The following is a 215,949-nucleotide window of genomic DNA, read 5'->3' as shown; positions in this document are numbered from 1 at the left end:
ATATAAACTTAAGATTATTATATAAATACCTTATATAATTTAAAATAATTAATAAAAAGTAATTAATAATTAACATTATATCCTTATAAAAAGCATATAAAAAGAACGAAATTTTAAAAGTATAATAAATTAATAAGAAAAACAACCCAGCTAATGCCTATATAAAGAAAACTTTAAATAAAGCGCTAAAAACTTTAATCTTAAACAATACACTAAAAATCAAAATTAAAATATACATAAAATGCTTAAAAAAGCAAATATATAAAAAATATAAAAGGAATGAAAAAACAAAATTAAGAAAAGGGCTAAGAAAAAAACTAATAAATTTATATAAATTAAAGAAGATATAAATAAAGCTTAAATAAAGCTAAGATATATAATAATAAACTTAAAATAAAATTTAAATATAAATAAAATGTATAATAATAAACTTAAAATAAAATTTAAATATAGCTAAGATATATAATAATAAACTTAAAATAAAGCCTAAATATAGCTAAAATATACAAAGAATAAAGCCAGGATTAAGCCAAAACATTTAATAAATAAACTAAAATATATAATAAGCAACTATAAAATAGCATAGAAAATCATTATATGGAAATTATTAAGATATTTAAAAAGAAAAAAAATAAGTAAAAGGGGAGTTAATTCTTAAATAATATATAAAAAACGTAATATATAACTTAACTTTTAAAAAGATTAATATATAAAGTTTAATTATATAAAATTTTAAAAAGATATTATATAAAATTAAGATTATAATATAATTACTTTAAAATCTTATAAGCAAAGGTATATAAATTAATTATTAAGCTGCCTTTCTTCTTTTCCTTAATCTCTTATTTAATATTAACAGCAAATGCTAAATTATGCAAAGGGCTTATATTATTATTATTTAAATTATTATTATTATTATATCCTTTATAATCTTTATAATTATTATAAGCATTATATTAATAAGGTTAATAATTCTTATAATAAAAATATTAATAACTTTATTATTATTAAATATAAATTATATAAATATTTTTTTAAAATTTAAGGATTTAATAATAGCCTTAAAATTAATAAGTTTTAAGCATATCTTATAAGTATTATATATATAAGCCGCTATTATTATTAAATAATTAAATTAAAATAGCGTAAAAGTAGCTTAAATATTAAAAGATTTAAGTAATATAATTAGCTAAGGAAAAATTAATATTAATTAATATTGTTGGCAAGTGTAAGGAAATACATAAGAAATGATACTGCGCTAAATTCCGGCTGGCTATAAAAAGCTAGCTTTTATGCTTATTTTAAACATTTTTAAAGAAATTAATTCTTTTCTTTTTTTATATATTTAATGCTTTAATTAAGCTTTTCTTATTTTTAAGAATTTTTAAAATATTTATTTTTTCTCTTTTTTTAGCTCCCTTTTATTCTTATTTTCCTTCTTTATTATATTAAAACTTTTTCTTAAGTTATCCTTAAGAGGGTTTAGTAAAACTTATTCCTTATTTATTTAAGTAGCTTATTTTTATTAATAATTTAGCTTAAATATAATTTTAGTTTTATATATTTTTAATTAATAATAAGAAAAATATAAAGTTAGCTATAAATTAATTATTTATTAATTTTATTTTTTTTTATTTTTATATTAAATATTATTAAATTATTTTATATTTTAGCTTAAAGCTTTAATTAAAGCTTATATTTATCTTTAACTTATTATAAAAAAAAGTTAAGTATAATTAAATTTATAATAATATTATAAGTATTTTAAGATTATTTTTTAATTTTAAGATACCTTTTATGCTTTTAATATTTAAATAAAATATTACCTCAATTTTATATTAATATATTATTAAGTTTTAAATTTATTTTAAGCTTTTTATTAAAAATTATGCTTAAATATAATAATAATATAAATTTAAAATTAAAATAATAAATTTAAACTTTATAAATATTACTTAATATTAATTAAAGGTATTTTAAATTCTTAATTAATATTTATTATTATTATTATAACTTTAAGTTTAAAGTAAAAGGGGTTATAATATAAAATTAAGGTATTTATTTTGCTTATTTATAAATTTAATAAATAATATTATATTATATATTTTTATATTAATTAAATTATATAAAAAATTTAAATTTAAAGTATAATTTTATTTAAGTTTTAATTAAACTTAAATTTAATTTATTAAGGGTTTAATATAATATTAATAAATAAGGCATTAAATATAAATTTAAAAGGCTTTTTTTATTATAGCTTTATAATTTTTATTTTTTAATAAAGTATTTTTTTATTAAATTTATTTTATTTATTATATTTATTAATATCTTTATTTTTTAAATTTTAATTTAAATATTTTATAATAATATTAAAAATAAATTTTTTAAAACTAATTATTTTAATTAAAGATATTATTATTTTTAAGTTTTTTTATTTTATTATTATTTTAATAAAAATTATTATAATATATATATTATATTTTTAAGCTTAAAGTTCTTTTAAATTTATTTTTATTTTAAAAATTCCTTTAAATTTTAAAAATTATTTTTTTTTTTTATTTAAAGCTAAAAAAGGAATTTTAAAAAACTTATTAAAAAAAAAGAGAAATTTAATTTTACTTATTATTAATTAAAATATTAACCTTGCTTTAATTAAACCTTATAATTTATTATTAATAATAAATTAAAAACTTAAATTAATATTTTAAAAGTTTTATTTTTTATTAATATAATAATTTTATTATAAATAACTTTATTTATAATTTATAATTTAAATACTTTAAGGTTTAATAAAATTAATATTATTAAGGTTTTAAATAACTTTAAAATTATTATTTATTAATTTTCTTATTTAAATAATTAAATTTTAAAATTATTTAAATAATGTTATATTATTTTAAATTTAATAAAAATAATTAAAAACATTATTATTAAATAATTTATTTAAAAAGATTAAAAAAAAAAGCTTTTTATTTTTTATAAGTTTAATAATTAAACTTATTATATAAATTTAATTATAATTATTAAAAATATTATTTATAATAACTTTTATAATAACTTAAAAATATAAAAAAGAAAGATTATAAAATATAATTAAGAATTTAATAATATAAATAATATCTTTTTTATTATAACTTAGCTTTTTTATAAAGCGCTTTTATTATATTTAAAAAAATAATTAATAAAAAAAAGGATTATTTATAAATTAATAAAGAATATTTTTTAATTAAATTTTAAATATGCTTTATTAAAAGTTATTAATTAAAAACTTAAGTATTTTAAATAAAATAAATATTTATTTATATAAAATAATTTTAATTAAAATTTATTTAATTTAAAAAAGCTAAATTTTCTTTAAGAAAGTTAAAATAATTTTAATTTTTTAAATTATTTTTAAAATAAAAACTTATAAGCTTAATAATTTTTATTTAAATTTAATTATATTAATATTATTAAAAAATATAATTAAGTTTTATAAAATATAAATAAATTTATTAAAAAGTTTATAAAGTTAAAACTTAACTTAATTAAGTTTAAAAATAAATTTAAATTATTTTAATAAAATATTAAAGCTTTTTTTTATAATAAATAATAAAGTAATTTTAAAATAATTAAATTAAAAGTTATAAATTTAATTTAATAGTTTTTAATAAAATTTAATTAAAGTAATTTTAATAATAATAAAATATAAGCTATAATTTTAATGCTTTTCTTTAAAAAGAATAAATTACTTAAAGTTTGCTATAATTATACTTTTTAAATTATAATATATATTAATATAATAAATTTAAATAGCTTTTTTTAAATAATTTATTAATAGCTTTTAAGTTAAAGAAATTATTAATATTTCTTAATTTATTTAAAAATGCTTAAATTAATCTTTTAAAATATTTAAACCTTATTTATATTTAATTATATTATAATTAAAATAATTATAATTTAAAAAAATATATTTATAATTAATTAAAGTTTTTATTTAAGAAAAAAAGATTTAATTTATTTTATATAATTAAATATTATAAGTTTATTAAGATAAATTCTTTATTTAAAGAAAAAGCTTTATTAAAAGCCTTAAAATTAATTTAAAAGCTTAATAATTAAAAGAAAGTTAGCTTAATTTTAATATTTATAAATTTTATAAATTATATAATTTATATTAAAGAAAAGCTTATAATTATAAATAATAATAAGCTTTTTTAAATAAATATTATTATAATTAAAAAAAAGTATATAATTAAAAATATTAAAAATTAAAATAAAGTTATAAAAATTATAAAGGCTAATTAAGCTTAACTTAAAAACTTTAAAAAAATAAAAAATAATTAATTTTAAATTATTAATAATAAATTATAATTAAAAAATAAAAAAAAGATAAAAAAAAGAAAAAACTTATTTATTAATTAAAATTAAATTTAAAAGGAAAATATTAAATTTCTTATAATAAAAGTAAGTTTAATAAATATAATAAACTTAAAATTAAAAAAGTATATATAATAATTCTTATTATTTAAAAAAAAAGTAATTTAAGTAATTTTAATTATAATTATTAAAATAAATATTATAAATATTTTAATATTTAATAATATTAATTTAATTTTAATTAAGTATTTATTAATAATATAATTTAAGGTATATATTTTATTAAAAATACCTTTTAAGTTAATATATTTTAAGAATTATATTAAAAATTTATTTCTTAAAGTTAATATAATTATATTTTTTAAAGATAATATTAAAGCTAATACTTTAATTAATTTATTATAAATTATTTAATATTAAGTTAACTTTATTATTATATTTATTATAAATATAGTTAATTAAGAATATTTTAATTTAACTTATTTAATAATTTATATAAAAATAAATAATTACTTTTTATAACTTATTTTTTTAAATATTAAAATTAAAATAAATTTCTTATTCTTATTATATTATAAATATAATAAACTTTTATATATTTTGCTTAATAATATAAACTTAATAATATATAATAAAAATTTTTTATCTTTAATTAATATTATAAAAGAATAAGTTTGCATTAATTTAAATAAAATTAAAGCTATATTTTTTATTATTAATAATAAGGCCTTTAATACTTTATATTATATTTTTTTATAAATATTCTTTTTTTTAAATATAAATTTAATATTTAAATAATTAAAAGAATATTTTTTTATTTATTTTATTTTTAATAATATTAAGATAATATATAATTTAAAATAAAAAAATTAAAAACTTTTTAAAATAGCTTTACTTAAAAAAACTTAGGTTTTTTAAAAATATTTATTAATTTTTAAAAGCATTTCTTTATTTTCTTTAAATCTTAATTAAAGCTTAATATTAATTAATATATTAATTATATAATATATTTTAATATAATTATAAAAAAAAATAAAAAAGTTTTAAGTAGCCTTTTAAATAAAAATATAAAAAAAGTTTAATTTTTATATTTATAAAGAAATTTTAAGCTAAAGTTTAAAAGATTTATTAAGTTAAAAAAGAAGTTTAATAATTATTAATTTATATTTATAATGCTTATTTATAAAAAAAAGCTATATATATTAAAAAATAAGTTAATAAAATTGTTTTTATTTTAATTATTATTAAATTAATTAATAAAATTATTTAATTTTTAATTAAGATTTTTTATAAATAAATAAATATTAAAATTTATTTTATAAATAATTATTATTTTAATAATATTATTCTTAAAAATATAATTAATTAAAAACTTACTTATAAAAAAAGAATAAAATTAGCTATAAATAAAAATTATAAAAGTAAATATAATATTTAAATTTAATTTAAATTTTTTTTAATTAATAAGGAATTAAAATTAATGCTTAATTAATTAAATGCTTTTTTATAAAAAAATTATAATTTTTTTTTAAAGTAAAAAAAAGAAATATTTATTTATTTACTTTTTAATTAAGAAAAATCTTTAGCATAAAATTAATTTTATATTATTTAAATTAATATTAATATAATATTATTATAATTTATTTAAATAATTCCTTATAAAATATATTAAATAAAAATAATTTAATTTTTAAAAGCTTTAAGAAATATAATTATTAAAATGCTTAGAAATTAATAAGTTAATAAGGTTATTAAAAAATCTTATATTACTTATAAAAATTAATAATTTTTTATAAAAAAGAAAAACTTTAATTATTAATTTATTAATAATATCTTAAAAGCTAATAAAATTATAATTAAAAATGCCTTTATTTTATTATTAATAAATAAATTTATTAAAAAGTTTATAATATATAAAATATTATTTTTTTTAACTTTTTCTTAAAATATAATTAAATTAAGTTAAATAAGAAAAGTTAAAATATTATAATTTTTTTTATTTAAATTAAATTATTTTAATAATATAATTTATTTATAAAAATTATAAATTATATTATTTAATTTATATAATATATAATTTAAATCTTTTATAACTTAATTCTTATAATATATAAATTCTTTTTTAATAATATTATAATTAAAAGCTTAAAAATAAATTATAAAAATAAAAAAATACTTATTTTATTAAGGATTTAAAAATATATAGCTAAATATATTAAAAATCTTAATAATATTCTTTATAATTTTAAGTTAATTAAAAGGATAATTAATATTTATTAAATTAAAATAATATAAATAATAAATTAATATTATTAATTATATTTATAAAATATTTAATTACTTTTTATTAAATAAAAAGGTTATTAAAATTAATAAATAAAATATTTATAAAAATATAATTAAGCTTAAATCTTTTTTAAGCTTATTAAACTTTTATAAAGTATAAATGCCTTTTTATAAAATTATTATTAAGTTATTATTTAATTTTTTAAAAAAAGGTATATTTTATTAATAAACCTTAAATTATTAAAAAGCTATAAATGCTTTTAAAGCTATAATTACTTTAAAATTATATTTAATTAATATTAATTATTTTAATAATAAGATTATTTTTATAATAAATATAAATTTTAAAAAATAAAGTATATACCTTATATAAATTAAAAATAAAATATAATACTTAATTTAATATAAGAATAATATTTAAATAAAGGCTAAAAAGTTATATAATATAATAAAATAAAAATATAAAGCTATTTTATATATAATTAAGCGCTTATGCTTTTATATTTATAATATTTATTTTATCTTAAAAATAAATTTAAATATTTTAATTTAATAATTAAAGGGGTTTGCTTTAAATATATTTAATACTTATATTATAAAGTAATTAATAATAATTAAAATATATAATTTTACTATTTATTATATTAAAGGCTTTAAAAATATTATTATAAATATATTTTTTAAAAAGCTATTAAGATTATTAAATAAAGTAAACTATAAATTTAAAAAAAATATTAAAAATTAATATAATGCTTTTCTTAATTAATTATTTTAATTTTAATTATTTAATTAAGAATTATTATTATTTAATAATTATTTTTAATTAAATAAATTACTTAAGATTACTTAATACCTTTGCTATAAAACTTATCTTAAAAACTTAATATTATAATAATAATTATTCTTTTATAAAAAGGTTTATTATTTTTTTATTTATAAAGAAATTCTTTAAAAATAACTTAAAAAGGATTTCTTATAATAATAAATTATAAATAACTTTAATTAAAAGTAAGAAATTATTAAGAATTATTATGCTTCTTTTAAGCATTATAAAAGAAACGTTATTTATTTTTAAATTCAAGCTAGATATTATTAAAAAGAAATATATATTAATATTAAAAAGGCTATTATAAGCTATCCTTATTATAATAAGTAAGATATTTAAATTTATAATAATAAAATTATTTTAATTATATTAAATTAATTATTTATTAAAATTTATATTAATATTTAATATTTACCTTTTAATTAAAAGTATAATAAGCTAATTAAAAAATAATATAACTTAATAAGATAAATTAAAGCTATGCTTTTTAAGGTAATTAACTTAAAAAGCATTAAAAAGTTCTTTATTTAATAATTCTTTTTTAAATAAAGGCTTTTAATAAAGGTAATAGTAAATAAGGAATAAGAAAATATAAATTAATTTATTTAATATTTCTTAATAATTAAAATTAAGAAGATTATAATTTTAATATATAATTCTTATATTAATAATATTATTAAATATAAATACTTTATTATTATAATTATTATTAAAAAGATATTAAATAAAAGGATTAAAGGTTAGGTATAAATATTACCTTATGCTTTTTTTATTAATTAAACTTTACTTAAAAGATTTTATAAAAAAATTCCTTTTATTTTCTTTATAACTTTAAATTAATTATTTTAATTAAGATTATTATTCTTATATAATATATTTAAGCTTAAACTTTAAATATATTTATTTAAAATATTTTTAATTTTTAACTTTAATTACTCTTTAATTTTTTATAAAATATAAAGGTAGTAATTAAATTAATCTTTAATTATAAGAAGAAAGCTATATAATAAAATATATATTATAATTTCCCTTAATTTATTCCCTTAAAAAAAATAACTTAATTTTATTTATTAATAAGCAAAAAAAAATTAATTATTCCTTATTTAAGAAATTAATTTATTATTAATTTAATCTTTTTATTATTTATAAAATTTATTATAATAATATTTATAAACTTTAAATATTTAATAATATTTACTTTTTAAGTATATTTTTATTAAAATAATTAAAAAGATTTATTAATTATTTTAAAATATAAGAACTTAAACCTTATTTACTTTAAAAAACTAACCTTATAGGTATTATAAATAATAATAACTTTTTTTAAATATTTTAATAAATTTTAATTTATTTAACTTTATTTTAAATAACTTTAACTTTAATTATTATTAAAATTAATTAAATATATCTTTATTTATTACTTAAATATATTAATTATTTATAAACTTAAACTTATTAAATTTTATAAACTTTAATATTTAAAATACTAAATTTATAATATGCTTATATATAAAGCAAAGGAACTTAAGAAATAAGCTTTTATAGTTTATTAATATTCCTTTGCTTTAATTAAATAACTCTTAATATTCTTAATATAATTAACTTAATAATACTTTTAAATCTTAGCTTAAGTATTTATTTAAAGGGGAAGGGGTTATCTTTTTATATATATATATATATATATTTATTATAATATAAAATTTCTTTTTATATATATTTATTTATTTAATTAAGGTTAACCTTAAGTTTAAATAAGAAATATTATATTTTTAAAAAATATATTATAAAATTTATTATATACTTATTTATTATTTTCTTATTAAAATTAAAAACTTTCTTTTTTTTTTAATAACTTAATTTACTTTTTTCTTTTTTTTTTATTTTAATTATTATTTATACCTTATTAAAAGCTTATTTTTATAATTAATATAATAAGAATTTTATATTATAAGGTTATAATTATTAACTTTAAATAATATTAATTTCTTTATTTTAAATAATATTAAAGTTAATTATTTTTTTAAGTTATGCTGTTTTATTAATAATAATTATAAAGCTAAGTATATCTTTAAACTTTATTTATTTAGCTATTATTACCTTTTATACTTTTTTTATATTATTATATTTATTAAAGATATAATTAAATTTCTTAATATAATAAATATAATTAATATAAGCATTATTATAAAAATTATATAAAAAGCAATAATTAAAGAAGGAAATTATAATAAAAATATTTTTATTTATAATTAAGAAGAAGTTATAATTTATATACTTTAAATAATATTTATAAGGAAAAGTATTTTAATAGTTATAAAAAGCTATAAGTAAAGCTACTTAATAATAATAATTAAAATAATTATATATTATTATTATATACTTTTTATAAAGAGCTTTATTATTTTTCTTAATAATAATAATATTTATATAGCTTTTAATTAAATTCTTAATATTATTTAAAAATTACTCTTTTTATAGCTTATTAAGAAACTTATTAAATAATTCCTTAATTATTTTTTTAAAGGTAAGATTAATAAGTTGCTAAGTAAGGTATTAATTTTATTTAATATTAATAATTTTATATATATAAATGCTTTTTATAAAAGCATTATAAAAGATAGTTTTAATAAATTAATTTTTATTAAGGATACTTTTTAGCTTAAAGAAGGTATAAATACCTTTAATTAAGATTTATTTAGCTTATAAATTATAATAAATAGCTTAAAAAAGGGAAGGAAAATCCTTTTATATTAAATTTCTTAATCTTAATTAAGAAAGAATTAATAATAAAGATATTATTATAAAAAGATATTTAAAGATAAAAGGATTATAATATTTTATTTTAATTTTAGCTTAATTTAAAAGCTAATTAAAATTAAAAGAATATTAAGAAAAAAAGGAAAAAGAAGGAACTTAAAGAAGGAAAGGAAATTTATATATATAAAGTTGCTATAATAAAAGAAAGTAAGCAATATTAATAATAAGCTATTTTATTATTAAAAGAAGTAATTTATTACTTTGCTTTTAATTAAGGTTAATTTATTACTTAAAAGAAGTTACTTATCTTTAATTTCCTACTTATAAAGAAGTAATTTATCTTTTTATTATAAAGGAATTTTAATTAAGAAATTTATTTTAATTTATGCTTAATAAACTTATAAATTAAAAGGAAAATACCTTATAATTAGCTATTATTTAAAAGAAATGGAAAATTATACACCCCTTTTATTTTAATTATTAGTAAAATAATAAATTAATAGCTTTTAATAATAACTTATAAGCCTCTTTATTACTTCTTTTTTTTTTATTAATATAATTATTTAATTTAAGGGTAATAAGTTATTAGCTTTTATTACTTTAACTTATATATATTATTATATTTATTTATTTATAGCTAAGCCCTTTTTTTTTTTTTTTTTTTTTTTTTTTTTTTTTATATTATTATTAATTAAAAATTAAAAGTTAACTATTATTTAGCTATTTTAATAATAATGCATTTTTAATATATTAATTTTTTCTTTTATTTAATTCTTATTTAAGGATAAGCAATAATTATTTATAAAAGCTACCTTAAGTTATAGCTAAATATTAATTATATTTCTTTCTTATTTTTAACTTTCTTTACCTTAATTACTTATATAATAATTCCTAAAGGTATAAAGCTTTTTTTATTATTATATTTCCCCTTTTTATTATTTAACTTTTATTACTTACTTTTTATTTTATTACTTATCTTCTTTATTTCCTTTTCTTATAATTAAAAGTTAAAATATTTTTTAATTAAAAAAGTAAAAAAAAAAAGCGGTTTTAATTATCTTTATATTATAAGATATCTTAAAACCTTAATGCCTTAATTTTAATAATTAAGCTTATTAATTTAAAAAAAAATAATTTAATATTAATAATTATAAAACTTTCTTACTTTAATAATTTTAAAAACCTACTTAATAAAGCATTATAATTTTTAAATATTATAAATATTTAAAATTAATAAAACTTTACTTAAAAAGTAAATATTAACTTTTTTAAAAATCCTTTTAAAATAAAACTTATTATAAATAAGGTTTGCTTAAATAATATTTAGTAATTTTAAACTTTTAATTAATTATTATTCTTTAATATAAAATAAATAGCGTTTAATAATAAGCTTATAAAGATAATATAAAAATATTTTTTAAATATTAATTTTTACTTTAAGCTAAAAAAATTAATTAAGTTAATAAATTTAATAAAATAATATTAAACCTTCCTTATTTTTAATTTCTTTAATATAAAAGGAATACTTTATAAATATAAAGAATTAAAAACTTAATATATTATAATTCTTATAATTTAGCAGCTTTTTAATTTTTAAAATATTATATTTTTATTTAAACAATCTTTATATTATAATTATACCTTATTTATAAAATATTAATAATATAAATTAATAAAAAATTATAAATTTATTATTATGCTTATTTATATACTTAATTATTAAATAATAGTAATTTTTAATAAAATAAAGAATTATTATTTATTATAAAATAATCTTGCATTAAGAAATAAAAATAATAAAGTAAATAAAAATACTAAAATACTTATTTATAAATATTTAATAGCTGCTTTAAAAAATAAAATATAAAATTTTAATAAAAGATTTATATTAAGATTAAAATAAATTAATAAAGTATTTTATAAATAATATGCTATTAAGTTTATTAAAAACTACTTTAGGAAAAATTAAGGAAAGAATAATTAAATAATATAAAACTAAGTTAAGGCTTTTTTAATTAAAATTATATACTTTATAATGCTTAAAGCTATTGCTAGCATTATTACTTAAATATTTGCTATTTAATTAAAGCTTAACAAGATTAATAAAGTTATTTAAATGCTTATATTAATTTCCTTTATTAAGATTAATAATATAAAAATAATTAAAATAAAAAATAAGCTTTTATTATAAAAGGAAATTATTTAATAATAGTTATTTAAATTATAATATATTAAGATTACTATTAATTATAAAAAAGGCATAAAGAAAATAATACCTTTAATGCAAATTAATTTAATAATTTAATTTTAAATATTTAATATATAGCAAAGTATAAACTTTTATATAGCTTAAAATTAATTAAGTAAAACTTTAATTAAATAAGCCTTTAGCTTAAGTATTATGCTATAAAATATTTTAAAGTTAATAAGGAATGCTTATTTTAATATATATAAGAATCTTTCCTATTTATTTATTTTAATAATAAATATAAATAAAACTTAAAGCGCATTAATTAATTTAAAATAATTAAAGTAATAATAAAGTTTGCTTAAAAATAATTTAAAAGGCTTATAAATAAGCTAGCTAAGTAATTAAATATAAAATATAGGACTTAAAAATAAAAGCTTTGCAAAAAGCAAAAATAAAAGTTAGCAAAGCTAACGCATTATATTTAATATAATAATTAAAAAAAAGAATAAATTTACTTTTTATTTTATAAAAGTATTTAAATCTTTAATAGCTATATTAATGCTAGCTATTAAAATAAACTTTAATAATTAAAAGAATATAATTAATAAATATATTATTAAGTAAATCTTAGGAATATTTAAAATGTTTATAAAAAAGTAAAAGCTATAATAAAATAAATAAGCAAGAAATTAAAGATAGTAATAATAATTAAAATTATATTAAGATAAATTTTAAAACTTAAAGGCTTAATTAAAGATAGCGAGATTTTATTTTAATGGTTTTTATAATATTTATTATAAAGTGCTTAAAGAGAAATATATTAATAAGTATAGGGAAATATATAAGAAATAATATTATGTTAAATTTTAGCTAGCTATAAAAAGCTAGCTTTTATACTTATTTTAAATATTTTTAAAGAAATTAATTCTTTTCTTTTCTTATATATTTAATGCTTTAATTAAGCTTCTCTTATTTTTAAGAATTTTTAAAATATTTATTTTTTCCCTTTCTTTAGCTCCCTTTTATTCCTATCTTTCCTTTTTATTACATTAAAGCTCTTTCTTAAGTTGCCCTTAAAAGGGTTTAGCAGAACCTATCCCCTATTTATTTAGGTGGCTTGTTTTCAATATATAAATATTACTTAATAATAAGGTTAAAAAATAAAACTTATAAAAAAAAGATTATATAAATATTAATATAAAAAGAAGTAAGAAAAGTATAATTTAAAAAGTAATTAATAAAAAGAGTTATAATTTAGCTATTTAAGGTTAAGTTAGTAATTAATTAAAAAGAGCTAAAAATTAAACTTAAAGAGTTTTAATTAATAATAATAAAAGTTATTAATTTAAGCAATAAAGAAGTATAAATTATAAAAGCAGGAAATTTAAAAGTAGGCATAATAAGGAAGCTATAAGAGCTAATTAAAGAAGAAAGGAAGCTATAAGGGCTAATTAAAGGAAAAGGAAAGCTATAAGGGCTAAATAAAGAAATATAATAATTAAAGAAATTAAATAAAAAAGTATTATAATTAAATATTATATAATTAATTAATTAATTAATTAATTATATATATTATAAAAAAGGAATTATATAATATAAGGAAAAGTATTAAGTAAGAAGAAAGAGGAAGTATTATATAATAAAGAGGGAAGAAAGAAGAAAAGGGAGTAAAATAAAGAAAGAAATGGTTTAAATATTAGCATTAAAAGGCGCTATATATAACTTCCTTCTTAAATAGCTAGTTAATTATAAAAACTAATAACTTACTAAGGATAGCTTTCTTTTATTCTTTCCTTATATTTATATAATTAAATTTATAATTAAAAAGAGTAATAAAAAAATTAAATAAAAAAGTATAATAAAATTTTAAAGTTTATAATATTAATTATTATTTAAAAGGTATTAGCTAAGTAGCTAGCTTTACTTATATTATATAAATAAAAAGTAGCAATATAACTTATAAAGATAAGGGAAATACTTTTTTTAATAAGTAAAAGGAAATATATAAGCAATATAACTTATTTAATATTATTAAGGCATTATATAATTTAAAAATAAAAAACCCTTAATATTAAAATAATACTAAAGCTAATTGCATAAAGATATGTTAATAAATAGGGATAATTAATCCTATTTTAAAATATTATATAATACTTCCCTATATAACACCCATTTACTCCCTTATTTTATAACTTAAATAAAATAACAAAGATAAAACTTAATTAAATAAATACCATACATACATATAAACACAGCCATATGGCAAAGGCCATTTAACAGCTTTCCTATTATTATTAATATAAAGGTTAAGGAAACCTGCTTTTTTTTAATATATTACTTTAAGGCTAGAAAATATACTTATATTAAAAGGCTATAATATATATAAGGTATATAGCGGTAAATAAAAATAATATATTTTATTTAAAAAGCATTTTTATATAAAATTAAGTATATAATAACTCTTATGCTTATTTATTATTAATAAATATTACTTTTTAAGATTATTTAGCTTTATTTAAGGGATAAAGATTTTTTATAGCTATTAAAGTGTTATATTATTATTTATTTAATTATTTAGCATTATTATAAATTCTTAATTCTTATGTTTTTTAAAGATCTTAAACTATTATTATTAAATTAACTTTCTTTTAAAGATAATAAAAAAAGGGTATGATTTACTTATAGTAAAAATATACTTAAGGAAAGAGGTTTATATGCATAATTTATAGCTTTTTTAAATAATAACCTTTCTTCCTTTAAGTTTTAAAATAATGCCATTCTTTTTCTTTTTCTTAGCTATACCCTTTTTATTAATATTATAGCGATTAATTAATTTAATAGCTATAATTATTAGTAATTAAAGGAGGTTAAATTACTCCTTAATTATACTTATTTTTACTTTATTTACTTAGGTTAAGGTTATTTAACGGCTTTATATACTTTAAATTTCTAAATCTTTTATAAGGAATTATCTTAATTAATAATAATTAAATAATAATTAATATTATTAAGAAGCGGCTATTTATATTATAAAAAACCTTATTTTAAAATAGGTTATTAGCAATCTTAACGTTACTTAATTAATTGCTTAATTAAATAAGTATATTTCTTAAGTTCTTAATAATTTTATTTAAAATTTTAAGGTATTTAAATAGCTTTAAGCGCCGTAATAATAATTATAAAGTATAATCCTTAAGATGCCTTAATATAAGGTAGCCTTTTAAGGGTTAATGCTAGCTAAGATTACCTTAAGTATTGCATTTATATTTTCTTTTATATATTGCTTTATAAAGGATAAATAATAATATATTAAAAGTTTAAAGAAAAGAAAAAAATCTATTATAAAGAAAACGTAAAATACATAATGGGGTGGACTTAACGCGTATGCGGGTATGGAGTGGGCTGAATCCCCGGGCGGGCCAAATGTGGGCCACTTAACTTAATCATCACTGGTCAGATGGCAATTGAAAGTAGACCTAGATAGAAAGTTAAGCAGACTGTGTGATTGACATTTGCAATTCAAACAAAGCAATTACTTATCAATCATCAATCATTAGCGGTTAGAAGTCGGAAGGTAACATAGACACTTGCCTTTCATTAATGTTGCATATTATACACCAGACCCAGTACACCAGACCTAGTACCCAGTCCCAAACACCCAAGCTCAAACACCCAGACATAAACACCCGGACCTAATATCCAGACCCAGTACCCAAACCCAATACCCAGACCTAATACCCACGTGGGTGTGTGGTGGGTGTGCAAATTGGCTGTGGGTGAGTAAGTTATGTACCGGTGTACCCTCCGTTTTTCCAGGTGCAAATGCATGATTTCATAACTTAAGTTAAATCCCATCTCGCAGCTATGGGTTACACAACATCTCCAGTTCTCAATTATTCAAGTCCACTTCACCAACGCTCTATGTTGCCAGTATAATTATGGGGTCTCATAATTTACCCCTATTCTTTACATACACAGCGCTTAATCAAGATAACCAACCGAGTATCAGTCTTTAGAGAATCATTGCAATCTAAATTAAATACTGACTTCTATGTTTAATTTCTTTTATTTGGCTGATTAAATACGATCATTGCTGCCAAATGATCATGTAGGACGTTTTGAGTGTTAGCTTGAACAGCAGAAGATTCACAAGCGAAGAATACCTGAAAGTGTGAGACTGATTACGTAAAGTGAACACGATGGCTGAAGGCAATGGCTTTCTTCGCTCGCCGAATTTTGGTGAGGAGGTAGATTGAGGTTCCAAGGTTGGCTTTGATCATGTTGCTGTTCGTGAATGGCATTGTGGACAGGGAAAGGATACTGTGAACTATCTAGTCAAGCAAATAGAAGACAATGTCCACATTAGGATCTGATTTCAGATTCTCAGTAGACAGTCTATTCTACGAGCGTAATCAGACTGCAGTTATGGAAGAGTAAAGACATTCGCCAGATGAACAGGCTCAATGTGCATGAGTTCTAAAGTGGTGGATTTAATCTCTCGTTCTATTAAACTTCAAATCATGACATCGCTATGTTGAGACGAGTCATCCTTGACCTTTACACATGGAATCTGTCTGATGATTGTCCTTGCCAAGGTAGTTTGGGGTGTGGCTTGGGAACAACTTGCGATCACTTGGACAGGACTGCTCAGCCGTCAGGGGGTAGACATTTTGACATTTGGCAATGTTATTTTCGAATGTATGTCAACAGGGAAGCCAGTAATCAATGAAAGCCTTCCGGGATGATTGGGCCTTAAACTTGAGACTTCCCCTTCTGAAACCCTCAACCTGCTTTGCAAGTGTTGGGGCAGGTTTGATTGGTGTGTGGGCTAGATCTGCGGCAGGTAGAGTTACTAAAAAGCCTTTTCATGTTGACTACGAGGCATGTGCCTAAGGTCCGCAGGGAAGAAACAATAGTGCCGTGAGTTGATTGATGGTGCGAAAAGCTGGCTTCATTTGAAAGGTTGATTGTTGATGACATTGGCCTTATTGGATGTCAACAATCAGATCGGAAGATTCTATGGGCCATCTCTTGTGGCAGAAACAAAGCTGAGGCATGTTGCGAGCCTTGATAACAAATATTTACATATCATGCTTGAGGAAGAGCTTTCAGACCCTCCTAATCAACTTTGGTGAATTCTCGGGATGATGACCCATAGTCTGCTCTGAGGCGTTGTTGGCAACAAGGTTAAGCTTTCTCGGCTAGAAAGATGATTAGCATTTTTGATCATGCACATTAAAGTAGCGTTTCTGCACAAGGATCACGAATATTCTTACTTTGAGGCGGGGTGCAACCGTATTTAACCCGGGCGACGCTGAACCTTTGGTATGCAGCCTTCTGTTCCTCTCTGCAGCACCCCATCCAGTCGCGCAGGGTGGGAGGGAGCGGATTCAATGAAGTAACAGAGTGACACGATTGAGAATAATACCTCTATCAAGCCATGTAGCCTCTCTTCTCCGATTGGGGTTCCCTGGCAGTATTGAGGATCTACGGGCTCTACGGTTGTCGTCCCATGGCAACACAATCGCAACCACCAAGCTTGAACATGTTGGAGATACCAATCTGATTTCCGTGCCATTCAATCCTCTCCTCTCCATTTTTGTGCTGACTTTTTCATCTCAGTTGTAGGAAAGAGTGAGTCTGGTGGTGCTGGCTGAATTGTCCAGCACACTCCTCTACTACGTCCCCACTGAGTGATGATATCAATCAGCTGGCAGAGGACCAGTGTATTCGATAAATATTTCAGACGGTCTCATTGTCCCTCTTTATGGCCTTGAACTGGAAAGAGATATAATCATCTTGCTACTGGCACTGCCTGAATTGTTGGCTGAATGTCCCTGATTCACGAATTTGGTGTGGATATGCACCTTGATGAATACAAATGGCCGGATTTCAACAGTCGCGATTGCCATCCAACAGACACGGATCTCCCAAGCTTTGTTCTAGTGCTAACTAGCAACCCTAACCCCTCTCAGCCCACGGCCCGAATCCACTGGGGAAAAGGCTCCGTGGAAGTAGTTTGCGAGCATCGAGCGGGCCGGTGGATCTGTCGCCCCTGCCGTGTTCACCGTGGTTAACTCGGACCGGGAACAGGGGTTTGCGGGACGGAGTCGACGAGGGAAAGAGCGGCCCCCAACGCCTGGAATCTTGTGATTGATGCCGTGATGACATTTGGACCCAAAGCTGACCTCGTGAGCCCTCGACCCGAGGCGGTGAGCCAGTCAGGCTGACCCGATTACCTCAGGGGCGTTGCAAGAACGCCGTCTCACATAATATGGGTGGAGGGCCGTCGCCACATAAAACGCGGATGGTAGGTCCAAGTCCAGCTGGAGTTTTGCAGCGTGGGAAAGGAAGAGTTCAAGTTTGGCTGAGGGTTCAAGAGAATTGACCGCCTCGACCGTCAAACAGGAATCACCAACATCCGCGCGCTTACCCAGTCGGGTCTCCCTTGCAGCCAACATGAAGGTCGAACAACCCGGGGCCCATGCTTATACGCTGCCACGCAACATCGTCACGCTGCAGAGTGCGGCACAGCAGCAGCAGCAGCAGCCACCACCACCAGCACCACCGCAACAGACAAGAACCCCACGGGCACGCACGCAGACAGCGCAGTTGGCAGACCCCAATGGGGCGCACACCGCCAACACCATCCAGCTGGACACCACTCTGGCCGAGCTCTACCAGGCCAATGGGATCCAGGGCCCCTTCATCGTCACCATGTACTGCGTCTTTGGACACATGGACCTGCACCCGGCCTGGCCTCGTGAGCTGGTTTACCCGGAGGACGAGGAGCCCGTGCCGTATGCCGCGGAAAACAAGCAGGAGATTGCGAGATTGCGCAGCATCATCCTGGGCATGAAGCCCCTCCGCAGGGCCTTTGGGGTGGGTAACATGGATGTGCTCCTGTTTGGGCCCAACGTCACGGCCGGCGGCATGGAGAGGGCGCTCTCGCAACTAGCGCCGCACCAGCGGCACCGACCCGTGATTGTGGACCTGGACGGGCAGGAGGAGGACGTCGGCACGCAGCTGAGGAGGGCCACCCAGGGCAAGAAGCTCCTGTTCTGGCGGCCGCAGGGCTGGATGGACGACCACGACTGCCTCCTCGACCCGAGGCAGATGTTCGACATCAACAGCAAGGGCTTCCTCCTCACGTCCGGCATCCACACCCCGCCGTCCGAGGTCGTCGACCTGCAGGCCGTGGAGCTGGCGGACAGGTCGTGCGTGTTCTGGACCAGGCCGCTCCCGTTCGTGGTCAAGCTGTACCGGGCGGGATGCAGCTTCGGCACCTACATCGTCAAGGCGGAGCGCCAGCGCGACGAGATGGTGGGGGCCATGGCCAGGTACAAGGCGCGCGGGACGACCGAGGTGCTGCTGAGCACGTACATCGACCTGGTGCAGGACCTGAGCGTGCACTTCTTTGTTGGTGCGCCGGGGACGGCGCATGACAGGGATAATCCTCAGATCCTCGGGGTCACGGTCCAGACGCTAACTGAGGCCGGGAAGTGGGTTGGGGGCCACATCGACTATGGCATGCAGGAGGAGCTGCAGAGGCTGGTGTGGGATACCGTGCGGGACACCACGAGGAGGATGCCCGAGACATTCATGGGCTGGGCCGGGGTGGACATCGTCGTGGACAGGGAGGGCGGGCAGTGGGTTGTCGACCTCAACGCCCGCTTCACTGGCTCGATGCCCATATGCCTCATGTCTGGCCACTTCTGGAAGCAAAGGGGCCTGCCATTGGCCCAGTTCTCAGCTGTGGAGTATGGCGGAGACGTGGATTGCATCTACGCCAGGCTTGGAAGGCTGGTGCAGACGGGCCAGGTCGTGGTGACGGCGACAGCGAGCATCGAGGAGGGTGGCAACATGGCAGACGTGGTGTGGGGTGGGAGAAATATGAAGGAGTTGGCGGACGTTCAGACACGGATTAGACAGGCGCTTGCAAAGGCATCCTAGATATCACTCTGCCCGAGGACACAGCCTCATAATTAATTAGGCTCGGCATGGTCCGATCAACATGGGGGCCAAGCATTGTGGCGTAACACTCCATTTGCCAGCACACTGTGTCACTAGCTAATTCTCCTCTTGTAACACCAGGATGGTAAGCTGTACTGCGCCGCGACCAAGTTGCTCGCCCACCAGCTCTACCAATGGTTGCCCCCCACACCTCTAGCATTGGTGACACAAACCCAGCGAATCGAAGATTAAAATCAAGTTGTGTTGCATGCAGGTGTCCAGCATCAGTCCAGTCCCGCGGCCGCCCTCATCCTGGCTCGCTTGGCCACAGAACGCTTGACTATCACGTCTTCATCGAAGATCCTGGTGATGCTCTCGTGCGTGGACGTAGCCTCTGCCCACCTGTGAAAGTTGGGCGCCTCTGCCTCGATCCTCGCGTTCAAGCTCGTAGGATACACACCATGCTTGCTCAGTGTGACCGCCCGAACCACGAACGGCCCCGTGATGACCTCCGCCAGGGTGAGCTTGTCACTCCCACCCCAGAAAGGTGCAGCATCCGCTAGCAGCGGCTCGACCTCCCTCTTGATGCCGTCGATAGCGTCGTCAATCACTCTCTCCTCGTCGGCGGACGTGGGCGACCCAAACAGCCTGAACAGGATCGTGTGGAATTTGGTCCAGTAGGTATCGATGAAGAAGCTCATTTTTGCCCGTTTCAACGCTCCGTCAGTGGACGTGAGAGGAGGACATAGGTGCGACGGGAAGATGTCACACAGGAACTGGCACACGATCTGAGACTCGACAATGACCTCGCCGTTGAAGACGAGCACCGGGACGAGGCCGCGGGGATTCAGCTTGAGGAAATCGGCTGGGCGAGGGCCGTCCACGTTGATGATTCGCTCCTCGAAGGGGATCCCAAGCTCGGCGAGGCACACGTCCGCCCGGTTTGCCCCTGAGACGGTTGTGATTAGCCTGGAAGGATGAGGAGGGTAGCTTCAGATGAAAGGCCGGATCCACTCACATGTGCATGTGTGGTTGGTGTAGAGGATGATCGTGTTCTCTGCCGAACCCATGTTTGTGTTTTAGACTGCCGGACAACGCAGCGAAGTGTGTGTGTGTTGTGTGTGGTGTGTGTGAGGGATCTCCCAAGGCACTGGCAACAAAACAGCACGGTGTTTCCGACTGATTCGGATTTGACACAGTGCCCAGTGAAGATGTCGCCACACTCATGTGCAAAACAATATGGAAAGGATGAAGCGAATGTAGGAAGGAACCAGATAATACTGCCTTTAGTCATGCCTGATTGTGAGCCACGTGTTACTCAGCGCTCCGCACCGTCTGCCCCGTCGTTGGCGAAGTCCGGCTACTGCACGTCATCCCCACACGCGGGCTCAGAAGTGGCAGGAGTCTGCGAAGCTGAGTGACCAATGAACTTGTTGGTCGAATTCTCCGGCCAAGGTTGCCTCGCATGCGCCCCGGATGCTTGCCCCAGCTACCAACGGGTCGGGCTGTATGCAACACCAACTGGGATTCTAGACCAACACGGAATATGTTGCAGCGCCTTAACACATCTTCACGATAGCCTTGCCATGCTTCACCGGGTCTCCGCATTTGCACCTAGATATGGAGGATGCGGCGGGCGGTGTGTTCGCTTCCTTATCAGACAGGCATTCAGGTTTCTCCTTCATTCCTACCTGGATGCTCTGCTCCGATTTCCTGAACCCAGGCCACCAACATGCCTCACCTGCCCAAATTGACATGATCTGCTCGTATGCACGGCCAATGACCTCAACCCTGTGGGTTGAATCAAATCCCGGAGTGCCACCAACACAAACGGTTCTATGTGAATGTGGGTCTCTAGAGCCCGCGCCGCGTCGGCACAGAGTGATGTAACGGACGTATAGTTGCGCCAAGTGGCTCCTTCCACGGGAATGAATGGGCGATGGGAAGCATGCGCCTCTATTTATCATGTAGCACCATGCCCCGACTTGGCGGGGACGCGGCCAGGGCAACGTTGATTATCTTTCCATCACTGTCTTGCTGTAATCATGGGAAATGCGAAGTTGGCCGAGCCAACAGTATGGGCGTTGGGCGATGGCTCGAAGACTCCATCGTTGCAACATGTGTCATCTCTCGACAGCCAAGAAGTCGCAGGAGAGGTCCTCGATGTTTCCGCACCGTTGAAAGTGTCTAAGGCCAGAGGAGTCGCCATGATAGTGACCCTGTCCGGCATCAGCTTTCTAAACACGATGGGCTCCGGCATCCTGATCGCAGCCTTGCCTCGCATCGCGCACGATGTCGGGTTGGACAAGAACTTGATCTTGGTGAGTTCTCTCCCTTCTCTTACACTGCAGCAAGTAGACTGCCCCCGAAACCATCCTGCATGCGACATGGTAATTGACGAGATTGAACAACCTCCCAGTGGCCAGCAGCTGTCTATGCCCTCGCAGCAGGTTGCCTCCTCCATGTCTTTGGCAGCATCGCCGACATCCTCGGGCCCAAGCCCACCTGGGTCGCCGGCAGCTTCCTGTTCATCATTTTCACGGTGGCCCTCGGCTTCGCGACCACGGGCATCCAGGTCATCATGTTCCGGACGTGTCTAGGCGTCGCCATGTCCATGTGCTTGCCAACCACCGTCTCCCTAATTACAAACACGTTTCCCAAGGGTAAGTGGAGGAACACCAGCTTCGCGATGAATGGCATGGCTCAGCCCTTGGGGTACGCCCTAGGCCTGGTGCTCGGCGGCGTCTTCACCGACACGATAGGGTGGCGTTGGGCATACTGGATCATGGCCATCGTCAACTTCTGCGTGTCCGCCGTCTCGATCTGGTCCCTCCCCAACATCCGACACATGTCGTCAAAGCCCTGGACGCGGCGGCTCATCGAGGACGTGGACTGGATCGGAGTGGCAGGGTTAAGCACCTCGCTAGGCCTTATAATGTACATCCTCGCAGGTAAGCTGACCACCACCACCATCACCGCCTCGAAGGCCCCGTGCAACAAGGGACGGGCCGTGCTGACATGCGGTGCTACAGTGGTGACGTCCGACTACCGCAAGATCGGTCAGCCCGCGACCATCGCCCTGCTGGTCGTGTCGCTGCTGCTCCTCGCGGCCTTCCCTCTCTGGATGAATCATCAGGTGCAGCACAAGCGGCCCGCCCTGATCCCCAACCGCCTCTGGCGGCAGCCCGCCTTCACGGCAGCGTGCCTGGGCGTCTTCTTCTGCTGGGCCTCCCTGAACGGGATCGAGTACTTCACCACGCTGTACTTCCAGCAGGTGCAGGGCCTGTCGGCGCTCGACTCGTCGATCCGCTACTTCTCCCAGATCGTCATGGGCACGTCCATCAACGTCGCGCTCATCTACCTCATCCCCCGCGTGCGCGTGGTCACCCTCTGCGTCGTCACGGCGGCCGCCACGATAGTCTCCCCAGCGCTCATGGCCACGGCCGCCGTGGACGAGAACTACTGGCTGCGGCCGTTCTGGGCCCTGCTCCTCTGCCCCGTCAACCCGTGGGTCCTGTTCAGCGTGTGCAACCTCGTCATATCCGACGCCTTCCCGCCCGAGATCCAGTCCCTCGCGGGCGGCGTGTTCAACGAGGTCGCGCAGTTTGGGAACTCGGTGGGGCTGGCGGTGACGGCTGCCATCGCGGCGTCCGTGACTGAGCACTCGGCCAGCATGTCGGAGAGGGAGGCGCTGATGGACGGCTTTCGAGCTGCTTTCTGGACGGTCTTTGCGAGCACGGGCATGGTGATGATTGTCACCTTTGTTGGCTTCCGAAAGATTGGCATAATTGGGAAGTGATGGTATCCAACAAGATACATCGTAGTACTGTGTTGGTTCCTAGGGACGACGTCGACTCTCGATCACGGCAGGTCGAGAAACGGGTGAAGTCCCAAATTACCTTGGTGTTGGGCCTGTTGTATCGTCATAACTTGAAATGTTTTGTGTTGCTTTTCACTATGCTACTGCACTCATACTATGAACATGAAAACTGAAACGAAAACTAGTGCCGACGACAGAAGCCAATTGTTCGCCGTCGACTTGGAGCCGCTGGTGACATATTGCCCACTGGTAACAAGCTTCCAGCTTCCTCCTTGAACACCAGCCGCCTGGCCATTCGTCAAAGTCACGACGTTTCCACTAGCGTCCTGCAGGCTGCCGCTCACACCAGATCCAAGATCGACGGTTCCTGTCGTCCCGGCAGGTGTGGTAAAGTTCAGTGCCGTGACGGCCCCTGAGCTCGAGTCTCCCTCGACACTGACGGAGAAAGCACCGAGCGGCGCAGTATAACCGGCCTCCACCGTGCTCAGGCCCCCCAGCCTCGGGGAAATGGTCCACGTGGCTCCGCCGGCAGACTCAATGCGCAGTCCAGCCGTGTAGAACGTCAACAGGCTCGTCGGGCCAGCGGACCAGCCGTGCGCGTGGCTCACCCTGGCGTCGTTCGTGTACGGGGCGTAGTGCAGGCTGCCGTCGGCACTGTAGCCCTCGATGAAAGTGCTGTTCGTCATCCGCGGGTCGTCCAGCATGAAGCCCCACTCCGTGCGCATCAGCTCGTGGGAGGCGCTGGCATTGCCGGCCATGTAGTGGGCCATGAGCTCGAAGTATCCGATGAAGGGTGAGACTGTCTCCGGGGAGCCTCCCGCCTCCGGCGCTGGTGCGCCGTACGGTCCCCAGCGGGACTTGAGGGCGTCAGAAATCGCGAGGGACTGGGAAGTGGAAAGTGTCAGGTTGGAGACAATGGCCCAAGCATTACCGTCCTGTGGGTGGAGGGTGGTAGTCTCGTTGTCACGGTAAAGAGAGGTGGAGTTGTCCCAAAGCAACTCGTTAGCCGCAGATTTAATACCAGAGGCATAGGTGGTCCAGTTTGATGCAGATCCCGTGTCATTCAGGATGTTGGCGAGACCGATTCCCTTGTTCAGCGTGTAGTAGAGGATGGCGTTGGCCTCGATGTTATGGCCACCCATGCCGATCCGCAGCCAGTCCGAGTCCGTCGCCACGTCCAGCATACCCGTCTCGTCGACGTGGCTCAGCGTGAAGCGCAGGCCCAAGGTGAAGTTGCCCCAAACACTCTGCAGGTACGACAAGTCGTTGGTGTACTCGTAATACAGTGCGATGTCCAATAAGTTGTGTAGGTGGTAGGTGAAGCTGTAAAGCTTCGTGACCTGAATGAACGGGGAACCAGCGTACGGCAAGGCGCCCGTTGAATTTTGCAGGCTAAGGAGAGAGTCCAACGCGTTGCGGATGGAATCCATGTCACCGGTGCTGACAAAGATACTCGGCGCTGCCACGACGAGGTCACCGGGCCATACGAGACGGTCACGCTTGGCGCCGTCGACAAGAGCAGTCTTACCGCCGGTGATGGTGTAGTTGCTCCACCATCCGACCGTCTCTGGTAGCTCAATGACTTGGGTACTGTTGATGACCCTCAGCCAAACAAGTGTGTCGCCATGGGTGGGATCAATGCTGCAGATCTGGCACGTGTAGGCGCCTTGGTTCATCCGGTCTGTCAGCTCTATTTCTCGTACTTGTGCATCTCGAGTGGTGAATAGCCACTTACCAGCATACCAAATTCTGTTCAGCAGCTCGTCATTGCTGTGGAAGTACCCAGTGTACGAAGTAAGATCCTCCTGAGTGGGAGCCGCCCTGTAGTCCACGACGACACTCTTTACCTCGACCGTGCCAGTCGAGTTGCTCACCACGCTCAGGTATCTGAAAGCACCTCTCTCAAACTCGTCGCCAACTGTATATGTGCCAGGACCAGCTCCCACAGACAGGTAGAGAGGAGTGTCCAGGCCAGCATCCGCAGTGCCGTCGCTCGCTTTCCCGTTGATCCAGAGACTTGATTCCGTAAAGGTCAGGGCCAGCACGGCGTCCGGGGACGAAGATGCGCCGACGGTTATGCTGACGAGCCCTGCGATGTTCTTGCCATAATCGAAGGTGATGGTGGAGTTCCCTCGCAGGATTGCAGTTGCATTCTCGGGTGAGTCGACGAGAGACTGAGCATCAGAGACGGTTCCGTTGACGCGGTAGACGGAGGCTGGATAGACGGTCCTCGAGGTTGGGGCTAGGATGTATTCCCCATAAGGCGCGGCCGCAGAAGCGAGCTGGCCAAATAGGAACAACGGCAATGCCAGGCTATGCAACATGGTCGCGGCTCTTGTGCTGCGCTGCGGGACTACACAGCTGAGAGGCTGGAACGACTTGAAGACAAGGACGTGCAGATCGCTGCATTTGACTACCGAGCTGAGGAGACAAGTCGCGATACACGCAGGGGAGCTTTTATTATATACAGGTGGCCTACTTGCTCATCAATCGTGAAGGCCGGGCGAATGCCCTCCCGATGGTATTGATGCCAAGGTGGTCGCGATGAATTTGACCGAGGCCGTGCGGAGCTGGTAGGGCGATCCATGGCGGGATCTCAGACGCGGTGATGACTGGCATAGCACCGCGCGTTCACCTGCCTAGCATCCCATGTGCGGTCACCCGTACTCGGAGAGGTCGCTCGACTCAGGTGCCCAGACAGACCAGGAGCCCTGCTGGCTGAGTCGGACCGAGCAGGACGGATCTCCCCCGAAGTTGGCCTAGCCCGCTCATGGCGGTCTCTAGCGGCGTGGTGTTGCAAGGAACCGGTGAGCATCCCCACAAGAAGTGCCATGAAAGTCAGCCGTCTGTGCAGCGAATCCAAGTCATGGTGTGGGGTTGGCTTGTTCTTCTGTTGTGGGGAACCTGGGGAAACATGAACGCAGTCGCACGGAAAATGCAGGGGACGCCGTTGCCTCCCGTGCCTCCCAGCCTGTGCTCGGGTTCCAAAGAGCCGGGACCGTGGAGCAAGTAAAGGCACGGAAGATGTCGACTCGGTCATTAAATAGACCGCTAGACCAGAAGACTGTTGCTGAGCCCAGGCCCCGGGTTTCCATGACGTCCTCGTACATAACTGAGGAAGGCGACCGCCCAGCAAAGCAGTTCCGTCCTCAAGTGCCTGCGCCTGGGCTCGTGCCTGTGCTAGTGCCAGTGCGCAACTGGCCCAGAGAATAAATCTCCATCTCAGGCGACTTCCCAGCTGCAAAAGAGGATTGCCCCAGCTGGAACAGACATCACAGGCTGTGTGGATTGGCCAGCACGACGGTGATGCTCGTGGGTTTCTTTCAATCCCTAACGAAACGGATGCAATGTTGCCGCAGGCTCGTCGCTCCAGGCTCCAGGCAACGCCATTGCGGGAATCCCGAGCGCTGGTCGGTCGGTTCACCCGGCAGTTCCGAGACACAGAAGCGTTGCTGCAGCCAAGCCCGCATGTGGCGATGGTCAGTTCACGGCATAGGTCTCGACTGCGTTATGAGATGGTGAGAGACTGCAGGACCCGAGAAGCAGTGCAGTGCAGTATACCTGGCCGTGCTGTCAGGGATCTTGGATCAGTCTCTACAAATGCACGGCAAATCCTCGTACGTCGGGGCTTCACATCTGCACATCATGATTGCTCGTGCAATGAGTCGTCGAGGGCTATCAGCAACAGCAACGGCGACGGCGACCTCGTCCTGAAACCCAGCTCCTGGATCTTTGGTGCGTCCGATGCCCATGATCAAATAAAGAACGTTGTATGTTGATGACTGCTCCAATTATGAGGATGGCTCGACTGACTCGGAGTCGTCAAATAGTCGAGCGGGCCATGATGCCTGCAGGGAGCCACAACAGCAAATGCCTCGGTGTCGTCATGGAGTCGTCGACCCCTCAACCCCCACAGCGAAAATCACTTGATCCCCGTGGGCGTGTGGGACACCGGGGGGCGTGTGTGGTTCGATCTGGGCCTTCTGGTGCTTAGCTGCTTAGCTAACGAGCTCCCCGCAAGTGAAAGCGGGTTCCCAGTTAGTCCCACCTTTGTCCCCTCGGTCTCACCCACCACCAAATGCACCCAACCCATCACCGCCTGCGCAAACCGGGAATCTCGGGCCAAGAGCGCTGATTGAAGGCGATGGATTACCCGGGCGAGCTGGATGTCAACTCACTACGTCCAAGCCCGCGTCATATTTGGGTGTACCCAGGACCGGCACACTAACAAGCAGGGAGACGGAAGATGCGTGCAGCAGTTGGCACTGGCATCAACAAACACGCTGAACTTGGCAGCAGAGTACGGAACGCGTATTCATTCCAGACATCGAAGGCGCCGTCGCAGTCACAGTCGTTCGGATTCCCATGATAGGCAACCCTCGGATTAGAGGCGAGAGGCGAGAGGCGAGAGTCGAGATGCGAGATGCGAGATGCGAATGGTGCCCGCCTCGGATTGGGCGTGGCGTGCCAAGCTGGGCCTGGCCTGGCTGGTTAGCTCGTTCCTTTCCTGTCCTCCCCTTCCCGCAAAGCCTCACTGCTTGGCGAATGCTTGATCGGCACCAAGCCATTGGCGAGGCCAACCCGTCCACCCACCCACCCCAGTCGTGAGCCTCATCGACCTCAAAGGACCGTGGAGTGTGGAGGAGCCGTTTAAAAGCAGAGCAAGAAGGAGGAATCGACGACGACGATGGCGGCCAGAAGAATTGCAGCAACGACGAGGTTGCACCTGCATGCAGGTGGAAAGCGATGTGTTGAGATGCGTCGCTTCCCTGTTTTTCAACCACGAGGAAGAAAAGATCGCCAGAAGCCGCCGGGAGTGACCGAACCTTCCCTCCTACAGCACTACTGGGCTAGACACCTACCAAGTAGTACTCGGTCTGGTCTCTAGTCCTTCTGTGGGTGGTCATCGGCAGAAACAGACTTTTTTCCCACTGACGTCATTCATACGGTCCTGCCCTCTGCTGCCGTACTGCACCGATATCTGTGTGCCTTCCTGTTCAGCAGAATGGGTAGGAGGCGACCGCCACCCGCCTGCTCTCAAGCCAAGCGTTGCTGCTCTCTGTTAAGCAATCGGCCCGGGAGCGGCAGAGGCCCACCATGACGCAACAACCCATCCCAGAGTTGCACTGTATTCTTGCAGGGAAAGTTGAGATTGTACGGATGCGACTGCCTCGAGGAACCGATTCCTGAGTGGGAACTTCACCCAGGGGATGGAGAAGGAAGGGAAAAAAACAGAACCAAACAAGCACAAGATCGCCGTACGAGGCAGGTCGAGACGGCCAGATGCATCGCGATCAGTCTCTCGGATTGTATATATCGGCCATGTTCCGCAACCCAGCCGTGGCACGACCTGCACATCTGGTACGACTGATCTTGCTCTGGTTGGCAGGCTGGTCGGTGGGTTGGATGGGACTGCAGGAACATTTCGTCCCCACGGGCTTCAACCATCCAGATTCCTCCACACAGCTCCAGACTCCAGACTCCAGACTCTCAGACCTCCAGGTCGTTCCTGCAACTTCACCCATATCCCCACTGTCCATGCATTCCCCCCCCCCCCCACGGGCAGAGCACACATGCATACGCATGCACAAACCAGACCAGACCACACCACACCACACCAAGAATAACATGACTCTCGACCACCCATCCGTCTGAATGACTGACTGCCCGCCTCGCTGTGACTGTACCTCGCTGTAGTCCTCGCTCAGCCTCGGCCGCAGTCGCGCGTGCCATCCTGTCGATCCCTTCTCCATTCCACGTTGCAGCAATGTGACCAGTCCGAGCTTGCTCCTTCCTTAACACCAGCGTCTCGTAACGCCAGGTGCAGGCACAAGTGCAGGTGCGGCTGCAGCTGTCCAGGGATGTTTCTTCCGGCCTGGCCGTTCCTCTCACCTTGATTACTGCAATTATCTAACAATTCTTCCCTCGCCTTCCCCAGTCCCCACGCGTGTTGCATCCATCATCCAAACCCTGTGACGTCTTTCTCACCACCACGGCCCACGCTACTTCGCTTATGTACCGGGACCGCCTCTACGCTGCATGTACACTACTGTACCTTGGTCGTGCCCCGTCCCCCTGCCGGCATGCCATGTACTCATGTAAACACCCTCTTGCCCCGTCACTGTCCGCCTAGTCCCAACTTCCCCCTCTCTACAAATCTATATCTTTCGCCCCCTCCCATCTCTCATGGGATTCCATCGACCTGGCGGTGCTCATTTCGTACTTCAGCCCTCCAACAAAGGTACAGCACCGAGGCTTGTCAATCAACCCGCCTGGACAACACACCAGCCTGGCCCGGTCTGGTCTGGTCCATGAGTGAGCATCGTCTTCAGTAGTCACTAATATATCCCGACGCCGTCCCACCTCCTCCCTCGGCTCGCCTGTCGCACATACGCCATGTCGGCCACCACGACGCAGCCTCCCCCAAAGGGGCGTAACGTCAATGCTCAACAAGAAGCATCAACCTCGGGGTCCGGCTCAGAAACGGCCGTTATAGACGAGAAAGGCGACCATCACTCCTCGGCCAACCACAATGACAGCCGCCCTGGCGCTGTCGGCGCCAAGCGAGAGCTTACCGCCCAGGAGTGCGAGAGCGAGTTGGCATTTGCGTATCCAGAGCTGAAGAAGTGGTGGATCCTGACCGTCATCTTCCTGGTCCAGACGTCCATGAATTTCAACACCTCCCTCTACTCCAATGGCTTGGCTGGAATCTCCGAGGAGTTCCAGGTCAGTGAGCAGGTCGCCCGTCTCGGTGCCGCCCTCTTCCTCATCCTCTACGCCTTTGGCTGCGAGCTCTGGGCCCCTTGGTCCGAGGAGTTTGGTCGCAAACCCATAATGCAGGCCTCCCTCTTCCTTGTCAACATCTGGACCCTGCCTGTCGCCCTCGCCCCCAACTTTGCCAGTGTCATCGTCGGCCGCTGTCTCGGTGGTCTCTCTTCTGCTGGTGGCAGCGTCACCCTCGGCATGATCGCCGACATGTTTGACTCGGATCACCAGCAATACGCCGTCGCCTACATCGTCTTCTCCTCGGTCGGTGGCTCCATCCTCGGACCCATTGTTGGCGGCTTCGTCCAGCAGTTCATGCCCTGGCGGTGGTGCATCTGGATCCAGCTCATCTTCGGTGGCTTTGTCCAGATCCTGCACCTGATCACTGTCCCCGAGACGCGCACCACAATCATGATCGACCACATCGCCAAGAAGCGCAGGAAGAATGGCGAAGACGTCTGGGGCCCCAACGAGATCGAGCCCTTCCGTGAGCGCTTCACCTGGGGCGAGCTCATGCACACCTGGACCCGTCCATTCTCCATGTTCCTTACCGAGCCCATCGTCCTGGTCTTGTCGCTCCTGTCGGGTTTCGCGGATGCTCTCATCTTCATGCAGATCCAGTCCTTCAGTCTTGTCTACACACAGTGGAATTTCAACGATTACGACATTGGCCTGGCCTTCATCCCCATCGGAATCGGCTATGTCATTGCCTGGCTCTCATTTATCCCCGCCATCAGGCGAAACACGCACGCGCGGAGAGCAAGGCCTGACGATGAGCACGCGCAGTACGAGTCCCGCCTTTGGTGGCTTCTCTTTCTCGCGCCGTGCCTTCCTCTTGGCCTCTTCATCTTCGCATTCACTTGCAACGGGCCCCCAATCCACTGGGTCGGCTCCATGTTTGCGAGTGCCATTATCGGCATTGCCAACTATGCCATCTACATGGCCACCATCGACTACATGATATGCGCGTATGGTCCTTACTCTGCCTCCGCCACCGGTGGCAACGGCTGGGCTCGCGATTTCCTGGCTGGTGTGCTCACCTGCGCAGCCACCCCTTTCTACGAAAACATCCCAGGACAGAACGGAAAGCCCCTGTTCAACGCATCCATCATTCTCTTCTGCATCTCGTTTCTGCTCGTCATCGCCGTCTATGTCATTTACTGGAAGGGCCCTGTACTGCGCAAGAGATCACCATTTGCCGAGAGCCTTGCCAAGGGCGTCGATACCGAAAGACAGCGCCGCCCATCCACGGCCACGGGTCCCCCGCCGCCGGCTATCAACGAGAAGGAGAAGCAGCCAGGGCAAGGTGCTATGACCCCAGGAGGTACCCATCGTGCTCAGCGGCCACACTTCGGCCCTGGCTCCCGCACCAGCTCCTACAGTGCCGCCAAGGACGCCGCTTCACGGAATCATTCACGCCACGCGTCCAGAGCGGCCTCAAGAGCGCACAGCTTTGAGGAAGACAGAGATGGCGAGACCAACCCCTATGCCTCACCACCTTCCGGAAGGCGGACCCCCGGGAGTCGCACGCCTGGGACTCGAACGCCTCGCACATCTGGCGCAACTGCGGAACATGTCCACCCCCAGCAACTTCACAGCAGACTGGCACCCCTGGCCAAGATTGAGTCCGAGCAACCGTAGTGTAGTGCGGGTTCTCATCCTCGTGCCGGACGCCCTCGCTTTGGGCCTGGCTCCAGGAAGTCTTCGTACGCTGCTGCGAAGGAACAGGCCAGCCGAAATGCTTCACGTGAGGCCTCGCAGGACGTGTCCAGGGTGGCTAGTTTTGAAGAAGACAGAGAAGATCCACAGTGTCTATCCTCACCCAAGTCGGTTTTGAAAATGGCCACTGCTAAGCTTGAGTCGTGGAACCACCAAGGTCGCATTCGGCGACCGTCGACTTTGGCTGAGTGCAGTGAGTCTGGAGAGAAGTCAGTGTGACGTGTTACGGAGCAAACCGGGGCTATGCGAGGGTGATCACTATCAGTATCTGCTCTCTCAGCATTCGAGGTGTCGTGATACGGCTTAGACGCGTTAGCAGGCCATGGTGTCACGCATCAGACGGATAGAAAGGATCTGCGATCACGACGGGGGCTGTGGAGGTCTGCATACAGGAGCAAGCGAGCATTCAGCTTTCATATGCATAGGCTCTAGATATAGATGCATGATTGCATGGTCGACTACATACTATAGATACCCAATCCCAAGAGGACCATCCACATACGCTGATCAAAGTGACTGGTTGAGTCTACAATAATTTAGACCCTCCCGCCGCCGCATTGCGTCTCAAGGAAGTTCGACATGCGTTACTGGGTGTCTCTGCAAATACCCTACAACATTTAGATTAGCCGTAACACCCACAGTGGAACAGCTGTCTGGTCAGTGCATGCACGACATCCAACTTTACAGCCACTCGACGGGCCCATCCTTACCGATCAGAGCACGGGGGATACCAGGAAAATGAGTGGACAACAAGACCTTCGGAATTCCGTACCCTCGTCAACGTTCATTTCAGGGGTTCGCCATCTGGCATATCACGAGATAAGCGAAAGTCTAATCTACCGGCGGATAAGAAACCTGCCACGACTAGCATGCTAGGGCTCAGGTGCTGGAAGGTGTGTATCTAGCTTCTTGAAATTCACACCGCTGTCACACTCGTCTATGTATGACCCCCAAACGTGTCATTGGCCCCAGTCCACCCGCTCGTCCTGTCCTGCGCACTGCCCTCGGTCTCCCGGCGCGACGTCCGCGGGGCAAAGGCATCCACCCCTTGGACCTCGTCGCCTGGGACCCGCCGGGGCAGCTCCGAGTCCGTCTCGGTGACCGTCTGCCTCCTCATGGCCTCTTCTGGCTGCTGCTCTTCCTCCTCCTTGTCGGGCAGGTGGGACTCGCGCAGCCGCGAGCCGTCAAAGTACGACGCCGAGGGGGGCACCTCGCCGGCGGGCGTGGGCCCCGCGGACGTGACGGCGGTGAAGTCGAGCATCGAGGGCCCGCGGTTGAAGACGGGCTTGGCCTGCTTGCGGAGGGTGTCGCGGGCGGAGTGGTCCGGGCCGGGGACGCCGGGGGGGTGCGTCGTCGTAGTTCTCTGCGTGTTGGACCGTGGCGGCGGACGGGTCTTCTCCTAGGCCCTGGGGTTTTGTGCTTGACTTCGTGTCCTTGTACCCCTTGTGCGCGTTGTTGGCCCCGAGGCCGTCCGCGCCGGATCTGCTGCTGTCTGTTGTTGTTGACATGTTGGTGCTTGTGTAGTCCTGAGAGTAGGCTCGGTGGTGGGATGATTGCTTATGGCGTATGGATTATGGAATCGGCGTGCTTGCGTGGGTGGGTATATGCACTTTTAGATTCGGTGGATCAATTGTGGTCAAAAGGATGCTTGGCTTGAACTGAAAACAGCTAAGAAAATCTGAGATTATTTCCGAGCCGGACTCGACGGAATCGTTATATATGCCCAGCGGCATGGTGATGGAAACGGCCGCCCCCAACGTAATGATCTTCGTGTCGCCACAGGGGCTGTGGACCCAGATGTCACTGGTCGGACAGTGACGTACGGCAGCCCACCCGCACGACCTGTCAAAACGTCAGTTAGCCAAGATCGCCCGGGTGAGACAACAATGATGACCGATCCTGCGCGCATGGGAAATGATATACCGCCATGGCGCATGTTTGCTGTGTGATTTGGCAATTTTGGTAAGCGGCTGTCCGCGGCAAAACACGTATCACAGTACAACACCAGTGACTGATGCCTCCATATCCGTGTTATGCCCGGGCGAAAGTGGCCTTTGACAACGGCCTCGGACACTGCGCGTCCTCGCAACAACTTTAGAAGCCAAGTCCGCAACTGGACCTGAGGTCCAAAAAAAAAAAAATTCATCGAGAATCAATTGTCTGATGCTGTAGGGAGTTATTTGTCCGTTGGCACTCCATAGACTCCAAGATGGTAGCAGATGTTGGCCTCGGCCGTGTGCCCTTATTAAATGCGAACTCTTGTGCCATCGCGAGTCCGCCCTAACCATCGATTTTGGTGTCCGAGCCGTTCCAAGCTGGAAAAGCCGCCAACTCGCCGTAGTTCTTTTCCTGGTAGTACTTCATCGCATCCCAAAACGTACCGTCAGGCAAGTGAATCTGCCTCATCGCCGTCCCGTCGTGGTATGCCATCCTGTCCGGCTCCTGGCAATCCATGCTGTGGTCCCCTCCTCCCGAAACCCCATCCTGATCCGCGACCGACTCCCAGTATGATGAACACCGGTCACTAGCATCGTCGGTGGGAATGCTGATACAGTTGCTCAAGCCGGTATAGTCTCGAGTGGAAGTGTAGTTGCCGTTCTTGTCACAAAACCCTTCAGCCATCACGTAGTGGTCGGTGGTGCCGCTGATGTGTTCGAGGATAGAAGTTCCGCAGAAGCTCTTCTGCGGCGACTGGCAACATCTGTGCTGGGGTAGGTCGGAGCAAACTAGAAAGTCGTCATTGCTGGTATCGCACACGCCATCCCCAGCAAAGAAAAGAATGTTGACGCCTTTGACAGAGGCTGTGAGGAGTGCGATGAGGGCGATCAAGAGTTTCATGGTCAGGGTCGTACTTCGCAAGTTCCTTGAAATGACTTGTTCTTTCACAGGAAGGAATGGCCCAGACCAAAGTTACTTGTGTGTTACTTTGCAGTGGACTTGGCAAAGAACTTGCCTGAAATTGCCTGTACAACTTCCACAACAGATATTTATCATTGTTTGAAGGGGGTGTGACTAACTTGTTGATTCAGCAAGCACATTCCAGGTCAAAGAAGTGGAAGGAGCTTATCAAAAGTACTGGTGACTGGCTCCTGCAATGGATTCACGGCATCTGCAATAACACAGAACTTATTTGAGGTGTTACAAGATCGTCTTCCACCCCCCCCCCTCTTCACCACCCTGATCTCGCTCATTACTGTACCACAACCCCACCTCAGAACAAACACCATTCAAGGCACCACCCACCATATCACTATCGCAATGCAGTTGACCTTACCGATCACCGCAATCATCCAGACATTCATGATGGTGATTCACAGCTTCCACAGCATCCGTACTGTCTCAGCCATGGATGCAAACGGGTGCTATGAGAAGGGAGCACTGTGGGATGACCTCGGTACTTGGGACGACATCGAAAAGGCTCTTGACAGCGACCCTATCTACAACACAGGGTACCTCAACACGGACAGTGACCCAGTGAGTAGCAAGTAATAGCTACGGTACATGTCGATGTGCGTTTCTAACAATCCACAGGTAAAATCAAATATCCACATCGGTGAACACTGCTTCATCTTCCACATTACTGTGGCCTCGGGACATACGAATGGAGGCCACTTGTTTGTCACGGAAATGCTCAGGCATATCTACGACAACTGTGGTCATGGGGGTGTGCAGAAAGTCGGGCAAATCGAGAACAACGTCAAGATTGGCACGTTTTGGGTGAAGGGTGATCCGCAGGGCAGCTCGGATTGTTGAGCCAGGAAGTAAATCTTTTCATACTCACATGAACACATACCAAGCTCATGCAATGATAGCATCAAATCCATAATAGAGGGGCACAAGAGCAATCTTCATTCAAATGAAAAAAAAGCGTACCTTTGTGCATTTTCCGTGGTGTCTTTGTTACCAGCAAGAATGCTGTGTTCTAAGACAAAGCCAGGGGCACAGGCTGAATCACAATGCTTTTGTTGTGTGTTAAAGCTACCCCGATATGCCTCTCAGCTCTCTTGGCTATAACTATCACTATTTTATCTCGTTCCTATGCCATTTTGATACTGTATTCACACATACGCAAAATCCAAGCAACTTAGAGCGCCTTGCGAAATCCATAAGCTTACATCTGGGACTTAAATCCACTCACGGTTGCATCATGGCTGCATCCTCATCAACCGAAGCGCAGAGGGTCACGTTCGGCATCGAACTTGAGTTCCTAGTTCCATATCTCTGGTCCGATGAAGCAGATCCCGAGGCGGATACGGATGAGAGACAGGTGATTCGCCTCTCACAAGAAGATGTGGGTCCGGGAGAAGTGTTCCTGACAGCACATGATCGAATTAAAAACATCCTCCGGGACTTTCTTCGGTCTCACGACATTCCTGTCAACAACAACAATAGTGCTCAGGAAGCTGGCCCACCCTGTGAGTATTATATTGGCAACGACTCATCTGTTCGAGAATTCGGTTTTCAACAGTATCACTTTACTGGGGTTGAACTTCGTAGTCCGGCACTGTTCGCTGAACCTAGTTCTTTCGACGATATCAAGCGCGTGGTGAGTCTGCTTACCAATAACTTCCGTCTCAGGATCAATGAGACCACCGGGTTCCATGTCCACGTCGGAATGGGCTCCCATCGGCTACCGCCGCGTGCTGTGCGTCGTCTCAGCCAATTTATCTGGTGTGCTGACGGGGTCTTGTCACAGCTACATCCACCGGAGCGCATGCTTAGCCAGCATTGTCCGACCATCAGGCACGGTAGCCACCTAGCGCAAGGTGAGTTGGACAATTGGCGTCTGGCGGAGAAGGAATTACAAGAGATTCGGCAATACCTTGGTTTGTCTTCGCTTTCAAATCCGGCTCAGGATAGCGAGGATCCTGCAGGGGTAAGTCGCCGAGTCACCATCTTTCAGGAAAACGGTGATTCTTTCCCTGCCCTGAATTCTCGCACAGATCTCACGCGACTCCAACGTCTTCCTCCCGTTCGTACCAGCCCTTACCAAGATGAGGGAGCCCGAGCACGCTATCACAGTACCAGGAAAGTAGAACTGCAGCGCTTAACACGCAGCCAGTTCCTTGAGCGGAGGCCTTCCCAGCCACGGCAGGTGGGGATGCCCGCCACAGAACCTACGGAGCGATGCACGTCAATTATCGCCGGACTTCATACGCTTTGCCAGCCGGAAATGTACGGAGATCCAACCCGGGCTGTTAACCTGCTTCAAGGCTATAATTCCCAGCGGTTCAATTACAACCTCATACCCTATGACTTTCAGGCTGGCGATTTACCGATGCGGATGACAGTCGAGTTTCGGGAAGCAACCGGGTCGCTCCACCCTTCATGGGTTGCAGCTTGGGGTAAGACGTGCTCCAGAATCGTAGAGTTCTGCCTCGACGCCGAAGAAACCGCATTCGCAGACTTGATCCAGCGCCTTCTGGAGGCCGAACTAGCATTCGAAGCCAACCGGGAAGAGTCTCATCGTTATGATGTAATCGACTTGCTCAATGACCTTGGCTTGCGCAACGAGGCCAGACTTGTCGAGCAGAAGATTCTGCTGGGGGACAGGAACGTCTTTTGGTTCCCGTGTACTCTGGAAGAGAACTCCCCAGACGACCCCTCCGGTGCATCAATCATGGTGCCGTCAGGCAATAAGGACTGATAAGTACATTATTCTTTTTGGTTTCCTTTTGATCTTGCTTCTTTCGGCTTCCTGGTTCACTAGGTGCGGTGTCTGATTTTGCCCAAAGGCAGAAGCTGCTTCGTTGGAAGTCGCAATAAACTCACTAATAGGAATGTTATCAAATTTCCACACATTAGAATGTTGAATACCCAGATTCTGTTGCGTAAATAAGAACATTTTGAATGTGGGCAAATGATACCAATGCAAAAACTCGACGGGTCGGTGGCCCAGGAAACCAGTGCAACCTCTGTAGGTAAATACTCCACGCTGTTGAATGGAGCCCCCTCATTTTGGTCGCTAGCATGTTTGCAAATCAGGCCCTCTGAATTACCCAGATCAGTTTTTTTCCGAGCTAGCTGAACAATGCTAAGGTCCTTCATAGACGGCTGAGTCCCTCTGTGCTGGAGATATTGGGAGCCCATTACACCATTACAGACAATTAGACTGCTGCTTGATTTGTACATTAAGAACAAACTCGGGTAGCCGAGCAGGCCCCTGAACCCAACGATGTATGACACTGAGATTTTGCATTCAGCTTCGAGGGCGGATTGTCCAGCTGAGATGGCCCAGAAATGGATCGGATAGTCACTCCAGCTGGAAAGGAATTGGGTATCAAAAAGGTCTACATATTGTGACCACGTACGGAGCTCAGCTTTTATCGACGTTAGCCGCCTTCTCCAGTATATCCTCCCTCCTAATCCCACTCTTTTCACACATGCCCGTAAAAATGCCACCTTGATCAAACAATTCCACCGGTGTCCCCAGCTCTGCCACATACCCTTGATCCATAACACATATACGGTCATAGCCAATAATGGTCTTGAGACGGTGGGCAATACATAGCAACGTCTTGCCTCTGAAAGCCTCCATGGTCCGCTGAACCTTCTGGTCGGTGGCGAAGTCGACCGAACTCGTGGCTTCGTCGCAGATTATGATCTTAGCGTCCCTCACCAACGCCCGGGCAAGAGCCATCAGCTGACGCTGTCCGAGGGAGAAGTTCAGCCCTTCTTCCTCCACAGCTGTATCGAGATCGATTCCGCCCTCGCCACTCTCGCTGGCAAGATCTGCCTTCCGGAGCGCCGACCAAAGCTCCGCATCTGTGTGTTCGTTGAAGGGGTCGAGGTTGGACCTGATAGTACCTTTGAAGAGTGTGGGGTCTTGGGGAATGATTGCTAGACGGGAGCGAAGATCATGCAGGCCAAGCTTGCTGATGTTCAGGCCATCGATAGTGATGGAACCGCCTGAGAGCTCAACCAGGCGGAATAGCGCCTGCATGATGCTCGACTTCCCGGCTCCTGTCCGGCCAACAACGCCCAGCCTCTCACCACCTTTGACATCAATCGAAATGTCTTTGAGTACCAGGGGCAGTCCGGCCCGGTAGCGCAGCTGGACGTGGTCGAGGACGATATTGCCACGCTGGGGCCACTCTGCTGGTACCTGGCCAACATGGAGAGGGGCCTCCTCTTCAAGCCCTGTTCCGTAGTGGTGGATTCGCTCCGTATTGTTCATGTCGTTTTCGACCTCTGCCATCTGCCTGACAGCAAATTGGAACATGCCCATGATGCTGATCATATATGATAAGACGAGCCCTCCAGTGCTAGGGTTCACCGTGAACCGGGATGTGACCACGAGCATGCCAAGGACAAAGATCATAATAAGGCCGATTGCATCGAGTCTGAGACTTAGCCACCGCTGGTTGGAGAAGGTGAGGAAGTATGCGCCATCGAACTCGTCAATGGTTTGCCGTATTGTTTTCAAGAAGTGGTCCTGGACGCCGTACGCTCGAATCGTGGAGGTTCCGTAGACAGCCTCGCTGAACTTTGCGAAGACGTGTGATCTCAGTATAGCCTCGTGTCGTTTGATCTCCCTGGCAGATGCCCGATAGTAGTATGCCGCAAATACAAATGCAACCATCAGGGGCACCATGGCCGCCACGAAGTAATAGTAGTATGCGAGGATCAAGCCTATGGTGGCTATGATCTGGCCGAGCATGAGCAGATACATCCTCATGGATTCATTGAGGTTGTTGTCCATCACGTCGATGTCTTTGGAAAATCGGTTGGTGATTCGGCCAAGGGGTGTTGTGTCGAAGAAGGACATTGGTGCGCGGAGGACCCGGAACATGGCACGCTTCAACATCACCTTACTTGCCCGTGTTCCAAAGATCGAGATGGAGACAGCAAACAGGAACATGAACATGGCTTGGCCAGCACCCAGACCCGCGTAAATACCAATCTGTTACTCTGTCAGACTCAAACACCCACCATGAGGATTGCGGGGGGGGGGGGGGGGAGTTCTTACCCATTCACCCGTCGTCAGCGGGAACTGGTCTGCCGTCCACCAGGAAAGCCACAGGCTTGTGGCGATGTTGCTGCCTTGAGACAGGATCAGAAGGACTATGACGAGCGGGGCAATCAGGATGGAGCCGCCTGCTCTCAGCCAAGCACCGTAGACACTCCAGGACACAGCCTTGACAGCGCGTTCCTCGGCCTGCATAAGCGCGATGTTGGACTTCGCAGTCTCGACTTTGACGAGCTTCTCGTTCTCGTCTGGAACATGGAGGCTTTCCTCGTCGGAGTCGTCGTTCTTCGCAGTCTCCTCGTTCGAGGACGTGAGAGTCATCAGCTCGATAAACTCCATGTTCTGCGAGACCAGGTCTTGGTAGCTTCCTTGCGCCTTGATGGCACCGCCGTCCAGCCAGATGATCCTATCACACCGGTGCAAGACATGTAGCTGGTGAGTGGCTAGTATCCGGCATTTATTTGCGAGCAGCCCGCAAATGGCCGAGTCCATGATATGCCGACCAACATGTGCATCAACCGCAGATAACGGATCATCCATTAGAACGATATCGGCATTGAAATATATGGCGCGGGCGATGTTAATGCGTTGTTTCTGACCGCCTGATACCGTGATGCCACGCTCGCCAATCTCAGTTTTGTCTCCGTTGGGGAGCATGGCAAAGTCGGTGCGGAGGGCGCACGCCTCGGTGACTGCATCGTACCATTCGCGGTCGAATTCTTTGCCGAATGTGATGTTATCCCTCACTGTTGCATTTTGGATCCAGGCGTATTGCGGGCAGAAGGCTCTTGACGCCCCGAAGGTAACAGAGCCAGAGATCTTCCGCATGTCACCGGCGAGGGCAGCCAGGAGTGAGGTCTTCCCGGAACCAACACTGCCTATGACTCCGATCAACTCGGAGCGGCCAGCTGTGAGTGTGAGACTGGGCAGATTGAACGGCTCAGAGAGTGTGATGGAGTCCGGAGTTCGGGCCCCTTCGTCTGTTCCTTGGGTTTGTGTCTTCTCCCAAGTGAATGTGGCGTCTTCGACGACAACGGCATTTTCGTTGCCCGGGTCTTGGTCTGCGTCTTCTGATGCTTCTTCGGCCAGCAAGAATTCTTGTATACGTTTGATTGATGCAAAGCCATCAATGGTATTGCCAACGACCATGGGGAACACTGCGGAGATTCCAGTCAGCTATGAATGCGCCTTACCAGCGAGAAAGGGATAGGGGGAAAGGTCTCACTGTTGAGTGGCATCCGGAGACCATTGAACAAAGCAAGGGAGGAGAAAATGGGTGCCGGGCTCAAGCTGTGACTAGTCAAGGCATATGTGATGAATGAAAGCATGGATGCAAAAACGGGGATGGCCATGGCCAACGCCTGGATGGCATCACGGATGGCGAGCAGGATCTGAATCGACCGGATCTCACGTTTCCGTATGGCCTGGACGCGCTCCAAGAAGCTGGTCTCCCACCCAAAGAATTTGACGAACCGAATGGATTGCAAGATCTCGGAAGTCAGGCTGACCCGCTGATCAGTGATCTTGTTGATGGCGAAGCGCCTCTTGAAGAGTGCCCGAATGGCCGCCGTCAAGGCGGGTGTGCAAAGAAACAGCAAGCCCAATCCCGGCAGGGCGCTGTAATTCAGATTAATAAGAAGAAGAACCATAGTAATGGTAATGGACAGGGGAGATCCCCAGAGCATGTGGATCATGCCAGACGCCTGGTCGATACGATATGTATCGGTTGACATCAGGTTGACAATTCTGCCGTTGCTCCATCCGTCCGTATCATTGCCGATTGTCGACAATGGTTTCTCCTTTTTGTCCTTGGCACCTTTCCCTTTCGGGAGGCTCTTCTGGTACCACTTCTTTTCATCGTCACTTCCTGGCTTCACGCTGCTCGGCGGTGGCAGGATGTAGCCTCCGGCCTTTGCCCGACCGGAGATCCTGAGTGATTTCGCAAATATCAGTGACATCAGCACCGCGCGAGCCTCACCGCCCACCGTCATGCCCCAGTAAATGAAGTGGTTGATGGAGAAGGTCATCATGACCTGCAGGGCAGTGATGATAACGACAAGACCAACGCCATAGCCGATGTTTGGCCCACGGCCACCGGTTTCCTTGGCATTGAAAGCTTCTGTGGCGAACGAGATAAGGAATCTCAGGAGAAAAGGCGATATGGTCTGTGCAATTGTGCTCATCAACTGGCAGAATGCACCGAGCAGGAACTCCTTCTTGAAAGTCCTCACGAGGGCAACCAGTAGCGGCCTTTTGCTCCCAGCGGCGACGCGCTTCTGGAATTCGACATTGAACCTTTGTTCGAGAACGTTCAAGCTTCGTTCTGGATTCACGAGCCAAATGTCGTTTGGTTCCAGTGGTCGCTGGTACCCGACCTGTAGTAAAGCTTAATTAGACATTCTACCAGAAGCGAATAATCAACAGTGATTGAGAAGAGTTGACTGCAAAAAGAGACGGCGGCTGCTTACACGCATAAGAGGAGTGACCCAGTGGAACACGAGCTTGCTCAAGAAGTTGGCCGTGTGTTCACCAGATGGTTGCCGTTCATCTGGTACGGGCGGGATCGTGCTGCTCTTCAGCGGGTTCAGACGACGGGACCAAGGAATGCGGCCGCTGGGGCCATCATCCGGCCGTGGTGCTTGGCTGCTTGGCCGGTCCTCCAGGGAAGGCGAGGCAGTGCCGACGTTGGCGTTGACTTTCTCGGCCATCTTGTTCCCCTCCATGTCGTCCGGACGAGTTGAGGAATGAGCTGAGTCGGGAACCGCCGACATCTAATCATAGCACCACCAGAGGGCTGAGCGAGGCATGGATCTTACACTTCCAGTCATTCCGGAGGTGTAATTAAGCTTAAGATCGTCGATTTGCTCAATTAATAGCAGCCCTTGGCGGCGAGGATCCAGAATTTCTCGGGGTTTTCGAAGACCCCAGCTTCACCGTGCTACAGGGGAGCTGACGTGGACTTGGCTGCTCGAGGGCAGCGATCAGGCAGGCCCCACCGTCCCCTCTGCCGTGATAAGTTCCGGCTGTTACGGCAGGTGTTTCCGGCGGGCGTCTCGTGCAGGGGCGTGTCATGGCTTCGTGGAGCCGAAGCTTCTCGGATGTGGGCGGCGGGCGGTAGGCGGTGTGGGCCGTCCAGCGCTGCTTCAGGTAGCCAAGAGGAGAACAGCTCGTGCATCTTGCATATGGCAGAGGCAAGGAAAGCCCAAGCTGTGTCTCTGAAACCACTGCTTGTGTGGTTGGGGACCGACTTCCGGGCGACTGAGCGGCATGTCCAATTGACCTATTGAAACAGCGCTTGCGTGTCTGCCAAGAGGGTCTGGCCGCTGCTACATAGGCGCGTTTGTTTGCGGATCGTCCGATGGCAAACGATTATATCAGCAGCTCCATAGGATCTGCAGCTCGAGTAATTCCATGCCTGGTGCAACGACGTGCGCGAAAGTATATCTTGCGTTTCAATGGCAGTTCCTCGACGGGACTTGGACAGCCGATCCTGTGGGAAAAAAACCGGATTCTGCGTGGTCTTATTCACGCAGGTCTGGTCACCGCAAGTCGTTGCATTCTGTTGTTGCCAAAGAATAGGGGTCCTCACTTTCGCGTTCGTTCTCGTGAAGAGCATTTGTTTGGAATTCTCAAACGACACGGAAAAGCCCAACAATCCGCCGGCATCAATCGAGTCGTCCCACCGCGTCAGTCTCTTTGGTCCAGCCATTCTTGGACGGATCTGTGGGGGGGGGGGGGGGGGGTTCTTGCTGCCGTGGTTATTGAAGAACGATTCAAGTATCAACACCCTCAACAGTGGCCTTGTATCGAGGGCTGTTTCAACGCCTCCCGGTGACGAATATCACGGCGGAGGCGCATGAACCTGGTGTATTCATCCTTCTTCTGACTCCAGGGGTCTGCCGATCTTGTATCCATTGATCTGCATCACTGGCAGCGGTGCTGCTTAGAAATCCCCAGGTGAGCAGAGGCTTGTTTTGAAAATGTAGCGGCTCGCTTTGGTAATTGTGGGACACCACTGTCCCTGCAAGAACCAGCAATCGTGTGGTCCATATTTGATCTGTGACCAGTGACAGATATACGGTCGCATATTCGTATGTGGCAGCGTGTTTATTGGGAGGGTGCCGGGGGGATGAGACTATTATCGTAGCAGCACATGCTTGGCATCCTGATACATGCATCGAGGCCGCTCGAGTAGATTGGAATCATGTCTTACAGTTCTCACGGGAGTAGGACAAAAGGTGTCAAGGTCAACGACGAAGACTAGCATGCAACTTTTGCTTCCCATTTCCTATAGTTGTTGACATTTCGTTCGAACCTCTATCACTAGCCGCCGGCGGCACTTCCCATCTCTTCCTGGTCTCCAGATTGATTCTGAGAGCTTTTTCTTGTCTGTTTCTTTTTGTTTGTTGTCTTTCCCTGCATCTGTTCTCCGTTTCTTCTATTGAAAACCACCAGAAACAAAAATTCAAAATTCAAAATCAAAAATCAAAAAGGAAAGAAAAGAAAAGAAAAAAGAAAAACATCGCGTGCAGTGCGTCGCGACCATGGAGAACCGGAACTCGCTTGTGGCTATGGCCAAGCGAAATTCGGCATACCTCGTGCCTATGAACATTATAGATCCTCGAGCCTCGTGGACTGGTCACCATGGCCAGCCGGGGCAGCCGCCCGCCCCTACGTACCCATCGAGCAACGTACGACGTATCGAAGAAGATGAACTGTCGCTCACTAGAGCCGAAACGAACGATTCGCTCAAGGACGACCTGAAGGTTGAAGAGAAAGAGGATGTCGTACTGGGAAGTACGGAAATCTTCGACAAAGACGGCAACATTAGGCTGGTCCCTACGCCGACGCCCGATCCGAAAGACCCTCTGAACCTCAAAGAATGGCGAAAATGGCTCGCGGTCGCTTCCATGTGCTTCTTTGGCTCTATCTCGCTGGCGGCAGAGATCGCCATCGCCGGCTTGACCCCGGTCTTCCTCCTCGAGTACTCCGGCGTTGATCCCGCTTCGACTCTGAAACATGCCGACCTCAAAGGCAACCCGGACCCTCTGGCCGTTATCCCTCCTGGTGTACAGCCTGTCTCACTCGCCCAGGTGTCTCTTCTGGCCACGATTCCTCTTCTCAGTAACGGCTTCGCAACATACTTGCTGGTCCCATTGTCCACAGCCATCGGCAGGCGGCCAGTCCTCATCTTGACGTCTACACTATCTTGGGCTTCGGGCTTTTGGGCGGGTGCTAGCACGTCACTGACCAGCCATATTGCTGCACGGGTTTTCCACGGCCTCGGATCAGGGGCTGTGGAGGCCTTGCTTCCCCTGATTGTGCAGGATATAATGTTTATCCACCAACGCAACAAAGCCGTTGCCGCTATCATTGCAGCTCAGGTAAAAATAACATCCATTGTCTGACAACACAAGCAATCTGACTGATGGTTGCTAACGGGCACAGGGTCCAATGATCATCACTTTCGGAATTTTGGCGCCCTGGATCTCAGTTAACTACACTTGGCGCTGGGTGTATTACATCACATCTGCTATTGGCATATTTGCGTGGTTCACCTTGATCGCCTTCGTACCCGAATCCAGGAGGCAGCGGACCAAGGCAGAGCTTGGTGGGTCCCACACTTCAAGTTCCGTAGCCGGAGACAGCCTGTTGACATCCCATCGCAGCTGGTCAGCAGCTCTGGCCGGTCGAGCCGGGCGAGAGCCGTACAAAGCTGGACTATGTTGCCTATGGTCGCCGCACGAAGTGGGATGACATTGGCTTCTTCCAGTATGGGTATGAATGGAAAGAGGGTGCCAGCCAAATTCTCGCCACAGCCAAGACTACATTCTTCCCGGCTGTAATATTTTGCACCTTGTTACAGACCGCATTTGGCATCGTGATGGGCGCCAGTGGACAGGCTGTCTCGTTCGCTCTTCTTGCTGCTGGGTTCGTCATAGCACCAACCTCCCCTGCTCGATACCAAGGTACGACTACTGTTGCTGACTCTAGTCCAATGACAGAATACCGTTCGAGCTGACCGGTCTGAGCAACCTCACTCAGATCGTGTCCACCATTGCCGTCTTCGTCATCGGTGGTGCTCTTTCTGACAAGGTGACATTGTGGATATCAAAGCGCCGTGGATCTCGCGAGCCCGAGTACCAGCTCATCAACCTCATCACCCCGATCGTCTTTGCCATAATTGGTGCTATAGTGTTTGGCTACGCAGACCAGTTCCACCTCCACTACATGGTCCTGCTTCTTGGACAATTCTTTCTCATGACTTCCCCACTCATGGCCGCGCCAATCATAAACAACTATGTCATAGAGTCATATCCGCAGTGGGCAGGGTACGTGTCTTTGGGGTCCCTCCGGTGTGCATTATGATGCTGACGCGTGCCTGGTTTCAGCGCTGTCTTGACGAACGTCTCTGTGCTCCGCATATTTACCTCTTTTTACTTCAACACACAAGTGACAACTTGGATATCTCAACTTGGTAAGTATCATATTTGTTTTCAAAATAAAATTTTATGCGGATCGCTTACAAAAACCACACAGGCCCCCTCAAGTTTATGTCGTACATCGCCGTGGCTTTACTGGTTGTGTCATCCGGTATCCCGCTCCTTTTCGTCTACGGGAAGAAGCTTCGGAGCCTCACAAGTGGCAAGGTCAAGAAGGCAAGAAAGGGTGGTTCGAAATGGCAAGATTAAAGAAGACGAACATTCGCGGGGCTCAAGTCGGAGGCTCAAGCCAATCAGAGCGCATCATCCCCTGCCAACCCGCCCACCCTGCCGTCACATGCAATTCGCACACCCAATGTGCACGCCCAATTCACATGCCTAATTTATGTTGCATACCTATTTAGTTATGAGCATATGAAGTCATCCTAAGTGTGTGAGATGGGTGTGCAAATTGGATGTGACGGCAGGGTGGGCGTAATTGGGGCACCAGGGGTTGCGTGTATTAATTGGATTACAGAAACCTACTTCCCGTTGACATCTGGTCGTGATAAGCCCTACTATTCATTACTATCGGCTTAGGTGTGCATCCCCATGCAGGCGGGCGAGCGGCAATGTATTACCCAGCGGAAGGGATTAGGCGACCACCTTATGCCATCCCCCCTTTGGGCGAAATACCAGAATGAGCTTGACGGGCCCGACTTGCTTTCACGATTGCCAGCGCTCGGATCTGTACGAAAAGTCCTGGGCTAGGACAAGAAGAACGCTGCTCGAAATGCCCGGAGGCTACCCTCCAGTTTGTTTGAAGAACACCGTCGGGGGCTTCATCGGGTTTATCATTATGACAGACTATGAATGAAACCCGAGGCAAGGGCTTTTGCTCTACTCTCATTCGAGGGAACATTAGGTTTGTTGAAGTAAATATACATGAAAGTCTTCTGTGGACGAGAACTCCTGAGGGTAGCACGCGGTGCACAGCTAGCACTTGGAGTCGTCACCGGCCTCATCCTCCCTACAGCTTGCCAAAGCCAGCATTTGCCTTGACCTTTTCGCGAAGCTTCTCGTCGGCGGGCTCGGCAACGGCATAGTTGCTGTGCTCCTTCCAGGCGGGGACATCGAGGGTGGCGGGCTTGGAGGCGTTGAAGGCGCCGCTCTGGAGCAGCGTGTTGGGGACGCAGGAGCGACCGATGGCCTTTGTGCAGAGGCTATCGTCAACGTTGCCCTGGGGCGTGTAGACCAGACCGACCCCGTGGGTGTCGTCGAGCACGATGCTCGTGTTGTAGACAAAGTTGCCCTCGGCGAGAACGACACCCCCAGTCAGGACCTCAAAGGCGTGGGCCTCAGACGAGACGGCCTCCCAGACGTTGTTGACGACGTGGGTCAGCGAGACACTGGTCTCCTTCTTGTCTCCGACTTGTGGAGCGCGGCCGGAGAAGTGGTCCATGTAGTTGTTGATGAATGTGATGGAGTCGTCCTGTCCCGAGAACTTGGAGCCCCTGTGGTTTTGTCGCATCATGCATTAGCAAATTGCGAAAACGCCGTAGAGGCTTACATGCAGAGCCTGAGTTGACAAGAACGCCGCGATGGAATGGGACTTACCAGTAATGCGAAGTGCTACTTTCTGTTCCGCACTTGGAGCTATACTCGGTGAAGCCGTCGAAGTGGACGCTGCTGATGGTAATGTTCTGGTTGCTGCCCTCGTGGACGACTACCATCTGGCGACCGATGCGGCTGATCGTGAGGTGGTCGAGCCAGATGTTGTTAGACCCCCAGACATCAAGCCCGTCACCTCCCCAAACGTACTGCTCGTTGATTTTCTCGAACTTGACGTTCTGGATGATGATGTTCTCCACACCCGTCATACGGATGCTGCGACCCACAACGATGCCCTTGTCGCCCTCGCCAATGATTGTCTTGTGAGAACGGATCCAGAGAGGGCTAATACCAGCCTTGTTGAACTCCAGGCCCTGCACCTTGGGAGCGTCGGGCTTCTCGCGGTTGCACCAGTCACCACCGAGGCCCAGGGCAACCTGGCACTTATCCTCCAACTCGCCCCAAGGCTTGCAGCCGTCAATGACACCAGTCCCCATCGCGGTGGTGTAGTCGAAAGTCTTGTCGAGGACGATGACCCGGGGCTCCGGGTCCTGCAGCAGGTCGCTGAGCTCGTTGACGTCCTTGGGCCGGACCGGCTCGGCATCGCCGCCGCCGGTGACGTCCGAGGCGAAACCCACGGGCTTGCCACTAACGAGGGGGCTCAGCTTGGCCGGCTTGGGTCCGGCGGGCTTCGGCTCTGCCGGGGCGTCCGGGTCGGTCACGGGCCAGCACTGGCTGTAATAGTCGTTGTGGAATGTGCAGGTGACATCGATTCCCTGGCTACAGGCGGTCGGCCCGTAGTGACCAATACCTCCGCATCTCTCGTAGGCGTTGAGCACACCTTTGGGGGTGACGGTGAAGTTCTTGTTTGTGAAAGCTGTCTCCGCGTTCCAATCAGCCCAGGGGTCACTGGAATTCGCGGCTCGGATCGACGTGTAGCCGGCGGACGCAACCCCGGCAACTCCCAGAACGCTGATGGCGTGCATTTTGTAAAGAGTGAATACGACGAACCTACGTCGTCTGAGAAATGAATGTAACGTGTGCTTCCGAAAGATGGACAAACCAAGGACAAGCTCCCCTGCACAGGTACCCAGGTGATCATAAATACATCAAAGAATAGCGCGACTAAGTTGGAGCTTGGAAAGACCCCATACATGGAGCAGCCACCAAACTCCGTAGATAGATTACATCTTGGCAGGCTTTCCACAGTGGAGTGCAACTATCCCGCCATGACTCAGCCTTGCGGTATTGAGTGCCTATTCCCAGACTGCGGAGACAATTTATCTGACGTTGTAATTGCTAATTAAAGCTTATTCCAGCCTCTGGAAAGACCTGGGGATATGTTTCGTTCTCGGCGACCTACTACATGAACCGGTTGAAGTTGGCTTGAGCTTACTCGTGTATTCCGTTGTTTCCTGGTTGGTTGAAAACGAGACTATCGTATCACTTTACATCAAACCCGGCGTATCCGAGCGAAGTCATGATGCGGACGGGTGATCTGCAAAACGGACTCGACTCATCACCGTAGCCCCTCCACATGATCGCTCCTAAGTTTAAACCATCTGATGAACGCAACACGACTGCGAACAACTCCTCTACACCGTTGTATACGTGTCATGTTAACTTTGCCCTGGGCCTCTGCCCTCATCCTCGAGTCTTGGCAAAATAAACAGACTAATTTCACCTCAAGGCCCGCCATCAGGCCACATTGTCCGAGTCCTGTGTAATGACGGTGTGGCACGCTTAAAAGGGGCCGCCATGGGTCGCGTCGGGCGTTGAAAATAGCTGCATTGCAGCAGCTTCCTGGATCCGGCAGTCGGTGAGTTCACTTACTGGAAAGTCACCTTTTCGGACCCGACCTACGCAGTCTCTCGCTCGAGAAGTTCTTACCAAGCCTGTTCGCCGAGGCTACGGGGTCTCCAGTTTTATTACATGGGTGTGAGATTTATCCTGGGTGTTTCAAGTTACTCCAGGTGCGCCTCAATATAACACATCATGTCGGTCTTTTTCCCCAAAATTAAAATCAATCAGCCCCAATTGACAATGACATATCTGCCCCCTTCACAGAACAACCCTTCAGACATGTTGCAACTGAGGTTCTACACCGCCAAGTCATCTGCGATCCTGCATATGTATGATGAATGCCACGGATGAACTGTATAGGACGTGATTTACAGCATTGATTTGGTATGAATTAGACCGTTAAGCCACCTGTGTAGAAATTACCAATGCAACGAGAACAGAGAGAGCAATCTATAGATGCATCAACCGAGCCCGAACCCCTGGCCCGCGCCTGTCGACAATGTCTACTTGCTGCAGCTTTCGAAATTGAAGTCGGGAGTCTTTCCTTATCCTAGAACCGCATGAAGACACCTGGCCACTGCCTTGACCGCTCCCATCCATGGCTTCCATCAATGGCAAAAAAATGTGCAACGAGCCCCTTTCCGACAGATTCGTCTAGCTTGTGGAAGGGCCAGGGCAGACAGCAGCAAGGGCCTGCTGTCTGCAGTTCTGACCACCATGTTGCCAGCACTGGGACTGGATGCCGTTGACACTGAAGAAAGTGCTCTCGTAGCACTGCTCAACATATGAAGAGCCAATGCACCGGTACAGGCACTGCGGGCAGCTGTCCGCGTAGCTACCGGCTTCTGACTCGCAGATGGCCAAGTAGTCTGGGGTCGCTGTGGGTGCTGCGGCGGTGGTGGATGTAGCCAAGGTTGTGCTGGCACTCTGTTGTCGAAGAGCAGTCTTGGTTAGTGGGGTGCCAATGCAGAAGTGGCAGCTGGGGTTTGTCAGCTGGACAGGGACGGTCTGCGTACCTGGGCCATACCAAGGGCTGGCAGAGCCAAACTCAGAAGTGAGGTGAAACGCATCGTGGCAATTGTTGGGCTGAGGAGAACCGGCGGTATCAACGACTGTCAACGGCGAGGGCTGTGATGGTTTGCACCAAGCCATCCACTCCATTGTGCGGATGTCGGCAATTTATATACACATCTTCGCCCGCTTCCCCCTTCTCGTGCCTGGTCTGAATAGGACCTCATGGACTGGGAGCCTATTTTGCCCCTGGAGATCTGCCTACGTCCAGGCAGTGTGGTCGAATCGGCATTCGCGAGGTTGGAGCCAAGCTTTTGCGAAGGATTTCTAGCGTGCGGTAGGAATCAGCGCAATTTCCGGGCTCTCATGCTCGCCGTTGTTAGGCAGGTTGCAGTAGGCTGCAGCAGGCAGAAATGCCATACTGACTAATCCGCTAATAGATCATTCAAGTTATCCAGAGCAAGTCTAGAACGTCGAAGGCTTTCTTATTTCAAAATCGTTTGCACCTCTTGTGCCGACACATTCAGCAGAGCAACAAATATTCAAATGGGATCACGGTCCAACCATGTAAGAATCTTCTCCGAAAAGAAAACTTCAAATGAAGGATATAGATGTTCATTTGGCGCAGAATTTCACCAAATTCACGGGGGTCTAGCTCAGTGGTAGAGCGTCCGCTTTGCATTCACTTAAACATGTGATGGTGCGCGTGCGGAAGGTCAGGTGTTCAATCCATCTGTCCTCCATTTTTCGTTTTTGCAACAGCAGGATTTGGTGACCTAGATGGGGCCTCCCATTTTGACCCACTTCCTACTGTGCAACCGAGGTTAGCGTGCGGCCTAGAATCCGCTCCCTCTTGTATGCGTGTAGATCAGATGAAATACTATCTAGCTCGCCTGTTCGCATATGAGCTTCCCGCGTTCTGGCCCCGGCTTTTGCTCACCACCTTGCACGAAAATGGGCTACCGACCGAGAGCCGGGCCGATAAGGGGTAACGCCGGGCACGAATTGCCAGTGAGTTCACTTACTATGTGCTTAGTCTCTAACCCTAGATTCACCATGAATGCTTTCAAGGTCACCCGAGTACCCTGACCACATATGCAAATAGCAGTTAATAATTCACAAATCGTCGTCACCGTTCTCCAGCACTTGAATTATTCCCCGACACAGCAGGGCATTAGGGCATGTCTCTTTGCCGCTTGACTCCCTTCGAGACGCTAAGAGGCTTGTACACTTGGGTGGAAGCAAAACGCTTTCTTGTTCAGACATGGCATTACAGGACGCAAAAGCTTTACGGTTTCCTAGGATCGTTCTTTAGTACCAGGTTGTGGGTCTGTGCAAGGAATTGGAACAAGTGGTAAGTGCATCAATGATGGCAGCAATCCCAGTAACTCGGCCATTCCCAATCGAAACTGGGTAACGAATACTTGGCCACAGCCTTCGGGGAGAGCACAACTTCACAGCGCTACAATTTTGACGGCCTCCTCTGCGCTGCCTTCGTGTCCTGCCTGAACGCCAGGTCCCCAAGAATCTCCTCGGACCCCCCTCCGACCACCATCATTCGCAGATCACGCGTGATCTGCTCGATCCGACCTCCTCCGCCGGGGCCGTTTCTCTGGTACGCAACGCCGCCCATGACCTGCTGGGCCTCCCTCGCAGCCAGCTCCAGCATCCTGCCCCCGGCCACCTTTGCCAGGGCGATGCGCCCCGCGACGTCGTCGCTTTGCCACCCGTGTATCTGTATGTGGTACGCGATCTGTTCCAGCCATGCCCAATGCGACTCGACCTCCCTGGCGAGCGTGATGACCTTGTGGCGGATGATCTGGTGGTAGACAAGGGGCTTGCCGAAGGTCTCGCGGGTGTGTGCGTACTGCAGCGCCGTGCTCAGGCAAGTCCGAGTCTTGCGGTTGCAGACGATGGCCATGAGGAACCGCTCCTTGTTGAAATTGGTCATGATGTACTTGAACCCCGCATTCTCCTGCCCGAGCAGGTTCTCGACCGGGACGCGGACGTTGCGCATGCGCACCCAGCTCGCCCCGCCGGCGTTCTGGCCACTGTTTTGTATCTTTTCGATCTCTACGCCCTCCGAGTGGAGGGGCACGACGAGCAGCGAGATGCCTTTGATGCCTGGCCCTCCGGTCCGAACGGCCGTTGTCATGTGTGTTGCCCACTGCGCGCCCGTGATCCACTTCTTCGTGCCCGTGACGACGTAATGACTCCCGTCTTTGGTCTTAACTGCCCTCGTCAAGATATTGCCGACATCGCTGCCGCCGCTCGGCTCCGTGATCCCCAGGCAGAAACTCGTTTCCCGCGTGAACAGCCCGGGCAACCACCGCCGCCTCTGCTCCTCGGTCCCGTGGTTGAGAATGGGCGGTGTGCCGATGGCGTATGCCCCCGCCAGCGCGATGCCGACGCCCCCTTCTATACGGGCTCCCTCATCGGTGAGAACCATGAAGTGGAAGACGTCGAATTCGTCAGCTGGTATGCCGGCTGCCGACTCGAATCCACGCGGCCGGTACTGGGCGGGTATGTTGGCGAAGGGCAGTCCGGAATTGACAAAATCTGCCTTTGCCGCATCTGGACAGTCGCCGTCTTGCTCCCACTTCAGGTTATGAGGGAGGATGTTCTGGTCGATGTAATTCCTGGCGTAGGCTTGGAGCTTCCTGTGAGATTCGTTGTAGTAAGGCGACTCCAGGGATGTCAGCCAGGCGGGTTCTGCCCAGGGCAGTTGGGGGGCACAGTCGTCCTCGTTCGACATGATGGCGTTGGCTAGGCTTTTTCTTGGTTCCAATTCGACATCGCCCGTTGCATTGAATCTGCACAAGTTCGATTTTGCTCACAATTAGGAAGTCGAGGTGTGTTTTTGGGAGGTTGCGTGTGTTCTGGGTTTCATCTCTCACTGTATCACACTCGCCGTTTTGGAGATGCCGAGGTCAAAGACGGCTGCATCGGACGTTCTGTATTGTTGCCCCGCATCCTCGTGCACAGCACCACCAATGGACCACTTGCTACCTGGACTACTCCTCCAACAGTCACCGCGTAAGCCTGCTCACAGACAATGGGGTAGCAATGGGAGTGACAGATGTGCACCTCCTGCCTCTGTGTAAGCACTACTTTTATTAAGTCTCACGAAGGATCTTCAGTCATCGTTCATGAATCGTTGAAGCCATTGTGTACGGCCGATGAAGCTTCGAATCCTCTTGCCGAAAATCCTGGATTTCAATGTCAGCATTGGCAAATTCGAGACAGACCGCCTGGAGTTCTGGACTCGGTTGAATGTGTTCCGTGCTTCCAGACTTACCATAGCGGGATAGTCAACGAGCAAACAAAGAGGAACAAGCCCCCCAGGATACAAAATACGTTCAAGGCTCCCTGCTCCGCCAACCAGTCGTTGACAAAATATGTCAGTCCAAATGTTAGCAAATTTCTTGAGTTGATTGCCACAAAAGCCTCTTCGTTATGTCTTCGGTAGGAATCGATGATGTATCCAAATACACAAGTGGCTGCAAAAACGAGGCTCATATTGGCGAGTCCAAAGCAGAGCACCGGGCCGGTCCAGTGCGTCTGGTAGTGGATGGTGGCCCCAAAGCCAAAGAAGCCCACAGTCCCCAAGATTACTGCAACGAGGATGAGCGGCAGGCGGAATTCCGGCTCGTAGAGCCCTTTGTTCCTTTTCGTAAGGTAGATGCAAATCCAATCGTTGACCGGTCCTGATATGACCTCGCCCAGAATGGTCATGATGAATGGGGACAGACTGATGAGGCCTGTTTGGCTGACTGTGAAGTTGTACGGCGGCGAGACAAATATTACCCCGTTTACTACCGAGAAGACAACGATCCAGGTGATGGTCGTCCCTGTTACTAGTTGTCAGCAGTGGTTTGCTTAACACAGGTAAATACGGACATCAGACGTACCGTAGATTAAGAATGCCCAGAGTACAGCGGGATAAAACCACATCACCACTGGTCTAAGGAAAATCTTCCATGCCGGAGCATCGCTGTATCTTCCGGTAAAGACGCGCAGAGACTGGATGTAGGTATGCTTTCTCTCGTCGTCGTGGCTCCCAACCCCAAGGACGGCCGCCTCCTGCTCATGGTGAGCTGCATGCTCGTGGCCCAACTTCAAGTGCGGCCCTTTCTCGTCCGTCTCGACGACTGGTACGACTGAATCCCGCCGATAAGCAGTCTCCGGGACAAAGAAGACGACACCAATCATCAAGATTCCGAAGAAGATGGCGCACACGCCAAACGTCCACCGATATCCATCCAGCTCAATGATGTACCCGGCAATCAAGGCACCGCCGCTGATTCCTGTGAGGAGGAACAGGTTCCAGACTGCGATTCGTGTCGCACGCTCATGGACAAAGTACAGATCACCTATGGTGCACTGGACCAGGATCTCGTAAGGGGCCATCCCGATGCCTGCCACGATTCGACTGGCCAGGAACGAGCTGTAATCCGAAACCGCCGCGCCCCAGACGCTTGTCGCAAACATGATGCATATGGCGATTATGTACACCGGCCGACGCCCGATGATCTTCGCGAGCGGGTTGGTGATGAAGAGGCTCAAGCCGATGGTGAGAATCAGCCAAGCCGTGGCCTGCGAGAGGATCTCAACCGTGATTCCAAGGTCGGAGGAGACCTGGACAAAACCGGGGGAGAGCATGGGTCCGTAGGCGCCGACTACGGCGGCCGAGAGTCCGACAATGAGGAGGATCATTTCTTTCTTCCATTGTGGCCAGTTGAGCGGGTCGTTGGGGCTGTTAGAGGGCTGAGGCACGAGGATGACATCCTTGAACCGCCCTCTTCCATGCTTAAGAAGCTCTCTGGGGATGTTTGAATACTCGGGAGGCAGGTCGTCCTGGTCGCTCATAAAAGCTGCCGACCATTAGGCTCCCATAACCGCCATAGTACGCGTCTCATATTGCAATGCTTTGGACTCACCTGTCCCGGGGACGACCTCCATCTTCTTGCACTCCAGTATCCCGAACGGCATCGTGCAAAGTCTACGTGAGCGCGCAATCGAGTGAGCGGCTAGAGCTGGCAGAAGGCAGAGAAAGTGACACGGGAAAGCAGCGATGCGGTTGCTGACTGTAAGGTCGGCAGGTTCAGCCCAAATCTACATATGTAGTTACACGAATTTGCCCCTAAATGCGTCACGTTGCATTCACCGGGCTGGGTGGCTACCCCATGTTTTGATCTCATACAACTAATGGATGGATTCGCTCGAAGCGTCCAGTATTTTGGGTAGAGGAGCCCGTGTGTCAGATCAGGTTCACCAATTAGCACAGAGGTTGAGCCAAGGGTACCGGTTTTCTGGTGGCTCCGTACCAAGCACTTGAGGTAGGTCGGACGGGGAGCCGTCCGCCCTTGTCGTTGACACACCTTAGTATTCTGCGGGGTAAAAGGCGTCTCCCTCGGTAGATGATCTAGATGCCCCGGCCGGAACAGCTGCGACATCATCCCCGTCATCCGCATCTCTCTGGATAAATGGTCAAGGTGGTGAAACTTTGATCCCAATCTGCATGGGATGAGGCAAATGGACATGTTGTGCAGCCATCTCTTGCGGAACTATCTTTGTCGTTATAGTTTATAAAAGTTTCATTGACATTGAATTAACCACCACGAAAATACATACCACACGAGCAGATTCCAGGCCCTAGAAAGAAAAAAACTCAAGATGGTGTCCTACCCCAGACTGCCCAGCTCCGGCATCAAGGTGATCGTCGTCGGAGCCGGTTTCGCAGGACTGACTGCGGCCATCGAATGCGACCGCAAAGGCCATTCCGTCACCGTCTTTGAAAGGGTCTCCGACCTCAAACCCCTCGGGGACATCATCAGCTTCGGCCAAAACGCCTCGCGGATATTTGCAAAGTGGCCAGGGGTCATGGAGAAGACGGAGCCGATCATACACAAGAGCGACGGCATAAACTACCACAACTGGGAAGGCAAGTTCGTCACGTCGCAGTCGTTTGCGCCGGAGAAGAAATGGGGGCCGCAGGATAAACGGGCACCGGGGGGAGCTGCACAAGATCTTGTACCATCATGCGCTGGACCGGGGCATAGATGTGAGGCTTGGCCAGAGCATCACGGATTACTTCGAGGACGGTGAAAAGGCCGGGATTGAGGCCAACGGCGTCAAGCACACGGCTGATGTTGTCTTGGCCGCGGAGGGTGTGAAGTCGAGAGGGCGGATGATAGTGCTGGGATTCGACGACAAGCCCCAGCCCTCTGGGTACGCCGTCTACCGAGCATGGTTCTCCACGGAAAAGCTGAAGCAGAACGACTTGACCAAGCACCTCGTGCAGTCAGATAGCCACAACGCATACATTGGCCAGGACATTCACTTCATCGCAGCGGCGATCAAGGACGGCGAGGAGATGAGCTGGGTGTGCACGCACAAGGACGAGGCAGGAATCGAAGAGAGCTGGCAGTTTCCCGGAAAAGTCGAAGACGTCCTGAAGGTCCTGGGCGGTTGGGCACCCGTGGTCCAGGAGCTTGTCAAGGCAACGCCGCACGACCGTCTGTTCGACTATAAACTCGTCTACCGAGACCCACTTCCAACATTCGTCTCTCCTCAGCGTCGGATTGCCCTGATTGGTGACGCTGCACACCCCTTCTTGCCGACTTCTATCCAGGGAGCAAGTCAAGCCATGGAAGACGGTGTAACCTTGGCAGCTTGCCTCGACATGGCCGGCAAGGAGAAGGTGACGGAGGCAATGCGGGTGTATGAGAGGATAAGGTACGAGCGTGTTCACAAGATACAGGCGACTGGTGTCACTACGCGAGATAAATGGCACAAGGCGGACTGGGACCTGATCTGGCAGGATCCGACTCTGCTGCATCTGAAGCGCGAAGAGTGGATACTCAATTTCGATGTCGAGAAAAACGCCTACTCGGAGTATGAGAATGTGCGGAAGTCTCTGGATAACACAATTGAAGGTAAATATGGGAGTTAAGGCTTAGAGATGCTTGCACACTGTGGCCAGCATTGCCTAGAAAAAACAAGGTTTGCAGACGTTCCTGTGTTATTTCAGTTGCTGACTACCTAAAGAGGGTCTAACGAAGCTTATAGTACTCTAGAAAAATGTTATAATTCCCGCCAAGTAGTATGATTCAATGAAAGTGACATCAACATTTCCTTCGCAATGTTCCCCAGACGGTGAAAGATTGGTGGACCAGCATGAAGAGGTCGCTACTCGGGCATGTGGCATTCCTGATTGCCTTTCAATCCAATGTTGAGCTTTTAGCTCAGATTCTCGCGTATGTGTGCCGCAAGCTCCGCAGAGAATGGCTCACGCTGTAAAAAACCAGAAGTCAGTAAATCTTGCATCCAAATCGCAGTATTCAGTGGCAGATACTTACCATCATTGAGAAGTGGTGCGCATTCTCGACCCGTCTGATCCTGATCTCACTGCTCGGCAACAGTGTGTCCCACCCGTTGGCCCCGAAATCAGTTCGCCGCTCGGTGAGGAACTTCATGCCCTCCGTGTCGTCGGGGTGAGGCTCGAGCTTCTTCACACCGGGTCGGTCCGTGATGGTGTCCGGGGCCCAGATGATGGACACCTTCTTGGGGCACTTTTCGCGGCCCAGCGGCTTCGCGTGGTACTCATGCAGCACGTCGATGGACGCGTTGAAGTGGGAGATGAGCTTGTCATGCTCCGCGTCCGAGAACGTGTGCGTGTGTTGCCTCGAGCTGGCGGGCTTGCCATGCTGGCCGCCTCCGAACAGGTGCAAGGACCTGCAGAAGTCGTAGAAGTGCTTCGGGAGTGGGTCCAGGCCGGTAGTTGGTGTTGGCGAGTCGATCAGTGTCAGGCTGGCGACTTGCTCGCCTTGTGCTCCTAGTATTTGCGCCGTTCGATACGCTAGGACTCCACCGGCGGACCAACCGCCGAGATGGTATGGCCCAGAGGGCTGCCGGCGACGGAGTTCCGCCAGGTAGACGGAGATCAGGTGGTCTAGGGGACAAACTCGCAATGACTCTGGGTCCTTGAGGAAGGGCGAGTTGAGGGCCACGACGCAAGTATCGGTAGCGATGCGAGGTATGCCGGCGTACGAGGTGGCAGATCCTGAACCATCTGGGAAGAGAAATATGGTCTTGGTGCAGGTGCGTTGTGAGCCCTGGATAATAAGCGACGTGCACTTGGCGTTTGCAACGGCGTCTGGTAGAGGAGTGAGGTCTTCAGCCTTGACTTCGACCAACTCATCGTCTTCCTCCGGGTCGCTAGCAGGGCTGGAAGGGGTGATGCTGCTGTCACTTGGAGACGCAGTCTGGTCAGATGAGCCCTGGTCTGATGGTGTTGACTGACCGCCCAGCAGGAATGCTTTCAAATCGGCGACGGTGGGACACTCCATCAGCAAGGATTCATGGTCGACGTCGATTTCGAGCTCTTCACGGAACCTGCTGACGATGACAAGAGACAGGAGCGAGTCAATACCGCTGTCCGTAAAGTGAGTGTCATCAGTGAGATCCGCCTCAGCCACTCCGCTCTCCTCAGACACGATTTGAAGAGCACGTCCGACAATATTGGGCTGCGGCGAGACAGTAGTGGACTGTTGCGGGACGGCAGGGGCTTGCTGCGCAGGATCATTGTAAGCCTCCTTCACCTGGCTGCCCAAGTCCTGCGTCGAACTTGGAAGCGTTTCCTGCGCATCTCCCTTGAAGAGCTTCTTGAGGTCACCGATTGAGGGGTATTCCATCACCATTGAGGTGGAGTCAATGTCGACGTCCAATTCCTCGCGGAATCTCGCGGTGATGGTCAGCGACAGCAGGGAATCGACACCCAAGTCACCGAACAAGCTCGAGTCGGTCAGGTCAGACACGGCAATGCCGCTCTCCTCCGAGATGATTTCCAACGCAGCGGAGACCTTACTAGGCTGGGCCTGAGTTGCGGTCGCAGCAGGTGCCGGTGCGGCTGATGGAGCAGCTCTAGCTGCCGGAGCAGACGACGTGAGCTGGGGCTTCTGTGCCTTCTTGCCGCTTTCGAGAGACAGGATGACCTGGAGTACCCGTCGTGGGACACCCTGGATCTATAGAAAGAGTTAGAAATTACCGCATGGAGGGATCCTGAAACGGGTATCGAGTCTACTTACCGCAAGTTGCTGAAAGCTTGCGACGATCTTGTCACCATCAAAGACAGCGACATCTCCATGCCAGAGCCTGTCCTTGCCCTCATGCATGCGTGTATAGGTCGTGTATGCCTTTTCGAACTGGATCTCTTCATACATCTGGAACGAGCCCCACCCATGGTTCATAAAAACTTCAACGTCGAGGTCACAGCCGTCATTGCAGTTCATGACGAACCCACAGCTCTGGGTCAGCGCGTCGATGATGGCCGGGTGGGTGTGGAACCTGTCGTCCCTGTTCCGCTTGACGCTCCCAAAGCTGACCTTGCTTGAAGCTTCCAGTGTGTTGCTGTTCAGGACGACCTCATCGATTGCGCGGTAGTCGTGGTGGAACTGGGCAAGAGGGCGGATCATCCGGTAGACCATGGCTCGGTTGAACCTTGCAGTCGTCTCCGATGCGATCCCCTTTCGGAGGGCCTGCATCTTCTCCTTGATCGCAGCAGCCTCCTTCTGCAGCTTCTTCTGGTGAGATCTGTCCCGGAAGCGGATCACGCAGCGGGAATGCTCCTGCGGCTGTCCCTTGCTGTCGAATGAGACAAACTTGCAAGTAGCTTCTTTCGAAGTCCAATTTACTTCGGCTCGCGCCTGCAGTGGTTGGGGCCCCTTGGGCTTGGCTATCAACGCCTTCGATATTGTCACGTCACCAACGTCAATCACCAGCTGATCGTCACACAACTGCGGCTGATACTTCTCCGCGAGGTACTTTCCGAGGGAGAGGGCCATGTCGGCATAGACTGACGGGGTACACAGGGGAATGTTGTCGACCATGTGTCCCTGGATGAGAGGGTTCATATCGGGCCGAGTAACGTCAGCCTCGACCACAATGTTGACACTGTTGCCATCGGCCCCTGCAGTCTCGTCCACAATTTTGTGAATGGTGGTCGTGTCCAGGCGGGAGGCTCCAGACAAGATGAGTGGAGGGTCGCCCTTCCTCAGTGACCAGTCGTTGACGTATTGGATCCAGTAATCCTTGAGATCCCAGCTGTACGCGGGCAAGGGGACAACTCTGTGTGCCGAAGTGAAGTCGCGGTGGTACTCTGCCCATCGAATGTCTGCGCCCACAGAGTACATCCGCTTGAGTGAGTCGGTAAGGACTTGCCAGGGGGACTTGGACTGCTTGGCAGAGCTGGTGCGCTGGGATGTGGGCAGTGTCACCATGTGAGATCCCAGCGTTGCCTTGACCATGGCTGAGACAGCAGGGTGGGGGCCAACTTCCAGAACGACAGTCTCGCTGGTGATGACGCGTTCATCATAGGCGGTCTGAAGGCCCTTGAGCATGTTGACAGGCTCACGGCAGTGTTTGGCCAGGTACTCTGGGCTGAACCCCGTGTCTTCATCGGGTGATGAGGTGACTGTACCGCTCAATGGGCGGATAACAGGAATGCTTGGCGCAGAGAACGTTGCACCACTGGCGAGTTCACAGAACTTGTCCAGGATGGGCTCAACCTGGGAGGAGTGGAAGGCATAAGGAACCTTGAGTATCGTCGTCCTGATTCCAGACTTGGCAAGGACCTTTTCTGCCTTTTCGACTTCGGCGACAGTGCCAGCCAGGACCGTCTCGGTGGGGGAGTTGACACAGGCGAACTCGTAGTTGATGTCTTTGCCGCGGAGAGAAGCCTCGATTTCGTTTGCAGAGGCTCTGACCACGAGCATTGAGTGTGTTCCTTGTGAGCACTTCTCCTGCATCAATTCCGCTCGCTTGCCCACAAGGTAGATTGTGTCCGCATCAGATAGCACACCAGCTGCATTCAACGCGGCGAACTCGCCAAGGCTGTGGCCGACAACGGCAGATGGGAAGATATTCCAAGAGGCAAGCAGCTTGGTGAGGGCAATCTGCATGCAAATGCTTGCAAGCTGGACGGCCACGGGCGAGGACTCGAGGATGTTCTCCGACTCGTCCGCCTCGAACACGGGAACCACAGATGGGAAACCAAGAGACTGGCCGAGATGGTCCAGCCGACGGATTTCGGATCTGTAGCGAGAGAAGCTCTGGAAATACAGTCTTCCCATGCCTGCGAACTGGGCGCCTTGACCCGTGAAAGCAAAGACGGTCTTGTGAGCCTTGGGCCGGTTGGCGCCTGTCTTGTCGCGGATTGCCGCTTCGACCTGAACGCGCAGGTCGTCGATGGAGGAAGTCGCCAGCATCACACGGTGCGGGTGATGAATACGGCGTGCTGTGGTCGTATAAGATAACTCGCTGATCGACGCCTCGGGATTTTGCTGGATGAAGTGCAAGAAAGACTGCAGGTTTCCCTGAAGGGATGATGCATTCTTGGCGGAGATGGCGACGAGGTGAGTCGTTCTCGGGTCGTTGCCTCCAGAAGTCGAATCATAACCATAAGGTGCATCCTCTACCAGCAAGGCGGTATTTCCTCCAGCAGCGCTGAAGTTGTTGACAAAGACTCTTCTGGGCTGGGAAGCATTTCGCTGCCATGACACTGGACCGTCGCGGGCGATCCTGACATTGCGCTGGTCCAGATCCGTGGGAAACTTGTGGTTGATCTTGGACTTTATGCCACAATGGGGAGGGATTGTGTTCTCTCGCATCATCAGCATGATCTTGATCAGACTCGAGACGCCGGATGCTGCTTCTCCGTGCCCAATATTGGACTTGGCGCTTCCTAGGTAGAGCGACTGGTCCTCGTTCCTCACACCGACCGAAGGAGCGAAAGTTTCCAGAACGCTCTGCATCTCGGAGGCATCTCCAGCCTGTGTTCCGGTGCCGTGCATCTCAATGTAGCTGACACTTGTCGGATCGACAGCATCTTGCGAGCTGTTCAGGATCTTGTTGAACATCGCCCTTTGGGCACCAGAGTGCGGGCGGGTGATAGACTCCGCCTCAGCTGAGTGGTTTGTGTAAGCCCCGAGGATCATGCCAAGAATGGGGTCTTTGTCTGCCACGGCGTCTTCAAGACGCTTGAGAATAACAGTCCCGACGCCCTCACCACGGCAGTATCCGTCTGCTGCATCGTCGAATGTCTTGCAGTTGCCAGTTCGGGAGAGGAAGTAGCCGCGATCCAATCCAGCTGTAAAATCTGGATTTGTCAGGACATTCGTACCGCCTGAGATGGCGGTATCGACGTCCCCGGCCCAGAGAGAGTTGCAGGCGATGTGGATCGCAGCAAGACTAGATGAGCAGGCAGTATCCACGGCGTAGCTGGGACCACTAAATTTGTAGAAGTAGTTGATCCGGCCGGGAATGAACGCCCTGTTGCCGCCAGGGATGAAGCTTGAACGCGGAAGGTTAGTGATGATGCGCGTAATAACATCGGGGTATAACATACTAGGTGTCGATCTTCTGTGCACTATTTGTCTCCATCCAATCGTTGCTCGTCACACCATAAAACACACCGACCCGGTCCCTTCGCGTGGATGGAGTTGCGTCAGGGACAATCCCCGCCTGCTCAATGGCTTCGTATGCTGTCATCAAGGCAATGCGTTGCGCAGGATCGATCTGTGGTGCCTCACGCGGGCTAACATTGAAGAAGCGCGCGTCAAAAGCAGCCGGCTCATCTAGCCAGCAACCAAAAGGCGTGGCAGAGGTGTTCTTGCCTCGGCCCGTTGGGTCATAATGGGTCGATTTGCTCCAGTGAAGGGGCGGCACTTCCTTGTGCACATCAAGCCCTTCTTTGAGGAGGTCCCAAAATGCCTCCGTGCTGTTTGCTCCAGGAAAACGTCCAGACATGCCGACTATGGCAATCTTGGATCGTTTTCCTGGAGCAGAGGTTGCACTTGGCGGGCTAGGCGAATAGGGCGGCTCTTGCTTAAATGACGGCTTTGATCCCGATGGTGGCGCCGGGAGTGAAGATCCCAAGGGGGTCTGCTTGAGCCCCGAGTTGATGAGCTGGTCCGCAGTTGTAGCAAATGGGATGACCCTGAGTTGAACGTCCTTGAAATTCTCGAAAGCGGCTTGGATGCCACCCAATGTTTCAGCCCAGTTGATCTCCTCCATGAGGATCCCTTCTAATGCGGCCTTCAAGAGTGAGTGGAAATCGCCTGCCTCGAGTGCCTGCCCACTGCTTGGTGACAGGACCGGAATCTTCGGAGAACCGGCGAACTCTGATTCGGGAAACTGCTCAAGTATCTCCCGTACATCCTCCTGGGAGAACAAGTGCTTCGCATGGTAAGGAGCGAATATGGGAATGTCCTTGTATTTGACATTTTTGAACTCCTCAGAAGCAGTGAGCTTTGCGAGCGAGGAAGGTGGGCCAGTGACTGTGATGCCATGCAGTGCATGAGCGCTGATGAAGGGTCTGGCTGTCAAGGGAAGTGTCTAGATCGATTCAATCAGAGCCGCACGTGTTGTAGAGAGACTAGCAGGGATCCTTACGCTTCGCTCGCCAAATTCCTTGACTGCTTGAGTAGCGGCCTGGCCAGCCGCAACCAGAGACCAAGATCTCGAAACGCCCGACTTGGATTCAGTGTGCTCAAGTCTTGTGGCACGCTTGCCTGCGGCCGCAGCGGATAGGCCGAGCCTGAAGGCAACCACTACAGAGGTTACTGCTAGGGGAAGCAGAGCAACCACACTTTGGGCGCAGCTAACCGCTGCAGCCGCGAGAGCACCGGTGCAAAGGCCCAGGAGGCGGCTGTCACGTGGGCTCGGGTATTCATGCTTGGATTCGCTGGATCATATCATTGTGAGCATGTATTCCGAAATTGGAAAGCACAGGTGATGTACTTACGCGACGAAGGCGGCGATGTGATACATGCAGGTTAGAGACATGTCGAGAGGGACACATTGTCTCGCCTCCTCCGATGACTTTGCCCTCCATAGCACCAGATCTTCGACGGAAGTGAAGCGCGGGAGGGAATCCCGCTCCTGAAGCGGGAGCTGGTAGATCTCCTTTCGAAGGGCATTATAGGCCCTCTGGAAGAAATCACCCAGGAGTACGTTGTCCCGCTTCGACTCTAGAAGGAGCGTCTTCAGGTGAGGCCCGATGTCGTAGGTCTGGTCGCCAAAGAGATAAAGGTGGACTTGTGTTGGATTCATAGTGGCTGAGGTCCAGATGTTTGGTTACAGAATGGGTATTGTCTCGACAGTTTGGTTATGAATAATAGTGTCACCTCTGGTAACGCTTCCGCATGCAGAAGCCTGATATCAATCTTGAAACACATGTATGGCAAGACGACATCTATATACGAGCCACGAAAGAGCCTCACTGCTGACGCTGCCAGATACTGTACCAATAGACCTCAACTATTCCAGGATTCCGGTTTACTTCTGACTGTGTCCTCGGATCCAAGGGCGGACGCTCTGTGGGGCGAAAAAATATGAAAATAGCTTAGAATATGAAAGTTCGGCGAGGAGCGCCCGACCTTCCTGCCGAGGCTGACAGTATGCAGTGTTCCCCGAGATAATGCGCCTCAGAGCCGAAAGGCTATAGTCCATAATTGGGAAAAAAGAGGCGTGCTCGGTGCGATAGGCCTCAGCCCGGCGGCAGGCCTAAAATGAGGTGCTCACTCCATCTTGCCACCATCGGAGACAGGCATGCAAGAAACACCGAGTTCAAAACCCAGTCATACGACTGAGATCTTGAGCTTTGAGCAATTATTCTAGGAAAGTCTAATGGTACCTACCTAGTAGGTCATGCTCACGGCTGAGACTAGAGGCGGATGCTGCCAAGAGAGATTTTCAACACCATCTCTGCTGTGGTAAAAGGATACGATAATATGACGAAATCCAAGAGAATGAGAGCGCGATGAGAATTGTGACCTGTGTTCACAAGTAGCTTTGAGTGATTTCCCAGCCCTCGAAGTACCCGACCTAGCCCAGGTATTCTCAAGCTGTGAAGTTGCTCAGAGAACGCCACCCATTTCCACGTCCGGTTGATCAAAATATTGAACGGCCGCCGTTGGGGTGTCCGCTGTGAGCTCTGTTCGGACGATCATTCAGCCTCGGCCACCATCGTCTCCGTCGAAGTAGCCATCATTGAGCCACTTGCTGTGGAGTGATGAACACACAATTCAATTCTTTGCTCTGTGATTAGTCAAGTGAAGATGCCCACAATTTTGGACACTCGCATTTTGGTTACTTCTAATGAAAAGTCTAGGCCCTCTCCCGTGCTTCCCAAGTAATGCAGGAACTGCATGTGCTGTGTCGCATGTGAGGGATCCGACGTGGGATGCTCACGATCACGATGGTGGCTCGGGACTGACCCCCATGCCATCAAGGTTGTGACTAACTGCATTGTCTAGTCTGAGAAGATGCAATCAGCGTGCTCTCAGCATGGTCCTTGAAGCCCGGCGCCTGAGGGCAAAGTCCGCCCGCCGTTCAGCCTCAAGTAAAAGCGCTCATGCTGACGTCTTTGATTCTTCTCATCGTATGATATCAAAGTGCCTGCCGTGTCCTTTTGGATCGCATCGCTGCAAATAACTTGTTTACGATTGAGGATCATGCAGCCAAGAATTCTCTGGACCAGCTGGACATCCCCACGATCAATTTCCGGCTACTGAACAGTCATTAGGAGTCCCCGAAAGTGAAGGTTTGTCTTTTCTCGCGGCCTATAGTCTATCGCCATAGTGCGACGGGGACTGCTCTGTGCCACCGGGTATGGCCGAGTATATAGCCGAGTGTCACAGACGGAAGCCGAGTGTCACAAACGGGTGTCGAGTATTACAGACGAAGGTAGGTACTTTGGCCGAAAACAAGATTAAAGATGCACATCAGTTGATTTATCGTCCACAGCCACATGTAAATGATCCAAGGCTGATTAGGTGGGTGGTACGAATGCCTGAAGCGGTAGGGTGGCCGATGCACAACGTCCGCGTCACCCCGCCGCTGCTGCTTGATGACCCCCAGCCTCGCGCACAAGATTCTGCCATCAGCAAGCCCAAATGCTTGAAAGATCGTCCGTAGCACAAGAACCTTAAACGCCCTCCAGATTCTGGAACATCGAAGTGCCAAGGCCTCGGGCACTCGTACACACGATAAAACCGAGTCGCAACTTCGGAACTTCGGCGCTTGAGGATAATGTAAGCCTACGTGCAAACCCTGGATTTACCAAAAAAGAATCTCGGGGATGTAGGTCGGCTATGCCGGTATTACAGTCAGCACCGTATTGGTACTACAAACAGCTACTGGCCTTGGTTTCAGTACAACCCGACTCAATGACGGACAAGCTGTGTGAACATGTATACGCCTCTGGCCGTATCTGGGTAGGTAGGGACCCGCTCTGACCACACATGTGCACTACATGCGTTATTGCAAGGTTTAGCCATGTCTCAAACTACGGGTGCCACACCGTCTACACCCTTATTGTGGCTTGCACAATTCACCGTCACATGCCCGTATCGGCTATCACAGAGACCTTCAAAGTCGTGACACCAAACGCGAGCCTCGTCGTCGGGACGTCTGTTCACACATGCATGTCTCATTATCCTCGTTGACGGACCATTCACAGCAGTTGACAAATACCGCATCCTCGATGTCATCGTATCCAGCACCTAGTCCAAAGTTCTGCGAGCCGACTCAACTCTTGAGACAAATGTAGACAACTGTGATTTCTATATTTGATGAAAGAAGGTCTAATCGAGCAAGTACTACAATCGCGGACAGCCAAATAGAAATGATGGCCAGAACAAGGTATTCGGACATGTCTTCAGTGATCCACCCCAGAAGCAGTGACATGATTTTTGCCAAGCATGTAGCCTTCCCTCAGCCCTCTCTCCCACTGCTCCTGCACCATGCGCAACGCCTTTTCGCTGCGTGGCACAAACCTCGCCGCAAACGGCTTTGGCGCCGCAAAAGCAGTCGGCTGGAAGGCCGAGTCAAAGTCCATGTTCATGGTCGTCGCCTCCGTCCCGTCTTCCATCAATGGCGGGCGCACCTCGAACGCCCACAGGAGGTTCATCAGCCCGATGTCCAGCGTGTTCTCGCCGAGTTTTGCACCGGGACAGATGCGTCTTCCGGCGCCGAATGCTACATGGCGCAGTGTCAGTTGTCGGACGGGTCTAAACGAGGAAGTTGGTGCAACGAAGAAGAGGTGGCTTACCAAAATGGTCACGCTTGTAGGGGTCCCCAGCCGCGTATTCCGCGCTGTACTTGGGATAATTCAAGAAACGCTCCGGCCGGAAGGTAAACGGTTCGTCGTAGCGCTGCGGGTCCTGACCCAGAAAAGAGGTATTGGCGAGAAGAACGGTCCCCTTGGGAATCACGTAATTCTTGTACTTCACATCCGCGTCGGTAAAGTGCTTGGTGCCCCAGATGGGAACGGGCCGCAGCCGAAGCATTTCTTTAACGCAAGCGCGGATGTAGGGCAGGTTCTGCACGTCCTCGAAGGCCGGAGTCCGGTCCGGCCCGACAACGCGCATCAGCTCGTCGAAGGCACGCCTCTGCGAGTCCGGCGAAGCAGCCAGGTGGAGGATCAGGTTGTTCATGGTGACGAAAGATGTCTCGGACCCTGCCTCGGCCAGGCCGCTGATGTTCCACGCAGCGTCTACTTCAGCTAGGCCCTGGCCCTTCCAGAAGGACTCGTTCTCCAGCAGCTCGCGGCCGACACACTTGGGCGCGTGGCCGGCCTCAAGCTCCTTTTTCAAACGGTTCCACAGTCGCAGTCTGGCGTCGAGGATTGGTTTGGTGTAGGTCGCGGCGCGCCTTCGGCCGGGCTGCAAGAACGCTGGCAGGTTCGCCAGGAACGGCAGCTCGTCCACCAGGAATGAACCCGGCTTGGACACCTGGCCCAGGATCTGTGATGTCTTGTTGGCCTGTTTGACGTCCTCGTGCTGCCAGCTATCCACACGACGGCCATAAGTTGCAGTCATGTGAATGCTGAAGGAAAAGCGACGGACATGCCAGTAGAAGTCGCGCTGGTTTTTGTTGTCGAAGGCGATATCGTAAAGAAGCTGCTTTGCTTCGAATTCCTGAACCGGGATGAACGAGGCAGTCATTGGCGTAGACAGCACCTGGTGCGAAACGTGGCGATAGGCCCGCCATTGCGGACCGTATCGCATGGTGAATTGGCGCAAACCCCCAGTGACAACATCATGGGCCAAAGGGGCGGGAACCTTTGAAGAGGTATGGATTGACTGTATCGTGTGAGCTTGAGGTTGTCTTCGATTGATAGCTGATGGGAGCATCTCCTCACCTGTTTGTCCATGATCTCCTTCATAGCCTCTGGGCTGTTGATGACAACCCAGTTGTACCAGCCCACCCGGAGCTTGAACACCTCGCCATACTCGAGGCCCCACCTGTGCATGAAGGCACTCTGTTTTGGCAGTCCAAGCCCAATACCAACCAGAGGCCACCCCTTGGGTCCCGGCATTTTATCCAGCCGGCGATCACGACGGACCCATATTCCAATCGCAATGGCTGCGAACACAAGGATCGCCAGGACAGGGGCCCTGTGGACCAGAAACGGGGAGATCAACTGACTAGCCATGGCGATACTGTTGTTTTCTGGAAGAAGCGGGACACGTATTTCCCAGAAATCATTGAGATATCATTCATGATCCAGCCAGATGCACCCAGTTCTTTTGTTTAGTGGTATATAAGGCGTACTACGCTCGCGTGAAACGCCGGCACAAGCTCTGACCATCAGCGGCAAGGATCGCCTCGGATATCCGTGTGTGGGCATGCGGGTGTCATCTTGTCTCTGTTCCATTGCCCGGCTACTAAATCTGCAGTCAGCCTTTCCGGGAATAAGATTTCTGACGCGCTTGCGCCGCGCCTTTTGGCTTTTATAGTTCTGTGTCACGTCCGTTGTCTTGGCACATGCGTGTGCAACCGCCGCAATATCCAATCTAGTCCGTGGCGTTGTCCAACACCAGCCTCCAACGCATTTGCCTAGATTGTACACGGTGCCACAGGAGAGGAAACTTGGCTGGACAGCGGTGTGGTGTGCTTCTCTTCGGGCACCGATTAGCATGTCGTACGCCAACGGTTCGGGCAGCTCGAGCCAAGCCTTGCCTCTGTTCCCTGGGAGCCTTTTCCTCCCACCTCTTCACGGCTCCCCCAATCAACAATTCTCCTTGAGTCTTGAAAACATCTCACTTCCTTCCCGATAAACCACACTCTTCTCACGTCATATCAGCAAAACTAATACTCAAAATGTCGCAAAAAGAATCTGAGATCGACATCCAAGAAGCTCACTCATCGAGCGGCTCCCCTTCTAAGCATGAGGGTGTTGATGACAGTCATGGCGGCCGACTTACGCGGCTGCAGCCTTCTCACGAGATGTTGTATCCATCCGCCTTCAGGGTGGGCATGACGATCTTTGCCCTCTTGATCGCCGTTTTGTGTGTGGCCCTCGACAGCACCATCCTCTCGACCGCGATACCAAGGATCACAGATGAGTTCCACGACCTTCGTGACATCGGTTGGTACGGTTCTGGTCAGCTACATCATCCTCGCTACCAAACAATCTGCAGAAATCTAGTGCTAATTGCATGTCAGCTTATCTTCTCACAAAGTGTGCGTTCCAATTATTCTTCGGGAAGGTCTACAAGACCTGTCGTCTGAAGCACACTTTTCTTGCCGCGCTGTTACTCTTTGAGGTTGGCTCGGTTGTCTGCGCCACTGCACCAACATCGGAGGCATTGATCATCGGGGTGAGTGGCTTCGCTTGATCTCTTCCACCCCATCTCAGTGATTGTCATCGTTATATTTGGGAATTGGTGCTAAAAGCTTCCATGTGGTTCAAGCGAGCTGTTGCCGGGATCGGCAGTGCCGGCGTGACGGGCGGCTCCTTCATCATCATCGCGCATATTGCGCCAATGGACAAGCGGCCCACGTACCAGAGCCTGACTGGGGGCATGTTTGGTGTGGCCTCAATAGTTGCTCCCTTGGTAAGACTACCTCCGATCCCAAGGAATGCGCGGATGTCTCGGCAATGCACGCTCACATGCGATTCCATAGGTCGGAGGGGCCTTGACGGACCGTGTCAGTTGGCGATGGTGTTTTTGGATCAACCTGCCACTCGGGTAAGACAATACCACATCGTCATAAACAATGTGACAGCAGCACCTAACATGGTATCATCACAGAGCCGTGACTGCATTGGTCATCGTTTTCGTCCTACGGCTTCCGCCAAAGGACCGCCCAACCAAGAATGAGGGCCTCCTGAGAGTGCTATGGGGCCTGGACCCCCTTGGATTCATGACATTTGTACCGAGTATCATCTGTCTGCTCCTAGCTCTCGAGGTAGGTTTTGCCAAAGGCAAATTCAAACACTTGCTTCGTGTCTGACAGTGCTCAGTGGGGCGGCACGACCTACGCCTGGCAAAGCGGTCAAATCATATCTCTTTTTGTTGTGTTTGGGGTTACACTCCTCGTCTTTGTTGGTATTCAGGTCTGGCTCGATGAAACGGCAACCAGTGAGTTGTATCACTCTCCTTCCAAATTTCTGTCTGCTCATGAGCCCGCAAGTGTGTACTAAGAGCCGTCTATATGCAGTATCACCTCGCATCGCAGGCCAACGTACCATCTGGTCTGCTTGTATCTATACTCTCCTTCTCACAGGGTCATTCTTCATCGTTGTATACTTCCTCCCGATCTACTTCCAAGCCGTCAAGGGCGCTTCAGCCCTCCAGTCGGGAATTGACACCATCCCTCTGGTCGTCAGTCAGGTATTGGCTATAATCATGGTAGGCGTCCTCACCAGCAAGATTGGATACTATATGCCATTCATCTATGTTTCGGTGGTTGTCTCAGCTGTTGGTTCGGGCCTGTTGATTACGCTCTCTTCCGACACAAGTACTGCCCGGTGGATAGGCTACCAAATATTGTACGGGTTTGGCAGCGGGTGTGGGTTTCAAGTTCCCCAGGTTGCCGCTCAGACTGTGTTACCCTTCAAGGATATACCAACTGGTATTGCCATCACTTTGTTTTTTCAAAGTCTCGGTGGCTCAATCTTTGTCAGCGTAGGGAACAACGTTCTCAATGATAAGCTGGCACGTAACATCGTTTCGCTCGAGCTTCCAGGCGTGGATGCAGAGCAGGTTATTCAAGCAGGTGCAACTGCGTGGCACAAAGTCGTGCCGGTGCAGTATCTTGGCGTTGTGACGGACGCGTACAACCAAGCCCTCAGACAGACATTCCTGATCGGGTTGATCACGGCGTGCTTGGGTTGCATTGGGGCTGCTTTCATGGAGTGGGAGAGCGTCAAGTCTCGGCCGAAAGTCCCTGCAGGAAATGGCGATCAGAATAAGAAAGGAGCTGCCTGAACGCGACATGGGCATGGTATTAGCTGAGATGGAGGGGTTGTATGACTACAAATGACAACATCGTCTTGCATCCGTCAGTGATTTAAAGACAAGCGCAACGTGTGAATGTAACGGTTACATCCCGTGCATCTCTGTTTCCTTCACGCAACACAGATCTCGGGTGCTCAAGGAGTACTGCATCTCATGTGCTGCAGGAGCCTCTGCCCTGAATGGCTCTTTCCTCTACTCCGAACTTGACTCATATGTGAGCTATTATTGGCAATGAATTGCAAATGGTTCTTTGAGTGACTCGATGGCTATGACAGGGGTTCTAGAGTCCACATTACGGGAATCCGTTACCGATGCCGGGAAATATCGAATCGTGATGGATTTGAGTACACATGCTGTGCTGATCACAAAGGCAGGGAAATCATCTATCAATAGTCTACGAGTCTCCAAAGCGACCCGACAGTACGACTAGAATTTCTCAATTACCGAAACACCTTTCCTGAGTCACACCCCAAGATATGATCATTAACAGTATCACTCGCCAGGACGGCCAGGTGTGCGGCTGTTTGTTCTAGCTGAATCCTGATTAAACGTGCCTAGGTGGGTATCATCATGTCAGAATTGATCCAATACACGGCCAAATTCAAGTGCTTGAAATCTTTCAGCGACATAGAGGACGCGGTTGTCAAATGAGACCAAAAATACCACATCCACCTGAGAGCCGATATATGGACGGGAAATGTTGGAGCAAAGAACCTGCAGAGCGATGATCCGCGACCCCAACCGGCCACTTTGCTGAACGTGCACCCACATTCAAGGACAGTATCTGATCATCATGATGGAGTAATTGCGGTGCAAACTGATCGTCCCGGAATTATTGCCGCACTTCAATGAGTAATGTTTCCCACGCGGTGTCAGGTCAACCACGGAAATTTGAATTCGCCCGCTCATTTACCAACATTGCTTTAGCAAGAACCCACCACTTCAGTGTTCTGTTCAGATCGACAGAAATCATCGGAAAGTGAGCCTGGCAGTCTAAACTTATTCCACCAAGCCTTGCGCCATATTCTCTCCGTTTCTCCCATCTGGGCCTGCAGGTAGTTAAAAGTCCTGGAGGCACGGAGTGGGCCGAATGTGTTGAGCCAAGCCTCGCGCACGGGAGGCGATGCAGAATTCGGACCGCTAGCACTTGTTACCAGTCACATTGACAGCTGCCAGGGTTCCATTTCCCTTCCACTGGGGGTTTCAGGTCGTCCGCTCCGCTCCGCAAATCTTGGGCGTTGATTTTCCATCCATCACCGTAGGGCAGACGACATCAGCGGAACAAACCGAGGTCCTGCGTTCATCCAATCGAAATGATCTACTCTAATTCCGAGCATTTGGGCAATCGTCCCACTTGCGGTGAGTCTTTCGGGCCGGCCGCCCTCAATGCAACCTCCGCTGTCAATGTGCCCCTGAGGCTTCCAATTTGTGGAGCCTCGAGTCAACCCCAAGCTTGACTACCTCCTTGGCAGATTGGACACCCCCCACGAGATAATGGGAGCATGTTGCTATAAAGAAAGATGTCTGTCTACGCCGTGAGCCGAGGAAAATGTGCGAGACCATATCAGCCACTGCTGTATCGATGCACTCTCTTGGCTCGGAACTGTCATTCTTTTTGTCGTGCACTTGATCAGCATGTTCACTTCTGGTATCGCCCTCGCGGGCCTCGCGGCAATGATGCCCGGAGCTCTCGCCGCTCCCGCCGCCCCCACTGCACCCGGCTGCGACGGACCCGACTCCCGGGCTTATCCACCAACTGGCGCAGTCGTGGTTGACGCCAGCGGCGCCCACGCTGGCAGTTACAAGACCATCAGCGAAGGTGTCGCCACATTGAACAATCAGACGACGGCGGAACAAACTGTCTTTGTCCTGCCAGGCACCTATCACGAACAGGTTCTCGTCTCACCTCTGCAGGGCCCGCTCGTTTTGCAGGGCTACACCTGCGATTCAAGCTCCTACGCGCAAAACGAGGTGACCATCACCAATGGGCTCGCGCAAAAGGATGTTCCTCCCGAGGTCACCGGAGAGGCTCGTAACGATCTCACAAGTACTCTCCGATTGAAGTCGGACAACATCAGGGTCTACAACCTGAACATCGCCAACACTGCTGGAAATGTGGGCCAGGCGCTGGCTGTGAACGTCAACGCGACGAACAACGGCTTCTACGGAGTCAACTTCACGGGTAAGAAATTGCATCTCAGTCTGCAGCTGCACTTGAACCAGCACTGACGCAACCCGTGACGAGCAGGCTACCAGGACACAATCCTCAGCGACAAGGGCCGCCAGCTGTACACCAACTGCTACATCAACGGCGCCATCGACTTCATCTTCGGGCGCTACGCCCAGTCGTGGTTCGAGGGCTGCGACATCGAGCCAATCGGCCCCGGGTACATCACAGCCAGCGGGCGCGAGTCCGACGACAGCTCAGCCTTCTACGTCTTCAACAGGGCCACCGTCACGGGAACAGCTGGCGAGGGCTCGACATATCTGGGTCGCCCCTGGGGCCCATATGCCCGCGTCGTCTTCCAGAACAGCGACCTGAGCGATGTTGTCAACCCACACGGTTGGGCAGACTGGAACGGGGACAATGTCACCGACCACGTCTACTTCAAGGAGTTCCAAAACACTGGCGCCGGTGCGGACCTCTCCCAGCGGGTGGCTTACAGTGGTGTTTTGGAGGAGGCTGTCAAGATCACCGACGTTCTTGGAGAAGGCTTTGAGGAGGAGACCTGGGTTGATGCCAGTTACCTGTAAATATCAAGGCATATGCAACGATCTGTCAGATACCCCACGAGCAACAAGTATGCAAATACACACAATATCCTTTGTGACATGATGTTGTGAGCTCTTCTCATTACCTTCTGTTATTATGCGTCAGCGACTGGAGAGTTCGTCTGAAGACCATTACCTTGGTTCTCACGATTGATCAGCCGCGGGTCAACTCACATTATATGTAGCACGCCACATTCAAGTGCTGATAACAAGGGGTCCAATAGTCTCCCAGGAAAGTCAGATGCATTCTTTTAGTAGGAAATCAAATGAAAATACAAAATTCGAAATACGACTAGCAAGGGGAAACTGAATTGTTGTCTGTTGTTGCATGTATTTTTCTGATCAACTTACGAATCTTTATTTTTTTTCATGACATTCTTTCTTGCGCAGATCTACCACTGTTGCTCACAACTCCACGTTAACTCTAACAATAGTTTTTGAAGCGGCTACCGCGCTGGGAAGATGGGAATTAGGGTTTGTTCGACGCTTGAAAGGCGGTACGGCACCCCCATGTACTACCCAGGTACTTATGGAGCCTTGGTGGTACCTGTCTACAGGTCGATGATTCCCATGTCTCCATCAGCACCCAGAATTGGACGACTGCACAGCAAATGATACAATCGTAAGTGGTCTCGTTTTTAATCTGTACACATATGCTTCTTAAGCAATGTGCATCCAGTCCCTTCATACAGTGATAAAATACAATCGTAAAAAAAGGAGAATGGTCATGGGTTGGACCTCATCTGTTTTATCGCGAAAAACGGCGCAAGCATCTTAGGCCGTAGGAAAACCTGAGTCCAGCCATTCTATCCCTGTGAAAGATGCCAGTGATGCGAGGTCTTCTGACTCGCCCTTGCGCGGAGAAAAGCTCTATTTATATCGCACCGCCAGCACAATGACTTGTATTTTTGGCTTGGCGGGAAACTGTCGTGGTCCTGAATAATTAATAGACCACCAGGGGTTCGTCCGATCACCCAATAGCACCACGTGCATGATGCCTTATCTGCAAAGTCATGGTATACATGTAGATCGACCTGAGGGTCTTTGGAAGGGCCGTAGGGCTACGATCATGGGTTGCGTGACATTCTAAGCTGTGCAGCAGGGGTCACACAGTTCCTTTGCCCACTTTTGGATAGACAGACATGATTCGTAGTTGGAAAATGGAGGGCTTAAAGCATCAACAATCCTCCTCACCAAGTCCCACTCTGCAAGTCAATGAATCCTTCTTTAGATCTCTCTCCATGCCATGCGTTACGGCCGCGATGGCTTCCGGTCTTTCTTCAGCCATAATGTTCGTGACGCTGACTTTGGTCGGCGTAGCTTTATCCCAGCAATTCCCGAGCGGATGGGAGCCAGACACGGCGGCATGGGGCGACTTCCCCAGTGTTCCATACGCGGTGTGGGATTCGGTGCAGCCAACTGCTAACCAAGACAGATCAACTTTATCCTCGGTAAGTTTTCGTGTGTCGGAGCTGTAAACATGATTTATCGAACATTGATAGCCAACACCCGGTTGCAGGAAGTTCTGCAGAACGACATTAGCGAGGCTGCACTCCTCCACCACGCAGAGAACCTTGAAGCCATCGCCTACAGCACGCCCGATCGCAACCGCGTCTTTGGCAGCACGGGCTACAATTTCTCGGCGTTGTACATCCACAAACACCTCGCGCCTCTCAGCGACTATTATGACATCACGTGGCAGCCATTCACGGCGCTGTTCACCAGCTACAGCACCAGTCTGTCAGTGACGGGGACGGACCGCAACGCGGGCCAGATGACTTTCTCGCCGAACGGGCACGTCGAGGCCCCCGTCGTCTCCGTTTCAAACAACGGCTGTGATGCAGCCGACTTCCCGGAGAACGTGAGCGGAAACATCGCCCTGATTTCCCGCGGCGATTGCGAGTACGGGCTCAAGTCTGCCCTCGCCGGTGCCGCCAAAGCCGCAGGTGTAATCATCTACAACAATGAAGGCGGTGATGAGGAGCTGCGGGGCTCCTTGATTCATCGCAGCCGCCCTGAGGGCCCTTACCCGCCGACTGTGGCAATCTCCCAGAATGCTGGTCGCACGATCCTCACGTCATTGGCTAGTGGCGAGAGGATTGGCACACTGACTGTTGAGGGAGTGGCAGAGGATCGGGTAACGATGAACTTGATCGCACAGACCAAGGCTGGCGACCAGAATAATGTCCTTGTTCTTGGAGCTCACGCAGACTCGGTAGAGGACGGGCCTGGTATCCAGGACAATGGCTCAGGTGTCAGCTGCCTGCTCGAGGTCGCGCTCCAGCTGGCGAAATACAATGTCACTAACGCGGTGCGGTTCGCCTGGTGGTCGGCTGAAGAGTTTGGACTGGTCGGGTCTCAATACTACGTGAACCAGTCCTCGGCCGCTGATCTTGATCGGATTCGCCTCTACCTCAACTTCGACATGATTGCGTCACCAAACTATAAGCTCGGTGTATACGACGGGGACGGATCAGACTCCCCGGAGGGTGTGGCAGGGCCGGCCGGGTCAGGCGAGGCCGAGCTACTCTTTGCGAACTACATGGGCGACGTGGGAAAGACATCGACGCCAGTCTATTTCAACAACCGGTCCGACTATCAGGCATTTATCTACGCGGGTATTCCATCCACGGGTCCGTTCACGGGAGCAGAGAAAGCCAAGACGGCGGAGGAGGCGTCCGCATTTGGCGGGACGGCCGGCCAAGCCTATGACCCGAATTATCACCAGGTCGGCGATACTGTGGACAATCTCAACATGGAGGCCTTCCTCGTCAACACGAAGGCAGCAGCCCATGCAGTAGCAACTTATGCGACGTCATTTGACTCGTTGGGAACCAGCAAATTGAAAAGACGATCAGCCTTGATCCCACAAGCTCATAGCCATTCAACGGGGTGCCAGCAGCACAGTCACGGGGAGCATGGCCTCTGATAGAAACGGCGTGGTACATCAGAGAGGCTTTCTTATTGTATATAGTTCTAGCTTGCACGGCATGGTTGGCGACACCAAGCCAGGCCAGGCCATTTTACATCTCAGCAGAGATCCTCAGAAGTTCACCTGGTAGCACTAGCCAAGGGTTTGATAGCTAGATGTTCTCTAGTGTTGATGAGATCGAATCAAAATCGACTAGTGGAAATTGACTGAGTATATAATACTGTGCTTCAAGACGGTTGGCTCTTCGTCCCCGTTTGCATGCCGATCGGGTTGTTCTCGACCTCGGAAGTGTCCAACTCTCTTTGATCGTCTACAGCCACCATCCTTCCCTTTGGCCCTTGTATAGGCTTTGCACCCGACCTTTTCTGCCGCCAATGCAACCCTTTGCATTGCAGAGCAAGAAGCATAATCACCGACAAAAGCAGAACGCCAGCTAAGAGCAAAAAGGTCCATCCAGGTCCTATGGCTCGGAGCAGAGGGTCAAGCGCTGCAAGATAGCCCGCAGCCATCTCGCAGCGTACAAGGTTGCACGCAGCTTGTGCCGTGGATGGGCATTCTTGGTTGGCGTCGACGAGCAGTGTGCTCAGCGCCGTGAACATGGTCTGGATGGTAAGACCAATGAAGAATTGCGTAACAAGTGGACCGGCCATGACCACGCCCGTCTGTAGTTGCCAACCGTATGCGGTAATCAGGCAGGCACTTAGGGAAATGAGCGGTACAATTGTCCGGAGTCTCGCTTTCTCAACTGGGAATGTCGAAAGGTTGTCAGCTTTGTTTCGGGTGACAGGAACGCCCAACTCAGTGGCTGTCTTCCGGAAGTTTCTGTCGAGTAGTTTGCCAGTGGCAAAAGCAGACAGAGCGCATGCAACACCAAAGGGTATGTAGATGAGCCCACTAGTGAGTCCTGATATTTCATAAATATCGAGGAATAATGAAGACAGCGATGCCTGCAGACACGAATACGTCGCGTAGCCCACACCGTACGCCGACATCATGAAGACGTTGCCGGGGGATCGAAGAAGCTTGATGGATGTAAATGGGTTCATCGACGCCCTTGCCCGCGTCTTCTCTTGATCCGGTGCCTGACCATCCACAGACTTGACAGCCACATTCGGGACAAGAAGAGGCAACAGGGGTCGATTGATCCCACGTGCTCGTACACTCCCGTTCCCAACGATGGCTCTATTGGTTTCTGGAAGGAAAAGTGCTATAGGTATGAGACAGCACGGTGTAGCAGCTGAGAGAAACCAGAAGATGGAGCGCCATGACCACCGCAGCAGCAACAAGCCACTCAGAAGAGGACCGATACTGGGCGGTGTGTTCAGACTGGCAAAGGATCAGTCCATCAAATCTCTTTCCTTGTGTGCTATCCAGAATTTGCCGGGCCAAGGAGAGTAGTCGGACGAGGGTTACATACAAAAAGGAGATGACGCCTGCATAGCCCCCTCTCTCAGCAGGGGTGAACAGGTCGCTCAAGACGCCGTATGTGACGGAGAATGTGCCTGAGATACCTGCACTTTGGACCATGCGCAAGAAGAACAGGAGCCCAAAATTGGATTGCAGGGCCAGGCCAGTATTCGACAGCAGGTAGACTGTCAAAGCGGTGAGAAATACAGGCCGCCTCCCGAAACGGTCCGCTTCATTCCCCGTAATCGATGGGAAAATCCCCGACACAATGAGGTACGATGTGACCGTGAGGTTGATCCTCTCGATACTCTCGTCAAGATCGTTGGCTATCGCTGGTATGGCTGGGAAGTAGATGAAGCTACTGACTGAGGAGAACCAGCCTGCGAACGCCGCCAGACCAATGATGCAATTCTTCTGGCCGTGCGAAAATTCGGAATGCTCGGGCGACTCATGAATGTGAGATTGGACCTGGATGGCTTCTTCTGGGGAGCTTGTCTCTTTGTTAGCCATGCCCGGGGGACTCGGTATGAAAGCTTGCGAGCCAGCGACCTCAGGAGGACGCAAGGTTGAGAAAAGCAAAGCTTCAGGTGCCACGAACGACTTGGGCGTCAGCACGGAGGATCGCCCAGTGTGAACCACACACCAACCAACAGCGGGGAAGCGGGTCTTGCATCCTACGACAGGGTAACATGTTAGGCTGGTCTTCGTGGATACCAGATCGCTAGTTTACGTGAATTGATAGGCGCTCAGCATCCTTGCCTATCCTGCACGTTGGGGGCACAGAAAAGAGCCGAAGTTGGCACTTTGAATGATTGAAAATTCCGTCACTGGATTCTCTCACTTGCCAAAACTACTACTGAAGTGCTTGCTTACTAGCAATCAGTTCTCTTGTGAGACCGTCCCGCAATTAATCCAGCATGACACTTGCGACGAGTTCTCAACTGCCCCGGTCGTAGCGGGCATAGCAAAAGCCATCAAGATTATATACATCAATTTTATCGAGATAAATATCTTGGAACTACTTTAATTAGCTCTATACTTAAATCAAGCTAGATTTAACCCCTGAATCTATATATGCCGTCCATAAGCCCATTTATATAATAATAAACGCTAAAATATTTAACGTTAAAAAATATAATATTAATAATAATAAGTTTTAAATATAATTATAGTTTATAAATAACGTAGTTTATTATTAAGTGGCGGATATTATTAAGTAATGAATTTTTCCAACTTTACTTAACTTTTATTAATTATGATATTATATTAAGGTAAATAAATTAATAAAAAGTTGGTATTAATTAATATTAATTATATTTAATTCCTTATTTTTAATTAATTTTATTAATTTAAAAATATTAACATAAATATAATGTTAATTTAAATTAATTAACTTTTAGTAGGAAATATACATTTAGTATTAATTAATGCTAATTATATTATTAAAAATGCAATTTCCTATAAATTAATAAAATAGCTATATTTATATTAATTAATGCTAATTAAGTTAGATTTACTATAATATAATTAAAATTTAATTAATTAAATCCTTCTTTATCTTTTTTATAAATTCTTGCATTATGCTTAATTTTATTATAATTATTATAGCGTTTTTTAATTAATTTATTATAAATTAACTCTTTTATCTTATTACTTATTTTATTAGCTAATCGCTTTATTTTTTATTTTTTTTAAATAAAAGCTTAAGATTCCTTAATTATAAGGACTTCTTTAAGCTATACTTAAGTTCTTTTAACCCTTTAGCATTTAATAAGTATTATATTAATATTTTAAAATATATAAATTTGCTTACTTATTATAATAAGTAAGTATATTATTACTTATATATTCTTAATTAATTAATTAATAGCTTTTATAATTAATATAAGGAAGCTTTCTTAATAAATAAAGATTTTATTTTTAATAAAACTTAATTATTAAATAGTTTATTAAGTATTTAATAATATTTAAAACTTTTATTTTTAAGGAGAAATAAAAAGGAATTATATTAAAGTTTGTAAGTAAATATTAAGCTTAAAAATTATAAAATTAAAATCTTAAGGAAAAATTTTAGCTTTTTTAAATATAAATTTAATATTTTTTACTATAAAAGTTTTATTATAAGCTACCTTAAATATAAGAAAGAATTTAAACTTAATAATATAATTAATTAAGGTTTAAATAAAAAGGTTAATCTTATTATTATATATATATTTTAAAAATAAATATAATGCAATATTTAATAGTTAAAATAAGTAAGATAAATATAGCAATATATTAATAATAATAATTTTATTATTTTTATATTATTAATTAAACTTAATTAATATATAGCTTTTATAATTATTTATAATTAATATTTAATAATTAGCATTTCTTTTTAACTTAATATATTTATTAAAATATTAAATTTATTTTAAATTAATCTTATTATTTATTTATTTATTAAAAATAAGCTTAATAACTTAATTATTTAAAAAACTTAACTTTATTACCTAGTTAATAAAATAATAAGCGCTTTAAATAATTATAAATAATGAAATTTATAACTTATTTATATTAATATATTTAATAATAATTACTTATTTTTAATTATTAAGTTAAATTAATTTAGCCTTTTTATATTTATTAATATATATAATAATTATTAATAAGATAATTATATTTATTATAAAGTTAATTTTATTAAAGTTATAAAAACTATTATTAATAATTTAATATTTAGCTATTATATTATAAAAAAGCTTAAATTAATTCTTAATAATCTTTAAATCTTTATAAAGAGCTTTTTAATAGTTATAAGGATAATTAAATTTAGTTTTTAAGCTAAATTATAAATTTATAAAGCATTAAGCTTAATGCTTACTTATAAGCTTGCTATTTTAAAATATTAGCAAAAGATTAGCTATATCTTTTATATTAAAAGATTATAAAGGAAATCCTTAGGTATATTAATTAATAATATATTAAATAAGCGTTTACTTTTTAATTAAGTTAAGTTTATATTATTTAATATATAATTCTTTAAGATTATATTATTAATTTATTTTATAGCATAAAGTTATTTTAAAAATATTAAAGATTTTAGCAGCTTAAGTTATAAGTAAGGGTTTAATGCGATTTTTTTTAAAGTATTAAATAGCTTAAATAGCTAAGAATATTTTATTTTTTTAAATAAAGAATATATATCTTTATTATTAATTTTTTATATATTAAATATTTAAGTAAGTGAATTAATGCAGGATTAATGCGAAAATTAAGGATATAATTAGCATTAAAAATAGCTTATTTTATTAAAATCTTAATAATTTCTAATTATATTATATTACTTTTAGCCCCTTTAAATTAATAAAATTAATTAAAAATAAGGAATTAAATATAATTAGCATTAATTAATACTAACCTTTTATTAATTTATTTACCTTAATATAGTATTATAATTAATAAAAATTAAGTAAAGTTGAAAAACTCCGCTACTTGGTAATATTCGCCACTTAATGGTAAACTATGTTAAGAAAAGAATAATAACTTTATAATGGCTATATAATTTATTAAATTTCTTATTTTATTATTAATAATTAAATATTTCTTTAAAGAATTAAAATTTAATTAAAAAATAAGGGTAAAAAAAGACATTATAATATATTTTTTAAAAAAGAATAAGGATATAATTAAAGCTATATGCAATTTAATGCATAAGCTTAAGGTTAAAGGATAGTTAAAAAGCTAAGTAAATAATAGATAAACTAATAAATAATTAATTTAAAAAACACAGTATGGCTGAAGCTATCTTATCTTAAATCTCCATACTATTATTATTGCTAATGATATTCTTAATAGTTAGATATTAGGATTAAATTGATTTAACATGTTGATGTAGGGTGGTTGAGTTATTTGGTGGCGATAGAGGCCATGTAGACTTTGCTCTGCATGTATCCGTTTTCATCAACATATGGCACAGGTAGCACTTGAGAGTTTGATATGACGTGGTCAATGTTGTTCCCGACTCTCTGTAATTCCAGAGGAACGTGTCTTCGGCAATACCAGTGGCGTGTGGCAGAAAAGACAGGGCCTAGCAAATGTGTGATGGTATATATTTGAAGTGGGCTTGTGTGGCTAGAATTTGACTGCAGAAAGGCGAGAAGGCGCCCTTTTCAAAGGCGAATTTAGGAACCCCCCCCCCCCCGCAAAGTGATTTGACGCTGTCAATTTGATCTTGGCGGCTAGACAATTATCAAATCAGCTCAACATCAATGATATGAACGACCACAGGCGAGGTCTTAAAACCAAACTCTCAGTCTTGTATACGGTACCGGTGTAATCTTGTTCCAGTGCAGGACACCAAATCAAGGATATATACCCGAAGCGATCCCAGGAATATGAGCTCCAGCTCCGTATCAATTGCCCGGATCAGACAAGCAAGTGTAATAAAACGTGCAGGTAGTCTTTTGCATCTCAAACAACCCGCCTACCATCACAAGTGGCTACTGGGCCTTTATACAGCTTCCGACCCCGTACGAAGTATGCCACGACGGCCAGCAACGTGGCACCACCAAACATTGCCACGGCCCAGTTCATTGTCTCCGGAGTGGGAGAGTAGTAAATCGGCCAGAAGCACCAGAAAAACGCAAATGAGGCGTAGCTCACCCCGATCCCATTGACCAGCACACCCCAGCGGCCCAGGCTCCAGCGCACCGGCGGCAACGTCTCGGGCCAACGCAGCCGGCGGTACAGGACACAGGCCGTAGACAGGCCGTACGTGCCCATGAGGGCGACGACGCCTATGGACAGGATGGCGTTGAAGGCGACGCTGCTGCCGATGTAGACGAGGCACATGACGATGGTGAAGCCCAGGGTCAGGGTGCACGCGTTGCGCGGGACGTTGAGCGCCGGGTCGACGCGGCGCAGCCAGTCGGACGCCGGGAGGCCCTGGTCGCGCGCGAAGGCGAAGCACTGCCGCGACGTCGACGCGAACGTCGACACGGCGATCATGAACATGAGGACCACCATCAGGGACGTGATGGCCTGGGCCCCCGCGGGCGGCAGGCTGCCGCTTTCCAGGATCGCAAGGAAGGGGAAGGCGTATTCTGTCGTCGCGACGGTGACGTCGGGGATTGTGAACAGCGACATCAGCATGATAGCGAAGGCGATGGGCATGTTCAGGGCAAAGGACCAGAACATGGCGCGCGGGGCGATGATGCTGGCGTCTTTTACCTCCTCCGAGATATCTAGTACCTCTAGCTGTTAGTCGCCTGCTACGGATCCCAAAGTGATACATTCTGGAACATTCTAAAGCACAAAGATCGGGAAAGTGTAGCAGGAGAAGAATGGTACTGACGAGCTACGGCATCAGATGCTGCAATGCTGTTAGCGCACTGGAATGTGAATGTGACTTTGTTTTATCTCTTGGGTAAATGGGTGGTCAACGTACCGCAGACATTGTACATTGCGGCAACCTGCCCGACCATGACAGCCAGACCAAGGGTCGGGTAATTGCCGCCATTGTCCGTCACTTCCAGGAAGACCTGTCTGGCGGGAGTCTTCTGACTGGTTACACCCATTGTGACCATCACGATGATGAAGCAAGCAATGTGGAGGAAAACGAAGACGTTCTCAATGACAGGCAGCCTCCTTGCGCACCAGATGTTGAGAGAGGCGACCATAGCCGCTATGAGCATCGCGAGGAGGCTCGTCTGCCACAGCTCGGGGGAAAAGGCTGGGTCTCCGATCGACACAGCCGCCATCACCAGCTGGGCGGTGAAGATGCTGTCAGAAGCCGCGAACGCCTGCCAGCACAGTGCACTGAGCCACCCTGATGCATAGCTTGAAATCTTTTGCATGGACTGGGGCGAGAATTCAGAGACCCAGTGATACCTGCAGTCGAATCAGCAAACGTTGAACCTTTCCCACATTCCTTACTTCCTTTCCCAGTCAGAGACAGGAGGACTGACTGTCCCCCGGCGGTCGGGGCCATGGACGACATTTCCGCCAGAGACAGGACAACGAAGAACTGGCCCAGCATCACCCAGCAGTAGCCCCAGAACGTGCCCGCCCTGCCACCGTCGACAAGGCTCTGGAAGTTGTTGACGAATACGAACTCCCACGTGCCCATCGTGCATGATGTGAAGGCAATGCTGCTGAACCAGTTGAAGTTGCGCTTGAACTCCTGCTCCTTGCCCATGCGCTGCATGTCCCTCTGGTCGGTGGAGAACTCGCTAGCCGAATCGATCACAGCCGGGCTGCGGACGGAATTGGACTTTTCAGAGACCTCCATGGCGACTGGTGTAAGATACGAACAGAACCACTATTGTTCTTCACGCCCAAACGGCATGTGTGAGTGAGGTGAAATAAGACCATTCGTAGAACGCTGTTGTATAAGGAGTGATGGAAGGAGGACAGCTTGCGGCAGCTACTCAAGAGTGGAGGCGCATATTCTATGAATCAGCGTTGTAACATTATAATCGGCTTACCCTTACATCTCTTTCCGTTCGGAGAAATCGATGGTTGGCTGTATTTTTAGTTCTGCTGCAACCTGCTTATTTAAGTATGCTGTCTCACCATGATCGACCTTGGCTTATCGCGACTTGTTCTTGCACACATGTGTAAGCCTAGCGTCTGCATTGACCGGCATCAGTCCATGGTGTGTTGACAGTAGTGCTTACCTCCCCGCAGCAGGCCAGGGTGACATTGCAGCTGGATTTAGTGTCACCGACTGAGAAAGGGAAAACAAGACGGTCGATACTGGATGGTTCATTTGTTCAAGCAAAGAGAATCACAGTCAGTTCAGCTATTAAATCAGGAACACTGTACTATTCGAATATTGTCGGCAATGATGTTAAAAAGAAGAAGGCACCTACCAATTGATTAACGTCCGGGCTGCCCAAGCTCCTGAGCAGCCAGATCAGCCCACCAAGCTCTTTCTTTCTAGATACTATTCTTAATAAATGCGGTAAATATTTACGGATGGTGAGTGTACATAGTTAGTGGGTAGTATACTATAGTCACATTTGTCTCATTAGCTACAGTGCATTTAACTCCAGGGTCAATGCAATGCAGACGGGACTACGATGGGTACAGGCCTTTCCCTTACGCAGCCACAGATTTTGCTTTCTGCATTACCTAGGTACAGCAGGATCACGCAATGTCCTCAAGACGGGATAATGACGGCTCCCCAGGGCCCAGAATCATAAACCGAGACTGGAAGGTTTGTTTCTAGAAATCGTCGAAGAGGACCCGATCTAGGTCGGAGATTTGATTTACTGTGGTTACTGTGGTCAAACTGGGATATTTTCCGAGCAATGCTCATAGATTTTCTTGCCATTGCAGATCCTCTTTTACAATATCAATGGCTTAGGATCGGCCAGTGGAAAGGAATTTAATTTACTAGCGAAACTTCATCAGTAGAAAACCTACCAGTAAAGAAATGTGCCAATAGAACCATTGCCGGAAAACCGGTGCAGAAAACTCTTCAAGGCCTCCTGTGACCCGCTGCTACTACTCACCACTGGTCTGCTGCCGGTCAGTTGAGCGTGTGACGGAAGTCCTCATGCATCAAAGTCTCAGGGATGGGACTGTGAGTCGGACGGATTTAATTCCCGGACAATTTCTACTCCTTTGAGCCTCACGAATATCGGCTACCCAGCTTCAATATTCATGCGGCAAAAAGAGTGCATGCTTCCTTTTGAACCAGAACGGCATCAATTTCTTAAGAAAAGAATACAACACTTATTGCGGGTTTTGCAAAATAGTCGAATCACAGGGCGACTTGTGAATGCTAGAAAATTGTTCGGGAATTTGACCATTCTAACTAATTTAATTGTATGAAGCCTACTCGTGGGGACTCTCATCGCACCTAACGATTGACCTTCGACCCAGCCTCCTTCACCTCATCACATCCTTCTTGTCATTCTTGAGAGTGGCGTGAAGCTTCAATATGGATATCGTGTTCAGGGCATATTATCGCATAGTAAGATAGTAATATCGATAGGGTCCTATCGGCGATTTCCTGTGCTGTTATCAATGAAAACCAGTCCTGACAGGGAGACACCCGCCGATCAACCCACAATCTTTGTGGAAAGTCATGCCTTCTAATTCGGCCCTAGGTATGTCTTGGTTGTCAGTGTATTTTCCCACAATGTTGTATTGGTTCTCCCAAGGAGCGATACGTGCCTCGAACTCCCAAGAAAGCTTGACAAAGAGAGTATGAAACTACTGATTTGACTGTGTGATGCATCAGCAATAGAACATGTAGATTTGACCTGTAAAATAGCGACAAAATGAGAACACGCCTTCAAGAACCCGTAGAAGGTCGTTATGTACTTACAGTGATGCATGTGTGTGTGAAAAGGGCACGTCGGCAAAGAGCCCGCACTACACACTCAACTCAGCATGAGGTTATCAGGTCACCGATAGTTTCTGTGGGTTTGCTTCTACAAATGCCTGCACCTTGTTATTACCAAATATGGAGAACAAGAAACAACTCAAATACGATTCCCGACCAGGCTGAGACACCTCAAGGGCACCAACTTAGACGAGGCCCTCCAATACCCCCAACGACTCCAATCTCAACCCCAACCTTGTCAGGAACACACCAATGAGCAGCGGCCCGACTTGACAGGATGCCCCCGGAGGCTAGGAAGGCTGCACGTTATGGTATGGGCGAACAAAGGACCTCGCACTGACCCATCTGAAGAAAAAAAGCTAGCGTGTTGTAACCTGATCTGTCGAAGCCCAACCAAGAATGACCTCAACTCTCAACGTTCCCATCCACATCGGAAAACCGGCATCCGAAGTACCCTAGTTGGTCGTGCCTAATTGGTCGTACATCTGAAAACACAGCATCTCCTTGCGCTCCTCTGGCGATTTCTCTCCACTTCCAAGGTCATGACAACGCTCGCGGGCCGCGATGAATTGCACCACATTTTCGAAAGATCGCCACACAGCCCTCTTCTCCAAAGCGTTACCAGAACTCAGAGCACGCGCACTGCACCCACTCTAGAATCGTTTGCATCCAGTCCGCGACAGATACCGCCGGGTGCGCTGCAGGAAGAATTACAACGTGTTGTTCAGGTTTCGTAGTAGGGAAAACGTGTTGGCGCGCCAAGTTCACCGTCAGACGTGACTATCAACCTCCTTCTGGCAACAAAGGAGCCCAAGCCACGATGGCGTGATTGTCCCCCCTGTCTATCCAAGGCTGCGGGTTGGCTGGCTTGTGTAGCGAGCTCGTCGTCCCCGGATGATTTCGGTCGCTCAGGAATTCCTCTAGAATCTGAACATGTGAAAATGGACGGCCTCGCACATTGGAAGGTATAAGGATTTCATTTAGGTGCATCGTAGATATTATCATTGCTTTTCTCAATTTTATACGATGAGAGAGTAACGTGTTCGGGGCTAACACGCGGGTAAATCGGCCGATAAGCCTAAGGCGCCCCATCGCCGCCGCTGACGGGAGATAACGTGGTGGATCCGGTCTAAGACCTGGGCAAACAGGTGGGCCCGGCCCCCTGACTGGAAATTTTGAAAAATAGTCTTTTTCCGACGGCACCTGTTCCAGACCTGAGACTTGCTCACTCTAAAATTCTGGTTGACACATCAGACCCCGTCGTTGGGCGTGTAACAGCTCCACCGCAAGCCTCATGGCGACGACAGAGCAGCCTCCGAAGGGTTCGAACCTCGGCACGCCGGGTATGCTGAGTGAGAGAGACTCATCCGACACCTCCATGATGCCTCAACAAGAACCGAAGGCGGCTCCGAAAGCCGGCTTCATGACCAGATTGCGCGAGGAAATCGACCCGGCGCACTCGGACCTGCCCGTGCTCGCGACCTGCTTCGTATCCGGAATATGTGACAGCGTCGCGTTCAACGCAAGCAGCGTCTTCGTGAGCATGCAAACAGGCAAGTCCCCATCTCCCCCCTGGACCTACTGGCAAGTGTGTGTCACCGACACGCCCCGACTGACATGTCATCCAGGCAACACCATCTTCCTGGCCCTTGGCACAGCGAACCTCCCATTCGGCGCCGAAACCCTCTGGCTCAGGGCGCTCGTCTCCATCGTCTGCTTCTGGGCGGGCTGCTTCTTCTTCAGCCAGTCGCGCCGCGTCGGACCCAAGGGCAAGGCGACCTTGGCGGGCTCGTTCTTCATCCAGTCCGCCTTCATTCTCATCGCGGCCGCAGTGTCCCAGGGCGGCGTGGTTCCTGCGTTTGGTATGAAGTCTCTCGGCACTGCAGCAGCGCGCGGCAGGCTTGCGAGTTACGAGACCGAGAGCATGACCCTGCTCCCGGTTGCGTTGTTGGCATTCCAGTTTGGAGGGCAGATCGTGACGAGCCGAGTCTTGGGTTTCAACGAGGTGCCGACTAATGTGTTGACGTCGCTGTATTGCGATTTGTTCTCCGACCCGTTGATCATAGCGCCCATTGGCAAGAATGTGAAACGCAACAGGCGGGTTGTGGCCGTCCTCCTGATGGTTGCTGGTGGAATTATCGGGGCTTGGCTGCAGAAGTCGAAGGCTGGTATGCCAGCTGCATTGTGGATCGGAGGTGCCATCAAGATGGTCATTGCCGTATGTTGGTTGGCCTGGAGAAGCAAGACCGTGGTGCACGATGAGAAAGTGTAAACGAGGTAATGAGATCACTCGACGCAGGTACTTCATCCGGGCCCCATGAAATCTTACGAAGCGAGCTGCTCAAATCAGATGATAGACATATACCCATACCATAGATTAATTAGATCGAATTAATAATGTCAAAGAGCTATGTATCAAATGCAACTTTATCTATTATTTCTTTGACGCTCCACTTGTCTCGAGCTGTGTTGTTGTCGTCTTTCCCTTTACTTGGGTGCAGCCCGATCCGGAACTCAGAATGCCTCTGTGCTCTGAATCTTCATGTCGGTCTCCAGCCCGGAGATTACAGCGTCATAGAACTGTCGTGCTAATTCTGCGTTGTCCAAACTGGCAGCAGACAGAAAGTTCTCCAAGCACCACTGAACTGCTCCTGCGTAGTTCATGCCGCCATTTTGTAGGACTATCCCGGCCATTTGGGACGCAACGGTTTTCTTTTCCAGTAAATCATCCACGGTCATCCCATCGTCGATGCGGAGTTATGCAAAATAGTTGCCAGTGATGTATCAACAACAGTCCGAGTGATAATAGCATGGAGTCGACCGGTCTACATGCATTGGCTGGAATTGTCTGATGCTGCGACGTGAGGTTCGGAGGCGATGGTCCTAGGGAAGCTGCATGTGCTTGTCGTGATGCCTGCGATACTTGTTTTGCTACAAATGGTCGATCCAAATAATAGGTGCCACGTTTCGGAATATTCTCTCCGGCAAGGAATGCAATGTCATCAATTGTGACAACCTTTGATAGCCACGGCGTGCTGTACAAGTGGAGGACCCCAAACGAAAGTGTTAAGGCTAATTTGAGCCTTTCCGGATACCCAAAGTTGTCGATTCTCGCTCCTGCACTGTCCAGGATTTCCCGGAGCTTCATGGCCCGGTTGCATGGCCTCGGGTCGTGGTGATGATACAGGTCGAACTTGTTTGACGTACCATGTATGTAGCCATAATAATCTGGCGAAATACGTCGGTCTTTGCTCAATGTATGACACAAATTGGTGACATGATGACGTGCCAAGACAGTATTCGCGACGGAGGTTGTCAGGTGACTGAGTGGTGCTTTTCCTGACGCAGAAGCAGGTTGGGCTTCTTTCGATCGGGCGGATAGCGTGGAAGCCCATCTAATAAGTCTTCCTCCTGGCGGACTGGGCTGTGCTTGTGTAGGTGTCAACGCTTGTAAACCACCTTCTTTCGCTGACAGTTTCACTTGCAGTCTGCACCATCTCTGTAAGTCATCTCTGTAACCTCCGTGAAAGGAACCGAGAACTACGTCAAAGTGAAGCTCTCTCGCTGCTTCTTCCTCCTCAATTCCGGGTAGAATCACAGGTTTCCTTTGCGTGATTATCAGTCCAATATCGTGTGACCAAGTACAGCTACATGTTACTGTACCGGCCAGACTGGGGGCAGGTAAGCGGTTTAAAATCCTTAAGCGGTTTAAAGGGGCTTAAATATTCAAGGAAAGGAGCACTTAAAGGGGTGAAAGGACCTTTAAAAGCTTAAAAATAAAATTCACTTAAGATGGAATTAAATTTTAAGCTGGATTTATATACTTTTACCTCTACTTTTGCCTCTGCCTTTGCCTTTACCTTTACCTTTACTTCTTCTTTTACTTTTTTAAAGCTCCTTTCTTCCCTTCTTTTCCCTTTTGCTCTTTTAACTAAGGTAATAATTTATTATTATATTATTATAAAAGGAATAACTTCCTTTTTTAATTAATAGGTAAATATAAACCGCGTTAAACTTATTTATATATAGCTAAATTGTTAACTAAGCTTTAAACCGCTTAAAGATTTTAAACGGTTTAACTTCCCCTCTCAATTGCCCGCAGTTTAAACCCCCTAAACGGTGACTGCGCCGCTTAACAACCGTTTAGAAGAACCCCACATACCCGGTACAGCATGCCCCCCCTGAAGGGCAGAAAACATCCCCGCTGATAGTCTGCGAATGAGACTTGCTGCTTTGGCCTGCGACCTTGACCGTCTTGTCGGCTCCAATTCATCATTTTGCTGTCTGAGTGAACGCAGTACGGTGTTCCCGTCTTGTAGTCTCAAAAGTATGTCGGTGTGGGCAGCTTTTTGCAAGGTAAAGGAGGTTTTGCGTTTCATTTCTGCCATTATGGAAGTGAATCGACTCAAGTCAATATAATTGCTCCGGACATTCCTACCTCCGAAGCTTCAGCAACATCTCATGCGCACTCAAACGCCATGGACGAGTTGGCAATCCGCGTTCCACCTCTACCTAAGGAAACATGCTGATGGGCCATTCCTGTGCCCATTCTGCTTCACTATCATTTCTGTGGACACACGGTATGAATGGAAGTATGCGTTCCCTCCTCTACCCATCATTGTCCAGCCAATTATTTGGCTCATGCTGATCCAATGCTTTACCTCAGAAAGCACATTTTCAGTGACTTGAAACCGTACGTATGTATCTCGAATGGTTGCCTACTATCAGGGCAAGACTTCCAGAAACGGAAAGATTGGATCCGCCACATGACCGCGCACCACTGGAGAGAGTGGAGTTGCTCTTTTGGGTGTTCACTTTCTTTTAGTGACTGCCAATCTCTCGAGACTCATCTCAAGAAAGTGCACGCAGGAGAGCTCAGCTCACAGGTCGTTGATCACGTGTCAGCTCTGAGTAGTCGTATTGATGTCAAGAAAGCCAATGGGAAGTGTCCAATGTGCCAAGAATTTGAGGTCAACACCATCCGTCAGTATAGATCACACATCGGCCACCATCTCGAACAAATTGCACTATTTGCACTGCCAAACACGGACGACTCCGATGGGAATGGGAACGAGAACGAAGAATCTCAGGAAAACGAGGATGACGACAGGATCGAAGACGAGCCGAAAGGTGGCAGCAAGTCGGCAGAGGTGGATGTCACCAAGATCGACAATACCGACATGGATCTCATTGATACTTCTAGTGAGTCTGAGTCTGGTACAGAAGTCGAAGCCAATTCAGAAGAGACTTCGACAGCGCTTTCGACGAGTCGAATCGATAGTCGGGACGAGCTGAGTTGGTCATACCGCGAAACAGAAATCAAGCCAGGGGGGCATCAGGCATCTTCTGAGTTGCTTTCGGGTCAAAATGGTCAGCAAAATGAGGACAAGGATAGCGTAGGGAGTATCTATGGAGAACCTGAGGCTCAATCATCCCGGAAAGATGGCCAGGAGTCAACCGAACGCGTTGACCTGTCTGAATCGCTCGACCGGTTATCAAAGAATGCTACGTATCTTGGTGGTGGAGGAGGAAAGAGTCCGTCCAGAAGATCGAGGTATGTACAAGAGAAAAAGTGGAACTGCGCCTGGTGTCAGTTTGGCCCACTGGATTGGACATATGATACACACTGTGCGGACTGTGGTCGCCCAAGGGACCAGTACTGCCTAGTATCATATCAAACCAGGAAAGTCAGGGTAGACTGAAATAACTTCGGAAGTGGAGAGTTCTTCCTCGTCGGCCAGAAGTGGAGCGGTAGGTCATTCGGAATCTAGGAGGATGAGAAGAGTCCTATCGAGACAGCGACCTCACAGATCCTTCCAGAGTCAATCTAATTCGCCACGATAGGGGTCTCTATTTCAATATAGCCTTTCCGTTCGTGACGTAGGGTGCCTTTGGTTGACGGGAAACATCACGTGAACCTTATCAGTTGCTGGCAGCATATCACGAATCTCAAAGCATCATGTTGGTTAGAGGGACATTTCTGTGAGTCAATTGATACACGAGATTCTGTGTGCCATTCCAAGAACAGGGTTCTGCACCGCTCTGGCTGTTGGCAGCCATGTGGAGGATTTCTCTCAACAAACACGATAGAGTTTGATTTTCGACGGAACGTTGGGTTGGTCCAGCCGGGCCGAATGCAGCATGCGCTCTCCAACGGTTGCAGATTGGTGGCCTTCGTGCCTTGACTTGCAATAATACTCGCACTAATATCCGCCCACAGCGTCACATTCCAACCGCCGCTAGTTCAGGCGTCAGGTAGCATGTGCCTGGACTAGATAACAATGAACCGCCCACACGTTGTGGTCGAGAATGATGGATTTGACCTGGAGCATTCAATCCACTGAGTGAAGATGAAGCACCTGGTGTACTCTTTCGCCAGTTTGCTGGCTTCATCAGTAGCGTGCGTTTCTAGTGATTCCAATGTCTCAAACAACGTCACCGCCTCAGATTCGACATTGTGGACTTGGTGGCACAACAACGGCGAGATCAACTACCAGAGTCCGGTTCACCAACAAAATGTCCGACAATCCCATGTTTACTCGACTTGGGTCAAACCCAACACGGACTCCGCTGCGGAATAGTACGAAGCCTCCTGTCAAGACGGAAGAACTTGAGCTGACAACACCAGCTACAATTCCTTCGTCTACGAGACCATACCACGCAATGGACAAGGGAACATAATCACGCCGGGTGACCCAGACTCGGGCACCGACGCGGACGATGCCATCACGATCGAAGCTGACATCTGGATCACCATGGCCTGGACCCAGTTTCTTTACAGTGCAGACGCATGGGTCAAGATCGCTCGACAGAACAATCAGTCGAGCAAAGCCAGCAATGTTGTCGTTCGCCCTTCTGACCTTGATTTCAAGATCAAGGATGATGCTGACGGTAACGTGTATGTCTTGGTGCCATATCGAAGCGAAGGCTACCGATTTTCAGTGGAGTTCCAGGACAATCTGTACAGCTATCGTGACAGCTGCGACTCAACAACCTGTGACTTCGTCCAGAACTGGCACCCGGACGGACCAAACTACGTCCCGAAGCTTACTGAAGACATGCCCATCATGTCTGTCGAGCCGCACGACGCTCTTCTCATCTTCGCAAGTCCAATGCAATCGGCAGACCTCGTTCCAGACCAATCTTCGCCAGACACTTACCTTGTCCCGCCCGGCCGGGTACCAGACCTGAGCAACATCGACAACAAGAACGTCTTCTTCGCTCCTGGCACATACTGGATGACTGCAACAGACCACACTGTCCTGTCGGAGTCTGTGGAGTGGGTTTATCTCGCACCCGGTGCATTTGTCAAGGGTGCCATCGAGTTCACCACAAATGCCACCACAATCAAAGCAACGGGACACGGTGTCCTCTCCGGGGAGCAGTACGTCTACCAAGCCAACACGGCGGACGATTATCAAAACGTAAAGTCCAACGCAGACAGCCTGCGGATGTGGAGTGGATACAGTACCCCAGACAAGCAGCAGACGTTTGTCCTCGCCGGCGTCACGACCAACGCACCGCCCTTCAACAGCGTCGACTTCACAGGCGACCTGAAGACAATCTCCATCGACCAGTCGGACTACAAGCAGGTGGGCGCCTTCTTCGGCCAGACGGACGGCACGACGCTGCACACGGGGTCGAGCGTGCGGGACACGTTCTACCACTCGGGCGACGACACGATCAAGACATACGGGTCGAACATCACCGTGCGCGACGTGGTGGTGTGGAAGGGCAAGACGGCACCCGTGATCCAATTCGGGTGGCGCAGCCGGGACCTGCGCAACATCACCGTCGACGGCGTGGACGTCATCCACATGAAGTACTCGAGCAACGCGAGCCACCCCAGCATCATCGGCGCGAACCAGGTCTACGGGTACTCCGAGGACGACTCCAGCACTGCGGACCTGGACAACACCGTGCGGGATGTCTTCTTCGGGAACATCAGGGCCGAGGGGATCGGGGGCAACCTGATGCGCATCGTGCCGCTTGCGCACTACGAGAACATCACCATCGAGAACGTCAGCTTGGAGGCGTTCAGTGAGAGGAGCAACAGTATCTACAGGAGCGAGTTCCCGCTGTGGGGGGACGAGGATGGAGATGTGGTCTCCATCACAGGCTTTACAGTGAGGAACTTCACTGTTGGCGGGGAGGCCATTCTTCCGAACCTGGGGAACATCGGGCCGTTTGAGTTGGGAGGGCTCAACATTGCCGAGCGTTTGTTGACGGGGAATGGTGTGAAGATCGAGTGAAGGACGAGCGGTGGATGATTTTGCATCGGTACGCGCATTGCTGGAATTAGAAAGACGATTACCTAGAACTAGAAGTAGATGGTTGCTTGCACAGTTAGAAAGAAGTCCGTATAGATCTACAGGTAGAAATAGATGTTTACATTGATCAGCTCAAACAGAACTCTCCTTGTTTTTGACTGTAACGGCAGATGCATACTCATGAGCCTATTTATTTCACCGGCACTTCAGATTCGTTGCAACCATGCTCAAGTTTACGATGGCAGTCCTGACTCCCTCCCTCCACTACCCCAAGTTTTGATCACATGATGTTTGCCTCCCGGTCAAATACTGAAAAAGGGGAGTCGGACTAAACGCCTGGTGGCGAATGGTACTATCTCCGTTAATTGAGCATTGTTCTGCCATCGATTGACACCTAGTGGACATGTCTTGTTCGTTTATACTTCCGAGCTGATACAGTCATTGGCGGAGAGGTGAACGTGACGAAACGGTGATCCTTGAATGATGATCAAGTTCGTCATGGCTGAGTGCTTGGCATTATCAGCCATGCACAGCGTTGCACTACATCAACAAAGCAAGAAAAGAGAATTTTGGCATGGGTTTCCACCAACACCCGGATTCGAATTTGCAGAACAGAAGTGTTTCTATGATCAAGAAAAGACAAAAGAGATAGAATGTTCATCATTAGTGTTATACACAGAGGTGGAAAGGCATCAAACTAAACACGAAATATATACATCAAGAGGCAACATGGACTCCAAGCCTCTCCTGCATATTCCCATCGATCCTTCAAACCGAAGGACACTCCTCCGACATGCCCCAGAGCCGGCTGAAACTGAAAAGCCCCCCAGGCTACCCGTGAAGGAGACACGAGCCCACCCCAGCGGGACCAGGGGCAGCGAGGACGGCAGCATCTACTTCATCGGCACGGCCACGACGGTGATAGAATGGGCAGGCGTGCGCATCCTGACGGACCCAAACTTCCTGCACGCGGGTGACCACGTGCACCTGGGCCCGGGCGTGACGGCGCAGCGGCGGACCAACCCGGCGGTGGACCTGGAGCAGCTGCCCGGGCTGGACTGCATCCTGCTGTCGCACTTCCACGAGGACCACTTCGACAAGAAGGTCGAGCGGGCGCTGGGCCGGGACGTGCCGATCCTCACGACGCCGCACGCCCAGAAGTGCCTCACGGACGCCGGGATCGAGGGCGGGCCCTTCCAGGCCGTGACGGCTCTCGACCACTTCGAGAGCGCGATGCTGGAGGTCACCGGGCCGGACGCGCAGAGGAGGCCCGTGTTCAAGGTCACGGGCACGCCGGGGAAGCACGTCGCTCCTGGGCCGCTGGCCGTCGCGAATGACCTCTTGGGCGCCGTGCCGCCGACCAACGGCTGGCTGCTGGAGCTGGGCCACTCCAAGGACGGGGAGCCTCAGCCGAGGGATGTGAATACGGACTTCCGTGTATACATATCGGGAGACACGCTGTATATCGACGACCTCGTCAAGGATACTCTCCAGTGGCTCCAGGGCCAGCAGATCGACCTGATGCTGGTGCACCTCGGCGGCACCACAATCCCCGGCTCCAAGGCACCACTGGTCATGGTGACGATGGATGCGATGCAGGGCGTCAAGATGATGAAGGCAATGGACCCGACAGTGACGGTTCCGATCCATTACGATGACTACGATGTGTTCTTGTCGCCGTTGGAGGATTTCAAAAAGGAGGTCCAAGAGGCTGGGCTGCAGGACAAGGTGGTGTATTTGGATCGCGGTGATCAGTACCGGTTTTCAATGAGGAATTACAATTGATCTGTTTGATTGCAGCGATGCCTTTGATTCCATGTGCTGCTTCCTTGTGCGACTACGATGGCCTCTGTTTTACGGCCGGTTGAATTTGTTGATGTACTTTACTTTTTGAGGCCCTGGGTTTTCAGGACCGCAAAAGTCGTACATGTTTCTAGAACCACTGTTTCCTACAGTATACAGTGCCAGCCGATCTAAAATCAAGGCAACAGACTTATTGCCCAGGTGATTGAGCGAGTTCGAATACGCAAGTTGCAGAAGAGCTAGCCCCTATACGGGCATCAGCAAATGGACACAGCGTAGCTAGGCGTCACCTGGCGGCAGTAGGACCAGTGTGTGAGCAAGTACTTATAGCATGACTTTTTGGGGAAATTCTTTGGTCTGATCAGTCCAGTTGTGCAAAAGATCAAGGAATCTCATTATTGTTCCCTTTGCTGTTTTGGCTGCTATTGTTTCTATCCTGTCTGGATCCACAGCACACTTCTGGTTGCTGCCTACTGCACAGTCTGCACGGTCAGTCAAGTCTCAACTTGGTAATGGAGTGTAAATATTTACCTGTTACTTATCACACGACTCTTCCTATCCAGTGACCAAGTTCGAGGTAATCTTTATTTTCACCACTCTTGAAAACGCCAAAATGATACACCTTCCAGACGAGATCTGGGTCCAGATCTTCTCTCACTTCGAGGCCTTCCTCCCCAAAGACAAATGGTGGATGTACGATGAGCAAGGAGACAACTCCTCTCGGAAGACGCTAATTTCCATCTCCCTCGTTTCGACGCACTTCCATTGCTTGGCACAGCTTCTCATTTACCTATCCGTCCTCCTCGGCGAAGGAGAATACAAGAGGGACTGGAATAAAGAACAACTCACCCGCACGCTGGCGATTTCCCCGGAGCTCGGGTTCAACACTCGCACAGTCAGTTTTGATGACTGCAGGGCACCGATGACCACTGGTTTCGTTTCCATGTTACAAACGCTTTTACCATCTCTCGACTTGGGCACTGCCATGCGAAGGCACATGGAAATTGAGCTTGAGAAGTCAAGAGACGACCCCAACGTTCACATGGACGTCGGAATTGCTGTAGCCATGCTCGCCCTGATGCCTCGCGTTCGCCTGGTCGACTTCACCTATTGCAATTCCAAAAGCCTTAATCTGGATGATGAGCGGGCGGGCAGATGTGCACTACCAACTCGTTCAGAACACTGATTATGAGGGCTCACATGAAGAGGAAGATGGGGTGATAGAGGGGTTTCGCAGTGATAAGGCTGGGGTCAAAGGCTCTCAAGACCTTTCAAGATCATCGTTTGCCAACTATGGTCTGCCCAATCTCGAAGAACTACGTCTGCGAACTGCCGATTACAGGTACGGAAGCACACCTATCCACTGCGTCGAGGCCGCCCTGTTGCACGCGAATCTGAAAACTCTGCGCCTGCTCGGAAGCAACTGGCTCCATAGGAGCCTCAAATTGCTCAAGTGGCCCAAAGAGCCCTGCGGCTTCCAGTTCCTCGAGCTGAGGGAGAGCCTGGTGGAGGCATCAAGCCTCAGGCACATCCTGACGCGCCTCACGAGCCTTCGAACTCTGATCATCCACATAGGCGACGGACGCAGGCATGACGAGGACGACCAATGGGCTTTGATGCTGGACGAGTTCGGCTCGATCTTGAGGAAGCTGGGCCAGGATCTGGTGGAGCTGAGCCTGCATACCAACAACTCCAGTGACTACCTCGACGGGACTGGCGAGTACGAGGGCTACCTTGGCTCTCTCATAGAGTTGCGATCCCTCAGCCACCTCAGCGTCGTCATCCAACACCTTGTGGACGATTTCACCCAGCGTGAGTATCGGGAGGAAGTCCCGGCGCTGGCTGGCATCTTGCCGCCTTCGCTCGAGACGCTGCATCTGCACTACGATGGCATGGACTGGGATACTCGGGAGGAGTATACACACCGCTGTAGTTTCGTCAACGGCGCTGTGAGGAAGTTGCTTGAGCACGGGCAGATGCACAACCTTCGACGGGTCAGTATTGAGAGGTACTTCAACTACTCCCTGGAGGGTGAGTTCGACGGGCAGGTAGCCGGGTGGGATATGACGGTTGAGAATGTGCATCTAGATGTGCGAATGTCGTATAGCACTTCGCGGTTTCGGCAAACCATGGTCACTTTCACAAGGAGAGGATGAACGGAGGATTGACTTAGGAAGTCATACGTGTGGAGATGTATCCTTTGAAAATCCAGCGGATTCTAGTGATTACACTTCACGTATGTTCTGCACACCAAGGTAGAGCCAAGGACAAAGCGATGTCACGGAGGCGGTGATGAGAAAATTCCATGACCAACCTACACCGGTAAAGAAACTCTAGCAACATAATTGCAAACCTTGGGGACGGAAGAAATCGACGTAGAGAGAAAGTAATTGACGGGTTAGTAGATGCATGTAATTTGCATATACCCATACCTCATTTACAATCAGAGGCGTCAACTCGCTGGTCGCTAAACAGATATACTGATGCGAGGACAGACAATATTCCATCTATCGGGCACCATTTGTAATTACGCTCTCCTCCTTTTGCCCCTCCTTATCCGGGCTGTTTCTGACGTGGCCTTCTCATCCGCTTCCACCTTGACTGTCTCAGCCACCACCACATTCTTTCGCTTCCTCGACGGCGTAGTGATGGGCGTCACAAACGCGACATCGTCCTTGGTCTCTACCTTAACTGCCACCTCAGCGGCCCCATCCTCCCCTGGGGCCTTCTCAACCAGCCTGTCCGAAAACGTCCTCAGGTCGGCCGTGAATAACACCGAGTGCGCCCAGCCGGCCTGGCTTCCCCACAGCTCCCTGAAGTGGTCGCCGACGGCGTCGTACAGGGCCTTCGTGAGGGTCTTGTTCTTGCTCTTGCCGCCGAACTTGTAGTCGCGCATCGCGATCTGCCAGACGTGCGTGTCCACGGGGACGGCCTCGCCCCAGCCCAGGCCCATGAGGCAGACGCAGTCGGCGACCTTGGGGCCGACGCCGGTGAGCTCGAGAAGCTGCTCGTGGGCGCGTTTGTACGTCGGTGCCTCGTCCGCCGTGTCCTTCCCCTGTGCTGCTGCGCCCCAGGCGACGGTGGCTGGGTTCCGCAGGCTTAGTAGCCAGCCTTCTGGCCTGTCCTGTGAGATGTTCTGGGCTGTCTGGGCTATGTACCGTGCCCTATAGCCGAAGCCCAGCTCGCGGAGGTGGGCCTCGACACCGGGTGCTGTGAGCGCGGCTGGGGTGGGGAAATCGTGGAAGACCTCGTCGCCTATGGCCCCGATGTAAGGTCCGTAGTGGAGGCATAGCTTGTGGACCATCTGTGATATCCTTGAGATGTTGTTGTTGCTGCTGCATATAAAGCCGACGAGGGCCTCCCAGGCATCCTGGTTCAACATGCGGACGCCTGTAAATTTGGGTGCCCGTTTCCGGAAGTTTGGGTCAGCGTCTGCCCACTGCTTGTACAGCTCGGCGAGGTCATGGTGCAGGTTGAAGTAGTTCTTCAGCAGGGCTTCCGTGTCATCTGCCGGTGGCTCTTCTGGCGTGTTGGTCCCTGTGGACGAAGGAGGTGTCAAAGGCACAGCAGCAGACTTTGGCCATATTGCGCGGTAGTGCAGATGGTCTGCGTCCTGCTTCAAAGACACGATTCTGCCGTGGTGAGTGCAGTGCCTGAAAGTTAATGTCAGTCGATGCAGCACGAAGCGAGACACACAGAGTCAGAGGAAGTGCCAACTGACCACTCATCGTTGAGCTTGCGCCATCTGAAGGACTGTCCACATCGCAATGTGGTGTCGATGCAGAGCTCGGTCAGACTCAACGGCAGCTTGCGCCACTCGGCTGTTTTGAGGGCACCCATGGTCGGACTGTGTCTGAGAAAGCAGAATAAGGTTCAGCTTGAAGATGGGCTTGAAGATGGTCAAGTTGAAGGCCAATTGTGCCCTTGGGGAAAAGGGGCTTGTGAGCTTTTTGGATCTTTGCCACTAACTGCCCGTAGTCGCACACACGCTCACTGTCTTACTCTGGGGTATTGGGCCGAGTCCAAGGTCGAGTCACAGGGGGCTGCCAGCCAGAGCTGCAGGTAGTCTTCTCACTTTGGGCAGCTACCTAGGTATGTAGAAAGTACGAAGGTACACACGTACAGGGGTCCTCACGGGCGTTAGGCCTAGCTTGGCCTAGCTTGGCCTAGCACCACCCTCCCAGAGCCAGCCTCGCCCTGGATTTTCGAGTGAGAGGAGGGCCCAAGCTTGGGCCGCGGGTGTTGCTTGCGTTGCTGTGCTCCTGGCATCAGCTTTTTATCTGGGTCCCCTGCATTGGCCTCGCCTTGCGACATTCAACACCACAACCCTCTGCTGCCATCAGCCAGCCGACCATTGACCGCGGAAACAAACACCATCACGGCAACTCCATTTCCTGTCGCATCTTGAGGGTGAGCTTCTCTGCCAGGTCAATCATGAGCGGCGACACGTACTCATCGCGCGGTAGGTTCCGCACCCAATCTCCCCTCCCAGCCCAGCTTGATCGCGGGGCCACACTGTTGCTAACTATGGACCGCAAAGACGGAGGCCGCCATGGCTCATCCAGGGACTACGGCGTAAGTGCTGTCAACTTTCCTCTGTTCTTGAGTTCCTGTCGCCGTCACCCGCATCTTCGCCTTTCAGCACCAACAGCCCGATGGGCGACGACTGATCGAGCTCGTACCGCGGTCGGATATTACTATCCTACATTGAGCGCCTCGAAATCCCCCGCCAGCTCGCGCACTCGTTCTCTTGCCTCTCCTCAAATTACTGACAATTTGCTCCATCCAGTCCTCCCGCCGCGACCGTGACGACCGACGAGACCGTGGCCATGACCGCGACCGCCGCCGCCGCTCTCGATCTCCCTACGACAACTCCCGCCGGCGCGATGCGGGCGGCGAAGTAGATAGCTACTCGTCCAGCAGGAACCACCGCGACCGAGAACGCGAGGATAGATATGGGGGGCGAGACCGCCGTGGAGATCGGGACTGGGACCGCGAGAGACCACCAAGGCGTGAAGGCGGCGGCCGTAGGGACGACGACAGACCCCCTCGTCGCGATCGTGACCTCTTCGACGACCGGCGCCGGGGTGGAGGCGGTGGACGTGGCTTTGGCGGTGGGCGGGACAGGGAGAGGGAGAGGGACCGCGATCAGGACGAATTTAGGGACCAGCGACGCCGTAGTGATTCGCCGCCACCTAAGAAGAGGGAGCCCACCCCCGACCTGACCGACATCACGCCCGTCCTGGAGCGTAAGCGACGCCTGGTGCAGTGGGACATAAAGCCGCCCGGCTACGAGAACGTGACAGCAGAACAGGCCAAGCTCTCTGGGATGTTCCCGCTACCCGGCGCACCCAGACAGCAGCAGATGGACCCTACCAAGCTCCAGGCATTCATGAACCAGCCCGGGAACTCGGTCAGCAGCGCCACCCTCAAGCCTACCAACTCGCGGCAGGCCAAGCGCCTTGTCGTCTCGAACCTCCCTCCCTCGGCGACCGAGGAGGCCATCTCCAGCTACTTCAACCTGCAGCTCAACGGGTTGAACGTAATCGAATCCACCGACCCCTGCGCTCTCGTCCAACTATCCGCCGACCGTTCTTTTGCCCTAGTCGAGTTTAAGACTCCCGACGACGCCACAGTTGCCCTGGCTTTGGACGGGCAGTCGATGGAGGCAGATGATGCCAGCGGAGCGGCCAATGGTGTGGCCTCGGGCTTGCAGATCCGGCGGCCCAAGGACTACATCGTTCCAGCCGTCGTCGATGACCCCAACTACGAGCCTGGCCGCGTTTCCAACATCGTGATCGACACGCCGAACAAGATCAGCGTGACCAACATCCCGCCGTACCTGACAACTGAGCAGGTCCTAGAGCTGCTCAGTAGCTTTGGTGAGCTCAAGGCGTTTGTCCTGGTCCAGGACCGTAGCACTGAGGAGTCACGGGTAAGTTTCTGTCTTCCAGCACGATATTTCATTAACACGACAATGTGGCTGATCAACCTCTCGACAGGGCATTTCTTTCTGCGAGTACCTCGACCCGGCCGCCACCGAAGTCGCGATCAAGGCTCTCGACAACATGGAGCTTGGCGAGAACCACCTCAAGGTCAGGAAGGCTAGTATAGGAATCACTCAGGTTGCGGGCGTGGAGATGGGCGTCAACGCAATGTCCATGCTGGCCGGCACCACGTCCACCGACTCGGAGGTCACACGTATCCTGCAGCTGCTGAATATGGTGACTCCTGAAGAGCTGATGGATAACGATGACTACGAGGGTACGTCACACGTCGTCGTAAAAGCCCACGAGTGTGGCAGACCTGCTAACAACTCTACAGAGATTTGTGACGATGTTCGCGAGGAATGCTCCAAGTACGGGCAGATTGTGGAAATCAAGGTTCCCCGACCAGTTGGCGGCAGCCGACAGTCTGCCGGCGTGGGCAAGATTTATGTCAAGTATGACACCCCAGAATCGGCTACCAAGGCTCTCAAGGCCCTGGCTGGCAGGAAGTTCGCCGACCGGACCGTGGTCACGACGTACTTCCCTGAGGAGAACTTTGAGGTGGGCGCTTGGTAAGAGGACAAAACGTGGGCACGTCGGAGCGGCACGGGAACGAGTTGGTTGAGTAGCAAGGAATCAATCAGTGAGAGGGGACCGCGCAGTAGCTCAGGAAGTTGCAATAAATATTCCAAAACCAAGTGACGGTTGGCAGGAAGGAGGCGACGGGGACAAGTCTAATTGATCGTCCGAGACCTCGATCAGAGACCTCGATCAGGAGAACATTGTAAAACGGGTCATGTACAGTAGAGATAGTTCGGCACTGAGCGGATGAAAAATGAATTCGACGGGCAGTGTCATGGGAGTCCGGGGAGTTAGGGAGCCACGGCAACATAATTGCATTCCACACGTAAAAATCCAGACCCAAACAGGTATGAGATCAATAAAATCTACATTCAAGCTATTGCTAGGTAAGTCCAGCCCGGAGAGCGCCTTGTTCTGGTGAGCCGAACACGGTCGCCTCGGGCTGTCACAGCACAGACAGCTCGGCCTACCAAAAGCCAGCCAGTCCACCTCACATATAGGACCCAAGGGCCAGGAATCTGTAGAATTTGAATCAGCGACTCGTGTTCGACAACCAATTGGAGCAGAAAAGATGCGTCGAGACAGTGTGCTGTCAGAAGTCCATTACATTCATCGGAATCCCGAAGGAAGCCTAACATAAGAGGTACCAGAATAGTATTTTAAAAATAGGTTGTTGATCATCACTTGAGCACAGAGCGAGGTAGAAATGAAGAAGACTGCGATGAACTTACCGGCCTGGCCGTTTGGATTCTGGAGGATGCGATGCTGTCGAGTGTGTTCTGCTGAGGAACAAGCAGTTTTCGGGCTTCCTCGAAAGATTTGCAGGTGAAGCTTGCAGGTGGACCCGCTCACGTCCCGCTCAAGCTTGCAAAGCTCTTCGTCCAACGCTAGCGCCGCCAATCAGCACGGCCATCACGGCCCGACCATTTTGCCGGGACCCGCTTTCCGATTGCAGGCCCACGCAAACTTCGAACATAGGAACTTCCCCCAAAATCTGCCCCAGGAATTTGCAGCAGCAGCCAACCCTCAATCAGCAGCATCACGACGACCACGACGACACCACACCGTCAACCAACCCTCCTCCCCCGAAACCATCAATCAAAATGGGTCGTCTTCACTCCAACGGAAAGGGAATCTCAGCCTCGGCTGTCCCCTACAGCCGCAGCGCCCCCTCGTGGCTCAAGACCACCCCGGACCAGGTCGTCGACCAGATCTGCAAGCTGGCCAAGAAGGGCGCCACCCCTTCCCAGATCGGTGTCATCTTGCGTGACTCCCACGGAATCGCCCAGGTCAAGGTCGTCACCGGTATGTTGTTGTCGCGTTGGATCTCTGTCCGAGCAGGAGCTCAAGGCAGACGGTGTGGATGTGTGAACGGTGGTGAAGGCTGACTTTTGTGTGCGCGCCCAGGTAACCGCATTCTGCGCATCCTCAAGTCCAGCGGTACGATTTACCCAATCTGAACAACCCACATAAATACGATCCTTCGAATAAAACCGAACGATCGAACCGAACAACCAATATTTTGCAATGCGATGCCATGCCCTCTGCAACGCAGACACTTCTGAAGCTCCATGCCCACGGCATAGCTTCGGGACGTGAGCCGGGCGGCTGAAAAACGCGCAAACATAAACAAATGCCTCTGTTCGGTCATGTGCTGACAGAGTGATCTAAACATAGGCCTCGCCCCCGACATCCCTGAGGACCTTTACATGTTGATCAAGAAGGTGAGCCAGGAAAACAAATAGACTCCTTCCAATGGCCCCGTCAGGCCCCTCGCGTGGATGCTAACCACCGTTGTGTGATTTCTCAGGCCGTCGCCGTCCGCAAGCACCTCGAGCGCAACCGCAAGGACAAGGACTCCAAGTTCCGCCTCATTCTGATCGAGTCGCGTATCCACCGTCTGGCTCGTTACTACAAGACCGTCGGTGTCCTGCCCCCCACCTGGCGCTACGAGGCCGCCACCGCCTCCACCCTCGTCGCCTAAGCGATAGCTGGCTGTTTGTTTACTGCTACCGCTATGAGTCGATGAAGGACGGAGTATGCTGTGGAGGAGGAAGCCACGGGGAAAAAGGTGCATTGCTGGCTGGTTTATTCTTCGGTCTCTTCGATGACCACGGTCTGGTATGGAGTTGGGGAAGGACGGGAACCGAACCGATGGGGCCACCAACCCCCAGTCAAAAAAGGCTCGGCTTGGGGAGGATGATACCTTCTCACACCTCCCTTTGGTAGAGGGTAGATGAGCAAAAATCGCAACACGCCTGGACTACCAACTCGTACAGCAGCACTGAATGACGGAGAATTACCATGCCATCCACGAGAGATCCGTGTGTGATGAAAGATGTGCAATTGGGAAAAGTGGTATCTTGTGATAATCCCTGTCCATACGCCGCCTTGCGATTCATCGTGGGATGGCCGACCCAAGCAGAACATCACACCTTGAAACGCCTTACTACCTACCCAGGTAGCTCATGCCCTCACAACTTTTGATTACCAGTGGAACCATCTTGGGAGTAGGAAACATGGCGAAATCCGCATAGCTCCGCATGAGCCAACTCTCCGGCACAGAGCCGTCGCCAAGGTCCCCATTCTGCCAGGCGCATGCAAGAAGCTGTCGTCGCGGATCGCCCTGATCATACCCAGTGCCAACCTTAATACCAATACCAGCTATGGGCTGTCCTGAGATGCACGAGGTCAGAACTTTGTCCAACACGTAGGGATCGGTCGGATCTTTGTTAGGCGACGTACCTAGAGCCAACCTGCAGGCAGGCCCGAGACCATCATACCGTCAATTCGTGGAAGTGGGCGGCCTTGCGCAACCTGGCGACATAGAATCCGACGATGTAGTCCTTGCAAAAGGGAATGCGATCGTATTTCGGTGTGGTATCTACTGCTCGACGGTGGTGTCGGCGCCATTCTCCTTCGCCTTGTCCTTGTCCCCCTCGGGGACAGAAGTAGCAGCAGTGCCATCGGCAGCAGCGCGATCGAGCTCGGCGCTGCGCTTGAGCAGGAACTCGCCCAGGACACGGAGGGGGTCGGCGGGCCTGTGAGGTAGGAAATAGTTAGCCACCAAACTCGTTGACTTCTAGTGCGAGGAGGGGTGGGCAGGGAAAATGGATGGGGCAGGGCGCCTACTGCTCCTTTGCAATGATCTTCATGCCCTCCATGACGTGGTAGGTCACTTTGCTGTTGAGATACTGGCGGGTCGGGGCGCCGTGGGCAGCTGGCTCGGTGGGCATTGTGACTCTATCAGCAGTGCGGTCAGCCGGCGCGGCGGAGGCGGCACGCGACGAGTTGTTCTCGAGGCGGGCGGACACACCCTCCTTGGAGCCGGTGGGCGTGGAGGTGCGGTTGGGCGTCGGCGGGTTCGTGGAGGAGGAAGCGGTGGTTGTGGTGGTGGTGGGGTTGTTGTTGCTGGCGAGGGAGAGCTGGGCGAGAAAGTCAGAAGGAGCTCTGAGGTGGACGAGGCCCGGTTCGTGAGGGCTTCGGCAGGAGCCCGTAGGAGAGGGCCTGGCGAGGCTGATGGTCAAGGTGGTGTTGCGGGTAGCCATCTTTGTCTTTGCACAATGTAGGCAGCTCGACGGCGAGGTGTAGTGTGGTCTGGTGAAGGCGCAAAGGAGGTGGGGAGGTGATAGTTTATGGGGTGGCAGTGGTGGTTCTGTCACTCCAAGAGGCTTGTAGACAGGGCAAAGACCAGGCCACATAAAAGTCACGTAGCTGGGAGCTAGAGGTCATTGTGGCGATTGTTGTGAAGTGATCGTGATTGTGCATGTGGTTGGTGAATGCGAAGCAGGTGAATAGAGCAGAGCAGTGGTTGCGTGCATAGCAAATTGTAAACACTCACAGCCGGATCAGTTCCTGTCTTAGAAGCCTTGACTCCTGATTCTTCCAAACCTGCCATTGTAACATCTTGGCCATTATTCTCCTTCAGTGCCCCATTGTCTGTTGTTGTCGCAGAGCCCTCGGCTTCCGCAGCGCTTGTTCCGTTCTCGAGGACCGGAGGGTCGAAGACGGGGGTCGGTTCTGACATGTTGGGACGGGTTCAACGACTTGAGACGGGATGGTAAGTCGAGTTGGGTTGGAATTTTGAGAAATAATTGGATTCCCGGCCCGCTGTCGAGCTGTAGATCGGATCGCAGAAAGCTGTTCTGGTGGATATGTGCAAGGGGAAGATGTTCCGAATTGGATTTTGGAGCTCGAGGTCCCTCCCTCTTCCCTGTCGCGTGCTGGACTTGGCCGCGGCAGGCCCACCCACTGCAGCTCTGCAGCTACTTGAAGTAATGCGGCAGGAATGCAGGGGTCCTAATGGGAGCGACCCGCCCACAGGCAGGCTCGACGCGCCTAGAACGCGCCTCGCCGAATGACATCAATCGCGTCCGTCTTAGGCCTTTGTCAGCCCGTCTTGAGCGGCTTTGGCTGCCAGGCAGAGCAACTAAGAACGGAACAGAGCTGGTCATTTTGTTTAGATGGCTGCTCTTCCTGATCAACACCACCCTCATGTTGCCACGCCATGGACGCCTTTGTGCGCAGAGCAACGGCCTCGTCCACGTCTCGAGAACCCCTGGCCGACATCTCAAATTCGGGTGAAATGCCTGGCCGACCTGCGAAAAGGGTGAAAATTGGGGGACCCCGACATGATGACAGCAACTTTGACGACGATGGACAGTCCTCCGACGCGTCAACACACCGGTCCGTCAAGAAGTCAGTCAAGGCACCCCCAAGGCGCACGAGGGAAGTCATACCGGATTCCGAGGACGAGGACGAGGTGGACCAAGATACCTCAACCCACCATCATCATGAAACGGCCCTCGAGAGTGCTCTGCCTCACATCAAGGCTGACGTGGATGCGATCGAGGAGTATGAGGCAATGAGAGCCTCTCAACTTAGCACCGAGGACGCAAATGACGCACAACCTGAGTCTGACGTCGACCGGAGGAAGTGGGTCAGGGGCAAGAGCTCCATCTATGTCGACGCTTTCAATCTTGCCCTGGATACAGTGCTCGAAGACGAGGCCCACTTATTTGATGAGAAGGAGATGGCTGTATTTGACCAGTGGCGCAGCCTGGATTATGAGGCCCAGTATCTATACGTCCGTCTGTTTCTACGGAAAGTCGCCGCTTGGCACCGGCGCGACAAACTTGGCTACTACAGCGATATATCGGACCCTGATGCCGCTATCGAGACGCTGCAGCGGAGTCGCCCATTGCCCGTAGCAGAAGAGAGCACCGGGGCAGAACCTGATGATGATGATCATGGCGATGGTGAAGTTGCTGGTGTCGCCCTGCAGGATTGGTCCCTCGGCGACACCTTTACGTTTGCCGACTCTTCCGATGAACACATCACTACAGTTGACGAAGCTGCTGCCCTGCTAAGTTTGGACGAACTCAAGCTTCTGGCCAAGGAGGCTAAGGTCCAGGGCAAAAACAAGAGTGATATCTTGAAGAAGCTATTGCGCATGAGCTCACAACAGAGTGGTCTGTTGTCAGTGGGACTACGCCGGGAGAGCACGACTGGGTCAATGGACTCGGCTGGTCGTGAGACTGGCAGCGAAACTCCCGACCCAGACGCGAAACAAGAGTCAAACCGAAATCAACACTTCCTGGCCAAGATCATCGCCATCACCGGGCCTTGCGTCAGGATATCGCCTCCAGTTTTCAAGCTTTTCGAACGGGTACATCTTGTTTTCTATCGGTCGACAGAGTGGACGGAGAAGTCTCTAACCACCATCATACTGGCCAAGATCTCGAGGCGGAATTTTCCACAGTACATTGTCGACCGGACATCCAACATTTTCCCTGACCGTCGCAGCCTGTTGGACTTCGAGCAGGCCATGCGACTAGAGTTTGAGGTCGATCAGATCCTCGAGTTTAACGGAACTCCTGGCGAGGAAGGTCACCAACGTGTGCTGGAAATATTTGATAGTGTTACTGCTCGCTGGCGGAGGCTTTTGAAGGAAGAAGAACGCAAAGAGAACCAAGTTTACGAGTTCGGCGAGGGCGCATACCTCCGCCGTCTCAATGCTGCACATGCGTATACCAGGATCGCACACAAGGCAGCGTACGTCTACGGTCGGCTGCACGAGTATCTGCGAGAACACGCACTGCTCACCGAGCTCTTGGCACAGCGCTTCTTCCAAATGGCTCGGCGCGGGTCATGGTATCAGCGCAAAGCCTTGCTCGAAGAACACTACATGTGGGAAGAGAAGCCCGATCCCAATATTGCCGACCAGGAGCAACAAAAGAAGCACTGGCGCCGCATCGCCGTCGCGACCTGTGAGGCTGCCCTCGAGGACCGAGATTGCCATCTCATCTACCACTTTGATCTACAGAAACGCCTGACCAAGCTGGAAAAACGCTTACGCATCCCTAAACGACTTCAGCATGACTTTGGCCACGTCCGCCTGCACAAGCCAGAAGAACACAATGTCACAGGGACCCAAATCAAGCGTGACGATCCTACAGCCGGCAAGCGTGGTGGGACAAGCACCAAAACGATCTGGGTAGACGAGGCCGAGGGTGGCGGCGAGTGCAGCGTCGAGGAGATGTGCTTGTCTCATTACCGCACCGAGGGCTGGAAAGGTTACCATTCCGAGGGCGGTATTTTAAGAACGCTGTTTGCATACTTATTCTACGACATTCTGTTCCTGTACATCCCCAACGTATTTCAGACGGCATACCAAACGTGCCCGCTGGACTTACACACCGACGCCTTCTACGCCACCCGAGCCTCCGAGATCAACCACCGCCTCGCCGAGATCTCAAACGGCGACGCCCCGCGCATTATCCGAGGGGTCGACGCCGAGCACCGCGAGAGGAGGACGTGCGTGGGGCTGAACTGGGACTACGAGCTGGAGGACCTCGTGGAGCTCGCGGGCTGCTTCCGGGGCGAGGCCCTCGCCGCCGTGTGCAAGGTCATGGCGCAGGAGTACAGGCAGAGGGGGGGTGGGGTCCCCGACCTCGTGCTGTGGAGGACGGAGCCTGAGCCCGAGTGCATGTTTGCCGAGGTCAAGAGCGCGAATGACCGGCTGAGCGATACCCAGCGGCTGTGGATTCATGTCCTGACGGGAGCTGGGGTGAGGGTCGCGTTGGTGAATGCTGTGGCGGGAGATATCAAGGAAATTGATTGATTTACAGAGTAACGTATACATGACAATAAAGATACCAAACACAGGTTACAATGGCCTGTCAGAAGTGATATAAACCACGAGGGTTACAGAACGGAGCCTCCATGGATCGAGAAAGTAGACGCATGCGACAGTGAATAGGGGGTACGTACCTTGCGCACGTCTTTAAATAGGGTGCCTTCTGGGTCCTTCTCTGCAATCAGGATTTGGCCATATGCCTACTTCGAATATTGGCAATCGCACATTTGCCAGACCCAATCGACCCTGTCGCAGTCCGACACCTTGCCAAACACCGCCCACCACTGGTCACGGCCCAAAGACCGAACGACTGAGCCTACTCATCACCCAAGTTTAGACAAACGGCGCAGCACGGAAGTCAGCATCAACCAGGCAGTCAAACTAGCCCAGATCAGCAGAGGCATACTTCCAGGCATCAGGCTGGTGTGAAGCTTCTGAGGGAAAGCCTCTCATCCACATCTGTTGGCCCTCCAGTCCAAACTATCCATTGCAAGGACACGATCTCAACATCGACAAGGCTTGGCTCTCCGTCGTTATTCATGTACCTCCTTCGATTCGATACATCCAGTCCATTATGGCGTCCTACATGCGGCTTTGCGAAGACTGTGATCGGTGAGTGAGATGTGTGGGCTTGCCCATCATCTTTCCCAAACCCATTCTTTTTGGTTGAGTCACAATCCATAACAATTCACTGACACTGTTCAGCCTCCAGTCATACCCATCGGCCTGCTACAAGCTTCTCATGGGAGGTTATGACGGCGTGTTTGGCCACCTCATCGAACCCACCGTGAACAAGTTTTCCTGGAACGACGACTGGGAAGTCAACCACGAACACAAGACCGTCAAGCTTCTCAAGACTACCTTTGAAAAACGCCGGGACGCCATTGATCACCTACTGTCTGCTGAAAGAGAGAAGGGAACATTTAGGGTTCTGAATAAATGGACGGGAGAGAGGTTTCCCGTCTTCGGGCCGAATAGAGAACTCGTCGCAGACATCGAGCGCTCAGCCTCTGGCCTTTTCGGAACTGTTACCTACGGAGTTCAACTCATCACGTACCGAGAGGACGAGGACGGCCTGCTCATATGGGCTGCTCGTCGCTCGCCGAAAAAGACGCTGTACCCAGACAGGCTTGGCGTGACCGTTGGCGGGAGCCTGCCAGCTGGAGAGACTCCTTAGGAATGCATGATCCGCGAAGCTCAAGAAGAGGCGGGACTCGAGTCCCAGTTGGTGGAATCCCACGCAGTGTCTGTCGGCACCATCAGCTACGTCACCTCTTCCGAGGCTAAGACCACCAGCGGTGGAGAGTCTGGATTGATTCGGGCCGAGATCCAATATATCTACGATATGAAAGTGGGCAAGGACGTGATCCCCACACCTAACGACATGGAGGCTTCAAATATCAGCCTGTACTCTGTCAACGATATCAAGAGAGCTCCTGATGATGGAGACTTCACTCCTGCGAATGCTTGCCTCATGCTGGACTTCTTGATCCGCGATGGTCTCGTCACCTATGAGAACGAACCCAGGTACAACGAGATCATAAGCCGCCTGCACCGGCCTCTGGGCACTTACACAGCCTGAAGCACTTGCTACAAATGAACGCTCGACAATGATCAGCACATGGTTCTAGCCTTGCAACTGTCAAGGATACAGAAATGGCCTTAACAAATGGCTACTGGTTGACTTTTGGTCGTCAAGTATCCAGCTAGTCAATACCACATTGTGATTTGGAAGCCTCCATTGATAATACACTCTACCCAGCGTTGACACACTAATTTCCTGTCTCGCAGCCAGTCCAGGTTCACTCGCCCCATCGTCTGGACTCATCATCGCCCTCCCACTCAGTCTCCTTGTAGCCTAGCTCCCTCTTGACCCGTTGAATTGTCGCAATATCCCCGGCGTTCTTGCCAGCTGCATCAGTGATCTTGACGGCAGGACGTCCGGCCGCCGAGGCGAGCTTGATTACCACGTTGAGGGGCGTTGACTTCTTCCCAGTGATGCAAGCTGTGAAATCATTCGTGAAGAAAGTCCCAATGCCAAATGCTGACTTGAATCCGGCCGCCTCAGACATTTCCTTGAGCTTGATACATAGGTCGTCATTGAGGGAGTCGGAGAAGACCAGAGTTTTGTCCCCAGAGATGCCAACTTTATCATAGAAGTCACGCATTAAGCCGATAAATATTTCCGGGTCCCCAGAGTCCTGGCGAACTCCGCCAAACGCCTCGGCGAACGAATCTGACCGTGGTGCGAGTCTCGGAGACTCGACACGCGCGGGACTGAGCCCGTCTCTTCTCGGCGAAGAGCGCGATGTTGTCTCCATGGGTTGTGCGAAGGACTCAAGGAATGCTGGAGTGCCAAAGGTGTCCGTCGGCACAACTTTCCATATGCCCTCGCCGAAGCAGTCAAGCCAGTAACGGAGTGCTAAAGCTGTCGAAGTCCTGTAGTCGTCGACAACAGCGGCAACACCCATGAACCATTCATGACCCACGGTCCCCATTGGCTTCAGTCCGAACTTCTTGGCCAGTCGCACATTGCTCGTACCTGAGAATGAACCGGAGAGGCCCAATTCATATCCCCTTTCCTTAGCTCGAACCAGGCCCCGGAGGACCAGAACTTGTGTCAGGCAGTCTCGTCTCCTTCGTGCTCCGTACTCTGCGAAATTACATCCGGCTTCCAAGAGCGTCATGCCTTTTCTGAAGGCCTTCTCCTCCTGCCCTTCGTGCGTCCAATCAGTGTCCATGAACCGAAAGTACGCTTCGCACACCAGCACTAGCAAGGGCACTTCGTACGAGATTGCCTGAGCCCATGGACCCTTCACTACGAGGCGTAAAGAACCCAACTCCTCGCTACTTTCAGCCCCATCATTGGGGTCGAAGTCAAGGAAGACGTGTTCTTTGGGATTGAGGCGCAGAGTCCGGAGGAAACCTAGATAAGCCGGTTTTAGAAACGGGCACGCCTCCCGCAAGAAAACCAACTCGTCCTCGTCAAGGGTCAGAGCATCCAAATCTGGTTGATCAGCGCAAGAACGGCAGAGATGTGTCAAATTTGGGCTCACGGTCAATTTCCTCCTCCAGCCAGCGAAAGGCAGCCCTTGAAAACTTCTTCGCCGGGGTGCGATTTGTGAGCTCATATGCTACCGGAACATTCGGGAAGTACTCGAGAACAGCGGCTTGCATCGTCAACTTGCACAGGTCGGTGTCCAACAAAGACAGAGCACCGACGCCTAGCGGAATCCTCGCATATTGATCTGGTTCCATGGTATCCAGCTCGTGAAGATTGAGGTGTAGTGAAACTTGTGGCAGAATACCACAGTCAGCTCCAGCGACCACAGTGCATGTTTTGCGCAAGTTGTGGAATCACATTAGCCACCATGTCATCAGTGATGACGCGCAAGCAATTATTCCGGTTAGGTTCGGGCCTTTGTTTTGGCCCGCCCACCGGCGAGCATCGTTACACGGCATCGACTTGAGATGCAGGATCTGCAATTTCCTGACATTTGGATATCTTGTGTTTCCCCTAGATACTAGATCGGCCCTCGCGACACATGTGCAGACAAGGATCAAGTTCTGGCACTTCATTGATATTCCAAGACTCCCAGCTTATCAACCACTCTTTTACCGTGCCGATATGCTGAGATTAATGCGTCCTGTCAGATGGAATTTGTCAGGCGATTATGTTCTCGTTTCTTTTGGATACATACTTGTATCATATAATATTTTCTACATGATATGATTAATAGTCTGATGGCTAAGACCCATTTAAATCACTGCCATCATATACTTACCAAGCACAGGTTATAATGGCCCTGTCTCAAATCATATATCAAAGATGGTGTTGTGCGTGAGGGGAACGGTGCAAGAGAGGGTTTTTAGACTTCGTAGGATTTGGCGCTAAAGTTTAGGAACAAGTATATGAGTCAAAGTCCACTAATCTCGAATTTCTCCTTCTTCTCCTCGTGATGATGAAGCAGGTCTAGAATAGTAAGTTCAATTTTGGAACGCTCAGTTCCATGAGACTTAATTGCAAGACGCCGAATTTGACCACGCTCAACGTCATGACGGTCAATTCCATGGAGCTCAAAGCCATAATCCCTAAGTCCATAACCTCTCATTCCACCAAATGGTGATCTTCGCTGTGCTTCCAAAAGTTTACCAACCGTCACTTTGCTTTTACGGTAGTTGAGCAGAACTTTCAAGCCGAGTTGATCTTCCTGATCGCACTTAAGCACTGTAATCAGCAACTCGTCCTCGACATCAAACCCTTCGGTTTGGTTCTCAAGGTCAAGGTACTTCTGGATGATTCTTAGGCCGTGAGGCTAACTGAGGCGCATGCATTCCTTGAGGATGCCCGTGGTGAAAGGAATCTTTTGCCAATCTCGGTTGAGCAGTATCGGTAGGGTGGATTCCACCAGAGTGTCGTTCTTCGCTGCCACCATCACTAGTTTGTGACTGACAACGAAGTCGTCGCCTCCTCGGTCAAGCAGCAATTGAAGCATATCCCCCAACTCTCGGTCGGACAACCCAGGTCTGGGCGAAGTCTGCACAATTTGCAGACACATCTGTCCCGTCATTTCCACGAAGTCGTCACCTCCCCGGTCATGAAGCAGCTGAAGCATTTCCCTCAACTCCCGCCCGGACAGGGCAGATTTGGGCAAACTCCGCACAATTTCCAACCATATTCGTCCTGGACTTTCCACGCCTGCTCTAAGATGAAACATCAGACACTCAACTCTGTCCCTTTCACTGCATACTTTGCAGGTTCCCAGGCAATACCTGTCCCTTAGTCTTCCTTGGTCAAACTCGTAAACCCAAATCTCGTAATGGTATGGCCTCCCGAGGACATTGAGTAATATTTGTGCTGTTGTTACCAGGAGCTGCGTTCCGTTTTTGGTCATCTCACACATTGCGACTATTTGTCCTGATAGCTTTTGCGGGTCAAACAGAACCTGACCATAAGCCATATGGTACTGGGTCAACAGGCAGAATTCTGAAGGTATGCGCAAAATTGTCACAACGGGCCATTCCCAATCGTTGCTCTCCCGGTTCACGACGTTCAGAAGGAATTTTCCACATGACCAGTGACCGTTCAAAAAAGCCCATTTCCAAGCTTTGTGTTGCCCAATTTCGAAGTCCCATTTGGCTGCCCCTGCCAACAGTTGCTCCGCTGCCTCTTCTCGGTAGTTTACGAGCGCAACGATCAGGGGTGTCCGGTGGCACTTGTCGCGGATGTCGATATCGGTCCCGAAACTCTTGGAAGTCAGCAGCTTGACGGAGCTTTGCTTCCCGTAGGCTGCTGCCCAGTGCGAGGGTGTCCATCCGTCTTCATCACCCGTGTTCGCCGTCGCCTCACTGTTTTTCAACAGTAAATCCATTACACTGGTATGGTCCCCTTGCGACACACATGATAATGGCTTCCTTCTTTCATAGTCAATCGGGTCAGGAAGAGCTTCATGTTGCATCAATATGCGAATCACATCGTCATGTCCATGTTCCGCAGCATAGCTCAACGGCGTCCTCTTTAACTCGTCTTCAGAATCCACTTGAGAACCATCATCCAGGGACTGCTTGACTATCTCTAGCCAGCCTCTCTCAGCTGCCCAGGAAAGTACTGTGCGACTCTGTCCGCGTAGAGAACTGTAGTCTTCGACCACAAGTGAAAGGCGCAGAGCTCGATGACGATCATTTTCGACTAGAGCCAGGAGAAAATCAGGGGCCGCGGTGTATGGTTCAATTTGAATCGAGTGTAGTGGCCATTGCGCCAACAAAGGCTTGATACACTTCCTGCGCGCATAAAATGGGAATGGAAAGCTCGACGGCCACTGTCAGTGCAAACATTTCGTTCGAAGGCCTGCTCCCTGACCAACCAAATAGACGAACGTATTCTCTCGTCGAGTCGAAAGGCCCATGTTCAGATAGAGGTTCAAGAATTTCGGTGCCGTATGCCTTTTTCCAGACAGTGCTTGCACCTATGGAGTTGTGCCCTGGCTTCATTGTCCGTATCTGGGTCGTTGTGAACAAGGACAAATCATCCCACCAATTTTCCAACTCAGCCTGAGCAGACTTGAGTTCAGTTTGCGTAGCTCCTGTGGCAATGACTCTAGCTGTTGCAACTTCTGACGCCAAGGAAATCTTGAGACCAGCCTCATCTTCCTTTTCCAACTTGGGATCCGAAATGATTGACCAGTTCCAGAGACTGAGAACTGCTTCAAGAGAGTTACGGTCAACCTCCCATGTGGCCGATCGATTTCCACTATTCGTATCTGGCTGACGAAGGAATATGTGGGCTTGTTGCAAGTGGGGGGCCGGAGAATTCACTGATGAGGGAACCACAATATTGAGACTGAATGCCATCGATCTTGTTTCTCTCCATCTAGGCTTGATGCCAGCATGGGCCAAGAGAATCTGAGTGCTGGATTCAATGGCCGTTCTGAGCTGCTGAGCTTGTCGTCGTAATGGAACCAGTCGATCACCCCAGTCCGCGGGCCCTTTTGACTTGTTGTTGGTAGTCGACTGGCTCGTCAACTCGGCAAGTCGGGATCGGTAGTAAAACATTTTCTCGGCAGTGCATGGCTGAGGAGGCTGGGATGAGCCTAGGACGTTCTTGGCCTCTAGCCAACGTGCCTCGGACCTCAAGTTCTTCTCTCCCCCATGCTCGGGGGATAATTCATCAGAATTGGACCCCTTGAAAGTGCATATCAGTGTCCTTCCACTCTCTTTCTCCTCCACAACGTCGTCGAATTCGGAAGAGCTGTTTCTCGCAGTTGCATTCCTGCCGCCTCTCCCACCATTTCCCGAAACGTTGATGTCAAGCCCATCCTGGAATAATGGGCCTCTAACGAGAAATCCAAAAGTGCCACCATCTTTGTGAACTGCCCCATAGGTCATTTCTATGGCTAACCAGTCTAGCTCGTGGCCCTCGACCTCATCGGGCCGATTCCGGAGAAGGTTCTGTTCCTTTTTCAAACGCCCTGTGCGCAGCACTGCGCGCACTATACTCATGACCACTATCGTAGCCAAGAGAACCACAGAGACAGATGAATGCATTGACCTCAAGCCGACGAATTGGAAAGCGAATCCAAGAATCGTCAACGCCGTAGCAAGTCAGACTTGTAGTTGCTCTCCAGGGTGAGATGGATCGTTTAGTTTCCAAGATGTGGTGCACTCTGTCAACGGCTGCGATGCATGTGCGAAGGCGAATGAGTCGTACGTCTGGTCGCCGATAGACTGATTCCCGGGCTGTACGATGTAGATGGCTGATGGACATGATTTGTCGGTGCTTCCCGTTCCCTCCGCATGATTGTGATGTTTGCAATCCATGAGAAATACCCTTTCTTCAGTGCTTCTTTCTATGAGGAAGGCGCAGTAAAACATGCCGCAGGATAGAGTTATTGTGCCGACTGCCATCATGGGAAATGCCCATACTGGAGGGGGTGCGTCATCCTTTTCCCACTGCCAAAGGTAGGTAGCAAGGCCTCCAAAGACAATAACGGAAGCCTGTGCGAGTATTCCAAGTCCTACTGCTAGCAAGTGGGCATAACGAGATTGTTTCTTGATACCAATATTGAACGATAGGTTTGAATTGGGGGCAAACTTGACAGTTCCCTTCCCCGAGGCATTGTTGACGGTTTCCTGATCCGGGTCATTATGGACAGCTTCCTGATTCCGTGCCTCAGTATCGTTTTGTTCAATGACCTTTCGGCGCACAAGTGTCCCTGTCTTGCGCAGAAGTGTCTCCGTCCTGCGAAGAAGCGTCTCAATCTTGCGTTCTTCCCAATTCGAACTCCTCGTCAAATACTCTCGAGGGACATAGATACCATGTCGAGGACTTTTCAGCTGTCTTTCAAGATGATCAAACCAATGGTAGAAGTCATTGGCCGCGCGATCGTGTATTACTTCGAGAATCTTTGCTCGGCCGAATACCCGGACAATGGCGCCGTTGTGATAGAGTTCGCAAACGTCCCGGCTTGTAGATGAACAAAGCTCTGCCTCAGCGATTCCTCCACCTTCCCTGCGCTCGGCCGACGAAAGCTCGCAAGGAAGGACCGCCACAAACGCGAATTACAGAAACCACAGCCGCAACGATACCTAGTGGCGCCATCGCGAAAATGAAGTTGTCCAAGATGGAAGTAGATTCGCTTAGAAATTGCTTAGTAACTTGTTCACCAAAGAGAGCAAGTAGCGGAGAAAGGTCGGTGGCTAGCTTGTTCGAGAAGTCGTCCCACCAATCGGCCCTCACAGTTGTCAGAAGACAGAACGCCAGGAGTAGAGGGTTGTGGATGGTTTTCAACAGCGGCATTATTACTATTTCAGTGATCTTTGGGGACGTTTGGGATGTTGAAGTACAAGTTTGACTCGCAAGCTGTTACGATTTCTGACGCGGAAATTCACAAAGACGGCGATAGCTACTCCGGCATCGAAGAAGTTGAAGGGAATGGAAAAGAGGGGCGGACCCGACCAAACACTGAAGATTCGTCTTGTCTGAATCTGTTCCATTTGCGATTCGCAGGTTCGTGATTGGTACCTCGAATGCTGTGCAACCTTTCGTCCAATCGGTGGAGTTCTCTTTTCGCTGGAACAGGTCTACCGTGCATAAAAAGGAGCAATTCCACAGATGGTTGGCGCTCTGTGGACACTATCATGCATTCAACGCCGCAGGTCGTTGGAATAGAAGGTGGACAAGTATGGAAATTGATGCGCGGCGGTGAGTGAAGCTGCACCAATAATGTCCTCAACTTTCCTCTCTCGATTGGTTTGAGACTGACCGCGTGTCTACCACACTTCTAATGGCAACTGTGCACCTTAAATTACTGCTATTATAAAATTTTTACGCACTGTTGGTTTTCATGCGTCTTCGGTAATGTCAGACGCCTTTTCCAAATGCGCCGAGGAGAATTCCTTCTTGCCCGGCACCTCTTCAACCAGGGCTGCCTGCTTTCCATCAAAGATCACAGCAATCTCCTCCAGACTGTGGCCCCTGGTCTCCGGGAACAAGAACCATACCACAACCAGGAAGACAACCAGCAAAGCACAGAAGACAATGTAGTATTTCCAGCCAAGGTTTTCCATGCCCAGGGGGTTGCAGAAAGCGGCAACAGTGAGCGACGCATAGATGGAGAAGAGCTCGAGCGCGATGCCCTTGGAGCGGAGCGAGTAGGGGAGGATCTCGGTCGGGTAGCCGAGGAGCAGCGGCGTCCAGGCGATGTCGTAGTGGAAGTAGTAGACGAATAGACACACCACCACCACGATGCCCGCGGGCCTGGAGCCGGTGTTCGCGTTGACGGCCGAGCAGGCCGTCCAGGCGACGTACGACGCGAGCATGCCGACGCTGCTCCAGAGGAACAGCGTGCGGCGGCCCAGCCGGTCGACGAGCACCGACGCCATGAGCGCCGCGCCAAAGTTGAAGACCTGCAGGAGGCCGTTGATGAGCGTCTGGTCAAAGGTGTCGGTGATGCCGACCGAGCTGAGGACGAGGGTCAGGTAGTACGACACGACGCCGATGCCGTTCCACTGCGCAAAGACGCCGACGCAGACGGCGATGAGGGTGCGCCTGCGGTTGCCCGGGGTCTCCACGAGGGACCCCCACGACGTGGTGCGCGCCGCGTCCTTCTCCATCTGCAGCGTCTGCACGATCTCGGAGATCTCGAGCTCGACGAGCGGGGTGTATGAAGCGCCCGCGGCACCCTCGGCGGAGGTGTCCCGTCCGGAGTGGTACTTGGAGAGGATGGAGGAGGCCTCGTCGGCCCTGTCGTTGGCGATCAGCCACCGCGGCGACTCTGGGACTGCCCACCAGAAGGCGAGCTGGACGAGAGGGAGGCCGGCCTGAACAATCGACGGAATCCGCCACGACCAGTCGCTTTCGTAGTCTTGTGTACCAAAGGTTGTCCAACTTGCGAGGATGGCCCCCAGGTAGTACATGGTCCAGAAGGCGCAGGTGTATTTCCCCCGGTGGGTCGGGTACGCCAGCTCTGCGATGAGCATCGGGCTCGGCTGCACCACGAACATGCCTCCGAACCCGACGATCACGCGCGAGACGACAAACATGGCGTAGTTGACGGAAGCTGCCTGTATGATTGTGGCGATGATGATGAGAATGATACCGGTGAGCAGGATCGGCCTGCGGCCAAATCTATCGGACAGGCTTCCGATCAGGGGGATCGAGAGGACGGAGCCGATAGACTGCGCGGCATTGACCACACCGAGCCTGGTGCCCGTGGGGTTGCTGAAGTAGCTGTTCCATTGCTTCAGAGACTGAAGCCCGTTCATGAGGGAGCCTGTCCAAGGATCATGTGAGTTTGGCACTATTGGTCATTCGGGGGCATGAACGCCCCGCCAGGATCTTAATTTCCAAGATTTACTCACCATCATACCCGGAAACAGAGGACGACAGAAGGGGGACGAGAAGCAGCAGGTTTAGTCTGAGCAGGTGGGGCAGTTGGAACCACCACTTATTTGTTTGGGGGAGCACCCGGGCGAGGGCCTCGCCGACGATCTGGGCTTCTTTCATGGTGTCTTGAAATCAAATTGGAGAATAAATATGTAAAGTGAACGGCACCAAAGCACCGGCTGCATCCTCAGGGCATTGAAGTGTGGGTATTGTCACTGGGATTGTATAACTGCGGGCCCTCGTCGTATTTACGTATGTACAGAGTGCATCCAGCATTCGTCACCTGAGGAGATTCGTGGTTGGAGCTCGTTGACCCGCTATGACTAACCCATCTTCTCCTCTCCTCTAGATCATACCTGGTTCCTCTCCCCATGGGGGTGTGGGTACCAACCATAGACAAGGCCTAGATGGTTCAAGGGAAGATCTCCGTGTGTGCGTCCTTGGTATGTACCGACTTTCTAAGTCCCGGACTACTGTCGTCCGTGTGGACGGAGTCCTTGCCGTAGTGATGCGGAGCCCCATGTCGCACCAGAGCTTCTCCGAATGCTTGCGCCTATCCCTCGAAGTTGGTCGCATTACTGGTTGGAGGCTTGCTTCCTATCACAAGACACCGCGGATTGTCAAGAAAACTATTTGATGCCGTCTCTCATACCTGGTATATAAAGAGACCGGATTCACTAGTCTGTTTCTCCCATACCGCTACCGACCTCTGAATATTTGGAATTCAAGAGATGCAGAGACGGTCTGGCGAGAACACGCATAACATGATGGAGTGGGATGAAATCGCAAGATGCTTGATTCCAAATTCGCGCACGATTCCTTGTGAGCCGACATCGAGATAATCAAGTCCAACTTGAAACAAAGATATGCTGCTCAAAATTCCTGATGAAAAGTGGACAGCATCTAGACATTCAAAGAAAGCAGACAGAGTGATGCATAACTTAGTAGTCCTTCAAAAATTCACACTGGATTGACTGGATGAAGACGAGCTGCTCAAAAGTCTCAACTCCATCGGGTTGACACGTCGAAGACGACTGACCTAGATGTCTCGGTGCAGACACTCTGTACTGATTTCCCATCATCGTGACCTTTCTCGAGGAAGGCAGTACTTTGCTATTCGACGATATACAAACCAAAACAAAATCCAGATCTAGCAGATTTAATACAACACAGATTGTCTAACGAGCGGTGTAACTTCCATGGACCACAAAGTCCGCACCAGTCGTGTACGAGCTCGCATCACTCGCAAGATATAAATAAACGCCCTTCAGTTCCCGAGGATCCGCATCTCTCCTCATGGGGGTCAAACTAAACCACTCTTCCTTCACATCAAAATGGCAGTCTCCCGAGATTTCTGTGTCAATGTAGCCCGGCGACATGGAGTTGATGCGACCTCCCCATTTGGCCAATTCCACGGACAAAGTCTTGCACAAGTGGATCTGGAAAATAATATGTTAACTCGGTCGGCTGAACGAACACCATCGGTACCCGGTCGACGTGTGTGATACATGTGAGACACAGTACATGTACTTACCACACCGCCTTTGCAAGCATTATAACAACTCTGCTCCTGAGGCACATTGGCAGCATGGCCGCTCATGGACGCCGTAGCAATGCCGACACCGTGGCCCTGCTTGCGGAAGACCAGGCCCGCGGCACGGAAGCAGTAATAAGCGCCATCAAAGTCGACAGCCCGGACGTGGTCCCAGTCTTCTACTTTGTCATCCAGCCCGCCAGCCTTGGATGGGACCCCGGCGTTCGCCATCATAACTTCAAGGCGGCCAAAGTCCTGGACGACCTGGTCCACCGCCTTCTCGGCAGCTTCATACTGGCGCACGTCGACCTTGTATGCCTGGACCTTGACGCCGAAGTCGTGGGCAATGGAAGCAGCCAACTTATCTGCCTTGGAGGACGAGTCGTACCAGAGAGCAAGCTGAGGAGCACGGCATGTCAGCATTGTGAAAGAGCACGAATGACTGTCGGCAGAGAGGAGGCATCCAATTGGGGAGACTCACATTGGCACCTGCTTCCGCAAGGCCTCGTGCTACTTCATACCCAGTGCCGCCTGCGCCACCAGTGATAATTACGGTACGCCTATCCGGTCGAAATTGCTTGAACACACTGTCTTGGACGGGTGGGTTCGGGGCCCTGATCGAGGTCCTCCCATTTGTGCCGTTTGAAGCCATGTTACCGTATGAAGTATCGAGACCTGGAAATGCCAATGCTAAATTTTTCTGTGATCTTTCGAATCCCCAACGCCGCGATCCTTGTGAATAGAAGGCACAAGTACATATACGTATTTCCCTTCTTAGCAATTCTCCCTCTGGCGCTTCATTGGCGGTGGTTGTCGCCGGGGTGGGTACGGACGTTGTCGTCCGACAATCTTGACTTGAATCGCATGCGCCCTCATCCACCGTTTGTTCCTGGAATCAGACAGTGTAGGCACATGATGAGGAGCTCGTTCATTTGAGATTCAAGGCAAGACAGCATAGCGGGCGTTGATTGGGTAAAGATATTCCAGTAGTTTCTCACGCAGAAATGCATTGTTTACATCTAATGTATTATGCAGCCACCTGCTGCTCCACGCTCTCAACAAGCAAGTCATACCGCCCTTCGCTACGCCCCATCACGTAGTCTCCATTAGGGAGATCATTATAATCAGTCCTCGCGAGAGCCATTTCCATAGTAGGCTCGATGCCCGCAGCCAGATGCCGCGCTGCGACCCTGGCCCGCGCCACAGCAGAATCGACCTTGACGAGCCACCGGTCATCCATTAAACCAGCAATAGCAGCCCACGGCCCTTCATCGGATAAGAGATAATTGCCCTCCAAAATGCAGACCTCCACGTCCGCCTGGACCACCAGCCCGTCGGCTACGGGATCCTCGACGGCGTGGTCAAACGTGGGGACGACGACGTCGCGCGGCGGTGAGGCCCGGGAGCCGGCCGGACCACTCGTCCGTAACTCCCGCACGAGCGCGGCCGCTGCCTCGGCGTCGAACGTCCACGGGGTGCCCCTCCGGACTAGTGCCTCGTCCGCGTTGGGGAGCGCCCGCAGCGCGGCGAGGGTAAGGTGGATCCCGTCAATGGAGGCCACGACCGTCCTTGGGGCGGCCGGTGACGAAGCAAGGCGCTGAGCTACTTCCCGGGCGAGAGTTGTTTTCCCTTGTCCTGGCGGCCCGGCCAGTGCGACCAGGTCCCGGTCATGGGGCTTTTCGGACCATTTGTGGATAACTCGATCGACGAGAAGTTGACATGTTGGCTCCGTTGGCGAGGGCGGAGAGGGACGGCTAGCACCAGGCTGGGCGAGATGTAGCTGCGTCTCGAATGGTTGGACCAGAACTGTTTTCGAGGCCGTCTTTGTGACGTGGGACGGAGCACAGTCGTCCGGTTTTGCGCGCCGGGCCGGGCCCCACAAGCCGGAGTCGCCGGACCCGGTGCTCTCCGCCGTCGAGGAAGTGTGCCGAGTCTCGGCCGGCGCACTCACTCCCTCATGCCACCTCTACATTAAAATCCACCTTTCGGAATGGATTGATGTGCCAGGAAGCTCTGTTGCGAGCCAGTGATGAATACCCACATATTTTTATTGCACATCATCATAATGTGAATATTGGTAAAGACGTCACCCCTTGTCGCCAGGTCAGGACGCAGCCCCGCACCAGCGACCGGATACCATAGACCAAACAGCTCGGCAGTGCCATCACAGTGTTGTACGCACAATACATCATGGCTGAAGTAGTGAGTTCAAGCCGCAATTGACTTTCCTTTCATGCAAGGGAGCTAATGCAACGTTTGAGAACCCGGCGTTTGTCCTCCAATCCATCAAGAACGTCTCGTTCGAGAGCCGCGAGGTCCCAAAGCTTCGCGACGAGCACGATGTGCGCGTCCACATCGAGCAGACTGGCATCTGCGGCTCAGACGTCCACTACTGGCAGCGGGGCCGCATTGGCGACTTCGTCCTCGAGAGTCCCATCGTTCTGGGCCACGAGAGCTCCGGGACTGTTGTTGAGGTCGGCAAGAAGGTGAAGAATCTCAAGGTTGGCGACCGGGTTGCCATCGAGCCCGGCGTGCCCTGTAGACAGTATGTACCGTCAAACTGTCCAGAGAGCAGGAGTACGAGGGAGCTGTGATGATTGTATGTGAAATTAACCCTTCATACGCAGCTGTGACTACTGCCGTGCCGGTGCATACAATCTCTGCGCGGATACCGTCTTCGCAGCCACGCCGCCGTGGGACGGGACGCTACAGAAGTACTACATCGTCGCCGGGGACTACTGCTACCCGATCCCCGAGCACATGACGGCCGAGGACGGCGCACTCGTCGAGCCCGTCGCGGTCGCGGTGCAGATCTGCAGGGTCGCGGGCCTCCGCGGCGGGCAGAGCGTGCTCGTCCTCGGCTGCGGGCCCATCGGCGCCCTGTGCCAGGCCGTGGCCAAGGCGTACGGGGCCAACAAGGTCGTCGGCGTCGACCTGTCGAAGTCCCGTGCCGATTTTGCAAGGTCGTTTGGGGCAGACGACGTCTACGTTCCTTCACGGGAGGCGGTCGCTGATAACGTGGATCCCGTGGACGCATCCCGTGCCATGGCCGAGAACATCGTCAAGACGTTCGGCCTGGGCGATGGCGCGGACGTGGTGCTTGAATGCACCGGGGCCGAGCCGTGCATCCAGGCGGGCGTCTTTGCGGCCAAGAAGGGAGGGACCTTTGTGCAGGCCGGTATGGGCAAAGAGGTACGTGAAGAGACTGCTTGACCAAAACTTGTCCGGTCTGTTAAGAATGCAGATTAACCTTCAGTGTACAGAACGTCGTGTTTCCGATAACAACGGCGTGTATCAGAGCCTTGCGCGTCTTGGGCTCCATCCGTTACACCACCGGTTGTTATCCCGGGGCCGTAAACCTCGTGGCCTCTGGCAAAGTGGATCCACGGAAACTCATCACGCACAGGTTCAAATTCGAGCAGGCGTTGGAGGCTTTTGAAACTGTGAGGCAAGCCAAGGAAGACACACTCAAGGTTGTCATTGAGGGCGTTCAAAAGTAGCGTAGCTTTCCATTATGAAATGCATGGTTGATAACCTGCATGGAGCCTATGTTAACCGTCTCTTGTGTTGGCTCGTGATCACCCTGACTCATATGCCTTGATGTAAGAATAACAAGTGATTGCTTCGACGGACTTGCATTATTTTAGCAGCTTGAAACATTAATCTTACCCATGTATGGTCAGCAGGGAATTATGAGTTAGGTATAGATTAAGCACATATCGACAGTAACGTTACTACGTGATACAGACTGGCTTAAGGGGTCTTTGCTTTGGTAAGTCGCCTGCAATAATTCACAAATTGAGCCCCTTAAAGGCTTCAAACGCGAGACCCCAGATCGCTCGAGCTTCCATTATAAAGAAATCAACATAGCTGAGGCAGGAGGGAGGCACTAGAGCTTATGGTCATCGTGATATTACTTGGGCACGCCCACTAGGAGGGTGAGTGTATCCCAACAAGTTATCATGCACAATTGATGATGAATCAACTTTCTCAATGATTCATTTTCTGCCAATACGATTGCGCCTCTTTGGTCGCCTAGTTGCTCAGGGTAAAGTGTACCCGCCATCGATGATCATGTCGGCTCCTGGATTATGTTGTCAGTTACGGGCCTCACTTCAGGTGCTTGTAGCAACGTCCAGTGACTTACCGGTCATATAAGTACTGGCGTCGCTGGCCAGGAAAACATATGCACCTTTAAGCTCTGCCGCCTTACAAAGTCTGCGACCGGGGATCATTGAGAACCACTGGTTCCTCCAGGCCTCGGGGTGGACTTTGAGCACTAGAGACATGTATATCAGTTTCCAGACCAAGATGACAAACTGGATAAGTAGTACATCGGGGCAACGTACTGTCCGTATCAATGAAACCCGGCGAGATGCAGTTCACCCTGGCGAAATCCACCCACTCGACAGCAAGAGAGTTGGACAGGTGCACGAGGGCCGCCTTGCTCGCGTTGTACGCAGCCTGCTTCTGCGGTATGTTGACCAGCGTCGCCGACACCGTGGCAGTGAAGATGATGGACGCCCGGTGGTCGGCGGTCTTCCCGCCGGCCTCCCATTGCCTCTGGAACACGCGGGCGGCCGCCTAGGCGGTGTAGAAGGCGCCGTTCACATTGACGTCGAACATATCCCGGAACTTGTCCTCGGGGTAGTCCACCGCAGCGATGTGGTCGGCGATGCCCGCGTTCGCCACCACAACGTCCAGCCTCCCTCCCCCCATCTCCCTGGCCACGGCCTCGATTATGGCCTCAACCTCGCTCGTGTTCCGGACGTTGCACTTATACGCCTTGACAGGGCGGCCGCCGTTCGCCGACAAGATGCTCGAGGCTACTGCATCGGCCTCGGCCGGGGCGGTGCTCGTGTACATAATGGCTACTTTGGCCCCGGCCTCGCAAAGGCCCTTGGTTACTTCCAGGCCGATCCCCCGGCATCCTCCCGTCACCAGGGCTGTCTTGCCTGAGAGGTCAAAGTGCGACAGCACGGGGCCATCTGGATTTGGGTGGGGTGCAAGAACCATGGTGACAATTTGTGTTTGATGAGAGGTGTGTGAGTGTGCGTGTATGTGCTTGATTGGTATGTGGCCGATTCGAATCAGGCAATACGGCCGCGTCTTAGTTCTGACGAGGACGACCGTCTGATAATTGCAGTTGTGTCAATACGGCGTGTACATATCTAAACTACCTTGTATATGGCTATCCCCTGCGGACGATTGCTGGCCGATTTAACAGAAAGGCCGATGAGACGTGGAGTCCTGATAGCGGACGCTGCCGGCGGGCTTTCGCTGCTCGGACATGCTGTAGATACACATTCCTCAGTCTTGGTCCCGTACACGGCTACTACTATGACATGGGACATACAGAGGAAAGTCCGTCATGTCTCGTGCTTCCTCTTCACTAGCCGTCACGGAGGCCCGCTCCGCTGCAAAAGAGCGGAGCTGGTCTTATGGCCGCGTGACTGTGCTGTAGGAGGAGAACTTGGAAAGTCAATTTCGACCCACCTCCACGACTGCGACGAGCGTCTCCGACAACGCTAAGCTCATCCCCACTTCCCCTCGATGATCGACCTCTTACCCCGGATATGTTGATTCACGGTCCCACTTGTCGGTGGAGCTGCGCGAGAGCCGTGACTTGATGACGAGTTCCGAGGACAGGCGAGGCTTGAATTGTCCGTGCTTGTATAATTGCATACAGAATACTGCGTTCCGTCCTGGGCATAGTGTAGCTCCACCTTCGCATGACGGTACGCGGCAGCCATATATGTAGGAAGAGGTTCCGATGCTCTCCGTCATGCAGCGGACTGATGCCGCCGTCCCCTTGCTTGCCCCAGCCTAGGCCCAACACCACAATTCGCCCAAAGTCACTCCACCTTGCAATCTGCGGAAACGAGGAGCAACCCAGGCTGGGGTGTTCAAGGCATGGCTACGGCCACGGCATCCGGGGACGGTAATGTTGATCGCTCCGTGGCCACAGCGGAACAAAGCTGTCAAGAGTGCCGGAGACGCAAGGCGAAATGCGACCGCTTGGTTCCCACGTGCGGACTGTGCCATCAGTGCCGGAGACATTGTATCTACGAGAAGCATTCCCGGACGCCACTGACCAGGAAGTGCGTTGGCTTCTCGTCATGTTGCGAGACCCTCTTGATACCTAGGTAGCAAACCACTAACAAACTGAAATCAGAAGCCCAACTCGGGCTACAACTACCTCGGCCTGGCCGTGCGCATGGCGACGGGCCTGGGCCTGCACAAGGAATTCACGGGCTGGAAGATCTCGCCGTTGCAGATGGAGATCCGGCGGCGGGTCTGGTGGTCGTTGTGCGTCTTTGATGGGCGCGACCATCACCTTCAGCCGTCCCACGGTGTGGCCTTACGAAGGCGTCGAGGTGGCGTTTCCGTTGAACGTCACTGACCGAGTAAGCCACCCCCCTGATCGATTCCGGGTCGTCCATACTGCAATTTTCCACTTTGAATCCCACGTTGACCGTATCATAGGACCTGACGGCCAACTCGAAATCGTACCCCAACGAACGAGAAGCCATAACACCATACACATCGGTCGGGCTACAAGCCAAGTTCCACACCGCGACGAACCGGATCTACTCGCGGGTGATCTCGAAGCCCTTCGCGACGGCCGAAGAGCTCAGGAACCTGGAGGACGACCTCCTCGCGCCTTGGCTGGCCAAGCTCCCCGAGTGGTTCCGCGAGGACTCGGTGGTGGAGCCCCGCTACGCCCTCGCCCACGCGGTGATGCAGTGGCCCTACCGGAATTTCCGCATCATAATGTACCGGCCGCTCGTGATACGGATGGCGCTGGCCACGGGCCGAAACGGACGGGTGATCAACAACGCGCCGGCTGCAGAGGTCCACGCGTATAATCAGTGCCTGGCAGACGCCGATGTCACCATCAAGTCGATCAGCAAGTACTGGATGACGAACGAGCACAATCGGCTGGCTGCCTGGTATGCCTTGTATGTTTCCTCCGTCTTCTCGGTATTTACCCACTTGATCTGTGTTCAATTACAAGCCTGCTAAACTGGAGATGTTTGGCGCAGATACTTCCTCTTCCAGGCGGCCTTGATACCCTGCATCTGCCCCCGGAACATGCCCCTGTCTCCAGAGGCAACGACTTGGTGTGACCAAGCCTCGCTGACGTTGAGGACAATCTGGGCCCTCGCTCCCGTCAATGCGAGAGTCTGGGGAATGACGCCTGGTTGTCCTTTCTTGACGCGCCCTGACTTGCAGTCAGTAGTACCTGGGACACTGCAAGTACAATAAGAAAGGATATCTCCTCCTGGCAGCGGACTGTCAATGATTATGAGCAACCTGCGCCATTGACTTTTACATGTTTTTTTGGCTATATTCCATTCGAATTGGATGGCATCTTCTTAGGGCCCTTCATTTGCCGGCACCAGCTTCAGATTCCCCAGGGGCTTGGCGCACGGAGGCTCACCACCACATCAGATGAAACGAGCCGGTGAAACATCATGGCTCAACACCAACGTCGCGGGAACATCTCAGGGATTTTTCAATTCAGAAAAAGTCAACTTTCGAGTTCATCTGTTCATACTCGTTCCCAATCCATCTCGAGCCGCGTTTGCTGAATTTGTTGTCCTTCGGCCTGATATACACTCAAGCTGGCAGAGGTCATCACGATGACAAGGGCCGCTAGCATCCTGCTCGTGTTTTCATGGGCGTTGTCAACACTCGCACATGACACAACAACCCATCTCCCATCACACAACAAGTTCAGCCTAGACTTCTGCGCCGTCAGCCCTCTATCCCTAGCTCAACAGTCTCTACAGGACTCAGAACGGCAATGCTCTCTCAACGCAGCGAAAAACACGACCACCACACAGTCTTCAGGTTCCTCCGCGCATGACGTGCCCCAGGATGAAGAAGACACCTCAGGAGGGTGGACAGGCCCGCACACATGCGCCGGGGACTACTGCGTCTACGCCCACCCGACCTTCGCCGCGGGCCGGGGCATCGCGCTGATCACCACCCCGGAGTCGGCCCAGGCCCTCGCCAACCTGCCCGTCTTCTCGGAACTAGGCAGCCCGGCCGCCGCAGCAGCCTTCATCGCCTCGGCGGCCATCAACGCCCGGAGCGCGGCGACGGAGGTGCGGCACATCCCGGGCAAGGGGCGGGGCCTCGCCGCGTCGCAGCCCATGCACCGCGGCACGCAGGTCATGGCGTACACGCCGGCGCTGGTGCTCCACCGCAACCTGGTCGACGACCTGGGGCGGGCGGACCAGCTTCTCCTCCTGCGCGACGCGGTGGGCCGCCTCCCCCAAACCCCGACACGCGCCGCGTTCTGGAGGCAGCTGGGGCAGACGCACGCCGAGGGCGACGACGACATCCTCGACATCGTCATGAACAACTCGTTCAACCTGCCGCTCCTGCCCGGCTCGGGGCTGGGCCCGTTCATCGGGAACTTCCCCGAGGTGTCCATGTACAACCACGACTGCCGGCCCAACGTCGCGTTCCACCTGGACCACGGGATCATCCACCGCACGACGGTGGCGGCCGCGGCCGGCGTCGCGGCCGGCGGGGAGCTGAGCATCTCGTACGTGGACGGCTTCCGCGTGAGGGCCGTGAGGCGGGAGCGCACGATGAGGAACTGGGGGTTCGGGTGCGCCTGCGCGCAGTGCGGCCTGCCCGAGGCGCTGGCCAACGCGAGCGACCACCGGCTGTGGCGGCTGTACGAGGTGGAGAACTCGCTGCTCCTGGGCTCCGGGGATGGTGTGAAGCAGGGGGCCGGTAGGAAGAAGAAGGAAGACAAGGCGGCATACGAGACGCGCACCCTGGATGCGGTGGCGCTGCTGCTCTCCGTCTACGAGCAGGAGAGGCTGCTTGAGTCGCAGGGCTCGTCGGCGTACCGGATTGCGGCGCTGAATTATAATGCGTTCCGGAGGGCCGAGGGGGCGATCAAGTATGCGCTGCTAGCGTTGGAGCAGTTCGTGGTGGAGGAGGGCACGAATTCTATTGGTGTGAGGGAGATGGTGGCTTTGTTGGACGACCCTGAGGGGCATTGGAGCTGGGGCAAGAGATTATGAGGAGCATGGGATGTCTACTCTGTATTGTTATATGTGCATAACGTGGCTCGGAGCTGAGTCTCTATTTTGCATTAGACAGTTACCAGCTTGTCCAGAGGATAGTGGATAGGATCCTGACTTATCTGATACCTATAATCGTCTACATTCACTCCGGGACAGGACGGGGTATCCCAATACAGGCCTGCACACCCCCTTACGACCGTGGAGTCCGCTAAATCTATGACGAACGCAACTATGGCGGATACCGCGCGGCGGGAAGTTGTCCATTTCCATTGGGCTGGGACACGATTACATGTGAAGCCAATACCAACTTGGCCGGGAACGAACGATTGATCATCTCAATCAAGTGATCCGAGCCGCTGGTCTTTGTGCAAAGTGGTCAGTCTGCGAAGCTCTCGCAAGGTGCATGTATTCTTTTGTGCCTCCTTTTGATTGGTATCCCAGCCTAAGCCGCGCAAGTAGATTGCTAATAAATATAGACATCTTGAACCTTGGGACGCTTCGTTCGTATTTCAGGCTCTCCCTCCGCGCTTTCTTCTTCATGACTTTCATAGTAGCTTCCCAGCGCGAATGCAGCTTCCACCCTCGCTTCACTTCCCCCTGTCCCCAGACCGAGCGGCTCAATATAACCACACCTGACCCATCGCTTGGCCTCTTGATTGTGAGGTCTCAAAAGAATCCCACGAAGCACACGGGGACAAACCATCTGCTCGGGGTCATACACACAAATCAAAGCTCGATGGTCAGGAGCAGGCGCTTCTGACTTTTTCTTGTCCTCCACGCTGTCCCAGTGAATGGCCATAACAACATCAGCGTAGCCTCTAGGGTGCGCTTTCGTCATGTTGGTTCCAAAAGTACCAGAGTTCGGATGGTCAGTACTAACATCCATAGGAACCAATACTCCCGACATGTGCAACATGCCTTTGTCTGTATTATTTGCGCGTCCAAGATGATCCGGTTGAGGGAACTTCACACATTTCACTGGAAGGAACCCCTGCGAGCGGGCCTTTCTGGATGGGTTCGTTATTTTCCCATCGTAACTGAATGGTGACCACGTGGGGATTCGATGCGTGGCGGAGTTGAATCGGCTCTTTGGCAGCATTGGGCCGGAGTCTCCTTGCCATAGAAGCTGCCGCGCAATTTCCGTGGACCATATTCCTGAGTGATACATGGAGTCCTGATACGGCTGTGCATACAATTCCTTCAGACGTTCTATGAGTCCCGTTATAGCGACAACTCGATCGGACTTTTCGGTGACTGAAGTTGCACTGTAGAGTTCAAGAAGAATCAGCCAACGCTCCATCGGAACGATGCTTTCCTCTGGAGATGTTAAAAGGAGGTGATCGTCACGCAGAAGGTCCTCAAAATGCTTGGCGAATTTGGCCTTTCCAGGTCGGGGATAAACTTCGGCACAACTGACTTCTAGGCAACACCACCACGTCTGGTCCTCAGCGCAGAAAAGATTGGCAGGTGTGAGACGGACTTCCTGAAAAACCCATCCGCGAGACAGAAGTCCCGACCCCTGGATATTGTACGCGAAATACGGTGTGAGAATCTTCAGCAAGACCTTGACATTCGCGTCCACTGAGTCATCGCTTGGTGTTTCTGTCGATGGATGCTGGAATACCGGCTGCAAAGGAGGGCCTGTCCTCGATGGAACACATATGGCCGAGACACTCGCAGCCGTGAAGGAAGGCAATGTTGCTATGGAAACGAAGTCAGTGAAGTTCAGAATGATTTCCAACCCTCGCTCGGAGGCAACACCATTGTGCCACTGAGTAGAGTCGGTGTCGGCTTGAAGGACATACAATGCACCACCAGCATAAATATCACCCATCTTTGCAGCATCGCTCTCCCAGTCCTCGTTGAAATCCTTCCCTTCCTTTTTCACAGTATCCTGGATAATACAAAGCGAATCAATCCAGACATATCGCAGCCCGCAGACCCTTACTATCTCGAAGGCCTTTTCAAACATTTGTGAGAAGCTATTGACTGGTTTGCCAGTCCCAAGTATCTCGACATGGACCCAGCGGCGATCCCCGGCCGGGTCAGCATACTGACCTCGTTGTCCCACCTGTGGCTCACGGTAACATATAAATAAATCTTGTTCCTATCCACCGTAATTAGCTTGACAGACCCGCCGCATACATCGAGGAGTCTAGTCGGCTTTTGACGAAGCCTATTCCTGTGACCTTGACATGTTTCATGTTTTCTGCGACATGTATTTACCCATTCCTTTACTTTCGTCATCACATGTGAGGGATTTGGTGCAAGGATCACTCGGCCCTCTGTTTCGGAGACTAGAATTTGAGGGACAATTTAGTTGTTGCGTAGACACCCGCTGGATCGAAAGTCACAAACTGCACTTACGGTTAATACTTCTCAAATAGAGAGGTCGGGGGTCAGACTTCTCCGGGAAGTTTTTCAAAATTAAATTCCAAGTGGTCGAAGATTTGAGTACTTGGAATTCTGAATAATATGCGTCGCTGTCAGATTCCTTCCCTGGAGGATTCCACAATTTGGTCAAATCTGTACAGATCTGACACCCTTCGAGGACAGCCATCTGCAGCTGTTCGTATGAGCCATGATGTTTGTTCCAGGCTGGAATTGAGGACTCGCTGCTCCGGAGATATTCAGCTTGCTGGCCTAGCATAGCACGACATGTTGAGCACAATATCGTTGCGCTGATGAGGTTGTTGATCTCTTCAGGCGAGTATACTTGAATGAAACCCCTATCTAGCTCTGAATCGGGGGAGCCAGGCAGCGAGACGGTGTCAATAGTTTGTTGATATTTTTCAGACATCATGAATTGGAGACCGTGAGGGCGTAGCAAGCGCGGAGAATAATCGTCAGAAGGAAGATGTGTACAATCGGACGGTGATGATCACACTGACTTATCCGATGTCCAAGCTTGAAATTCCAACGAGCAAAGCATATCAGAGGCAAGAGATCGGGATAATCATGTCCACAGGTATGCGAGTCGCAATGGAGACCAAAATCCCACAGGCTGCAAAAGCAATCGTCTCTCCAAACAGGCTTTCCGTGTTGATTGCGGTGGATGATCATTTCGCGAAGAGGCAGCCAATCATTTATGCGCACGTGTCCACTTTTCCTTCCTTCTCGGTGCAGTTGCATGTTTTCACCGAGGTGGCATTAGGCATCTATCTTCTGTGCAACAATACGGTGTAGTTAATATCAACATCCAACGAGTGGCAGGTCACTCACGCAGCGGCCAACTAACCTAATGAGGCAAATCGATACCAATTCGATCAAAAAAGCTCTGGTAGTCCATCTGTCGCCAGTACATGATGGACGTATAGCGGTCCTCGGTGGTGTCCGGGTGTTTTACAACTATCAACTGCGTGTCTCCGCAATGGAGTGCCTCTGAACATCCACGGATAACATTCTCCTGTACCAAAAGACTCTCACATGACGTCCAACTCTCTTTGGGAATCCTCTATTCATCTTCTCTCGAGGCCCCTCCAGCTGTGTTGTGTCCCGTGCTAACAAGCAGGTCAAGAAATGGGCTAGCAGACAGCTGAGCCCATGGAAGCCGGGCATTCAACACATCAGGCGTGGAACCAATCTCTTATGTTAGCAAGCCCCGGGTTTAGGGTCTGGACTAATATACTCAAGCGTGGCCCGGCGATGTCAATATCACCTCTACCTTTTTAGCAAGAAGGGAACTGAAGAGCTCGAAATATACGGAACACGAGGAATACTAGCAGACAGCTTTTACTCTCAAATTAAGTTAATTACTTTGGCCAGGAGCTTGCCTTCACCCGAACATGGGAAGTCCAGCGCCTCCTCGGTCGAGCCGAGGCTCTGTGTAGCCAAGGCAAAGTGTATGTATTGGCGTTGATCACCTCTGTTTAGAATGAGATGAATGTACTTTGGTCCGTAAAATACCTCCCAATCTGAGTGTGGTGAGCTTGTGTTTCAACTCCGCTTGAAGGTCCTGCTACTCCTTATCCTCGTCTGAGTCTTCTGACTTGATATACTGGGCCTCCTCTTCGCCCTGCTCGGCCGGTGGACGGGTTGGTCTTCCTCCCTGGGCTGTCTCCCAGCCTTCGCCAGAGACCACCGCCAAGTCATCATCTGAGTCCGAAGCCATAAATCTTTAGCTATGATAAAGTTTGCGTAATTTAATCTAGCCACTACTTACAACTTATGTCACGGTTATATCTAAACAGGTATCTATGCAGGTCTTATCTGTTCATGGGCATATCTGCTGGTATGTCTATAACCAGGGTGAGGGTGTGATATCCTCTACTTACATAGCTCTGCCTCGAGCAAAACCATAGCAACTTATACCAACGTCCCGGAACGACGCCCTTTAAGATGATAATCAAACCGTAAGCGGGAACTGATATTTCCTTATTTCTAGAACCGTGCAATTCCAACGAGTGATACGTCCAAATCGTGCCCAAGTCCCTTAACACCAAAATACCAGTCGCAGGCATTCTTATGATCATCACGGGCATCTGGGCCTGATCAACCCTCGCCAATCCCGAAAGGTCCAAGGGAAGATACACAAAGGTTGCTACCGAGACGTTGAGCCCCGGCGAGATCCTGGATATCGTGGGGCAGGTGATGGGGCGGGAGGAGACAGTCTTCGTGCAGACTTTGGTGGACACGTACATTGACCTTTGGGCCTTTGGTTTCAAAGGAGGTGAGGATTAACAAGGAGGGGCCGTAATTAAGTCACGCGGCTTGTGGACCACAGAGAGCCTTTAGAGGGATCATTTGATTGTTGGAATATTCTAGATATCTAGGCTATTATTAATACGGAATATCCTTTTCCCTATATGTTTGCCATTATATGGAGGATAATAATTATAAATAGGGGCCTTTCCTCCCATAAAATAAACATTAGCTAGCTTAATAAACTAAGCATTTAACGCTATTATTTTAAAGGTTATAAGCTTTGGAGCTTATTTAAAACAGTAACGCTAACCTAATATAAAAAATATATATTATATAATACCCCTAATTACTATTACTTTTTAAACCTTTTAAATAAGATAAGCTTTATATTTAAAGATATACCTTTTAACTAATTACTTAATTAAGCTAATTAATAAGCTCTTAATTAATTAAATCGCCTTATTTAATATTATAAATCAACCTTATCTTTTAACTTAAAGCCCATATATAAAAACTATACCTTATTTACTTAAATACTTAATTATTTTTTTATTAATATTTAACCTACCTATATAATTTATATATTATTTAAAAGCCTTTATTAAAAATAATAAAAGCATTTCTTTAAATTTTAAAAACTATATTAAATTAGCATTAAAAATATAAATTCCAATTAAATAATAACAATACCTTAAATAACCTTAAAAATACTTAGCTATATCTTAGCTATTTCTAATTCATAATACCTTAAAAATATATTATTTAAAAGCCCTTCTTCTTCTTTTTATAATTATATTACTTTAATACTTATATCTTTATTTCTTAATTTATTAAACTTATTTAAAATTAATTATATTTTTTCTTTATTATTTTAATTATTTTAATAAATATTTTACTTATTTACCTTAAAATAATATCTCTTAATAAATATAGTATTTTACTCCTTAATAAAATAAAAAACTATATATATTAAAGCATTAAAATTTAAGCTTAACTTAAGAAAGAAAACGCCATTAAGAATAATTTTAAAAATCTTTTTTAAGACTTATCTTTAATTTAAAATAAAAAAGCCCTTATTAATATTAAACTTATATATAAATAAAAGCTTATTATATTTATAAAAAATATAAATAATACTTAAAAAGCATAAAATATACTTAAATCCCATTATAAACCCTTTAAGTTTATAAGCTAATATTTACTTTATAAAGAATTCTTTAATATTAATTTTAATAATTTTAAGATTATAAAAAAATATATTAATAAGCTAAAGCTTTTTTTAAAGGATTTAAAAATTAATAATATAATTTTTTTTAAATAAATTATCATTAACTAAATCTTTTATAGCTTAAATAATAAATATATTAGCTTTATTTAAAATATAATATAAAGTTTTAAAAAAGATTTAAATGCCTATATAATTAAATTTTTCTTCTTTAACTTATTAAATAAAAGTAAAGGGAAACCCTTTAAATTATTTAAAAAAGCTTTATATATAAAGGGCAAAAAAGATAAGAAAAAGATTATTATATATCTTAATTATAAAATAAAGGAGCATACTTAAGAAAATTACTATTTTCTTTATTTAAATAAGGCGCCTATTAGCTAGAAAATAAATAAATAAAAGAAGGAAAAACTAAGTTTTTTAAGAAAAAATATAAGCTAAGAAAAATAAGAGAAAATATAAAAGCAACTCTTAACTTTATTAGCTAGCATAAAGTTTCCCATGGCTTTAAAAGGCGCTTAGGAAGAATTTATAACCTATATAGCTATAAATAATTTAATAGAAAATATTAAATATAATAAGAATTTATTAAATCTCTTATAACTTTCTTTTAATAACTTAATGGAAATTAAGGTAAATAACCCCTTATATACCCTATATATATATATAATAACTATAGCAGCTAATAATAACTCTATAGGAAATTAATAATATATAAATTTTATAGAAATAACTATAAATACTGCTGTAAATATAATAAATTTCTAAGATATTTATCTCTTTAATACTATATATATAATTAATAAAACCGTAAAATAAGGTAATGCAAGTACTATATTTATAAATAAAATAGGGGACTTAATAATTAAGTTTTTAGAAATAAATATTATAAAGAAATTCTTTAATATATATTATATGCCTTCTTTAAATTTGAATATATTTAAATATAAGTATATAAGTACTAAAATTAAATTAAAATTAAAAGGAGATATTATTAAATTATACTTTTAAGAAATAAATAAGCTAATAATTTAAGGATATTAAAAAAATAGCTTATATTTTATAAAAATTAATATAATAAAATAAATAAATAAGCTTAAATATACCTTTTAAAAAATATATATAACTTAATAAAATTTATATATAAATAATGAAAATAAAGAAAAAATATATAAATAGCATTATAAACTAAGCTATATAAATATCCAAGCTTTAAAAATATTTCTTTAAAAATATAAAATAAATATATTAATAAATAAACCTATTTAAAAATATATAAGTAACTATAAAATATGCTTAAAAGCTAAGCATATAATTAAAATAAATAAAACTAGCCTAAATAACTAAGTATATAATATATTTAAAAGAGTATATAGTAATATAAGCGGTTCCTTAAAACCTATATATAATAAATATAAATACTATATATTATTCCTTAATAAAAAAACTTAATATTTAAAAGTTTCTTTGCTTAAAAATAAAAACAAAGCATTAAAAACTTTTAATAATTATAAAAAAGGCAGGCAGAAAATAAATATAATAAAAGAATAAAAGAGTTCTTATTAATAATGAAGGAGAATATATATAATAAAAGATTTAAAATCTTATTAAATAAATACTTTATAACTTATTATATAACGCCCCTATATATAAAAGAACTAAATGGCTTAATAAAAAAGCTAAATTTAACTATAATGAATAAAGTTAAAAGCCTTTTATATACGGTAAATCTACCTATATATTTATAAGGAAAAGCAATAAAATATGCTGTATATTTATATAATATTACACCCCATAAAAGCCTAGGGTATAAGTACCCTTATGAAGTAATAAATAAAAAGAAGCCCTATATAAATAACTTAAAATTATGGGGATTTATTGTATATTTCCAGAATAATAATTATAAAATTAAATTATAACTTAAAAATAAAAAGGGCATATTATTAAATATAATCCCAGAATTAAATATATATTAAGTATAGGATATAAATAATAAAAAGCCTATATTAATTTAAGATGTTTAAATATTAAAAGGGTAATATATAAATAATAACGATATTAATAATAATAATAATAATGATAATAATAATATATATATATTCCTAGAATTATAAGAATAAAGGAAAGAAAATTCCCCTCCTATTTTAAATGAGATAATAGTTTAAGGGAATCCAGAAGATTATAAATATACTATTAAATACCTAAATATTTATATTATTTTCCTAAGAAAATATATTAAAATACTGCTTAACTGCAGCTAATATTAATAAACCTTCTTTTTTAAAGGTGGTATTAAATAGCCTAGAAAAACCCCTATGAGTTAAATTTATGCTAAATGAAATACATAATTTATAAATAACTTAGCTATTATAAAGCCTAATTAGGTAATAAATAATGAAAATAATATTAAATTTAAATTTAAATGGGTTATTTAGGGATATAATTAAAAATTAAGCATAGATTATTTAAAGACTTTTTTTATAATTTGCCGCCCTAAGACCTATATTATGCTATTAATAATAGCTATAAATAAAGGATATTTTATATTTAGTTACGTTGTTAAAAACGCATTTCTATACTTTAATATTAATTTTAAAATATATATAAAATTACCTATATATATATATAATAAACTAAAATATAAAAATAAAGTTGTAAAACTAAATAAAGCTTTATATAAACTAAAACAATTACCTATGCTTTGATATAAATACTTAAAAAATATATTAACTAAGCTAGGATTTATTATTTGCCTATATAATAAAGGGATATTTATATACCTTAATAAATAAATTATATTTATATATTATATAAATAATATTATTATTATAAAACTTAATAATAATAATATAAATTTAATAATTAATAAATTATATAAGAATATAAAATTAAATTTTTAAGGAAATTTAATAGATTTCCTTAAAAGCAATATATATATAAATAAAAAAGATAAATAAATAACTATAAACTAAAATAAATATATAAATAAAATATTAAAAAGATTTAATATAAAAGAAAAGGTTAAAAAAAGGAAATAATCCCTTAACTTATATTATATACCCTTAATAAAAAATTAAAAGAATATACTAACTAAGTTAATAAAAATACTATAAAATTATATTAGCAATAAATAGGGTTTATATTATATGCTAACTTAAAAATAAGGCTAGATTTAGCTTATTTTATAAATAAGTTAGCTAAATATATAGAAAACTTAAAACTAAAGCATATAAAAGAATTAAATAAAATATAAGGATATATATATAAATTCCCATATATATTTAAAGTATATAATTGCTTTAAAAATAATTTATAATTAATAGGCTATATAGATTTAAACTAGGGTAACGATATATTTATTAAAAAAAGCACCTTTAATTATATATTTAGCCTATATAATATTAATAATAATAATAATAATAAAATAAATCTTATAAGCTAGAATTCTTAGTTATAAAAAATATTAGCACTTTCCTTTATAAAAACAAAATATATAGCTTTAAGAAAAGCTATAAAAGAAGCTAAATATTTATATAATTTACTTAAATATTTTAATAATAATTTAAATATTAACTTTAATCTTAAGCCCCTTATTATATATATAAATAATAATAAAGCTAAGAAATTAGCTAAAAAATACCTTATTTTATAAAAGAACTAAATATATAAATATTGCATATTATTATATAAGAAAAGCAATAAAAAATAATAAAGTAATATTAAAATATATAGATTTTAAGCAAAATCTAGCAAATTAGCTTATAAAATTAATAAATAAACTACACTATAAAGAGTTTAAAGAAAAGTATAGTTTAATAGAAAAATAATATAAAAATATTAAGCCAGAAAATAAAGAGATTTTCCACTTATATTATAATGCATGCAAAATAAATTAAGGTATTTACTCTTTAATAACTAGGGTTAAAACTTTTTCCTTTACTTATAAAATATATAAATAAATAAAGCGGACTTAATTATATATATATATAATATTACCCTAAATACTAAAGGTTTTCCCTTAAAAGAAATAACTAAAATAATAAAGGTTTTTCTTAAAAAATAAGCGTTACTTATACGGCCTATATATACTATATATATATATAATTATAATAAACCTATACTGCATTTATATACGTTTAATTCTATATAGAAAACGTATTTCTGTAATATATATAGTATAAATAAAATAATGTGTAACTTTAATATATAAAAATGCTGTGATATATTGTAGCCATTATAAAATAACTAGTAAATCCCATATAAAACCATAATTTAATATGTAATACCCTATTGGCTATAAGTTTAAGTTTAAGTAATAGCAAATTTTTGGGTTTTTTGCCTAAATATATAATACTTAATAAGTAAGTTTTTTCCCCTTTTATAAGGTTTTCTTACTATATAATTAAATATTTTTCTTTTATAAACTAAATCCCTTATATATAAAATAAAATAAATAAAAGGGAATTAGTTTAAGGGGGGCTGTTGGAATATTCTAGATATCTAGGCTATTATTAATACGGGATATCCTTTTCCCCATATGTTTGCCACTGTATGGAGGATAATAACTATAAATAGGGGCCTTCCCTCCCGTAGAATAGACGTTAGCTAGCCTAATAGACTAAGCATCCAACGCTATTATTTTAGATTGATTTGGTGACGATCACTCCACAATTTCTACTTACACCCTATCTTGCCACTGCATTCATGCCAGCGGCCAGCCCATCCTCAATAGCAGATAAAGCCCAATCTGTGAATCCCGCATTGGTGTCAAGGATATTCTCGTTAAACTCCTGCAACGTAATATAGAAATTCGCCGGGTACCCAAACTCCAGAGTGAAGCTGTACACCTTGTTGGCCCCCTCGACTCCCCAGTATCTACTGAACGTGTAGTCGGCAACACCCCCAGAAGCAGGATACAACCCCACACCCGGCCCGGATGAGCAGGAGCGCCCGCCGACGGCGCTCATCGCCGCCACAGACTTGGCAGCCACGGCTCGCAAATTGTTGTCGTCCGCCGACGGGGTGTACTCCTTGTAGGAATCACCGAGGACGCCGCGCTCGCGATCCCAGGCGGGGCTGAGGAAATTCAGGCTCGCGCCCGTGCTCGGGGCCCTCGTCATGGCCCCAGGGGTAGAGAACACCGCCCGTCGCAGAGTGGATGTCGGTGTACCAGCGGATGTTCGGGAACTCCTCATAAATGGAACCCAGGTTCTTGGCCTCCGCCTCAGACTCGGGCGCGGTCCCCGCGGAGCGTCTGCGCGCTGGGCGGGGTAGACGCCGGGCTGACGGACGGGCCGAAGTACTTCTGGAAGTCCCAGAGGAAGTCATAGGTTGCGGTTGATGTCGACCGCCGGCGGCGCTGCCGGTGCCGGACTTGGTGTTTCGGTTCTTGCGCCAGAGGGATCCGGTTGCCTGGTCGTAGGCGACACCATCGGGATTTACTAGAGGAAAGAACACGATCCCGGCATTAAGAACGGATCTTACTTGGGCGTTCGTGTATGATTTCTTGCCGTATGTAAGACCACTCCCGGTTTTGTTCGCCGCGAGAAGATCAGATACCCAGTAGATCAGCTGGTCAGGGCCGCCACGCTCGCGCGCGTGAGAACCGGCTGTGAGGTAAATAAAGATGGTACTTGGACTTGTCCGGGCCCCCAACATAACCAGCGAATTGTGTCGCACCTTCGAACGTCTTGTGTGGAAGATCCAGTGTGGAGACACCATGATTCTTGACAAGGCCCTGCACGGCGGTGCTAATCTCGCCGACATTCAGAAGGGTGTCGATTCGTGCGCCTGCCGCTTTCGTTCCGAGGCCGAGAGGATCGACGCTGCCGCCCTGGAATCGATCTCCCGTTCCGAAGGGGGCAGCACCTGACTGTCTCTTGGCTAGACTTCTGTGCAGGGAGAGCTCCGTGGATCCGTACTCTCTGGTGAAATCGGCGATCTGCTCTTCGGTGAGGAAGGCATGAAGCTTGAACCCGTCTTCGGTCGGAACAGCAGCTGGTCGGCAACCGAAGTCATAGGTCTCATTGCGAACGATATCTTGGAAATGGGCAATTGACGGGGCCGTGAAGTGGACAGGCAGGAGATGGAGATCTGCAAACACGGCAGTGCTCTGTGCGAGCAGCGAGGCGACGAAAGAGTACTTCATGTCGTCTGGAAGAGGCCCATATGCGGGAATGCGAAGTTCATCGACATTGCCCACACGCGAGAACAACGGGCGAACTCTGCCTTTACACACATCCACAACCGTTGCACCGACGTGAGTTTCTCCGCTGGTTGACTGGCTAATTTCTTGCTGCACAATCACGTAGCTCCACCCCTGCCCCTTTCGCCCTAACAACGCGGTGACGTGCTGCGTAGCATTGGCCTTGGCTTTGGGTAAGCATCTGGGTTAATTGGGCCGCTTCCTGAGGCGGTAAAGTAGCCAAGCTGCCATGGATGATGCAAGATGTCCAAGTCCTACATGATCGCGGGGCCGCTGCGAATGGTAGAGCGTCGAGAAAACATCGACATACTGCTCCAAGAGCTTCACACCCTAAATTGATAGAGTTTCCAGCATCGATGCGAAATCCAGAAACTATACTACCGTATGGTCGTAAGAGAAATCGTCACTAACCAGGCAGACCGAAACCTCGGTACCAAATCCGAGCGTCGACGAGCAAGCTCATCAACATATCTTGACACTTCGACAAGAACAGAGGTCTGCAGGCATGGCAGGGAGGGCGACGCGAGCCCTGTATAACGACATCAGGCCCAAGGTTTAGCCGTGGGAGTGATGGTTTCTTTCGAATATGAACGGGAATACATGGTAGCCCGCCGTGTGAAGGTGAAGCAACTCGAAATTATATGAGCCGGTTGGAACCTTTCCACCGGATGACCCCTGATACACCAAAGTATCCCAATAGGCGAACCACAAAACAGGTCTTCAAGAAACCATCTACCTCCAATAATACCACGCACCCCACACAGCCACCGCGGCAGCCACAAATGGCGCGGCGGAGCGAACCGCCTGGACCGCCGCCGCCCTCCTGATCACCTTGTCGCCCTGACGATGCGAGTCCCGGTCGTTCACACGCGGGAACTCCTTACCCTCCGGCACCTCCTTGCCGAGGAACTCGCACAGCGGCCCCCACCCGTCCCGTCCGACCCGGTACACAAGCAACCTCTCAGGCGCAACATGGGCCTTGACGCCCTCCGAGTGCCGGCGGAAAACATCCGGCGCCCTGCGGCGGAGCTCCTCGAGGGTTTGCGCGCCGCCGAAGAATCCCCGGATCGTCTTCTGCATGGCGAACCCTGCGCGGTTCCCGATGATCGTGCCGACGCCCTTGAGGAAGAGGTCCACGAGGGGGCCCAAAAAGCGGCCGCAGGACCTCGGCGTCGAAGCTGGGGAACCAGGCGTCGAAGTCGCGCTCGGTCAGGATGACCCTGGCGTCCGGGTACGCGTCGGCGAGCTGCAGCGCCCAGAAGCACGAGAGGTCCGTCACGGCGTCGTACACGCCGAAGAGCTCGTCCCAGTCGGCGCGGGTGAAGGGCCTGGGGTGGCGACTGCCCGGGGGCGTTGACCTCGGGCCAGGTCGCTGTGGCGGCGCGCTCGAAGAAGGCCCAGTGGGAGGGCTTGGTCCGCGAGTCGAGGCCGTGGAAGACGTGCTTGAAGCCGAGCTCTGAGAGGGCCGCCGCGAGGCTGCGTGTGCCTGTGCGAAGCATGCCGACGCACAGGACCTTGGGCGGGCCGGCGTCGCGGGCCTTGTCTTCGGGCGTGGCCATGTTGGCTTGTTGTTCAGGTCAGAGGATGCGCACCGATCTCAGATCGGCGACAGGCGCCGCCCATGGTGGGTGTCTTATATATGTTGTCTCAGGCTTATGCTACCATAAGGTGAGGTGTTCTAGCTGGCGCCACCCTCATCCAACCCGCTGAAGGGCGAGCTAGGGGACTCCTGCGTCAGCACTAGGCGTCCAATGGCGAAGCGGTACTTGTGTGCAACGAAAGCCAACGTCGACTAACAACGGTGACCCTTGACTCAACAAGCCTGAATCTAGCACTAGCAAGTGCCAAGCTGATGGTCCCAACGCCGATGCCTGGTCGCTGGGCCGAATGGGACAGACCGTTTCTGACGACCAAGTTCAGGGAATTCGTTGCAAACTGTTTCGGATGAGCAGCTCTCGATACTGTTCCAGGCTCTTGCCGATAATGTTTATAAATGGCCACTGCGCGTTGCTCTTGAAGAAGTGTGCCCAGATCTTGAGGACGGCCAGACTCAGCGAGGCAGGGTCCCGGTCTGTCGGCTGGTCGGCCTCATCTTCATCGAAGTCGACTACGTCGTACGCCTCTTCCACAATACAGCGGACCCAATGCAGGATCCGGTCCTCGCTATCTGTTGACTTGGTGTTAGAGCAGCTCAAAGTAAATAGCGAAAAAAAAAAAAACCTTTTATACATACCACTGAGCGGCGTCGTGGCGGCAGAGGCGGTGAGCGACGAGAGCCACTTGCTAAGCATCACGGCACACTCAAGACCCGAGAGGGAGTGCCGCACGCTCCAGAAGAACGCCTGGCTCCGAGCTACGCGGTCGACCCCCAGCCTGACCGGGATGCTGAGCATGTGGGCCGTGTACAGCAGTGCCGTGATGACGCCGCCGGAACGTTCCACCGCCGGTGACCGGCTGATTGCCTTGGCGATGCGTGCTGGGTCTCGCGACTCGAGCAGCCGGTACGGGCCGAGGTGAAGGTAGATGCGGACGTAGGCGAGGCCAAGCAGGGAGCTGGATGTGAAGGGGATGGGCCCGTTCTCGTTGTTGGGGTCGAGGCTGGATTCAGGGGCCTGCTGCCACCCTGCTGTCCAGGAGCGTAGGCCTCGTCTGGGGTGCGGTGGTTAGTGTTTTCAAGCATGTACCATGATGAATGTAAGATGTACTCACTCGAGCTTGTCAACCTCTTCACTTGGTAGTGACGCCGAGTGGTCCATAACCGGCAGAGACAGATCACGGACAATGTAGATCCTCTGCAGCAACCCGTGCAAGAGTATGTAGTTGCCCAGGGGAGTAGGGATCGGGTCGAGAGGCGCCGTGCCGTCCGTGTTCCGCAGCAGCAGGGACAAGGCATCCTGAAAGAACAGCTGCTGTTTCCCAGCCTCCCGCCGAGCCGTCTGCCACTGCTGTGCTGTCTGTGCCTTCCACTCACCCGTCGAGCAGGGCAGTCGAAGGCCGACCTCGTTGCTGCGCAGTACCGGGTACACATTGTACGCGATGCTGTGGGTGTGCATGAAGGAGAAGGCTATCAGCTTGGCCCGTCGGACCGACTCCTGTCGCACCCAGGCATGCCAGGCGGCTTGCGGTGTAGTTTGCCCGCTGGTAGCTGAGGCAGGCCGTCCTCGTGGAGGCCGATCTCGCGTAGCACCTGGGCCAGCAGCGCCTGCAGGGCGAATGCCTCCTGCACGAGCTGGGCGCTGGGCTCCCAGGTGGCGTAGCCCATGAGCGCGATTAGGGCCCGTACCGTCTCGATGGGTTCCCACGAGCCCCAGTCTTTATCCTGTATAGGTCTTGACTCGCGCTTCTGAGGCGACAGACTGTGAAGGTGGAGGAAGGACCCGGCCTTGGGGCCGAACTTGTCAGGCTCGCGTGCCAGCCTCTGCATGAGTATGGTCTTGCCAGCATGGAAGAGCCTCTCGGACATTCGGTGCTCGAAGCAGTACTGCGCGCCGATGGCTGCGATGCCGAGGACGAATTCGACCGAGTGCTCGGATATTCGCCACGTCGGCGCATGGATGAAGGGCATGTGCGAGTGGAACCCCTCGAAGAAGGAGGTCATGTAGCGTGTGAGGGCATGGCGGGAGGGAAACTTGAAGTTGGAATCGAGGACGTCGCGGAAAGTCTCAATCAAGGCATTCAGACGAAGCCGCTGGTCCTCTGAGATGCGGTACGGCTGGGACTCGGTGTCAACAGGACGGGGATCTTGTTCGGGCGTTAGCTAGGCTATGACGCTAATGTGTTGATGCGCAGTGACATACTTGCGTCGGGAAGGGTCTCTGATATACGATTGCCAGTTGGCGCTGAGGGCAACCACGAGCTGAACGGCGTCCCGGGCCGGGTTCTGTTCTGACGAGCCCGGGGCGTGGCCGAGCCTCCTCGCGAGTCCCTCGTCACCGGATCAACGACCTCGTTGTGTCTTTCAGGGCGGTGAAAATACGGGCTCCATTCCGCCGGGAGACCAACGCCGTCGAGAAAACTGGCAAACTCTCTGAAATGGGCGTCAAATCCCACAGCATCTTGGTTGCCTGACACGGGTCAGCTTCTTTGATATCCACAAGGACGGAATTACTCAGACTTGGCGACATACCATTCTCGTAGAAGGGCTCTGCCAGGAGACTTTGTTGGTATGGGGCGTCATCCACGAGAGCGCCGTTCCTTGAGACTGCCATGGGATACAGCTCAGCCGGTGGTGCGGGTGGTTGCTGCGACCAATGATGCACACTCATGCCCGAGAGGGAGACGGCTGCTGCCAGGTCGGCCTCGACCGGCCCGTGATGCTGCTCCCCGGAGTCCGGCTCTGGGGGCTCATCCGGGGACTCAGATGCATCTTCATGGAGGGCGATGCGCTGGTGGCGGGTCAAGAGGTCCCGCCGGGCAAAGGCAGCTCCACATTGGCAGATGAACGGCTTCTCCTTGGTGTCTGTCAGACGAGCAGGTGCATGTCAGCATCAGAGCACTGCCAGTCTCACAAGGATCAGGTCATGGAGACTAGCTAGATAAGAACTAAAGAACTGCGAGCCGGTGGAGTGGTCTGCAGTTCGACGTCATCCCAATGCATGGGGAACAGTGAAAGTGAATGGGATGGAATGGGATGACTGACGAGTCCGTACATGGCGGTCCAAGTGCTCGGTACGCTTGAACGTCCGGCCACAATGAGGGCATGAACGCGCATCAGGGCCAAGACCGTGACCGTGAGTGGTCCGTCTCCTCCGCCTGGCCGCAGTTGAACTCGGCTGCTGCCCCCTTGTGCCCGGATCGTTAATGCCGCTGTGGGACAGCATGCTTATCCACTTCGCATGCGCAGATCGCACGGACGCCCTCCACGGTTGGAGGTGTTTGGACGAGAATCCGGGGAAGTTGGAGAGAGAAGCAACAGAAGTTGGGGCACCACTTGGCCTTGTTGGAGAAGGCTTGAGTGATTTATGGGCCCCTCGGTCTGAGTGGCCCAAGATAACCAAACTCCAAGTCGTGCGGGATCGGCGCCCAATCTTTGGAGGTTCGCGCATGATCGAAACCCTCGTCTCCACGACACCTGCGACCTTATCTCACAAATCCACGAGGTTCTTGCAGCTTATCACAACCGTGAGGTAAGCTTAGAGTGTCCTGCTTTTCTCCGGGATCGTACTGCAGAGTAGACTTCCACCAGTTTGCTCAGTCGTCCGGGAAGACTGGTGGGGCCGACTCGGACGGACTCGCGGTGGGTTGGACTGGATTGGAGTACTTTGAAGTTGATCTCAAGTTGATGTCAACGCTCCCAAAAAATATCATCATCCGGGCCGTTTTCAAGTGACATCCGAATAATAGATGTCGTGACAGACTCGGCCAGTCTTAACTTCAAAAAAATCCTAGGAGACACATCCGTCATGTTCAAATTCCCAGGGGTTGCATTTATAACTGGCGCCGGTGGAACAGGTGAGTTAGCCGAATGATCATCACTTGGTATTTGGACCAGACGAGTCCTGACTTCAGACCATTCAGGTATCGGAGCAGCGGTGGCCAGAGGCTTCGCCCGGTCCGGCTGCTCGAGGATCGCCATCACCGACCTGAACAGGAAGTCACTGGCAGCCACCCGGGACTCGATCCTTCAGATCGACCCCAAAGCTCAGGTCGTGAGCCAGGAGGGAGACATCTCGGACGAGGGGTTTGTAAACTCGTTTGTACGGGACGTCGCCAAGACGTTCTCGCGCATCGACTACTCGGTGAGCTGTGCCGGAATTCTGGGCGAATCGCTACGGTCGCATGAGACACCAACCGCTGCTTTTGATCTCATCACGAATGTCAACTACAAAGGCACCTGGCTGGCCTCCCGGGCCGTGATTGGCCACATGCTACGGCAGCAACCACACGAGGACCACCCTGACCAGCGGGGTGCCATTGTCAACATTGCCAGTCAACTCGGCGTAGTGGCGCGGCCAGCAGCTGGTAAGTTATACGCTTTGTCGCGGGGTTCGACTTCGTCTGGTGATACGTACTCATGTGTCTCCCGTCTGCCCAGCCCCTTACTGCGCATCAAAGGCAGCAATTATCAACATGACTCGGTCCGACGCCATCGACTACTCCCAGAACGGCATTAGGGTGAACTGCGTCTGTCCCGGCGTGATCGCTACTCCAATGACAACGGCATCAGACGAGCTGATCCAGAGGCTGAGACCGGCGATCGACATTGCACCCATGAAACGGATGGGGACGCCTGAAGAGGTGGCCAATGCAGTCCTTTTCCTATGCTCAAGTCAAGCGTCTTTTGTTCAGGGTCATGCAATGGTGGTGGATGGAGGGTATACGATCAATTGAGAAGCCTTGATCCGACTAATATGTTGTCAGTTTTGACCTCCAATACTCTGACGACAGTCTAAATCTTTGCCGGAATTTGTAACGCTTTCTTATTGACGAATCAGCCTCACTTTGAGGCTATGGATAGATTCCCAAAAGAGGAGAGCCTCGAAACGGTTGTATTGGTTGAATGAATATTATTGGAAGGTTATCCCATCCGCAGACAGCTATCATCCATGTCCTGTCAACCGCGGAACGTCGAGCGAGGAGTAGGACAGATCGGTCGGGATGAACATGTCAACTCAACGCTGCATATGTATGTTACTGTGCAGCAGATGGGGCCGAAGGCACGTCCATTATAATTTCAAGTTGGGCTTTAAGCATTGATTTCCGTTGGTATTTTGTGAAACGACAGGGCTCAAGCGGAAAGCTTCACCCTCTTCAAACTCGGTGATGTTGGGACCCCGAGCTCAGGCATTGTGCTTCCGTTAACACTCACCGTTGTTGATAAGTCGGACGGGGACTGACATGCCCCATGACCTGTCTTGAAGGTTCGCCAGTCAAATTTCGTCTCCCAGGCATGTCCAACATTCAGGATCTTCCTCTCCTGCCACAACCCGCCCACGATCTGCATCCCGACAGGGAGCTGCACTCTCGCATCGTCTTTTGCGGCAAGGAAGCCCACGGGTATCGACATTGCCGGGTGTCCAGTCACGTTGAAGACGGCGGTATTCGTCGTCAAGCCGATCGTGGGCTCGAAGGAGCGCAGGACCGAGTCCCGAGTGCCGTGTCGCGGAGCCACGAACGGGGCCGTCGGCATGACGATGACGTCGTAGCTCTCGAACATTCTTTCATAAGCGTCGCTGATCTGTCGGCCGATGTTGACTGTCTTGCTGTATAGACCGGGGAACCTGTCGGACAGGTACAGGCCGTTGATGACCGTGTTCTTAGTTGAGGGGAACAGCCTCTGGAAACTTGCGTCGGTCCATGGCAGGCGTGTCTTCTCAAACTCGGTCAAGCCTAGGCCCCTCCGTCCGGAAGCCCTTCCCAAGATGCCCGAGGAGCCTGATATGCGCTGCTGAATCGTCCAGATCGAGGGACCTTCCAGGTGGAGCGGAACTGAGACTTCCTCGACGGTCGCTCCTAGTGACTCGAGCTTCCGGGCGGCAGCGAGAACATGATCCCTCACTCTAGGGTCAACAACCTCGTGGTCGAAGGCTTCTTTCAGAAGCCCGATCTTCACCCCATCCAGCCGACCATCACCTCCCTGAAGGGCCGCAGAGTACCCGAAAGAGCCGTGGGCAGCAGCCCCCAGAGACCGGTCATCAATGCCGTCATATCCCGCCATCGCATCAAGACACTGGGCAGCTTCGAAGACAGACCGGCATATGGGCCCAGCATGGTCGTCAATCGCATCGCCAGTCGTAATGCCGGTGAACGGCACCAGGCCATGAGTCGGCTTCAGCCCCACGCAGCCGCAAAACGACGCGGGGACCCGGATGCTGCCCCCCTGATCCGTGCCGATGGCGATGTCGACCGCCCCAGAGCCCACCAGGGCCGCGCCGCCGGAGGTGCTGCCGCCCGTGGAATAGCCCTCCTCGAAAGGGTTCTCGACGGTCCCCTGTGCGCTGGTGAAGGACGCCGTCGAGTTGCAGAAGTGCTCGCAGGTCGCCGTGCCCAGGATGTCGGCGCCGGCGTCCAGGACTCGCGTCACCACTGTCGCGTCTGTCGAGGGGGTCCATGGGGGGAAGGCGTCGCTGCCGTAGAACTGGGGGACACCAGCCACCGCTATGCAATCCTTTACGCAGACGGTCTTTCCCTTGAGGGAGGGCAGCGAGGGGCCTCTGGCGGAGGAGTCGTCGCCCCGGATGAGGAACCGGTACGCCCAGGCATGGCCAAACTGTTGCTCTTCGGCCGTGGGCAGATGCACGTTCTCTCGGGGGTATTTCTTCGCATCGGGTATCGGCTGATAGTCGGGGAGGCTATCGATGCGAGTGGCGCAGTCGTGGACCGCGGCAAGGAGTCGCTGATAGTCGGCCGACTCTCCGGCCTTGATCGTCAGACCGAGGGGCTGCAGGAGCTTCTCGACGTCGCCCTGCCGCACGGGGTTGTCCCTTCAGCTGATGTCAATAGGATGATCAAACCATGGCGGGGCCTTCTACGTACTCGGATATGTCGTTGAAGAAGACGGACATGGTGGGCAATGTTGAGATTCGTCAGACTGCTCCCTTCCGTAATCATCCACAAACAGCCTCTGCTAGTATGCTCTTCATAAGGTCCCAACTCTTTGATCCATGTCGGGATATTCACGGAATATTCGTCAAAACGGCGAGTTTCCGATGACAAATAATTTGAAGTCGCTCGACATCTGTTCCGTGGACCCGGTGAACTGCCGCCTGCCTGTTGGGCAGTGTTCCATCGTGGAGGGTGGAATTGGGGTAGGATCCGGGCCACGGAGTAACTTAGCCAAGACATGGGCCATGAGTCGGTGGTTGTTGGAGTAGGCCGAGAAAGCTGAGGGGATACTGCTGTGTATCTCCAACTCCATCCGTCCTCCCGTGACATCTACATCCGCAATCAAGGGTCAGTCTCGACCGCCAACCCATGGAAGCCCAGAGCATCGAGAGCTGCATCCATGTGTTCACATGAGAGTCGTGGGAAAGCGCTTCGGAATTGTACGACTAAAATGATGCACCCTTGCTCACGAGGAAGGGCTCACACAGAGGCCTACTATAGAGAGCAATGCAAGGGCTACTGCAATCAAGCTTAAGTTGTCACTTGAACAACTAGTCTGCCCTTGAAGGCACTGTCTTGGTAGGCTTCCACAATGCCGGGGATTCCATCGAAGGGAACCAGGGTTATGTGAGATCGGATATCAGCTTCTCCCACAGTCTTCATCATCCGCTCCGTAGAATCCCTGCTCGCAACATAGCTTCCCCGAATCGTGATTTCCTTGAAGACAATAACGCTGGGGTCAAATCTCCAGTTCTCCGCGGGAAAGCCCAAAACACCCATTGCGCCCCCGGTCCGCAGCAGGGTCAAGGCCCAGTTGTTGGCCTCTAGCGAGTCGGTGCATACCACCGCGGCCGCGGCCCCCTCCCCGTTTGTGAAATCCAAGATCTGCGATGTGGCATTTTTCGCACCCGAGTCGACGACCAGCGCAGGCCGCAGGTTCTCGTTGGGCATCTCCAAGGCCAGCTGCCTCCCCGCCGGCCGACTGTCGACAGCGATCGTGCGCAAGCCCATCGCAGCCGCAAACTGCAGGCCCAGGAAGCCGAGACCGCCGATGCCGACGATCGCCACGGGCTCTCCGGGACTCAGCCCGGCCGTTGCCCTCTCCAAGGAACCCCATACCGTTGCGCCGGCACACATCAGCGGCGCTGCTTGATCAAACGACAGCGATGGAGGCAGGCGGACTGTTGTTTCGGGGTCTATGGCGAGGTATTCGGCAAAGGCGCCGTCGTGCTGGAAGCCCGCAGTCTCTCGGTTGTCACAGAACCTGGGATCCAGCTTGTTACTTGTCCGTTTTGCCAGCCCGCAGCCACTACAATTCCCACACGAGTTCTTGAAGTTAAGTGCTCCGACCCTATCGCCAACCTTCCAGTCGTTGCCGCAGCTTGCGCCGACTTGGACAATGACGCCGGCAGGTTCGTGGGATGGGATCATTCCCAGGGGTGACTTGAATTGTCCCTGCAGCACCTGCAGGTCTGAGTGGCAGAATCCGGCTGCGTGCACTCTGACGAGGAGTTCATGGTCGCGGATTGCCGGCACATCTCTCTCAACCAGTATGTACGGCTTGTTGTACTACTCTGGGTTAGAGAGTGCTACTGATGGCGAATGAATGCGATATAGGGACCGACCGACTTCTGAGATCTCGGCTGCTCGCATTCGGCGAGGAATATCAGACCCCATCGTGTTTGTCCTCCGCATGCGAGGATCATGGAGGAGCGGCTAGCCCTTTCTCGCCATTTACGATATGAAAAGCAATGGCACTGAATGCTATCAGTCACTTGACTCCTTCCCAGATACAAAGCATACTCAATCGTGACGTATAGTGAAGATCACAAATGAAGCACATGGTGTTGGGTGCCTGTTGTTCCAAAAATGGAGCGAGGAGCCCCACGAACAAGGAAGAGCTTCGTGCTCTCCAACTCTTGAGCCAAGCCGCCGTGGTTTTTTACTCCAACACTCCGGCTCCACAACCACAACCGCCGCATCACCAAGTGGGGTAAGGTATCTAGACAGCCTCCAATTGTGGCCACCACGATTTACCCCGCGATAAGCCCTTGTAGGCGCCATCTCGTTCGTCAATTGCCCAGAGACTAACAGGATAACCTCGCGACGCTTTGAGCTTTCGGACTCTTATCATCCCTTGAGCCCCGCACATCCTCATGAAGCGAGGGGACAATTTGCTTGACAAGAACCGGAAGCAGTCCAACTTTGCAAGTTACCAGTCCAAGCTCAAGACACCACGCTCAACGCATATCCAAGATGGGAAAGAAGCGCGTGCTTGTGAGTTATGGTGTCGATGTAGATGCAGTTGCTGGCTGGCTGGGATCTTATGGCGGAGAGGATTCCTCCAACGACATCAGCAGAGGTGAGGGCCAAATACAACTTGAAGCTGCCTCGTGCTTCCGCGCTCGTCTGTAGACACCTGTCAGGACACAGTTAACGAGGACCTTCTGCCAGGCTATTTTGCGGGGACCATTGGCGTGCAACGGGTCCTCAGGTTCCTTGCAAAGTACAACGTGAAGGCCACATGGTTCATCCCCGGGCACAGCCTCGAGACCTTCCCGGAAGACATGGCCGCCGTGAGGGACGCCGGCCACGAGATCGGCCTGCACGGCTACTCCCACGAGAACCCCACCGACATGACCATCGAGCAGCAGCGGGAGATCCTCGACAAGACGTACCACATGCTCACCGAGTTCGCGGGGAAGCCGCCCCGCGGCAGCGTCGCGCCGTGGTGGGAGACGAGCAAGGAGGGCGCGCAGCTGCTCCTCGACTACGGCATCGAGTACGACCACAGCATGAGCCACCACGACTGCCAGCCGTACTACCTCCGCACCGGCGACGAGTGGACCAAGATCGACTACAAGAAGAAGCCGGCCGACTGGATGAAGCCCCTCGTCCGCGGCCAGGAGACCGGGCTCGTCGAGATACCCGCCAACTGGTACCTGGACGACCTGCCGCCCATGATGTTCATCAAGGACGCGCCAAACAGCCACGGGTTCGTCAACGCGCGGGACGTCGAGGACATCTGGCGGGACCACTTTGACTACTTCTACCGCGAGTACGACGAGTTTATCTTCCCCATGACCATCCACCCGGATGTGTCTGGACGCCCGCACGCGCTGCTTATGCACGAGAGGCTCATTGAGCATTTTAAGAAGCACGAGGGGGTTGAGTTTGTCACTATGGAGCAGATATGCGATGAGTTCAAGGGGAAGACTGCGCCACCACCGGGGGCTATCATGCCTGCGGCACCCGGAGCAATGATTAAGAAGTCGTAGCAGTCATGTAATAGTAAAATAAATGTTTAAATTTGTAATGCATAACTCGGTTATCGAGGCTGGCCCATGCTTGGCCCTGGAGTAAGACTCGACTATCTTAGATTGAGAAGTAGGCCTATCCTCATGTCGTATGAGGACCTATTGGCTTGCGAACCGTAAAGCACGGCCGTTCACCAGGAAATCCTGTTCACACAGGATCATATAAGACTTCACGTATCTTTGTCTAACATGATCAGACACACCTACCCCGTTCTTATCTTCTATGACGCTGGCCCTGAAAAATTGGGGTACATTCAAGCAACAGGCGGAGATGTAGATATCACGGCACCGTGAATATCTCGGCATTGGCAGATCGAATTACTCCAAAATGACCGTCTATCTACTCCAACATCAACATTATCTACTCCAACCTTATCAAACCTTGATATTGGACACACATGACTCCACAAACTCGCATCAAAACCCTGAAGGCGCATGACTTCGAGGATTATACATAGCCCATAAGGGACCCACAGTCTTGGAGCGGCATCTAAGGTTCCTCGCGGGGTTGAGTGGGCTTCCACGTCAAAGGTTATCTTGGTCGGAGAGTCCCTGCCAAATCTGAGATAAGCCACGTGAGACTTTCGTGTCTATCTTTACTCGTTCCAAGACGTCTGTGTCACCATAAGCTCCATGAGCATTCAAAACGGTAGATCCCCCTATAAATGATTCAAGGCGATGCCTCCGGCCCTCTTCGACCCGTCCGTAAGGCAATTCACCAGTACAGAGACCGCCGAAGATGTCTCGTAGCACATCGGAAAAGGCCGACGGCATCACGCCGGTCCCGGCCAGGAGCAGCGGGAGCATCGACGCCGGAAAGCTCGAGGACGCCGAGGACGCCTTTGAAGTGTTCAAGAGAGGCGAGGGCACAGTGGACTTCCGCACAGTCGGCTGGGTCCATGCCTCGGTCATTTTCCTCAAAGGTAAGATATCACGCACTGTGCCAGTGTGCCTCCCACTGCCCAGCTCGGAAGCTGACATTTCCAAAAAAGTCATCTTCGCCACCGGCGTCCTCTCAATCCCTTCCGCCATGTTCGTCCTGGGTGCCCTGCCCGGCGCCATCAACGTGCTGGGCTGGCAGTTCCTAAACACATACTGCGCCATCATCCAGGGCAACTTCCGCAACTCCCATGCCGGCTGCCACTCCATCGCCGACATGGCCAGCGTCGTCGGTGGCGTCTGGCTGAAGGAGATCGTGGGGGTCTTGTTCCTTGTTACCTATGCCATCGTCGGCGCCTCAGGGATCTTCGGCACGTCCGTTGCTTTCAACGCGCTATCGAACCATGCCATCTGCACTAATTACTTCATGCTGGTGGCAACCGTGACCGTCTTCATCCTCGCCAGTGCCCGCAAGTTCGAGAAGATTGCGTGGCTGACATGGGCTGGCTTCCTGTCGGTATACGTCGCTGTATTTATTGTCGTGTATGTGCCCCTGGATTGTCCCACCACCAGAGCACTGCTAACAGTCTTCGAAACCACAGAGTCGCAGTCACGCAAGTAGACCGGCCCGCCGCCGCCCCGAAGACGGGCGACTTCGAGCTCGGGTACCACGCCATCGGCGACCCGACCTTCGTCACCGGCATCACCTCCGTCGCCACCATCTTCTGCTCCGGCGCCGGCACGTCGGCGTTCCTCCCCGTCATCTCCGAGATGAAGAAGCCCAGGGACTACAACAAGGCCGTCTACCTCTGCATGGGGATCGTGACGGCCTCCTACCTGACCTTCTCCCTGGTCGTCTACCGCTACTGCGGCCAGTGGGTGGCCTCGCCTTCCCTCGGCAGCGCGGGCGAGACTGTCAAGAAGGTTGCTTATGGTATTGGCCTGGCTGGACTCATGGTCAGCGCGTGCCTTTATATCCATGTCGCTGCCAAGTATATCTTTGTGCGAATCCTCCGCGACTCTGTCCACCTACAAAAGAACTCGGTCGTACATTGGTCTGTGTGGCTGGCTTGCACCTTCGGGATGGCGGTCATCTCGTTCCTCCTGGCCTCTGGTATCCCCATCTTCAACTACCTGCTCGCTCTCGCAGGGAGCTTGACATTCGCTCCTTTGGCCCTGGGGTTGCCAGGCTATCTGTGGGTGTACGACCACCAACACTATGGCCAAGGAAACTGGTGGCAGGTTATGGTCTACTGGCTGAACTGGCTTATGATCCTTCTTGCCGTTTTCTTGACGATCGGTGGCACTTATGGTGTGATACAGAACATCATCGATGCTTACGCCCAGGGCTTGATCGGTGGCGCTTTCTCTTGTGCAGACAACAGTGGTTCGTCCTAGATGCGGGTGCAGATAGAGGCATGTGTGTATTAGTAGTGCTCTTTAATGGGTTACTGTGGGCTTACTATGATTTGATACAATGTTGTTTAGAAAAACAATATTTAAGATAGTACCTCTGATATAAAATATTCAGAGCTCCCCTCCATGATCAGGTACTGCCGTTACCCCCGCTGGTGCTGTCAATCTTTATGAACGTTCAATTCACTGACATGATCAATGTCTGCTGAACGTATGCAGCAAGATGCTTTCATTTATACGGAAAGTGGATCAGCCCGCGTGTCGATATGCGTGTTGGCCAGTGGAAGCAGGTGGTAATCCTGCTTAATTTGCAGGACTAGTGCGGCCACGTCATGTGTTTCAGTTCACAACTCGGATCGGCTTTTCCAGGGCATACCTAGGTAGGTAGTCTGCCCACTCACGCTCCAGATGTCTTGACAGGCTGCCTTGCTCAGGTAGTCGGTTTATTGCACAGTGGCCGTGGAGTGAGGTCTGGTCTGCTTATAAACAAACACACATGACTAGCCTCACCCGACTTTCAGCAGTACACATTGCCAGGGAATCTTTGGCCACGGCAAAGTCAGGACATGGTGGACCCATTCGGCATCACGAACGGCCACAATCCGGTTCCGAAGACCGAAGATCTGAACAACTCCGCGGGACTTCCCGCCATTCCCGCTCTTCCCGCTTCATGTCAGCACATCACCGACCGACATAATCCCTGCATGCCACGTTATTGTGAGACATGCCCGGTAATTGTAGCCTTTGGGCCAGCCGGATCTTGCGTATTACAATTCCATTTTTGAACATCACGGAGGGTTGCTGACGATCAGACCACGGCCCATCACGAAATGTACTGCCGCCCACCCCCTGAAGCCTGTACGTTAGACGATGAATTTCAGTGGCGTAAGTGCCATTGAATATTCAAACACTATATAAAATGTTTACTGAGTCTCTCCAGAACAGGCTGAGATCGGAGCATTCTATCCCATGATTTCTTTATCGCGCTCCAAACCTAAGAGACCCCATCTCAACCCGCAAAATGGCAGTCACTGAATTACCCTCATTCCCCTTTAAACGCGCCTCCGGCCTCGAGCCACCAGCTGAATACGCCCGTCTCCGCGCCACAGAGCCCATCTCGCGCGTCAAGCTCTTCGATGGCTCGACGGCATGGCTCGTGACAAGGTACAAGGACGTCTGCGCCGTGGCTACAGACGCCCGCTTGTCCAAGGAACGCACGAGACCAGGCTTCCCGGAACTCAGCGCCGGCGGCAGAGCTGCCGCCAAAAACAAGCCCACCTTCGTCGACATGGACCCCCCTGCCCACATGCACCAGAGGTCCATGGTTGAGCCTTTCTTCGTCGCGGACCACGTCGATACGATGAAGCCGCACATCCAGAAGACGGTTGACCAGCTTCTTGATCAGATGGTCGCTACGGGGTGCAAAGAACCGGTTGATCTCATTGAGACTTTCGCCCTGCCAGTGCCCTCTTATGTGAGTCTGATCATTTTCGACAGTTGGTTAGATCTGGAAACAAAATCGAGGTACTGACATGAATGCCGGGCAGATCATCTACACCATCCTCGGCGTCCCCTTTGAAGACCTCGAATACCTGACCCAGCAAAACGCGATCCGCTCAAACGGCAGCGGCACAGCTCTCCAGGCCCAAGCCGCGAATCAGTAAGCCGTCTCATTCTCGTACAGCTGGCTCCGTCAGATTATTCACCCGCGCTTTAGGGAGCTGCTCGGCTACCTCGCCAGCCTCGTCGACAAGCGCTCCGCACAGCCCAAGGACGACCTCATCAGCAAACTTGTTGTCGAGCAGCTGAGACCGGGACACATTGAGAAGGCCGACGCCGTGCAAATCGCGTTCCTGCTGCTGGTCGCGGGTAATGCCACGATGGTGAACATGATTGCGCTCGTAGGTCCCTCCTCTGCAGTGCTAATATCGTCTTGTGGCTGATGGCTAACGCAAGCCAGGGAGTGATCGAGCTCCTCCGCAACCCCTCCCAACTCCAGGATCTGAAATCCAACCCTTCGCTCTCGAGGGCCTTTGTCGAGGAACTGTGTAGATATCACACTGGTTCCTCCATGGCGATGAAGAGGGTAGCCAAGGAGGACATTGTCCTCGGCGGCAAGGTAACTAAGCCTTCTATTCCCCTGCCCCGTCTACCCCAGGCCCAGAAGGAATCTCGAGACTGAGATGATACAGATCATTAAAGCAGGCGAGGGCATCATCGCGGCCAATGCCTCCGGCAACCGCGATGAGGAAGTCTTCCCGGATCCGGACGTCTTCGACATGCACCGCGCCCCTGACCGCAACCACGCCCTGGGCTTCGGCTTCGGCCCGCACCGGTGCGTCGCTGAGCCCCTTGCGCGCGCCGAGATGGAGCTTGTCTTTGGTAAGCAGGCTTGCACGAAGCATGTAATGCAGATGACTGACACGCCAAACCAGCGACTCTCTTCCAGAGACTGCCCAGCCTTGAGATTGCTGTTCCAATCTCCGAGCTGGAGTTCACGCCCCTCCACAAGGACGTCGGCGTTGTGAAGCTCCCAGTAACATGGTAAAACACCGTCATCTAAGTACGGCGGACATTGCACGGGTCTTGGGGCCTGTAACTGAAGGGGAAATTTCCCCTCTGGTTATATAAGCAGCTGGACCTTGACTGCGTTGCCAGTACAGGCGTATATTTCTGTTGAAGAACAGTGCAACTCATCTGCATCAAAGTGGAGAGATGAGCGGACGTTGGTTACCATCGCATAAGAAAACCCCACTTTATCCTCTTCCAACAAAACAAAACTGGCCAATACACTTGGCCAGAGGAGCCAGGGTATTTTTAGGGCTACTACTCAATATCATGAAGTCAAATGTTTGGACTTTGCTAGTACACCATTCCTGCATTCTCAGACTGCTGCCTTCTTCATCATCATGCGTCCTGACGATATCTTTCAGCTCCGCCCATCAGGCTGGGAAACGGATCCCGCTGAGGAGAGGTTCAAGCTCTCGACAATCGATCCCACGCCCAACTGTGCGTACAACCACTATGTCCTATTCTTTCGACTCGATGACGAAGACAGAGCCAAAGTGGCGGACGTGTTGAAGACTGGTCTCGAGCGCACACTCAGGTATGTGATTCTATGCTGCGCTGTCCTCCCCCTTAAGCTCGCGCACAACGCCTCTCGGGACTCAAGGTTGGATGGCGGGGGAACGTCGGCAGATATTGACTGGAGCGTTCCAGCCAAGCCAGCTATCTCTGCGGCACCATTAAGAAAGACCCAAGCGGTGGCCACTCCTTTGTCAAGACCAAGACTTCCACGGTCAAATTCGTCGTCAAAAGCCATGCCTATCCATCTCTAATGGACCTCGAGGAGGCTCACTTCGCCTGCAAAGCTATTGGGGACCTCAGCCGGTGGAGCGCGGATCCGTGGATGACATGGGGAGAGGGAAGGCCCGAGGCCGATCCTGACCACGGTGCAGTCGTTGCGGCCTACCAGGCCAACTTCGTGCCCGGCGGTATGGTCTTCAACATGCACAGCCACCACTACGCGAGCGATGTCATGGGCTGGCGGAACTTCACGCAGCAGCTGGCAGAAAATTGCTACGCCATCTGCCATGGGACAAGTTTCCCGCCTTGGGATCCAGCATGCATCGACGTCTCACGCTTCACCAAGCATGTTCCTGAGAGCGCCCAGGTCGACGGTCCCGCCGCGGCTCCTCGACACCCTGGTCACCCGGAGCAGCAGGCTCTTCTATTCCACCTGCCCAAGAGTAAGGCGGCAACGCTCAAGAAGGCTGCCGCCCCTACAGACAGCAGCAGATGGATCTCGACCTACGACGCAATGTGCGCTTTCCTCTGGCGGAACCTCTCCAGGGTGCGCCTCGATCTTCACAACCCCGATCCCTCCAGTCACCCCTACTTCGGCGAGGCAGTCAACATGCGACCGAGGATCCACAATCCCGACCTGCCAGAGCGCATGATGCGCAACGTAGTGTGCGGGGCCTTCGGCGACACGGCCCCCGTGCCGCGCCCGACACTGGCGGAGGTCACCGCTTCCGAGGACGAGTACCCTCTGTCGAAGCTGGCCACGTACATCCGGCGGCTCACCGAGAGCTGCACCCAGGGGCACATGGAGGCCCTGGTGGGGGCGATAGCGCCGATCCGCGACAAGCGGTCCATCAGCTTGCGGGTCGATGCCTTGCCGCCCATGTCGATCTGGGTGACGGATCACCGCCCTGCCGGTGTGGGCGGGTTGGGCTTTGGCTTCGGGAGGCCCATCACGCATCGGCATCTTTGGGGTGAACATGTTTCCGCTGGGCTCGTTTTGATTTACCCGCCCAGAACTTTGTCTTCTGATCCCGATGAGGGTTTCATTTTCACCGTCACTGTCGAAGAGCAGTTGGTTTCTAAGCTAGTACGGGACCTTGAGTGGTCTGAGTACTTTGAGTATCGAGGAGTAGATTAGATATAATGCATAGCGTATCAAGCATTGCCGAGGAACGCAAGGTACAGGTAAACTCAGTAACGAGAAGACACATTGGGATGAGCCTCAACGATTGCTGATCATGAATGGTCAACTCAGATGCAACAGCAATTTTGCCATGTGACGGGGAGACAAAATCCCTCTCCAAGTAATAAACCAAGCTGAGAAAGCCTAGGACAAATGAAACCGCCCCTGTTTTGGTAATATCTGGTCTCCAACCCAGACGGACCCGCAAGCGATGAAGCTAAACGTACTCGGCGCAATTAAGGTTGTTGCCCAAGTCCATCACGTCCGCAATCGTAACATTCGGCGCAAGACCCGCAAGCCAAAGGACGTGGTTCAACGTCGTGACGTGCCCATTATCCCCCGAGTAATCCAAGAACTCGGGCCCGGGCGGCGGCATGGGGCCAAACCTCACGCGGAAGCCCTCCGTCGGTGTGTTCCGCAGCGGCCCGATGGCATATGTCCTGGCATGCGGGTCGACCTGCTGCCAGTCCCACCACAGGCGGTCGAGGTTGGCATGGTGCAGGAAGAAGAGGGGGTCACCGATGGAGGCGGCGGCATCGTACATCGTCCCACCGACGCCGCGGTGGCCGCTCCCGTGCGGGTTGGCGAAGTAACAAGGAAGCGCGACGAGGGGGTCGTCGGCCGTGAAACACTCGTCGATGTTTTTCTGGTCTCCCTCGAGGAAGGCCGTGTCGTTGAAGGAGCGGAACACGCAGCGGTCGTCGGCGTAGAACTCGAGGCTGCTGAAGTCGTAGCTCAGGTGGATCGTCAGGCCCGCGAACGGCCCGTCGTCGATGCACTTGCCGCCCTCGCCGCCGAAGCCCGTGACCGGGTCGAAGAGGACGCTCGAGGCGACGTCGCCCATGTCGAGGATTTCCTCCCAGTATGGCTGGTATCCCTCGTAGTTGCACTCATCGCGCAGGGCGTGCTCGTGAGCCAGGAGGATGTAGCGGTGCCATGGGAGGAAGCCGCCCACATCATGAATCCATTCTGTTGTGTATTAGTAACCTGATACACGGCCTAAAGGACTAGATTGCAGACGATTCCAGAAGCCAACAGTGAAGGAGAGGATTTGTGCTTACGGGTCTGGACTTCATGGGCGACAGTGAATTCGTCCCAGCGATTCTGTACCAGCGGATGGCCGGTCTTAGGAGGCGACCGCATGAGGCACAGCTCTGCTTCGATATAGGCCGCCTTCTCATTGTCGGTAAGCTTGTGCCACGCCTTGCGCTGGTGAAGCTCAGGACAGGTCCCTGAGATGAGGGGGTTCGTCTGTCTGGACCACAGAGGAGAGCCAAGCGCCAGGGAAGAAAAGCTCAGGAATATAGCTGAGATGAGCGCCAGAGGTGCCATTCTGCTTGATTGGGGGCAGGAAAAGAGGTATCTAGATGATGCTCGAAGCAACTGGAGTGAAGATAGGAAAAGACAGATTATCGAGTCCGAACGATTGTGAATGGGTTGAACTGAGCGAGTGAATGTGGATACGGACTAGAACGAACCAATCCGTATGATGATGTTCCGTGTATTTAAGTGAATGTTCATTGCTGGCTGCCTGCATCCAAGGCCCCTTCCATGTTCAATGCCTTGCTGGTCGTTCTTCGGAGAGCAACGATATCCGATTTCGTTGCACTAGGACACTCGGCGTGATAATGCTATCCCGACTCTCCGCCGCGCAGAATTTAGTCGATGCCTACTTTTCGGATTCATTATAATACGCGAGATCGTTTACACCGGTAATTGAGGACTTGGAGTGTCACGCAGTCGTGTTGAATGCTACGGGCTGACCTTGCAACGGCGCTCAAGCATACAACATTGGCACAAACTTTGTCAGAAGCGCGTCTGAAATGAAAGAAGCAAACATACAAGGTCCGTGGCTTCCAGGTGCGAGCGCTTCTGGCGGGATGAATTGCTGACAGATGTACCTCCTAGAGCCAATCTCGCCATGCGTAGTAAGACGGCATGTGAGCCGATCCGCAGCCTCCAATGAGATACTGTCCTCAGTGCTAGACGATACCAACGGAGGTCTACTCATGCAGCAGTCAGCAGCCACTGCAGAAGCAAAGGATGCTAGGCCAAGTAGCATCCGACTTCGCGGGTCGGGTGATCACTCCAGTTCAACTCCATGTGCAGTATTCCAGGTCCTCCTGACCAGGAATGGATGGGGGCGAAGAGTTGTATGGAATGATCTACTAAGGTTTAACGTCCCAAGTTTGATGGGGTTGACATAAATAAAAAACTCCTAGGCCTCAACATCCTAGCAGGCTCCACAAACAAGCTTCCGAAGGTCCCTGTGGCCCCAATATCGGACGAATAAATTTCAATTTGACAACACAGTCTCGCGCGCTCCCGCATATACACGATGCTACATTACATGATTTGCATGATCCTAGTCGCACGAGGCTACTTTGACAACCTATACGGCCCACGTTCATGGGCTCGGTTGCGTTCATAGGCATGATCGGGTGAATCAGCGCCCTTCGGACTTCAAGAAGCGGGCGAACGCTTCCTCAACTCGGAGTTACAATCAAAGATGGAGACCGACCGCCGTGAAGATCTACACAAAGGTTTTGATCCCAGGGGTGCTTGCGCTGTGTGTGGAAAACGAAACGCTACCCCCCCCCTTGTCATTTTGACTCACGCTCCCCCTTTTGCACAGAAAAAAAGGCCTTGGCGCGCGCGCCTGCGCAGCGTTAACTCATATCAAGCCCTCCTCTGCCTAGGCGCACCCGCATAGCGTTTTCGCGCCTTCTTTGCATATAATACATACCTTGCATTTCTTGCCTTTTTTATTATTACTTATATCGCTATTATAATTAAAAAAGTATAAAAAAGTATTGCTTTATATATTTATAATAATTATAAATATAAGCCTCTTCTTTTTATTATAATTATATTTTTTTAAGAAGTAGAAAGTAGCATAAACGCTGCGTGGTTACGCGCGGGCCAAGGTCTTTTTTTTGTGCAGAAGGGGGAGCGTGAGTCAAAATGACAAGGGGGGGGGGTAGCGTTTCGTTTTCCACACACAGCGGTCTAGGCTCATGCACGTCAAAAGAGTGGGTACTGATGATCGACCGCAATGCCGATATCCACGTGACTGCTACCTTACCACATCCATGCAAGTGACTCGGTTGCAAAACTGATACATAGTCACTTTATGTAACCCGGTTGCTAATTTACGGATTATGACAGAGCCCGAGTTTCCAGCCTGCACTCCTGCACTCCGGCAAGACACATCGCCTAGCAATGGCAACAAAGTCAGAGGTTTCACCAGGGGACTTCTCCTGAAGGCCTTTGGCCCTGCAGTGACTGCAGTGACAAGTCTCTCGCATGCTACCATAGCAAGCCACCCCACAAGCTTACTAGAGTAAGTATTTCGTAAGTTCTCGTATAACAACTTGTTAGATTTGGATTGATGAGAACAACTTGTGGAGTAATGCCCTATTTTTGATTTTCCCGCTAGTTTTCTTGGCAGGATTCAACAATGGGTCGCTTCAGAAAAGTGCAAGCCGAAATTGGTGATGGATTTAACTATTGCAAGGTCGCCTTTCCTGGAAATTGTGTCCGAGGGACCTCTGTGACCGGGGAACGGCCCAGAACCGCGATAACCGACAACCGGTGCGCGGCACAGGCAGATGTTGATGAAACGAGCAGCCCTCAAGTGCTTCACACATAGTCAGATAATAAGATGTAGTCATTGCCTGCACACTTCAAGCCTCGAGAGCATGGAACAGACCGGTGCCTCGCGTCACTCGTTGAAACAATCATGTATATATTACCGGAATCGCATAGATGTTCAAGATGCAATATCGTGCCATGTATTATTTTAGAAGTGATTTAATTATTGACGGAGCTGCAGTACTTGGACCACATCCCAAGTTTCGAAGACCTGTCTTAATTACCAGCCTGGACCTATTGCGAGCACATTTCAACCCACGATCAACGTAATAAGACTGATAACCTCCCACGACGTCTTTACAGCGCGATGGAATCAGCTCCGCAAAATCATAGGATAAGTTAGTGCCAGGCACACACAAACTTTAAGCCACCCCCCCCCCCCAAACCCCATACTCCGATTCCAGTATGTTTCTATCAGCACCACAGTAATTTGACCAAGCTTACCTCTGAATCATCGCTACACATGGAAACTCGAATCGCAAACTGTAATACATCGTCATCCAGCAATTTCACAAACAACCGCATTTTTGGCAACACTTCAACGCAGTACCACCATAAATTGAGCTCCTGGCCCCTCCCTTAGTCTTCATCTTGTTACTCAGTCGTCGGGTAGTGTATAAGGATCTACTGTTCAACGTATTACTCGCCACATGAACCGCGCTATAGCGACCCAGTCTTGCAATGATGTTCCTATGCTACCTTATATACTTGAAGATTCGTATATATCTATGAGAGAGGGTCTCCATGATACATAAAGCCGTGGCGGACGCAATGCGGAAGAATTGGATCCCCTACTGCACGTTTCGAAGCTCTTCCTGTTCCGAGACATGATATAAGCCTTGACCAGTCGTCGAGAGGTGGTGGTCACTGCTCTTTTGCCATCAACGTCTTCTTTTATGTTTGACCCGGGGCAAGGAAGGCCAAGCCATAGTCTTTTGCCAGCCAAGAGAATTCCCCTGATTTGGGCCATCGTACAAATTCACCAAGTCTCGCTCGCGGCCCCTCTTCCTCATTCGGCAAGAAAGGAGAGCGCAAGGGGCTGTCTAGCTATCATCCATTGACACCCTGCTGGAATCAAGTGTATTCACAGGGTATCTTCTTGCGTGGCCCATGTCACCAGATGGATTCCATGAGGTTCTAGTGGTTCTGGGGGCAGACACACCGCTGTCGGATGGCAGTAAGCCTTGGCTTGGCCCGGGGGTCATCTACTGAGTGAAATTCACCAACCCGGGATACTGATGGAATCGTTCTAGCGATATCTAGATGGTTCCGCGAGGATCCATATCTGTGTGCCTCGAGGGTAACGTCTGCGCATAGATCCCCCGGGTGCCTCCACACTGGTAAATTCTTCAGTTACTGGCGGCCCCTTATCTTCCTCACCACATCGGAATGCTTCCGGGTTACTTTGCCGTACTTGTGAGTCCCGATGTGTCCCCAGACTGGAATGGACTCCAGGAGCAAAACTTGGACGGGGAGAAACACCATGAAGTGCCTACTTGAATTAGCATCAACGGAGCACTTGGGTGCTCTGGCATCCTGCAGGGTAGCATGGTCCTCTATGGCGAGGCGAGACTACGGGAGACGTAAATAAATACTAGATACGCCTTAGCTCGATCAGATTTTGTGCAGTCTTGCCTGGGAGCAGACCACACGGCATTAGCCCGCTGGCGACAGCTGCCCAACCCCCTTGATGTCCAGTCGGCAGCCAGTGTCTCCTGCATTGCCTGCCATGGGCTACGACCCAGGGGAATGGTGCGCCATTGCTTTTCTCTATTCATTGAACTTCTAGCATTGAGACATCATTGAATGATCATGCTCGAGATTCGACTGCGGTTTAAAATGGCTGCACGCATCGAAGCAAATCATGATGGAACCTGTTTCCTACCACAACCTCCATCAAGTGGTCCATCTGCGGAAGCACATCTGATCACAGCATCGAGAGTGGAAGCATTCGTCTGTTGATACCAGGCCTGCGACATCCCCAGGAGTAATGACCTTGTCTTCAGAAACGTGGTCTACGACAGTCTCGTCGACGACAACCTCGTCAGGGGTAAGTAGTATCGCCCAGCTCTCCAACATCTCCTCGTCCTGAGCAACATAGCAAAGGCTTGTTCAGCTCGGTCGTTAACAAGAAACAGGAGTAGTATAGATATCGACACCGTCTTCTGCGACAAGCGGATCAGTGACAGCGTCGTCTCCGCCAATCCTGTACGCACCAGCCTGCAGCACCCGTATCCGCCGGAATCTGCGATACAGCAGGTCCCTCGTAAACGGCCGAATCCAAAGACGACACCCAGGTAAGTGAAAAGAGCCCCTACCCTAGACGAATAAGCCGACATATCTTGCTAGTCTGAGAGCGTAAGCCTCACATTCCCTGTTCCCCAGGCCATCGCCAGCACCGAGAATATACATACCATGGCGACCAGACCCTACACCCTCCACAGTATCGGCCACACCACCTCTCCGTTGTTCAGACTTCCTATCGAACTGCGTCGGATGGTTTACCGTGAGGTCTTCAACGGATCCGAGAGGAAGATCCAGTGGAAGCCGGTTCGACGGGACCCCAATAATCGGTACACGGAGTACAACCAAATCATGGTGCCGACAAACGAGCAATTCCAACTCCTACTCACGTGCCAAGAAGTTTATATCGAGGCTCGACCGTGGTACTGGTGCGATACGGCCGTAACTTGTGCTTTCTTTCAAATGCGGACCCTCATGAGCGCGATCCCGACCTTTGCGAGGGAGGACATCCAAGTCCTCAAGGACGTGCCTCCGGTGGATGGACTGTCTCCAACGAATCCCATGCAGTTGGACCAGTTCGTCGGTCACTTCCCCCGACTGAAGTACTGCCAGTTGAGGCGTCACACTGTCCATCTCTACTGCCATCACGACGACGTGCCCCCCAAGTCCGTGCTGGCGAATTCGGGATCGGGAGCATTCCTGGAGATTGCACAATCAATGAACACCGCCAAGCCGCCTGTCTTCGTGCAGAGGATTTACGTCTGGCCCGTGAAGGACCGAGATGTGAGTAAATTATACAGCCCTTTCACGTGATGCTCCTCGGATCTGCCATCACAGCCCTTAAGCCCCGGACTCCCTGAATGGCGGCAGCAGACTAACAATACGATTCTTTAGACGGTCGTCTGGGCATACGCCAACCATACCGAGGGGAGGGTACACATCGCCGCGAAAGGAAGCATCTCGGACGACGAGGGCTTCGGAAAGGTTACTGGGCCAGTGAGTGATACTGACCAATGGTACGGAAACCACAATGTTAACAAGTGGTGATCAACAGGTGGAGAAGCCTCAGGAGACCTAGGAGACGGATACGTCGAATGTTGAACAGGATTTAATCGATTTCACCAAGGCGATCAATGCCCACAAGGGGCTCGAGGCTGATGACGAAAACGATGTACACGACACGAGCATGACTGACGATGCGACGGTGATCAACGATGTGCACGAAGACTACGAGGGAGACAAGCCGGAAGGGGTGGACGATATCAGCAAGGGTGACGACGAGGACGACGTGTGCCAGGTGGACGAGTAGTCCAGCCTAGAAGGCGGAAACCATCCGCGCAGAAGTCCTCAAGGGGTCCGAAATACTCCTCCCATCTAAACTGACGGAGAAAAGAAAACCCCAATATTTCGGACGATAGGACAGGCCTGCACCTGCTTAGGACATGCAGACGGCCCAGCCAGAGCAGCCGTCCCGTCTGTGCAGTGGAAACAGCGGGTGACAGTCACAAGGGACCTCGGACTTTCCAGCACTGCGCTCGTGGACTGCGAAAACATCAATTCGGAACCCGATTATAGGTTGTATAATCACGGCGGCTACTGGCGACGAGGCACTTCTATGGACTAAAGTATCAATTAATAAACCCAGGAGGGGGAAATACAGTTACAGTACCCCCATCGCAATCGCACCTACGTGCCAGACTGACGTGTCATCGACGAAAAAGGATACCTAGCTAACAAATCAACTACTAGGCTAAAGGCAGGCATGCTTGACGAGGCAGGCATAGAGTGTCGTGGGCTGGGCGCCTCCCGTCACACTAGCACACCGTCCCGACTGGTGTGAGAGCGGCTTGCTTGCTCAAGCTTGCTTTCCTTCCAACTTCATGTCAATGGTTCTTTGCAAATTGAGTGAATACATAAGTTACGCAAGCTTTTCAGTCCGAACAGTGCTGCCTTCTAGCATTCGTGTGATTTGGTGACCACCCTGCTGTAGCCTTACAACTGTCGTTTCAAAATTAAAGGTTATCGTACACAGCAGTGTTGTATTACGCAATACATGGTGAGATTCATCTTCCAAGCAGTTAACGCCGATCCCCAAGTCTGAATTATGTTTATAGTTCGTACAACAACTCCCGGCTGCCATGCGGCCACAAGTCTTCCGCCTCAACCATGCTGCCACATGAAGCTCGTCGTGCCGACTTGGGCGTGCTTATCCAGCTCCTCCATCTCGCTCTGACCCAACAACCACTCATCACTGGCGGCCGTCGCATTCTCCTCGGCCTGCTTCGCATTCTTGACCCCGCCGAGCGGGATCGCCCCCTTCTGAATCACCCACTTCAGCGCCACAGCACTGGGCTTGACGTCGTGCGCCCCCGCGACCTTGCGGATGGCATCCAGGAGGGGCGCGAGCTCCTCCATGGGGAAGTTCCCGAACCTTCTGTTTGCCGGCGGGGGGTTCTCCTTGGAGTACTTGCCCGTCAGGCGGCCCATCCCGAGCGGGCTGTACGCCATCAGCACGATGCCGCGCCTCCTGCACTCCTCCAGCAGCCCGCTCTTCTCGGGCAGCGTGCGCAGCAGCGAGAACTCGACCTGGTTGCTGGCCAGCCTCAGCCCTCTCTTCTTGAGCGCCTCGTCGATCGTGATCATCTCGTCCCTGCTGTAGTTGCTGACGCCGACCGAGCGGGTCAGCCCCAGCTCCACGCACTTTGCCAGGCCCCCCGCCATGGCGTCGATCGAGTGGGCAAAGTGCACCGGCCCGTGGATCTGGTAGAGGTCCATCTGCTCCATGCCCAGCCTCTCCAGGCTCGCCCTGCAGCCCTTGACCAGGCCGCTCGGCATCAGCAGGCGGGACGGCGGCCAGGGCACCGGCAGGAACTTGGTGGCGATGACGAGCCTGGCCTTGAACTCGCCGCTGGTGAGCTTGGGGTCCTTGCGGAGCCGCGAGATGATGCGCTCCGACTCGCCCTGCCCGTAGGACTCGGCCGTGTCGATGAAGAAGAGGTCCGAGTCGCTTATGCTGGCCCACGCCCCGTTCAGGTCCGCCACCGCGTCCTTCGAGGCGTTGCTCCACGTCCGCGCGTCGCCCCATGCCCAGGTGCCGATGCACAGGTTGGGAAGCGGGATTGTGCCGGCGGCTTCCTTGGCGCACTTGAGCGCGAAGCGGGGGGTGGCCATGGTTCCTGGTTTGCTCTGCCGGTTGCGCAGGATAGAGAGGGCGCGATGTGAGCAGGGAGCTTTTGCTTGATGGACGAGGTGGGATTACGTTGATACCAGTACGGTACATATCGAATCTGGCCCCCAGCGTATGACGAGCTGAAACAACAGCTGTCGGGGTTGTCGGGGCGGATCATGATCCGTGTGTGACCAAAACCCAACCACGATTGGATGAACGGTCAAGACGGGGATTACGAATGAGACACGGCCGTTAAGTCCGGGTCACCACGCCGTTTTGGTCGTCTGTCGTCAACATTGTAAGTCTAAAAGAACCCATGTGACAGACTTGATTCGCCCGTTCCGCTGACGGCACGGTTGCCTGTTGCTGCGCCGTCGCTCCTACAATGACTTTCTATATTTGTTGAATAAGTTCTGACGTATCGCACCTGCTATGCTCGAGACATGCCGGGGCTCTGTTCCTCGACAACGGCAACAGCTTCCGGCGGAGCTCTTGGCACTCACGTCCTGATCTGGCAGCATGCCATCCCAGCGGCACACATGCTTAAAGACGTTAGCATGCGATCTGGAAAATAGCGACTTGCTGATTTTGATTGCCTCATTAGGTATTTAGGTCGTCGCCATATTCTTGTACAGCTTTGTGCATGGGCAACATTTCATAGGGGAAATCATGAAATTATTGATCGTCAGATTCGAGCTGAAATCCCCGAAACCTCTAAGACAAAATTTTGAATTGCTCTCTAAAGTTACATGCTGTGGTGACAAGCCATATTCCAAAGCTCCCAGTCCATGATTAACCGGACAGAGTTGCAATATTCTATCGCACAAAGTCGAGAAACCTCATCTCTCAAGAGGTATGAGAGCATTTGGGAGTTGTCGGCGCGCTGCCAGCGAAATATGTCTTGCCGTATACATTGTTACCAGTATTCGCTGCAACGCTCGGAGGAGGACCGAGTGGACCACCCTGGTTGGTGCTATTGGGATAGAGAATCGAGTTCGAGTTGGGGCTGAGGGCGGACGTGGGACATCCCAGGATGGTCGAACCAATACCGACGGCGGCCAACTTGCCCAAGGCCCAGCTGACCTTAGCCTCGACGCTCTGGACCTGCCCTGCCAATGCAAGGGGAGTGATACTGTTGAGCCCGAGGACGACGTCGCAGAGGATTGTCTGCGGGCTCAGGTTGGGAGTTCCCAGTTGTGCGATCGGCATGGCAACGGGATTCTGCCGTCAGTTGATTAGTGACCATTATCATCAGAGTCAATGAGACCCGAAATAGGGTTGCAGATCATGTACGCACTTTTGTGTAGATGGCACCAAAGCCATCGATCAGTGTCTGAACAGCTCCATAAGGGGTCGCACGACGGTACCATCCCTGCTCAGGCCACCTCTCTGGCACATATTCAAACTCGTCCGTCTGGCTGTTGTACCGAGCACCAATAATGCTCGAGATGGACTCGTAGTTGGCAACACCACCAGCGCCATAGGTTCCGTTGGAGAAGAAGTTGGGGTAGAAGGCAAAGGCACCGAGGCTGACGATCGAGGGGAAGGGGAAGTAGTACAGGTAAGGGTTGTTCGTCTGGCTGAACTTTGAATTAGCGAGGTATTGGTTGCCCATCGTCGTTATGCCAAAGTCTTTAGAGGAGGCAGCCAGCTTGACGTTTTGCTTGAAGAGACGTGAGGACAGGTGGTGGTTATCTCCACATCCGTTGTAGTAGTCCTCACGGTTGGGCGAGATGTCGGCTTCGACTGTGCTGTGGCGGTTAAGACCGCCGACGTTGTTGGGGCCGGCTCCAAGGTACCAGGACTCGGTCGCGATGTCACCGTCAGTCAGAACCGCGAACACCCCGAGCAGAGTGGAGAGATCGGCTCCCATATTGAAACCACGTCTAAGTCAATTGTTAGCATCGTTGGATCTGCGTATTGAATCTGTCTCCAGTGACTTACGCAGTAGCCTCAATAACCTGACCGAGGTTGACATATCCATTTCGGGGAAGATAGCCGTAGTTAGCCAGGAGGTTCAGACCCGGGCAGGGGCCGCGGGAGTCACTCGGTCCTGGGGCCTGGAAAGTAAACCCGGCCTCCGGACGCTTGTTGTCAGGGCTGACAGCCGAGGCGACGGAGCCGAGGAGACCTGTGATGTCTGAGGCGAGCGACCCCAAGACTCCACCAACCGCACCAAGCAGTTGGGGCGATGGCTCCGGGTCTGGGTTGCGTTTCTCGGCGACGAGCTCCTCGTCGCGTTGCTGCCTCAGCTTCTCCAGCATTTCCTCTCGTGAGGCTACACCGGCCATTTGCGGGAATGCCCATCCCAGCATGGGCAGGGCCGCGAGGGCGTAAAAGACGTTCGCTTTCATTTTTGCCGGATGTTGTGGGACAATTATGGCGAGGTATTGAAGGTTTGAACTGAGGATTGATCGCAAGTAAATTCGTGAAATGTGAATCTCGGTAGGGGGTCTATATTCAAGTACTCCCAATGCCACTTCAGCTGATGAACAGCTTCGAGTGACGTTGCCATCATGGCTCTCAGACTGGTCGGACCAAAGGCTCCTCGGGTCATATCAAATCACCTAGAAGTCATTGGGCAGAGTAAAGGATGCAATTCATGACTCCGAGTGCCTTGATGCTTGCTTGCTATTCAGTATGAAATAAGCTCAAGCTGCCTACCTAGCTAGGTAAAATAAAAACAAATACCAAAAGGCTTGGCTGCTGAATGTGCTCGTGTTGCTAGCTGGAGCTCAAAGATCGACCACGCTTGTACTGTTGTAAGTTTAGGCGGCTCCTTCGTATAATTACCTTAACTCGGATGCTGTTATTCCCGGACAGCTTAGCGCATTGGATCCATGTTTCTCGAATACTCAAAGACGGGTATTGAGTTTTCGGGAATCGGGTGTTGCCCTGGATTAGTGCCACGGACCATACCATAGCACGCACATGTTCATCGATACCGTCTTCTAAGTTGCGGCGTGGCGGCGCGGGGGAGGAGCCGGCCGAGCCCCTAGCATATTGTCTGTGAAAACAACCCCACAGCACGTATGTCATGAAACAAGTGTTGTGTTTATTAACTATCAAGTGCATATGCTCGGTAGAACCCCCTGTCTTTGCAGTTATTCCATAAAATTAACGACTCTTCATCTCATTACTGACTACTATCATCAGTAAACACCCCCGCAGCCATCACGGAAGCAGGTACATAGCAACCCGTGCTATTCAATCGGCGTGTTGAACTAGTGGACGGGTAGTCCACGCACCGTCGTCCTTGACCCCCGCGCGAGCCCAAACTGTACAAGCGTCGGCTTCGTGCGTCTGGTCTGGGCGGCGAGCTGAGCCGCTCCCTAGGTATCGCCCTGGCACGTTTTCAAAAGGCAAGTATCATTGCAACAAGCAAAATGACTTGGTATGCACTTCAACTTTTAAAGTTAAGACTAAAGGCCTTAGTGCCGGCAATAGCAGACCAGTCGTTCGCTGAAAACGTGTTATTTGCCCTCAGCGACACGAGGTCGACAACGGCTGCGACGTCACTCGCACAGACTTCAAGTTGCGGGAGACCAAAGAAGAGCCTGTGGTTTTCTCGGACTACTTAGGTATCCTTTTCCCCGGGACTGCCGGGCACCAGGGAATTGCAAATCAAATACATGATGACGACGAACAGCCTCACACATTTCCTTGGGCGTCCTGTGCGACGTGGCAAGCGCGCAGCTCACCTGCGTAAGAGTCGCGGTGCGTCTTCCGCGTCCAAGCTGGGGCTTTCCGTTCCGAGCACGGGCCCGTGGCTGAACTCTCCGGCCCCCCAACGGCAGATGTTTGGCCGTAGCTCGGCCCCGGAAGCCTGGCCTTCTCTTTCTCACATCATCTGGGCACCTAGTCGTGAGGTTCAGCACGTCCTATAGGTATCGCAAGTCGCCCTTCCTTGAGTTCATTGAGATTCTGGCCTGCTGAGGACTAGGACAAGGTGGTACGCTCCTCTCACCCATTCATCCCACCTTGTGCTTCTTCTCCGCCATCCTTAGACTCGATAGAGGTGAAGGTTACGTAAGATATAAGCAGTGGCCTTTGCCAATACCGGCTCCGTCGACTCTCTGATCCTCGTCCCGGTGTTATAGGCCACGAAGCTCATCCGCCACGCCTGAACCTGCGGACGCGTCGCCCAGATGAGAAGCGAGGCGAGGATTTGGATGGGCAATTTGAGGATCCCAAGGAGACTGACAGTGTGTCCGGCGGCTTTACTAGCCTACAGACCAGTGTGCACCAGCTTCCTTTGATCCGAAAGGGGGGCACCCGCGTCCTCTTGCAACCATGCACGTTTGGGTGGCTGGTGACGTCCTCGAAGTTGTCCACAATGGTTACGGGACATCCGCGTGGCCTACTGGCAATGTAAGTAACTCAGACGGGGTCCTTCAGCGCGCATTGGACACGGTGGCTCCGAGCTTTAGTGTGAAGTGTTACCAATACACGTGTGTTCGGATCGTCGTCACAGTGTTTGCTGCTCGCATATCACACATACGCGACCGATCTCGTGCGTGGCGCCTCAGAATGCATCTCTGGAACGGCCAGCATGTGTGCACGTATGACATGACCGGTGCCTTCCCGCCACCCCCCTATTCTGCCGTCTAACCATCCACAGTACAAGTTTGATTTCAGGTCTTGTGTCTACTTCGTGCCCACTAAGAGGTTGGGGACGCACGAGCGTCCAAGGTAGTGTCGTGATAGCTGCGCCCACCCGATCCCGTGAGGTTTTGCCGACTTGATCGCCCACGATCATACTACCTCCTGCTCCATAACTGCTGGTAAGACACCGTGCTGTAGTATTTTGCAGATGTCTGAAGCCTTCGGAAATCTCTTTCTCGCAGCCGCCATGCCCGAAACATGCTGCCGACTCCAAGACTGCAATCGCGACCGCGCCCCGCGGGCCTCCTAGTGTGATGAGCGTATGCACTCCCACCCCTCCTCCCCCCAGCTGAATTGAACCATCATTTCAAACTGGCATCAGGCCCCCCACGCGGCCTAGTAAGTGGTCTCGTTTTTAATCTATATATATATGCTTCTTAAGTAATATGCATCTAGTCCCTTTACACAATCATAAACGCTTAAATACTTAGCGTGAAAAAAATAATATAATATTAATAATAATACGTTTTAAATTTAATTATAACTTATAGCTAAGAAAATAATACTAACCTTATAATAATTACATAAATAAAGCTAGCAAGAATTACTTTTAACAACATTATAAATTAAAAACTTAAGCAAACAATTATATAATAAACATTAAAATAATCTTTATAAAATAAATCCCATAAATATAATTATAATTAAAAACTTAATTTCTATTTATTTACATTAATATATATCTTCCTAGGGAAACTTTTATTAAGTAAATTTATAAAATATTATTATGATTAATGTTTAACCTTAAAGCTAACTTTAATAAAAGTTAAAATAAAAAATAATTTCCTCAATAATTATTTATATCATCATCAACGACAAGTTCTCCAAAAGCAACCAAGCTTCCAATAGACAAACTGCAATACCATTTTTCAGCAACGATACCCCTTTAGCAAAAATAATGAAGTCCCACATCGCCGCCACCCTCGCCCTGACCTTCCTCCTCTCCCAGGCTGGTGCGGACTCGGACGTCGACACTCAGGACGGCCCCGCCGCGTGCCAGGCCATCTGTCGGCCGACCCTAGAGCTAAGCCGCACCTGCGACGTCGACGATGACCTCGTGGGCGGCCAGGCAGCCGAGATGCAGGGCGAGCAGGCGTGCTACTGCCAGAACCAGAGCTTCGACGTTGGGCGCATGACGGCGTTGTGTCAGAGCTGCGTGCAACAGGACGCGATCGAGTTTAACGATGCTAGGGGTGAGTGACTAGATGTCCTCCGTCATGTCTCATGCCGAGCGATATGTTGCCGTGACCTCGAGGGCTGACAGCAGATGCGCATTGTAGAAGTCAACGACCTCATGGCCCTGCGCGCCTTCCAGCCCGCCCAGTTCACCGCGGGCGATGTGACAGCAGCCGACGGCGTCGTGGTCCAGGCTGCTCCTCCAGCGGGACAGGACACCAATATAGGCCGGCCGGGAAAGGGGAAGAATCGAGCACCACCGCCTCCACCCCCTTACGGCCAACCTTCACCGTCGCCCCCGGTGCCCGGTCAAGCTCCACCTCCTCCACCTCCTATTCCGGGCCAGGCTCCACCACCGCCGCCAGTCCCCGGTAGGAGCCTCCGCCGCCGCCGCCCTTTCGACCCGGCAAGGGGAATCGGCGCAAGTTCCGCCCCCGTGGTTCCCGCCGAAACTTATTTGTCCGTGATGATAATGACCACGATGATTATGACGCTGGTATTGGGTTGTTGAACCATTCTGGTAATGGTAATGTCTCATTCTTTGGTGTGTACATATTGGCTGGACGGTTGGGTCTGTCATGGCAAGAGATTGTAGTCTGTGAGGACTGATGGTTTTCTTTTGTCATCTGTGGGGAGAATTGCATATATCCGGATCTGTGTGCGTGTGTGCGTGCGTGTGGTTTAGACTGTCGTTCCCGAGTACTCTCACTAGGAGTTTGAACTATAATTATATTTCGTATTTGGGAGAAACAATGCGGGCTGCTGTCACTTGACTCACTGAATTGGAAATCCGGTCTACTGTTTCTCACCGTCCAAACAATGACCCCAACACCTTTCCCACAAGTCCGCCAGCGGCAGCCTGTCCACCAGCCTTCTCATTATGGCCCCTGACATGCTCCTCGATATACGAAGGCACACCCGCGACCTTGTTCGTCCCAGCCGGCCGCGGCTCGCCCAGCACTTCAACATACGGGATCACACCAGCCCACACCCGCGCGGTGGTCTCGTCGCTCTTCAGGTCCTTGGCGTCATCACTAACGCCAGAGTCCCGGATCTTTGCCGAGGCGGACTCGATCTGCACTTTCAGGATGCGCGTGGACGCGATCTCAGCCTCGTCGGGCGCGCGGCTGTTGTCCCAGCGGTGCGCGACCATGGAGTCGGTGATGAGGCGCATCGCGTACTCGATCTCGGCGCGGTTGGCCGGGCTGCCCCTGGTGCCCGGGTCGAGCAGGCGCGCGGTGCCGTGGACGACTGCGCTGCGGTAGTCGTAGCTGTGGTTGAAGGGGGTGAGGGCCAGGACGAGGTTGTCGATCTTGGTGGCGGCCACGCACACGGGGAACCCGAGGTCGTCGTCCCGTGTTGCCGGCTGGTGGTCCGGGCGTCCAGTCTGGGGGCGGAACATGCGGGCTGAGACGTAGCCGTGGACGTAGACGGCGGGCTCCTGGCCGTTGAAGGAGCCGACGCGGGCGATCATCGGGAGGACCACGGGCTTGGGGTCCGAGGGGTCCGGGATGAAGGAGACGTGGGCGACCGGGGTGGAGTTGATTATTCCGTGGACCGTTTCGGCGTCATAGTGGCCTAGCAGATGGTTTGTTAATGTCTAGACTGATAGCTATTTCGGCGGTGTCTAGGTGGACATGCCTCTCTCCTTGTGCCTGTTGATGGCAGAGTCGGCCGTCTTGGGGTAGACTTGTGAGTCGTCGTTGGACATGGTGGCGTAGCTATCTGGGTTTCACTCGAGGCTGCTGCTGCTGCTGCTGCTGCTTGCTGGTTCTGGCAATTCGTCTGCTGAAATGAGACACCTGAGAAGTGGTTATTTATCTCCGCGTATGGGACCTGCAGACCACTGACACGGGCCTCTAGGTGAGTCAAACGTCGACGCCCTCGATCTTGTGAGACAGCACTTGGGCAGCAGGAGGATGGCGGAATGCTCTAGGTCAACCACATTGGGAAAGTACAAGCGGTAGGGCGGAGGGGATGACGCTGTCTGGGTCCCGATTCGACCGGCCCGGTGCATCTCAACGTCGAGAACGTGGATCATGGGTCATAGGCAGCACCCACTTGAGAATTCAGACTACTTTGACTGCATTTAGATCGAGCAGGCTCGAGTCTGGATAGGGAGATTGGTCGGCCAGGGACGGCATAGGTGGATCGCAGGACACGTGAGTAACCATGCAGGGGAAGGTGAATGCGATCTGTAGTGGAGACACAGTCAATCGGATGTCAATTGAATATGATATGACGTGTAATCCTAGAGTGGTCTAGCCTTGTGCCGGAATTTATATAAGTTCCTCTCAAGTCCACTGTCGATGCTCAGAGTGAATCTCGACCAATGTGTGCTTCCTTCGACCTGATGACTGGTTTGTCGGCTGCATTTGTGGGCAGAATGTGGACGATCTGCAGCGAGGTCAGAGAGATCAGTCGCTAAAAGGTGCTCGATCGTGCCCACCTGGAGAGTTGCAACATCGTTTTTGGATGCCAAATAAATATTAACACTCCCTTGAGAAGAGAAACAAATCACTTGGTGACGAGAGATCCAAACGAAGGCATTTTGAGAAGGAGCTCGCAACTGAGCGAGTCACCCCGATTAGCGGAGCCAAGCTCGGTACAAATGGGAGCGACCCGGCGAATGGGCCAAAGCCAATTGCAAATGCTCGGCAAGCTCCCCCACGCCTTTTGGGGTGCAAAATCTGTGGGGAAGTGGGGTGGCACTTCTCCGGATCGATTGGCGAGCTGCCCGCCAACCCAGGGGCATTTCTCGCCGAATCTTGCCTTTTTCTCCGACGGGCTCGACCTCGAGTGCCGTCATTAATTCCGGCAGAATGTCGACCTCTGGCCCTGGCCTTTTTATTTTCCCACGATGACCTCAACCTCTTGCTGCGATTGTCTGTTTCTCTGTTGTTGATTTCTTCTGTTCCTTGTTTCCGAGCCGAGCTACATTTCCACGCCCAGTGCCTCTGTCGTTGAGACCGCAATCCTAGAGCCATCATGTCCAAGGAGTTTACAGTAGAAGAAGGCGAGTCTGGAGCAAAGATCCCTCAAGCGTCATCATTACTCTGGTCCTACGCCAGATGCTAGGACCAACAAGACGGCATACGAGTATCATACTGACCTCCAATGTGGCCACAGTCGCCCAGCACACCTCTAAGGAGAGCTGCTGGGTCATCCTCTACGGCAATGTCTACGACGTGACAGACTTCCTATCAGAACACCCCGGCGGCTCCAAGATCATCCTCAAGCTCGCAGGCAAAGACGCCACCGAAGAGTACGACCCAGTCCACCCGCCCGGCACCATCGAGGAGAACCTCAAGCCCGAGCAGAAACTGGGCCGCGTCAACCCAGACAGCCTGGCACGCGCAAACTCGGCAACCGGCAACGACAATGCTTCCTCCTCTTCGTCATCACAACCATCAGCCACCACTTCCCAGCCCTCGAGCACGAGTACAGCGGTCGAGAAGTACGTCCGCCCACCCCTCGACCACCTCCTCAACCTCGACGAGATAGCCGACGCCGCCCAGCGCCTGGTCAGCGACAAGTGCAAGGCATACTACTACTCGGCCTCGGACGACCTCTTCTCCAAGTCCTACAACAACGCCGTCTACCGCAACATCCTGCTGCGCCCGCGCGTCTTCGTCGACTGCACCGCCTGCGACACCTCGACGACCCTCCTGGGCCAGCTGGGCGTCAGCACCCCCGTCTTCGTCTGCCCGGCGGCCATGGCGCGGCTGGCGCACCCGGACGGCGAGGCGGGCATCGCCAAGGCCGGCGGGTACTTCGGCGCGTGCCAGGTCGTGTCCAACAACGCGAGCCAGACGCCCGAGCAGATCGTGGCCGAGGCGCAGGAGGGCCAGGTCTTTGGCTGGCAGCTGTACGTGCAGAACGAGCGGCGCAAGAGCGAGGCCATGCTGGCGCGCGTCAGGAAGCTCAACAAGTTCTACAAGTTCATCGTGCTGACCCTCGACGCCCCTGTGCCGGGGAAGCGCGAGATGGACGAGCGCCAGGGCCTGGCCGACAGCGGCGCCCCCGCCGAGTCCCAGGTCGACTACCCTGCCATCGGCGGCGCAAAGAAGGACGCGGGGCCCGTCGGCGTGGGGCAGGCCATGTTCTGGGGCACCGCGGCCGACCTGACCTGGAAGACGACGCTGCCCTGGCTCAAGGAGCACGCGCCCGAGTTCCCCGTCGTGCTCAAGGGCGTCCAGACCCACGAGGACGTCTTCCTGGCTTACAAGTACGCCCGCGAGAACCCGGGGACCCTGCGCGCCGTCATCCTCAGCAACCACGGCGGCCGCGCGCTGGACACGGCACCCCCTGCCGTGCACACCCTGCTCGAGTGCCGAAAGTACTGCCCCGAGGTGCTGGACAGCAAGGACTTTGAGGTGTGGGTTGACGGAGGCATCCGGAGGGGTACGGATGTCGTCAAGGCGTTGTGTTTGGGTGCCAGAGCGGTGGGTATCGGACGTGCGCCGCTTTGGGGCCTGGGTGCCGGTGGGTGGCAGGGTGTCTACCGGACATTTGAGAGTGAGTCCTTCGGCTTCTGCATGATACTAGATGTTTCGATGCTAATGACCTGGAAATTACAGTCCTCCAGGCCGAGATGGAGACGTGCATGAGGTTGCTGGGGGCTAAGAACATCGAGGAGTTGGGCCCAAGATTTGTAAGTCCCGTGTTGATTTCCCCATTACCCCACTGTTCTTTGTCATTAACGTAATATCTTCTAGATAAACTCTCGTGCAGTCGAAAGAGATATATACGACGGCGAGCCAGGCCTTGACAAGAACGGCCTTTGGGAGAAAGCTGCTTCGGTCGTCAGGTCGAAGCTGTAGATGTGATGAACGTTACGATAAACTAGAATTGTTCGAGCATATAAATGGCAGCATTATATTTTCTCCCTGTCCAGAACGACTGAATTTATGCCCTGCCCTTCGGCTCCGTGGTCTTGGACTGAATACAGGAGCTTCGGGTGATCGGCAGGATATCGAATCCCTGGCCTCTGCCGTGCACTGGATCAAGCCAAGGCGGTTTGAATTGGCAACATACCCGGGAGCACAGATGGGCATGCCTCGCCACACCGAAGTCTCGAGCACATGGGCACCTCGGACCGTGATGTCGAATTCGGAGTAAGAGATTTTGAAATCATCAGGGCAGACGGGCCAGGCTGGAACTGAAAGCCAGGACACCGGATGACAGCCAGCCGGTTACGATTACGGTGAAGCTCAGGGTGATCAATACAGTCATGTCCTGTCTCGTCTGAATCGACTCCTGAAGGACAAAAGTCATGGCTTGTCTTCTTGGCCTCAAGATTTCGCCAAGGAGCAAGGAAGAAGAAAAGCCAGTTGAGCAAGAGGGCCACCTAAAATTCCAGTCGGAAGGCGAATTAATTAGCGGCCGCGGAAAGCTCCGATGTGAATTCATGTTATTTGTGTCTTTTCTTTGAGACTGGATATTTGGGCCTCTGACTTGTCCACCCATACTCAAATTCGGCGTGTACTTCTAACTACAACTCGCCATCTGTAACTCAGGTGAACCTTTTTCTGTCCTCCTGATACTGAGAACAGAAGTCAATGACACTCTGCTTCCAGTCACTATACTCCACACCCAACTCCTCCCTGGACCGCGTGTTATCCAGCACAAAGTGGTCCCCGATGGCCTTCTTCCCAGGCGTTCCCTTTGGGACATTCTTTATCCAGTCACTGTCCCGGAATTTATCGTGCAGCAAGTCAACCACCTGCTGAAAGTCATACTCATGGTTAGCAATGATGTACCGACCCGACGCCTCAGGCCTGTACAGCGCGTTGATGTGCGCCTGCGCGACCTCGGAGATGTCACACATCCACGGCATGATGGTCCGCGGCACCTCCGCCTCCTCCCCATCAATAAGCTTCGCCAGGTCCGAGTTGGTCGCGTTCATGTCCGCCGCCCGGGCCACGGCCTGCCCGTACGATCCCCAGGTGTGGCACGGGTTGATGCTCACGAGGTCGAAGTGCCGCTTCTCGGCCGCCACGAAGTCCCACGCCGCCTTCTCGGCGAGCGCCTTGGGACGCCGTGTACACGGGCGGGAAGGCCGCCAGCTTTGCTGCTTGCTCGTAGCCCACGGGGTTCCAGTCCGCCTCCGTGTACGTGTGCCCGGGGCGGTGGAAGCCCGACGGGTGCAGCGGGTCCAGGCACGCGGCGACGGAGCTCGTGAGCACCACGCGCTTGACTTTTGGCTCGCCGGCTGCCGCCTGCAGTGCGGCCACGGCGCAGTTGACGGCCGGGTCGAGGACCTCGGCCGCAGCGTCGGTGAACTCGTAGCGGAACGGCGACGCTACGTGGAAGACGGCGTCGCAGCCGCGTATGGCGTCCCGGAAGGCGTCTGGCGTGGTGAGGTCTGGGGCGATGAACACTCGGACTTTGTCCCCGTAATTGCCCTCCAGCGGCTTTCCTGCTGACTCTCGGCGGACTACTGCGTGGATCTTGACGCCCCTGTCTACTAGGCGCTCGATGATTGCGGCTGAGTAGAAGGCGTTGGCGCCGGTGACCATGACGGTCTGGTAGGTTGGCGCGTCGGACATGGTATCGAGAGTTCAGCTGGTATATCGTGATGCGGCAGGATTTGGACTGTAAGCAGAGGGGTGATGCAACTGTGCTCCCCCCCAGTTGTGAGTTCCGTCTCATATTGGTCTTACACCGGAGCAGTGGACACTAATGCCGGGGATGTGGAACCTCAAACCGGGGTCGTTCGTCTTGGACGCCTTGATCAGTTCGGTGAGTTAACAACTGATCGTCCTTAAATCCACCCCAAGACGGCATGCACGATACGTCCGATTGGCCAGCAGGGAGTGCCCCCAGGTGCCTTTTCTGATGTCGCGGTTCGCGCCATAGTGTACATGGTCGCAACACCAGGCGGAACAGTGGAGTCATGGAATGAGGGGAGACAAAGCAAGGGGGTGGGGAACTACTGCCGTCTTGCAAATACAATAGCATGAGTCCCCGCTGCTGTCAATGCGACTCCTCTGTCTAGTATAGAATTACAACACCCTCATTTTTCCCTGCATCTCCATCATTTGGCCTCACGCGATGTCTCGAATTGATGCTGAACGTAGGTCGTCGAAGACCCCTACCCTCTGGTGTGATTTGCTGCTGACATGTAAATAGTGGCCCACGAATTGAAGGAGTTGACTTTCGAATGGGGCGATGGCTATGACGAGAAGGTTCTGACACATTCCTGATCGAACGACGGTTTGGGTCCATCTGAAGCTGACAACGCCCTCAGAACTGGGATCGGCTTCGCAAAATACTGGCACCGGAGCTGTTGGTAGGAGACCAACAAGCAAGCGAGACAAGAGTCATACAGCCGGCTGATGAAATCTAGGTCGACTACACGGAGGTGACGGGCAAGAAGTGGGATGCTCTTCCGAAAGAAGAATTCGTCGGCATGGTCAGTAGCGCAGGCTTCGTCGGTGACCCTCTGGTCGATACCCAACACTTCATCGGGGGCTCAAAATTTGAACGAACGGGCGAAGACTCCGTGACGGGCTTCCATCAGCTGCGTGCTGCTCATCAGAGATATACTGGCCCGGATAAGAAGACAGTTGTGAGTTCATGTTTCCCCAATCTCGATGGATTCTATTCCACTCATGCCTGGAATCATAGGAAGCCAAAGGCCATGGCCATGCTTTAATCAGGCATTATTATCGGAGAGTTGACGGGAACTGGAAGTTGGCCGGGCTAAAGCCCACGGTGAGATGGAACGAGTTTGAATTCGAGAAGATTTTCAAGGGTCATTAAGCTCGAGGTTGGGGCAGCGAAGCTCAAGGGGAACAAGTCATTAAAAAAGCTTCTTACCAAATTCCATACCGATTATTAAGGGATTCTTATCCTCTTACCTAACAAAAAAGTGACGATATGAATACAGCGCCATTGACAACTGCTGCACTATAATATACATACAATTTCCAAAGGAGTAGGAATCTCAAGACTTTTCCCGAGGGTCCATGCAGTATTATACGGCGAAATAATGGTTTGTTGACTCTGATGCTCATAACGTGGCTATCTACATGACTGCCGCAGTCACGATAGGGTGCCTCCACAGAGACAAAGCCGCACTTGTTATAGCCAGTGATAAAATTCACGAAGCGTATGGATATTTGTTTTATTTAAACGGTCGTCCGCTGTTCCTTCTTCTTTCCCCTAGAGGCGCGTCAAACCCACGAGCTCGATCATCGCACACACCCATGACCCCGTCAGGGTCGACCGGGCATTCAGTATGCGTAGCCCTCTGAGCCTGTTCCCTTGGTAGGCATTATGCATCCATTTTAGACCCGCTCACACCTCTCGCCACCATCGTTGTTGCAGCGGGAGGGGAGAAGACAGCAGCCGGCGTCGACACCCGCGGGGTCGGTGAACTGTTCCAGGCCGCTGGCACCCTCGCCAACAGACTCGCAGTCGGGGCCGTCAGGGAAGCCGCAGCTGTTCATGTCGAGATCCCGTCAGTTTTCCATTGCTTCTTGGATGTCGGGCAACTTGTGTAGGTTTTTTTATCTCGGGTTCCGAACTTACTTGTCGTTCTTGTTGTTCTGGGCCATGACGCTGGCGGCCAGGGTGGCGATGAGGATGGCGATGTACTTCATTTTGTATGTAAAGAAAGTTTGTGTCTGCGCAGCAGATTCCTTAGGTCAAAGGGAGAATAGTTATTATTATGAATGGGAGAAGCGCAATGGATGGGATGGAGAACGAACTTCTGCAGCTAAACTCAGGACGACGCTAGGAATATATACACCACGCAAACACAGCACCGAACACTGATGTGACCCCTTTCGAGTCACCAACCACTGGCGATTACCTCGTGTTGTTAGCCCCCTTTCCAAAATGTCCGCCCAAGGCGTCACAGCCCTGCCAAGATCGCCTGATCTACATCGACAAACACGACTCACCATCGGTTTCGCATTCGACCCCAGACGGCTTGGCACCCCGCGGTCCAGAATGAACCAACGGTCAGCCGCCCATGTGCGCATCCATTATTGGCTCCTGTGTCTGTTTCGGCCGACAAAAGTTAAGATGGCATCAGGGGCCGACTGGCTGGCAGTTGGGTTTTAAGCTTATCCCGCCCCCCTGTGGCCCAGCGCGAGGATCTTCTGGAACGTCGCCGCAGATCACACGCGTGCGGCGTGCCACGCCCTGCGTGTTGGTAGGTTTCTCGTACATACGATAATCATATGGAAAGCAATCATATATTAATATTATTTTATCTAGGTTTTAAGAGGCTATATGCCCTAAAGGAAATAACTAAAGTAGCCTTTTAAATATAAGGGTTATACTTATTAATACTTATAATTTTTCTTTTCTTTTAATAAATATATATAATTTTTATTATAATTAACTTAAAATTATAATTTATTATATATTAAATATATATAATCTTTATTATAAAAAAGTATTATTAAAAAAGTTTAAAATTATAATTTATAAGTTTTAAAATAAATTTTAATAATCTTTATTATTATATTATTCTTTAAATTTATAATCTTTATTATTATACTATCCCTTAAACTTTATATTTTTTATCCTTAATACTTAATTTTTAAAATTATTTATTTATAAAAATTATTAATTTTTATATTAAGGCCTTAATTTTAGCTTTTTTCTTTATAAGGAAAGTTAATATTTATAAAGTTAATATTAAACTTTTTAGCTTATATTTATTTTTATTATATATTTTTATAATATAAATATTATTAATATTATCTTTACTTTTATTATTGAAATATAATTAATATTACTTTAAATTAATCTTTTTTAATTACTTTTTATTTTCTTAAAATTAAGCATTATAAGTAACTTATTTATTTATTAATTTCTTTTTTTATTTTTTATTATTTTTTATAATTTCTTAAATAATTATCCTTTACTTAAATTACTTAAGTAATAATATATATTTCTTAATAAATCCCTTTATATATAAGCCTTATATATATTTATTAATAATTTAATATAAAAAGTTTTAAATTTAAGTTAATATAATAATTTAATTCTTTAATAACTTAATTTTTTTAATTTAATATATATAGAAAATATTTAAGATTAAAATTTTTATTAAGTTATTTATTATAAAAATTATAATAATTTAATATTTAAAATAATAATTACTTTAATGATTTTTATTATTAAAGATGCTATATAATTTTATATTAAAAGTTTTAATGCTTTTAATATAAATATATAGCTTTTTAATTATATTATTAAAAGATATTTACTTATCTTAATATTAAAAGTTATTAATAATTTAAATAATAATTATTATAATAATATTATTTAAGAAAAGTATTTTAACTTAAATTATAGCTATAACCTTTAATTTATTAATTTTAATAATTCTTTAAGAATTTATTTTAATAAATATTTTATATTTTTTAATACTTAATATAATAATAAAGTTAAAAATAATCTTTATAATTTTTATTAAGGTTTTATTAGCTTAATTTTAATTATCTTTATTATTAATAATAATTAAACTATTATTAATATTAAATAAATAAAAGTTATTATTATTAATATTCTTATTTATATTTATTAAATAAATAAGTAAATAAAAGTTATTATTATTAATATTTTTATTAATATTTATTAAATAAGCATTATTAATAATAACTTTATTATAAAAATTAATAAAATTAATAAACTTATTTTTATTTTTATTATTTAAGGTAATTTTAACTTTTTTTATAACCTTAATAATAATTATAACCTTTATTTTATTATTTATTAAAATTATAATTATAATATTTATTTTATTAATTAAGGCTATAATTATAATATTTATAAGGAAATTTTAATTTTATTTAAGGGTTATAATAAGGCTACTTTTAATGTTAATTATATTAATAATAATTATAATAATAATTATATTAAGTATATCTTTAATATAAGTAATAAATATAATATTTATTAAATAATTTTACTTATTATTATTATCCTTATAAGGTATATTAATAAAAATATTAAATAACTTTTATAAATTATTATTAATATTTTTTATTATAATAAAAAAAAGATTTTATAAGAATTTAATAATTAAAATAAATATTTATAATATAAAACTTTATAATTATTATATAATAATTATTAATTTATTCTTTATTTATAAGAAAAGTTAATAAGTTATAAATAAATTTAATAAAAGTTAATTTTAATATTATTATTAATAAATAATAATAAAAGGTAATAATAATAATAAGATTAATTTTAAAATAATAATTATTAATAATATTAATAATTATAAAGTTATCCTTATATATAATATGATATTAAAAAGTTTAAATTATAATGTAAAAAGTTAAAGTTTATATTAAGGGTTTAAGTTTAAGAAGTATAAGGTTTTATAATTAATAATAATAAGATTAAAAGAAAAAGATATTAATGATAAGTTGCTTCTTCCTTAGTAAAAAGGAGCTACTTTAAGTTTTTTAATTAATTTATTTACTTATATATAAAGCTTATTATTATTAATAAGCTTTTATAATATAATATTTAAAGTTAATTTTATTATTATATTAATAAAGTTATTTGTTTTATTTATTTACTTTATTTTAATAATCTTTTTTATTTTATATGACTTTTATAATAATATAATATTAATTATAAAGTATTTTCTCTTTATTATTCTTAGCTTTATAAGGTATTTATATAAGCTATATAAGTTTATATAAATAATTAAAGATATATTTAATAATAAGAGTTATTTTATAGCTATTTTAATTATTATAGCTAGGGAAATTCCAATATTTACTTTATTTATTATATTATAAATTTTGCTTATTAATATACTTTAAGTAATATATTTATACTTTATTAATAATTAATAAAAAATATTACTTATTATTATAAATTCCTTAATTTCCTTATAAATTTTATTTATAAAAATATTAATATATTTTAGTTAAAATATTAAGTTTTAATTATTTATAAATAATTTATTTATAAATATAAAAAGTTTTATTATTTTAAAATTTAAGGGTATATATTTAATTTCTTATATAGCGTTATTTATTTATTATAATAATTATATATTTAAGCTTTTATAATTTCTTACCTTTAAGTTTTATATTTATATAGCTATTAAAAGATTATATAAAGCTTTTAATTAATAAATTAAAGCTATATATGCTTTATAAGTTTTTTATTTAAGGTATTTTTAAGAAATATTTTTAATTATTGCATTAATAAAGGTAAGTTTATTAACTTATTCCTTTTATTAAATAATAATTAAGCTAATAATATTTATAATTATGCAAGCCTTATTATAATTTATTAAATCTTTAAGCATTAACTCTTATTTTAATTCTTTTTATAATTTAATAACTTTTATCTTAATTTCTTTCTTATCTTAAAATTTTAATATAAATAAAATTAATATATTATTTATTTATATATTTATTATTTTAAAGGGTTATATAAGCTTTATAATTATTAAGCAAGGATTATATATAAAGTAATTTATCTTAAGCTTTTTATGGTTATGGACGTGCCATAGGGGGATAGCAGCATTGGGCACGATAGGCACTATGGGCGATAAGCATTATATGCAATTAGCACTAAAGCACCGGCAGGCAAGGATTACGTATTGCTGCATATAACTACCCTTAAATAGTTCATAGCTAAAGGGAGGTTTTATAGCTTATAATTGCAACCCTTCTTCTTTTTATATAGCTAATTTAAATATAATTAGTTTATTATTAATTAATATATATTAACTTAGTTAATATTAATTAATAATTACCTATAAATAATTATAAATAGCAAAGTAAGTAAGTAATAAATTTATATTATTATTAATTAAGCGGTAATTATTAATAATAAAAATTATTATAATTAAGTTACAATATTTATATTAAATAATTAATATTAATATTATAAAGATAAGTAATTATTAATAATAAAACTTTACTTAATTAAGTATTAATAGCTATATTATAATTAAAATTAATAAGAAGAAATTAATAATACCTTAACCTTTTTATTATAAAAGTTTAACTTATTAATTATTAAATTCTTAATAATGCTTTAAATTTATTAATTATATAATGCATTTTATTATATAATTAATGCTAAAAGTATTTATAATTACTTTATTTTAATATAAATAATAACTTATATTTACTTAAGTTAATAAATACTTTTTAATAAATACTTTTTTATTATATAATTAATACTTTCTTTTTATGCTTTAAAATAACTTTATTATATCCCTTTAATTACCCTCTTTCTTTTCCCTTATATATAAATTATTTAAATATTTTAATAGCTTAGCAAAATGGCTAAATTTAATAATAATGCTAAGAAAATACCCTTAAATATTAATAACGCTTTTATATAAAACCTTTAATTATTCTTTAATTTTAATAAAAAATTTTAAAGCTAATAAATTAATTTTAGCTATTAAGATAAATTAATAATAAAAGCAAATAATATAATTAATTAAGTAAATATTGTTATTTTTAAGTTTATAAAGGAAATAATAAGATATTACAATATAATAATATTTAAAAAGTTAACGATTATTTAAAACTTTAAGAAATTTCTTTAAAAGAAAGAAATTAATATTAAAGGAAGCGCTAATAAATAATATATTAATTTAAAACTATTGCTTATATATAATAAGTATTCTTTATAATAAGAAAAGGAATTATATAAGGCAGCTAATATATATAAACTTTTTAAGTTTTATACTTAATAGCTTTAATTTTAAAAGCTAAAAATAATAAATATTTAAGAAATATTTATTATTTAAAAGATTTAAAAAATCTTAGCTTTTAATATAATTTCATTATTTATAACTTTTACTTCTTTTTATTAAAACCTAAAGTAATTAATTTTCTTTATTAAAAATAATAAAACTTTTAAAGATTATAACCTCCTTATCCTTAATTATTTATAAAATTAAAATAAAACTTTATTTAATTAACTTTCTTATAATAAGTATTATAATTATTATTTTATAAAAAGAAAATTCTTAATTAATTAAATATAAGGGCTTCTTTAAAATATTAAGAAATATTATTTTAATAAAAATTAAGTTTATTAAAATACTTAAAAACTTTATAACTTAAGGAATAATTTATAAGCATTCCCCTTAAAAAATTAATAAAAACTTTATATTTAACATTGCTATTTATTATAGCATTAAAATCTTTATAAGAATATAATTTATATTAAAACTTACTTTTTTAAGAAATAGTAAATAATCTTCTTAATATTAATAATAATATATAATTTAATAAAATATAAAATAAAAATAAAAATTAAAGCAATAAATTATATAATTTGCTAAATAATAAAATAAAAATCTTTTTTAATATTTATTAAATAGTAAATATTAAACTTAAATAATTTTATATAATATTTTCTTTAATTTATAGAAATTATGCTAAGATTTATTATATTTATTATATTAATATAAAATCCTTTATTTATAATATATACTTAAAACTTAAAGCTTACTTTAATATAAAGGTTAATTATTAATAATATTTTTATAATTAAATCTTAATTATATTTAATAAAATGCATGCTAACTTAAAAAACATTAATAAATATCCTTAAAAGGTTCTTATTATAATATTTAATAAATTATAAATATATTAATAAGCACTTAATATACTTTATTAAGGGAAGAATTTCTTATAAATAATAATTATTTATATTTATATAAATATGCTAAAATTATAATATATATTTTTTAATTTTAAATATTTATATAAATTATTATTTTTAAAATTAAGTTTTTTTCTTAAATTTAGTTTATAATGCAATATTAATTAATATTATAATAAAAATAATTAAAATGCTAATAATAAGGAAAATAAAGCATATTATATTAATTATTAATATTAAGATAATAGGCCATTAAGTTATAATAAATATAGTTAAAAAGGCTTTAACTATAGCAATTTTAATTAAAGTAACTTTAATTAAGGTAATTTTAATAATAATAGCTTTTATTCTTAATATAATTCTTATTATAATAATTAATAAAATACTTTAAGAAATAGAAAATATTATATTTATAATAAAATTAATTGATAATTTTTAAATTACTTATTAATAAAACATTAATAACGCTATAATTAATATCTTATATAAGCAAAGTATATTAATTATAAGGCTATTAATATTAATTATATTACATTTTTTATTAAATATAAGAAACTTAATATAAAAACTACCTTTAATAAAAAAGAAAATAATTATAAGAATAATATAATATATTATTAAATTATTATAAATAATGCCTTTCTTTATAATTTCTTCTTAAAAAATATAATTATTAAGGAAGATAACGTTAATAAAGATAAAGAGGATATAATATTTATTTTTACTTTTACTTCTTAATTTACCTTAATTAAAAAATATACTTATATTTAATTTTAAGGCATTATCTTTAATATAAGTATTGCAATCTTCTTTATAATAAAATATAAATAATACCTTGCTTTTTAATATAAAAATCCTTTTATTTAAATTAATACCTTATAAATAAGAAAAATACTTATTAAATTTAATAAGAAATTATAAGCTTTATCTTTAAAAATAATAATAATAAAGGTTATAATTAATTTAATTAAATTTTATATTATTAAAAAATATACCCCTTTTTTACTTTATATAAGCAATATAAATAAGTTATATATTTATTTATAAAATATAATAAATAAATTAATTTAATAATAATTAAATAATTTTAAAAAAACATTTTTAATTACTTAAAAATAAAGATATTTATAATACTTTTTATATACCCTTATTATATTCTTTATAAAAAAGAAATTATATTAATTGCATTAATATTTTAAATATTTATTAATTAAATATCTTAATTATTTATTAAAAAACGCTAAATATAATATAAAGATAAAAACTTTAAAAGTTATTATAAAGTTTTATTATTATTATTAATTTTATAATTTTACTTTATAAAGATTTAAGTTTACTTTAAAAAATAATTATAACTTTAATTATAAAATTATTTATTAATATTTTATATTTTTTTAAAAAATAAGCTTATTTTTTATATTATTAATTTAATAATAATATTTTAAGTAACTTAATTTCTTAAGTTACTTTTAATTAAAGATATATAAAAAGTATTTTATAAGTATTAAATTAATATTTATCTTAATCTTTTTAATTAAATCCTTTATAATGTTAATATAAACTTTATATTTATTAAGTTTTAAAAAATAATATAAAATAATAAAAATTGCTTATAAATAAGTTTTAATAAAAGCTTATTAATTTATTAATAAAATTAAACATTATTATCTTTTTCTTTAATAAGCATTTAATATTTTATATATTAAATTAATTATTACTTATATAAAAAAGCTATTTTTTAAATAATAATAAAAGCTATTAATAATACTTATAACCCTTAAAGCCTTATACTTATATTACTTATCTTTAACGCTTATTTATATTTTATAAAAAACTTAACTCTTACTTTTTTAATATAAAAGTAAGCTAAAATTATTAAAATAATAATAAAGTTTTTAAAGAAAATAAATATTAAATAATAAATAAATATAACTTTTAATATTTATAATAAACTTATTATTATAAAAACTTTAAGTTTATTATTATAAAGCAATATAAAAATATAATAAGAAAAGAATAAATAATAAGGCTTATATAAATTTTTTATTATTAATAATTATAATTTTATTTTAAATTTTTTAAATAGCTTAATAATCTTTTAATTTATAATAATATAATTATATTATTATAATAAAATAAAGAATATTATAGTTTAAACTTTATAATTAAATAATAATTTATAATATATTATATACTTTAAATTAAATCTTTTAAATATATACTTAAATTTTTTAAAATTAAAGTAATAAAAATAATTTTTAAAAATAAAAAATAAGTTAAAAACTTTTATTAAAGCATTTTTAATATAAATATTTATTATTTAAGCATTTTTTAATTAAATATTTATTACTTAATATAAAAAAAATAATTATAAACTTATATTAAAGCTTTAATAAAATAATATAATTATTATATTTAAAAACTTATTTAAGAAATTTAATTATAAGGAAATATTAAACTTAATTAAATATTATATCTTTAAATTTATACTTTATAATAAAAAGATATATAATAATATATAACTTTTTAAGTTTTAAATAATATATAAAATTAAGAATAAAATTAAAAAACTTTATAAAAAATTATGCCTTATAATAATTAATTATAATAATTATAATAAAAAGAAAATTCTTACTTAATCCCTTATTATTTAATAATTAAGTTAATAACTTTTAATTACTTTAATATTATTTCTTTTTTAATAATAAATATATATTAAGCTTTAAAATATTATTTAAGCTTATTTATAATTAAAGTTAAAGTTTAAATATATAATACTTGTAAGGTTATTATTAAAAATTTATAATAAATATTCTTTTAATATTATTATATATATTATTAAATCTTTATATAATATTATTAAGTTTAATATATATTAATAAGTAATATATTATAAATATTATTATAAAGAATTAAGCATAATTATTTTTATTTATAATTTATACTTTTTTATCTTAAATAATAATATAAATAACTTTAATATTATAGCTATATAAATAAATAATACTTTCTTTATTATTACTTTAATATTTTTAATAATAAAGAAAAAAAAGATTAAAAAAATAAATATTTAATATAAGTTAAAAATAATACTTATCCTTAAAATAATACTTAACTTTAATAATATAAAAATTATTATTATAAAAAATATTATTATTAATATATATTAAAAAAGCTAAGGCATAAAGATTATTTTTATTTAAATTACCTTTCTTAATTAAAGATAATAATATATTAAATTATAAGCTTATAATACTTACTTAACTTTTATTTATTAATTAAAAGCTATATTTAATTTATTTATAATTATTTAAATTATTAATTTAAGCAAAGAAAATTATATTAAGCTTAATAAAAAGCTTTAATAATAAGTTAATTATTTTAAATATAATATATAATATATATTATTTAATTTAATTATAATTTAATTACTTATCTTTATTAATAATTCTTTTATTAATAATTAAAACTTTAATTTTTAAATAAGCTTTATTATTATTCTTATTAATAAAACTTAAGGTAATAGCTTTATAAAATTAAATATTTATAATAATATTATTTATTAATCTTTTATTAAATATAAAAAAATTATTAAAAGCATTTTAACTTTTAAAATTTATAATATAATTTATAAATTTAATATAAATATTATTTTAATAACTACTTTATATTAAATTATTACTTATCTTAGCATTAATATTATTCCTTTTATAATTTATATAAATTTATACTTTTTATATAAATACTTAATTAAGCTTAATATAATTAAAAAGAAATGCCTTATAATTAACTTAATAATATTTTAATAATTATATAAGAAATATAAAATCTTTAAAATTTAATAAATTATTAATAATTATAACTTAATTAATGCTTTTATAAAGGGTATATTAAATAAAAGTTTTAAGCAATTTATAATTATTAATAAAATTATAATTAAAGTATAAGGATATATTAATTAAGGATAATTATTTATTTAAATAAAAAGAAAAGGTATATTAAAGCTTAATATATTATTTATTATTAAGAAAAAATATTTAAATAAAAGTTAATAAAAATTAATAAGTTAAATTAATTATAAATAAGGTTATAAAGAAAAGATTATTAAAGCAACTTAATCTTTACTTTTATTTAATAAAAATATATATATATAAAAAAAAAAAAAAAAAAAAAAACTAATAAAAGTTTAAATCTTCCTTTTATTAATTAACTATAAATTACCTTAAGAAATAATATAATATAGCTTATATTTAAAATTACTTTCCTTTTAAGGGCAAACCTTATAACTAAGATTTTTATAATAATACCTATACACTAAGAATTTAAATAATAAGGGTTACCATTATTTCATAAGCATTTAAGTTACCAGCTTATATTTAATAAGCATCCTTAATTAAATTTCGCAATTTAATATTTATATATTAATCTTATATATATTTTTATTTATTAACTTAATTAATATTAAATAATCTTTTAATAATCCCTTATACTTAACTTCTCTCCTTTATTTAAATATCTTATTTATTAACCCTTATAATTTATCTTACCCATTTTTTTTCTATAATTAATTAATTTTTATTTAATTATGGAAATTAAGCATAATTAAGTTAAAGCTAAACTAAATTAAGATATATTATAAGCTAAAAATTAAATAATAATATTATTAATTTAAGGGTTTAATTTAATGCTTATTTAACTTAAGCATTATAAGCAATAAAAGCATAAATTTATAAAATACATTATAAATAAAATATTTATATAGCAAAAGTAATAATTTATGCTTTACTAATTAACGTAATTAAAATAATTTGCTATGCATAATTATTAAAACAACCTTTATTTATTAATTACGCACTTTAATAAAATAATTAACTTTCAACCCTTTAATAACAACTTAAGCCTTTTTATATACTTGCTTTTTATAAGTACTTAGCATAATTAAATAAGCGCATATCTTTAAATTAATTTAATTAATTAATAAATTTAAACTTAGCGATTTTAAGTTTAATTTAACTTCTTTTTTTTATATACTTTTTAAAGGCATGCATTAATTACTTAATTAAAGATTGCTAATATAATTATAAATATATTATAAAAGGATAGCAGTATTAAGCATGATAAGCATTATATGCAATAAGCATTATGGGCAATTAACATTAAAGCATTAATAAGTAAGGGTTATATGCTGCTATATATAACCACTCTTAGATAATTTATAGCTAAAGGGAGGTTTTGCAGCCTATAGCCGCAACCCTTCTTCCTTTTATATAGCCAATTTAAATATAACCAGTCTGCTATTAACCAACATATATTAACCCAGCCAATACTTTTATTAATAATATCTTTAATATATATTAAATTAATAAATATTAAATTTTACTATGCTATATAAGAATTAAATAATATAAATAATTATACTTAAAGAGTATTTATTCTTTAATTCCTTTAATAACTTTATAAAGATTATTTTATATATTTTTAACTTTATTTAAAATTAAATTTAAGTAATATCTTAAAGTATAAGAATTATGCCTTTTTTTTAAATTAATAAAAGGGTAAATATACAAATTATTTATTAACTTATTCTTTAAATAATTAAGCTTTATATTAAAATTAATTCCTTTTTATTATTATTATAACTTTAAATAATAAATTAAGATTTCTTATAAAGTTTTATAATTTTATCTTTTACCTTTTATATTATATAAAACTTAAAGAAATAATATTTATTATATTACTTTGCTAACTATTTTTTAATTTAAAAAATACCTTTAATAATAAAATTATTGATTTTTATTTTATTAAACTCTTTAAATAATAAGCCTAATATTATAATAATTTTATCTTATTTTAATTTAATTATTAAATTATAATTTTTATTTTCTTTTTTTAAAATATATAATATAATAATATAGTTTTTTATCTTTAATAATAATAATTATATAATAAATTATATTTAAAGTTTTATAACTAAGTTTTTAGCTTATAAAGATTACATTTCCTTATTATTATTTTAATAATATAATTAAATAACTATTAACTTAAATATTATAGCTATTTATAGCAATAACCTTATGTAAACTCTTTTATCCTTTTCTCTTTCTTTATATATAAACTTTGCATTATAATAAATATTTTATATTAAAGATAAGTTTAACCTTAATATTTAATATATTTTATACTTATTATTTAATTATAATTTTTTATAGCATTTTTATAGCCTTTAAAATAGCTTTTACTTACTTTTATATTAATATTAATAATAATAACTTATATAATATTTATAAGTAAATATTAAAAACTAAAAGCATAAAAATTAATTTATTTAATTTAGTAATATTATTAATAGCTTTTATAGCTATTTATAAAATAATATTATTATTTATATTATTATATAATTTAATATATAAAAATTTATATACTTATTTAAAAGCTTAATAATATGTCTTAACTTTTTTAATAAATTAATATACCTTTATAAAAACTTATTTATATTTAATTCCTATTATTCATATCTTTAAATGGAATTTTAAAAATATAAAGTTTATTTCTATATTATATTTAATAATATTTAATAATACTTAATATATATTAATTTAAAACATTTGCAATATTTATTATATAATCTTTATAAATATAAATTTTAAGAATTTTGCTCTTTAAAAAGCAATAACTTAATTTATAATACAAAGAATTAAATATTTACTTAAATATATTATATTAATTAAAATTTTATAATTAAATTTATAATTATTATATAATATAAACTTAAAATACTTAAATATAAGTTTATTTATTTAATAATAATAATATATCTTTTTAATCTTTATTATTACTTATTTATTAATATTTAAATTACTAGCTTTTTTAAGTATTTAATATAATTAATTTATTAATAAATATTTAAAATAATAATAAAGTTTCTTTATTTTTATCTTTAAAAAAAATATATAGCATTAATAATTTAATTTAGGAAAAATTATAAGTAACCTTATTTTTTAAATATTAATATAATAATTATATTATTAAAAAAAATTATTTTATTTATAATATTATTATAATATACTTAAAACTTATTTATATTTATTAAGTAAAGTAAGAATAAGGTTTATATTTAAATAATATAAAAGTTAATATAATTAATTAAGGTAGAAACCTTTATTATATTGAAAACAAGCCACTTAAATAATAGGGAATAGGTTTTGCTAAACCCTCTTTAGGGTAACTTAAGGAGAAGTTTTAATGCAATAAAAAGGGAAGATAAGAATAAAAGAAAATTAAAGAAAGGGAAAAGATAAATATTTTAAAAATTTTTAAAAATAAGAAAAGCTTAATTAAAGCATTAAATATATATAAAAAGAGAAAAGTTAATTTCTTAAAAGAATATTTAAAATAAGCATAAAAGCTAGCTTTTTATAGTTAATTAAAATTTAGCGTAATATTATTTTTTATATAATTCCTTATACTTATTAATATACTTTTTTTTAAGTATTTTATAATAAGTATTATAAAAACTATTAAAATAAAACTTTATTATTTTTAATTAAGCTTATAAGTTTTAAAATTTATTTTATTATAATTTTAATTATTATTATTATTTTTAATTTCTTATTTATTTATCTTATTATAGCTTTTATTTTTTTATAAAAGCTTTAAATGTTTTTAAGACTTGCTTAGTAATATATTTATTAATTATATTTTTCTAGCTATTAAAGTTTGTTTTAATAGCTAATATTAATATAGCTATTAAAAATTTAAATATCTTTATAAAATAAAAAGTAAATTTATTCTTTTTTTTAATTATTATATTAAATATAATATATAAGCTTTATTAACTTTTATTTTTACTTTTTATAAAGCTTTTGCTTTTATTTTTACTTTTTATAATACTTTTACTTTTAATATTTATATTTTATATTTAATTATTTAGCTAGCTTATTTATAAGCCTTTTAAATTATTTTTAAATAAACTTTATTATTATTTTAATTATTTTAAATTAATTAACATGCTTTAGGTTTTATTTATATTTATTATTAAAATAAGTAAGTAAAAAAGATTTTTATATATATTAAGGTAAGTATTCCTTATTAATTTTAAAATATTTTATAATGCAATGCTTAAATTAAAAGTTTATTTAATTAAAGTTATATTTAATTAATTTTAAGTTATTTAAAAGTTTATACTTTATTATATATTAAATATTTAAAATTAAATTATTAAATTAATTTATATTAAACATATTATTTCTTTTATACCCTTTTTATAATTAATAATAATTTTAATATATTGTAATTTAAATAGTTATTATTAAATAATATTTCTTTATAATAAAAGCTTACTTTTTATTTTAATTACTTTTATATTATAAATCTTAATAAGGGAAATTAATATAAGTATTTAAATAGCTTTATTAATTTTATTAAGCTTTAATTAAATAATAAATATTTAAGTAATAATATTAATAATAGCTTTAAGCATTTTATAATATATAATTTTAATTAAAAAAGCTTTAGCTTAATTTTATACTTTTTAATTATTCTTTTTTTAATTTTCCTTAAAGTAATTTTTAATAAACTTAATAGCATATTATTTATAAAATATTTTATTAATTTATTTTAATCTTAATGCAAACTCTTTATTAAAATCTTATATTTTATTTTTTAAGATAGCCATTAAATATTTATAAATAAGCGCTTTAATATTCTTATTTATTTTGCTTTTCTTATTTCTTAATATAAAACTATTTTATAATAAATAATAATTTTTTATTTTATTAAAAATTATTATTATTTAATAATTAAATATATAAATAAATATATAAATAAATATAATAATAAATTTATAATATTTTATTAATTTATGCTATTAAATATTTCTTAAATAGGGTATAATTATAATATAAAGATTTTTTAAGTAAGAATATAATATTTTAAAAGTTAAAAAGCTATTAAGTTATAAAAATTATAATATATTAAGTTTTTAATTTTTTATATTTATAAAGCATTTCTTTTATATTAAAGAAATTAAAAATAAAAAAGGCTTAATATTATTTTATTAAATTTATTAACTTAGCTAGTTTTTTTAGCTTAAGATAAAGATTAATGCTTAAAAAATATTTTTATATTATTTTTATAAGCTTATTATTAAATGCTATTTATTTTATATTAAAAAATAATAGCTAATTAAGGGTTTAAGATTATTAAATATTATTTAAGTAAACCTTATTTATAATAATTTTTATTTTAAAAGGATTTTTAAAAAAGTTAATATTTATTTTTTAAATAAAGTTTTATTAATTTTAAATATTTATAATATTTAAAAATTATAATGCTTTATTAAGTAAATCTTTAAAGTTATTAAAATAAGGAAGTTTTAAAATTATTAATATTAAATTATTTTTTTTTAAATTAATAGGCTTAATTATTAAAATTAAGATATTAAGATTTTAAAATATCTTATAATATAAAAATAATTAAAAGCGCTTCTTTGCCTTATTTTTTTAATTAAAAAATATCTTAGCTTTTAATTATAAAAAAAAAAAGTAAAGGAAATAAATAATAAAGTAAAAAGTAAATAATAAAAGTTAAATAATAAAAAGGAAAGGTATAATAATAAGAAGAGCCTTATATTTTTAAAAATTATTATATAAATAATTAAAATAAAGAAAGTTAAAAATAAAAAAGAAATATAATTAATATTTAATTATAGCTTAAGGTAACTTTTATAAATAATTATTATTTATCTTTAAATAAGAATTAAATAAAAAAAAAATTAATATATTAAAAGCATATTATTATTAAAATAATTAAGTAATAGCTAACCTTTAACTTTTAATTAATAATAATAAAGGTAAGAAAAAAAAAAGAAAAAAAAAAAGAAAAAGGGCTTAGCTATAAATAAATAAATATAATAATATATATAAGTTAAAATAATAAAAGCTAATAACTTACTACCTTTAAGTTAAATAATTATATTAATTTAAAAAAAGGAGTAATAAGAAAGCTTATAAGTTATTATTAAAAGCTATTAATTTATTATTTTATTAATAATTAAAATAAAAAAATATATAATCTTTTATTTTTCTTAAATAATAGCTAATTATAAAGTACTTTTCTTTTAATTTATAAGTTTATTAAGTATAAATTAAAATAAGTTACTTAACTAAAATTCCTTTATAATAAAAAAATAAATAACTTTTTTATAAATAAAAAATTAAAAATAAGTAACTTTTTTTTAATAATAAATTAACCTTAATTAAAAGTAAAGTAATAAATTACTTTTTTTTAATAATAAGGTAGCTTATTATTAATATTACTTATTTCTTCTTATTATAATAACTTTATATATATAAATTTCCTTTTTTTCCTTAAGTTTCTTTTTCTTTTTTTTTTTTAATATTTTTTTAACTTTAATTAGCCTTTAAATTAAGTTAAAATTAAAGCAAAATATTATAATTTTCTTATTCTTAAATATCTTTTTATAATAGCATTTTTATTATTAAACTTTTTTTAATTAAAATTAAAAGATTTAATATAAAAGGATTTTTCTTTTCTTTTTTAAGTTATTTATTATAATTTATAAGCTAAATAAATCTTAATTAAAAATATTTATACTTTTTTTAAGCTAAAAGATATTTTTAATAAAAGTTAGTTTATTAAAATTATTCTTTATAATGCTTTTATAAAAAGCATTTATATATATAAAATATTAATATTAAATAAAATTAATATCTTACTTAATAACTTATTAATTTTATCTTTAAAAAAGCAATTAAGGAATTATTTAATAAATTTCTTAATAAATTATAAAAAGAATGGGTTTTAAATAATATTAAGAATTTAATTAAAAGCTATATAAATATTATTATTATTAAGGAAAGTAATAAAGCTTTTTATAAAAAGTATATAATAATAATATATAATTATTTTAATTATTATTATTAAGTAGTTTTACTTATAGCCTTTTATAGCTATTAAAATGCTTTTCTTTATAAATATTGCTTAAAGTGTATAAATTATAACTTTTCCTTAATTATAAATAAAAATATTTTTATTATAATTCCCTTTTTTAATTATTACTTTTTATATAATTTTTATAATAATATTTATATTAATTATATTTATTATATTAAGAAATTTAATTATACTTTTAATAAATATAATAATATAAAAAAGGTATAAAAGATTATAATAGTTAAATAAATAAAGTTTAAGAATATACTTAGCTTTATAATTATTATTAATAAAATAACATAGCTTAAAGAAATAATTAACTTTAATATTATTTAAAATAAAAAGGCTAATATTATTTAAAATTAATAATTATAACTTTATAATATAAAATTTTTATTATATTAATTATAAAAATAAGCTTTTAATAAAGTATAAATAGTAATTAAAATAAAAAGAAAAAGAAAAAAGTAAATTAAGTTATTAAAAAAAAAGAAAGTTTTTAATTTTAATAAGAAAATAATAAATAAGTATATAGTAAATTTTATAATGCATTTTTTAAAAATATAATATTTTATATTTAAACTTAAGGTTAAATTTAATTAAGTAAATAAATGCATATAAAAAAAAAAAAGAAATTTTATATTATAATAAATATATATATATATATATATAAGAAAAGATAACCCCCTTCCCTTAAATAAATATTTAAGCTAAGATTTAAAAGTATTGCTAAGTTAATTATATTAAAAATATTAAGGGTTATTTAATTAAAATAAAGAAATATTAATAAATTATAAAAGCTTATTTTTTAAGTTTCTTTATTTTATATATAAGTATATTATAAGTTTAATATTTTAAATATTAAAGTTTAAAGAATTTAATAAGTTTAAGATTATAAATAATTAATATATTTAAGTAATAAATAAAAAAATATATTTAATTAATTTTAATAATAATAATTAAAGTTAAGGTTATTTAAAATAGGGTTAAATAAATTAAAATTTATTAAAATATTTAAAAAGAGATTATTATTTATAATACTTATAAAGTTAGTTTTTTAAAGTAAATAAAGTTTAGGTTTTTATATCTTAAAATAATTAATAAATTTTTTTAATTATTTTAATAAAAATATATTTAAAAGATAAATATTATTAAGTATTTAAAATTTATAAATATTATTATAATAAATCTTATAAATAATAAAAAAATTAAATTAATAATAAGTTAATTTTTAAAATAAAAAATAATTAGCTTTTCTTTATTTATTAATAAGTAAAATTAAGTTATCTTTTTTTAAAAAAATAAATTAAAAGAAATTATAATATATATCTTATTATATAACTTTCTTTTTATAATTTAAAATTAATTTAATTGCTGCCTTTATATTTTATAAGAAATTAAGGAGTAATTAAAGTTAAGAATTAAAAGCATTTTAAGTAAATATATTTAAAGTTTAAGTTTAAATATATTATATAAAAATAATAATTTTAATTAAAATAATTAATTTAAAGCTATAAAGAAAATAAAAGGAATTCTTTTTATAAAATTTTTTAAATAAAGTTTAATTAATAAAAAAGGTATAAAATAAGATTTATACTTAGCCTTTAATCTTTTTATTAAGTATTTTTTTAATAATAATAATAATAATAAAGTATTTATATTTAATAATATTATTAATATAAGGGTTATATATTAAAATTATAATTTTAATTTTAATTATTAAAAAATATTAAGTAAATTAATTTATATTCTTTTATTCTTTATTTATTATTACTTTTATTAAAAGCTCTTATTTAAAAAGGAATTTTTAAATAAAGAACTTCTTAATGCTTTTTAAGTTAATTATTTTAAAAAATATAGCTTTAATTTATTTTATTAAGTTATATTATCTTTTAATTAGCTTATTATATTTTTAATTAAAAGGTAAATATTAAATATTAATATAAATTTTAATAAATAATTAATTTAATATAATTAAAATAATTTTATTATTATAAATTTAAATATTTTATTTATTATAATAAAGATAATTAATAATAACCTTTTTAATATTAATATATATTCTTTTTTTAATAATATATAACTTAAATTTAAAAATAAGTAATATTTTTTTTATAATGCTTAAAAGAAGTATAGCAATTTTTAATAATTTCTTATTTTTAATTAAGGTTATTAATAACTTATTATTATAATAAATTCTTTTTAAGTTATTTTTAAAAAGTTTTTTTATAAATAAAGAAATAATAAGCCTTTTTATAAAAAAATAATTATTATTATAATATTAAGTTTTTAAAATAAGTTTTATAATAAAGATATTAAGCAATTTTAAGTAATTTTTTTAATTAAAAATAATTATTAAGTAATAATAATTCTTAATTAAATAATTAAAATTAAGATAATTAATTAAAAAAAGCATTATATTAATTTTTAATATTTTTTTTAAATTTATAATTTACTTTATTTAATAGCTTTAATAGCTTTTTAAAAAGTATATTTATAATAATATTTTTAAAATCTTTAATATAATAAATAATAAAATTATATATTTTAATTATAGCTAGCTACTTTATAATATTAATACTTAATATATTTAAGGTAAATCTTTTTAATTATTAAATTAAGATATTTAAATTTATTTTTAAAGTAAAGTAAATATTATAAATATAAAAGCATAAATACTTAATTATATATAAAATAACTTTATATTTTTATTTTATTATATTATATAGCTTTTTAACTTTTATTTAAATATTATTTTTATATTAAATTAAATATTATAATTTATTTTTAATTTATATAAAGTATATACTTTATTTCTTAAAACTTATATTTATTATAAAAATAATTTTATTATTAAAATAATTAATATTAATAAAGTATAGCTTTAAAGTAATTATAGCTTTAAAAGCATTTATAACTTTTTAATAATTTAAAATTTATTAATAAAGTATACTTTTTTTTAAAAGATTAAATAATAACTTAATAATAATTTTATAAAAAGGCATTTATACTTTATAAAAGTTTAATAAGCTTAAAAAGGATTTAAGCTTAATTATATTTTTATAAGTATTTTATTTATTAATTTTAATAATTTTTTTATTTAATAAAAATTAATTAAGTATTTTATAAATATAATTAATAATATTAACTTATTATTTATATTATTTTAATTTAATAATATTAATTATTTTTTTAATTAGCTTAAAATTATAAAAAATATTATTAAAATTCTTAATATATTTAGCTATATATTTTTAAACTTTTAATAAGGTAAGTATTTCTTTATTTTTATAATTTATTTTTAAACCTTTAATTATAATATTATTAAAAAAAGGTTTATATATTATATAAATTAAGTAATAAAATTTATAATTTTTATAAGTAAGCTATATTATTAAAATAATTTAATTAAAATAAAAAAGGTTATAATATTTTAACTTTTTTTATTTAATTTAATTTAATTATATTTTAAGAAAAAGTTAAAAAAGAATAATATTTTATATATTATAAACTTTTTAATAAACTTATTTATTAATAATAAAATAAAAATATTTTTAATTATAACTTTATTAGCTTTTAAAATATTATTAATAAATTAATAATTAAAGTCTTTTTTTTATAAGAAATTATTAATTTTTATAAATAGCATAAGATTTTTTAATAACTTTATTAGCTTATTAATTTTTAAGCATTTTAATAATTATTTTTCTTAAGGCTTTTAAAAGCTAAATTATTTTTATTTAATATGCTTTATAAAGAATTATTTAAATAAATTATAATAATGCTATATTAATATTAATTTAAATAATATAAAATTAATTTTATATTAAAGAATTTTCTTAATTAAAAAGTAAATAAATAAATATTTCTTTTTTTTATTTTAAAAAAAAGTTATAATTCTTTTATAAAAAAGTATTTAATTAATTAAGTATTAATCTTAATTCCATATTAATTAAAAAGAACTTAAGTTAAATTTAAGCATTATATTTATTTTTATAATTCTTATTTATAGCTAATTTTATTCCTTTTTTATAAGTAAGTTTTTAATTAATTATGCTTTTAAAAATAATATTATTAAAAGAATAATTATTTATAAAATAAACTTTAATACTTATTTATTTATAAAGAGTTTTAATTAAAAATTAAATAATTTTATTAATTAATTTAATAATAATTAAAATAAAAGGAATTTTATTAATTTATTTTTTAATATATATAATTTTTTTTTATAAATAAATATTATAAATATAAGTTAATATTTATTAACTTTTTTCTTTAATTTAATAAATTTTTTAAACTTTAGCTTAAAAGTTTTTTATAAATATAAGGATTAAACTTTTTATATTTTTATTTAAAAGAATATTTAAAACCTTTTTATTTTTTTTTATTTTAATATTAAGATAAATTAATATAATTAATATATTAATTAATATTAAGCTTTAATTAAAGCTTAAAGAAAGTAAAAAAATGCTTTTAAAAGTTAATAAATATTTTTAAGAAATTTAAGTTTCTTTAAGTAAAGTTATTTTAAAAGGCTTTTAATTTTTTTATTTTAAATTATATATTACCTTAATATTATTAAAAATAAAATAAGTATAAAGGTATTTTTTTAATTATTTAAATATTAAGTTTATATTTAAGAAAAAGAATATTTTTAAAAAGATATAATATAAAATATTAAAAGTTTTATTATTAATAATAAAGAATATAGCTTTAATTTTATTTAAATTAATATAAATTTACTTTTTTATAATTTTAATTAAAAATAAAAAATCTTTATTATATATTATTAAGTTTATATTATTAAGTAAAGCATATAAAGGTTTATTATATTTATAATATAATAAGGATAAAAAATTTATTTTAATTTTAATATTTAAAAAAGTAAGTTATAAAAAATAATTATTTACCTTTATATAAATTATTAAGTAAGTTAAATTAAAATATTCTTAATTAATTATATTTATAATAAATATAATAATAAAGTTAACTTAATATTAAATAATTTATAATAAATTAATTAAAGTATTAATTTTAATATTATTTTTTAAAAAAGTAATTATATTAATTTTAAAAAATAGGTTTTTAGCATAATTTTTAAAATATATTAATTTAAAAAGTACTTTTAATAAAATATATACTTTAAATTATACTATTAATAAGTACCTAATTAAAATTAAATTAATATTATTAAGCATTAAAATATTTATAATATTTATTTTAATAATTATAATTAAAATTATTTAAGCTGCTTTTTTTTAAATAATAAGGGTTATATAATATATTTTTTTAATTTTAAGTTTATTATATTTATTAAGCTTGCTTTTATTATAAAAAACTTAATATTTTTCTTTTAAATTTAATTTTAATTAATAAATAAGTTTTTTTTTTTTTTTATTTTCTTTTTATTTTTTAGCTATAACTTATTATTAATAATTTAAAATTAATTATTTTTTATCTTTTTAAAGTTTTTAAGTTAAGTATAATTAATTTTTATAATTTTTATAACTTTATTTTAATTTTTAATATTCTTAATTATATATTTTTTTTAATTATAATAATATTTATTTAAGAAAATTTATTATTATTTATAATTATAAGCTTTTTTTTAATATAAATTATATAATTTATAAAATTTATAATTATTAAAATTAAGCTAACTTTCTTTTAATTATTAAGCTTTTAAATTATTTTTAAGGCTTTTAATAAAGCCTTTTTTTTAAATAAAGAATTTATTTTAATAAACTTATAATATTTAATTATATAAGGTAAATTAAACCTTCCTTTTTTAAATAAAAACTTTAATTAATTATAAATATATTTTTTTAAATTATAATTATTTTAATTATAATATAATTAAATATAAATAAAATTTAAATACTTTAAAAGGTTAACTTAAATATTTTTAAATAAGCTAAAGAATATTAATAATTTCTTTAGCTTAAAAGTTATTAATAAATTATTTAAAAAAAGTTATTTAAGCTTATTATATTAATATATATTATAATTTTAAAAAGTATAATTATAATAAACTTTAAATAACTTATTTTTTTTAAAAAGAAATATTAAAATTATAGCTTATATTTTATTATTATTAAAATTACTTTAATTAAATTTTATTAAAAGCTATTAAATAAAATTTATAATTTTTAGCTTAATTATTTTAAAATTACTTTATTATTTATTATAAAAAAAAGCTTTAATATTTTATTAAAATAACTTAAATTTATTTTTAAACTTAATTAAATTAAGTTTTAACTTTATAAACTTTTTAATAAGTTTATTTATATTTTATAAATTTTAATTATATTTTTTAATAATATTAATATAATTAAATTTAAATAAAAATTATTAAGCTTATGAATTTTTATTTTAAAGATAATTTAAAAAATTAAAATTATTTTAACTTTTTTAAAGGAAATTTAATTTTTTTAAACTAAGTAAATTTTAATTAAAATTATTTTATATAAATAAATATTTATCTTACTTAAAATACTTAAGTTTTTAATTAATAATTTTTAATAAAGTATATTTAAAATTTAATTAAAGAATATTTCTTATTAATTTATAAATAATTCCTTTTTTTATTAGCTACTTTTTTAAATATAATAAAAGCATTTTATAAAAGGGTTAAGTTATAATAAAAAAAGTATTATTTATATTATTAAGTTTTTAATTATATTTTATAATTTTCTTTTTTTATATTTTTAAATTATTATAAAAGTTATTATAAATAATATTTTTAATAATTATAATTAAATTTATATAATAAGTTTAATTATTAAACTTATAAAAAGTAAAAAGCTTTTTTTTTTTAATTTTTTTAAATAAATTATTTAATAATAATATTTTTAATTATTTTTATTAAGTTTAAAATAATATAATATTACTTAAATAATTTTAAAATTTAATTATTTAAATAAGAAAATTAATAAATAATAATTTTAAGGTTATTTAAAATCTTAATAATATTAATTTTATTAAACTTTAAAATATTTAAATTATAAATTATAAATAAAACTATTTATAATAAAATTATTATATTAATAAAAAGTAAAACTTTTAAAATATTAATTTAAGTTTTTAACTTATTATTAATAATAAATTATGGAATTTAATTAAAATAAGGCTAATGCTTTAATTAATAATAAGTAAAATTAAATTTTCTTTTTTTTTAATAAATTTCTTAAGATTCCTTTTTTAACTTTAAGTAAAAAAAATAAATAGTTTTTAAGATTTAAAGATATTTTTAAAATAAAATAAGTTTAAAAGGACTTTAAGCTTAAAAGTATAATATATATATTATAATAACTTTTATTAAGATAATAATAAAATAAAGAAACTTAAAAATAATAATATTTTTAATTAAAGTAATTACTTTTAAGAAATTTATTTTTAATATTATTATAAAATACTTAAATTAAAGTTTAAAAAAATAAAGGTATTAATAAATATAATAAATAAAATAAACTTAATAAAAGGATATTTTATTAAGAAATAAGAATTATAAAGTTATAATAAAGAAAGCCCCTTAAATTTATATTTAATATTTTACTTATTAATATTATATTAAACTCTTAATAAATTAAATTTAAGTTTAATTAAAACTTAAATAAGGTTATACTTTAAGTTTAAATCTTTTATATAATTTAATTAATATAAAAATATATAATATAATATTACTTATTAAACTTATAAGTAAGTAAAGTAAGTATTTTAATTTTATATTATAGCCTTTTTTACTTTAAACTTAAGGTTATAATAATAATAATAAATATTAATTAAGAATTTAAAGTATTTTTAATTAATATTAAGTAATATTTATAAAGTTTAAATTTATTATTTTAATTTTAAGTTTATATTATTATTATATTTTAAGTATAATTTTTAATAAAAAACTTAAAATAAATTTAAAGCTTAATAATATATTAATATAAAATTAAGGTAATATTTTATTTAAATATTAAAAGCATAAAAGGTATCTTAAAATTAAAAAATAATCTTAAAATATTTATAATATTATTGCAAGTTTAATTATATTTAATTCTTTTTTATAATAAGTTAAAGATAAATATAAACTTTAATTAAAGCTTTAAGCTAAAATATAAAATAGTTTAGCAATATTTAATATAAAAATAAGAAAAAAAAAAGAATTAATAAATAACTAACTTATAGCTAATTTTCTGTTTTTCTTATTATTAATTAAAGATATATAAAATTAAAATTAGCTTAAGCTAAATTATTAATAAAAATAAGCTATTTAAATAATAAAAAATAAGTTTTATTAAACCCTTTTAAGAGTAACTTAAGGAGGAGTTTTAACGCAATAAAGAGAGAAAATAAGAATAAAAAGGAATTAAAAAAAGGGAAAAGATAAATATTTTAAAAATTCTTAAAAATAAGAAAAGCTTAATTAAAGCATTAAATATATATAAAAAAGAAAAAAATTAATTTCTTAAAAGAATGTTTAGAATAAGCATAAAAGCTAGCTTTTTATAGCTAGCCGGAATTTAGCGCAATACCATTTCTCACGTAATTCCCTACACCTACTAACAATATTAAGTAAATTAATAGTTATTTTATTATTAAATGTAATGAGCTTGGGCTGGAAGCCCAAGCCTTATATAGTATGGCTAGGTAATCCAAGGGAGCTTAAATTATTATATACCTTTTAGCTTAATTAATTATTATTTTTATAGCTTATAAAAGAAGGCATTAACCAGCCTATAGCCCCTTTAAGGCCAGCCTATAATAAATAATTTAAGCTTTAAGGTTATGGGTTTAAGTTATATTTGCCGCAAGTAAATACAGGCACCCCTTTTATAAAGAAGATCCCTAGCTTAAAAAGGCGATATTGCAAGTAAGCCTTAAGGGTAGTTATACCACTATATAAAGAGGGAGCCTTGAAGGAAGGGGCTATGTAATGAGCTTAGGCTGGAAGCCCAAGCCTTATATAATGTGGCTAGGTAATCCAAGGGAGCTTGGATTATTACATACCTTTTGGCTTAATTAATTGCTGCTTTTGCAGCTTATGGAAGAAGGCGCTAGCCAGCCTGCAGCCCCTTTAGGGCCAGCCCATAACATTAAATTTAACTTTAGCTTTTTTTATAATAATTATATTAATTTAATACTTTAACTTTTCTTATTATAATGCAAGGAATTACTTATATTTAGCTATAAATATTAATAATGGTTTTATATTTTATTACATTCCTTAAAAATAAGTTTAATTATATTTATTCTTTAAGATAAATTAACTAGCTATAATAATTATTTTTATTTAAAAAATATTATCTTTAATAATTTAATATATTAATATTTTATTAATTAAAAAATTAATATTTATATAATAAATTTCTTTATTAAGTCTTACTTTTATAATATAAGCATTATTATTATAATTATTATTTTAATTTTATTTATCTTTATATTTATAAAATTTATTTTTATTATTTATCTTATATTTCTTAAACTTACTTAAAAAAGTATTAAAGGTATTATTATAACTTTTATATTTATATTATATTAAGTAACTTTTTCTTATTAAATATTATTTATTAATTAAATATTTAATTAATTAATATTCTTTCTTTTTATAAATATAATATCTTTTCTTTTAAAGTTATTCTCCTCTTTTTTTATAAATATTATTACTTTAAGCTTTATAATTAATACTATAAAATCTTAGTTATTTAAAGCTTAAATAACTTAAATTTAATTAATTAAATATTTAATTTCTTTAAAATATTTAAAATTATAATTATTATTTTTTCTTTAGCTTTTAGCTATTATATTTATAATTAATATAATATTAATTTAAAACTTTATTTATAATATAAATTATAATTATATAATTAAGTTATATTTTTATTATAAATCTTAAATTTAAAAATAACTCTTTATATACTTAAGCTAAGTTAAAAAAAGTTATTTTTAGCTTAAAAACTTCTTTATAAGCTTTAATTATTATTATTTTTAAGTTATTTCTTTTAATATAATTTTAATTTAATACTTATTAATAAAGTTATAACTTATTAAGCATTAAATATAAAACCTTATATAAATTTTTATTTAAGTTTTATACTTTTATTTTTATAAATATTATTATTATTTAATTTATATAATAATATTAATAATTAAGATTTATATTAAAATATATTTTAATTTTAAGGTATATTATTATAAATATATTAATTTAATTTATAAAATAAAGATAATAAGCTTTAACTTAGTTTTTAAGTATTTAAGGAAAAATTATATAAAATTAACTTAACTAAATTTTAATATAATAATAAATATTAAAAAATATCTTTATTTTATTATTTAATAAATTATATAAATTCTTAATATACTTATAAAAGTTATTAAAAATTTTTATAAATAATATTAACTTTATTAAATTTAAGTATTTATTAAAAATATATTATAAAGAAAAAGTTTTATATAAATTATACTTTTTATTTAATAAAGATATTTTTAAGATAGCTTAAGATTATGTTAAATATAATATATATCTTTAATATAAACTTTATTTTTATTTTTTTATTAATAATAATAAGCTTTGTTAATTATATTAATTTTTAATAAATTATATTATTAAATTTAAGTTTTATAATTATATATTTAAAGTTAATAATAATAATAAAAGTTATTTTAAGAATTATCCTTTTAATAATTATTATTATTTAAAGCCTACTTATAATTTTTATAAGGATTATGCTTATAATTATTATTTTTAAAGCTATATATAATATATATTTATACTTAATTTTAAGATTAATAAGGCATTATAAAGCTTATTATTAATTTATTTTAATTTTTTCTTAGTTTAAGCTATAGTAATTAATTATAATATTATAAGTTAATTAGTATATTTTATATAAATACCTTGCATTTAAAGAAAAACTTTTAAGTATTATTAATAAAGATTTAGCAATACTTTAAATATTACTTATATTTATATTATATAATTTTTATAATAAATAATAAAAAAATTATTATTATAAAGATTTTATTATATATAATTTATTAAAGTATTTATTAAATAAGTAATTAAGTATTTTATTAATGTTTTTTATATAAAGATTATAAATTATAATTTTAAATTAATATATTTATAATAAGCTAAGTTAATTAAAGTTTAAATAAATATTTTATTAATTATATACTTTTTAATAAAAATTTATAACTTCTTAGCATTATTAATTATACTTATAAGTTTTTATAATAAATATTATAATAAATAAAATTAATAAAATAAAGAAATATTAATAAAATAAATAATATTTAAGAATAAGTTAATAATAATAATTTAATAATAAGTAAGTTATAATTATTAAAAGAAAAACATTATTAATTCCTTTAAGCCTTAAAATTTAAGGCTTTTTTTTATTATTAAGTTCTTTTATATTAATTAAAAACATAATTTATATTTACTTATAATATAGCATTATATTAGCTTTAATAATTATAATAATTATAAGCTTTATTTATTAATAAAATAAAGTTTTTATTAAGTTTTATTAAGTTTTAAAGAAGAGTTAAAGATAAGTTTATTTTAATAAAATCTTATATATAATTAATGCATATTTCTTAAATAATAATAAATATTTATATAAATATTATAGAAAATATTATTTAATTTATTTAATTTTTATAATATTTATTTAAGAAGTTTAATAATGCAAGGAGGCTTAAAGAAGTAATTATTGCTATATAATACTTACTAATAAGGA

General features: G+C 44.0%; 60 protein-coding genes and 1 non-coding gene across 61 annotated transcripts; 29 read left to right on the top strand and 32 right to left on the bottom strand.

The window, feature by feature from the left end:
* Positions 1-18,878: 18,878 nt before the first annotated feature.
* On the top strand, positions 18,879-20,372 carry INS49_010722 (uncharacterized protein; the record flags this gene model as incomplete). Its single annotated transcript, XM_043171446.1, has 1 exon — positions 18,879-20,372. One exon carries the CDS (start codon positions 18,879-18,881, stop codon positions 20,370-20,372), a length of 1,494 nt encoding a protein of 497 aa, XP_043026011.1.
* Positions 20,373-20,656: 284 nt separating this feature from the next.
* On the bottom strand, positions 20,657-21,442 carry INS49_010721 (uncharacterized protein; the record flags this gene model as incomplete). The annotated part of the gene is made up of 2 exons (XM_043171445.1): positions 20,657-21,321; positions 21,391-21,442. 2 exons carry the CDS (start codon positions 21,440-21,442, stop codon positions 20,657-20,659), a joined length of 717 nt encoding a protein of 238 aa, XP_043026010.1.
* Positions 21,443-22,417: 975 nt separating this feature from the next.
* On the top strand, positions 22,418-24,171 carry INS49_010720 (uncharacterized protein; the record flags this gene model as incomplete). The annotated part of the gene is made up of 3 exons (XM_043171444.1): positions 22,418-22,693; positions 22,792-23,323; positions 23,405-24,171. The coding sequence occupies 3 exons, from the start codon at positions 22,418-22,420 to the stop codon at positions 24,169-24,171; spliced, it is 1,575 nt and encodes a 524-aa protein (XP_043026009.1).
* A 170-nt stretch (positions 24,172-24,341) lies between these two features.
* Positions 24,342-26,516, bottom strand: INS49_010719 (uncharacterized protein; the record flags this gene model as incomplete). The annotated part of the gene is made up of 2 exons (XM_043171443.1): positions 24,342-25,858; positions 25,928-26,516. The coding sequence occupies 2 exons, from the start codon at positions 26,514-26,516 to the stop codon at positions 24,342-24,344; spliced, it is 2,106 nt and encodes a 701-aa protein (XP_043026008.1).
* Positions 26,517-30,588: 4,072 nt separating this feature from the next.
* Positions 30,589-32,598, top strand: INS49_010718 (uncharacterized protein; the record flags this gene model as incomplete). Its single annotated transcript, XM_043171442.1, has 1 exon — positions 30,589-32,598. One exon carries the CDS (start codon positions 30,589-30,591, stop codon positions 32,596-32,598), a length of 2,010 nt encoding a protein of 669 aa, XP_043026007.1.
* A 1,015-nt stretch (positions 32,599-33,613) lies between these two features.
* Positions 33,614-34,184, bottom strand: INS49_010717 (uncharacterized protein; the record flags this gene model as incomplete). The annotated part of the gene is made up of 2 exons (XM_043171441.1): positions 33,614-34,037; positions 34,102-34,184. 2 exons carry the CDS (start codon positions 34,182-34,184, stop codon positions 33,614-33,616), a joined length of 507 nt encoding a protein of 168 aa, XP_043026006.1.
* A 772-nt stretch (positions 34,185-34,956) lies between these two features.
* On the bottom strand, positions 34,957-35,514 carry INS49_010716 (uncharacterized protein; the record flags this gene model as incomplete). The annotated part of the gene is made up of 1 exon (XM_043171440.1): positions 34,957-35,514. One exon carries the CDS (start codon positions 35,512-35,514, stop codon positions 34,957-34,959), a length of 558 nt encoding a protein of 185 aa, XP_043026005.1.
* A 420-nt stretch (positions 35,515-35,934) lies between these two features.
* Positions 35,935-36,429, top strand: INS49_010715 (uncharacterized protein; the record flags this gene model as incomplete). Its single annotated transcript, XM_043171439.1, has 2 exons — positions 35,935-36,150; positions 36,208-36,429. The coding sequence occupies 2 exons, from the start codon at positions 35,935-35,937 to the stop codon at positions 36,427-36,429; spliced, it is 438 nt and encodes a 145-aa protein (XP_043026004.1).
* Positions 36,430-36,823: 394 nt separating this feature from the next.
* Positions 36,824-38,323, top strand: INS49_010714 (uncharacterized protein; the record flags this gene model as incomplete). The annotated part of the gene is made up of 4 exons (XM_043171438.1): positions 36,824-37,035; positions 37,174-37,321; positions 37,373-37,442; positions 37,890-38,323. The coding sequence occupies 4 exons, from the start codon at positions 36,824-36,826 to the stop codon at positions 38,321-38,323; spliced, it is 864 nt and encodes a 287-aa protein (XP_043026003.1).
* Positions 38,324-38,992: 669 nt separating this feature from the next.
* INS49_010713 (uncharacterized protein) lies at positions 38,993-43,353 on the bottom strand (the record flags this gene model as incomplete). Its single annotated transcript, XM_043171437.1, has 4 exons — positions 38,993-40,579; positions 40,646-41,802; positions 41,871-43,020; positions 43,114-43,353. 4 exons carry the CDS (start codon positions 43,351-43,353, stop codon positions 38,993-38,995), a joined length of 4,134 nt encoding a protein of 1,377 aa, XP_043026002.1.
* Positions 43,354-45,189: 1,836 nt separating this feature from the next.
* On the top strand, positions 45,190-47,337 carry INS49_010712 (uncharacterized protein; the record flags this gene model as incomplete). The annotated part of the gene is made up of 6 exons (XM_043171436.1): positions 45,190-46,029; positions 46,094-46,256; positions 46,315-46,576; positions 46,651-46,977; positions 47,038-47,123; positions 47,186-47,337. The coding sequence occupies 6 exons, from the start codon at positions 45,190-45,192 to the stop codon at positions 47,335-47,337; spliced, it is 1,830 nt and encodes a 609-aa protein (XP_043026001.1).
* A 760-nt stretch (positions 47,338-48,097) lies between these two features.
* On the bottom strand, positions 48,098-49,664 carry INS49_010711 (uncharacterized protein; the record flags this gene model as incomplete). The annotated part of the gene is made up of 2 exons (XM_043171435.1): positions 48,098-48,581; positions 48,685-49,664. 2 exons carry the CDS (start codon positions 49,662-49,664, stop codon positions 48,098-48,100), a joined length of 1,464 nt encoding a protein of 487 aa, XP_043026000.1.
* A 1,471-nt stretch (positions 49,665-51,135) lies between these two features.
* On the bottom strand, positions 51,136-51,642 carry INS49_010710 (uncharacterized protein; the record flags this gene model as incomplete). The annotated part of the gene is made up of 1 exon (XM_043171434.1): positions 51,136-51,642. The coding sequence occupies one exon, from the start codon at positions 51,640-51,642 to the stop codon at positions 51,136-51,138; it is 507 nt and encodes a 168-aa protein (XP_043025999.1).
* A 495-nt stretch (positions 51,643-52,137) lies between these two features.
* Positions 52,138-52,235, top strand: INS49_010709. The gene has a single exon. It is a non-coding gene; the product is annotated as a tRNA-Ala (tRNA).
* A 719-nt stretch (positions 52,236-52,954) lies between these two features.
* Positions 52,955-54,247, bottom strand: INS49_010708 (uncharacterized protein; the record flags this gene model as incomplete). The annotated part of the gene is made up of 1 exon (XM_043171433.1): positions 52,955-54,247. The coding sequence occupies one exon, from the start codon at positions 54,245-54,247 to the stop codon at positions 52,955-52,957; it is 1,293 nt and encodes a 430-aa protein (XP_043025998.1).
* A 381-nt stretch (positions 54,248-54,628) lies between these two features.
* Positions 54,629-56,484, bottom strand: INS49_010707 (uncharacterized protein; the record flags this gene model as incomplete). Its single annotated transcript, XM_043171432.1, has 4 exons — positions 54,629-54,701; positions 54,791-55,343; positions 55,404-56,366; positions 56,433-56,484. 4 exons carry the CDS (start codon positions 56,482-56,484, stop codon positions 54,629-54,631), a joined length of 1,641 nt encoding a protein of 546 aa, XP_043025997.1.
* A 684-nt stretch (positions 56,485-57,168) lies between these two features.
* INS49_010706 (uncharacterized protein) lies at positions 57,169-58,447 on the top strand (the record flags this gene model as incomplete). Its single annotated transcript, XM_043171431.1, has 2 exons — positions 57,169-57,440; positions 57,490-58,447. 2 exons carry the CDS (start codon positions 57,169-57,171, stop codon positions 58,445-58,447), a joined length of 1,230 nt encoding a protein of 409 aa, XP_043025996.1.
* Positions 58,448-58,734: 287 nt separating this feature from the next.
* Positions 58,735-65,604, bottom strand: INS49_010705 (uncharacterized protein; the record flags this gene model as incomplete). The annotated part of the gene is made up of 5 exons (XM_043171430.1): positions 58,735-58,788; positions 58,854-60,518; positions 60,582-63,843; positions 63,899-64,867; positions 65,297-65,604. The coding sequence occupies 5 exons, from the start codon at positions 65,602-65,604 to the stop codon at positions 58,735-58,737; spliced, it is 6,258 nt and encodes a 2,085-aa protein (XP_043025995.1).
* Positions 65,605-68,212: 2,608 nt separating this feature from the next.
* Positions 68,213-69,991, bottom strand: INS49_010704 (uncharacterized protein; the record flags this gene model as incomplete). Its single annotated transcript, XM_043171429.1, has 3 exons — positions 68,213-68,532; positions 68,606-69,515; positions 69,698-69,991. 3 exons carry the CDS (start codon positions 69,989-69,991, stop codon positions 68,213-68,215), a joined length of 1,524 nt encoding a protein of 507 aa, XP_043025994.1.
* Positions 69,992-70,659: 668 nt separating this feature from the next.
* On the top strand, positions 70,660-72,773 carry INS49_010703 (uncharacterized protein; the record flags this gene model as incomplete). The annotated part of the gene is made up of 7 exons (XM_043171428.1): positions 70,660-70,942; positions 71,005-71,159; positions 71,253-71,396; positions 71,467-71,531; positions 71,595-71,751; positions 71,807-71,924; positions 72,070-72,773. The coding sequence occupies 7 exons, from the start codon at positions 70,660-70,662 to the stop codon at positions 72,771-72,773; spliced, it is 1,626 nt and encodes a 541-aa protein (XP_043025993.1).
* Positions 72,774-74,438: 1,665 nt separating this feature from the next.
* INS49_010702 (uncharacterized protein) lies at positions 74,439-78,504 on the top strand (the record flags this gene model as incomplete). Its single annotated transcript, XM_043171427.1, has 5 exons — positions 74,439-74,985; positions 75,052-75,553; positions 76,019-76,049; positions 77,011-77,026; positions 77,078-78,504. 5 exons carry the CDS (start codon positions 74,439-74,441, stop codon positions 78,502-78,504), a joined length of 2,523 nt encoding a protein of 840 aa, XP_043025992.1.
* Positions 78,505-78,734: 230 nt separating this feature from the next.
* Positions 78,735-80,424, bottom strand: INS49_010701 (uncharacterized protein; the record flags this gene model as incomplete). Its single annotated transcript, XM_043171426.1, has 2 exons — positions 78,735-79,833; positions 79,925-80,424. 2 exons carry the CDS (start codon positions 80,422-80,424, stop codon positions 78,735-78,737), a joined length of 1,599 nt encoding a protein of 532 aa, XP_043025991.1.
* Positions 80,425-84,369: 3,945 nt separating this feature from the next.
* On the bottom strand, positions 84,370-86,188 carry INS49_010700 (uncharacterized protein; the record flags this gene model as incomplete). The annotated part of the gene is made up of 4 exons (XM_043171425.1): positions 84,370-85,142; positions 85,253-85,270; positions 85,346-85,788; positions 85,866-86,188. 4 exons carry the CDS (start codon positions 86,186-86,188, stop codon positions 84,370-84,372), a joined length of 1,557 nt encoding a protein of 518 aa, XP_043025990.1.
* A 3,361-nt stretch (positions 86,189-89,549) lies between these two features.
* Positions 89,550-90,527, top strand: INS49_010699 (uncharacterized protein; the record flags this gene model as incomplete). Its single annotated transcript, XM_043171424.1, has 1 exon — positions 89,550-90,527. One exon carries the CDS (start codon positions 89,550-89,552, stop codon positions 90,525-90,527), a length of 978 nt encoding a protein of 325 aa, XP_043025989.1.
* A 2,310-nt stretch (positions 90,528-92,837) lies between these two features.
* On the top strand, positions 92,838-93,638 carry INS49_010698 (uncharacterized protein; the record flags this gene model as incomplete). Its single annotated transcript, XM_043171423.1, has 3 exons — positions 92,838-92,847; positions 93,125-93,457; positions 93,631-93,638. 3 exons carry the CDS (start codon positions 92,838-92,840, stop codon positions 93,636-93,638), a joined length of 351 nt encoding a protein of 116 aa, XP_043025988.1.
* A 967-nt stretch (positions 93,639-94,605) lies between these two features.
* INS49_010697 (uncharacterized protein) lies at positions 94,606-96,507 on the top strand (the record flags this gene model as incomplete). Its single annotated transcript, XM_043171422.1, has 2 exons — positions 94,606-94,835; positions 94,884-96,507. The coding sequence occupies 2 exons, from the start codon at positions 94,606-94,608 to the stop codon at positions 96,505-96,507; spliced, it is 1,854 nt and encodes a 617-aa protein (XP_043025987.1).
* Positions 96,508-97,254: 747 nt separating this feature from the next.
* On the top strand, positions 97,255-98,310 carry INS49_010696 (uncharacterized protein; the record flags this gene model as incomplete). Its single annotated transcript, XM_043171421.1, has 1 exon — positions 97,255-98,310. One exon carries the CDS (start codon positions 97,255-97,257, stop codon positions 98,308-98,310), a length of 1,056 nt encoding a protein of 351 aa, XP_043025986.1.
* A 631-nt stretch (positions 98,311-98,941) lies between these two features.
* INS49_010695 (uncharacterized protein) lies at positions 98,942-100,484 on the top strand (the record flags this gene model as incomplete). The annotated part of the gene is made up of 2 exons (XM_043171420.1): positions 98,942-99,415; positions 99,507-100,484. The coding sequence occupies 2 exons, from the start codon at positions 98,942-98,944 to the stop codon at positions 100,482-100,484; spliced, it is 1,452 nt and encodes a 483-aa protein (XP_043025985.1).
* Positions 100,485-100,855: 371 nt separating this feature from the next.
* On the bottom strand, positions 100,856-102,168 carry INS49_010694 (uncharacterized protein; the record flags this gene model as incomplete). The annotated part of the gene is made up of 2 exons (XM_043171419.1): positions 100,856-101,981; positions 102,050-102,168. 2 exons carry the CDS (start codon positions 102,166-102,168, stop codon positions 100,856-100,858), a joined length of 1,245 nt encoding a protein of 414 aa, XP_043025984.1.
* Positions 102,169-102,762: 594 nt separating this feature from the next.
* On the top strand, positions 102,763-104,891 carry INS49_010693 (uncharacterized protein; the record flags this gene model as incomplete). The annotated part of the gene is made up of 5 exons (XM_043171418.1): positions 102,763-102,790; positions 102,869-102,903; positions 103,118-104,263; positions 104,331-104,592; positions 104,653-104,891. 5 exons carry the CDS (start codon positions 102,763-102,765, stop codon positions 104,889-104,891), a joined length of 1,710 nt encoding a protein of 569 aa, XP_043025983.1.
* Positions 104,892-106,000: 1,109 nt separating this feature from the next.
* Positions 106,001-106,881, top strand: INS49_010692 (uncharacterized protein; the record flags this gene model as incomplete). The annotated part of the gene is made up of 4 exons (XM_043171417.1): positions 106,001-106,202; positions 106,305-106,337; positions 106,575-106,621; positions 106,708-106,881. The coding sequence occupies 4 exons, from the start codon at positions 106,001-106,003 to the stop codon at positions 106,879-106,881; spliced, it is 456 nt and encodes a 151-aa protein (XP_043025982.1).
* Positions 106,882-107,781: 900 nt separating this feature from the next.
* On the bottom strand, positions 107,782-108,924 carry INS49_010691 (uncharacterized protein; the record flags this gene model as incomplete). The annotated part of the gene is made up of 3 exons (XM_043171416.1): positions 107,782-107,938; positions 108,030-108,322; positions 108,739-108,924. The coding sequence occupies 3 exons, from the start codon at positions 108,922-108,924 to the stop codon at positions 107,782-107,784; spliced, it is 636 nt and encodes a 211-aa protein (XP_043025981.1).
* Positions 108,925-109,404: 480 nt separating this feature from the next.
* On the top strand, positions 109,405-112,020 carry INS49_010690 (uncharacterized protein; the record flags this gene model as incomplete). The annotated part of the gene is made up of 1 exon (XM_043171415.1): positions 109,405-112,020. The coding sequence occupies one exon, from the start codon at positions 109,405-109,407 to the stop codon at positions 112,018-112,020; it is 2,616 nt and encodes an 871-aa protein (XP_043025980.1).
* A 589-nt stretch (positions 112,021-112,609) lies between these two features.
* INS49_010689 (uncharacterized protein) lies at positions 112,610-113,617 on the top strand (the record flags this gene model as incomplete). The annotated part of the gene is made up of 3 exons (XM_043171414.1): positions 112,610-112,647; positions 112,741-113,170; positions 113,243-113,617. The coding sequence occupies 3 exons, from the start codon at positions 112,610-112,612 to the stop codon at positions 113,615-113,617; spliced, it is 843 nt and encodes a 280-aa protein (XP_043025979.1).
* A 220-nt stretch (positions 113,618-113,837) lies between these two features.
* INS49_010688 (uncharacterized protein) lies at positions 113,838-115,293 on the bottom strand (the record flags this gene model as incomplete). The annotated part of the gene is made up of 2 exons (XM_043171413.1): positions 113,838-115,042; positions 115,092-115,293. 2 exons carry the CDS (start codon positions 115,291-115,293, stop codon positions 113,838-113,840), a joined length of 1,407 nt encoding a protein of 468 aa, XP_043025978.1.
* Positions 115,294-116,351: 1,058 nt separating this feature from the next.
* Positions 116,352-119,034, bottom strand: INS49_010687 (uncharacterized protein; the record flags this gene model as incomplete). The annotated part of the gene is made up of 3 exons (XM_043171412.1): positions 116,352-116,739; positions 116,809-117,610; positions 117,900-119,034. 3 exons carry the CDS (start codon positions 119,032-119,034, stop codon positions 116,352-116,354), a joined length of 2,325 nt encoding a protein of 774 aa, XP_043025977.1.
* Positions 119,035-120,876: 1,842 nt separating this feature from the next.
* On the bottom strand, positions 120,877-122,539 carry INS49_010686 (uncharacterized protein; the record flags this gene model as incomplete). The annotated part of the gene is made up of 2 exons (XM_043171411.1): positions 120,877-122,306; positions 122,395-122,539. The coding sequence occupies 2 exons, from the start codon at positions 122,537-122,539 to the stop codon at positions 120,877-120,879; spliced, it is 1,575 nt and encodes a 524-aa protein (XP_043025976.1).
* Positions 122,540-123,597: 1,058 nt separating this feature from the next.
* On the bottom strand, positions 123,598-124,605 carry INS49_010685 (uncharacterized protein; the record flags this gene model as incomplete). The annotated part of the gene is made up of 3 exons (XM_043171410.1): positions 123,598-123,858; positions 123,954-124,352; positions 124,435-124,605. 3 exons carry the CDS (start codon positions 124,603-124,605, stop codon positions 123,598-123,600), a joined length of 831 nt encoding a protein of 276 aa, XP_043025975.1.
* A 646-nt stretch (positions 124,606-125,251) lies between these two features.
* INS49_010684 (uncharacterized protein) lies at positions 125,252-127,453 on the top strand (the record flags this gene model as incomplete). Its single annotated transcript, XM_043171409.1, has 6 exons — positions 125,252-125,419; positions 125,476-125,534; positions 125,758-125,884; positions 126,194-126,498; positions 126,581-127,145; positions 127,217-127,453. The coding sequence occupies 6 exons, from the start codon at positions 125,252-125,254 to the stop codon at positions 127,451-127,453; spliced, it is 1,461 nt and encodes a 486-aa protein (XP_043025974.1).
* A 543-nt stretch (positions 127,454-127,996) lies between these two features.
* INS49_010683 (uncharacterized protein) lies at positions 127,997-128,969 on the bottom strand (the record flags this gene model as incomplete). The annotated part of the gene is made up of 4 exons (XM_043171408.1): positions 127,997-128,037; positions 128,101-128,232; positions 128,303-128,516; positions 128,565-128,969. The coding sequence occupies 4 exons, from the start codon at positions 128,967-128,969 to the stop codon at positions 127,997-127,999; spliced, it is 792 nt and encodes a 263-aa protein (XP_043025973.1).
* A 992-nt stretch (positions 128,970-129,961) lies between these two features.
* Positions 129,962-133,003, top strand: INS49_010682 (uncharacterized protein; the record flags this gene model as incomplete). Its single annotated transcript, XM_043171407.1, has 4 exons — positions 129,962-130,054; positions 130,129-130,248; positions 130,440-130,915; positions 131,698-133,003. The coding sequence occupies 4 exons, from the start codon at positions 129,962-129,964 to the stop codon at positions 133,001-133,003; spliced, it is 1,995 nt and encodes a 664-aa protein (XP_043025972.1).
* A 232-nt stretch (positions 133,004-133,235) lies between these two features.
* On the bottom strand, positions 133,236-134,978 carry INS49_010681 (uncharacterized protein; the record flags this gene model as incomplete). Its single annotated transcript, XM_043171406.1, has 2 exons — positions 133,236-133,367; positions 133,707-134,978. 2 exons carry the CDS (start codon positions 134,976-134,978, stop codon positions 133,236-133,238), a joined length of 1,404 nt encoding a protein of 467 aa, XP_043025971.1.
* An 8,582-nt stretch (positions 134,979-143,560) lies between these two features.
* INS49_010680 (uncharacterized protein) lies at positions 143,561-145,023 on the bottom strand (the record flags this gene model as incomplete). Its single annotated transcript, XM_043171405.1, has 3 exons — positions 143,561-143,987; positions 144,046-144,484; positions 144,555-145,023. The coding sequence occupies 3 exons, from the start codon at positions 145,021-145,023 to the stop codon at positions 143,561-143,563; spliced, it is 1,335 nt and encodes a 444-aa protein (XP_043025970.1).
* A 789-nt stretch (positions 145,024-145,812) lies between these two features.
* On the bottom strand, positions 145,813-146,639 carry INS49_010679 (uncharacterized protein; the record flags this gene model as incomplete). Its single annotated transcript, XM_043171404.1, has 3 exons — positions 145,813-146,199; positions 146,246-146,380; positions 146,439-146,639. 3 exons carry the CDS (start codon positions 146,637-146,639, stop codon positions 145,813-145,815), a joined length of 723 nt encoding a protein of 240 aa, XP_043025969.1.
* Positions 146,640-146,996: 357 nt separating this feature from the next.
* INS49_010678 (uncharacterized protein) lies at positions 146,997-149,677 on the bottom strand (the record flags this gene model as incomplete). Its single annotated transcript, XM_043171403.1, has 7 exons — positions 146,997-147,247; positions 147,314-147,729; positions 147,790-148,119; positions 148,182-148,821; positions 148,878-149,144; positions 149,207-149,539; positions 149,632-149,677. 7 exons carry the CDS (start codon positions 149,675-149,677, stop codon positions 146,997-146,999), a joined length of 2,283 nt encoding a protein of 760 aa, XP_043025968.1.
* An 805-nt stretch (positions 149,678-150,482) lies between these two features.
* On the top strand, positions 150,483-151,410 carry INS49_010677 (uncharacterized protein; the record flags this gene model as incomplete). Its single annotated transcript, XM_043171402.1, has 3 exons — positions 150,483-150,531; positions 150,598-151,041; positions 151,115-151,410. 3 exons carry the CDS (start codon positions 150,483-150,485, stop codon positions 151,408-151,410), a joined length of 789 nt encoding a protein of 262 aa, XP_043025967.1.
* A 397-nt stretch (positions 151,411-151,807) lies between these two features.
* On the bottom strand, positions 151,808-153,584 carry INS49_010676 (uncharacterized protein; the record flags this gene model as incomplete). Its single annotated transcript, XM_043171401.1, has 2 exons — positions 151,808-153,503; positions 153,556-153,584. The coding sequence occupies 2 exons, from the start codon at positions 153,582-153,584 to the stop codon at positions 151,808-151,810; spliced, it is 1,725 nt and encodes a 574-aa protein (XP_043025966.1).
* Positions 153,585-154,155: 571 nt separating this feature from the next.
* On the bottom strand, positions 154,156-155,055 carry INS49_010675 (uncharacterized protein; the record flags this gene model as incomplete). Its single annotated transcript, XM_043171400.1, has 1 exon — positions 154,156-155,055. One exon carries the CDS (start codon positions 155,053-155,055, stop codon positions 154,156-154,158), a length of 900 nt encoding a protein of 299 aa, XP_043025965.1.
* Positions 155,056-155,780: 725 nt separating this feature from the next.
* INS49_010674 (uncharacterized protein) lies at positions 155,781-156,902 on the top strand (the record flags this gene model as incomplete). Its single annotated transcript, XM_043171399.1, has 2 exons — positions 155,781-155,901; positions 156,058-156,902. 2 exons carry the CDS (start codon positions 155,781-155,783, stop codon positions 156,900-156,902), a joined length of 966 nt encoding a protein of 321 aa, XP_043025964.1.
* Positions 156,903-157,680: 778 nt separating this feature from the next.
* Positions 157,681-159,218, top strand: INS49_010673 (uncharacterized protein; the record flags this gene model as incomplete). The annotated part of the gene is made up of 3 exons (XM_043171398.1): positions 157,681-157,864; positions 157,934-158,363; positions 158,423-159,218. 3 exons carry the CDS (start codon positions 157,681-157,683, stop codon positions 159,216-159,218), a joined length of 1,410 nt encoding a protein of 469 aa, XP_043025963.1.
* Positions 159,219-160,257: 1,039 nt separating this feature from the next.
* On the top strand, positions 160,258-163,680 carry INS49_010672 (uncharacterized protein; the record flags this gene model as incomplete). Its single annotated transcript, XM_043171397.1, has 8 exons — positions 160,258-160,710; positions 160,784-160,896; positions 160,954-161,137; positions 161,197-161,355; positions 161,429-161,618; positions 161,672-161,751; positions 162,170-162,342; positions 162,456-163,680. The coding sequence occupies 8 exons, from the start codon at positions 160,258-160,260 to the stop codon at positions 163,678-163,680; spliced, it is 2,577 nt and encodes an 858-aa protein (XP_043025962.1).
* A 262-nt stretch (positions 163,681-163,942) lies between these two features.
* On the bottom strand, positions 163,943-165,057 carry INS49_010671 (uncharacterized protein; the record flags this gene model as incomplete). The annotated part of the gene is made up of 2 exons (XM_043171396.1): positions 163,943-164,694; positions 164,787-165,057. 2 exons carry the CDS (start codon positions 165,055-165,057, stop codon positions 163,943-163,945), a joined length of 1,023 nt encoding a protein of 340 aa, XP_043025961.1.
* A 4,186-nt stretch (positions 165,058-169,243) lies between these two features.
* On the top strand, positions 169,244-170,932 carry INS49_010670 (uncharacterized protein; the record flags this gene model as incomplete). The annotated part of the gene is made up of 6 exons (XM_043171395.1): positions 169,244-169,282; positions 169,348-169,429; positions 169,529-169,676; positions 169,806-170,406; positions 170,518-170,619; positions 170,729-170,932. 6 exons carry the CDS (start codon positions 169,244-169,246, stop codon positions 170,930-170,932), a joined length of 1,176 nt encoding a protein of 391 aa, XP_043025960.1.
* Positions 170,933-171,783: 851 nt separating this feature from the next.
* Positions 171,784-172,794, bottom strand: INS49_010669 (uncharacterized protein; the record flags this gene model as incomplete). The annotated part of the gene is made up of 1 exon (XM_043171394.1): positions 171,784-172,794. The coding sequence occupies one exon, from the start codon at positions 172,792-172,794 to the stop codon at positions 171,784-171,786; it is 1,011 nt and encodes a 336-aa protein (XP_043025959.1).
* Positions 172,795-173,638: 844 nt separating this feature from the next.
* INS49_010668 (uncharacterized protein) lies at positions 173,639-175,146 on the bottom strand (the record flags this gene model as incomplete). Its single annotated transcript, XM_043171393.1, has 3 exons — positions 173,639-174,013; positions 174,090-174,678; positions 174,737-175,146. The coding sequence occupies 3 exons, from the start codon at positions 175,144-175,146 to the stop codon at positions 173,639-173,641; spliced, it is 1,374 nt and encodes a 457-aa protein (XP_043025958.1).
* A 3,209-nt stretch (positions 175,147-178,355) lies between these two features.
* INS49_010667 (uncharacterized protein) lies at positions 178,356-179,144 on the top strand (the record flags this gene model as incomplete). Its single annotated transcript, XM_043171392.1, has 2 exons — positions 178,356-178,650; positions 178,738-179,144. The coding sequence occupies 2 exons, from the start codon at positions 178,356-178,358 to the stop codon at positions 179,142-179,144; spliced, it is 702 nt and encodes a 233-aa protein (XP_043025957.1).
* Positions 179,145-179,438: 294 nt separating this feature from the next.
* Positions 179,439-180,674, bottom strand: INS49_010666 (uncharacterized protein; the record flags this gene model as incomplete). Its single annotated transcript, XM_043171391.1, has 2 exons — positions 179,439-180,211; positions 180,485-180,674. 2 exons carry the CDS (start codon positions 180,672-180,674, stop codon positions 179,439-179,441), a joined length of 963 nt encoding a protein of 320 aa, XP_043025956.1.
* Positions 180,675-181,704: 1,030 nt separating this feature from the next.
* Positions 181,705-183,456, top strand: INS49_010665 (uncharacterized protein; the record flags this gene model as incomplete). Its single annotated transcript, XM_043171390.1, has 3 exons — positions 181,705-183,151; positions 183,214-183,287; positions 183,352-183,456. The coding sequence occupies 3 exons, from the start codon at positions 181,705-181,707 to the stop codon at positions 183,454-183,456; spliced, it is 1,626 nt and encodes a 541-aa protein (XP_043025955.1).
* A 692-nt stretch (positions 183,457-184,148) lies between these two features.
* Positions 184,149-185,184, bottom strand: INS49_010664 (uncharacterized protein; the record flags this gene model as incomplete). The annotated part of the gene is made up of 2 exons (XM_043171389.1): positions 184,149-184,622; positions 184,684-185,184. 2 exons carry the CDS (start codon positions 185,182-185,184, stop codon positions 184,149-184,151), a joined length of 975 nt encoding a protein of 324 aa, XP_043025954.1.
* A 505-nt stretch (positions 185,185-185,689) lies between these two features.
* On the top strand, positions 185,690-186,400 carry INS49_010663 (uncharacterized protein; the record flags this gene model as incomplete). Its single annotated transcript, XM_043171388.1, has 5 exons — positions 185,690-185,711; positions 185,768-185,823; positions 185,886-185,927; positions 185,985-186,206; positions 186,266-186,400. 5 exons carry the CDS (start codon positions 185,690-185,692, stop codon positions 186,398-186,400), a joined length of 477 nt encoding a protein of 158 aa, XP_043025953.1.
* Positions 186,401-186,927: 527 nt separating this feature from the next.
* On the bottom strand, positions 186,928-187,242 carry INS49_010662 (uncharacterized protein; the record flags this gene model as incomplete). Its single annotated transcript, XM_043171387.1, has 2 exons — positions 186,928-187,081; positions 187,172-187,242. The coding sequence occupies 2 exons, from the start codon at positions 187,240-187,242 to the stop codon at positions 186,928-186,930; spliced, it is 225 nt and encodes a 74-aa protein (XP_043025952.1).
* Positions 187,243-215,949: the final 28,707 nt, after the last annotated feature.

This window comes from Diaporthe citri (genome assembly GCF_014595645.1).
Source record: "Diaporthe citri strain NFHF-8-4 chromosome Unknown scaffold_4, whole genome shotgun sequence".
NCBI classification, from domain to species: Eukaryota; Fungi; Ascomycota; class Sordariomycetes; order Diaporthales; family Diaporthaceae; genus Diaporthe; species Diaporthe citri.
The sequence above is the reverse complement of the archived record's forward strand: the minus strand, read 5'-3'. Positions and strand labels throughout refer to the sequence as shown.